The following is a 288,358-nucleotide window of genomic DNA, read 5'->3' on the forward strand; positions in this document are numbered from 1 at the left end:
GGGCTGGATATAAAATAAGGATTTGGCAATCATTTTCATAGAGGTAAAAGTTGATCCCATAGGAGCAGGTGAGACAGCATAGAGAATGAAAAGGACCTAAAACAATCTTGGGAACCTCCCCACTCAGGGACAAGAGATGGACGATGATCCAACGAAGGAGACTGAGAAGGAACAGTCAGTCAGGTGGGAGAACTGAAAGACAGCAAAGTCACAAAAGTTAAGGGAGAACAAAGTTGGGGAGGTTTTGGTGAATAGTGTTAAAAGCTATAGAAAGGGCAGGGAGGACTGGGCAAAGGCCACAGGACCTAGCAGTTAAGAAGACATTGGTATCCCTCCAAATGAAGAGGTCGGAGAGTGGGTGGTAGGGAGGGCAATCAGTGAGTCCAAATTATTCCTTCTAAGAATTTGGAAGTGGAAGGGTGGAGAGAAAAATGGCAAACACTTTAGAGGATGGCAGGATCAAGAAAAGATTTTCTAAGAAAACTGGAGACCTGACAATGTAACAACTTGGGATGGGCAGATTCATTCCTCTCCAGGGTCTTCTCCTGACTCTCTGGACTGTCTACTATAAGACAGCAGTCCCCTCTCACCCTGGAAGTTCACTCTGCCCTTGGCCTGATCACACTAGAAGTATATTCTTCATATGGCCCCTTTCTCTTCTGCCATTTTAAGGAAAGACCCCAGGCCATGGGCGTAATCTACCTTTTATGTGTTGTCTATCCTCCACTAAAATATAAACTCTTTGAGGACAGGGACCGTCTTTCCTTCTGTTTGTTATTGGTGTTTAATAAATGCATGTTTCTTTGACTCGTTGACTTTGGGAGGTGGCAGCTTCCCCGTTATTGGAGATCAGAGGCTAGATGACCATTCGTCAGATATGTTATTAAAGATTCCTTTGGGATATAGTTTGGACTCGGAGGCCACTAAGGTCCGTTCTAATTATAAAATTCTATGATTCTATTTCAGACTGTTTCTCTAGACTTCATTTTTCCCATCTGTCAAATGATGGGGTTGGACTAGGTGATTTCTCCGTTCTCTCTCAGCTCTTAAATCATATGAATTTTCTTCATTAACGTATGTTACTTTTCAAAGATTACCAAAGGCATGCCTTTTTCTGTTAACATCAAGCATCTGTTGTAAGAAAGGAATGGAAATCAGATTTAGACCGGGGTCAACATTTTTATTGCCCTCCCCTTCCCCCATCACTAAAGGTGCTGGATCCCTTGGAAAGCAAAGGAGGAGGAAAAAAAAAAGGTCAGCCTGCTTGCAACCATTAATGAACACTTTGATGGAGCTGTTAGACATTTTTCAGAAAAATGCTCCCTTTTAAAGGCTTGGGGCATCTAAGTTTGATGTGGGTTGGCTGATTCTGCACTTTACTCTGACTGAAATCAGCTGATTTATCCTGGTTTATTATTAAACTTCTCAAGAAAAGAACTCAAAAGGGAACCCTGAGAGCCTCCCTCCATAACGAGAGGCTGTTGCTAGACATCTGTTTCTCATAAACTACAATAAAGGAGCATAATGGGCCATCAGCTTCTCATACCTGAGCACTGAGGCTTTTTGAAGCTCTTTCTGTTTCCGGCCACTCTGGTTCTGTCTCCCACACTAAGACTAAACTGGAGAAAATGATGTCAGTTTAATGAAGAGTCATACACGCTGGTCTGGCTGAGGATTTTTCACCATTCACGTAACAGTCACTTCCAACGAGCCAAGCCAACAAACATTTATAAGTACCTACCATATGCCTGGCACTACGCTAAACGCAGGAGATATAGGCAATAGACAGTCTCTGATCCCAAGGAGCTCACAGTGTGATGCAGGAGTCAACAAGCAAACAACTATGTATAAACAAGCTATGTACAGAATACATTGGGGATAGTCTCAGAGGGAAGGCACTAAGATTGGTATTATCAATAAAGAGGCAGTGTTGGACTTGTAGCTAGGATGAACCCACTCAAAATCTACCCTGCCACAGCACTCACTGTGTGATCACAGGTAAATTACTTAACCTCTCTGAACTCTAAGATTGAGTTATAGATGGGTTTCAATCTGTTCCCACACTTCTCAAACCATGAGGCATCAATGCTATACTTGAGAAATTACAAAGCACTTTTACATGTTCCTTTCATTCAAACCTTCCTGTAAGAGAGGTGGGTAATGCATATTAGTACACTCATCTTATGAAGGAGGAAACTGAGTCTCAAGAAAGTCAAAAGGGACTTTTCCAAGGTCACACAGTTATAAACAGCAGATCTGAGTGGAGTTCCAACATGGAACTTTTTTCATTTTCAGTCCAATGCTCTTTTGACTACCCCAGGCTAGAAAGTAAACAAAATTAGATAAATCATTGTATTAGCTCATTTTTAACATTGGAAATTAGCAACTTAACATCTTTTTCCCTCTACGGACCTATTTCCTGACCACCTAAAGAAGCATACTCAATATTTAGACCGTCATTATTTCTTAAAGTAGATAAACTTTTCCTAGTGCCTACACTTATCAGGAGGACCAAGTGTTTTATATACGTACATAATACACACACACACACACACACACACACACACACACACATATACACACAGACCTTTAGTTATCACCATCAGCAGACACCAGAAATCCTTGGAGACTGGTCCAACTAAGATACCAATTTAACCAGGATAGTTTGGGTTTATAAAAATGCACCCTTCAGCATTTCTGTTTGGGAAAGCTCATTAGTCTGAAAGTTTGGTATTTGTGAATGCCTCTCAAAGCTCTGTGTAGTGTGATTTGGGGGTCTGGAATTAGTTATCTGTAATCTAGCAACACACACTTCATAAAGAGGTACCATGTGTATTGATGTGGTCAACCTTCTGGGCATCCGAGAGCTTCTCCACACAGCACAGGCTGTTGTTGCTAGGAGTGTTCTGGGAGTAGACAGCTTCAAGCCGTGGTAGAATCTACCAGAACTTGTATTACAGGAGCAACCTTCCAGAATAGAAGGGACTCTGATGGCCTCTAAGGTTTTCAAAAGATCAATCTAACACTACTACAAATTAATTAAGGGTCTACTATGTTCTAGGCACAGTGCTAAGTACAAAAATACAAATAAGAAAAAAAAAAGACTGTCCTCAAGCAGCTTACAGTCTAACGGAGGAAGGCAGCACACAAAAGGAAGCTAAAGAGGAGTGGGAGGAGAAGGGGCACAATGATGGTGGAGAGGAATATAAGGAGTGCAGCTCATGGGAAATGAAGACTGCTGGCTTTCTGGGTCCTCATTATACTGAGGCTTTCAGGGGAGTTGCTCAGTCCTCCTCTGTCCCTCCAATCAGAAGGGCAGAGGTTACTGAAGGTTCTGATGAGGTGGGAGTCCCAAAGCTGAAGCAATTTCTAGGATGATGATTTTCCTGCTAATGAACTTTTCCTGAGAGGATGAGGGAATGAGGATGGTGATGGTAGAGTGGAATCTATGAAGTACGACTGAGGGGAAATGAATATATACAGGAGACAAGAAATGGATAAAGAATTTCTTTTGCCCAGACTGTGAAATGCAGCTAAATGGGCAGGCCATTGAATTAGAATAGCATTCATTCATTCATTTCATTAACATGCATTTACTAAGCACCTACTACACAGTAGACACTGGTCAAAGAAAGAGATACTGCAAGTAGTCAGAATGGAAGGACTTGAATATTAAAGAGCCATACTCAGGTTCACATGAGATTCAGCAGCAACTACTACAAAGGAGAGAAAATCTTAAAATACGATATTCCAAAAGGCTTTCAACCAATAATACCTTGTCCTACATAAGTGAGTTTTTCAATTTTATAGGGAGGTGGAGGTGGATTTTTAATAGAATAGAGAACTTTCAAGCATTCCTAATGAGAAGACCAGAGCCAAATAGAAACTGATATGCAAACACAAGAGGGAAGAGATAAAAAAAAAAAATTTGAGCCGTCAGAAAAGGCTAAATGATGATTAAGTGCTTTTATTCTAATAAGGAGAAAGAGTCAAATGACTCTTCAGAATCCTAATGTCTTTAAAATGAACAGAGAGGGGTAAATGAGACAAACGATACAAACATAGGACCTGAGTATGTGTTTGTTCCATTTCGTTGGTATTGAAAGAAGAAAGGAAGGGGGAAACGTCTAAACTAGGGAATAAATGGAAAACAAGGGGAAGAAACTTATTATTTTCATCAATGGGGTAGTAGGATATTATACAAAGATAAAAGAAGAAATTGGGGCAGCAAGCATCTCAAGACCTCATTTTGAACTACATAAAGGTGAAAAGAGAGAAGAGAGAGAGAGAGAGAAAGAGAGAGAGAGAGAGAGAGAGAGAGACAGAGAGAGAGAGAGAGAGAGAGAGAGACAGAGAGAGAGAGACAGAGAGACAGAGAGAGAGAGAGAGAGAGACAGAGAGAGAGAGAGAGAGAGAGAGAGAGAGAGAGAGAGAGAGAGAGAGAGATAGAGAGAAAGATTGGCACAGATATACATTAAATGCAACAAGAAAACAGGGAGAGTTGGAGAAGGGGGGAGGGAGAATAACCTCTTATTATAGTATAGTCAGGGAGGAAATAGTCACAAGCAAAATACGTGTCAACTTCATAAGGATGACTACAAAGTGGGAAAGACAGTATAAGAAAGAGAGATTAGAGTCTAAACTTGGTGAAGACTACATTTCAATAAGACAAGGCTTCCCAAAGCTTAAAACTGCACTAAGGACATTGAGGACATCCTGTAGACACTACTAGTTAAATAGGATGTATCTCTGGGAAATTATTAAAAATCAATCACTGACTCAATCAATAGACATTTATTAAGCACTTTCTGTGTATCAGACACTGTGCTAAGCTCTGGGGATAAAAAAGAGACAAAAGACAGTCCCTTCCTTCAAGGAGCTTGCAATCTAATGGAGGAGACAACATGCGAATATATACAAAGCAAGTAGATACAGAATAAATAGGAAATAATTAACAGAGGGAAGGTTTCTATGAAAAGATGAGATTTTAGGTGAGACTTAAAGAAAGTTAGAGAGGTCGGGAGTGGGAGCGGAGATGGGGAGCATTCCCAAGTACGGGGGACAATCAGAGGAAATGCTCAGAGTGAAGAGATGGAGTATCTAAAACATAGTAAAATTGATTATGCATAATTCTCAAATAATCATTGCAAAAATTAACCATATGTTTAGAGATAAACAATATAAGTACATATATGCAGAAATATTAAAAATATCCTTTTACTGACTAGAATGCAATATTTATAAACAATAAAGAACATTTGAAGAAATTATTCAAACTTCAATGGAGACTAAATAATGTTGTCTTCAAGAATTGACACAAAGAACAAATCATGAAAACAACAGCTAATTCCATCTTGTCAAAAATGATAAGAATCATACAACCTATCGCCACTTTTGGGATTCAACCAAAGCAGTCCTTGGGGGATATTTATATCTCTAAACTTCTATCAACAAAAAAGACAAATTTATAAAAAGAAATAAATGCTTCTTCTATTAGAACAAATGATCAAGAATCTCAAGAGAAATAGTGAAAAAATATACTACAAAGCAATAATCGTGATAACAATTTGGCACTGGTTAAAAAGTTGATCAATGGACTAAATTGGGCATATAAGAACATAATGAACAAAGCAGTACAGTTTTGATAAACCCAAGCATATAAACTATTAGGGTAAGGATTTACTATTCAACAAAAACTGCAGGAAAAATTGGAAAAACAGTCTGGAAGAATTTAGACTTAAATCAACCTTTCATACCACATACCACAAACCCCAAATGGATTCATGACCTAGATATAAAATATCATATCATAAACAAAAGATGATAAGAATGGAAGGAGATATTTCATTCACAACTATGGTCAAGGACAGAATTCTTAACCAAATGAGGAGTAAGCTGATCTTAGGAGATAAAACAGAAAATTTTGGCTATATAACATTGCAAAGTTTTTGGATAAACAAAAGCAATGTAGTTAGAATTAGAAAAGAAACAGTTAACTAGGAAAAATCTTTGCTCCACAATTCTCTGATAAAGGTCTAACATCCAAATTACATAGGGAACTGATGTACATATATAAGAACAAGGGTTATTCATCAATATATAAAAATCCAATGGATATGAATAGGCAGTTCTCATGGGAAGAAATCCAAGTTATAAACAGCCAAACTTATAAAAAAGTGAAATGCATATTAAACTAACTCTAGGGTTGCATTAGATTGGCAAAGATTATAAGAAAGGAAAATGCCAATAGTTACAGCAATTTGTGAGAGGACAGGAAAACTAATGGACTGCTGGTGGAGCGGTGGCTTGGTCTAACCACTCTGGTGGTGATTTGGAACTATACCCCAAAAATCACTAAGCTCTGCACAACTGGTAATATCTCTACTAGGTATATACCACCTTGCCCCTCCCCCCAAAAAAGAAATCAAAGATGGAGGGAAAGGACTCATATTGCAAAAATATAACTGCACATTTGGCCATAGCAAAGAACTAGAAATAAAGTGGGTATCCATCAATTAAGGAAGAGCTGAAAGATTTATAGCATATTAATACAATAGAATATTATTGCCGTCCCATAAGAGATGATGAAAGGGACAGATTCAGAGACACCTGAAAGATCTGTATGAACCGGTTCAGAGTAAAGTAAACAGATCCTAGAAAACTATTTATACAATTATCACAACATTGTAATTAAAAAGAATTTTGAAAAACCAAAGATCAATGCAAAGACTCCAAAAGACCAATGATGAAAAGTGTCACCCTACTTTTAATGAAGAGGTAATGGGACTGCATGTAGGTGCAGAATGAGACATACATTTTCAGACATGACCACTAAGCCACATCTGTTTCATTTGACTATGCTTTTTTGTTACCAATTTGTATCACTGGACAGAGTACCTTCCCACCATCAACGAGATCACAATCTATTAAGGTATTAAAGAAACAGGGAAATTGTGGCAAGACTCCGAATAATAATATCAGCTCGGTATCTTATGTCGCTTTACAATTATAACATGATTGATGAAATTATTTCATCTGATCTTAATGCTTACTCAATTAATTTTATTTTCAACACAACTCTTTGAGGTAATGTAAGCATTCCCGTGTTATAAATGAAAATGGCCCACGAATGACAGGGGTGAGATTTGAACACTGGCCCCCTGACTCTAAGTCCAATGATCTTGCTACTGTATCTCTCTTCTTTTTTTTATTGGTGGGGGGAAGAGGGAGAAGGAGGACTATGATTACATCCACCAGAGTAGGGTCTATCTTTTGACTTTCTTTGTATACCCAACTCTTAGGACTGTGCCTAACACACAGTAGGTGCTTAATAAACACTTATTGAATGACTGACTGATATTAGCACCTGCTCTGCAATTTGAAGTCTTAAGAGAGTTACCTGGGACATTAAGTGGTTAAGTGCTTTGTCCAGGGTCACATAATCAGTATGTGTCAGAGAAAACACTTGAATCCATTTCCTCCCTGCCTCTGAGAACAGCTTTCTACCCACCAGGGAACACTGCCTCTTGCATCTTTATTCTGATTTGAAAACGGCATTCAGTTAAGCTAGCAAGACTCACCATAGAGTCTTGTGAAAGACTCTTCGTCAAAATGCATATCAAAGCTAAACTAGACTACAACATCTTGACTGGAAAAAACAAACAAACCCCCAAATAATCTCTAAATGCATACCATGCATGACAGATTTCATAATCAATTGAAATGTTCTTGCGAATGGAAAAATAAGTCTCTTTTGGCCTCCTAGAAAGTAGTCACGTTTTCTGAATTGTTTCTGCCTTCACATCAACTAAACATCACTACTCAGATTGTCACAAATTGTAACGAAGAAAGAATTCTTAAACCTAAAGAATGGGGGAAAAATGTGTGTCCTTAGCTCTAGTGGGCATATGCTGTCTCTCTCTCTCTCTCTCTCTCTCTCTCTCTCTCTCTCTCTCTCTCTCTCTCTCTCTCTCTCTCTCTCTCTCTCTCTTTTAAATAAAAGCCAAGTCAAGTAAATAAGCATTTATTAAGCTTGGAAAAGATTTTCTATGGGAAAATGAGACAGAACTGTAGAAATGTTTGAAGACAATTTGCCTTAAGATTTCAACTTTCAAGAAGAGTGACTATCTTCACGATTTTCCCCAGAATCTGGGGGCTCCCTCTGGTGCCTAAGAATACACGCCCTGTGTTTTATATTTAGCAATAAGAATGGAGAAGATAGCAATAATAATGAAAACATCTGTATAGAACATCTGTATAGTGTTTTAGTGTTTGCCAACTCTTTGGTAGTCCTCACAACAAGGCTGTGAGCTAGTCACTACAGCTATCCCCACTTCCATATTACAGAAGAAGAAACGGAGGCTCAGAGAGGTTGTCATTTGCCCATGGTCACACAGCCAATATGCCAAAGTGGTTCCATCTGCCATGACTTTTCAAAGTTCTCTGACAACAGCTCGGCAATTAAATTACTATAATATTTCATATTTATCTGGCTCCTTAAAAGTTTACATGGGTTATTTCATTTGCACACAGCACAATCCTTTCCTCAAGGCTGTTACTATCTTCATGTTACAGAGAAGCAAAACAGTTAAGTGACTTGCCCAGGGTCACCTAGCTAGTGTCCGAGGCAGGGTTTTCCTGACTCCAAGTTCAGCACTCTATCCACAGTACTATACTTCCTGGATGGGAACCCTGTTGGCCCAGTGGATAGAGCTGGAGTGAGAAAGACTCGAGTCCAAATCTGGCCCCAGACACTTACTACCCTGTAACCTTGGGCAAGTCACTTGACCTCTGTGTTTGCCTCAATTCCCTCATTTGTAAAATAGGGATAATAGGAGCATCTACTTTCTAGGTTGTTTTAAGGATAAAATGAGGTCATATTTGTAAATTACTTTGCAAATCTTAAAGTGCTGTATAAATGCTAGCTATTATTACTATAGAGATAGGGACTCGAGCGATAATTTCAACATTATGGGGACTTCCAACAACAATATATATAGCACACTAGCATTCTGAGGGACTTTCTTATCCAATTCTCTCCTTTGATCAACAAACATTAGGATATGCTTACTAACATTAGGGTGTGCTTACTTAGTGCAGAGCCTGGGAACACAAAGAAAAAACAGTCCCTGACCTCAAGGAGCCTATATTCTAATACAAGTAGGTATGCACAAAGTATGTACAGATGTTTTTATTTTCCATTTTACAGAAAAAGAAAAAAGTCAAAGAGGTTAAGTAATTTACCCAATGTCACACATAGGTAGGCTAGTAAATGGAAGAGCCAAACTAGGACCTAGGTCTCATCATTACCGATTACCATCAGCTCGTCATTCTTTCCGTATATCATGATTCCTCTTTACAAAAGTAAAAATTGAGTATTTTTGTCTATACTTACACTTCTTTGCACTTACCAGTTTTTCACTTCCAAAGGGTACACTTGGTTTCTGTTTCTTATAGGTTGCCCCACAGGAGTAAATTAAGGACACAAGGGATATCAGCTTGGAGATTGCTTTCATTTTTGCAATTAGGTACAATTATGATGTCATAGAAAAGCACTGGGTTATAGTCCTGGCTCTACTACATGTTGCGGAACCTTGGGAAAACTGCTTCCCTCTCTGGATCTTTTTCTTCATCCAGCAAAAAAGGAGGTATGGAAGGATTGAACAATACAATCTCAAAAGGTCCCTTTCTATCTTTGAGATTCTAAAATCAGTTCTTCATGTTAGCCACTAAACTTTGTGTCTTTTTCAACCTATTATTCAGGATCTTTAGAGGGATTAAATAAATGATTATATATTTGTTAACACTTGTATCTGAATGTCAAACATAAGGAAAACCCAGACGAACATTCCCATCAAGGCATTCTATCCTTCCCACAGACATGCCTAGGATTAGTGGCAAACACAAACATGTTTCTGGGAAGGGTAGTAATTTGGAAACATTTTTTCAAACTTAACATTTTATGTTCTCTCTGGGTAACATGGCAGGCAGAGTCATGAAGCAACAGGGAAATGAAGGGTGGGATATTTTTATTTTTAAAGTCCCATGATTCAGTAGAGATCCCATCACTAATATTTGCACCCTAGCATTTCAAAAGAGTAAGTAGTATACTCTTAGGTTATACTCCTATGGGTTAGGCTTATGGTCTGATGAGACGGATTTTAAAAGTCTCAAGATCGTAGTAAAATTCTGCCCTTGGAGTTGTAGTTAGAAAACACTCATGAGGATGCTCCAGGTTGGAAGAGAGAAAAGTCTCTACCAATGGGCTGGGGGATCCTAGCTAGGAAAGTTCTCTCTCCCCTGTGCAGTTCCCAGAGCTGTCCCATGGTAACCCTTGTGCCCAAAACAAAGGAATATGAAGAAAATGCAAAGGACAGATCGAACTGCAGGTATTTATGAGAAATAAGATTAGATCTCTTAAATGCAATGGACTGATTTATGAAATGTAGGAGTTGTACTAAATGATTCCTAAAGTTGCTTCTGGCTCCAAATCTTATGAGTCTATGAACTCATAGACCATGTTAACTCGGACAAGATAAGACAAAAGCATACATCTTAACCTACTCTCCATAATTCTTTCCCCTCTGGCAGGCAACAACAATGTAGTGACCCCTTCAAGGACACAACATCAGCCTAATACTCCAACTTTCAGCAGAGAACTCAAACCCCAAGACATAGCAGCCAAAGGATTCCCAAGGATGAGTACAGCAAGTCCTTCAGGATTCAAGATGGCCCTTTGGGAATGGCCCTTTCCTGTATTGTCTTCATTTGGTTTGTTTTTAGGATTTCGATTGGCTTTCCCTTCCAAAGATAAACTTCACTAAAATTAGGTAATAGAATTAGCTCACACATCTCTAGCTCTTTCTTCACAGTGGTCCTGTTAGCGATGTATCACAAGCTTGTATCCTGAAAGAGATTCTTACTGGCCAGGTGGCCCTGAGCAACTTACTTTTACCATCTCTTAGCCACAGTTTCTTCATCTAGACAGCATCTGTTTGTTCATCTGCATCTACCTCTCAGGGACGATGTGAGGATCATATGAGATAATATAAAAAGTGCTTTGCCAAACTTCAGGAGAGAGATAAATAATACCTATTAATGACCAAAGGTCACATGAAATGGAGGTGTTCCAAGCCTATATTCTAACTCCCAGTACAGAGAGAGAGACAGACAGACAGACAGACAGAGAGACAGACAGACAAAAAGAATGAGAGAGTAAGAAAGTGAGAGAAAGAGTTGGAGAGTATTTTAAACATTTACTCCAGCTTACACACCTGAGAGGGCTCAGGAAATCTTGGATTTGGAGAATAATACTTGCAACAATTCTCAAGTTTCTAAAGACTAGAGATACTATCAAATCACTATCCAACTGATTTCTCCAGTTCTCCAGTCTCCTGAAAAAAGTATAGAGGTTGATCATCATCATCATCATCATCATCATCATCATCATCATCCTCCTCCAAACCTATGATAGCTCTAGAACATAAAGGAAAAGAGACTATTAAATGTGTGTGAGCATGTGTGGGTGTGGGGTGTGCATGTGCGGGTGCTGCACACACTGAGGGTTTACAAAACATGTGGTCCACTTTATACAGGTTCAAGTCATCATCCAATTAACTTCCCAGTTTCTCTAGTCCGTTGAAAGAGTCGGAGAATCAATAGCAATTAGTATATCTCTGGCTTGGTGAGGTTTGTTAAGCGCTTTATCCGTCCTCACACTGGATCTTTCCAAGAGCACTGTGAAAGTGGGTGCCATATTATTGTTTCCATTTGACAGATGAGAGAAATGAGGAACTACCTAATAAGGAAAAGTGTGATTCAAACCCAAGGCTTCCCAACTCTAAAATTAATATACTACTTGCCACCCAGAGCTGCCCACTCACTATACCAACTTGTCCAGGAGATTTGCCTCCTGCGTCCGGTGACTCATGTTCTAATCAATTAACTTTGTCCTTAAACACATTGTTCTAAGGCTCAGAACTTCCCCACTGTTCTGTTCCTCAGGAGAGGGACTGTACCCTCCTTTTTTTCCAACTAGAGAATTTTTTTTTTTAAGAAACAATGTGAAAATTGATGCCATGCCCAGCAACAGCAACTTACACTTAGCAGCCACTTAACAAATGTTGGTTAACTTGAACAAGAATGGTTTTAACAGGGAGTCAAAACCTCAAATGAAGGAAATGGTAAGACAGTACCTGGGTGCTCTTGAGTTTAAATCAGCAGATGAGGAAAAACCTACTGTCTCAGGGTACTAGGGGAAAAAAAAACAAATAAACAAAAATCTGGAAGATAGAATTGCTGAGTTACTACAGACACTCAGAAAAGTCATGGAGAAGGAAAAAGATGGCATATGGCTAAAGATGGGTAAGAGGCAGCTGGGTGGTACAGTGGCTAGGACACCCCTAAGGGGCTTCCCTACTCTGAAGGAGATTCTGCAAGACAGATAAACAGAACCATACAGGAGAGATGTCACTTTTAGCTAGATCTTTGCTTCTTGTCCTCAAGTCAGCCAACTCATCTGCCCTTTTTTATTTCCTCAGGATGCCAGATGTAAACCTCTGGGCTCCCTCTGATGCCATGGGGTGTCAGGTCTATGAGAAGCCCTGCCCAGTTTAGCCTAGGCCATCCTATCTCAGATTCTCTTTCTCTAAGGACTTATTTTAAGTGATTCTAGTTCAAATCTCATTGAACCTGCAATATAGCTTTGGTTTATAACAATATCACTATGGAGCTAACTTCTCCCAGCAATGCTATTTTCCCTAAAGTCATGTTTTCAAGCTGTTAATCAATGGCGTTAAATGGGGATATAGCTATACTTAAAAGTACTCCTCTGAAAAATGAGGGAATTGGATGAAATGATTGTCAAAGTCCCTTCCAGGGGCAAAAAAATCTGTATTACTACAATGACTTCACACCCTAGTCAAAGTTACCAAAAAAAACACCTTTAAACCCACATCCCCTGACATTCCCAAAATCAATGATGATGTCAAAAGATATTTATCAAGATGCCGCAAGGCAGCGGATGTGAAATGGGCCAATACACAGTCCAATGTCATTAGAACAAGAAGATTAATAGCAGCTGACATTTATGTTTTGATTTAAGGGTGGACAGACATGTACCAGATGTAGCCCACAAGGTCCTGTCCTCTGGATCCCCCAGGCTCCATGTGCCAGGTCCCAACCACTGGAATGGGGTTCCAATTGCAGGGGACTTTTAATGATAATTTGCCTATCTTGATTTATTTGCTGACCACCCTCCCCTTCCCACCTTTAAGGGGAGAAAAAACAACTAGGAACATCTGGAGTTCATTCAGACCAAGGTACTCAGTTGCTCCCCATGCTAACACTCCCAGGCAAGGAATCACATCGAAACAGCAAAACATTTCATCTGGACAGAAATGTGTAGTAAGGCATTAGTACGCATTCCCGAATAGTATAGCATCCTTCCATCTTCCCCACAAAGGAGGCTAGAAAAGAGTTTTTCCACCCCCAACACCAAGAAGGGCCCCTTGGTTTTGCACTTCACTGGAATCCTATCTGTGACCCTGGCTACTACCTAGATGATCATTTGTAATCATGGAGGTAGTGTGGTGTAGGGAATTGAGTGCTGAATTATGAGTCAGGAAGACTTGAGTTCAAATCCAGCCTCAGACATTAGCTGTGTGACCCTGAACAAATTATTTAATCCTGTCTGCCTCAGTTCAGTCATCTGTGAAATGAGCTGGAGAAAGAAATGGCAAACCACTCCTTTATCTTTGCCAAGACAACTCCAACTGGGATCACAAAGAGCTGGACACAACTGAAAATGACTAAACAAGTGAACAAATAATTATGTAAAATGCAAAGCATTGGAGAATGAACATATTCTAATGATAATTCTGAAGGATTTAAAAGATCTTTCTGTTTCTGAGAACCTTCATAATGAGCTTCTCCTAAAGAGAGAACCTATCCTTAAGATGACAGATTCCTATACTAGTTTTTGGAAATACTATGAAAAGTCTAATCCAGCTGCAAAGTAAGAGAAGCAAGGAAAAGATGACCAAAAGCAACTGCATCTTTTACCACTGACATGATCATTAATATTGAATGTCCTTTTAATCTGTTTAACGTTTTAATTCTAAAATCATGCTTTGAAGTTCTGTTGGAGGAACTCTACAATCTTCATGTAAGAACAACATACCCCTACCACCTGAAATAACAAAAGTCGGGAGTTTTGAAGGAGATTTGTTAGTTCTGGCCTACCATGAAAGAGGGCAGTTCCATTCCATAGATTACCCATTTCAAAGTGGGCCAGTTCAACCAATTCAGAAGCAAAAATAGGTCATATGGTTAGCACAGAAACATAAATTTAACAAATGGACTGACAACTGCTTTTAAACAGCTTATATGTAAGAGAAAAGTGGGAAAAGGGTGGGAAGTATGGCAGGGAGAGAAGGGTTTGCTGTGCGATGCAAGCCAAGTCTGTGTCTGCCCTCCTTCTGTTATTTTAACAGCCCTGGAGATCATCGTTCTGTTGTGTGGTCTAAATTACTGATGGAGTTAATCCCTGTTGGATTTGGTTTGCAAATCATCACGTCTATCTCCTTTTCCTTAAACATCCAGTAATCTGAATAGGACATTCTAAAAACTAGGGGACTGAACAGAATGAGTCCTTGAAAAGATGTCCAGTTGGTATGAAACTACACTCATGTATGCTCCCGACATGGAAGAGTTAAGCTCCCAATTTTGAATCCAAGATTTGAAGCAAGTAAATGTTTTCATGTGTTTGATTCAGTTCTAGGTCAGGAGTTCTTAATCTGTTTGTGTGTCATGGACCTCCCTTGGCAGCCTAGTGAAGCTTATGGACCCAGTCTTAAGAGTAGTGTTTTTAAATGGATAAAAGAAAATATATAGGATTAAAAAGGAAATTAATTATATTGAAAAGACATTTATCAAAATGATTTTTTTAAAAAACAAGTTCATGCATTCTAGGTTAAGAACCTCTCCCTCTAAGACTAAGAAAAGAAAGCAATAGATAGAACAGAGATTCTAAAAAAGAATTTATATTTCACTTGAGGATACGTTTGGGGGCTTTGAATTTGGTTGTACCTGGACTTATAACTATAGAATATATAGTCTATATAACTATAGACTTAGAGCTGGAAGGGAATTTGATTATCATCTGATTCCATTCCCTCATTTCGCAGAAGAGAAATCTGAGGTTTACAAATGGAGAATGACTTGCTGATATTGAAAAGGTAGCAAAGACAGAATTCAAACTCAGGACCTTTGGGTTTCCAATGTATGACACTGTTGCCCAATTCATTATAACAAATCAATAGAGTCAGTGTATAAGGTTCCTCTCTGAAGAATAAGAAAGTAGGCCATATTCTCCTTTTTGCCCCCTGCTAAGTTTTTCCATGAATGGGATAATCAGAACAGTTGAACAATTGGTGGATCCATGTTACTCAAACCTTCTTTCTCTTTATCTCACTTGGTGACCTTTTTTGACTCATATTTTTACAGTCATGATGACCAATGCAATTCAACAAATATTTATCAAGCTCCCAGTGTGCTAGGTACAAAGACAAAACTTCTACCAAAGACATATAACACATAATCAGATAGGTATAATATAAGGGAGAGAAGGAAAGGAGGCAAAGGAGAAATAATATAAAGTGCTCTAGGAATAGCAGAGAGGGAGAGAGTGGGAGAGGGAGAGAGAGAGAGAGAGAGAGAGAGAGAGAGAGAGAGAGAGAGAGAGAGAGAGAGAGAGAGAGAACCAGCATTCTAGGGATTGGGGGGAGGCTTCATTGAGAAAAAAACACCTGAGTTAAGCCTTGAAAAAAGATAAGAATTCTGAAAGGCCCTGATGTGGACAGAAGAGAATGCATTCCAAGCATGGGGAACAGCCCTGGCAAAGGCATGAAGGTGGGAGATGACCAGCTGAGATGTTGAGACAACTGGTAATCCAGTTCTGCCGGAATGTGGAGTGCCTGGAGGGTAGTAAACTGAAACTAGGCAGAAAAGGTAAGTTTCTAAGCCAAATTGTGGAGAGATTTAAATTCCAGGCTAAGGAATTTGTATTTCATCCTAGAGGCAATAGGAAATTGCTGCAGGGTTTTGAAGAGAGGAATGAATGAAGGGGATAGATTTGAGCCTCTGGAAGATGGTCTTGGCAGTTGTGTGAAGTCTGGGTTAGCAAGGAGAGAGGTAGAAGGTAGAAATACCAATGAGGAAGTTTTTAAAGCAGGCTCTCTGCCTTTGTACTTGGCTGTCCCCCAGGCCTAGAATGCTCTGGCTCCTCATCTCTACCTCTCAGTTTCCCTGGCTTCCTTTTCAAGGCTCAGCTCAAATCCTGCCTTTTGCAGGAGTAATTTCCAGGTCCCTCAACTGCTAATGCCTGCTCCTTTCAGACTGCCTCTATCTACTTTACTTACTTATATGTTGTCTCTCTCATTAGACTGTGAGCTTCTTGAGGGCAGGGACTGCTTTGTGTGTATAGTTTTTTGTTTTTAACCTTTCCTTATATCCCCAGTGCTTAGAACAGTGTATGTAGTATGTAGTAAGTACATAATAAATGCTTCTTGACTGACTGACAGTAGAGAGGGGATAAGGGCCCGAAGTTCTACTCACATGAGTGGAAAAAAGGGGATTCATCCATGCAAGAGATGCTCTGTGAGGCCCCTTTGAGCTCCAAAAATGGCCCAGCACTCCCAGAATTACACAGCTGGTATAACGATCAGAAACAGGATTTCATCCTATGACTTTACCGATTCCAAATATATCATTGTTAACCATTACTGCAGAGTAGCCCCACTTAATGACTGTGAACTCCCCAATATAGGATGATGTCTTGTTCTTCCATGTATCCCCTCCAGCTAACAGAATGCTTTATACAAAGCAAATGCTCAGTATTTGGTGGTTGACTAAACAAAGCCTCTTGATTTCTCTGTGGCTCAGTTTCTTCATCTATAAAATGAGGTTAGATCTGATGGCCTCCTAAAGTCCTTCCAGCTCTCATTCCATGATCTTATGATCCTAAGGTTTTTATTTTATATTTAAACATAGCAGTCATTGTTAAAAAATGTTCTTAGGGGTGAAAAATTTCTAAAGGTTGTAAGACTAAGGGCAACATTATACCATGAACTATCACAGACCAAAACAAAAAAGAAGTTAAGGAATTATAAAACGTTAGAGTTAGAAAGGTAAGTGGCTCACTGGTCCCGGAGTCAAGAGGACTCATCTTCCTGAGTTCAAATCCAGCCTCAGACACTTACTGGCTGTGTGACCCTTGACAAATCACTTAACCTTGCTTGCCTCAGTTTCTTCATCTGTAAAATGAGCTGGAGATGGAAATGGCAAACCACTCCAGGATCTTTGCCAAGAAAACCCAAAATGGGGCCAGGAAGAGTCAGACAAGATTGAAAACAACCAAGCAAAAACAACAAAGATAGAAAAGACCTCCGGGATCTTGTTTAATCTCCTCATTTGATAAATGAAGAAAGCATGGCCCTGACTGGGAAGGTACCTTACTCTAAGTCGCACAAGTTAGCGGCGGAACTAGGAAGAGAACAAAGATTTGCTGCTTCTAAGATGTATCCACCAGCAAGACCTTCACCCAATCCCTTGCAATTGTTACCCTAGGACAATTTCTTGTAAGGAGCTCCCTGGTTTCATTTCCCTGCTCTCTGGTGCCAGCCAGAAATGCAGTGGGTCACTTCTGCTGTGTGATCATTTCCTTATCCCACTGGATAACTTATTAATGGTTTGTTTATTTAAGTCTTGGCCACAAGAGCCTGCATTATTTGAATGCACTACCTTGAAAAGCCTACCACCATGTTTCATCAGACCAGCACAATAGCAGGGCACTGTTAGAGACTGTTCAGTTAGAGGAACCACTAACCTAAATTGGGAGGTGGTTATGTTGTAATTATTTTTCACTCGAGTCATCTGTCTTCCAAAAAAGAATGATATTCTAGTTACCTAATTAGAGCCTTTGGCTCACAGAATTGTAGTTTTCAATGATTTTAACCTATGATAACGATTTTAAGCTCAGTAATTCTCAGGTTGCTCAGTTTTCTTTGTTCCTCAATCTTTGAACCATACAACATAAAAAGTGGACAAATAAAATAATGAATATAAAATGCTTCTCGAACCTTCAAAGAATGAAAGTTCCCTGAGGACAGAGATGATTCAGATTTTTTGTCTTTGTACCACCAACATCCTTCTCCTTACCCCTCAACATACAGTGTCTGGCTCACAGTATGCACTAAATAGATCAAAGATTAAAATGTCACATAAATGTCAGCTATTATTATTACTCCAAGTGAAAACATATTCTCTTAGCTCCAATTCCTCTTCCTCTCTCTCTCCCTCTCCCTCTCCCACCCCTGACCCCACCCCCTCCTCTTCCCCCTCCCCCACCCTCTCTCCTTCCCCCTTACCACCCCACCTCTCTCTCTCCCTCTCCATATTTTCCAAAGGAATAGTTTGAGAAATTTCACCAAAAGTTTCACTTAAGTTTATGTAAAGCCTAGACCTTAAAAGCACACAGTGGCTTCCACTAACCTTAGTCTTAGTAGCTCTATAAAAAAAAACAAATGAGGTCAGGCTGATATGACCTTTCTGATTGACACCAGTAATCACTGTGTCCTTGCCACTAACCTGAGATGCTTTTAAAAGACCATTCTAGAATTTTATAAGGAATCAAAGTCAAGTTCATTGACTTATGCAGACTCCATTCTCTTCACTTTGGGGGAAAATCAGACCACTATATGCTCTTCTCCAGCACTATACTATTTTCAACAATATTTATTTCCAGAATCAATGACAGTTGCTTAGCAGTAAAATCTTCTAATTAAGCGATTCTTAACTCAGCATTCATGAACTAGGTGTTGTTTGTTTTGACTATTATCTCAATATAATTTTTTATCCTATATTTTCTATGCATTTAAAAACAATTTTTAGAAGAAGGTTTTCAGAATTTGTTCATAGTCTTCCACTAGTCTATTCATGACACCACAAAAGGTTAAGAATCCCTAGTCTGGTTTATTTCAGTACCCAAGAATGGAGTTCATCTGGGGCCTAGTGATTTGAACTCATCATCAGTAGTACTCCTACTCTCTCCCTAGTTATGTTAGGTATTCGACTCCTTTTTAGCCATTTTTGTTCTGTCCTCTCTAATCTAAATCTCACTCCTTCCTTGGAAGGCAAAAGAGAGGCAAAGGAACCATCAAGGAACTTCACCCTCTCTCTCCTGTTACCATCATGGCAACCCTCGCAAGCATTGTTCCTCTCTGTCCCTTCTTTGATCCTTTTCTGTTACCCAATTTATCTGTAAATTATCATCATAGCTGTTCCTAGCTTTTCTCCAACCTCAACTCAGCCTGACAGCATTCTCATAGGTTCGAGCCATTACTTTTTTATTCATCCTCTATTACCTGCCCTTCCTTCTACTTTCTTCAATTGTTTCCATGAGGAAACATTGGGAGAATAAGGAAACAAACAAGAAAGGTAAATAAAAAAAGAAAGAAAGAATATATATATTACTTAAGTCCTTCCCATTCCTCAGCCTTACTCTTTCTACCACTTCTGCTCAATTATGAAAAATAAAATTCAAAATAAATAATGAAAAATATAAAAGAAATATAATATAATATTAAATAATAAATTAAATAATATAATGAAAGAAATATAAAAGAACAATAAAATTTAGAAGGAAAGAGAAATAAATAAGGACAAAGCAAAAGGAACTTTTTTTAAAAAAATAGGCCCAGTAAAAGCAAGTTACTAAAAATAAGAAGCTGGAGGAAAGGAGAGGAAAAGTTTTTAACTACTAGCCTATTGGAAGAGGGAAAGAGATGGGTCAAAAAAGAGAGTAATAACTAAATAAATGAGAGAAAGATAAATGAACAATTTACATAAATTCAAAGGCCTTGTGACAGATTCAACAAACAGGAGGGAAAGGAAGAGATGCTGTAGGAATAGACTAGTGTCAAAACAATTTAAGTGAAGTTAATCACAGGGACAAAGTACTGCCTTAAAAGGGGAAGAGGATTTTTTAAATCAATATAAAATAAATAAATGGAAAAAAGCCACAAGGCTGACAACCATAACTTTAAATATGAATGGATTAAACAATTCAGTAAAACAAAAGACAGTGATAGACAAAACCCGATAATCTCTTATTCTGTAACATATATGAAACATATCCAAAAAATAAGCACATATGGAATAGAACAAAATTTACTATGTATCAAGTGAACCCAGAAAAGGTGTCACAATCATACTATCAGCTAAAGCATTAATAGAATTCATAATATCAATAGGAATAAGCCAGGAAACTACATTATGCTTAAAGGAACCACAAATTATGGACCACTATAAACACTAAATATAGTGTACTAAATGGCATAGCATCTAAATTCATAAAGGAAAAGTTAAGTGGATTAAAAAAAAAGACATGGTAACATTGTAATAGTAGGACACTTTAATGTTCTTATTTCAGAAGTAGAAAAAAATATAACAGAAAGATAAACAAAAAGGGAAAAATTGTAGAATTTATAGCTAAAAGATTTCTTCTGAATTAGGATATTAATGAATATACATATTGCCTAAGTCCTTCTCATCCCTCAAGTCCTTCTCTAGCTCCTTTTCCCTATCAATTTGCTCCCCACAAAACCAGAAGTTGAAAGAACAGAAGACCCAGGTTCAAATCTCAGCAGTGACCAGATGTCTTTCTTCAGATGAGTCATTTAATATATCAACCTCAGGTGCCTCATCTGTAAAATGGGGATAATCTCACTTGTATTATCTACCCTTACCAGAGTAATATAAGGAAAAGTGCTTTGTAAATTATAGAGAACTATAGAAATGTCTGGTTTATTATTCAAATATATAAAAAGAAGTACAATATACTATTGCCTCAGCAAAACAAAATGCAGGGTGAAAAGGTCTCCTTAAACAAGGTGTTTCCTATGTGCGTGCTAATATTATACGATATTTTGTGACAAAATTACATGGATAACTTCATTCAAATATACACTCAGAACTAATGTTTTAAATGAGATTTAAGTCAGGAAGACATATGCATCTCTAAATCTCATTAAGAATGTCCTACTTGGGATCCAAGCAGAAGTATTTCCTTTAGACAGTAAGGTTCTCCAAATGCTCCTATTCACAGATGACTTTGTCCTAACTGTTTTGCCATCAAGAACACTACAAAGTACTCTTGGTGAAATCCATAATTATTTGAAGAAGACAGAACTAACTCCAGGGAAAGCTAACTCATTCTGGGGGGGGGAAATGTAGATGAAAATACATATTATTCATACCATAGTATCCAATAAGACAGGCAGCCAGCCCACTGAGTTAGTTAGTCAGGTTGACTTTCTTCTCCTCTGCCTCTGCATTCTCTCTACCTTAGTCATCAGATCCATTCTCATGGATTCAATTGTCATCTCAGCATAGATGCCTCCCAGCCTTAATCTCTCTTTTGCACTACATTTCCCTACCTCCAGCTCTGCTGGACAAAACCTAGATGACAAGCCACTGTCTCAAACTCAACATGTCCAAAATGGAACTCCTAAACTTCCTCCCAAACTTCACAGTTTCTGATGAGATCTGCATCCTCCCAGGAACCCAGGTATGTAACCTTGGAGTTAATCTACCCTATTCTCTCTTCCTTCCCTTCCAAATCCAATCAATTGCCAAGACCTGTTGATCCTATCTTCCCAATATCCCCTGAATCTATCCTCTTTCTCCACTCACACTACCTTAATCATCTCTCTTCACCAGGACCTACTGCAGAAGCCTCTTAACAGGCCTCCACTGCCTCTAGTCTCTCCCTGCTCTAATCTACTCTCCACATAGTTGCCAATATAATCAAGGTCTGACCACATCACTAATTTGCTCAAAAACCTTCAGAGGGCAAGACAAATTAAAAACTTTCTCAGCCAGGCATTTAAGGTTCCAGACAATCTGGTTCCTACCTTTCTTTCCAGCCTTTTTCCATAATATTGTCCTTTAAGAACTCTACTTTCCAGAAACACTGGACTATTAGCTGTTTGCCAAGTTCAACACTGCATCTCTTTGCGCCTTCATAATAGCTATCCCCAATTTCTGAATCATATATTTCTCAGAATCCTTATCTTTCTCCAAGATTCAACTCAGGGGCTACCTACTCTATTAAATAAGCCTTCTTCATTCCCTCCCCCAGGGGTTAGTGGTCTTTCCCTCTTCAAATTATCATGTACTTACTAATATGTGTACATGAATTTCCTCTGATGGAATGTATTTTCCTTGAGGGCAGAGACTATTCATTTTTATTTTGTCTTGGTGTGACCAGTGCCTAAAACTGGGCCTGGAAATAATAAGCATTTAGTAAATGTTTGTGGATTGATCGTGTACTTGCGCTGTAGTAGAAAAAGCAATAAATCTAGAGTAAGAGGACCTGGGTTCAAATTCTGACTCTGGGCACCTTTGTGACTATGGGCAAGTTACTCCATCTCTCTATAATTCCTTCATCTGTAAAATAAGGGGTGTTGGGCTAAATGACCTCTAAATTTCCTTCTAAATCTATTTTATGTTGTGTCTCCAAATGATATATAAGCTCCCTGAGGGCTGTCTCTACGTCCATAGATTTGTGTCCCCCATCACCTTATACAGGGCTCTGCACATAAAGCATGATCAATAAACGTTGACTGAATGAAGAGATACACACATGAAAAGCTAAACAATACATACAAGATGCTTGATGCTAAGTGCTAAGGAAAGAGGTACATTCGCTAACTGGCGCAGGAGTTAGGAGGATTCCAGAAGAGCACTCTGTGGGCTGCAGTGGTCAAGCCTTCCAGAAGGAGTTGAAGCTTTGGCTGGCCCTTGAGGCATAAATAAAATAGGACAGAAAGTGGTTATAAATCTAAGTGATTAGGATCTCCTCCAACCCTACCTCCCACCCCTCTTTGACAGCATATGCCATTTCAGCAAGGCAGAATTCTCTAGAAGGCTCAGAAATGCCAACTAGAATTCAGTCCAGATGTGCATAGAAAGACAATGCTTAATGACAGCTGTGTAACATTGTGCAAGCCTCTCACAGACCCCATGTTCTGTCATTTTTCCATACTGCAACTTTCTGATATATCCAAAGCAAAACCTCTCCAAAAATTCAGTTCTATAGATTTAAAGAAAAAAAAAACACATACACATTCAAGTAGTGATGAGTGGCTGGAAGAGATACACACACAAAGGCAAGAGGAAAACTAAAACAAGACTCAGCTGTCTGTCCCAAAGTGGCAGAATCTGTGACACAAAAAGGAGCAGGAGGCTAACTGAGATACCCTCCTCTAGAATCACCAAGTTTTGGATTCTAGAAGGAGGCTCCTTTCCTCTACTGAAGGTAGAGGTTCCCAGGCCAGTACCACCTAAGAGTACTCACTAGCAGTTTTGCAAGAAGCTTATCGAAGAACTTGGTAATTTCACAAGCGTCGTAGTAGCAGTCGTTGTTCAGTCATGCCCACCTCTTCATGCCCCTATTTGGGGTTTTCTTGGCAAAAACATTAGAGTGGTTTGTCATTTCCTTCTCCAGACCATTTTACAAATGAGGAAACTGAAGCAAACAGGGTTAAGTGACCTGCCTAGGGTCACACAGCTAGTAAATGTCTGAGGCTGGATTTGAACTCAGGAAGATGAGTCCTCTTGACTCCAGGCCTGGCACTCTTTTCACTGTGCCACCCTAGCTGCCCTCACAAACATAGAAGGTAAGTTAGTGAGACAGAATACTCAATATGCCTTAACCTGAATATTTTATCATTTTTTAAGTTTATGAAGGGATAGTACAGAATATGAAAAGAAATTATTGCTCCTTTCTGCATAGGTAATCTGAAGGTACATATTATGCTCTAAGACCAGAGTGTTTTTCTCTGGGGTTGAATATCTTGTTGAAAACAACTCAAGCAATACTTTTTTTTTTCTCTGCTTAGCAAAAGAATTGAATTGAGTGAAATGTAGCCAACATGCACACTCATGACCTATCTTACCTTAGCCTTACTCATTTTTTCATTCTACCACAGTTGTGTTTGACACACTACAGATAAGGTAAAGACCTCTTTTGAAAAGAGGCCCTTCAGGAATATTTATGATCAATTTTAAACAGTGGAGTCCTGGATTTGCAATTCAAAGACCTGGCTTCCCCTCCTTTCTTGTCATTTGCTTACTGTGGGACCTTCCTTGGGCAAGTAAGTCACTCAACCTTTGTGATCTTCAATTTCTTTATCTGTAAACTGGGGTGCAGGGGACTGAACTAGTCAGAAGATTTTGTCAAACAGAGATCGTTCTGAAGTGAGAAACCCTAGCATGTGAGAGAGGAAATAAAGACCACAGGCTTCCTATCGATGAGCGGGAGGAAGGTCAGACATCTCCTATGAAAAATATAGCATTGGTCCCTAGGACGGTCCATTTTAACTGGATGCAATTAAACCAAATGGGGGGGGGAGGGGGGAACCTATTCTCTGGAGAGTCTATCCTAGGCCCTTCTCCCCATAGCATAGCCAACAACCTCTCCTCCCATCTCAAAACTCCCAGAAGGAGTTAGTGGAGAAATACAAGATACAGGTTTGGCAAAATAAAGATTCATTGAAAGGAAGGACTACCCCACTGGATGTTGGCCCCCTGGAACAAAGCTCTGATAGCTCTACCCTAGTTACAATTCTGCAAACAAGAGGTGTCATGATTTTAGTAGCACCAGGCATAATTCCCAATGAAATAAATGACTTGGTCAAAAGAGAATTCAGGCTCTTTATTCTCTGCTGCTCTTCTATAGTTGGCTTTGTCCTTCATTATGGCCCTTCTGCCCTTGAATAGGCAAGCCATTGTCACTAAGGGAAGGCTGTTGCCTCCTTATGTAATAAAGGACTATCTGAATCAGAAGCTAATGCCACATCTTCTAGGCACTTTGGGAGTTGAGCAGGGAAGTTGGGCTCATCTGTAAGCTTAACAGACAGGTTCATTAGTGGGGTTCAGTTCCTTCTCTAATCACCAAGAAATAGCTCCCATTGTGACCTGAGTTCAAATCCCATGTCAGAGAGTTTCTGTGTAACCCTGGGCAAGTCACTTAACTGCCTGCCTCAGTTTCCTTATCTGTAAAATGAGGAAGATACAATAATAGCACCCACCTTCCCAGGTTGTTGTGAGGATCAAATGAGATAAGCCTTATAAAGTGCTGCATAAATGCCAGATATCATTTACATAGACCAGGAATTCTTAACTTTCTGTGTTCTGCACCACTTCGGCAGTCTAGTGGAGGCTATAACCTTTTTTAAATGCTTAAAGTAAAATACATTGGATTACAAAGACAAGCAATTACATTGAAATACCATTATCAATTTTTTTAAGTTCATGGACTTCCAGTTAAGAACTCTTGATCTAGGTTTAAGTCAATCAATCCACAAGTACTTATTAAATGCCTACTATGTACCAAGTACTATGGTAGGCGCTGAAAATAGGAATGAAACGAACCCTGGCCTCAAGAAAACTTACATCCTATTGGGGGACATAAGGCCCTGAATAAGGGTGGTAGCAATGTGAATGAAGGGGACACGTGAGAGATTCTGTGGCCAATTGACAAGATCTGGCAAATGACTGGATACATGAGGTGAGGAGCCAAGGAGATTGCAAACATGGGTCACTGGAATATGATGGTGCAGCATTCAACACATGGGCAAAGTCAGAAGACTCAGTTTGAAAGGAGAGATGATTTTACTTTGTACATGTTGAGTTTGAGATGTGTGCAGGGGCTCCAGCTGGAAATCTCAATAGGCAGCTAGTGACACAGACCTAGTGTTCAGGAGACGCAGTAGGGTTCTATACACACGTCTGGGAGTCATCTGTGTGGAGATGGCAACTGACGCCCTAGGAGCCTTCCTTGGATACTTCTTGGGCCATGGAGGTTACTTTGGGTTATTAAAGGCTAAGCCAATAGCATGGAGCACAAGCTCTAGCTTACACCAACCTGGAGGGACCTTAAATTTAGAATTCATGAAAGCCTATGCTTCATCATCAGAAGACCAGCCTAGCCAAGTCCATAGAGGCCAGCCTATCAATAGAATTTTAGCTACCAATAATGACTTTTTCTGGCCAAAGACATATACAAGCATTGATCAGGCTTGGAGCACTGGTGAAAGAAATACCCAAGCTGATGAAACAATACCTCATCTGAAGTACAGTCCCACCTGCGTTACTTCAGTATCAAATTCTAGAAAAAGAGAGTCTGATTTTGTTGTTCAATTTAAAGTTAATTTTCACATGGGATTCCAAAGATTCTTTTGTTGACATAAACAAATTATTACAGTTTTTGGTTTATTTGTTTGTCCCACTGAGGCTCCAAATGAAAACTTCGACCAGCTCCATTTCTGATCTAGGACAGTTCTCCCCTCCTTAGAGAGCATGGTGTCCCATCTCTCTCTGCGTGGGGCCGGGGCTCACCATATTGAAGCTGGCTTTAGCGCAAACACATTATTGGATTAACAAATTGCAGCTCAGGACTGCTGAGGCTTCAACCTCCCAAGTTGCAGGAATTACAGGCAGGCACCACCATACCCCACAAATGACTTCGGTATTTAAAGTTTATTTTCTAACTAAGGTAGTGTGTCAATTTAAATCGACTTTTGAAAACTCCTTGGACAATCAAAAGTTGCTCTCAGCTTTGTTCTTGGAAGGATTACAGTGGTGTCATTTCAATAATTCACAAATGTATATAGGGCTAAATAAAGCACTTTCTTCACAACAACCTCATGAAGTGTTGTCTTGGAAATAACAATATACACATTTTATAGACAAGGTAATTGAGACTCAGAGAGGTTGCATGTGGTCACAAAGATAGTGTTTCAAACCCAGTCTCATCTGACAAGCCCAGGGTTTTTCCCACCATCGTAGTACCTGACCACCTATCCTCCAGGGTTGTTGTGAGGATCAAATGACGTATTTGTAAAACACTTAGTGGCCTGACACAAAGTAGGCACTTAATGTTTGCTCCCTTCCTATACTAAACTGCCTTTTTCACAAGGACTCAGTTACACTTGAAACCAGCATCTCAGGGTCTGAAGCCAGCCCCTGCAGTAGGAATAAGATACATTCTAGCATGATGAAACAAAGAAACTCAGGGGAAAAAATCCTTAAAGGGTAAAACAAGTTAGCGTCCAGAAGCTATAGTAATCACGCAATTTTAAAGCTGGCGCCAGTTGCCAAAATCAGACAACTGCACTAGCCTATCACCCTCTCTGAGGATAATTATTAAAACTGTGTTGGTCCAGGCTTATGATCAGTGTTTCTAAGCTGACCCTTCAGCGCCGGGCTATGCCCTCTGGGGTGAGGATAAAAAAGGGAACAAGCACTTATTAGCTGCCTACTATGTACCAGGAATTATGCTAAGGTGCCTACAAATATTATCTCACTGTTTCCTCACAACCACCCGGGAACTGGGTGATGTTATTATTCCCTTTTACAAATGAGGAATTTGAGGCAACCAGGGCCACAAGACTAGTGTTGGAAGCCAGATTGGACACTGGGTCTTGCTGACTCCCGGCCCATGCTCTCTTCTCTGTGCTGCCTAGCTGCCTCCAATGAAAACCCGACAGGCCAATGCAGCTGTGGGTGTCCAGTGACCTGAGTGATTTTCTGAGGTCTTGTGTTCTTGATTATATGTGCAGTCTTGCAGGGGAATGGATGTTCTGTAAAGAAGGGAAGTCTTCCTGTCACAAGGCAGATGGTGAATCTAAGCTTGACATCTCAATAGCCCTTCCCTGCTCTCTCAGGCACGGCTGTTAGGATGCTTAGTGGCCAAGTGTCATGGGACTCTGGCGCTTCACGATCCTTCCTCTGCCGTGTTCTGATGACTCTTCCTCACTCAAGGTCCATTTGCACCACTCTCTCTGCACCCACAACATTGTCATCTATCGGCCTCCAGGTCACTCACTCTCCCAACTTTCTCAATTATATTAGTACTTTTCCTTGTGGACTTCATTAGTCATGAAGGTGACACCTCTAACAACCTGACTACACCATTCCTTAACTCCAATGACCTCTTTTCTCAACTCCATTTCAGTCAAAAAGCATTTATTTAGTTCTTATTTAGTGCCAGGCACCATGCTAAGCTTTGGGGATACTGAGAAAGGTAAAAAGCAAACCCTGCCATTGAGGAATGCATCATCTAATGGGACAGAGAACATGCTAACAACTCTGTACCTAACAAGAGTCATATAGAATAAACTGGAGGTAATCTCAGGAAGAAGACTCTAGCATTGAAGAAGACCAGGAAAGCTCTCTTATAGTAAATGACTTTGTAGGAAGATGGGAAGAGCTATTATATAAGGAGAAATTGAAAGAAAAGATAGAAACAGAGTAGGGAAGACTGAAAGTAGTGGGGAAAGGGGAGAGGGAGAGAGGGAGAGAGAGGGGGGAGAAGGGTGGGAAGGGAAAGGGAAAAGGGAGAGAGGGGTAAGGAGAAAGGGAGAGAGACAGAGGGAGAGAGGGGGAGAGGAGAGAGATGAGGGACAGAGAAGGTGGAAGGAGGGGAGAAAAAGCGAGGAGAGGGAGGAGAGAGGGGGAAAAAGGAAGAAAGGGAGAGAGGGAGTGAACAAGGAAGAAGGGAGACAATGAGAGAGAGAGAGAGAATAATTATGAAGAATATGAGGTGTGCCCGGAAAAAGTGGAAGTGAATTGAGATAAAAGTATTTACCATAGTGAAGAGTAAGGATACCTCTTCTGTGACCTGAGGAAAGGAGAATGGATTATGCTGAGAAATTTTACGGCAGGTGGGCTGAGGAGGCAAATGCTGGATAAGGTTGGAGGGTCCAGATAGAAACTAGAGGAAATTCAGAATCTACACTGTGAAGAATGAACCAAAAAATAGGTAAAGGGGAGGGGAGAGGAGGTGAGGCCTAGCTGAACTTAGATATCACAACCTTGTAAAATGTTTGACTTTATAACTTTCTCCCAAGTTACAAACAGCAGCCCTGGAATATAAGTGGAGAAATCAGATGGTTGGATTTACCCAAGGATGAGGAATCATCCAGACAGGGAAAAGTCATGGGAGGAAAAGAATTGTAGGATAGTAAATAGTGGAATATTAAAGTAAATAAATGGCCATGAGGTCAAACTAGTTTTGGAAGCGAGTGAAGCCAAAGCTGAGGAGATGAACTGATTGAACAGGGTTAGGTCATAGGCTTAGAGGTCATAAAAAGGGCCAAGATTCAGCTGAGTGTGAATCAGAGGGAACATCTGAAAGATCAGTAGCGTTAGAATCTCAGTTTAGGGTCTTGGAGGTGGTATATTTGGAGAGATTATGTCTGCTCACAACCTGGGTGTCATCCTCAACTCCTGGGTCTCCCCTCCCCTGGATCTCCCCTTTAAAAGCCCACTTGGCTTTTAAGATTCTGTACACCTGGGCCTCTTCCTGCCTTTCCAGTCTTCTTCCATACAACTCCCCTTCACATTAACTATGATGCTACAACTGTCCATCTTGTTGCTTGTGAAGACATCTGAAGTTATGCCTTGCTCAGCCATGCGGGGAGGAAACAGCAGAACCCTGGGTTCCAAACCAGATGCTGCCTCCAAACACCTTCTCTCACCTTTGCTGCATCCCCCACAGGTCTTGTCTTTGGCTGCCTTTCCCTTCCATACACTCTTCTTTTTCTTAGCAATCCCATTCCATCCCATGGTTTTGACTGCCAAAGTAGCACTGTACCAATCACTATCAAATCTGACTTCTTTATTGAACTCTCTTCTCGAGCTCCAGAGACACAACTCTTTCTGTTTGCAGGACATTTCCTCCTGGATGACCCATATACCCCTCAAATTCAACAAATCAAAACCTGCTTGTCTCCTCCCCAAATATATTCCACCTTCACCATCTCCCACATTCATAACCTCAGGGCTTTACTCTTTTCCTCCCTCACCTTTCATACCCAATCCCTTATTCACATTCAGGGTTTTATAATGTATAAAGCACTTTCCATGGAACAACCTTGGCAAGTAGAGATTGGAAATATTGTCACCCTCAGTTCACAACAAGGGAAACGGAGGCTCTGAGAAATTAAATGTCTTGCCCACCATCACACAGCAAGTGAGGGCAAGGATTGGAATCCAGGTCTTTCCTGGCTCCAAGTTCAGTGAAGTTTCTACATTACCAAGTTGGGTTATTTTGCCTCCATGTGCAGTACTGCCTTTAACTCCTCTATTCTTAATGCTATTATCCCCAAGACAAGTCCTTTTACGGACCCACAGGGACTATTCCAGTAGCCTCTTAAAAGATTTTCCCATTCCTCTCTCTCCCCTCTAATCTAGGATTGATTCAATTGCCAGATTAACTTTCTGATATGCATGGCCAAGTCACTGATGAGCTCAAAATTCTTTAGTGACCCTTTATTAGTCCTAAATAAATATCAAACTCCTCCACCAGGCATTCATCTCTCCATACAACCAAGCACCCCCTTGATTTTTCAGCCACACCCACTACATGCCATCATCCTCTCAACAGGCCCTCCAATTCTCAGTCTTCCTTTTGCAGGCACCGTACCCCCCACTCTATGACCTATCAATTCTTAGCTATCCTTAAAGACCAACTCAGGATTCCTTCTCTGTGAGACCTTCTCTGATCCCTGTGCTCATTAACTGCCTTTAAATTTGACATAAAATATAATATTGTTACGTTTTAGAGATTTACGTCAGCTCTAAGTGCCACAAGGGCAGGGATCATATCTTATGTACAATCTGCACCACTTCCCAGAACTGGACACTTTTTGTGTACACAGTAGGTAAACACATTTAAGTGTTGATTTAATGAATAGCAAGTGACTAATTCAACCTTCTGGACCCAAAAGTCCTCAAATAGCATAACTTTGCATTCTTCTCCCTCTGTAGCCCGCTATTCTCACCATGCCACATTTTAAGACTAATTATATCAAATGCTTTTTAGAATTAACACTTACAGAATTGAGATACTGGCAGTCTTGATATTTTCAATAGACTGGTGAACTTAGTCCTGTGATCAGCTGGAAGTTTATGGAGTAGCCTGAGCTGCTCTAAGGCCTCCATATCTCCTGTGTTGAGTAAATCTAGACAACTCTGTCCACTAGGCTAGAGTTGTGTTGGTCACACCATCTCTCATTAATCTCTCCCCAAAGGTTGTCTGACTGCTGGTGCATTTCTGATGGTAGGAACCCCATAGCTCAGCAACGAGAGACTCTGCTTGTCTTCAGGGACCTCGGAGGCTCTTTCTGACCAACAGCCACGCCTAAGGAAAATAAATCACCAGTTTGGGCTCATGTGATATGAGCAGAGATGTGAAACAATTTTCTAAGTAGTATCACTTAGACAAGAACTTACTGATTTTTAAATTGCCACAACAAATTTTCATTCCATGCTCTTTTTCTAAAAGAAAAAAAAATCAGACAATGATTACAAGTTTTACATTTTAATAAAACCAGGTTGTTTTCTAAAATCATCATTTGACCCTACTGTTGGTTTCAATTTATTTATCAATAAGATTGGTGATATCAGATTTTGCAAAAAAGATCTGTATTTACTTCCTTTAAACAGTAAAAATGCATGATTCTGGGACACAGCTTTTGAGGGAGTAGATTTTTTAAAATAATACCATGTTAGGAGACAAACACTATTTCAGCAGAATTTAAATATAAATTACCATCAACTGACCATTTTTTTCCAAAGTATTATCTGATGTCCAAAACTAAATAACTGTCCTCACTACTGTGAATTGCCTCTCTTCACAAAACTCAGGATTCTCATCTCTGTTTTCAAGACAATACTAAATGCTGGTTGGTGGTCTGTTTTTTCAAACACAATTTTTGCAGGAAATAGTAAAAACACCAGCAACTCTAGTTTCTAATTCCCATAAAATGCCATCCTATAAAGATTCTTCTAAGGGTTACTTGGAATAAGCAGTTTACAATGATTTATTACAAGATTTATTCTAATCACATTGCTACACATAATCCTAAAACATACATTGTGGACATACATTGTGGAAGAACACAAGAACAATCTTTGATTTTATTGGTGTTACAGAATAGTTATAGACAAAGTTAAATACAAACATCTTTCTTAATTGTATGGGTGCTAATTTTACAAACACACAACTTTGAAACATTTATAAAAAAAAAATGTGCGAATATCTCCCTTAATTAACTTGAAAGTTCCTATTGACAATTACAAAAATGATAACTGGTAAATCATCACACAAAATACTGAGCTAACACTGAGTAACAAAAATAGTTCTAGTTTGTTTGTTTTTTTTTTAAAGAGGGTATTTTAGCATTTAGGCTATTTGGTACATATACTATCTTTGTATTCTACACAGAGTTCCAAGGCAAAGATTGCCCTTGTTTTTATGAAAAACCAAAGGTGAGGACCTGTAAGGCTGAATGGACACAGGTCTTTTGCTCTTCTTCACAGTAATAGCAGTCTTTGATTCCTTAGGCGGGGGAATGTAAATAGGCTTCCATGGGATTGGATTATAAAAGCTTGGCGGTGGGCAGGCAATTCCATTGTAGTAACCTAAGAATGAAAAATAGACTGGTTATTCTCCAAAAGCTCTCATTGTTTAAAAGCCCAAGAAAGATAGTAAATCATTTCCAATGTATACAGGAACCAGATGGAAAAACAATTTAAAATTAGCACATCACGATGGCATAGAAGTAAAGCCTCACTACTGGAGAGAGTTTATTGTAAACCAGTCTGCCTTTAAGAAAAGTATGAATTTGAGCATAATGCACTTTTCCAAATACAGTCAGTCAGTCACAAAGCATTTAATAAGTGCCTACTCTGTGTCACACATTGTGCTAAGTGTTAATGAGACATCCTGGAGCTTAAACAATAAACATTACTACTAAGACATCATATGAGCTGAGTCAGTTGAAAAGAGCCTTCGTGATCTTGAGTCTCTTCTATGAAAATGTTACTGATTTTAGACTCAGGGTCTCACAAGTAAGGCCTTGAAAATTTACAGAGAAGAAATGATACAGAACATTTAACTCAATATGAATCACATATCTTGTCTAAATTTACTTAAAGTCTATATTGGTGTCATCCACATTAGTGAGGATTCACTGCATTACTATAATTTTAATATACAATTAGTTATCAATAGCTCCTATTGTGATTAATGTCTGTAATTAAATGAAAGTATGGCTCCTAAGAGCTAAAATACAAAACTGTGAAAAAAGGCCAGATGGTGAATACCATGCAAAGGCCCAAATCACCCTCCTGTCACATATTTCACTCAAAATATGTTACAAAAAAGTTTGACCACAATTTGAATACAAAGACAGAGCAGCTAGATTGCTACACTAGAGACAGTGGAGCCTGATGGAAAGAAGACAGGACAGAGAGTTCGGTGAGACTTGGCTGAATTCTATTTCTGACGCTCATCTTGTCACCTGAGATTCTCTAAGTGTCAAGATCCTAATAAATAAGATAATAATAATAATAATAGTACCTACAGTACCTACCTCTGGGTTGTACTGGGTTTTTATAAGGGTCAAATGAGATAATGTATGTAAAGTGCTTTTTTATTAAAGCATTAAACTAATGTACTATTTTTCAGTTGCTATTATTATGACAATATTCTTACACAAATATTTCTTACAGAAAAAAATAAAGTGATGTAAAAAAAGCTATGAATAGAAATTTTTTTTTAAAAGAAAATATTCATTTAAAAAGCCACCCAGCAATTTAACTAATTTAATGATTAAGTCCTGACTGGTAAGTGGATACCTAATCAAAGCTTTGTCTCTAACGTTCACTCCTCTGATTATACTGGTGTTGCTTAATTATTACCCTTCTTCAAACAAGTAGAAACCAAACAAGTAAACTCAGTTCAGTATCTGTAACTGATGACCTCTGTGCCATGCATGAGAGGCCTACGCCCTGACAGCAGGAATGTGTCAGTCACACAATGGCAGTCCCCATCAACAGTGAAGATATTTCAACACACACTTCACCAGGGTGGTCAAAACAAAGTCTGGAATATGTTCTATTGTGTGAACACAACAGAATGGGAGTATTTTTAATAAATCACTTAGACAAGTGAAGGCAGCTGTCAGCAAGTTATGAGCTTCTAACAGAAAGCACAAAGAAACTATGCCCCACCATCTATAATCAGACCAAGCATAAAGAGCAACTGGTTTTCTGTCTGGTTCAAGGGCTGTCTGGTGTTTGGAGTTACAAGAATAATCTCCCAAAGAGATCTGTAGCTCTAATTTAGATAGGGTTAAGAAGAGTAGCAAACATGAAACCTCTCCAGAATAAGTCTTCATAGACCAACTGGAAGAAATGTCAAATTTTATATTACATTCACCATCAAACATTCTCATTGATTTAAAAGCACAGTTTTACAACAACTGCTTTAAAATTCACAGCTGCTTTTAAAAAGAAATCCAATTCTGACTCAGAAAAATAGAAAGTTTGTAATTGCATCTAGATCTTGTATCTAGCTTGCTGAAATAGTAATTTTAGATAAAAAGAGTTTGTTTTTTTTCCACGAGCTCCTCTTGACAATACTTGGATACTAATGTAATAATTTTTATATCACTTTGTATAATTTTTGCTTTGTACACGTTGAAAGAGGAAACAAACATGAAACTTCCTCGCTGAACCATGAGCTCACTTGCCTTTATTTAGGTCACAGAGAACAAGAACTAACCTGTCAGTTTCCCATTGGCATAACCATAGCTCCTTGGAATGAGACGAGGTTTGTTTTTCACATTTTGCAGCCATTCCTTAAACTTCTTTTCAGAGATTTCTTTTTTTTCCTGTTGTTCAGCAAGCCTCTGCTTTTCTTTTTCCTTAAAATGATGAAATCAAAGACCTCTTAAAGGAGTGTATTCAAATCTGTATGAAATTTGATCATTCTACCTAAGAGACTACTAGCTATCTACAATCATTCTACTTAGTTATCTACTTCAATCATTCATTAGCTATAAACAATAACTCATCGGAGGGTGATTTCTGTGAAAGGGTCACAGTGAAAAGGTCTTTCCTCAATAACACTTAAGTCAGCAAGCCCAAGAGAGAAACTACCATTTACTTTTTTAAATTATCTGTTTTGACCATCATAATGACACAACCCCATAACATAATTACAGAATCTTCCAAAATAACCTAAAATAATTTGCTTTAAACCTCACAAAACCCCACTCTCAACAAACACAAAATGCCAGGAAGCGTAATGGTCCTCAAAAGTAGAATGTTTTCTATGTCCTAAATACAGGACTCAAAGATGATGAACATCAGAGAATAACTTATCTCATGCAAACTATCTAATGTCTGAATATCTTTTCCCAGATAAACCAAGCTCATAAGGACATCAAGAGATGAGTGTTCGCTTATGACCATTAAATCAAATTGGTCAAAGAATCGCAATGTTAATATTTAGACATCACCTAGCTGTTTGAAAGATGAGGGAATCTGTGGCCCGGAATGTTAAAAGCTCAAACAATTATTGTGTGTCCACAGCAAACCCAGAATGAGGATCCACGTCTCATGACACACTCCTCTGTGCACTCTTCCATACCTTTTCCTTTTTTTTCCTCTCATGTTCTTCAGCCATTTTTTTCCTTAACCATTCTTTATATTTTTCTTTAGCTTTTTCTTGCAAATGCTCTTTCTCTAGGTCCTTTGCTGCTTTTTCTTCCATTTCTTTATTAAGCTTCTTTTCCCTTTCTTTTCTTTCCTTTAAAAATAAGCAGAACAAGAAAATTATTCAAATGTGCTTAACAACACACCTGATTCTGGACGTTCTTGTTATAGACAAGAGATATCTAACGTTCAATCCTGTACACCTCTAAAAATAGGTGGAAAACTAACAATTTCAGACAATATAATTTCATTAAACTGTATTCCTTAAAAAAAGATAAGATTACTTACTCCAGAAAGGAATTATGTGCATGTATGTTCCCTTGATAATGGAGTTTGTAAATATTAACATCAATATATACATCAATTCAACAATATCTATTAACCACCTGAAGTACAGGGCCCCAGGGATAAAAAACCAGAAATAAAACCATCTCTGACACTGTGAGCACACACTCTAATGAAGGGACAGGGAAAAAATATATTTCAACGTGTACAAAGCAAAAATTATACAAAGTGATATAAAAATTATTACATTAGTATCCAAGTATTGTCAAATACATGATTTTACTACCATACCTTAAACACCATTCCAAGATAAGCTAACAACAACCTAAATTTCTATCAGTACATTTCTTACACACTTTTATTTTTTTTAGTGGAAACAAAATCCATTAAAAAAATTTTCACATAATGGAATGAAATGTTTCCTTTTTATTTGGAGGGGTAAGATAAACTTTAATTCACCTACAAAAGTGCTCACATGAATAAAGACTTAGGGAACAATTTTCAAAATCTGGAAAACATAGGCAGTATCATATCAACCAGAGAATGCCAACCTCTATATAGCAGAAGAAAGATGGGATAAATTCAATTCCTTCCTTGAAAATCTGAAAAAACACATATTTTATCCGCCCCCAAATAATAAAAAACATCCCATTTAGTAATGTTTCAAACATACAAAATGGTCAAGTACTCTACCAAAAATGGAAACAGAAGGAGGAAAGCCCCTTCAAGACCTCAATAGTAGGAAACAGAGAAACAATCTATAGGCTTTACTTTTTACAGAAAAGCTAGTCAGTGGCTGTGCCTACTACAGCTGGGGAGGGAGGGAGAATACTTCCAGCTAGACAACAGCAGGCCACTAATACAGTGACTCTGTTAAAGAATCAAAGAATCATAGAGTTGGAAGAGACTACCCTAAGGATCACTAAAATTAACCCCTCCCCTGACAGTTCTAAAATGGATAGCAGTGGACAAGTCTGAGACCTTGACCACCATTTTATTTTATTTATTTATTTTTTTTTTTGGCTTTTTGGCAGGGCAATTGGGGTTAAGTGACTTGCCCAAGATCACACAGCTAGTACTTGTGTCAAGTGTCTGAGGCCGGATTTGAACTCAGGTCCTCCTGACTCCAGGGCCGGTGCTCTACTGACTGCGCCACCTAGCTGCCCCATTGACCACCATTTTATAACATCTGTTCTTTAAGAATGCTGTTAGAATTCCAAAAAATGCCTTATAAACCTTTAGTGTAACATAACTGATTTGATGGTTTCAGAGAATCCTGGGAAGGCCTGTATGAACTGATACAAAGTGAAATGAGCAGAACCAGAACTATTTATACAACAACAACATTGTCTAAAACAAACATCTCTGACAGGCTTAGGACCTCTGACCAACAAAACTGCCAACCACAATTCCAGGACTCATGATCAAATATCTACCCCACTTCTACATAAGCTCAGAGCACAGATCACAACATGAGAGAGACAGAAAGACAGAGAGACAGAGAGAGAGAGAGAGAGAGAGAGAGAGAGAAGAGTGTGTGTGTGTATGCACATGGCTAATCCAGGAATTTGTTTTGCTTAACTATACGTATTTGTAATGGTTTTGTTTTTCCTCCTTCGATGTATGGGTAAGGGGGAAGTGGGAGGAGAAGAATTCAGAACTGAAAATAAAATAAAATGTAATATAACTGATTTGTAAACTGAAAACCGCATATACAAATATATGAACAATTTATGATCAAGAGAATGAGTAATCTTATCTATATCAACTCAAAACTTTCCCCTATATAGAGTAAGGAAAAACTGCCCAAAGTAAATATGGAAAAGGAATTTGGCGTTCTATATAAGAATTCTTCACTGGGACAAAAGAAGTTATAAAGACTAGAAACTTGTAGAAAGCACTAGAGAATTGGTGTTTTAATAATGTTTCCAAACAAGAGGGAAAAACTAGTGCAAAGGGTTAAGAAGTACTGGGAGATCAAACAGTCTCAGAGTGTTTTGACCTGCTTTGCACCTTACAGGGATTGCTCTTCCTGAACTCTGATGTAGCCCCAGACAACACTCTATCAGGCAGCATCATCAAAGAAAACACCAATAACTTATAAATAACAGAGGGGAAAACAAGGTCATGAGGTGCAGTAGGAGTAAAAGAAGAGAACGAATGTTTACAGCACTTAAGATAGTAAAAAAGTTTACAACAATGGAAAGAAACTGAAAGAAATGGCAAAAGAGAATTTCTGAATTATAAACCTAAACATTTACTGTTTAAACCTACAAACACAAAATGTAAAGTGTGAGCTTCATAAGGACAGGTCTTATTTTCTGTATGCGTGGCAGTGCTGGGCATACAAAATGCTCTTAATATGGGTTAGAGGAATGAAGAGACTCCCATTGCGTTGTTAGGTGAAGAAAAAGTAACAATACAGAGATGTTGTTTTCCAATTGGCTGTTAGAGACTTCTGATCATGCTACACAGAGACTGCTTTCCTTCATAATTTTATTTATAGAAAACTTCACAATAGCAAAGATAACCCACATTTATATCATATTTTATGGTTACAAACTACCTTACACACATCTCATTTGAGTCTCTCACACCAAGTATATGAAGTAGACAAGTCAATATCATTATCCCCATTTTACAGATGAGGAAAGCAAGACTAAAAAAGTGTTCTGCAATTTGCTCAAAGTCATAAATTAGTAAAAGGCTAGGCTAGGCCTGGTACCCAGCTCATCTTAATCTAATGTCCTTTCCACTACACCAGATCTGAAAGTGACATTTCCAGGGAAGCAAAGTACCCTACAAACACTGTTACTTAAGATTAAAACTACAAGTTTTTTTCTTGCTGAAAAATCATGTCTTAAATATTGACTGATTGGGCTTAAGAATTATTTGGTGTTTTGATAAATAACATTATGCTCATGACAATGGTAGCTTTTATCCAGAAACATCTACTTTGTCTGCAGTTTTGCAACATATGTTATTGAGTCAAACTTGTAAATATGGGACAGGTCCCTTAAAAGCACCTCATAATTTAGTAGCCAGATGAGATGACTTTCCTTCTTCTGCAGTTCCTAGTCCTGAGAAACATATAAGTGAAGGTTCATTAAACCCTGTTCTTGGTCTTTCTGATCCTTTCTTTCCTTTCTTCCTCTTAATTTCTGCAGACATCCCTCTAAAAGGAGGGAGCTGAGGGAGGACAACCTTAGCAATGTATGTGACCCAATTATCCACCCAAGCACCCCTTTACGCCTTGCTTTTCTAGGATAGTAACTGCCCACTCTTCATAACACTCCTTCTGGCTTCAACATTTCTTCTTTTGGTTAGGCAAACAAACATCTACCCCAAAGCAAGAGGAATCATAGTAGAAATAACAATTTACTGTTTATTGTTATTGGTAACTATACAGGCTGTCTTTATTATAATAACGCTATGAATATACATTGTCATACCAACCCTACTGCAAATGAAATAATCAATTCCATGTTGTGGGAAATGTGGCATGGCTTTCATTTAAAAACATTTAAAAATAATCATCTTTGAATACAAAGTAAGAATTACAGGCAAGAAAAAATATAAATGTCCTTCAAAAAAACAGGGAAGCTTAAATTAGTAAGACTTCACAGAAAGAAACACAGCCAAATGAGATAAGTCATTTCTTTTTAGAGAAGCATTTCAAAAAATAGACAAGTGAAAAGAATATCATGAACGCCACTTGTCGGTTTGTTAGACAGACCAAAGTGAAAATGACCTGAAGAAAGAAACCACCCTTGATATGTCTAAAATATGAACACAGTCTAAGGCAGCTGAGGACCACACATGGTGAATGTAAACAGGGAAGGAGGAAAAAATGAGATGGCAGACAAGAAGAGAAGAACCAGGGGGCCCCACTTTTGTAAATGGATGTTAAAATAGCCTAGCCTGGAAATCAGAAGAAATCTGATGGGCTTTAAGAAGGCAGGAAATTGAGTAAATCATAGGATCCTAGATCCAGAGCTGAAATGGACCTTAAAGATCTTCTGATCTAAGCCCTTCACTTTACAGATGAGGAAACTTTGACTGAAATAAGTCACATGAGTTATCCAGAGTCATACAAAGAGTAAACAATAGAACCAGCATTTGAATCCAGGTCCTCTGACTCCAAATAAGATGCACTTTCATCCAATTCCAGCCTGACTCCCTAAATGACTGATGGTACCCTTGGGATTATGTGTGCTCAGGAACAGACATCTTCTTTCCTGAGTGTATACTTAATCTCTAAAATAAAGATTTGGGCAATTTGCACTCACAGAATGTGTACACCCAAAGACTGTAGTGTTCTCCTAATTAAATTCCAGCTGCAATTTCCATCCAAAAGAGAAGAGTCACATTTCACATAAGCAGATTAGGCTTAATGCCACCAATTAAACAGCAAATATATCACCTCATACCATTATATTGCATTCTCGGAAATCCAGCAACCTTGTTTAATTGATTAGTGTGGTAAAATTAGCTTCATGGAATTAGAAGATAAGATAAGAGGCTTTTAGTAGGAAAAGAATAGCATAGCACAATGTAGCTTATAAATATGAATTTCAAAAATGCATGAACCAAAAGCCTTTGTCATGTTCACACCTCCTTGGGTCACATAGCTAGCTAGCTAGCCAGGCCCTGAGAATGGGGGTTGGGGAAGTGGGATATGAGAACTGTCTTCAGCTACCTGAAAGGTTGCCATGTGAAAGCTATTTTGCTTGGCCCCAGAGAGGAAAAGGAGGACAAGAAGGAGGAAGTTACAGGGAAGCAGGCACTGGCTCAATACTAATTAAGGACATGGTAAAATTATGTGTTACTCAAATTTGTTTGTTACTGTGGAAGAAAAGTTTACCACATATGGCAAAGAGCTACAGTACAGACTTAATACTCTCTTTAATTGAACTGAATATCTAAAAAGGGTTATGTAAAATTCCCTCAGATTTTAATAAGTACTTTTCATATACATAAAATGACCTTTTATGTTAACACCCAATTATGCACCCTATGTAAGCAGAACAGAGGTGCAGAGTCCAAAACAAAGCGGTACAAAAGCATTTCTATTTAGCTTTAGAATGCAAAGACTAAAAATAACAAATTCATCATGTTATTTCCAACTGATCTTTAAGAAGGTGGTGTGAAAATAAGAGGAAAAATGTTAAGAAATTACATGAAAAACAGAGATGGATTGGCTACTCACAGAGAGAGTATTAACATCATAAAATTCCATAGAGGAGGAAGCTCAGGCACATAGACTTTAAATGGCCAAACTTAGTAATATAATGTGGAAGCCTTCATGAGCTGGGAGGGAGTCATTCTCCCTTTCCTTTATTGGGAGGGAGAACTTCCTAACAACAGGTTAAGTACTTCACCACCTTCAGAGGAGAGATGTCATTAACATAATGTAGCATGGACTCCATTTGGTGACTCTCTGCAATGAGACTGAGCAGTCCAGGAGCAAAAATAAAGGGTTGGCAATTACAGGTAGAATAGTGGACAGTCAGGAAAATGAGGGATTCCAGGGAGATGACCATTAAGTCAGTCAAGACTGGATTTGAAGACAAGTGAAACCAGACTGGAAGAAGCAGAGAGAGAAGGAGGGGTCAAGGTACAAAAGGTCACAGTGAGGGCCAAGGACAGCTCTGGGGGAAGTGAAGGAGTCAGAGGGGAAACATAATAGGTTGTGGCCAGAGAGAGGGATTGGAGAGGTGCCTAATTCTCACCTGTTCATTCTTTTTGTGAAGCCATTCCTTGTGTTTTTCCTCCGCATATTTTTTTCTTTTTTCGCGCTCTTCTACTTCTTTTCTTTTCTCTTGTTGTAGACTTAGTTCCTATTTTTTCAATACAAAAAGTAACATTTAATAATGTATTCAAATCACATGTAAAACTATATATAACTATACGTATAACTATATATAACAAAAGTGGTACTACCTTAAGTGATTGCTAGGATTTAAAATCTTCAATTAAAAAAAAAAAACTAAGGAAAGAGTTACTAATTAATGCACTGTTGATAGAATTATGAATCCATTCTAGAAACAATTTAGAACCATGTCCCAAAAGTCACCAAACTGTGCATACTTTTTGACCCAGCAATACCATTACTAGGTTTATACTCAAAGAGATCAAAGAAAAAGTATCCATCCAAACAAAATATTTACAGTAGCTCTTTTTGTGAAAGCAAAGAACCGTAAATTAATGAAATCCTTCAACTGGAGAACGTTGATATATGAATGTAACAAAATATACCGTGTTACGAAAAATGATGAAAACAGATGCCTTCAGAGAAAACTGGGAAGAGGTGTATAAACTAACTGAAGGATATGTGAAATGAGAACAGGAGAATGATTTATAAAATAACAACTACATTATAAAGACAAACATGTTAGCAAGATTTCATTCAGATCCCTGATCGATACAATGACCAACCATGATGCTAGTATGAAGCATGCCTCTTACCTCCTGACATAGATGAAAAACTCAGGGTGCAAGAAGAGAAATATATTTACTGGATATGACCAATGGGAGAATTTGTCTTGCTTGACTATGCACGTTTATTACAAGGGTTTTGCTTCCCCTCCCCCCTATTTTTTCCAAATACGGGTTTAAAAGGAGAGAATTTTTTTTTTTTGCTGCTAATTTAAAAAAGTAAACTAAAAAAACTTTAGTAACTTTTCAGAGATGTAAATATCTGCTTATTACTATTATTACTAGTCCCTTACTATAAATTTCAACTATGCAACTATACTGTATTTTACTGACAGTTTTTCAACAGGTAAATCTTGGTACGCTACCAACAGATAATTCAAAAGAACTACTATGATTGGGGGAGGTAATAAGAAAGGCTTCTAAGTTTTTACTGAAGATAAAGGCTAGGAATTAAAGTATCCTTGAAGCTGAATAGTTAAGAGATTTCAGACCTAGGTCAAAGGAGAAATTTTTCTTGGAGAAGAAAAGAATTCCTACAAGTTTTTCGGTAATGTTACACAGTAACTGGGGCAGAAAATGAAACTGAGTTCATATCCCTGACCATTTAACTGCTCTGTCATCACTTGACTCTGCAAGCTTGAGCATTTCTTCCAGAGAAAGAACGTGATGGCGCAGAGAGCTAAACCTACACCTAGACCTTCATCAGTCTGCTGTTCCTTAGGGTGTGCGACTTAACTGTCTGAACTCCGAGCTGGTCCAGTTTGGACAACTTAAAAACTTAGTCATTTACTGATTATTTTCTTTCCTCTCCATGAATACTGCTCTTAAATAGTTTCCTACCCTCTCCTATTACAAACCCGGACTGAGTGAGACACAATTTCTCAATTCCCTACAGCAGAGGTGTCAAACACACAGACCACAACACACCCCAAATGTGGTCTGAACCAGATTAAAATGTGATTTGGAAATATTTAACAAAATAAATAAAAACACAATAACACATAAATAATGTGATTTTCTAAGTCAATATGTGCCCTCAGGGATCCCAATGTACAGTTTAGCGGCCCTGGTTTCTATTTGAGTTTGACACCATTTCCCTAAAGAATCATTTACTTAAGAAAAAACAATATCCATCATTCCAAGTTCCCAACCAGCAGGGCCCTACACTAGCAACATAGATTCTGCATAACAAACCAACTCCTCCCCAAGGTACCCATTCCAAAGTTAGCCAGTCATTGAACAAGTATTAATTAAGCACCTACTATGTGCCAGGTACTATGCTAAGCACTGGGGTTGCAAGGAAAGGCAAAAGACAGGCCCTGCCCTCAAGGAGCTCACTGTCTAATGGGGAAGTGAAATGCAAACTACCAGGTACAAATAAGCTACTTATCAAATAAACTGAAGATATTCTTAGCGGGAGAGGCACTGGCATTACGGAGGATCAGGAAAAGCTCATTGCAGAAGATGGGATTATTAGCTAAAATATGAAGGATCACAGGGAAGCCAGGAGTTGGAGGGAGGGAATTCCAGGTCTAGGGGACAGCCAACGAAAACGTCCAGAATCTAAGGAGGGAGAGTCTTGTGCTAAGAATAGCAAACGAGGCTAGTATCACTGGCTTGGTAACATGTAGGAAGTCTGCAAAGACAGGAAAGGGTCAGGTTGTAAAGGGCTTTAACAGGCAAAGAGAAGATTTTATATTTGATCCTGAAGAGAATGGAGAGCCACTGGAGTTTACTGAATAGGAGAATAAAATGATGATCTCCTTCTAAGACATTACCTCACATGCGAACTAATCTACCCTCATTTCACCCTGGAAACAGCCTTTCCAACTGTCAAAAGCCTAATTCTTAATTATCTTTCCTTTCTCGTCACAAATACATTTCCTGAAACATTCTTGCAATCTACTTGGGGGGGGGGGGCGGGAAGCAACACACAGAAAACTTAAATGATTCAAGAGCAAAAATATGAATTAAAATAATGAGTGACTCCATTCTTTCAAGATTATAATGCCTAATATGTGATCTATTTTTTGATATTATTAAGTATGAAAATACATGTGGGTAACTGTGCTAAGTAAGAAGTTCTTAACCCAATATTGCCGATAGATTCTAAAGTAGCAGTCAATGTCTAATATTTACACTTGTACAGTTTTTTACTCAGGCATATGCCCTTTTTGAATGCCTACAAGCAAGGAGTAAAAAATACAAGATACGACCAATAAGAAAAATGAAGACTGCCTCATTTAACCTCTGGGAAACAGCATACTAATTCAGTAGAACTAGAATTGGGACTTTTGGAGTCGAGAGACCTTGACTCTGGTCTCAGATCTAAAATAAACTTGCTATGTGGCCCTGGGAAAGTCATTTAACCTTCCAAGCTTCATTTTCTTATCTGCCCAAGGAAATGAGCAGGTTTTATTGATCTGTCCCTCCACCAGCACTAAAGATTAGTGCTTAATGAATGTCCCTTGAAATTGAAGGAAAGCAAACACTCAGCATCAGGGCTGACATAGAACATTAAACACCGAAGTAACCAAATGCAAAAATTATCTTATTTATTATTAGGACACTAAGGGAATTCATGGAACTTTTCATTTAAGCTGAGAAACACATCTATAAGCTCAAATATGGCTATTGGGTAAAAAAAGAAATTCACTTTATTGTTACCTCCAAGGCTCTGTTTTGTAGACGAGCACGTTGCTCTTTTTCTTTGCAAACAAACCACTCTTCCCATGGTGTCAGACTTGCCTCTAATACAAGCCACTGATGTTCTTTTTCTGAATTTTCTCTTTCTTTAATTCTGTTGATAAAGAAGATTTTCTAAATTGTTTAATAAATAGTTGTTGATCTAACAGTCAAATTGATATATAGAGTAAAAGTAAAATGTAATACATATTTTACTATATTCAATTAGGAGACTTACATTTTAAAGGAGATCATAAAAATGAAACCTTCAGGTTTTCCCCAGCTTGATCACCAGAAGGCTGGGTCATCAAGGTTAATGAATTTTTTTGGCCACAACAATTCATAAAGACCATGTGTCCTAAGGGCCTATGATTAGCATTGCTAAGGGGCAAACCACATCAATAAAATCAAGTCATTAAGTACTAACCACTGAGCCACCTTTGTATTTATACATGACACATAGGAACTAGCTAGAATTATATATTTTTTTAAAATTCCTTTCAGAAACCAAAATTTTACTTCAAGTTAAAGTGGAAAGGGCAAGAGACTTCAGAGTGAGAAGATCAGGGTTTCAGGTTCAGCTCTGACCCTTAGTAAAGCTGCATGACCACAAGCAAGTCATCCCTCTGAGGCTCAATACATTTATCCTCATTGATAAAATGGGGATGATAATATTTTTTACCATCTTAACTACCTCAAAGGACTATTATGAGGAAATCACCCAGTCTACCTTAAAATAACACAAATGCTAGCTGTCATTTAATTCTCCATAAAAATCCTACTGCAATGCCTCGTCATGGTATGGAGAAAGGCTTGGGGTCTCTGAGGTTATCCTAGCAAAATACCACACTGTAGATTCTATCATGTTGGAAAGGCTTTGAGTATGGTTTCAGGGACAGACTGAGTCTGCCTTCTAAGGAACAAGTCATAACTAAACTAAAGCTAATTACCAACAGGTTGGCCACAAGGTAATGAATTATTTGGTTTGGCAACACGTGAAAAAAAAAACCCAGTAAAAAGTGGTCCTCGGTCACAGACAATATCCTTCCATTTCTTCCATGTCAGTGGGAGAGTGGCAGAAAAGGGAGCAAAGGGCATGAAGTATCATTCAATATTTAGACCATCTATCTATAAACACTGATTTAGTTAAAGGCACTATGAATATGAGAGCGCTATCCCAAGGCCAAAGGACTGCCATACTACTGGGAGGAATGAACCATCTCAATATCACTGTTCTCACAATAAATGAAACCAGAAGACAAGAGGAAGCCTCAGCTAAACAGAAGGATGGAGCACAGGGTCTTACTGGGGAGGCAAACAAAACAATCAGTGGAATTGGTTTCATGGCAACTATTTAATCCAACAAATATTATTAAGTGCCTGCTATGTACAAGCCACTAGGACAAACATGGGAGCTATGTGCACAAAATAAAAAATATTCTTTGCCCTGGAAGAGTTTCTATTTTTATTGGGAGTATAGATATGGAAGCAAATAGGGACATACATAATATCTTAAGGACTGAGGAGAAAGTGCTAACTAGGCAGATCAAGAAAGGCTTCTTACAGGAAGTCACACAAACTGAGCTTTGAAGAAAACCAGGGATATTCCAAGAGGGAGAGGTAAATTAAAAAAAAAAGAGTGCAGTGAACTCCAAGCATGGAGGGATGGAGGAAGGAATAAGACTTTCCAGATCAGGAAACTGCAAGTCAGCCAGTTTGGTTGGAATTTGGCCTTGGGATAGCGCTCTCATATTCAAAATACTTCAGGGTTTAGTGGACTGCAAAAGCACAACTGAGTCAGGAGCATAAAGTGACAGCCAAAAAAGCTAATGAGATCTTGAGCTACATTAACAGAAATAGTGTCAAGAACGAGGAAGGTAGCACAAGAAGAGCACCATATTCAGTTCTAGATAGCACATTTCAAGAAAGATTGACAAATTAAGAGAGCTAAGATCTATGAAAGGAATAGGGGATATTTAGCTTGAAAATTTAGAGTTCCTAATCACAGAAGCAAAATGGAATGATCTGACTTCTGTTTGGCCCCAGAGGGTAAAACTAGCACCACTGGGCAGAAATAACAGAGGTGTCTTTAAGCTGAATGTAGGGAAATTTTTCCTAATGATTAGAGTAGTCTAAAAACAAAACGGAGGGGGGCAGCTAGGTGGTGCAGTGAGTAGAGCACTGGCCCTGGAGTCAGGAGGACCTGAGTTCAAATCCAGTCTCAGACATTTGACACATGTACTAGCTGTGTGACCTTGGGCAAGCCACTTAACTCCAATTGCCTTGCCAAAAAAAAACCCAGAAAAAAATAAAAAATAAAAACAAAATGGACTACATGATGAAGTGGTGAATTAAGGTCTTTTCAAGCTCTAAAATTCCACCTAAAAAATCCATCATATTGTACATGATACATCTAACATCCATCAAGATGCAAACCACACACTCTCATGCACTCTAAGATGCCTTCCGACTCTAAGTTTCTATGATTCTATTAACTTTTTATAATAATAATAATAATAATAATACCATAGGCCCATGCCAAGACAGATTTGCACTAAATGAGCAGTTCTAGAAAAGGAAGATTGTGATATGTGCTCTTATACTAACAGGTATCTCGAAGACTTTCAAAAGGAAGGCTGTCTAGAGCAGGCCTGCACAACCTGTGGCCCCGGAAAATGTAGAGGAAAACACCCTCTCCATTTTTTGCAGGCCAGCCAAAATTCTTTGGAGTGCCCTCAGGCAGGTTGTGCAGGCCTGGTCTAAACTAAAGTACACTGTGGGGACATATTTGGGTTCTGGTCCTGCTTCCCCTACTAGCTCTGAGACTTTAAGAAGACACTCAACTTAGCTTCCACACGAAGGATAAGCAAAACATTCTTTTAAGGTTCCTTCTGACTCTACACTATTATTTCTACCACATTATATGTAGGTAAATGAGGGGACTTGATAGCAAAATTTACAAGTTAATTGGATTCTATAAGCAGAGGATTAAAAGCTAGATGGGAACTACCTAGTCCAAACCCTTCATTTTAGAGTGGAGGGAAACACTCAGAGTATAAGTGATTTGCCTAAGGTCACAAAGGGAGAAAGATAATGCTCCATTTAAACACTAGTTTTCTGACTCCAGATTCAAAGCTCTTTGCCTCCTACGCTGCCTCCCTAGATATCTTTGGGTGTATTAGCTAACCTAACTCAGTATCTATGATATAGGGATATTGTAATTCACTAGAAATACCCCAAAAATAATCAATTGGGGGGGGGCAGGGGAGTCCTATCAGTGTATAGAAACTGCCTCCTCCATAGGCCTCCCACCAATGCTTATCAGATGGCTTGCCACAGCTCTGGAAGTGCTGCCTGGGAACTCTGACCAGCTGTATAACTTAGCTGTCCATGGTGATACAGCTAATGGGTTCTGGAAGCAAGACCTGGTTGAATCAAGGTGCTCTTGACTCTTAAGGTTAGTCCTTTTACCCAATAAACCAAGTTCCCTTGCATAGTGCATTCAATTTCAGTTTTACTAGCATTTACTAAGCTTCTGCTCTGTTCACTGTGATTTCCTTGGTATGGAGAGCGCTCATCGAGAACTTCTATCAGGGCAGATCAGAAGGCCCTTCACAACCCTCCAATTCCTTGCAAGTTACGATCTTAAGGGAGTCTCTTAAGGCACTGAAATAAATGGCAAATCCAGTCTACACGGACAGTACATGTCGGACGCAGAACTTGAATCCAGGTCTTCCTGCCCAGCCCTCTTTCTGCCTAGGTTTTGAAGGGGAGGAGATGAATGTGCTTTACACACTGGACTGGATGGAAGACTCAGAACAGCAAAGGGTCCTTAGAAGTCATCTAATCCAATGCCTTGGCTGGACAGATGAGTAAAAGGAGCCCCTGAGAGGGGAGCTGTTTAACGTCGAAAAACAAATATTGGAAGATAAGGGTACAAGGCTCAGAGTGGGAAAGTCTCACTGTGGAAAGGGGGAGGGGAGGAGGGGGGGAGGGAGGGAGGAAAGAGGGAGCGAGAGAGGGAACAAGTGAGAAAAGGAAGAAGTGGGGGAGGAAAACAGGACCGGTGGGGTGGGGTGGGGTGGAGTGGGGGGCTCCCGGACCTGGGCAGAGGGGCGGGACGAGCGGAGAGCGTGACCAGGAGGAGGAGGGAGGAGGCCGGCCCGGCTCGGCCCCGGGGCCAAGGCCCCGCCTCAGGGTCCTCGCGAGGTGCGCTCGGCCCCCCAGGGCCGGGTGCTTTACCTGGCGCGCCCGGAGGTCTCCCCTCCTTCCAGGGCCGCGGCCCTCCCCCTCGGGTCGGCCTTCTCTTCCGCCACGGGGGGTGGCGGTGCTTTCTCCTCCGCCCCGCTGCGCTCCGGCTTCACGGGCTCCGGCGGCGCTTCGCCGCTGGCTTCGGCCTCCACCTCGTCCCAGTCCCGGCTGGCGCGCTCCGCTCGGTGCTGCCTCCGCCCCCGGCGCTTCCGCCGCTCCTCGGCGCCGTCGCCGTCGCTCTGCAGCACGGACAGCAGAGAGGCGGACGCCGGGCTCGAGGCGGGCCGCGCCGACGACGGCGGGTCAGAGCTGAAGCCGCCGGGGGCCTCCCCCTGCCTGCGCGGCGGCGGCTGCGCGATCTCCTCACTGTTCATGGCCGGGGCCGGGCGGGGGAGGGGGAGGGGAGGCCGAACGGAACCCGCCGCTGAGGCCGAGATCCCGGTCGCCGCCAAGTTCAAACCGGCGCTGCCGCCACGGCGGGAGCGCGCTCCCAGGAGGCACCGCGCCGCCCGCCGCCGCAGCCAATCCGGGGCCAGGGCCCGCACGCGTTGCCAGGACAACGCTTGGACACCTCCCCTCCCCTCCGGGGGCTTTGTTTCGCCCCGCCCTTGGCTTCCCCTAGGTCCCTCGCCGTGCGCGTCTGGCCTGCGGGCGGCGCTGTGGAGCTTCGACCTGGCACCGCCCCCGATGGCCTCAGGCGCTTTGGCTGTGTCTTGCAAGGCCACTCCCCCAAAGGTGTCCACTCCTCCCCCACCCCGCCCCCTACTCAAGGCTGGAAGGGATCTGGGAGACCACACTATCTAAATGTCGATATCTTTACACTTCTTTGGGTCATGGGACCCTTTGGTCTTAAGCGCCTACTGTGTGCTAGCTACTGTGCTAAGCGTTCGGAACACTAAGGAAAAAAATTGTAAATGAACATTTATTAAGCACCAACTGTGTGCCAGGTACTGTGCCAACTGCCCAAGATACAAAGGAAAAAAAAGAGTCAGTGAACATTTAGTAAACACCCACTATATGCCAGGTACTGTGCTACTCGCTGGGGATACAAAGGAAAAAAAAGGACAAACATTTATTAAACACCAACCATGTGCCAAGCCCTGTGCTAATATCACTGAGAATACAAAGAAAAGCAAAAGACAATCTCTTGAGGAGCAATCTGTAATGTGGGAGGTGATATGAAAATAAGATATGTGTGTATGCATATACATGCATTATAGGCATATATACACATACATACAAACCATACATACATATTACATATACATACATTATAGACATATCCACACATGCAGAGAGAGAGCCCTCCAGCCTGTATAAGTTGGAGGTAATCCGCAGGAAAAAGGCACTAGAATCAAGGTGGGTGGGACTTGAAGGAATCCAGAGATGCCAGGAGACAAGGTAGTCTGGTGAAGCTGATGGAAGACTTCTCAGAAGAATATTTTTTTAGATTAATAAAATACATAGGATTGATTACAAAGGAAATCACTTATATTCAAATACAGTTATCAAACTACTTTTTTCAAAAAGTTCAAAGGTCCCAGGTTAAGAACATCTGATTTAGAGGTTACTCCCAGACGATAGAGATTCTTTCATTCTTTATATTTTTATCCCCAGCATTGAGCTCATGGCAAGCATTTAATAAATACTTGGTGACTGATTGATTGAGCTGGAAGGGACCCTAAGGTCATAGAGACCATCCCCTTCATTTTACAAATGAGGAAAGTGAGGGAAAGAAAGGTTTAGTTGGCTTAGGGTCCTAAATCGTCTTCCTGACACCAAACTCAGCGTGTACTCTATCCACCACAGCATATTATCGCTAAGGAAAGAGGCCCAGAAAGGTCCGGTGCCCGGGACACACACCCGGCTCTGGAGCAGATGAGCTCGAATTCACAGGAACATAGACTACAGAGCTGGGAAGTACCTCAGAGGCAACCCCCTCATTTTACAAAGGAGTAAAATAAGGCACAGACAGGTTGTAACTTACCCAAAGTCACAGAGACAGTGGTGGAACCCGGGTTATGCTGTCCCAAATGTAGTGCTTTCTACCTCGCGGGATCAGATGAGATATCTGCAAAGTGCTTAGCACAATGCCTGGCACAGAGGAGGTGCATAATAAATGCTTGGTTCCCTTTACCTTCCTCCTTTCTTTTCACCCCTTTGCTTCTAAATTTTAAATCTTAGCTTTAAAACTGGAATGGACTTCAGAGATCCGGCCCCTGGCCCAAAACGATCACATAGTTAAGTTCCCACCTAGAATTTAACTTCTCTGACTCTTGTCCTGCGCTCTTTCCTTTAGCATTCTATCCCTACCGCATTTTGCAAATGGGAGGAAGACCTGGGAGATTTTCGAGTCCAATCCCTTCATTTTACAGAGAAGAAAACCATGACCCAAAAAGGGTCAAGGGATTTGCCCAAAGACACATAGTAGAGCCTAGCATTGGAGCCCGTGCTCTCTTTATCAAAGTCCAGTGCTGTGTTCACAGACCACATGAGTTTTCCAGAGCCAGAGAATCACATTCCCAACTCAGGTGGTCTTGCCATTTAGCAGGAGGAAATTGTTGAAAACAAGAACCCTCTCTGTTTATTAACTGTTACACTACAATAGAATTTCAGTGATTACTTGTCTGGGATTTCAGTGAAATACAAGCTTTTTAAGGGCAGGGACTGTTTGGCTTTGCCTTTGTATCTCCAGCACACTCACCATAATGCCTTTGCAGAGAAGACTCAATAAATGCTTGTTTAACTTAAGATTGAGAGTATATTCATAATATAGAAATAGAAATACATTTCAATTTCAAGTTGAAACTTACATTATATATATACATAATATGGGTACGTGTATGTATGTATGTATGTGTGTGTATATATTTATGTATGTGTGTATATAGACACATATATATACATATATATGAAAAAGAGAGGAGGAAAGAAACATCTGCTTCAAAATTGGATTATCAGCTCCATCCTATCATGTGTTGATCTTCAATCTTTGTTTACTCTTGGCATTTGGACACAAATTTAGTACAGAAACCAGGAAAAAAATTAAAAATCCTTTATTTAGACACTACCTTTGTTTGCTCAATTAGCCGTGCTATGCACCTGTAGTAGCATCTCATGACTTTACAACTATTTGATTGGCTGTCCTATGGATAAGCAATTAAACTTGTTCTGCTCAACCCCAGATGGCAGAACCAGGGGTCATGGGATGAAGCTGTTCAGAGGCAGATAGTGAGTCAGGGCTGGGGGAAAAAAAATTTCCTAACAATTAGAATTGTCCAAAAGTATGGGAGGGGGAAAGAAATAGGTGAGCATTCCATTCATGGGGGTCTTCAAGCTGATGCTGATGACCACCCTACTAGGAAGACTGGGTTGGAGGTCCTGCTCAGATACAGGCTGGACTAGGTGACCTCTAAGGTCCCTTTTCATCTCTTGAGAATCTAAATTAACCTTTATATTTATAATTTAAGATTCTATAATTTAATCTTTTGGGAAGAACTATTTTCTCTTTTTTTTTAGAATTTTTTCTGGAGCGGGGAAAGCAGGGCAATTGGGGTTAAGTGACTTGCCCCACACAGCTAGTATGTGTGTCAAGTGTCTGAGGCTGGATTTGAACTCAGGTCCTCCTGACTCCAGGGCTGGTGCTCTACTCACTGCACCACCTAGCTGCCCCGAGAAGAAGTATTTTCAATCAGCAAATTTGCCCTACAAAGGGCATTTACTCTTTAAATGCACTTTGGTTAGAAGTCTTTCAAAAAACATTTATTGACTTTTAAACAATTTACTCAGATATTCACATGGATCTGACCTCATCTGTGCCTGCCCATCCTGTATATTCTTATCTATACCTTCCCCAGATATTCACCACAGAGGGTCCACCCAGGATGCTGATGCCCATCCTCTCTTTCTCCTAACATTTCAGAGTTACCAGTCGTGTACTTGGGGTATCCACCTCTGATCCCTCACTGTCCCTTTGCCACATGCCTAGCCCATTTTAACTTTTCATCAAACAATTCCCCGATGACAACTACTCATGCTCTTCAAAGTTCCTCATTGGTCATAGCCTGCTCACACCCATCATCCACATCTTCATTACCTTCTATGTGACAGTCATTTTGAGCTTCCATGTGTCACAGCCACAAAGCATCAGTAAAGTATTAGTATTCTTCCCAGAACACTGCACAGCCCCCTGGAAGAGATCCACAACCACTTAAAAGTTTTGCCTAACCATCCACAAAGGAAAAACCAAGTGGATGAGCAATGTTTGTTGCTGACATTCCAATGGCAGAGACAACATGCAAACAACTAGGTACGAAAGCTATAGACAGGATAAACTGGAAATAATCAACAGAGGGAAGGCAGTAAAATTGAGATACATCAGGAAGAACTTCTTGTAGAAGGGAAGGTGGGTTTTTAACTGGGATTTGAAGGAAGCCAGGAGGCAGAGATGAGGAGAGATCTTCAGGAAATTGTAACCTCAGACTCCTCCTGGAAAAAGGTCCTAGCTTTTAATAAAAATATTGAACATAAGTGGTCTTTGATTAATCCAAGCTATACCAACTGCTATACCTTAATCTAGTGATGCTTCCAAAAGCTGTAGAAAGGCACAGCTTTTTATCCCAGTCTCCTCCCCTTTTTAGTTCCTTATTTGCCTCTAGCAGCCTAATTACCCCCTTCTAATTTACTGCTGCTGGTATGCCTAGGGCTAGATTGAGGAGATAGACTATCGTGGTTGTAGAGTCAGTGGGGTCCTTCTCAGAGACCCCTCTTGGGGTTTTCTTGGCAAAGATACTGGAGTTGTTTTCCATTTCCTTCTCCAGGTCATTTTACAGATGAGGAAACTGAGGCAAACAGGGTTAAGTGACTTGTTCAGGGTCACCCAGCTAGTGTCTGAGACCAGATTTGAACTCAGGAAAATGTGTCTTCTGACTTCAGGCCCTGTGCTCTACCTGCTAGCTGCCCTAGGTATGCTATAGTAGACACAATTTTAATAACTTGATTAAGAACAATCAACAAGCCTCTATTAAGTGCGTGCCAGCACTATTCTAGGCACTGGGGAGACAAAGGCTAAAAAACCAAAACAATTTCTACTCTCGATTTCTACTCAACTTCTACTCTATTCTATGGGAGGGAAAAGCATAAAGACTGAGTGAGGGCCTGAAAGGCAATTTTGAGTAATGTGCATAAATAACAGCTACTTTGGCTTCTTAGTAGCCAAAAAATCCTGATAAATTTACTGGAAAAGAGGCCTCTGGATGTACACTCAAAAGTAACTTCCTAAGTCATAAGTCTGACCATGTCATGTATGTCATGTATATTTCCCCCCCCCCCCCCTCTCTCTCTCTATCTATCTCTCTCTCTCTCTCTCTCTTCCCCCCCCCCCCGCCCCCAACTCCAGCGGCTCCCTATTTTGATCTTCCAGGATCAAAGAGAAAGTCCTGTTTGGCCCCTTTCTACATTTCTAGTCTTCTTATAATTTACTCCTTTCCACAACACTCCATCTCCTAATTCTATGCATTTTTTACTGGCTGCCCCCCATGCCTGGAATGCCTCTTTCCTCATTTCCATTTCTCAACTTCCCTCAAGTTTCAGTTCAAATATCAGCTTCTGCAAGAAGTCTTTCCTGGTTCCCATAAATGCTAGAGCCTTCCCTCTGAGATTACCTCCAATTAACATGGTATTTATCTTATATGTACAATGTACATTGTTTGTCAACAGAATGGAATGCGAGATCCTAGCAGAACCAAGATGGCAGCGTGAGAGGGAACAATGACATTGAGCTCTTTTCCGTAAATTCTTCTGACCAGACCTAGAAAATGTACCAGACTGCATCCTGATGGGGAAATCCAAAAAAAGTTACAGCGAGTCCTCTGTCCAGCTTATTTTGGCATAGAGAGAAAGATAGGGAGGTCTTTAGACTCTGAATATGGCATTGGGGAGGAGCACGATGCTCACGGAGCACCCCAGCACCCAGGGAGAGACTGTATACTAGGACAAGAGGAGGTCTCACATATGTACTGGAGCACTCCCAGACCCACACTGGGGTAATGCAATGGAGATATGCCCAGTTCCACTTCACAGATCCAGGGGAGCTATACTCAGCAGTGGTGTTGCTGGGCAGGGAGGCTCTGGGTGGAGTAAATTCAGAAGCCAATGGCAGTGCCCACAGTGGTGTGGCTCAGACCTCAAAAATAAAGCAGCATCTCACTTCCAATATCTAGCCTAACCTGCAGAAGAATAACCAGGGCAGGAATCCCAGACCAAAGGTGAACCTACAATTGTTGCTTCTAAGCCAAAAGAGTTTTCCATTTGGCTGACAGGCACTGAGTCCGGCAGCAGTCTACTCCCAAACTCAGGTTAGCAACATGCAAAACTCAGACCAGGAGAGCAGCGATCAGACCTTTCCCTGAATTAGAACACCTAGGAAACATTGAAAACTTAACAGGCTTCAAGCCTATCCCTGAGATCCTGGAACAACACTCAATGCCACCCAAAAGCAGCAACAGGACAAGGCCAGACCTAATCCATAAAGGTGTGGTAGTGCCCAGCCCTAACATCAAGTCCAATGTCAGGAAGCACGCTAGAAGAAAGGCCAAATGAGAGAAGAAAAAAAAAACACCAGAACCCTGCCATATAGTGGCAAGGATGCTCAAGACACTAACACAGAAGAGAGCAGCAAAACATCTATTAGCAAAACCTTAGAGAAAAACACAGGTAGGACACAAATTCAACTGGAATTCCTAGAATATCTGAAACAAGAGATTTTTTTAAGTTTAAAAAAAGTTTTTATAAATGAGAGTTCTTGAGGAAAAAATTGGAAAAGAAATTAGCTCTGTGGAAGATAGAAATGGAAAGGGAATTAACAACTTAGAACAAGAGGTACAAAACCTTGCCCGAGCCAAACAAAACAAAACAAAAAAAAAAAAACCCTGAAAATCTGAATGGACCAAAGAAAAGCCAATGATTCCCTGAGGCAACAAGAAATATTAAAATAAAATAAAGTCAAAAGACAAAAAAAATCTAAAGTATCTCATAGAAAAACAAGTGACCTAGAAAACTGATAGAAAAGAAAAAATTTAAGAATCATTGGATTTTCTCAACACTATAACCCTAAAAAAAGCCTCAACACCATATTTCATGAAATCTTAAAAGAAAATTGGTCCAATCTCTTAGTACCAGAGGGCAAAGTAGAAGTAGAAACTACTGGTCACCTCCTAAAAGAAACCCCTAAATGAAATTTCCCAGAAACATCATAATCAAAAGCCAGAGCTTCCAAGTCAAAGAAAAAGTACCAAAGCCAGAAAAAATTCAAGTACTGAGGAGTCACAGTCAGTATCACACATAATTTAGCAGCCACCATTGTAAAGCAGCAGAGAATTTGGAATATGATATTCCGGAAAGCAAAGGATATGGGCTTTACTCAAGAATAATGTATAATGCTGGAGCGGGGAAGGGGCACAGGAAATGGACCTTTAATGAAATAGATTTCCAAGCATCTCCTATGGAAAGACCAGAGCTGTGGAGAAACTTTGAAGTTTAAACACAGGAGTTAAAAGACACAGAGAGAACTAAACATGAAGGAACAATGATAAAGAACTAAACAAGGATAAATTGCTTACATTCAAATATAGGGAGATGATACATGTGTCCCCTCTGGCTCCTATCACTATTAGTCTTGCTAGAAAGTATCCAATTAGACAAGCCCTAAGAGTGGTTCTGTTATACATAGCATAACATCGTAATGAATTTTGTTTTTCTTCTGTTCTTAATGGGATAGGGATAGGGGTTTGAGGTGAGAAGACAGATCTTGACCAATTAAAATTACATATACACACATATGTGTATGCACATATATATGCATGCACATATATATGTTATGTACAGATAACACACATGCATAAAACTTGAGAACTCTGATCAACACGACCAACCATAATTCCTCATGATGAAACCTGTTGCTCACCTCTTGACAGAGAGGTGATGGCCTTGGAGCCCAGATTAAGACATATTTTTTTTTAGACAGAGCCAATGAAAAATGTTTTGCTTGATTATACTACATGCATTTTTTTATTTTTTCTCGCTTTCTCAAATGGGGGAGAGGGAAGAAGAGGAAGAGAAGGCTGATCTTTAAAAATAAAATTTAATTTAAAAAAAAGGATGTGAGCTCTTTGAGGACAGAGATGGCATTTTTGCCTTTGTACCTCCAGGTCTTAGCCTAATGACCAGAGTATAGCAAAAGCTTAATGAATATTTGTTGACTTAACAGTGCCTGACACGTAGAAGGCATTTAATAAATGTTTGGCTTAAGTGTTACTTTAACTTGGAATTAACTTTTATGTTAAAAAAAATCTGTAGCAAAAAAAAAAAATAGAATTACACAATCGTTAGCATGTATGGTAAAAATTAAACAAAGAGAAATTTAGAAGGAGACAGAGCCAAAACTAGGGCTAAAGCAGCTAGGTGGATGCCGAGAGCACAATACTCAAGAAAAACAATCTGATATGGAAGAATTTCAACCTGTATCCATGCAGGGTACCCACAATGATGAAATCATGGCGCTTTTGAAGTCCTGAAGTATCTACAACTTTTTTTTGCTACTATAGAAAAAAATGCATGTGTTAATGCCAGAAAATTCTGCTCTCCATAGCCCATAAGTATTTGTTTTATAGTAAGTTGAGTTGCATGTGGTACAGTGTAGATTGGACAGCAGACAAAACACTCAGGGGGCACAACTTTTGAACACTGGAATTTTCAAGCCCTTGGCACTCAAATGCTTTGTCTTGGCTTTGATTAGAAATTATCTTAATACAAAAAATACATAAATCAGAAACTCACAGCAAAATGATCTCAGTCTGGGAACTTTTGTAACTCCAAAGCAGTACAGTACAGTAAACCTGAATTTGTGAGCATTCCTTAGCAAACTGAAAACATACCCACAACATCCCCTACTAAAGGTCTGCTTTGACACTATGAGCTGAGGAGGTGACTCTTATGTCTTAAACTTAAGCCAGCCAAACACAAGCTCTAGCAAGCCCTACCCCGAGCTGGGAATGATTGAACAAAGTAGGTCATATAAATGTAATGGGATATTAGTTCCATTAAAAAAATAACCATAAAAAAATTCAGAGAAACTTGGGAAGACTTGTATTAACTACTGCAGAAAAAAAGAGCAGAACCAAGGACAAAATTTGCACAATGACCACAGTAATAGAGGTGAAAACATTTAAAGACATCAGAACTGTCATGAATACAGTAATCAGACTTGACTCCTGATGACTGATGGTTAAGCATGCCTCCTCCTCCTTGGGAAAGAGGTGGTAGATTACAGCTGTGAAATGAGGTACATTGTTAGACTTGATAAATGGTTTGTTTTGCCTGGAAATGTTTTATGACAAGTGAGGGATATGATGTAAGAAAGAAACATACATCGATGTTAAAAAAGAAATTCAATGTGTGTGTGTGTGTGTGTGTGTGTGTGTATGGGTTCCAATTACTGCAAATAATTAGTCACCTAGGTATTTGAAGTTACGATTATGTAAAATACAGTGCAAGCACACAGCCTTGTTTCATTCCATTGGTAACTGGGAAAGCATGAAAGTATCGTCCATTATCCAGAACCCAGGCAAGCGTGCAGTCATAAAACTGACATACAATGCTGATGAACTTATCTGGGCAACCAAATTCTGACGTAATTTGAGGGTGATGCATGCATTGCCAGAGCTAGCTCAGTGTTAGGGAGGCTCCAAAGGAAAGTGTGGGTGAGAAGTATTAGACTGCCTACCTGTTCGTTGTATGCCTGTGAAACCTGGACAGTATACCAGTGCCATGCCAGGAAACTGAATTGCTTCCATTTGAATTGTCTTAGGAAGATTCTGAAGATAACCTGGCAGGATCACTAAGGTCCTTTACTGAACTAAACTGCCAAGCATTCAAACTCTACTGCAGAGAGTGCAGCTATGATGGGCTGGCCACAATGTTTGAATACAAGATGTATGCTTGCCAAAAAGACTGTATTATGGAGAACTCACACAGGGCAAGTGTTCACATGGCAAGCAACACAAAGACAGTCTCAAGGTCTCTCCTAAGAACTTTGGGATTGTATGACATGGGAAACACTGGAATAGGACCACTCAGCATGACATGCCCTCATCAGAGAAGGTGCTGTACACTATAAGCAAAGCAGAATTGAAGTAGCTCAAAAGAAACGAGAGATGCACAAATTTAGAGAATCCACCCCAAATATTCCCATGGACTATTTGTGCATGACCTATGGTAGAGTATTCTGAGCTTGTATTGGTCTGATAAGCCACATTTGGACACACCATAACTTGACTAACACAGTGATGTCATTTTGATCTAGCCCAGTGGAAATGCACAGTGAGAATTTGAATAATCAACCATTTCAGGGGACTCAACTCATACTAACTAAAACAGAGAGGCACCATCAGACACTGCCACCACATTGGTTGGTTTTGCTTAACTATTCTTCCCTTGTTACAAGGAATGGTTGAATTTGAGGCGTTTTGAGTATTTTGGCTAGAATTTATGTAAAGGTGTACAAAGTCCTTTCCATATGTTATCTCATTTAATCCTCACAAGAACCCTATCAAGTAGGTGCTACTATTATCTGCATTTTGCAGATGAGGAAACTTGGGTTAAGAGAAGAGAACCCCTCATTGCCCAGTGTCACACAGCTGGTTAAGGGTTTGGGTCAGGATTCTAACTTAGGCATTCCTGATTCCAAGTACCATCTAACTGCCTCTATAAAAGTGATTTTGAAAAAGAAAAAGTTGCAAGCCAACAGACCTTACAAAAACCAGCCTAGCTAAGTTTGGAGAGTTTTGCCACCAGAAGGTTAGCTTCCAGGTGGTGAACTTCTTTGGCTACACCAACTCATGAAACCATCTAGGTGGGTGGTGTCCGCTGCAATCTGGGTGTAGAGGAGGTATCCACACAGATGAAAGAAGCAATGAATGTCTGCAATCGTGATTTTTCTTTTTTTTAAAAAAAAAAAAGTCTAAGAGGAAAATGTTTTCAGTAACCTGAGCCTTAAAAAAAATGCAAAAATGATTTTAACAAGGCATTCTTTACCAATGTAATATTTAATATTTAGGAGATGTGTAAATATACAAACAGCAATTTTTAAAACTTGTGAACAGTTGCTCTTACAAAATGATAGCAACCAGTAAATAAATCCCTCCCGTATTTTTTTGTACAAACTACATGATTTTGATATACAAAGATTCTGGGTTTGTTTTTTTTTATTACACTGACAATGTACAACCAAGATTATTTACAATGCAAACAAAAAGGATAGAAACCACAATTTAACATTCTGCTACTGGCAGCCACTATTGCTTAGGAGGTAGCTTTAATTAACGAAATGAACTGAAGCCACATTTCCCATCATATGTTCTATCAAATAATTTACATACAAAGATAAAAATTCATTATATGCACAGTATATACAGTTTAAACTTTAAAACTGCAATCTAGCTTAAATTTTTTTTCATATTTCCAGAATAACTGGTATGGCAGTGGGTTGGCTACTGATTGAGCCTACGGTTCAAAACATACATTGGACAGCTGTGACTGGTTATGAGACTTCAGATTGTCTTGAACTACAGGCCCACCAACTAAAACTTGGTAAATTAGGGGTGTTTTTTTTTAACTTAAGACAAAAGCTTTTTCAACCTTCAATGATACCTTTACCCTATCTTATCTCACTAGATCTTCCCAGTATCTAAGCTACTCCCTGCTTATAAATTAGGTACACTTTTGGGAACTATAAGAATGCTAAGAAAAATTGATGCGGGTTCCTGAGAGTACCTTAGGTAATGGGAGAACCTAGTATACTAGGAACTATCTGTTTAAGTACTTTGAATCACTTAGTCTGAGTTTCTTCCAACGAAATTTATCCATTTCCCAAAGCCTACTGTGATTTCAGTATAAATCAACATATAAACAGATACCATGCCATGCAAATTGGAAAATATCTTTAGGGCCCATGATCTGACGAGAATGTTGTCTTAGAAGAACCAGATGAATCTCTGAAATATCTTAGGTACGATGAAAAAATCCCATCTCGATCATTTTAGACCAATTAATTCTACTCATTTTAGTCCTTTAAGATCTTCTGGTAAAAGGATCTCAACAATCTCAAAATATGTAGGAAAAAAAATTTCAGTAAAACCATTTTAATAGAAGTAAACCATTCAGGGTCTACTGTAATCTGACAGCTGTTAATATTTTTAACTTAATAGCCTTCACAAATTTGGGGGCTCATCAACTCTTTAAACAAAGTCTTATTCTGGTAAGTCAAATACTGAAACATAAACCCAAGTTTTGATGCCTATACCCCCTCACAGTTCTATCTGGGAGACATTCCCTTATTGGCTCTGCACTACATTGTCCTGAGATTAATGCTGAAAACACTATACAAAATTAGCAAGGAATTTTTTTTTCCTTATAGGAAGTCACATTTTAAACTAATTTTCTAATATTAACAGCTGTTCTTTACCTTGTGCTTAAAAGGGAAGTGGTGATGAACTTGTCTCTTGCAAATCAGATGAAGCAAAATACAATTAGGATACATTAAAGTCTTTCAAGTTAGAAAACCATATCAAAGGAAGAACAGTACTTGGAAATGGTATCTTCATTGATTACAATTTAGGCCCCTGTTCTTTGAAAATGTATGGTACGAGAAATACCCTGTCACCTTCTTATTAGTGACACCAGGCAGGAACAATAGAAGTGCTTTCCCAATGAAAATTCAGAAATAGTGTACACTTACTTGAGAAAAACCATACTTTTACTTTTTAAAGGGGGGTTTGAGGGAGGGGGTGACAAAAGAATAACTTATTAACAGTGTTTTTCAGTCTTTAACTCTTGGTATATTATAAGCATAGCGGACCAAAGGGAATCCCCTACTCTGATAGAAGCAGGCACGCCCACAGGCCTGCACTTGGTCTGAACTGTCCGATACAAATGAGTCTTCCTCATCTGCGTAATCAGAGTGAGCAGATTGAGTCCCACAGTCGGACCAATAGCCATCTGGTCGCTGGCAAGGTGCCACAGCCAATGCAGGACAGCTGTGTGATTTAATTAAGTGTTTGCACGACACTGGCTTTGTCAGAAGGAACGATTCACAACAGTCACACACGGTCAGGTTTCCCTGCAAGTGTGAATACATGCCACAGTCATAGTAGAAATCCTGGGTCACACAACCGCCTTGGCTACTGACGGAAACGGCTACAGACCCATTCTTCCTGGTCATGTGTCGCCGCAGTAACTTCCAGTCTTCCTTAAATTTGGGGTTGAAGAAAACGTACAGGACTGGATTCAGGCAAGCAGGCAACGGGAAAAATATCAAAGTGACCGACTTCATGATCTCTGGGCTGACGGAAATTGCAGTAATCAACGGTGCAAACGAGAAAAAAGCAACAGGGCAAAAAAAGATGCAGTTGGTGAATATGAGCCAAGCAACATGCTTGATCATGCTAGCCTGGGAGTGCTCCGAAAGGTCCTCTTTTTCCAGGTTGCAGTAAAGTTTGGTGTAGATAATAGCCATTAGGAGAAATGCTAATGAGTTGAGGAGCACCAGGGTGACAGTAAACCCCAAGGAAGCGGTTTCACCAGTGGGGAAGGGCAAGCAGAGGGGAGACGCAGAATATTCTCCTCTGTGGAAGAGGGGCAAACACCCGGCCACCGCAGCACACACAAACGCCAACACAGCGGCCACCTGGAACTGTCTGACACGGTTGCTCTTCCCATTTTTCAGGATCTCCTTGGCAGATAAGCTTCGTTCAACAGCTGCTAGCATCAATAAAAATATGGCACTTTCTGACGAAAACACTGCAAGGAAGCCAGCAACTTTGCAACCATTGCCGGTCTCCCACCAGATCCCAAACTCAGCAAATCTTCCCCAAGAGACGGCATCCAGGAAAGTTAAAATGCCAGTATAGACTCCTGTGAGTAAATTAGACACAGAAATCAGGCCTATGAACAGCTTGGAGGAAGGCCATGGAGCACGAGCTGCAAATGTCGTTACAAGGACAAGCAGGTTGAAAAACAACGCGGCCAAGAAAATAAACCACACAGTGAGACGGATCATCCAGCTCCCCAAAAGATATTCACAGGGCTTAAAGGCACCTAAGAGGAAAAAGAAGGGGGGGTGGGGAGAAAGGGCAGTTTTTAAAAAATGAAGGTGTTTCAGGTACATGCTTCATCCTAAAAATTAAAGACCATTTTTCTGCTTCTAGAACTCATGTGCTTTAGTGAATTAACTTTAAACTGAAAATGACAGATGCTTTCTAAGAACAATTTAGAACTAATCTGAAATAATTACTTTGAGTGTCTGCTAAGATTTATTTCAAGGAATTATTATGGTCATCGATGACATTTTAAAGTTCTCCTTATACTTATCTATAATGCACCTATGTCCTCCAAAGCGTTTTCATAAGGCCCCATATGTACAAAAACATTTACAGCAGCTTTTTTATTTTTGGTAGTAGCAAAGAAACTAAGCAGGTATCCATCTATTAGGGAATAGCCAAATTATGATACTTTACTGGATAATAACTGTGTCTTAAGAAGGGATAAAATGGTTTCAGAGAAACCTGGGAAGTCTTTTATGGACTGATGCATTTGTGAAGTGAACAGAACCGGGAATACAATTTATACGATAATAACACTGTAAAGCCAAAAAACTTTGAAATACTTAAGAACTCTGATCGATGCAATGATCAACCATGATACCAGGACTAATGGTGAAGCATGCTCCCTCCCACTCCTGTCAGGGATATAATGGACTCCAGGAGCACAATAAGACATACATTTCTGAACCGAAAATGTGGGAATGTGTTTTGCTTGACTATGTATATTTACTATAAGGGCTTTCTTTTTCCTTTTCCAATGGTGGGAAGGATTGGGGGTGGCAGGGGTGGCAGAGGTGGTGCAGAGGAGAGACAGAGGGCTATAGATAAAGTAGGAAAAAAAAAAGAGAAGAAAAAGAAAATTCTGGGAAAGAACAGAAGGGAGGCCAGAAAGAAAGACAGCTTTGAAAGCTATGTACTTAAAAGGAAAAGGAAGCCAGATATAATAGAGATCTGCAGTTTCATGAGCATTCTACTCTGTACAGGGAAAGGCCCATTCTACTTGGGGGTTTGTTAAGTTTAGAAGAAAGTTTTTTTTGTGTGTCCTGTAAGGGCTTTCACATCTATTATCTCACTGCAAGCCCATAACAACCTCCTGAGGCAGTAGATAACTCTCTCCTCCCAAGTGGGGAAACTGAGACCTAAAATGGTTAAATAGCTTGGTCAAGATCCCAGAGTAATTAGGCTCCTGACTCTAAGTTCATCAATCTTCCCACTATAATGTGGTACCACTCAAAGAGTTTGCAGAATACAAGAAGGTGCTCAGTTCTGCCTCATTCTGCATTAATACACTTGTCCAGGCACCAGTAATTAATTCTGGCACACCAGCAACCCAATACATGCCATGCTGTAGTCCTTATAAAGCAACCCCAAGGAGAAACCCCATACCGGGGGTGTCTGATAGAAAGCACCAAGCCTCGGGTTTTCGTGGAAACATTTTCTTACATGTTCTCTCTCTCCAGATGTGAACTGTCAGGAAAGCCTGCCTTGATAAGCAACATGAGCAGGCCAGCCTACAACTCTGAAAAACTCTCTTCATAGAAACAACCGAAGATCAAGACCTGAGTTCCATAGGCCCCATCAACCATTCCACATTAAAGAACTGGAACCATTCAACTCTAACCTTGCTCCCAACCGACACAGGAAAAATAAATTTTCAGCTAAAATGAGGAAAATTTGTTCCACAGATCAACAAAAAACTGTTGTCAAGCTTATGGTGACTGTAAATTTAACAGCCCTGTGGACTGTTTCTTGTAGACTTTGGCGAGACCTAATTCACAAAGTGAAACATGTTACATAAGATTTGTAGAACACTTTGTATTCTTATTCATTCAACAAATACTCTTAAGAGTCTTGACTAAATGTCAGGCCCCTTAGGTGCCACAGAGAATACAAAGATATGGGATACCTGGTGTGGACAAGCAGGTCACTAAGATGACATGAACTCAGGATGAGGTAGGTCAATTTTATTAACTTCTTTTTTTAATAGTTGAGGAAATTGGAAATAATCTCTGTTTATGTTACACCCTATAAAGCCACATCCCCACAGCCTCAGTCCAGACCACCCTCTGAGAGGGAGTAAATTGAAATCACCAGGGGAAACCTCAGCCTGGTGACTGACCACAGTGGATGGAATGGGGTGGGAAGACAGGGGGCTCCCCCAGAAAGCATGAAGCCTTTCTGCATATCAGTCCTTTTTGGACTGACAGGACAGTGGAGAAATGCCCAGCTCTACAGGTACAGAAGGGAGTATCTGGTCATTAAGCCAACAGAAACTCAAGAGATGCAAGTTACACAGAAGCTGGTAGCAGCAAAAAGGTCAAACTCTTGCTTATCTGAGGGCTGGTGCTTCCATACTCTGCTAATGAGTGAAATGAGGTTCTTCCTCCATTTCCAAAAATCAAACTTCAGAGTGTGGTCCAGGGTTCGACCACAAGCACAGCCCTTCTTCTAGTCATGAAGGGTGGCTTTTCTCCCTATCTGCCCCAGGTTCCAATGAGTCAGGAAAAAAAAAAACCCCAACCTAAAAGTTAGTGGTTTTGATTCTCCGTCTTGAACTTAAGGCCTCAGGCTATGCTACTGTACCATCAAATAGATCTAACAGAGATCAAACAAATTCTATCAGATACATTTTATTTCTTCATCTTTCCTTTCAAAGTAAAATTTCAAATCACTCTTCACTAGCTGCTCTTCCTCTCTGGAAATCAAAGTCTGACATCAACAAATGCACTTTTTGCTTAGTAGCTTCCTCTTTTTTTTTAATCAATGTAATCAGTGACTGTTGGGGGTGGGGGGAAAGCGTTCTTTTTTTTAATAAGAACATTCAAAATTCTTATGATTTCAGCAACCGTGTCATCTCAGAATCTGGGAATCTAAGTCAGTCAGTTGACTAGCATCTATTAAGGGGTTACTACGTGTCAAGCACTACAGGAAGTACTGGGATACACAGAAAGGCGAAAACACTAGCCCCTGTCCTCAAGGAGTGCACATTCTAACAGAGAAGACAAGAACCCTGGCCTTGGAGTGATGGATTTTGTCTCCATTAGGATTTAAGTTCCCTGAGGACAGGGCCTGTTCCATTCCACACATCTGTCTCTAGTATCTAGCACCGGTGCATTGCAGGCAACTTTATAAATGCTTGTTGACTGACCAAGGAGACCAGAATTCAAATCCCAACTCTGCCACTTACTGGATGGGGAATTCTCATTTATCCTCCATAAGTCTCAATTTCTTCATTTTATAAAATGTGAAAATTAATATTTGCACGTCCTACCTTCACAGGGTGGTTATGAAGAAGGCAACCATACGTTGTAAAGACGCAAGAGGAATGTGAGCTATTAAACAGGGTGTTCCAAAAGTCTTAAGGCGGCTTTGAGCTTTAATAGGCAGCTAGGCGGCTCAGTGGATAGAGCACTAGGCCTGGGGTCAGGAGAACTTGAGTTCAATACTTCCTATGGTCTGACCGTGGGTGGCCACTTAACTGCCTCAGTTTCCTCAACTGCAAAATAGTTATGATAATAGCATCTACCTCTCAAGGTCACTGTGAGGATCAAATGAGAGAATATTTGTAAAGAGCTCAGCACGGGGCCTGGAATTATAATAAGCCTTTATAAATGCTTGCTGATTTACTGACTTCGAAATCCCAAGATCCTAGGATGTCACAGCTGCTGGATTCTAGGAATTTTTAAATGTTCTTCTTTTTTAAAAGAAAAAGCAAAAACACCGTTTCTTCCCCCTCTGGTATACTGATTACACTGATTAAAAAAAAATAATAAAGGAAGTTTCTAAGTGTTTAATAAGTTCTTGGGACACCCTGAATTGCCCCATCCCCCCACCGAATGCAGGGAGAGATCCTTATTTCAGAAGCCCCAGAAGGTTTGGAGGAGATGAAATAAAAACAGCAATCACCAAAAACGCTGACCCTACCTGTTGCAGGAGTACAGTGGATAATTGTCTGGCTGTGTTCTTCTTTCTCAGTCCTCCCCGTGAGATCTGCTGGGTCAGCTATACCAGAGAATGTAACATACAATCATGTTTTTGACCAAAGCTGATAATCAGAAAAACATCTGTCCATACATGACAAATCCAAAGTTTTCTTAAATAAGAATTTATATTAAATCTCACTGAGAGTCCTGCCTGCTTTAGGATGCAGCTTCTTCTATTTTCTCTTTTTTTGCATTCATTCACATAGTATAAACACCACAAACAAAAAGTCATTTTTCATTTGCTAACGACAGTAACAGAAGCAACTGCTCCCTCAAAGAGAGGGTTTCCCTCGAGTTTTATAAAGCACTTGCCTTTTTCCTGGTTGGAGGAAACACTGTGGTCTGGGAGGGTGGCATCATCTGTGTTTGAGTCTGTGTAAGAATCACAACCCCAAAACGCACAGCACTGGTAAGCATATGGCACAGATAAAGACCTAAATCAAAAGGAAACAAGAGCTTTTGGAATCTACATCAAACCACTAAAGAACTCTGGGGTGTGTGTGTGTGTCTGTGTGTGTCTGCATTCTCATGAATCAGCTAAAGGCACAGTACTTGCATCACAGGGGTTACACAAAAAACTGTACCCATGGAGCATGAACACTGGAATAACCCTACACCAAGTTAGAAATACTTCAAGTATGAACCTCGGGGTGGACTGTGGGCCTGCTGTCCAAGGACCAGTCTAGTTAAGTTCAGATAAGCTCATCATCAGCTGGGAACATAAGGTGATGAATTCTTAGGTCACACAGTAAACTCCCCTCCTGGATCCCTTCCTGACTCCAGACTTATCCACTCTGCCCACACCTCCCCCTGGAAGATCCCTCTATCCCTGCAGCCTCCTCTTCTGATTACAAGCTCCTCCCAGAAACTCCATTTTGAGAAAGTGGCCAGGCCAGCCCTGCTCGCTCCTTCATTCTTCTCCTTTTGACCCTGAATTTTTCTCCCACACAGCCTTGTGGGTACCTCCTCCAGACCTCGCCCTCCCCACTTTTCAGTTCCCTTTTATGGGATATTGTCCCTCATTAAAATGGGGAGGTAAGATCCTTGAAGGTGGGAATTGTCTTTCTTTTGGGCTTGTCTTTGTATTCCCAGCAAGGCCCCAGTGACTGACCCCAAGACACACTTGGTGACTAATAACTCACATGCAGACAAATTTACAGAGCCTTAAACCACAATATATAGTAGTCAGGAAAAAGAGGGGTGCCCAACTTTATATGAAAAATGCTCCAAAGTTTGTAAATAAGACCACACTTAAAACATGTTACAGGAGAGCTTGTGGTGGGCAGTGGGATAAGGATTAGATTTAGAGAGGCATCAGAACAAAGGGAAGAAAAATGGATTAGAATCAGGGTCTCCCCCTCTGGGATCTGGGGCAAGTAAATCATTCCATTGCCAAGCTTCATTTTGACGACCTCACATATCTTTTAACCCTAAATCCAGGTTCTGTGATTCAGAGAATCTAGGCTAAAATCCCAGCTTTGCACCAGGGTCCAAATCCTGGATCTTCCACGGCCTACCTAACCTAGGTAAGCTCATGCAAATCACTATCTGGGCCTTAGTCTTCTAAGGGTTGGTGTGAATTAGATAAAGTCAGGTGTTATTTGTTAAGCCTTTTGCAAATCTTAAGGCAATACATAAATGCTAGCCATTATGATGACGATGATTATCTCTACAATTCTACAGGTATTATCGAGTCTTTTTGTAAATAATCCATACAGCTCCTGCTTGTCTTTGATACAAATCCAAATTTTCATGTTGTATCTGTCTACACCGACCTGTCTAATGCGTCCTTAGAATTCTTTTATAATTTTCTTCATCTTCTTGATCTTCTATTTTACTACCACATCCTGACTAACAAGTATTTCTGCTCCATGTCAGAGAACAAGCCAAACAAACCTGTCCTGTGGACGACGCTCATCGTCACGAGCTTCCAGTCCTAGAAAATGGGGCCAAATAATTTCTTTATGCACACATTAGGGGAATGACAGAAGCATTAAGCTGCCTAGAAAAACTCAGAACAAAGTCTGGATTTCATTTTCTCTCTCAACCAGGATGCTACTTAATTGAGAGCAGATGAGACTTGGAGTCAGAAAGGCCCAAATTCAAATCTCGCTTTAGCTACTTTCTAGCTGCAGGGCCCTCTAGCTGAGGCACCCTTTCTGTGCCTCAGTTTCCTCATCTGTAAAATGAGAGGGTTGGACTTGAAGGCTTCTAAGAGCCCTTCCATCTCTACATCTACAATCTCATGTTCTTTAACAAAGAAAAATGGCGGGGGAGCGGGGTGAGGGAGAATACCTGAGATTCACAAAGTCCTTTGCTGATAATGCTTCTTTCAGATGAAAGTTGCCCATCAGTTTCAGCTGGTTTAACCCATTCAGTCCTTCTGTTGGAAATGAAGTCAGCTGATTGAAACTGATATCTCTAAAAAAAACAAAAAGCAATATTAAACTTTAGATTAACATACCGTAGTGTTAGTCACATGAAGACTTTCTGTAAGTGCCGTCAATGAAGATACAACATTAGTGGCTTAAACCAGAACATCCAAGTCTTCGACAAATAAACGTCCAATCACTTTCTCAAAAATGATTATTATGCAGTGTTGTCAAGATCAGAACCAAAGTACAGCTTGCTTCGGTGGGAGGCATACCAAGAATAAAAGGGGAAATATCTTGACAAGGCCCCAGTGCTCAGTGACACTAGAGTCCCAGTATTTTACCGTGATAAAGGATATTATGACTGTATAAAATTGCCTACTTACAGGTTAGTGATTGACCCAAGCTTAATGAATGCTCCATTGTGAACTTCACGGATCAGGTTTCTACTCAGATCTCTGCAATTATTAGAATAGTATGTTAATCTTCTCACATAAGCCCTTAAAATGTCAGTCCCTTGTCCTGCTTTAGGGACTGCAGTAGTCATATAACAACTCTGATAAGAAAGAAAACTCTATTCTTTTTAAACATTTTTCAAGAGTCTGTTGAACATGCCCTTTGTACCCGTATCTCTTTCTCTCTTTCTCTCTGAAATGTGCTTAAGCAGTACAGACTTAAGTTGGCCCATTTTAGAACAGTTGGGAATATTCTGAACCTTATCATGCTGGAACTAGTTCAAAAATATAAACTATATAACCTTTGGTACTATTACCTAGGTGAGGGAAAGTCTGGCTTATAACAAGGTTGAGAATATTAATAGGTTTTCTAGTATTTACTTGCTCAAAGGTCAGTGATAAGGCCCTGAGAGAGGACAAACAATCAATACACCTATACTGATACACATGCAAACAATAGCATTCCAGGAGCGATTCAGATAGGCTTTTCCCAAGCAGGAAATAAGAGTTATATCTCTGTCACATTTTATAGACAGAATATGGAAAGGTAACATATAGAAATTGGATGTTATAGAATTCATAAGTCATGGAAGTGATAATCACTAACAGCTGAAAATCTGGACTTGGTAGAACTTTTAACAACTGTGCCAACAGAGCTCCTTCCTTATTTCATCCACTGGGAAAATAGGAAAATTCCTCATGTTGGGTCCTAGAATATGGAGGAACAAGAGCATGTCTGCTGTTGCTTTTCAGTGCTATGAAGACAATGGCAGCCATAAGTCAGGCCCCTTTCTTGCTTTTCTGCCTGGATCAGCGGGCTTGCCAACCACAGGCACAGATCTAGCAGGCCAGGGCAAGAGACTGATTCAATGATCCCCCAACATCATCTCTAAAATGTTTCTTGTAGAAAAATATCTTATTCACAATGAGAGTCCATACAGACTAAGATTAGAAACAACATTAAGTTCTGTTTCTTAGACTACTTTTCAGGAAGACGTCGCTTCTATATTTCACTTCAGACTGTTAAGTGATTTAGTTTCTACTCAATTGTGTCACAAAAGCATTGAAGTTGAAGGGATATGAAGACAAAATTAACAATGATTGTTATTCTCAAGGAGCTTACATTTTTACTGCAGGATCTGAAAGTTACACAGGTCAATAAATGCAATGTAATCTGAAGAATACCTGAGCTCTAACTGGAATGATTAAAAAAAAATTCCCATAGGAATTGGAATGTGAAGGAAGTAAGGGACTGTAAAGAAATGGTGGGCAGGGTAATAGCCCTAGAGGGCACAAAGGCAAGGCCAGACTTAGTGGAATGTTGTGCATGGGGGGAAAATCACCTTGGTTTTAAAATGTTTATCGGAGCGACAAACTTCTGTCTTGTAAACATTTTTGTTCGTGACGGCAAAGCTTTCATATTCCAGCTGTAACATCACACTAACTTACTTTTAGTGAATTAAACAGTACAAATTACTCCCTAGTAAAACTTTGGGGATTGTTTATACAGAAGCCCTCCCAACCAAGAATGTTTTTAAAGCTACACTTTGCTGGATTCATACATGCTAATAAAATTATACAATTGCTGAAAGTATTTGACCACAAGAGAAGGTAAATTGCAAAAAATATACTTTCTTTATATTTAATAGGTAATGTTAGAAACCGAGTCAATTATTTCTAAAGTCCCATAATTTTAAGGTTGAGCTAAAATATATACAGAGAATGGAATGCAATGTCTATAAATAGCATTCATCTAACAATATAAATTCCTCTTAATTAGTGTATAAATTCACAGGCTCATAAAGATTGGCTTCAATAAGAATCCAGAGACTTACAGGATACGCAGGGAAGTAAGTCCTTGGAAGGTGCTTTCTTTAATTTCATGGATCTGATTATGTTGTAACGAACTGAAATATTGGGAAAAGAAAAATAATTTGTTTTCATTTCTAAGGTCAAATTTAGTAAGTTTAGAAAGCTGATTAACCGACAAAACTATTGAACTTGTTCTTCTGGAATGTAATGACAGTATTCCCATGGCATAATGGAAAAACTAACAGACCATCTGTTCCTCAAGACCTCTGGACTCTAAGATGGAACCACCTCATTAAGCTAGCTGTATGTCCTTACCCAAGTCACTGACTAGATGTCTGTCAGTTCTACAAATCTCTTTATTCTAATAAAAATGACTCTCCGAGTCCCAACCCTCAGTAATATATGATCAGAGAGGTGCAGAAGCCAATTAGAAAGCCTAATTCACTCTCAAGTTACATGTATCAAGCAAGCGTGGAGGTAACAGGCACTGGGTAAAAGTATAAAAAAGCCCTGAATCCAGAGTCCGAGGAGCTGCGTTCAAGTCACTTAAGCTTTCTGGGACTCAGTTTCCTCATCTGTAAAATGAGGAGGTTAGACAATATGGTTTCTAAGATCCTTCCCATCTAATTCTAAAACCTAGATTCCAGAACCTCAGTTCCTTCCAACCCATGAGACTCTGGGCAAGTCACTTAATTTTTTTACGCCTGAGTTTCCTTATCTACAAAATGAGATGACGGTCAAAATCTAAGATCTCACAGAAATTTCAGGACAGATAGACACATCCACATTAAAGGAGGAATATGGCAGTATTCATTCAGTCTCTATCCTGTGTCACTAGAATGTGACCTTTTACAGAGTCTTTTCAAAATCAGAGGTGGAAGGAATCTTAGTAGTTATTGGTCTAATCTCTCCGTTTTACAGATAAGGAAAATAAGACCCAAAGAGCTTTAGCGCATTGCCCAGTTAGTAAGTAGTAGAGCTACAGAGTGAGAAAACTAATAGTGATGATAGTTATCATTGATACAGCACTTTAAAGGCGGGCAAAGCGCTTTATTTATATTGTTTTGACTGGGTCTGACAACAGTCCCTGGAGGCAAGTGCCATTATGATCCCCATTTTACAGGTGAGGAGACTTGCCCAGGGTCACACGGCTGATAACTGCCTGCTGGAAGCAGGAGTCAAAACTTGGTCTGCCCTGATTCCAAGTCCAGTCTTCATCTAGCTACACCACCTTCAGGAACAGAAAGATCACCTTCTTGGCAAGAATCAGGCCAAATTTCCTAAACCATGCAGATTTCCCTGTTGTTCCCTGACAAATACAACAGGTGAAAACTGAGTACCTAAACATGACAACATCTATACACAAGCAACAGGGGGCTCCCTTTTCTGGGCTTTGGATTTGAATTTGAACTTCTTGTAATGTAGGAAAAAGAACCCTGGGCTTCTGAATGTGAGCCCCAGCTCTATTACTCCCTACTCCATCAGTGACAGGGGAAATGGAGCCACATGAGTCATCTCTGACTACCCTCCTTGAAGGGTTGGGGGCATAGGGAGGGTTCTGTAAGCCCCCAAAGTGCTCTTTGGATGCAGAATTATAAACATGATGGCACGTTCTCAATCATTTCTTCTTCAACTTAATCCAGGAAGCATTTATGAAACTTTTACTATGTGAAAATGGAGGAAATTCTATTTGGAACCACTTCACACCACTGAGAAAAGCATGTTGTAAACACCAAAGCAATACAGAAATAGGAGTTGTCATTATTATAAGGAATAAATGAAAACACTAACTTACATTTCTTCCAAAGCACTACAACCATTAAAACTCGGAAGTTCTTGTATATTGTTGTAAGACAAGTCCCTGAAGATGGAGAAAAAAGGTGATTGCTTTAGACTCTCATTCAATGCACTGTTACAGAAAGCAGTCTACGAAACCCATGAAAAGGCCCCAAAGCAGTCCCTGATGCACATGAAAAACAAGGAATTTTCCAAGACTAGAAATAATACAGAGACTTGAAGCAGGCTTAACATTTTTCACCTCTAAACATTTGCAAAATGAACTGCTAAAATGAAAATGCTAACTATATATAATTCTATATGCATATATGCTTTAAATGTATTATACAGACATATATCACCAAATATTGAAATAGTTATAACTAGACACATCATATGTACCTTCAAGTATGCGTGCATTTAACATGTTACAAAAAAATTTAAATATGAAAAAAATCGAGGCTTTAAATTGCCTGATTTTCAGAATACAGTCATATATCAACATTCTCCACTGTAATTTGTCCCAGTACAATCTCTGTTTCACAAGTACATAAAATCAGTATCACGCCATTTAGACATGCCATGTTTCTTTTGTTATTCCGGCCTTCTAATGATGGCTAAGCCACCTGGTCAGTCAATCAGCATTTATTAAGCACTGAGCTAAGAGCTAGGGGCACAAAGAAAGGCCTAAAATAAGTCCCTGCTCTCAAGGAGCTCACACTCTAATGAGGAACACAACATGAAACAACTCTGTACAAATAAGAGATTGACAGGATCAACTGAAGACAATAAACAGAGGGAAGACACTAGAATGGTTGGGGATCCAGAGAGGCTTTTGTGGAAGGTGGGGTTTTAGCTAGGACTTGAAAGAAGCCAAGGAGTAGAGCCGAGGAGGGAAAGATTTCCAGGTGTGTGTGTTGGGGGGTGAGAGGGGAGCCAGCAAAAGTGTATAAAGTCGGGAGACAGAGAATCGTGTAGGAGGAAGAGCAAGGAGACTGACTAGGGTCATTATCACAGGTTTACTTGGTGGCATCTGACTTTCATTTCTGTTGATTGTTCTGCAGCATGTCAGCCCAAACATTTAACCCATCCTTGCACCAAGAAAGATTTCCCAAAAGGCAGCTCTGTTTAGTCTGGTGATGCAATACAAGTACGTATGGGAGCTGGGCAACATGACAAAGAGTAAATGAGCAGGAAGAGGGTGGGCTCAGGAAGTGGAATGTGGAATAGCCACCAAGCTCAGCTTTCTTTTCTTCAGAGCATCTCAGACTCTGGGACTTCAGAAGGTCCATCTGGTCCAACCCATCCTTGTCTGGGCATACCTTCAGGAAGTGGGTCGAGACTGGTTTGGTCTAAAGACTCTTCAACTTCCAAGCGCAGTTTAGACCACTTTGGGATAACCCTAATTCAAGTCTGATGTAAACTTTTGGTTACATTCAAACCAAAACATGCCCTACCAGTAGCTTCCACTCACTGTTCTGAGCTCTGTCTCTGGGACCAATTAGAACAAGGCTAGTCTTTCTGCTACGTGACAAACCTTCAAAAACTCACAAAGAGCTGCCATGTTCCCAATGGGTCTTCCCTTCTACAGCTTAAAAACTCCCAGTTCCTTCCACCAGCCATTCAAAGGCAGAGTCTCACCATTCTGGTTCCCCTCGTTTCGACCTAGATGTGCTCCAGTTTGTCCATGCCCTGTCTCAGAGGATCTTCCATCTAATCTGTAGAGATTTTGTGTATACCTAGTTATGCCTATGCTATTTCCCTCATTACAATGAGAGCTTCCTGAGGGTAGAGACTATTTTTGCCTCTTGTCTCTCCAATGTGGCATGTGACATAGAAGCAGCACTGAATAAATGCTTACTGACTGACTTGCTAAAATGTGGCGCCCAGAACCATGGGATATTTGAACCAATCAGAGCAGAACACCTCAGTCAACAGTAGGACAGTGGCTCCAAAAAGTAAGTTTTTTTTTTGTCTGAACCTGGGATTTCATTGGTGTGGGAATTCCCAAATGAGCAAATTCCCTCTATGCAGATGGTCAACTTTCTGCAACTTACTGTCATACAGAGTTGACTGGAAAACTGTCAAATTAAGTTGCCAAGAACATGCCCAAGTTGAAGACAGAAGTTGTCCATGTTATCTCTCTAATGGGATATTGGGCTTCATTAGTAGAGGTATGGTATCCAGAATAAGGGAGGTGACAGACCTGATGTACTCTTCCCTCATCAAAATAGTTTCTTTTTTTGGTTCTGGGCACCATATTTTAATGTCTCTGTGGATAGCAGACACCACGTTTGGACACTATGCCTCTCTTAATGTAGTCCAGGATCTTCATTAGCTCTCTAGGTTGCCATAGTGCCCTCTTGACTCACACTGAGCTAGATGTCCACAGAAATCCCAAGATCTATTCATTTGAAGTCAATTCCCCAAACAAGATACCAACACATTTCAAAATCCAAACACTTTTTTTTCCACAGTATCCCCCAAGTTGGACTAGCCATCCCTCTGCCCACCTCCACTGGTGAAGCCAATCAAGAAACAATGCCTGCCTTAAAACAATCCTTCCCTAACTGAGGAAGCACCCTGAAAGATAATCCAAGTCTTTGGTCTTCTTTCAAGTGTGCAGTGACAACGGAGGTAAGAGTCCAACTTACAAAGTCTTCAGCTTCTTTCGATCTTGGCACAGGTTACTGGGTATACTGCTTATCTTAGTGCCTGTTAAGGTTCTGTGGAAAAAACACTGCATTATTGAGAGCCCATACAAGTGACAGAGATCAAGAGAATTTCACTCATGTAAAAAAGTAAATACTCCAGGTCTTTGCATATAGGCTCTGTCAATCCCAATACCTAAACTCAGGAGCTGAGCAAGATGAATGAACTCTTCTTTTAGGTTTCCAAACCAACTCACCAATGCATGTAAAGCATGTCATTAACAATGTCCAAAAAAAATTCCATCTTCAATACAGACGGTTAAGGAAAGTTCAACCATCATCTTTGACCAGTCCCTCCTTCCTTCCCTATTTCTGTCTTTGATGCTCAGTGATCAAGACAGCAGGCTCAACACTTTGGAATCCTTTTTGCCTTCTCCATCTCCCCTGGCCCCATCTTTGGAAAATTCCTATGTCATCACTGAGGAATTTTATATTTTGAGCTGGAATGACTTAAGGAGTCATTTAGTCCAAACCCTTATTTTACAGATGAGAAAACTCAAGCACAGAAAGGTGGACTAAATAAATATTTAGCCCACTGCATGGTTAATAAGCAGAAGAAGTAGAATTTGAGCCTAGGTTCTTTAGTTCCAGATCCACTACCTCTCTACTACACCAGGCTAAATCTCAGATCTGTCCATTTTACTTTAAATGAAATTTTTTAACCATCTGTCCCTTCTTTCCCATTCCCATGACTACCATTTTCATTGACACCCTTTTCACTTCACAGGATCATAGACTTAGAGCTGAAAGACCAATCTGAGGTGGAGCCCAACTCCCTCATTTTATAGGTAAGGAAACCTTTGCCCTGAGAAATTAAATGACTTGCCCAGCATCACACAGTAAGGGTCTTCCTGACTAAGTAAGAGACAGAGGGCAGTAGTAAGAAGAGAAAGAGTTCACCGGGAGCCTACAATAGGAACAACTGCCATGAATAGTTATGGGAGGGAAAAGGCTAAATTCTAGGTCAAAATATGTTATGAGAAGATTTCAAGGAGCTGGGACTTGAAAATGGAAAAAATAAGGGAAGGGCAGAGATTGGCGGGAATGGGGGTGGGGTGGAGAGTACATTCCTGATTTAGAGAACCCTACACAAATGAGTGTGGCATGTGGGAACACTAGTGATTAAACTATTCTGCTTCTAGGGAAGGGATTTTTGAAGGAGAACAGTAGGAATGCTGGAGCCACGTTGTAGCAGGTCTTCAATGGCAGGCTAAGGAAGATGGGTCTTACCCTACTGTAAAGGGGAATCACTAACATCTTTGTGGCAACAGAGACCTAACGAAAGCTTCTGAAAGATTAATTTGGTGGCTGTGAGATAGACGAATCAGAGAAAGGAGAGGCTACTGCAGAATCCTACGGCTGGACCTCAGATATCACTTAGTCCAAACCGTAGGTGAACACTGATCATATCTCTAACGAGGGTCCTCCAGTCTCTACTTGAAAGACTCCCAGGGATGAAGAATTCCCTGAACATGCCATTCCACTTGGAGCCAATGTGAATTATTAGCAAGTTTCTGGTTATACTGAGTTGAAATCTGCCTCTTTGCCATTATCACCCACTGCTCTGAGCTGTGGTCCCTGGGGCCATGCAAAGTAAATCTAATCCCTCGTCCAGAACAGCCCTTCCAATACCTAAAACCAGACATCCTCTCCCCCTCTGCCCTCAAGTCTTCTCTGGGCTGAACATGGCCAACTCTCTAAAACATTTCTTGTGCAGCCATAGCCAGTCCTCTCACCCCAAAACGGTCATTCTCCTTTGGATATATTCAGGTTTGTTGCCATTTTAAGTAAAATCTGCTGCCCAGAACTGAACACAATCTTTTGGATGTAGTAAAAGACAAGAGCAGAATACAGTGAGCCTATAGCCTCCTTAGGGGCTGGATACTACACTTCTATCTAGCCTAGGGAGGTTTCTGGATCCTATGTCACAATGCTAACTCACATGGAGTTTGCAATTCAATAAAACCCTCAGATCTTCCTCTTTTTAAAACAAAAATAATTTTCTAGCCAAGCCTCCCTCCCCCATCTTATAGTTTTGAAGTTGCTTTTTCACCTCAGCATAAAACCTTGCACTTATCCCTATTACGGAAAACTTCATCATCTTTGATCCAGCCCAACGTTTTAATCAATCAATAAACATTTACTGAGTGCCTACTCTGTGTCAAGCACTGTCAAGATCTTTTGGATTCTCATTCTTTTGTCTGTGTATTAAGCATCCTTTCCAGCTTTGTAGGTATCTGAAATCTGCTAATTGTTTTAAATGGAATTTCTTTTCTCATTGGTACGCTAAAAGATGTTTTCATATGATCAATGACAACTTGCAATCTGTTTCCATACTTATTCTTATGATGCCCAACCCCCTTTTCACAACTATCTGTGTAACCCCAATTTTTAAAGGACCACACTTACAAGCTCTCTAAATTGATGGTTCCAGTCAGGTTAGGAAATCCCTGTACCATGCCTGCACCCCGAATGACTCTTTAAAAACAAAAGGGAAGAAAAGAAACTGAGAGTTATAAAACAAATTCTTATAGAAGACAGTATTTTATACTTGAGTTTCACAATCTATTTTATTCTCATCCTAGGTCAAATTAAAGAATTACCGCTGTACTAAAAACACAATCATTCCCAAATCCCTCCAACTCAGTCTGGAATGTTGATAACTTGGCTAAAAGTGTTCACGTAAACAAGTTAGCTCGATCCCACTCCAGGCATCACAGACAAAAGGAAAAAGCAAGACTAACAAAAATAAAACCAAAACCCCTTGATTACTGTACTACTTACAAAGAATGCAGCTCCGACAGATTGTGAAAGGCCGCGTTCCCCACAAAAGATAAAGGGTTGTCATTTAAATGGCTGCAAAATTAGGAAGAGGTAAATGTTCATAAAATATTCATAAAATCATTCAGCACTAAATCTTTCTGCATACAGATGCCAAATACCCAAAAGACTTAGCTGATATTTTCCCGCTCTGTCCAGATGTCTGGCATGATTGAGGCAGCTTAGCAAAATTTTACGTTAAAAAAAAAAAAAGCTTTCCAAAGTACTTACATGGTTTTTAAGAGTGGATTTCCACCAAATGCTCCATTAGGGATTACAGAAATAGAATTACTACGAAATCCCCTAAAGAAAGAGAGAAACTATATTGAAATTCGTATTCTATTATGAAATTATCTTTACTACCACAGATGTACTTAAAAATGCATTAACTATATACTGTAATAGAATTATAAGTACATTTCTCTATTTAGCTCAATGTGAAACACAAATAGCAAAATTCTGAAATAAATTCCAAAAAAGGGGAGAAGACAAGAAAATTCTAATTTTATCTCATGTTTTGGAGATGACCAGTCCACTAAGAAGCACTGTGCCTAGCTCCAAAGCCACAATGTTTAACCTCTGTCCATCTTTATGTGTATATATGTATGGATGCGTAAATTGCCCCAGATCCTAGGTTAAACTATGGCCTTGCAGTGAAGATACTCTTTGCCACCTCTCAGAAATTTTAACTTCCTTTAAGGCTTAGTTCAGGTGCTTCTTCCTACAGGAAGCTTTCCTTGATCAATCTGCCATCTTCTAATCACAAACATAAACAGGCACACACAGATACATGTATATGTATACACACACATACAATGTAAATGCACACATATATATATATACAGAACACATACACACAGATGTATACACACATATAGAATATATACACATTTATATAGTATATATGAACACAGATATATACACATATAGAACACATGCACACATATATGCACATACAGAATATATACACACTTATATAGTATATATGCACACAGATAAATATACACACATATATAGAATACATACACACAGATATATACACACACATAGAATATATACACACACATATAGTATATATGCACATATACACACATATATAGTATATATGCACTCAGATATATACATATAGCATGTATAGTATATATAGCACAGATATAGTATATATACATACATATAGTATATATATATACTGTATACATACACACATACATCATATACACTACACACACATGTATTTGGTGATGAAATTATAGATAAGTGTATTTGTCTAAGAGGAGAAAAAAAGTTATTAAATGAAGGTCTCTGTCATGGAACCTGCTCCAAACCTCAATGAACACTGCTCTCTCAGCACTTTTTTGATTCAATAGACATTAGGTACCTACGATGAGCAAGCCACTTACTGTCTACACCTGCCATCTGCTGCTTCACGCAGTTCTTTGTTGTTTTAGGTCTTTGTTCATAACAATAACTATTTTTACAGTGCTTTGAGTCCTTTCTTCATAATAATCACAGCAGGTAAATGCTGCAATCATTAATATCCCTATTTCATAGACGAGGAAAAGAGGCTCAGAATGATGAAGGGACTTGTGCAAGGTAACACCACCAACAAGGATTCGAGTCATGGCGGCTCCTAATCTAAGCCCAGCAGATGACACATCGGCCCAGCCAGCCCTGGAGAGCAGGTAGCCCGGCTTCTATCTCTTCCTATTCCCTGCACCTAGAATGCTGCCCTAAACATCACAGAAACTTGAGAGAGATTTGTTGATGATAATAAAGTCCCAATTTATATGCCACCTTCCACGGAAGAGTCTTCTTCCTTGATCTCTTAGTTGTTAACTCTGTATCCTTCATGAAAAGATCACATGTGTGCATGTGCACACGCACACACACACACTCTCATACATATTATCCATTAATAAGATTATCTTCACAGAAGAATCCAAGAGTCCTGAGAGCAGGGGAGTGTGTGGCGGGTGGCAGGGGGAGGGTTCTCCTGCATTCCCCAGTATCCAGCACAACATCTTGCACATAGGAGTATATACCTAGAGCTGGAAAGGGATTCAGAGGCCATTTAGAGTAGACCCACCCTTCTCATTTGACAGACCAGAAAACAGGGCTGAGGAAGGGAGTAGGTGCTTAATAAATGCTTTCTCGGTTGGACAATAGCACAGTTCATTTGGTACAATTACGTAATAGACACTTCAGATCATCTATCATTGGCATGTGAGAGGGCTGGGGGTGAGGCAGGAGTGATGGAAGAATGAGGCAAAGAAAGACTCACAGCTCCTTCAGGCTTGGCAATGCTTTAATTGCTTGAGGAAATTCTCCCAAATTATTATAGTTCAAGTCCCTAGAAGGAATGTGAAAATGAAGATGAAACCAGATTGAACAATAATCACATCTTTGCAAGACAGAAGTTTAAAACTCCTGGCTTGGGCCTGAACCAGATTAAAATGCAATTGGGAAATGTTTAACAAAATGAATAAAAATACAATACAACACAGATCCTGTTCATTTGTGATTTTCTAAGTCAATACATGGTTGCAGGAATCTATTTCTATTTGAATTTGATACCATTATTGGAAGGAATTTTACTAGTTATAACTCTATTCTAAAATATGAATCATCCAAAAATGTCACCTATCAGTAAATGTGTTATAGAAATCAAAACCGTAAATAAGAAAAGTTTCATGGAATTACCAAGACTTTTATGGTAGGCTTATGGCTTTTTTCTTTTTTAAGTATTTCATTGATATGCTTTTCTTTTTTAAAATCTTTGTCACTACCCAATAGTTGAGCCCCTACAGAACCCTCTCTTGTAAAAACAAATACAATGAAGCAAAATAAATCAACCCATTGATCATGTCTAAGAACATATGCCAGACTGGGCTGCTACTGTCTACCTCTCTGCTTAGGAAGGTGACATCGCATACAGATTAACAGGTCTCTGGATCAGTATTTTTTTAATCAAGTTAAAAAATTCTCCCACACTAATATCTTCACGTTAGTTTATTCCATGGCAGAAAACGGCAGTAAAATTATTATCTCCTTAGAAATTCACTACCAAAGAAGTCCTTTATAGGAGTCTATTCTAAAAAGATAAAGGATATAGTATCTGGAGAGAGCGTAGTGTTTGTGAAGTTTGTAATTTTAAAAAGTTTTCTCAAGGTTTAAAAATTCATATCAGATTTTATCCCTGTGGGGAACTCTAGCTGTGTGAACTCCCTCCATCAACACAGACTCCAGACTGTCTCTGACTCAATAAGGAAGTCATAGGGAGATGGCTGAAGCTCAAGTGGTTTGCCCAGCGTCCCCCAGCTAGTAGAGGCAGCATTTGAACCTGGGTCTTCCTGACTCCAAGGCCAGCATTCCATCTAGTAGTTAACAAAGCCTCTGAACAGTATTTCCCCAAAATTGAGGACTGTCTAGTGAACAGAATGACCTCCATGAAATTCTGGGACTCTGATCCCCTTTGCAATGGTGGCTACCAACAAAGAGTGGCCTGAATCTTCCTGTCCAGACTTTGTTTCCCTAGAGAAGCCTAAGAAACAAGAAGGAGCCAAGGCAGAAACTCACAGCTACCGGGCTCATTCAGATCAGGCTCCTTTAAAAAGGGATCATCTTTGTAAAGAACACAACACAGTGCTACTGTTGAAGGTCATAATGTCAGCCTTAATATGCCACCTGTTTCAACAAAATCAGGTGAAACAACACTCAAGGAGACCACGGTTTTAAAGTAACAGTGCTATACCCGGGTGGCCGGATTAATAACTGAATTGGGGTTTAAGACATAAAGCTGGAGCCCACTTATAATGAATTAATGACATGATTTTAGAGTAATATTTGCAGAAATGATTCACACACTGCATTTCTTAAATATTCTAAATTTTTCTTTATGAAGATCTAGTTCCATTTCCCTTAGATCATGAGATTGAAAGTGCAAATAAAACCACAATTAAGAAGAATCCTCAATAGCCCAGCCCACCCCAACCCTAGCCCCAAAGAGAAGAGAGGTTCCTTTTCTAGTCACAAGTCTGAATTATTCTTGATCCTGGCCATAAGACTGCCCAAACTGAAATGCCATAACATGACCAAAAAAATCAGAAGTAAATTATGGATTCAATAGCATATATCCTTTTACAATGGTCATATAAATGCACATCATGGTCAGTAACAAAGATTATTCAAGATGTACTTACAAGGTTTCCAAGTTGTCTAACCCATCAAAACAGTGCTGGCCCAGGGTCTTAATTTTATTGTTATGAAGGTGCCTGGGGAAAAAAAGAATCAGAAATAATACGTAGATATCTCTAGGCAGTAATTGTTTTAAGTATTTAAAGTAGCTCCCACATATGTTTCGGTACTAAACTAACAAGTGATTATGTTGTTCAGTCATTTCAAGTGACCCCATTTGAGGTTTTCTTGGCAGAGATATTGGAGTGGTTTGCCATTTCCTTTTGAGGAAACTGAGGGAAAGAGGTTAAGTGACTCGCCCAGGGTCAAACAGCGAGTAAAGATCTGAGGTCAGATTTGAACTCAGGAAGATGAGTCTTCTTGCCTCCAGGCCCAGAACTCCATCTGCCATACCACCGAGCTGCAGGTGGTAAGTGCCAAACTAATAGGATAGGAGGTGTCAAAGGCTGCAGATATGCTGAGAAGGATGAGGATTGAGAAAACGCCACTAAATCTGTCAATTAAGAGATCACAGATAACTTTGCAAAGCAGTTTTCAGCTGAATGATGAGGCTGGAAGTCAGACGGTAGAGGCTTTAGAAGAAAACACATAAGGAGAGGAGTTTGAGGGACCTTGGATAGACAACTTCTGAAAGGAGTTTAAGCTGGGGTGGGGTGGTGGCAGATATTGAAAGAGCTAGCAGGGATGGTGGGATTAACTGAAGTTTTTTGTTTATTTCTTGCTTTTAAAAGAATGAGATTTGAGTGTGTTTGTAAATGTTAGAGAACAAGTGAAAAGAGAGAGAGGGAAGGAGGAAGGGAGGGAGGGAGATGGAAAGAGAGAGGGAGAGGGAGAATGAAGATAAGAAAAGCTGGGGCAAACTGCTAGAGATAATGGTGAGGAGCAAGGGCATGCCTTGTAGAGAGGTTGGTCCTGTCAAGGAGAAGGAGAAAGAGAAGAAGGGCCAACTCTACATTAGAGACTATAGTGAAGGAGATATGGTAGGAGAAGACATCTGGGGGATATATAAGATGAAAAGGAGGAGGGAAGAAGGAGCTGGAAGAAGGAGCTGGCAGCAAAGGGCCTCAGTCTTTTCAGTGAATATGAAGCCCTCAGTCAGCCATCTGGACTACCTGGTCTCCTGGGCACCTTCCAAATAAAGAGTCTGTATATTCAGTCCTCACAATAATCCAGTAAAAGGCAATTCCTCCCATTTCACCGGTCAGAAAATAGGCTCAGAGAAACAACATAGCTTGCCCAAAGTTGGTTTTCTAAACCCTTTTCTATCCCCTTCTCCAATGCATTCTCCACATGTCATTTGCCTAAGGCACAGGTCTGACCGTATCATTTGCTTGCTTAACCCTTAGGAGCTCCCTATTGCCTGGATAGGATAAAATAGCCTCTCTTAGCTCGACACTGAAGTTTCCATACCATTAGACTCCTATCTGCCTTTTTTGACAGCCTGTTCCCCTTCACAAACTCCATATTCCAGCCAAACCAGACTATGAGATGTTTCCCACACCCAATCCCTTACCCCTGCACTTATATAAGCTGTCTGCCAGGCCTGGGATGCTTTCCCTCCTCATTACCTTCTCTCCAGATCTCTAGCTTCCTCCTACAAGAAGCAATCTCCGAGCATCCCAACTACCCATCTAGCCTTGCCCCCTCCATTTTTCTTGCATTACACTCATTTGTGGGCACGCACAGGAGAATATAAGCTCCTTGAAGGTTAGGACTTTCTCCAGTTTGTCTATCTCCAGTGCCTTCCACATAAATATTTGTTCGTGGAATGAAATTTAATTGAGGAGGTATCATAACAAAAAGAGAGGTAGATCTGGATTTAAATCCTGATTCTTGTCACTAAACTATCCGTGTGAGCTTGGACAGTCATGAAAGGGTTGGAATACCTGACCTCTAAAGGTACTGTCCAGTTCTAAATCTCTGATCCTAAATAAAGACAGAGGGGAGGGGCCATCTGAGTCACTTATGCACATATGGGGATGGAACACAGTTTCTTTGGATTCATTTTCTATTTACCTATTTAAAACAGAGGGAAAACATTGTTGACTGCATCTTAAATGTAAATCATTACAAAATCTTCATCATTTGCCCTTAATCATTTGTAAACAGGGGAGAAGGGCAGTTTGAGCTTGCAAAAGGTCTGTAGCATGAGCATTTGAACAGAATTTAATTTCTATTACCTTCTGGCATGGACAGTAGAGACCTGAACCCAAACGTGGAACAAAACGTACTAATTTGCTAAGCCCTGGCCCCAAATGAATCTAAATACCATTTTGTTTTACGGAGTCCAAGCTAAAAAGAAACTCGTGATCCCCATTAAAGCCCAAACCAAACATGGTTTATATAGTATTTGGCTCAGCTTGGGCCTCTGTATACAGTAAATCCGATGGCAAGGTCAGAAGGTCTCATAATGTCATAAAATCCGTTAGATGTTCCCAATTTGGGCCCTCCTCACCTTGCACTTGGACTTTTTGCTCTGGCTTCCTAGAATGGACTCCCTGCTTTTAGCCCCTCCCCTCTCCAGTCCATCCTCCTCATGGATGCCCAAATAATGTTCTTAAAGCAGAAATATGACCATGTCATTCCTTGGTTCAAGAGCCCTCAGTTGGCTTGTTGTTACCTCAAGGATAAATCTGTTGTTCAGGTATTTTTCAGTCATGTCTGACTCTTCATGACCCCATTTGGGGACTTTCCTGGCAGAGATACTGGAGCGGTTTGCCATTTCCTTCTCCGACTCATTTTACAGAAGAAGAAACTGAGGTAAATAGGGTCAAGTGACTTGCCCAGGATCACAGAGCCAATAAGTGTCTGAGACCACATTTGATCTGGTGAAGAGGAGTCTTCCTGATTCCAAGCCCAGTACCCTATCCACTGTGCCATCCAGCTACCCATGAAGACCTCCCTAAATGACAAGCCCTTCACACTATGGTTCTGGTATACTTTTGTTCATCTATTCCATCTTACTTCTTTTCATGCCTTCCAGATAAACTGACCTGTTTTCTATGCACCAAGTTCAGTATTTCATCTCCTGTCTCCATGCCTTTGCTATTCCCCATGCCTTTGCTATTCCCCATGCCTTCCTCCCCACCTCACAGAATCCCTAAGTATCACTGAACGCACATTTCATGTGCCAACTCCCATGGCAAGATCCTGCTGATTCCTCTGATCTCTCTTCAAATTGCTGTGCACATTCTCAACAGCATACATGTCATATCTTATACCCCCCCCCCCCACTCTGGGGAGACTACAAGATCACTGTGTGTCTCTGTACGCCCAATGCTTTCCACATACTTCCTCAAAAGGATCTCTCATCTAATCAACCTGGGTGTCCACTTTAACAATGCAGACTTAGACCCCTTCCGTGCCTGCCTCTTCTTAGCAATGCCTGGCACATTAATAAAAGTTTAGTGATCGAATCTTGCCCAGTCTTCTCACAAATTAAAGACCTACCTTCTCTTGTGCCATCTCAAAGACCAAAGTAGATATTCTTATTACATATACCACAGAGGCTTAATAAAGGCATGTTGAGATTATTTTGCATGTGGCCCAGCCAGGGCAGTTCAGCAGAATAACCATTTCTTTAGTGTTGGGAGCTGCACTGTGTTTTGGCTCTCCAGTAACGTGCCACAGAAGACCAAGTACTTTTTACAGAGTTAAAGTCGGAAATGCCAAGAGATGCCTCTCCCTCACACTCCCACCTCTCTGTTTAGCATAGTGCCTGGCACACACTAAGTACTTCTTAAGACTGACCTGAATAAGAAATTTAAAGCAGCTAGTACTTACAGAACCACAAGGCTTGAAAGGTTGGTAAAGGCAAAGTCAGGGATGCTTGTGATCTTGTTGAGAGCCAAGGTCAGAGCTTGGAGAGAGGGGAGGTTGCTGAGTGGTCGGACAGGAACTTCGTTCAGACTGTTGTCGTCAAGCCACAGATGCCGCAACTGAACGAGACCCTCAAAGCTCTCCTCTGGGACTGAGGTAATATGATTGGCATCTAGACGCCTGTTGGAGAAAGACAACAGCCAAGTTCAAGAACACATTTTAATCGTTAAGGAATGAGTCGATGAGTCACACAAATCTCACAACTCAAAAAATTTGAAACTGAGAATGGAAATTATAATGGCTCTAATAATTTGGGTGACACCTATTTCAAGAGAAAATTATTTTTTAAAAAATAAGCCCCATGCTAACTTCCATCAGTCAGCGTATTCTCTAACTTCTTCCAAACTAACAGGATTTATTGGTCCAAATATCAGTTTTACTTTAAAAATCAGAGCTATGTCAATTTTAAAATTAGATATACTTCATAGATGCAAGACAATATTTTAACCCAGCATTTTTACACCTTGTTTATAAAGCCTGAAAACATTTAATACCTTTGGTGGTTATTTTTTCAAACAGACAGAAAGCTGAAATGACACATAAGTTCACTTGAAGTGGAAATGAGCACAGGGTTGGAAATGTATCCCAACCTTCAAATATACATTTTCCAATATGGTTGATGTGGTGGTATAAATGACATATGAATAGGGAGAGCGAATGGGATAATCCACCTACTGCAAGAAGGCTCGGATGGTGTTTTCCCTAGGAGAGGGGACAATATTCCGTAGACACATGTAGTATCAGAACTGGGAGAGCTAGGAGACCAGTGTTTCCATCTTAACTCTGCTGTTATCTGACCTTGGATAAATCCCTTGACCTTTCCAGAGCTTAGTATGATGCCTGGCACACAGTGAGTGCTTAATAAATTGTTGACTGAGCCTCAATTTCCCCATTTTGAAAATCGGGAATTTGGATCAAGTCTCTTCCAGTTGTGATCATTTGCAGGGTGGGTATGGAGCAGTGGTTTCATCTCTGTGGAGAAACTCCCTTCCCTAATGCAAATTACCACATGGTCTATAATTTGTAGCCTCAGAGAAGGAGTTCTTAACCTGGGATTCATGAACTTTAATATATATATATGTGTGTGTATATATATATATATACACATATACACATACATACACACACACACACACATATGTGTGTGTATATATATATTCTGAAAACTTTATTTCAATATGATTGGTTTTCTTTGTCATACTGTGGATTTTATTTTATGTATGCTATTATGAAAAAGGGTACACAGGCTTCAGAAACGACCAGTGGGGTCCATGAAACAAAAAAAGGTTAAGAAGTCAAGGCAACAAACTTCTATTAAGCACTAACTCAGTGCCAGGCACAGTGCTGAGCTCAGAGGATACAAAGAAAGGCAATCCTAGGCTCAAAGGTATAGTGCCTGTTCCTTAGAGAGATGCCTGAGGCACTGAGAGGTTAAGTGATTTTTGCCCTCTGGTCATACGTGGCCCGCTAGCCGTCCTATGCTCTTTATATTCCATGTTCTAGCAGAATGTCTGGAGTCATATGGAATTGTTGATCTCCTTTTCTATTAGGGAAATGATCTCATGAAAAAATATTCTTGAGTTGTTAGAGCCATAAATTGTGATGGCAGAATGAATATTAAGTAGGTTTGTGGAACATTAAAGTTGGAATCAACAGTAGGAATCTGTCTTCATTTTACAGATATAGAAACTGAGCCCTAGAAAGATAAATATTCTTTACCATAGCCTAGGAATCAGAAATACATGAAGTGAAAAGCACATTTGGGGGAGGGGGAAAAGATTCCCCACTTCTGTACAAAGCTAAATGGGCTAGGTCACTCGGGCACCAAAATTAACTGCAGTATCAATCAAATATAAAGTTCATCTTTTAAGTGGACGATGAATGCATTTGTAAGTAAGGGAGGCAGCAAGGAGCAATAGAAAGACTAACGGCATTGGAGACAGAGGACTACCAGCTATGTATGACCTTGAGTGAGTCTTCTGACCTTTCGGAGCTTCAGTTCCTCATCTACAAACTGAGGGGCTTGGTACTTAGATTCAATGATCCTATCCCTAAAGCTTGGCTTAGTGTTCCCTCTTCCATAAGGCCCTCCTTGAATTCCCCTAGGATGTTACCTCCCCCACTCCCTTCCTCACTCAATTTACTTTGTGTATGGTTTCTATTTTTATATCTCTCCATGGTGTTTCTTCCTCAGATAGAACGTAACCTCCTTGAGGATGGGGACAGTTTCATTTTTTGTCTTTGTACTGTCCACATAAGAGACACTTAAATATTTTTATTAAATGATCAACAAGAAATGACTAATTGAGGCTTTGTCCCTGATATAACTAAAAAAGACCTGAAAAGGTATTGAAAAAGTCCAAGCAAACAGACTGTTGCTGTCCCAAGCATTTGGGGCTGGGCATAAATGCATCTTTTTCCCCATATGCTCCAGAATTCATCCCATCCCTCTAAGGGAATAGGCTAGCAGCTCACATCTACTGAAGTTCTAAAGCAGGTGGGGAACCTGTGGCCTTCTAGGTCCTTGGGTGTGGCCTTTTGACTTAGTCCAGGTTTTACAGAACAAATCCTTTTATGAAAGAGATTTGTTCTGTGAAGTTTGGATTCAGTCCAAGGACCACAAGTGAGGCCCTCAAGGGCCACATGTGGCCTGCAAGCCACGGGTTACCCATCCCTGGCTAAGGAGTCTTCCTTAATAAGAATGATTATAATTATAACAGTTTGTCTTCTCTACTTGAGGCTTCCAGAGTTTTGTGGGTAATTGGAAACTGTTTCTATGCTTCCCATTGCCCTTGCCCCAAATCTGGCCAGTATAGAATCTGCACGCACCCTTTAATCAGTGTTATTTTGACTATGAGTTCCTTGGAGGCAAGGACTGTGTTTCCCTCTCTTTGTATCTCCAACACTTAGTGCAGTCTCTGGCACGTAAGAGGCACTTAATAAATGCTTATTAACTTGGTTTATTTTTTTCCCTATTTGACAAGATCCCATTTTAGGAACAGAGTCTGCTTGGCTCAATACGATCCCTTTTTAAAACACCAAAAACCAAACTTTTCACAATGCAAAGGTGAACTGCAGCCCATTCCCCAGGCTTAGGATTAAAAATTCCTATGTCAATAAACCAAGTCCTGCCAACACGCAATTTTCCAGGGGCTGCTGTCCTTTCCCCCTCCCCCAAACAATCCTGTACTGCTCCCCCCACCCCTGGCCCCCACCTCCCAGGTGGTGGGTGAATCAGCAGGACAAATGATGCTCTTCTTCCTTCTCTCAAGAAAGACAGGAAGAGGAAAAACAGAAGGAAGCTCAGAATTCAACCCCTTGAATCATTCTAGTTAAGAACAGCTGGCCAGGGAGCAGGCTTTTAAAACTACTCAGATGGTTTGCTGCTGTCTGTGACACCTTCTGGCTGCGTGACCTTGGGCCCTGGCAGAGGGAGCACCCACACAGAGGAAATGATAGCCTGCGCGCCTTCATCTTCATGCATGGCCTAGAATCCCAGAACGTCAGTGCCGGTGGCGGGGGGGGGGGGGGGGGGGGGGGGGAATCATCCATGGTGCTTCATGTTACAGACCAGGACACTGAGAGTGACCAACCCAAGACTTTTTACTCCAAGACTCTCCAGGGGAGTTCTCAGCTACCACACCCAAAATGACTGCACTGCAAAGAAATGCCAAGATGGGAAGTTTCTCAAGCACCAAATGGTTCCCCCAAATCCCAGGACCTGGGGTTTCACCGGTGAGGAAACCTCTCAGTCCCATGCTTCTCTCCTGAGCCAAGAAAACTCTTGGCCAGCTACACTGTAGAAGCAGCTCCCACAGTTAAGAACTCACAGAGCAATCCCTAGGAGACCCTGCTCAGCTCTAAGGGTGGATCAGATGAGGGGAGGAGGGAGCTAAGAAAGCCTCCCTCGTGCTTCCTCCAAGAGGTTCTTAACCTGCTTGTTTATTTTTAATATCGTGATAACAGTATTTCAGTATAATTGGTCTCCTTTGTGCTCCTACTTACATGCTATGCACCTGAAAACATTATTAACACTTCACATGCTATTTCATTTGCACCTCACAACAACTTTGAAATCAGTGCTATTATTATCCCTATTTTTAACAGATGTGGAAACTGAGGATTAGAAGATGTTAAATAATTTGCCCAGGGGTCATACGGCTAGAGTCTAAGGGAGGATTTGATATCAGGTCTTCCTGACTCTAAGTTCTGCAGTCTATCCACACCACCACCTAGCACCTTCTCAATCTTAAGAGAGTAGTTTGGAATCATCCAATCAGTATGTGTCAAAGGCACATCTGAACTCAGGTCTTACTAGCTCCAAGGCTGGCTTCCTAGCCAATATAACACACCGCTTAAACATGAAAACTGTTAGAAAACGTAACCCCTTAAGTTAAAAAAAAAAGGGAGAAAACCTTCTAGAAAGGGGTTCTCCTGTGAATCAAAGGGTTAATCCATAGGCCTCACTTGACATGCAGGTGTCATAGCCCCATGAGAAACAGGTGTGCACACCCTGATTTGTGAAGAGTTTTAGCTTTCACTGAGGATCAACATTTCAGCAGAGAAATGAAATCTTTTTTTTTTTTTTTTTTTTTTTTTTTTTTTTTTTTTTTTTTTTAAGAAAAAGCCTAAGGGCTCCCTCAGAGATCAGCTAAAAACTGCCGGCCTAGTTTTTTTTTTCCCCACACCTCCCAGAAGATGAAAAGGATTACCATCCAACTCCCTCCTTCAATTCAGATTCAGCTTCTTTTATGCTGCAAGGATGTTAAGGGGATGGTGGAACCCGTTTACCAAGGGTTGGGGGTAATTACAGAACTGCAGGCTGTTGATAGGTTTCTTTAAGCAGAATTTTACAGTGAGCTCAGGTGGCCAGGTCATTTGGTATAGCCTCTCTGTGTGTACACGTATGCATACATGTATATAAGTGTACAGACATGCATACAGACGTGTATATTATGTGTATGTATTTTTAAAATGTTAAATAAATGGAGCTTTAAAAATGGTGGCCAATGTGAAAGAACACTGAGTCCAGGGCTGACCCAAGTACAAATCCCTTCTCTGTTATTTCCTTCCTACATGACCTTGGAGATCTCTCTCACCACCCCCCAGGGCCTCAGTTTCCCTTTCCTGTTTGGCCTCTCATTCGACCATCCCTCCTTCCTCTTTGGAGCAGAACTAAAATAACACCCTAAAAACGTCCCTCTTTCAGCTAGTCTTCAAGCCACCACCAGCTCTTTTTCCCCTGAACTCTCTATGTTCTTCTCTTGGCTTCAGAAGGGTCATTGGAAAGTTCTTTCTTCACAGAAATGGAAGTTAGGAGGCTTCTGGCACAAACCAGCCAGCCAGATCACCTCATTTTCCCTACCTGTCCCCACCCCAGAGAATGTTTTAAGAATGAAGCTACCTTTTGGGCTGCTTTAAATGGCTTTTGTTTTTCTTTCTTGAAATGGTACCTGGCAGTTTGGAGCCGGAAGAGTCATTAGACATCATCAAAGTCTTCCAGGCCCATGTCATTCTGCTTAAGACCTCTCTCCCTGTTCTCAAATTCTAGGTTTCTAAGACATCCCCAACTCCTCAGTCTGCAGTTCCAAGGCAGGCACACATCATTTTTTCCCCACCTTCCAAAGACTTCTCAATCTCATGTTTCTCTCCTTAGCCAAGGAAGCTCTGAGCCAGCCACACTGAAAAGCCAGCCCCCATCCCATTAAGAACTCACCTCACTGTCCCAGCATACCCCATCTAGCTCTAAGTGGGGATCAGATGAGGGGGGTAAAAAGATAAGACAGGCAGACATTCATAGAAGGTCCCTCACTCCCTCATGCTTCCCGCAAGAAAGCTTGGTTTTTTTTCCCTAATATTATGTGACTATATTTTAGTATAATTGGTTTCCTTTGTAATCCTATGTATTTTATATATTTAAAAACATTACTGGGGCAGCTAGGTGGTACAGTGGATAGAGCATTAGCTCTGTAGGCATAAGGACCTGAGTTCAAATGTGACCTCAGATACTTACTAGCTATGTGACCCTGGGCAAGTCACTTGACCCCAACTGCCTCAAAAAACAAAACATTACTCTATTCTGAAAAAAGGTCCATAGGCTTCAGCAGACTTCTACAGATGTCCATGATACAAAGTTAAGACTCCCTGCCTTAAGGGGTATATGTACGTTACGCCTTCAGTTTGGTAGGAGAGAAAGGCATCTGCCAATAGCTGGATCTAAAAAAGCCTGAGCTTCTCTAACAGAAGTACTGACAGCACAAACAGTGCCAGCAACTTTCAAAAAGCCCCCAGTGCTCCCCACCCACAGCTCAGCCTAGGAAAGAAGGACACCTGGAAGCTCCCCTTACACCATAAGCTCCCGGTAGGTCCTTTGCTCAAATGCGGATGGTGCTTCAGCTCCTCCCAGCTTCCCCTTGGCTCCCACGCCTCACTCAGCTCCTGCTTCCTAGCACTGCATTCCTGGCCTTCTCCGAAAATCAAGCCCAAGGCCTCCAAACTGGTAGAACTGCCTCACACCTGCAACTGTCTAGACCACCCTCACCAGCCCTAGGCCAGAGGGAAAAGGGAGGAAGAATAGCAGTGACTTCCCTGGTGGAGAGAAAGCCAGCTTTGAAGCTTAAAGACCCGGGTTCAAGGTCCACCTCTGACACACACTGGCCATGAGAGCGCCCAGGCACGTCATTCTCAGGGCTTTGAGTGGCTGAGACTCTAAGTCGAGGAAATCGTGCTAACGCTAATATAGAGTTTCCTCATCCAGGAGAGACATCTCACAAATCCAGGTCCTATTCCTATCTCCCTATACTGACTCTGTGACCCCAATTTGGGGTTTTCTTCGCAGAGACACTAGAACGGTTTACTATTTCCTTCTCCTGCTCATTTTACAGATGAGGAAACTGAGGCAGAGTTAAGTGACTAGCCCAGAGTCACACATCTAGTACATATGTGAGGTTGCATTTGAACTCATGAAGATGAGTCTTCCCGATTCCAAGCCCAGTGCTCAGCGCACTATGTCGCCACCTCACTGTCCATAGCTGTCTATAGCCACAGCTGTCTATATCTACAGACACACATACAAACACACATGCTGCGTCTCCTAGTAGAGGCAGGTAGGTATTACACTAGACAGCGGGCTGGAGTTGGAATAAGGAAGAGGGGTTTAAATCTTGCCTCAAACCCTTGGCGAGCCACTTCACCATTCTCAGTCTCAGTTTTCTCATCTGTGAAATGGGGATAATAATGGCACCTACCTCCTGTGGTTGTTGCGAGGACCAAATGAAATAACATGTAAAGTACTTTGAAAACCTTAAAGTGCTATAGAAATTCTAGCTATCATTATTATTACCATTATTATTATTAGATAAAGAATACGAACTTCTTAAGGGCCAGGATTTTCTCATTTTTATCTTTTATCTCTAATGCCAAGGACCAGGCCTCTTACCTACATGGCACTTGATGAATGCTTGTGAATTGACTGGCTGGGTGATCTCTAAAATCCCCTTCCCCCTCCATCGAGGATCCAACAGCCACTTGTTTCTATCCCCACTCTACCACTAATTAACAGCATCCTCATCGTAACAAGAGTCCTGCCCAACTCTAAATCCTATAGTACCTCTTTTAAAAAAATACTCAAAGCAGCACAGAAGTCAGCTTCCTTCTTAAAATCCATCCAGTGGTGGCAGGTGGAAATTTCCTTCAAAACACACAAAATGCCACAAACTAGGAAGTAACACTTTAACAAGACAGCAAGGAAGTGGTTAGGGTGTTATGGGGTTGCCATGAGACAAGACACTATGCCTCTCTATCACAGGCCTGCACTATTAATATTCATTGCTAGCTAAAGACTAGATTTGACCCAAGAAATGCGACAATCCATCCTTTTAGGAGATTCTATGGGACATCAGATGTCTCACAAAAGGGTAGATATTTTTGCATCTTAAAGGAATTCTGACATTTCAGCCCCCAAATGCAAAGAATGTCTATCTCTTCATTTTGGAAAATAAAACTTGTTTGCTAAAAAGTGAGCCATTCAGCCAAACAAACTGTGCTACTGATTACGATGGAATACTAGTGTGCTGGAGGAAATGATGAGCAGGAGGCTCTCAGAAAAACCTGGAAAGTCTTACACGAGCTGATGCAAAGTAACATGTGCTGTGTGCAAAGTAACAGCAGTATTGTAAGAGGATCAGCTGTGAATGACTTAGTGCTTCTCAGCAATACAATGATCAGAGACAACTCTGAAGGTCTTATAATGAAAAATGCTATCCATCCCCAGACGGAGAACTGACGGGGTCTGAATACAGATTGAAGCATACTTTTTTTTAACTTTATTTTTCTTGAGGTTTTTTTTTTTTTGGTTTATGTTTTCTTTCACAACATGACTAATATGGAAATATGTTGCCTTCTCAATGAGGCGGGTGGGAAGGAAGGAGGTAAGAGAATTTGGAAATCAAAGTTTTAAAAATGAACGTCAGGGCAGCTAGGTGGCAGAGTGGATAGAGCACTGGCCCTGGAGTCAGGAGGACCAGAGTTCAAATCCAGCCTCAGATACTTGACACTGACTAGCTGTGTGACCCTGGGCAAGTCATTTAAACCTGACTTTCTTGTCAAAAAAAAAAAAAAGTTAAAAATCATTTTTACATGTAATTGGGGAAAAATAAAATACTAAGAATTCAAAAAATTAAAGAAAATGAAATTGCTCTTAGGCTGATAAACTGATAAAAATAAATAAATAAATGAGCTGGTTGTGATAAAAAAAAAATAAAAGGTTGGCCATTCAATGTTCAAGTCTTCCCCTCCACCCCCACCCCTTTTCATTTCCTTTATAAGACTACAATTAGATTTCTTATTCTCACAAGCAGGTCCCAGTCTAGGATCCTAATTTTACAACTTAGTAGAACCCTCTGTCCAGAGTGGGAATATATTAAAAACAATCACCAATTGACAGGAAAAGTCACACAGTCTTGTGCGGATAGCAATCATTCAATAAATGCCCATACAACTCAACTGGATGATCTCCACGCTGGTGACTAAAGTCTTCTGCCCCTCCCCAACAGCCACCTGAAAATGGAAATATCGAATGATTTTTTTACAAATTCACTTAGTCCTAACTTTCTAGGATTATCTTATCAATTTTGAATTGGAAGAGACTTTAAAAGTTATCCAATCCAACCCATTCCTTTTACAGATGAGGAAACGGAGGATCCAAGAAGTAAAGGGATTTCCCACAAGGCCACACAAATAATAGGTGGCAGACAGCATTCTGTCCCCTCCACTGTGCTGAGATGATGATGCTGATAACTAGAATAGCTGGCGTTTGTATAATCCTTTAAGGTTTTCAAAGTGCTTTATAAATATTATCCCATTTTACTCCTACAGCAGTCCAGGGAGGGAGGTGCTATCATTATGCCCGTTTTTGTTGTTTTGTTGAGCCACATCCTATTCTTTGTGACCCCATCTGGGTTTTCTTAGCAGAGATACTAGAGCTGGTTTACTGTTTCCTTCTCTGGTTCATTTTACAGATGAGGAAACTGGGGCAAATAGCAGTTAATGTACTTGGCTAGGACCACCCAGTTAGTAAGTGTCTGAGGCTGGATTTGAATTCAGGCCTTCCCAATTCCACATCCAAAGCTCTCTTTATTGTGCTACCTAGTTACTAGGTCATGACAGCACCAAAAAACAAGGAGGATTAAAAAAAAAAAGTCCCTGTTTCAAAACAAAGTTGGGTATATATGTGCAAGTGTCTGTGTGTGTCAGTTTTTCAACTATGACTAAGAAATATTTAAAATATTCATGTGAGCAGTTCTGACATGTTATTTTAATACTCTGTTCAGTCAGTACTTTCAACTTTTAACGGCTTTCACCTAGTGCTGATACGCCATAAAATGTGAAAGTGGGCTGTTGATATTTTTTAAAGGTAACCATCAGGCATGGACTTCTAAATCCAGCCACTTCTGGTCATTTACAATGGGTAATAAATGGACTTTGGTCCTTCAGAGAGCACTACTTGGAAACCACGAGGAAAGCTCTCCAATAATTCAGGATTAGAGATCAGATTTTAAAACCCAGTCAAGTGCTGATAAGGCCTTTTAACATCAGGAGAGAATTTCCATTTTATCTGACTTGACAACTACACCCACTAGGCTAACAAAACCATTCCTTTTCTTCCTTAAAGAGAACAGTTCCCAGCCACAGCTACTGAATTATACAGATGTACATGAAAACATTCCAGAATGTTTTTTTCAGTTGGCACATTGACTCTAAAACTAAGGGAAAAAATGTCAAAGCAAGCATTTAAATACTGAATAAATGAATGCTAAACATAGCATACCCTCTTTAAAAATCATTTTGAGGGGGGGAAAAGCATATATTTTCTGGATAGTGTTATTTTTAACAGTCTAAAATATCACTATGTACACTGACATGGACCATTTTATTCAAGGAATAAAACAACCAACCCAACATCCAAATTTATTCTATTCAAAGGTCAACAAGCTTTTCGTTTTATTTTAGTCAAAATCATGTTACAGAATAACTATATAGATTCTTCTGGTCGCAAAGACTTAGGATGGGGCAGCTAGCCCTGGAGTCAGGAGGACTCATACTCATCTTGCTGAGTTCAAATCTGGCCTCAGACACTTCCTAGCTGTGTGACCCTGGGAAAGTCACTTAATCCTGTTTGCTTCAGTTTTCTCATCTGTAAAATGAGCCAGAGAAGGAAATGGCAAACCACTGCAGTATCTTTGCCAAGAAAACCCAAAAGGGGTCACAAAGAGTTAGACAGGACCAAAAATGACTGAACAACGAAAGACTTAGGAGCAGACGAGCTCTTTGCCCAGTAGCTGCTGAGGTAAATGCAGATAGTTAGGAAGAGATGGAAACTAGAACCAACAAAATCTCAGCCCCAAGGGAGCCACGGAGACACCTCAAACTCAAGTGCTGACAATGCAAGCCAGATTGATGGAGCAAGGCAAGTCTGATTTCCATGAAGGAATGCATTCAATTTGCTCATCTGGAGAAGTCCCACAGCCCCATCCAGCTGCTGTAGCTAACATCAAACCTAGGTAAAGGAGCCATTTAGTCCATTTCTGTTTTAAAACACAGGACCCCCCCGCCCCGCCACCAAAAAAATTCAGGCGGGAGATAAACTTTTTATTGTTTTATACACAAATACCTTAGGAGTAAATGTTTCTTAATATATTTATTTTCCCATAATTCCTGAAGTGTTTATTTTGGAGCTGTAAAAGTTAATGTTTGATTTCTGACAACTTGATAGCTGTAAGGGACCTTGGAGGTCATCTGGTCCAGTGCTCTTATTTTACAGATAGGCAACTGAGGCTGGGAGGAATTTACGGACTTGCTCAAGGTTACAGAGCTGGTAAGTGGCAGCACTGAACTGAACTCAAACCAAGCCCCCCTGATGCCAAGGCAAGAATTCTTTCTACAACATAACATGCTTCCTTGTCCTTGGAAGGCTCCCCATCTCCCACCCCCTTTGTACAATCAAAATGGTTTTTAAATAAGTCACTAGTTAGCATCAAGGCACAAATTTTCACCTACGGCTTTAAGTCATTTCCAATGAAGAGATTATTTCTGAACAAGCCACCCCAGTCTCTTCTTCTATAAAATAAAGGGGTTGGGATCACACAAGATGATCTTTAAGCTCTAAAACGATGAACACTTGAGACTACAGTCATTAAAGAAACACAGAGAAAAATCAAAAATATTTCAAAATGGCACATGAACAAGTGAAGAAGTGCTCATGTAGTTTCATAAATCAGGATTTGTAAGTAAAGGGTTGGTCTGACCACATTATTCAACTGCCCTCAAATGAGAATATCAGAGGTAGAAGAAACCAACCCCTCCATTTTATTGATGAGGAAACCAAGACCAGCAAGGGAAAAGGGACTGGCCCAGGGCTACTGTATAATGACATGGAATAAAAATGCACATTTTGGGACATTTAAAAAAATGTTTACATGGTTATGACTTTTAAAAACTGCTCAAGATTGTGTAAAACACAATGAGGCCAAAAGTGAGTTTGCTTATGCTTATAAAAGACACACAGAAGCCCCAATAACGGTTCTATGTGCCAGCCCCCAAAATTCAGTCTGTTGCTGGTGAATGAACAGGAGTATCCAGGTTTGGTAAAGCTGCCTTTGAAAGGTCAGACCCAGCATCCATCACTCCAAAGCCACAGGCAACTCGGTGATGCATGGTGGATAGAGTGCTGGGCTTGGCATCTGGGAGACCTGAGTTCAGAACCTGCCCAAAGACCCCACTGTTTTTCTTTTCTTAAAAAAGGGAAAGCCTCCATATGATGGTCCATAGGCCAGTATATATCCTACTGCATTGTTTGCCATGAAGACACACTGGATGAAATGTCAGCTCTGGAATGAAGACTTACCAATGACTGAAGCAATAATAAATGAAACTAGGCCCAGGAAAACAAGGGAAGGTCAGTCCGGGGCTCGGACAAACAGTGGGCAGGCCACAAGTGACAGTACATCTCCAACAAAAGCACTCATCCAGCATCAGGATGGTCACTGAGGAAGATGGCCTGAGTGCTCTGCCCTGGGCCTTTGTGAAGCTAGCAAACCAGTGGACCCAGAGAAGGAACAAAGATCTACAAGGTCAGGCCGACCAAAAGAGAAAGTGATACACACACTGGAACAAAGACCACTTCTACACCACTCTCTCTTCTTCCCTCCGCTTCCCCTCTCTTCTCTTCCTCCCTCTGTCTGTCTCTTTCACATTCTTCTCTCCCCAAGCAGGGGCCGAGAAGCTCGTTATCCTTCTAAGATGTCTTGATTGTTTTTGCCCAATCTTCTCAGAGGCCCCCCTTCACTAAAAACTGCTACCTGACAATAACACCTGTCCCCAGTAGCCTACCACCCATCTGTTTGGATGCACAGCCTCTCCTCTCTCTCTCATCTCCCTCCTGGGTGTATGTCTTCTCTGCCTGACCGTATAGTGCATGCGGTACAGGTGACTATTAGAATGTGTGACAGCTATCATCTGATTGAATTCATTTGTCTTCTTGATGGCCTGATTGGTGCAATATAACTAGCATCTATATACAACTGCAAGCTTTGCAAAGCGTTTTACAGTGTTATCTAATTTTATCCTCATAAGGTGCTTGGGAGGTAGGTGCTATTTGTATCCCCATTTTACAGACAAATAACCTGAGCCAGAGAGTGATCGAGTGTGACATCATCACACAGCTAATGTCTAAAAGCCACATCTGAACTCAGGCCTTCCTGATGCCAAGTCCAGCACTCTATTCACTATGTACCACCGAGCTGCCTGAAATGAGTGGAATGAATTCAAGCTCTGGGTTCAAATTCTGATCCTGCTACTACCTATGTGATCCCTGGCAATCACTGAGTATCTTCCCTCCTCAGTCCTCATCTGTCCGATGAGAAGGCAGGACTAAATTAGGCTTCCAATCTCCCTTTTCCTGTAGGACTCCCAAAGGCTTGCATGTTTGCTTGTGAGCTAAAATTTCTCCAATGGGATCAGTCTTTTAATGTTCTGCATGGAACAAATACAGACTTCTGTTTTCCAAGAAAACAGCCAAAACCTTATTACCGAATAACTTTGCTTACCAAGGCCCAAATAGCTCAAGGTCAAGAGACTCATGGGACATAATAAGGAAAGAAAAAGAAAGAAAGAAAAGAAGAAGCCCATGTTAAAAGTCAGTCTCAGAAAGGCAAAGTCTCAATTGTCACGAAGAGCTTGTCCTGCACAACACCTGGGGGGGCGGAGGTCAGGGGAAAGAGAATGCAGATCACTCGGGCCTCTCATCTCTTTATTCTCTCTAGTTTGGTTCATTATTATCCTCTGAAATAGAACCATTCTTCTGTCAGCTGGTAGAGAAGGGGCAAACCAGATGCAGGGCTGCCTGCTGTCTGTGAACCCCAGGCTCCCCCAGCTCTGTAACTACATCATTGTGTCCTAACCAAGGTGGCTGGCCTGCAAGCACCCATACTGGAAAATGTATGTCCCTGCCCAGAGGAACTGCAGCCTCTTGAGAGCCCTCTGGAAATGGCAAGATCTAAATTTTAATCAAACAACAGGACAAGGGGACTCAATCTAAAACCTGGGTCTCTGAACACAAAACGTCAAACTACATTCAACATTAACTAGGCTTACTTTTGGAGGATTTTAGGCAGGGCAGATGCTGATATGCTCCCAACATCCTTTTCAGCTTAATTTGCATTTTTAACATTTCCTCAATCACTTTCTGAAGCATCTAGATAATCAACAAAACAACAAACTAAGACCCGATTTGTAGAGCTTGCTGATTTCCACAGTGTGAATTTAACAATCAGTTCTCACAATCTTGGCTCTTAGCCCTCAAAGGGATTGATATTTCTCTATTTGCATCCAAGTATCTCAAAAAAAATTTAGTTGCTTACAATCACCACTTTAGAATATTCAAAAGTACACACGTGAAGGCAAAAACCTACTTACAAAGACTGTAGAGAGCTCAGTCCTCGAATGGCTTCACTAGGAACAGTTTTCAACTGGTTGTTCTGAAGTGTCCTGGAAGCAAAGCTTTTATTAGTTAGAAAACAGCCTTCCCCATCTGAACCACAGAAACGCACAGAAAGAAGATGGCAGCTCAGGGCTGGGAGGGGTCTCAGAGGGCATCTGGCCCAGCACAGATTTGAGTGAGAATCCTCCCTTCCACCCCCACCCCCCACGGTTGCCAGTCTCTGCTTTCAGATTCTGCATGCACCCACTTGCGACTGTGTTGTGTATGCCTAGAAGAATGTAAGCTCCTGAAGACAGAAACCATTTTGTTTTGGTCTTTTTATCCCCAGCAGCAAGCATGGTGCCTCGCATACATGCAGTAGGCACTTAATCAATCCTTAAATAATTGAAGAAGAGGAAAAAAAAGGGGAGGAACCCACTAGGGAAAGGAAAGGAATCATTATTTATTAAGTGCCTATTATTTCCTGGGTACTACACTAAATACTTTTTACAAATATTATCTCACTTAATCCTCATAACTGGGACCTGTTATGACCCTGGGAAACATGTACTAATATTATCCACATTTTACAGTTGAGGAAACTGAGGCAGACAGATGTTAAGTGACTTGCCCAGGGTCACACAGATACTGAGCATCTGAGGCTGGATATGAAGTCAGGTCTTCCCAGACTACAGGTCCAACGTTGTACACACTGAGCCACCTGCTGCCTCTACTTCCCCAAGCAGCCTGTTCTTCTTTGGGACAACTCAGGAATGAGATAACCAGGAGAGAGGGCAGCATAATACAGCAGAAAGGACTCTGAATCTGGAGTCAGAAAACCAGGGTTCAGACCCCACCACCCATGCTTCCTGGGTGACCTTCCTAATGTGTAAGATGAAGGGTCTGAGTTTTCTGTGAAAGCTCCTTATAATCCCTTTTAATTCTAAATCAATGACCTGATGTGATCTTAGAAGACTGTCAAGGGCCCAGGTAAGTGAAGTGACTTGCCCAGGGTCACACAGCTAGTATGGAGGAAAGGTAGTCTTGCTGGCTCCAGGGCTGGGCCTCTTAATCACTAAAGCCACACTGTTTCTCACATGGGAATTTAAAGTTACAAAATCTGTGCTCAGTTTGACAAGGGGAAGCCCATTAAACGGGAAAGACTGGAGCCTATAACCTCAGTCAATACCTCACAGCCATTTTACTGTTGGCTAGGTGGGAAGAGTCTGGTTAACTTCATTCTAATAGATTAATGAGGGAGCTTATTATAGTTACCTGGGAGGGTTAACACATTAGTATCTTTTTTTATAGAATTCAGTGTTGGGGGCATGGACGCAGGAAGGGAAAATGTGTTTTGACTGGGGCAGGAAGGGGAAAAAAAAAAGATAGAATGATCCAGAGAGAGAGAGAGAAGAGGGGACCAGAAGGCAGCCTATCAGGAAGCAGTCCTCAAGGGAAGAAATGGCCCAAATTCAATTTCAATAAGCATTTATTAGTGTCTGATACATGCAAGGCAAAAAGTTGTGGTATGAGATGGAGCCTAAGGGGTCCTAGGAGTCAAGAAGACGTGTATTCTAGTCCCATCCCTGACTCCTCAATGTCCCAGGCAATTCCCTCTAATCAATGAAAGCACAGGTCCCCTAGCCCCACCCTAAATGCGTAAGGTGCTAAGTTAGGTACTGGGGATACCAAAACACACACACACACACACACACACACACACACACACACACACACGCATTCCCGTTCTCACAAAGTTCACATTCCGCTACACGCTTTGGTGCACAGCACCTGGACTCCAAAATCTCTTACTAAGTAGGATGTAGGAAGAAAGAAAATGGTGCACAGCTAGGACAAAAAATACTTTACCATATGGTGCCTTTCAAAGCTATGTTTCCTTCCTATTAATTAAGCCCCCAAGTAGAAGAGCATGGATCAAATCCTAGAGAGGAAGAATGTTTACAAGATCTTGAAGCCTTGACTATGGTTTTGATTCCGGGCATCAAATGCTATTTAAAAAAACAATACTACCATCTGACTGTAACTCAGAGCTTTTATTGGTTCATTAAGATGTTAGTTTTTGCTACCTCTCTAGGAAAGATGACCTGAATGCACACTTGTCTCCAGTGCTTGAACAGCCAGCCTGTCCTCCCTTCTCCCTTAAAAGGCACCAGCAGAAAGCAGACCAACCAATTCAAAAAGAAAACATGGGGCTGACTGTGAAATGCTAAAAATGTCATTACTTACAGGACTTTGAGCTCTTTCAACCCAGACAAGGCCTTTGGATGGATAAAGGAAAGGTCATTGCCAGCCAATCGTCTGGAAAAAAAAAAACACAACAACTGTGATGATGATGATAATTCAACTTGTTAGAATTCAAGATATTTATGGCCACCTAACATATGATTAGAGCGAGCACTGAACCACAAAGATATTTTTAAATCATAGCTGATGAAGAAAGAAACACACATCTTGAAGACTTCCTAAAACGTAAGATGGATTCCAAAAAAGGGGGGAGTGCAGAGGATTCTCCTGGGCTTTTAAAAAATCAATCAATCAAGAAGCATTTATTAAGTGCCTACTATGTGCTACACACTGTGCTAAGCGCTAGGGTACAAAGACAAAAACAATCCATGCTCCAAGGAGTACACATTCAAATGAGGGAGACAACATACAAACAAGCATGTGCAAACAAAAGTCCAGACGGTCCTGCTCGTGCCAAGGTGAGCAGGGTGAAGCACATTTACTCAAACTGTTCCATAGTTATCTTCTTTACTCTGAAGTCTCAATTCCAGGGCACATTATTGACCACGGGACAGACCATGAAACACCTCCCTCTTCCAGGTACAGAGGTGGGGGACCACTAGTGCTGAATGTCATATACATCGTTAGGTACAATCATCAGGTCCATTGTTTTTCCTTAATTGTATTTCTCTGAACAAGGAAGGGATCTATAGGGAAGAGAGAGTTGGAGTTTTTTGGTACGTTTGTTCTTAGATATAAATAACGTCCATCAAGTGGGGAATGCCACATGAATGAACAGGAATATCACGACACCATAAGAAATGCTCAATATGTACCACACAGGAAGAAGAAAACTTATATAAATGGAAGCAAAACATTATACAAACCTCAGAATAGGTTGGAAAGTGGAACAGACATATAACAATGGCTACAAACAATGATAACAAGTTACAACAACAACAGAACTGAATGGTAAGTAATTATAATGACTAGACTGAAACCAAAGAAGAGAGAGGGGAAGGCATTTCCCTTCACTCTGGCGTGAAGACCTATGAAAATGGAATCCCACATGTGCCACCATATATGTTAAGTGGATCTTCACCTGCTCTCTTTTATTCTTTTCTCATTTTAATTTCATATTTTTTTATTATTTGTTATTGCGAATAATGGCTTCCTAAGTTGAGGGATAGGATGGGTAGGAGAGAAAGAAAGGAACACTTATAATAGGTGCTTACTATGTGCCACTTTCATCCTTACATCAGCCCTGGGAGGGAGATGCTATCATTATCCCCATTTTACAGACAAGGAAAGTGAAGCGAACAGAGGTTCAGTGATTTGCCCAAGTAAGAACACAGCTAGTAGGGATCTGGGGCGAGATCTGCACTTAAGTCTTCTGGACTCCGGGCCCAGCACTTTATCTACCACACACACACTAACTGTCCCATCCTATTACAGGCCCTCATAAACTTATGACAAAGTTATTATGGCAGCTTCTCGGTGTGGCCACCCTGGCTCTAGTCTATTCCACTTTTCAACCTACTCTGAAAATCTCTGTTTAGGACAACAGAGAGCTCCCCTGGCCTGATGTGACTTCACTTCTCCCACACAGTGTCCTCGTCTGTAAATTGAGGGATTCAAAATTGACGATCACCCAGCCTCAGAGTTTCTACCAGCCTCAAAGTCTTTCGATTTAAAATCCTCAGAACAAACGCTCCACTGCAGCCAAGGCGACGTCTTCACCGTCCCCAAGCACACACAGGCGTAGTCGCATCTTTAGGCTCTTGGCCATGCGATCCCTCTACTCTGCCCGATGAACGACTATTTCCCTTTCCTGTCTACTGATGCTGGGCTCATTTGGCAGGATGGTCTGCTGGCAAGGGCACTGGACTTGAAGTCGGAAGACCTGTACTCAAAACTCAAAGTGTAACTCTGGGCAAATCACTTGATTTTTCCAGGCCAGAGGCTGCCCATCTGTAAAATGGGGGGATTGGACTGAGTGACTGCTGAGGTCCCTGACAGCTCAAAGCTTTTAATGTGAATCCTATATTCCCCGGATACATCAGCCCTTGTGCATCTTTTCCCCAACTCTGAAATCTATTTGGTACTTCTAGCTCACAGGACACAGTTTATTATATAGCCACACCTTAGGGTGTGCACAGGTAGAGCTTTAGACCCGGCTTCAAGAAGAACTGAGCTCAGATCCCATCTCAGACGCTTCGCAGTGCTGTGACCCTGGGTAACACAGGCAAATGCTGTCTAGGTAACCCTAGGGAAGTCACATAACATGCTTGCTTCAGTTTCTTCATCTGTAAAATGGGGTAATAATAGCACCTCCCCCACAGGGTTGATATGAGGATCAAATGAGATAATATTGTGTAAAGCACTTTGCAAACCTTAGAGTGCTATATGATAGCTACTGTGATCAGTCCCAGAATTCCTTCTTGGAAAATCCTTTTTACCCAAATTCCAACTCAAATACTTCTCTGAAGCTCAGTAGAGCTTTCAAACCTATCCTTTCCTAAAGTCTTCTGAATTCCTCATCAATAACTGGGCAGAAACGGAGAAATCATCAGCTGGATTCAGACACAGTCACATTTTATCCATAAGGGACCATGCGACCCAAAAAGCCACTTTGTACCCTCACCCAAAATATCCTGCCTCATCTGGCTGAGCTATTTGTAAATAAACCATAAGATTAAAAAATCAGGGTCTGCAAAGAGAAAAGGCAGCCACAGATAGATTTCAATCTGGAACAGCCTTTAGAAGTCATTTGATCCAATCCCCTCTTTTACAGATGAGGAAACTGAGGCCAGGGAAGTTAAGTGTCTACCTCAAGGTCACACAGGTAGTATCAGAGGCAGGATTTGAACCCAGGTCCGATTCCACAGCTGTGCATTTTCCCACTGTACTATATATGCTGTTTATAGTGAGAGGGTCTGAAGCTTCCAATGAAGAAAATCACACAACATATTATTCAGAGGCTTTGAAATTTCATCAACTCCAATTTCTTCCCCACACTGATTACTACTTTAAACCTGTCCATTTCACTGTAAACCTTCCCTGGGTGGTCCAATCGTTTCTGCTGCACCATAAACAGGCCAATAAACTTTTCCCTTTTCCTTACTCCCTGAGTAAGGGGGGAATGATGAAATGCAGAGCACCTGCTAATCCTGCCTTGTTAGCTGATAAGAGTCGATAATCCCTATGAAGCAAAATATTTGCTGCTTCTCCCCCAAATCTTTGTCTTTTTCATAAATACTGGAAAGAAGAGGTAACTTACCTACAAAAGGCTTATTTTCCCCACTACTAATAAGTAAGAAAAAGCTACCATGAAGACATCACAACTACAGATGTGTAGGGGCAATCGGGGCTACTGAATGTGTCATACTGGATACCGGAACTCTCTCTATTCAGCTTTTATCCATCTGCCAAACCAGTAAGAGAAGCAGTGGCCTAAGAAGGACTACAAGACTTTGAGTCAGGAGACCCCTGAATTCCAGCCCCTCTTAGACACATTTCCATGGTCTGGGTACATGGACATGGAAAAGCCAGAGACATTCGGAGAAGGGCAACGAAAATGGGGAAGAGCCCTGAGTTCATTCTTGGCTTGCAGTGAAAACAAGAAATACTATTCATTCATTCACATATGACATGAGAATCTGCTGAAACCAGGTAGCAAAATAAAAAGCTCTCTGGATCTGTACTCTGCAAGACCTGAGTTCAAATCTAGCCTCAGAAACTTCCTAGTTAGGTGACTGTAGGCAAGTCACTTGATGGCTGTCTGCCTCAGTTTCCTCACCTATAAGATGGGTTTAATGACAGTACCTACCTCCCAAGGCTGTTGTAAGGGTAAAATGAGATAATATTTGTAAGGTGTTTTCCAAATTTTAAATGCTAGCTACAATCATCATTTTTTCTTTACTGAAGGAATTAGAGTTGTTTAGCCAAAAGAAAAAAAAGGTTTAAGGAGCTCTTGACAGTTGTTATCGAGGTCTGGAAGAGGCACTGATCTTGTTCTGTGTGGCCCAAGGGGAAAAAACCAAGAGCAGCCAGTGGAAGGTGTCAAGGAACCAACCTGATGATCAAGAAAAACTTCCCAGCAATTCTAGTCTTCCCAAAGGGGAATGTACTGCCCCAGAGGCAGTGGCTTCCTCCTCCTCCTCTTTGGAGGTCTTCAAGCAATGGCTGAAGGTACATTATCACGGGGATTCTTTTTCAGATACGGGGTTGAGCTACATGGTCACTGAGATTCCTTTCCCTCCTATGCTTCATGAGTAAGTCACTGAAATTTTCTGCAGCTTCAGTTTCCCTTCTGAAACTCCATCTCCTCGGCAGTCAAATGGAGATAAGGCTACAGCCTTATCACCCAGCGCTGTTTTGGAGAAAGTGTTTTCTAAACTGTTGAGTGCTATGTATTTCTACAGCAAGCTACTCTTATGACATAATAAAGGTCTTGGCTGCAAACAAAAAGAACTCTGTTCAAGGGCCCAGAGAAGTCAATAACTACATTTACCAGCTTCTCTCCCCATTCACTTAGTCTGTAATCTAGTCTCTGAAAGTTATTTCCGGGAATCATACTGCAGCCTCAGAGACAGATTGGGCTGGGATAGGGAAGTTGGAAACAGAACACCAAATGGGACCGCCATTTTGGAAGTCCTGCCTGATTGGAAAACTTGAAGGCAGGGGGATTCTGTAGGCTGGAGATGAGAAGACCCAGACGTGTTTCAGGAAGGGGCCTTAACCAAGCTAAGGGCTCGCCTGGCACACAGAACTTTCAGACAGTAAGTCACAGGATGTTAGATTTTGAGCTGAAAGGGAGTCTAGAGGTGATCTAATCCAACTTTTCATTTCACAGGTAAGGAAACAGAGGCCTGCAGTCTAGTGATTTGCCCAATATCACACAAATGTTATTAAGGAGAAGGGTCCTGCTCTCATTAAACGCAGAGGCATCTGGAGGGCTAAGTGTGGCCCTCTTTTCTCAGATGAAGCTGGCCAATAAACGGGAAGCAAGTAAAGAATGAAAATGGAACATACAATGGGGTTAAGACTTCGCTGGTTATGTTGACGCTTTTGTGACCCTTTCTTAATGGCGGCACCAAATAATCCATCTGACCCCATCAAGAGACGCTATTGATCATACCAGAGCTGTTGAACAAATGAATAACAATTAACTTGTAAGATGTGTATATGCTGCTCACATCTGAGTGTACAACCTAGGGGTATCTAGTTATCATTCTTCTGTTTTCTAATTAGGGATGTTGGCACATCACATGGCCTTTGGTGAAGTCTAGTCCAAATCTCATTTTTCAGATGAGAAAACTAAGGCCCAGGGTGGTTGTTAGCCCAACGTCACACAGTTAATAATTATCAGAGCAAGGATTTGAACTCATATCCTCTGACTCTAAATCCAGCTGGCAAAGAGAGTGACTAAAAAAAAAAAAACAATAACTTATTTGCTCTTTCAAGAATTTTAACACATCAGTTTAATAAGCTAAAAAATCCCTAAAAAAGACCATTAAAATTAAAAACTCACATTTCTATAACCCTTTATAGTAACAAAGTAACACTGTGGCCTTACACAAATCACAACATGCTACAAAACAAGGAATTGTAGGAGAACCAAGGAAGAGAGTGTCAAAGAAATGCAAGCGCAGGGAAAAGAAGAGAGATGGGAAATGAGGAAGGAAGAACTAACCGAGGGAAGGCCCTCATGCTCCACCCACCTAACAATTGAGAGAATAGAAGGAAGGCCTCCAGCACACTCAGCAGACCTCCTCGTAGCAGATAAAGGATAAAAATAATAGCTAACATTTATAGATCGCCTACTATGTGCCATTTATTTATCACCTACTGTGCCAAGTGCTTTTACAAATGTCTCATCTGATCCTCATGACAGTGCTGCAAAGTAGGTACTATCATTATCATCCCCACTTTCCAGATAAGGGAACTGAGGCAAGCAGAGGTTAAGTGACTTGGCCAGGGTAACAGCCAGTAAAAATCTGAGGCCAGATTTGAAGTTGGGTCTTCCTAACTGCCGGGTGAGGCTCATGTGGATTTAGGAAAACCGAAGCTTAAATTCTTTCCTTAGACATAGGCATTAGCTCTGTGATCCTTGGCGGCCAGGTGCATTCACCTCCTGAAGCCAAAGTTTCCTCGTCTCTAACAGGAACAATGACAGCGCCCGCCTCACAGGGTTGCTGTGCCGATCAAATGAGACAACGTGTATGAAGTGCTTTGAAAACCTAAAAGTGCTATGTTAATACTGTTCATATGTTTGTTTTGCTCCATCTCTTTCTTCTTCCCCTTTTCTCTCATTTAAGAAACACGCCGTTACAATGGACACTCTCTGGGAAGAGGGAGGAGGGATGACAGATGGACCAGTTTTGTTGCTGCTGCTGTCATTTTCAGTCGTGTCTGACTCTTCGTGACCCCATTTGAGGTTTTCTTGGCAAAGGTACTGGAGTGGTTTGCAATTTCTTTCTCCAGCTCATTTTACAGATTAGGAAACTGAGGCAAAGAGAGTTAAGTGACTTGCCCAGTGTCTAAGTGTCTGAGGCCAGATTTGAACTCAGGAAGATTCCTGATACCAGGCCGGGCACTTTATCCACTGAGCCACCTAGCTGTCCAGGGAAAATTTAAGCAATATAGAGAAAAAAGATACTAAAAATTATTAAAAATAAAAGGAAGCTGAGTACCAAAAATATCAGTCAATGTGACCCCTCCGGACACGGTAAGAGAAAGAGGCTCTATCTAACCAGGTGAAAACCAGCCTCTGGAGACCCAAGCAGGAGACACTCAGCCTACCTCAAGGTAACTCCTCAGTATTTACCCCATCAAGGGTGTGGGCAAGAGGAAGAAATCGCTGACAGTCCCCTCCTTCCTCCAGCATGTGGCACCAATCCATGAAGAGGGGGCTAACTGAGCACATGTGGAATGCCTTTCGAAGCTGCCTGCTGAACAGACATTTCTTAGTGACCATTTCTCAGATTCACACGAGGTAGCTCCTTCCAAAGCAGACATGCTCTGGCTGCCTCATCCAACCAGCTTTTATAGAAGGCTTACACTTGTGGGTTCCTGGAGATATACAGAGATATCAGCAAAACCATTCTTTCCCTTAAGGAGCTTACATTCATTTGGGAGGAAAAAATGGGTATGTGTAAATCAATATAAAACACATACGAAGTAAATGTGGAGATGAAACCAGAATGGGGGTGGGGGGGGGGGAAGGGCTGAGGAAAGCCTGAGCTGAGACAGAAGGCAGTGGTGAGAAGCTGAAGTGGATACAAAAGTCCTCCCTAGCCCTGATCTCCTCCCACCTTCCTCTAGTACCTCTCTAGTCCATGGTTCTGTGGACTGATTTCAATGAGCAGAGGGAGTGCAGGGGAACTTATACGGGGGGAGGGAGGGCAGGGAATTATATTTGTATTACAATATGAAGCCTTTTCTTTGTAATCCAATGAGTTTTATTACATGCATTTAAAAACATTTGGGAAGGGGGATCCATAGGCTCCCCCAGATGCCAGGACAGGTCCAAGACACCAAAATAAGTTACAAAACCCTACCTTAGCTCAAGCATTACTAACTCATGTTTTTATGACAGTTTAAAGACAGCAATTTCTTAACAACATGGTAAAGCACTCTCATCCGCATTTCACAGATGAAGAAACTGAGACTCTGGGGAAAGGTGACTTGTTTGAGGTTATTCAGCCTCATTAAGTATTAGGATCAAGATTTGAACCCAGCTCTTTCGTGACTAGGTGGCACAAAGGATTACAATGCAAGGCCTGAAGTCCAGAAGATCCAAGTACAAATTCAGCCTCAGACTGTATGACCCTGGCCAAGTCACTTAGCCTGTCTGCCTCAGTTTCCTTAACTGTAAAATGGGGACAATAGCGACCCCTACTTCCTCAGCTTGTTGTTGTGAAGATCTAATAAGATATTTGTAAAAAGCTCAGGACAATGCCTGGCACACACAGTGGGTGCTTTATAACGATTACTTCCTGGGAGGATGATTCTAAAATCCAGCCCTCTACCCCCACCAACCCCTTTGTTGAAGAAGGCATTTCTATGTGGGCACCAGTTGGTCTAGATGGGCTCTGAGGTTTCTTCCAACACTGACGTTCAGATATTCTGACCTTCCCAAAGTCACCCAGAGGAGAAGGTGGGATTAAGTGTTGTTTACACAAAGGACAGAAATGATCAGCCGGGTGAGAGACCAGGCCAGAGGCTTCCTGCTCCCTCCCAGCTGTGCCCAGGGATTCTTTCTTCAGGAAGTCACTTTTAAAGAGCGAAGATGACGTCTCTTATCTGAGGAATGCCTGGATTTATGCTGCTTCTAGCCTGTGGTGGCAATTTTATTGTCGCCATTTGGCTGGAGTTATTGCTGAGTTAGTAGAAAGAGGAATGTGTGTTAAGGCTGACCAGAGCCATGGACTGGTGGGGCCTGGGAAAGGGGCTGCCAGCAGCTGCTGTGAAACCTGAGGCTGGGGGAGGCGGGGCAGAGGGCGGCCCCAGTGACGGGAGGGCAAGGCCTGGGGCATAATCTCTAAACAAGCCAGAAAGAGCAGGTACTACTCTGGGAGGCTCCTGGACTACAACGGTCTGGCGGGGCAGGGCACGGACACAGACACAGGTCTACATTTTAAAACTCACTGCTTTTCCACAGCCCTTTGTGGTTTCCAAAGCACTTTCTCCCCCACAACTGTAATAAGAAGAAAAATAATAGCTGGCATTCACAGGGCACTGAAAGGTAAGACGAGAAGTCAGCGCAAGCGTCATCCCTGTGGTTTTTTGGATTTGTTTTTGTTTTAGAGATGAGGCAACTAGGAAACCTCAGACAGACTAAGTGACCCCCTCCCCCGCCCCCAGGGAGTCTGGATCTAGTATAATCCTCACAACACCCTGCAAGATGGATGCCATTATAACTTTAACCCCATTTTACAGATGAGGAAACCGAGGCTTTGAGAAGACAGCAAGTGTCTGGGGCTGGATCCAAACCTAGATCTTCCTGACTTCCAGACCGGTCCAGTGTTCCATCCACTCTACCATGTGGACATTCAGTCCCTGAAAGGACCTGTCGTACTTTGTATGCCTAGACCTATCCACAGGCATGCTTAAATTCTCCCAAGCAATGAAGAAAAAGCTGCATTTTGATAAGCACATCCCACATGCACCTTGACTGGTCTTTCAGGGGAAAAAATCAGTTTCAAAACACTTGATTAGACAAATATTGTACAAAAGATGGAAAAAGGAACTAGCGGGTTAAACTTTGTAACTTTCTTAAAATTACAAGTAAAAGGGAAATCGGAAGATTAACTCAAGCTAGTATTTGCTGTTTTTAATAGCAGACAGAACACAGTGCTTGAGGATAGAAGATAAGGATTCCAAATCCACTCTCAACACTTACTGGCCATGTGGGCACACACAAGTCACTTAACCCGAGTCTGAGCTTCATCTTCTGTAAAATGGGAAACTAATAACTCCTACCACTTTCCAAGGTTTCACTCAGTCAGGCAGCGAGCACTTATGAAGTGCCTGCTGTGTGCCAGGTTGGGTGGATACAGAACAAAAATGAAACATTCCCTGATCGCATTCCATCTGAGGAATCAAATGACAAGATGCTCAAAACGGTTAGCAAAACTTAAAATATGTTAGAGATGTCAGCAGCTGTTGCCATTATTGGTTTGAGTTTTTTGGGGGAGGCAATCGGGGTTAAGTGACTTGGCCAGGGTCACACATCTAGTAAGTGTCTGAGGCTATATTTGAACTCAGGTCCTCCTGACTCCAGGGTGGATATTCACCTAGCTGCCCCTGTTGCTTTTCTCAGGAGTTTACAACCTAGTTTGGGACTAACACATGGAATGATATACCCCAGAAGAATATAAATACATTCTCAATTATAAGATACAGGCCATAAATTTGGGGGTCTGGATGCATCAATGTAGGCTCAATGTTTTAGAAAAAACCTTCCTGGAGGACATAGGAAGAAATAATGCAATATTAGCCTAAAGATAACAAATCTCAATTTTTAAAAATGCTGAGAACGTCAAGTTAACAGCCCAAGGTTTCCCTGGTTATTGATATTTAACTACCAAAAAAAAGCCATTTTTAGAAGAAAACAAGCTTCATACTACAGAGAAAGAAACCAGCTAAAGAAGTCACCATGAAGCTGGAAAGGCTATCAGAGGCCATTTAATCCAACATGCCCATTTTTCAGATGAAGACAAAGCATCAATGACTTGCCCCACGTTGCCGAGGTCGTGATCATCAGAGGCCCTGACTCTAGAAAACCAGGAGTTCCCCCACACTGATGAAATCACAGGCTCGGAGCAACAACACCAACAAAAACAAAATCCCAAAGAAGAGGATGGCAAATTAGACATGATATATCAAGTCACCGTACTTATGGAATTGTGCCACCTTTAGAAAATTACTTCTTCCTACGAGTTCAGCCAAACTGGTGATGGCAGATTCATTAAAGATTTGGAACGTTTGCTCGGTAATGAATGGATTTAATCATAGCAACAGTAGTATAAACAGAGCTACTTCTCCTTGGGAACGCTGAACAAGTTTGGCTGCTAATCCCGAAGAATTTCACATCTCTTTTCTCAAAAACACTACCTCGAAAGAGGCAAGGCATCATGGGAAATGGGAGAACGGAATAGTTCATCATGCCAACCCATGAAGTGGTGCACACTACTTGCATTAACAGGAATGACCTCCTAGTACTATGTATCAGTGTTGTTCGTTCGTTCTTTTTTTTTTTTAAAGATATACATTACTTGTCATTAGCTATGGACCTTTTTCACACATCCGCCCGTTAGGATTCAGTGCTATACACAGGCAGTGGAAAGAACATGAGATCTGGGGATGGAGAACCTAGGTTCTAATTCTGGCTTTATCATTTCCTCCTTGTGTAATTTCAAGCAAATCGCTTCTGAGCGTTCCCTTATCTTTAAGGCATTTCAACCTTTTCCTTCACGCTCTGTGTCATAACACTAATGATGATATTCATGACACAAATTCGATTCAAAAGTGTTTTATTACGTGCCTACTATGTGCCAGGGTCTGAGGATACAAAGGCAAAACCGAAATACTCCCAGTCCTCAAAGGAATTACATTCTACTAGAAGAAATAACATTTATAGATAAATCGACAGAAAATATATACAAAGTAATTTCAGGGTGGAGGGGCTGCAGTATCAAGAAATCACTTGAGCTGAGCCTTGAAGGACATCAGCCAGGTATGAAGTGCTATGGTGGATCTTGGGAACAGAAGGTTAAAAAGTCTCAACAGGGTAGAAGAAGATTTAATTTAATGAGGCAAAACATAAAAGGGATAAATGCAGGATTACACTATTATTAAAAAAAAAAACAACAACAACAAACCACCAATTTCACAAATACAAGATGAGGAAGGAAGTCTAGAGAGCGCATATGAAAAAGATCTGAGGGCCTTAGTGGATCCTATCACTTGACTGAAATTGCTTTCTCTCAGATTATCAAGGTTCTCTAGTGCTTTTCAGAGTTGTTGTGAGGATCAAATAAGATTATTACTTATGTAACGTGTTATACAAACCTTAAAGCACTATATAAATGCAAGCTATCATTATTATTAGGGCCACTAGGAGGTGAAGTGCATAGAGTGCTGGGACTAGAGTTAAGAAGACCTGAGTTCAAATGCTGTTTCAGACATTTACTAGCTGTGTGACCCTGGGCAAGTCAGTTAACCCTGTTTGTCTCAGTTTCCTCATCTGTAAAATGAGCTCGAGAAGAAAATGGCAAACTACTCCAGTATCTTTGCCAAGAAAACCCCAAATGGGGTCATGAAGAGTTGGACACAACTGAAAAAACAACTGAGATTCTTCTTCTTCTTCAATGTGAAGGCCTTTTCTTAATCCTCGTCCTACCTGACCTCCACTAACCTGGTCACATGAATATTCTCTCTTTGTCGGGTCTTAGACATTATGTCCACCTTGCTGACCCCCAGCCTAGCTGGCCACTTCTTCCTCAGTTGCCTTTGCCACACAACCACCCACCTCTTACCCGCTAAGGTATCTCCCAAGGATCTATGGGTTCAGCCCTCATTTAGACCCAGCTGACTCCCAAATTCATAAAAGCAGCACTAACGTTTCTCCTTAGCATTCTCCCCACACCCCATCTGCCTGCGGATGGATGTCCTCTAGACATCTGATACTCATCATGTCTGAAACAGAACTCATAATTTCTCCCATTAACTCCACCCCTCGTCCAAGCTTTCCTAATTCTGTTAATAACGATCATACAACAATAGTTAGCATCTATAAGGCACCAGGCACTGTGCTAAGCACCTTACAAACATTAGCTCATTTGATCCTCAAAACAAACCTGGGAGATAGGAGCAAACAGAGGTCATGTGACTTGCCTAGGGTCACAGAGCTAAGCTTTGAACTCAGGTCTTACTAACTCCAGGCCTAGCGCTCTGTCTACTGCTTAAGCATCCTTCCTTCAAGATTCAGTTCAGGTGCTCCCTCATATGGTGGCCCTGCTCTGATATGTTCTCCCACTCGCCCCGACATATGCTTTCCCTGGTTGTTTGTGCTTTCTCCCTCTTGGAGTAATTCTCTGCTTACTCACTCTTATTCATGGTGAAGTCTGTCACAAGAATGTGATCTCCTAGGGAGGGCCAGGAGTATATTGTTTTTGTATGCTCTCTACCTAGCTCAGGGACCCTCATGGACAGCAGGCAGTCAATAAAAACCTGCTACACTGAACTGAGCTTCCAGGTCAACGAGTCAGCAGCGTGCCAACACAGCCAAAAATGCTTATTTAGTTTTAGGGCATAAAAGGGACAGAGGGTCCAGATCAAGGAAAGGGATGGTTCCACTGTATTCTACCCTAATCAGACCACAACTGGTGAATTATTCTGACTCTGGGATATCACATTTTAACAAGAACACTAATAAGCTGACACATGTCCAGAAGAGAAACACTATGATTTTTAGAGTATTTAAAACCTTGACACAGAAAGAGAACCTGAGACATCCACCCTAGAGAGAAGACTCAGGGAGTAGGGGATAATAATAGCTGTCTTTGGACACTCAAAGGTGTGTCATATGGAAGAGGGCTAGCCTTGTTCTGCTTGTACTAGGAACTTGCCTGCTAAGTGGTAATATAATTACAACTGACACCAAATTAGCTTCTAGCTATTTGGAATGGGGGCGGGGAGGAGGGGTGGTGCAGCATAATAGCTAGCCCCTCCCCAACTCTGCCTCAGCGAGAATAGTGTGTCCCAACAAGCCCTTGTTAACTGCACTGAGGCCACTTTCTATTGTCAAGAGGATAGGACCCCCTTGACGCTTGACTGACTTTCTTTAGGGAAAAGGGAAGTCTCCGATGATCTTCAGATCTGGCAGTATGAAATGAAGATGGTATAATATTGTCTCCAATCCTCACGAGTTAAAACTGAACATTCTAACTACAGATCATGGCAAGAAGGGGCATGACTATGAGGATGTGATGGGATCAGACTGGAAGCAGGTCTTCGAAGGAGCCTTGCTCTCTTCCTGGTAGACAAAGGAGCAGAAAGTAGAGATATTCTGTGTTCTGTCTGTCTTTGTCACTTTGCCTCTCTCATTTGGCAAAGAATCAGCATTCTTCATTTTATCTTGGCACCTTTCCCTCTCTCCTATGATGGACAAAGGAGTGGAAGGCAGGGCCTTCTGGGCTGGCCTCTTCCCTTCTCATGAAAGATGGAGCAGTAGGAAGCACTGAGGCCACAGGAACACTCTCTGGCAGCTCTCTCTCTCTGCTAGGAGGTGGGATGTCTATGTAGCCTCAGTTATAAGTTACATATTTTACAGTTATAACTCGGCCCAGGAGAGGTGAACTTATCATCTTCTTTTCATGAATGTTTATCTCTTGTCTTTGGAATTGTTGTTATGGCTTATGTCACCAACTTATAGAAGTCTTTTTAATGGTTTTATATGTTCCTTTCCATCACGTGCTTGACAGCATTAAACACCCCTCTCATATGTTATTCAGAGGGGTCTGAAATACAATGCTGGTCCATTGTTGAAAAGATGCCTAAAACACTGACCTACAGACTTGAGGGACGTTCTGACCCCAGTGGACAGGACTAGGAGCAATTGGTAAATATTACAAAGAGCCAAATTTAGGCCTGAAATTGAGAAAACTTTTCGAAAAGATTAAAGCTATCCAAAAGTGAAATGGGCTGCCTTAGAAGGCAGCAAGTTCAATTTCATGGAAAGTATTCATGAAACTATTCAAAACAGCTAGAGAGACATAGAAGAGTTTCTTGTTCAGATACAGGCTAGACTTGATGCCCTCTGGAGTACATTCCAATTCTGAGATTCTGGTATTTTCTACTACAGCTAAGCCCTACATTTTAATGTGTGCATATTGACACTTCATCTTTCTATTGGGCTACCACAGAAACCTGATAGGAGAGCCGGACAGCGGCTTATAGCTGCTTAATAACTAGGCAGCGTAGTGGGCAGGAGGAGCACTGGACCTGTGATCAGGAAGACTGGAAGTTCAAATCCTGCCTCTGACATTTGCTAGCTGTGTGGCCCTGAGCGAGTCACTTAGTTTCAGTTTTAGCATCTGTAAAATGGGGTAACAATAACACCTACCTCACAGGGTGGCTGTGAGGATCAAAGACAAGACAGCGTATACGCAATGCCTTGTGGTAAACCTTAAAATGCTGTATAAATTTTAACTACTGTTACTATTTTCACTCTACAGACTTTCACATAGTTCTCAGGGCTACCACGAGTCCATCTGTTGCTGTTCAGTCATTTCAGTCATGCCCACTCTTCACGACCCCACAGATGCTGAAGTGGTTTACCATTTACTTTTATGGTTTATTTTACAGATAAGGAAAGGTCACACAGCTAGTAAGTCTCTTAAGGCTGAATTTGAACTCAGGTCTTCCTGACTCCAGTCCCGGTGCTCTTTCCACTGCACCACCTGGCTGCAGTAGCAGGTCTAAAGGACTGCAGAAAGCAGTTTGGTGATAAATTAAGCATCTGTCTTCTAAAGACCACCCTGCTAGGTTTGGAGAGGTTGATCATCAAGGAAAGAATTCTTTATGGTCACAACAATATAGTAACTGTCTACACTAAGGCATGGGGGTGTCGTAATCTTCTTTTAGGAGTACTCACAACCATCAAAGTCCCAGGTGTTTTGAAACACTGATGTATGTAGAGCTGAGAAATACTGCGAACATAGACTGGGCTATGTTTTTGCCTCTGATTTTACTAATTTATTTAAAATTTTTCAAATTTTAAAAATTTAGTCTTAAACATTTCCAAACTGATAGGTATGCCATCAAATATCCTAAGAATAAAATTAATTTTAAACAACTTTATGGAAAAAAAAAGCTAAATCTCACTCCTTTCATTAGAGAGGTAGGGCTAGACGGATGTGGAATACTACATATGTTGCCAGATGTGGCTAGTACGTTGCTCAGTTTTGCTGAACTGTGTCTTTGGGTTTTTCTGCTTTTCCATCGTCATCACAAGGAAAGTCTTGTTGGGCAGGAGGGGACAGAAAGGTATAGGCAGAAATGAATATGCTAGAGAAAGAAAAAAGGATGAGTGAAACATGTTTTTGAAAGATACAAAAGAAGAGCAGAAGGCCAGAAAGAATCGCAGGCTTGGAATACCACATGCTGAATTCATGATATGCCTAAGAACAGCAAGCTAGAGATGATTGCAAGAACAATTCTCTCTGTTCTACTATAGCAATGGAAGGGCTCATTTTACTCAAGTTCACAAAAGGAATTGAATGTGATGCAAAAAGCAAAGTCTAAACCAATGACTTCCAAAGGCTGACAGTGACACATGCCTCCCTTTTTGCAGAGGTGGCAGACTACAGGTGCTGAATGAGGCAGACCTGAAACAGGGGCAATGTGTTCATTTGTCTTCCTTGACTGCTTTTTTGTTACTAGGCAAGGTTCTATATTGCGGATTGAGGGGCAGGATGGGGGCGGGGAGAGGAGTCACTGGGAAATTGTGAAGATCAACTGAATTAAGATTACATAAATGTTTCTTGTAATTATTGGGAAATGATAATGATGTTAAGGAAAAGAACATTTTTTTTAAGGGAGGAGAACATGAAAGCTCTAACTTTCACTAAATATAGTGACCTACAAGATTAGACCAATGAGTGACTGGTATCTCCAGGAATATCCACAAAGGCAGAATCGATTGGCAACATCAATATTCCAGGTTAGGGCCACTGAAAGACTCCTCCAGCAGGCCCCACTGCACGGCACCCTGGCTTTAGGGTTCTTTGGAAATCCTTTATAAATACTCCAGAGGTGCGGTTGGGAAATTACCTTAACCACACGTTCCAAGCGTACTCAGCCAGCAGAACAGACTCAGGGCCCTAGTTCAGCCCTGCTCTCATTCTGGAGTAGGGAGGGCACCTATTCAGCTGCGGCAGCCAAACCCTCAGTGGGTTTTTCTTTCTCCATTCCCACTCTACCCATTTCAGATTCATAGTCACTTCCAAATGACTTCCAGATGATTTCTGGTTACCGAGGGATGGAGAACATTCATGCAGTTTATAAATACTGCAACAGTCACAGAGACATCTTGAGGGAACAGCCAAATAAAGTATACATTTCCAGGGGGAGAAAGGTACTTTTTTTTTTTTTGTAATCTCAGGAAATACACATAGGAAGCTTTTTTTAAAAAGTATTTACCTCAACATTAAAAAAAAAAAAGATGCTCTCCATTGTCTGGGTGGCAGTGAAAGAACAGCCAACACCAGTCCCAGGACCTGAATTTTTTGACACTTAACACACTTTCGTGACCTTGGGAGAATCTAGGCCTCACATTTCTCTTCTGGAAAATGAGGGAAGGGGATGGACCCCCAAGCTCCATTCCAGCTTAAAACGTACAATCTTAGTACCACTAATAGCTCACACTCTTCATGACCCCTTTTGAGGTTTTCTTGGCAAAGATACTGGAATGGTTTCCCATTTCCTCCTCCAGTTCAATTTACAGATGAGGAAACTGAGGCAAACAGTTAAGTGACTTGTCCAGGGTCACACATGAGGCTGGATTTGAACTTAGGTTTTCATGACTCCAGGCCCAGCACTCTATCTATTGTGCCGCCTAGCTTTTTTTTTTGGCCAACAATCATCTATACCAGCAAAACTAGGTCAGAAAAAAAAATCTTAAGATAATATATCCTGAGAATTTGAAAAGAACACTTCCAAGTATTTTTTAAAATAAATTTTGACTCCCTGTTCCTTTTAAAAATCAGTATTCGGGAAAAGGTGGGTTGATTCTGATGGTCTCCTAACTGTGAAGGAGGACAAAATAAAGAGAGAACATGAACTGTCTGCATTGGATTACCAGGCAAATTCAATTTGGTTCCAATTAAAAAAGGTCCACTTGGCAAAACTAATTAGGCCAAGGTAATATGAGATTTTGAAGAAATCCAAGAGGTACAGTTCTATAAAGCCAAGATTAACCAGGTCTGACTCCCCAACTACTGCCTTGCTCTCTAATGCCCTGCCCCCCAGGGTATAATGTGCAATCAAATACACGGAAGATAGTTCTTACACAGCTGCCCCATCCAAGGCCAGGACAGTTTCTCCACCCCACACTTTGGTGCTGTAACACACCCCACAGCTTAGCCCAGTTATACAATGTTCGATTACGTCCTCAGTTATGTTTTTATCACTTAATTGCCTCTGTAAAAAGAGGATAATCCAACTGTCTACAAAGAGTGGGTGGTTTAGGGTCTAAAACCTGCATGTGAAATAGGTTAAGTCTTTTTTTTTAAAGGGGAGGAGCTTTTTCTTCTTTTAAGCTATTCTATTTTTAATTGTGAGAGAATAAAGTTTTACTGGTTACAAAGAGAGATAGGAGAGAGAGAGAGAGAGAGAGAGAGAGAGAGAGAGAGAGAGATGGAATCCTTAGCAGCATTAATACAATTTTTAACTCCATTAAGTTTTGTCTTGGATTTCAGGATTCAATAATAGGGCCTCAGAACAGAGCGCCTATGAGCACCCCAGTCAGGGCCCTGTTCTAGAAGAGGGGCTGAGTTAGAAAGGAAGCCCTGGATTCAGCTGGAATGAAAGGTTCCCCCACACAGAGTGAGGACTAACAGGGACATACTTTGTAAGATGAAGGTAGGCCCCCTCAGGGCTCTGGTTTCTCAACAGCAAAATGTCACCTTCCTACCTCCTCCACATATTGCGCAATACAAATTAGCCTTGACTTTTTTTTTAAGTTTAAAATTGAGTTTAATTAGGACTTTTTTAAACTTTACTTGTAGGAGGCAGAGTACAAATCATCAACTTTCCCTGGGGTTTAATATTGTTTTTATTACAACTGTTGTTTTGTTTTGGAGAGGTTTTTTTGTTTTTGTTTTTAAAATAACAGTAGAGATGGTAAAAGGGGAAAAGAGAGGAAAATGAACAAGAAGGGTAAAAGGTCTTTGGAAAAAAATTTTATTTTTGTACTAGCAGCTTGGGTAGCTAGGTGGTTGCGGTGGAATGTGTTTGCCTCAGTTTCCTCATTCGTAAAATGAGCTGGAGAAGTAAAGGTCAAACTACTTTAGTATCTCTGCCAAGAAAACCCCAAATGGTGTCACAGAGAGTCAGACACGACTGAACAACGACTGATAGCTTCCCTCTTCTTTCCCTGTCCCACCCCTTTCCCAAAATTAGAGTAAACATCAGTCTCGAGTGTTTCACTGACTCCGTCAATTACTTCTTGACGTGATCTAACCCCGGCCCATTTCCCTCCTCTGCTTCTGTTACCCTCTTCCTTCCATGTTCATGTACCCTCATTCCTCTACTCCCCATACCTACTCCCTAGCCAACTTCACCAGTCAGAGGTGTGGGAAGTTGATACCAGGCCCAAGGCCAAGCTCAAAAGAGCTCGTGCAAAACCAGGGTGCTCAGAGCACTGTGCCCAGCCAGCAGAATATCCTTCAGTGACCAAAAGGCACTTTGGGCAAATGACACTCCATTTTCCTTGCAATGGTGCCTCCAATGGCTGCCATCCAGAGCAAAGGACCAAGTCTGTGGCATGGAGATTGTGAAATGCACCCCTTCTAGAGGCTGCATGTAGCTGTACAGTAACCCCTTTGGAAACAATGGTAATTACCCAGCTCCCTAAACATCTCTGGATAATGCTGTAATTAACTTGGGGCATCACTATATCCGTGGTTAAAATAATGACTGCAAAAATGGTCCACATAAGTAGCATTTTTCAAGTCCAGGCTTTCAAAAATAACTCAAGCAGTGACACGGCTTAAAACCCATGGTCTGTTGGTTTCATCTTTTGGAAGGGCATGAATTTTCCCCTCTCGCTGGGCTCGAAACTCAGCTATTTACTTGTCTCCTGATCTGTTTGTATTAGTCAGTCTCTGTCCTAAAAGCTTCCCACAAAAAGCAAAAGTAATCTTTGAGGGATACTTACAATTCTTCCAGAAAAGGAAAATTCTTAAAGGCATCTTCTGGTAACTGGGTAATATTATTCATACTGATGTCTCTGAGAAAGAGAAAACATAACGTAATTTAGGTGACGATTAACTATGTAACATCAGGTTTACAGCATTATATTGATTTCATAAGTGTGTATGCTAAGACAACATGAAGAACATCAATTAACTGAGGCAGCTTTGGCATGGTGGGAAATTGGATTTCAAGTCACAGGGCATGGTTGGCATCTTGTTTTAGAAGGCATTCAATTTCAATTCAGTGAGCACTTATTAGGCACCTACAATATGCTGGTCCTAGGGCTGGAAGCTAGGGGTAGTATGAGACAAAAACAGTTCCAGCCTTCAGTGAGTTTATGCTAGATTTAATTAGCTGTATAACCGCTTAGCAAGTACATGACAGTGGGAAGACCTTGCATGTATGGGTTGGAGTGGACAGCCCCTCTGTGACTCTCTGGGTGACTATGGGTAAGCCACTCTTCCTCGATGAGGTTGTTTTCTCATCCGTAAAATGAACTAGCTATTTTTTATGAGTTTCGTAAGTATCCAATGAAATCTGGCACGTAAAGCATTTTTCAAAGCAATCACAACAATAACAACCATTGACATTTACGTACTAGTCTAAAGATTATAGTGTGCTTTACATAAATCAGCAGGTGAGTCAATATTGTTCAGTGGGTGCCATCAATCAAATAAAGTGAGCAAGTATTTATTAAGCTCCCTTATGTGCCAGGGACTGTGACAGGCAATGGGGAAACAGAATTGGAAAAAAAAATCACCCAATGACTTGTCTGTGGTCACATAACTACTGAGTGTCAAAGGTGGGATTCAAACCCAGATCATCCTGATTTTATATGCACTATGCTAATGGTAGCAGAATGGGGACTGTTATAATATTTCAGAAGCAGATTATCTGAAAATATAAACCAAGGTGAACTTTTTATATTAAGGAAACAAACCATGTTCTGATACTTCTGACTAGGTTTCTTCTCCCGAGATTTTAGTGAGTTTGGGGGCTATCGTATGTGTTTCAGTTTTTGAAGATAAGTATCTCCCCTATAGGGTAGCTAGATATTTCAGTGGATAGAGCATTGAGCCTAGAGTCAGGAAGGCCTGGAAGGCAGCTAGATGGCTCAGTGGACAGAGCACTGGGCCTGGAGTCAGGAAGATCTGAATTCAAATCTAGCTCAGACACAAGCTGTGTGACCCAGGGCAAGCCACTTAACCTCTGTTTGCCTTAATCCACTAGAAGAAGAAATGGCAAACCATTCCACTATCTTTGCCAAGAAAACCCCATGGAAAGCACTGGCATGCTATGGTCCACGGGGTCACCAAAAGTCAAACACCACTGAACAACAACAATCTGCCCTGTATAATCTTGATGAGACTACCCACAACTAACTCTTAAGTCAGCCTCACCACACACCCGATCTGTTTTAAGATCTGTTAAAAATCTATGAATTCAAAAGGACTTGATAAAATCATAGGCCTGCAGGTAAGGACAGCTTCTGGAGCCACTGACCAAAAAAAAGAAACATGTCCTACTAGCTCTACCACAGTCATATTTCCTACCAAACCTATATAAATCCTCCAGGTAAAAGTTTAAAGTAGATGTCATCTCAGCCTCTGAATAGAGGCAGGCAAGTAACAGGTGCACATGTGACTGGCAATGCAAGGGCATACATAACAGGACTGCAGGCCAATTCAAGTTTTCCTTTGTAGAGAAAGCAAAAGGGGACAAGCCCACTCAAAGATGCCACTCAAGAGTTCCAGTTTCAAACAGCCATTCAATACTTTATTAAACCTTTCCTCACTCCCAACCACCTGCTTTCAGAATTTCCCCTTTTCTTGGCACCACTTTGGCACAGGTCCTGCCGGATGGTCTGTCTGCCACGAGTATCCGCCCCCCCTCACCACCACTCCAGTCCATCTTCCATTCAGCCACCAAAGGGAATGTCCAAGCATGTTATACCCTCCCTGCCCCTCCCCCCAAATAAAGTCCAGTGGGGCTCCCTGTCACCTCCAAGATCAATTACAAAGTCCTCTAACATTCAAAACCATTCCCAACTTATCCTTCCCTACCTTTCCAACCTTCTTAACACATTACATTTCCACCCCTGTACTCTTCCATCCAGTAACACTGGTCTCTACTCCATCTCTCAGCTCTGGGCATTTTCTCCCCATGCCTCTCCCTCTTGGTTTCTCTGGCTTCCTTCAAGTCACAGCCGAAATCCCACTTTCTACAGGAAGTCTTTCCCAATCCCTCTTAATTCCAGGGCCTTCTTCTGTTAATTATTTCCTATTTATCTCAGTAGAGGCTGCTTGTACATACTCGTTTGCAGGTTGTCTCCCCAACTAAATTTTGAGCTCCTCGAGGGCAGGGACTGATTTTATTTTTTGCCTCTCTTTGTTTTCTCCAGTGCTTAGCACAGTGCCTGGCACAAAATAGGTGGTTAATAAATGCTACTGCCTGAATCGGAATTAAATTTGGTTTTGTAGCTTTCCACCTATCCCCACTCCCAGCTTCCAATTCTGAAGAATGTGATTTGCAAGGCAAGGGGAATATTTCATTAGATTGTCAATGTAGAACTTGAAGGGGACTTAGAGGCCATCTTAGTTCTGCCTTTTTCCAGGAAAGCTGCTGGATATTACAGAAGTTGGGTCCCCAGATACAATGACTAGTTCCAAGGATAAAGTATCCTGTCATACAGGTTTGTTATCAAAGGCACAAGTCATTTTTCCTCACCAAAAAAGAGCCCTTTAACCTTGGGGAAGGGGGTGAAGTCTCTGATGACAAAGTCTGGGCCTTTTTAAAAAATTTCTTTTTGGAGGGGGGAAGGCAGGGCAATTGGGGTTAAGTGACTCGCCCTAGGTCACACTGCTAGTAAGTGTGTCAAGTGTCTGATGTCACATTTGAACTCAGGTCCTCCTGACTCCAGGGGCAGTGCTCTACTCACTGCGCCACCTAGCTGCCCCTGGGCCTTCTAAGATACCACTGGAGCCAGGAAGGCAGCGTGGGCCTTCTCCAGGGGACCTTTCATTTGAACTTCCTATTCAATCACATGGAAACTGGGCACTTGAACTTGGTCAAAGTCATCAGGCCCCCCAGCCCCAGATCTGTCAGCCTCTAGGACCAAGGCAGCATTTGCCACTGAAAAAGGGAGAACTGGAAATAACTTATGCAACTGGGACGCCCAAGCTCATATAAATTCCTTAAGAAGCATGTCACTTCTCTTGGAAGGGGATCCTATGACAACGAGACTCCTGAAAGGCATCATTATATAGCACTGAGGGAAAACTCAACTGTTTGAGTAAGCTTAGGACCATAGGTCATCTAGTCCAATCCGCCCCATTTCACAGATGAAAAAACTGAGACAGGAAGAACTTAAGTGACTTTCCCAAAAAAGTATTCCTATATCTAATTGTCAGAGCCAAGACTCAAACCCAAGTCCCCCAAGGCCAAATCTGGCCCTCTTTTCATTCACTGCCTGGCCTCTCAAAACACACACAAATTAACATGCTCCTGGAGGGCTTATTCAAGAATCTTTTTAATCACTGGTTCCCAACAATACCTAAAAAACAAGTTTTTTATTTATAAACATGCTTCATTCAGTTCATGTAGACAGCAGATGATGTACCAGAGCATGCCAGGTGAATACAGGCACGCATCCATTTCACAAAAGTGATCATCTACTAAAAAGTGATCCAGAAAGCAAAGTTCCGTAACAGATAGACCAGTAACAACAATATTATCTCATCTGATCCTCACAACAATCCCACACACACACACACACACACACACACACACACCCCTTTACAGATGAAGACAGTGAGGCCCAAAGAGATTAAGTGACTGGCCCAGGGTCATGCAGCCCATAAGTACTGAACTCAGGTGTTCCTGGCTCCACATCTAGTATTACCCTTTATGTATTGTCTTCTTTATGTAGCCAATAGATAGTGTCCAGGCCTAGAGCCAGGAAGACTTGAGCCTCAATCCATTCTCAGACACTTATTAGCTGTGTGACCCAGGACAAGTCACTTAACCTTAGTTTGCCTCAGTTTCCTCATCAGTAAAATGAAGGTCATTATAGCATACCTTCTTCTCTGGATTGTTGTGAAGAGCTTAGCATGGTGCCTGGCACATAGTAAGCACTATATGAATATTTTATTATTATTATTTTCCCATTTGATTGTAAACTCCTTGATAGCAGCAGGTATCATTCTTGCTTTTATTTTTATCCTTAGTGTGTTCAGCCTGGTGCCTGGACCATAGAAACAGCTTAATAAATGCCCTGTTTTTCTCCTTTATAAAAACTCTACACCCATGGCCCAAAGTTGAGGTACCAATAAACTGTCTGTTTTACTGTACTTCATAATTTACTATGTCCTGAAACCATATTTAAGGAAAAAAATACTGTTAACAAGACTTAAATAGTTATACTAGACCTTTTGTCACTTTGGGTTTGCTCCATGGACTAGGAAATCATGCCTTGTGTATTCGGTGCCTGACCCTTTAAATTAGGTCTCTCTCTCAAGGTACATACTCTCCTTTAGAAGCAGAAACTTGAAAATATTCTCTTTAATGAAATTGTGTTTATGTTATTCCACAACATGTGTAGCATAAGGCCATCAGTTACTATTGACATGCTTATTTATATTCTTTCTACATTCTTCCTATTGGAAGGAAGTATCAGATTTCACTGAAAGCTTGAGAATCATAATTCATTATTTATATTATTTTCAAAAATGTTCCCGTCCTCAAAGAGAATTTCTCCTAAGCAGGGTACATCTGTCCTAGACAACAATCTCATGAAATTATTGAAAGGTTATTCATTACTTAAACAGAAAGGGCCAAATAGTCAACAGATGGGATAGATATCACTCCAGTTTCCTGACACTCCAAATGATTAAGTATGATAAAGAAAATAACAATTGTTTCTTTAGTCTGTGACTTTATTAGTGTTGCAAGCTACTGGTGGGGAAACTCCTTCCATCACCGCAGGTTCGCAGCTTAGAATCTCAGATGGCTCTGTGGGGGCGCTGAGGCTAAGTGGTCTGCTCATGGTCACATGGCCAACGTGTCACTGGGTGTCCTCCGGGTTCCAAAACCACTATGTTGCTTCTCAGTCATTACCATCATCGTCATTCTTCATGCGAACTCAAACAACAATGTCAATATTTGTCAACAAGAAACTGGCAACAAATGGCTGCCATGGGGATTTGTTTACATGAATGACCAGGCTTATCAGAGTGATACAAGACCAGGTCAGACACTGATAGCAGAAATTACAAAACAGTCAACCTTAAAGGGGGCAGCTATGTGGCTCATCGGATAGAGTATCGGGCCTAGAGTCAGGAAGACTCATTTTCCTGAGTTTAAATTTGGCCTCAGACCCAAGCTGTGCAACCCTGGGCAAGCCACTTAACCCTGTCTGCCTCAGTTTTCTCATCTGTAAAATGAGCTGGAGAAGGAAATGGCAAACTGCTTCAGTATCTTTACCAAGAAAATCCCAAATGAGATCACAGACTCAGATGCAACTGGAAAAACGACTGAACAACATCTTTAATGAATCCAAAATTGAGGAGGAGGCACAACTTTGCAAGGAAATAATACAAACTATGTGACATAACTTCATTGTAGGTTTTCAAAAATTTAGCCCCTACTATTTAGCCTAGAAAGGGAGTAGAGCCTAGAGGCACTCACGATAGAATGGAAACACTGTTGGATTTGAAGTTGGGAACACCTGGGATCAAATCCTGCCTTAGACATTTGCCCTCTGTGTGGTCACAGGCAAATCACTGAACCTCTCTTGGCCTCAGTCCCTCATCTGCAAAACGGAGCAGTTGGACTCAATATGGCTGTGAAGGTCCTTTCTCTTTAAACATATGACCCTATGAAATGACTGGAATTTTACACAAGAAGCTTGCTACCTTTCATAAACTAACAGATGATAAATCTCCAAATCATAAACATAAATCTTAAAATATCCCTAAGAATTAAGAAATAAACTCTACAGTATCCAGAGCATCATCGCAGATAAAGCCATTGCTCATAATGGCCCAGATGTGACATTTGCCCATAAACATTCAAGAACTATATTTTTAATAGATGCTGCCACAATGAAGACTCATAACCTCCCAACTATGTGGAATGAAACGTTCTCAAAACATGGAGCCCTAGCAGAAGAAATAAAAACCATATGGGAACAGGATGAAGTACATATCATTCACATCATTCTATATGCAACTGGAGTTATTCCCAGGATGCTTTCAGCTTCCATCCCAATGCTTTTACTCAAATACAACATACGATCATTTTATTTAACTATGCAATAGATTGCCAAACACTAAACAATAAGTAGATGGTACTTTGTCCCATGAACCCCATTAACTGTAAGATGAGAAGAATGAGAGTGGCATCAACAGTAAGAGACTTTGGATATTTTAGATGTTAAGATGCAAGGAAAAGAATCTGGGAGACAGTTTAACTGTTAAATTATAACTGTGAGACTCCATGAAGTACAGAAAGAACTTTTCTGGAAAGACCAAGTCTTTGAGAAAGATCAAAGGAACATTTTGGATTGTAACTCTTAGTCTGGGAAGAAGTAATCCAAAGGATTCTTGAGAGACACTGACTGCTGTCCTCAGAGCACTGAATGGCGGGATGGTGGTTCTCCGGTGTCTACGGAGATGTCAATGGCTGCCGTCCATGGTTAGCAGGGACTGATCAAACCCAAGAAGACCTGTGTGAGCTGATCCACAGTGAAGAGCGCAGAAGCAGGAGAACAATTTATGCAATAAAAAAAACTTTGAAAGTCTTGAGAACAGAAAAGCAGAAAACCTTAAGATCAGAATAATGACCAACCACATTCTAGGGAGTCCTATGATGAAGCAACTGCCACCTCCTGACAGGGGATGTTATTGGAGATGCAGAATAAGATTTGGGAAAATATGGTAATTTTTGTTTGATTATGCATATTTGTTACAAAGGATTGGATTTTTTCTTCTACCTGGGGTGGGTGGGTAGGAAAAAGAGGGGGTTATGGACAAAGTAACCAAAATAGAAAGGGGGGAAAAAAGAGAGTCACTGAAGCATTTTTTAAGTGTAAAGATGAGAAAAGAAAGGCCAGAAAGAATAACAGACAAGCAAAGCCACTCTGAAAGTTATCTGTTGAAGCTGCCTACACAAAGTTACCTGCACGAGACATTCTACTATGTATATGAAAATGTTCATTTTATTTGTTGTTTATGTTCAGAATTTTAAAACGCAAATAAAAAAGCAGCAACTGACATTTCTTACAACTGATACATTGTTAAAATACTCAAAGTCTTTCTTTATATTATTTGTTATACTGTTAATAAGTTACGTTGCCAGTAACATCAATGTTTGTATAAGCCTATGAGGCCAGGATTTGAGAGAGAGAGAATGAGTAGAAGTTTAAGAGAAAAGAGGTTTCTCCGGTTTATTTTTAAATTGAGGTGGGGGCTCAGAGCTAATTAATTAAATTACTATGTATTCCTACCAATTTATGAGGAAGTATCAGATCATACCTTTTGATTGCCTTAAAACCTTGACAGATTAATAAGGAAATGACCCAATGGCAGGTAGAGAGGAGTGACAATTGGCACAACTGTCAACTAGCATGCCATGTAGCCCACCACTCAGCTCCTCACTAGGCTCTCTATGGGATTCGTCTTCTCTAAATGATGTTACAGTACTATAGTTTCTCGTTTTCTCCTTTGAAACAGTGACAAACCTTATTTCATCTTAGGTTGTTTGTCCAATGTGCTGTAAATACCAGAAGTGTGATTACTTAGTTATAAACCAAAATTTAGTGAAGGCAGTTGCAGGAAGGGACCCTGGGGGTTGGTATAAATAAAAAAAAAAAGCAATAAAATCAGGAATCAGTATTCTGGTCATTTAAAGAGACAGATGTGATATTTTCTTATGGTGTACTAAACAGCTCATCTTCACAAAGCAAATATGCAATGACAACAGGAGCAATGTTGCAGGTGCTGTTATTTTTCTTCTAACGTAAAAAAGTAAATTATGTCTTAGAATCTGCTCCATAGCAGTCAGTGTTTTTTGTCTGTTTTTGTCTGGAAAGTCACGAGAGAGCAAGAGTAAGAATAGGATTCATATACCTAGGACAGGAGGAAGGCTAATAACCTTTCTCCCCTCAAGATCTCCAAACTTCAATTGGCCAACATGTGAAAATAAAGCTCCCCCCGCCCCCCCCCCCCCCCCGGCAAAAAAAGGAAAGAAAAAAGCACAAGATTTTAGCGTCATAGAAGTGTTAGAAACATGCAGTGACAGAGGAAAGAGTGAGTGGGTGTGCATCTAAGATAATGAGGCCAAATAATATTTGCTGATAAGAACTGTCCGAGGGTGGGTTTTAGGCCTGGCTTCACCACTCACTATTAGCTGAAGAATTTCAACTAGAAAAACAAAACTTCCTACAACAAAAGGCCAACAAAAACACAAAATGAAACACTCATATAGTTTGGGAGGAAGTGAGCTAAACTTAATTCAATCACAAGAGGTAACGGCAAAATGTGCTTAGCGCAGTGCCAGGCACATAGTAGGTGCTGTACAAATGCTTGTCTTCTTCCCCACCCCCAACCCCTCCAACCTAACATTACAAAACAAGAACATGTAAATCATACATGCTATGAAATATACAGGGATTAAAAAGTTATACAGACACTTGGATGACTTCAGTTAAGTCATTAGACTTCCTTGAGCTTCAATTTCCTGAGAAATGTTGGACTAGGTGGCCTCAAAGTTCTTCCAGCTCTATCATCCTATAATGCTATTTTAAAATCAGAAAATATAATTCAATAATAGCTTGTAGCTATACTTATGAATATTTATGTGTACATATCAAATTCACATATATTTTATATATCATTAAATTTATCTGTAATTATTAAATTATAATATAAATTTATACACATATAAAACAGGGCAGCTGTAAAGGCAAGATTCAAATTCAAGTTCTTCTTAACTTCGGGTCCAGTGTTCTTTCCCCTACAATATACTGTGTAACTATCATGGAACAATTCATTCCCAGGCCAGAACTTGAGTGAAAACCGCAATTATGCCTCTCCACGAGACCTCATTTCCCTATCTATAACAGGAAAGAGTTGGCCTAGATGGCTTTCATCTTAGGTCTCGGTATGAACTTCTAGGATCTTCACCTAGGAAGTCTGACACTAGTTTTTATTGAACTTTTAAGATGTCAGAGCCCAATGAGCAAAAGCCTAACTACAAGCCAGACCCTTCAAACACACTACTTTTTTCTTTCACAACTATCTAACAATTAGCCTACTTCTTATACTAATGAAAACCTTGTATTGAAACTAGACAATGGCAGTCATCTACAATCTCTGGTCACTTTCTTCCTAGTATCTTGAAATCACAGAAAGTCAGGGCTGGTAGGGATCTCAGAGCTCATTTTTACAGATAGGACAACAGAGGTCCACATATAAATGACTTATCCCCAGAACTCCAACAGGCTATTTTCTAAGCTTTTGAAAAACTGCCCTCTGGTAATAGTTAAAAGTTTAGAACTTACAGATTTTATACAAATTTTAGGACTTTACATGTACATCATCCAGTCTAATCATCTTACTCAAAACCTGGGACCAAGAGAGTATGTAGATTAATCCAAGGTCACATGAGAGAAACTGTTTTTTTTTTTCAGTATCAGATCATCACTAAATTAAATCAAATTATTTTGGGGGTTGTTATTAAAAGAAAGATTCAGAATCAAAAGTATAGCAATAGCTATGATAAAGTTTTAATCATGGTAATAATAAAGCAATGGACATCTGTACTGCTGGAATAAGCTTTTGGGACATAAGCTAGCATTAATTTAACTAATTTTTTTTTTTTTTTTTACTATAGTAACCTGAGTTCAATTCTTTTTTTTTTTTTTTGGTCAAAGCAATTGGGGTTAAGTGACTTGCCCAGGGTCACACAGCTAGTTAAGTGTCAAGTGTCTGAGGCTGGATCTGAACTCAGGTCCTCCTGACTCCAGGCAGTGCTCTATTCACCTGAATCCAATTTTTCCCTCAGTAACACATTGGCTGAGTCAGCCCACAAGCATTTATTGAGCAACTCTCACGTTCCAGGCACGGTGCTAAGCACTTAGGATAAAAAGAAAAGCAAAACCTGCTCTCAAAAATAACAAGCAAATAGCTGCACACAAACCAGATAAACTGCAGGTAACCCAGCAGGGGAAGGCCTACACAAATTACTTATCCCCTCAGTGTCCTAAGTTACAGAGATCTGCATGAGTGGATGGAGTTTCCCCACTAAGAATGGGAGCTCCTCAGACAGCTGACGTTACAGGCCAAGACCAATTATGGGTTTCAATATGTACTACCTGGGAAGTATCTTTATCTACAAATCACAGCAGTCCGTTCAACTTCTCCGTATCCTGCGGTGTTCAGTACTTATTGCTTCCAAACCTTCTCAATACAGTTGGGCAGGTCAGGGAGATCAGCAAACCTACAGCTCTCTCCACTCACCAGAGAAACAAAACCACCAGCACCTAAAACACCCGCAGTGATGAAATGAAAAATACAAATTGGGAAGACTGCTATGGTTTAATTGAAACTGGTAAAAATCCATCAATGGATAAAATTCTCTTATCCAACTTGGCTCAAAAAAAAAAACCACACACAAACTTCACAAAAGCTAAAATGTCTACAGAGTAAAGAACATCGTGTTTCAACAAAGCACCTTTTAAAAACCCCTGTAAAATGCTCCCTAAGCAAGCTTAACCTGTTTGCCGATAGATAATAGCATGTAATACCATGGGCTCCATTCAGTCCTTTCCTAGGCTGGGCCCTCTGCCATGGACTTATTCAATTTTAACTATACAGTGATTTAGGCCATGTTATCTGCACTTGAATAAAGTCCCCCTAATTGTATTAGATAAAATAATATTGCTGCAGCCATATTGTTGATTACATCTTTAATATCGTTTGGCAGGTTAAAAAAAAGCATTGAATTGTACATTGAATTATACTAGAGGACTCAGGCACTGAAAATGAGAATCAGGACCTAACATCTGAAACTGCCTGGGTTTGATGCAAACACACATTGATAAGGATCAAGAGTTGTTACTATCTGAGTCTTTCTTCAGGGCCAATCGTAATCAACCAACAATTTGAGACCAGCTGTCAGGGGACACTGGTGTCCACAATAGAGCAGCCAAAAAAATTCAATCTGGGAGAGAGCCAAGGATGAAAGCTCCTCACAGTGCCTGGCATATATAGGGGCTTAATAAACACCTTCTGAACATAACAGAAAGGGAACTGGATTCAGATTCAGGCTTTCCGGGCCCAAATCCAAGTTCTGTTACTTATTGCTGATAGATCATGGACTCACTGATGACAGGACCATTTCTTTTTTGGCTTTGTCTTTGTATCCCCAGCACCCAGGGTAGTACTTGTAACATGGTAGAAGCTTAATAAATACTTATTTACTGACTTTTACCCACGTGATTTTGGGCAAGTCACTTACAACTCTGTTCCCAATACTGGATAGGAAATTTAATTCTTCTCCCACTGAACTTCAACCTTCATCTAAAAAATGGGTAGTAAACCTACAGCAGCAGTCATCAAACTCTGTGGTGTCAGGACCCCTTTGTACCCTTAAAAATTATTGAGGACCCCAAAAAGCCTTTGTTATGTGGGCTATATCTATCAATATTTGAAATATTTGAAACAGAAATGTCTTAGAATTTTTATGGAAATAATTTTGATCTTGTGGACCTCACAAAAAAGTCTCGGGGATCCCCAGGGGTATCTGAACCACATTTTGAGAATCACTGGACTAGAAGACCGCTAAGATTCCTTCCAGTCTTAAATCTAGGATCCCAAATGGGCAACTGCTTAGCATCTAGTTATAGGCAGAGAAGTTCCTACTTCTCACATCGGTCTCCTCTCCCTTCATACCTATGTGGGGGGCATTTCACCAGACTTCTAGCAAACTTTAACCAGCTATTTTGTTGTGTTTTATTCTGTCTTTTGGCAGGTGACTCCCTGAACTCCCAGATTCTTCCTCCGTGGAATCAGGACAGTCTTTTCAGTGAGGACCTTTCTTTTCAAAGATAGAGTGCTTTTGAAAGACTAAGCTCCAAGACCACCAAACTAAAGAAAAAAATTAATTTGGCTGAAGGATATGGTAAGTAATAAGTGAGTTAACATTTGGCTAGAAAGATAAAAAATGTTCCATTACAAGTCCAATTTAAAACCCATGTTTACAGCTTCTAAGTGATACTCTATCACCCTTCAGTCAGCTCTGTATAGGATAATCCCAGCTACCAAGTAGGAAGGAATTTGTTCTTTCACCTGAGAACCTCTTAGGGGATACAAGAGGCCAAATCAATTTTCATAATTATACTGAGACATTTTAATTTCCAATATGGTAAATTTTGTTGTTCAGTCTTTTTCAGTCATGTGACCCTATTTAGGGTTATTCTTGACAAAGATACTGAAGTAGTTTGTCATTTCCTTCTCCAGCTTATTTTACAGATGAGGAAACTGAGACAAACAAGATTAAGTGACTTGCCCAGGGTCACACAGCTTATAAGTATCTGAGGCCAAATCTGAAGTCAGGAAGATGAGTATTCCTGACTTCAACACTGCACCACCTAGCCGTCCCAATATGGTAAAAATAGATAAAACCCATATAAACAAAAGTTCTCTGGAGTATCCTCAATAATTTTTAAGCGTGTGAAGCAGTCCTGAGACCAGTGATTTAGGCTACAGTATACAGTACAAGTAACATCCTATCCAAAGGCAATGTGACATAATAGTGTTGGATTTGGAATAAGGAAGACTTGAGACCAAAACCTGCCTCAAACATTTATTACTTCTGTTACCATGGACACACCAACCATTTAACTGCTCTGAGACTCAACTCCCCAAGACGACGAGTCTGAAAGACTTAATAATTCTTGATCGCTATCAAGACTGTAAGACTGCCTTTATCATTTAAAATTATTTTTGTTCCTACATATTTTAACTGGATAAAGATTTTTAAAAAAAAAATCATTCCCCTGATGTCCAATTTTGGATTCATTTAACTAGATAATTATCCTCATGCTAGTTGGCAACACCCCTTGGTTACCATTACTTTGTGTTTTAAGCAGACACAGTTGCTCCTGATCTTAAGCCAAAACCTGCCTTTCTGAAGTAAACAAAATGCCCAGAAAAATGAGAAACAAGTTCTTAAGTAACTTTAGATTTATTTTAAAAATGGCTAGACTAGAACCAGCTAAGAAAGAGTTCTCTGAACTCTCACTCTACAAATTCCATCTTAAGGGGTTGCTGAAGAACAGAGAAAATTCTTAGATCAAGGTAGACCCAACTCTATGTAACTATTGTGAAAATAATTCCTAAAATTGAGAGGCAATGTTGAAGCTCATGTAATCATTTTGCTATCTCTTTGTTGGGGGGATGGGGTTGCCAATGTGATATATATCCAAAAATCAATCTCCTAAGTACAAAATGGAAGCACAGCTGAATAGAGGTTGGTCTGAAAAAGAAGATGCAGTGGATTGTTGGTTCAAAAGGGATATGGCAGCACTGCCCCCCACCCCCACCCCCAAACCGATTGTGAACTAGACTACATTAAGAGCAGTTTGATGATTAAAGGAAGTGATAGTCTCATTCTCCCCTGTCCTGACAGATTTATAGTGTTCAGTTTGGTTCTGGTCACTGCAGATAACCTGGAGATCATCCACACAAGGCTTGAGACAGATTCATACATAATTTGGAGGAAAAAGCAGGAGGAAAAATCTGATTTCCTGTTTAATGCTGGAAGCACAGGTATTCTTGAAATCCCCTTTTTCTCCTTCATTTCCACAGAGGGGAAAACAAACAAATTTTCTGTTCTAGAAAGTGGAGAAAACTGTATCTCACTTTATAGAGAAAAAGGAGCATTCACTTCCAAGGATGAACATTCTTGTTTCATAACCTTTTAGGGCATTGCTATTCATGACTTTTAAAGTCATGTTGCATTTCCAAAGTCCTAGATCTAAGTCCCATCATCTCCTGACAATCTCTTCATTTCTCTATGAAGGTGAACCATTTAAAATTACCTTAGGAACTCGTTTCTCCCTTTTCTGGGCATACACATCCATGTATGGATGGATGCATGCACACATATGTATGGACAGAAAAGACTTTATGGGCTAATGGATAAAAGGCTCATCTCCAGAGCAAGGAAGAACTGGGTTCAAATTCAGCCTGGGACACATACTAGTCACCTACCTTCTCAGTACTATAGACAGCAGCTCTCTGGGACTAAGGGACTGAAAAGGTGGTGACCTGCCTTAGAAGAGAAAGCTGTCTCTTCTAGAAGGTCTCTTTATTAATAAAATCACAGATCTAGTCGATCTATGTCAATGTCAATATAGATATACCTAGCAGGCCATTTCCAACTCTCAAATTCATGGATTCTGTGATAATCACACAGGTCAGATGAATTAAACATAAAACAAGAATCTACACTTCTAATCGATAAATATCCTGAAATAGAGCAGTAGGTTCTTATGCAACAACAAAGGAGAAGCTAGCCTTCCAGCTCCCAACCCATACTACAGGTATTTGAGAAATTCCACATGGAGGCTGGTATTTTTCTTGTGAGTGTAGGCACATTTACCAGACTTAATAAGCGTATGGCTACACAGAGACTAAACATACCACCTTCAAAATTACAAGAGTTCACCAATTAAGAAAGACGCATTACTTCATTTCCAAAGGTGGTATTTTGTACTGTAATTGTCTGTGCTCTGGGTGAAGTGAGCCAGCCTAGGAGACATTTAAGGGTGTGTCCTTCACCAGGAAGCTAACAGAATGAGGTTAAAAAAAAAAACTTTAAAAAAAAGCATAAATGAAAAAAAAAAACCCAGGAATGTCACATTAACACCTTTCTAAAATTGCAACTTTTTGCATATTTTTATAAAATTCAATGTCTTCTAGAAATGAATAGATTCTCTAATTTAATACAAATTTTACCCTTGCAGGGAGATGGGAAATCTTTTTATAAACTTCCCTGATAAGGTAAGGAAGACACCAAATGACCTTTATTAGTAATTCAATTCAAACATCTTCTGTGTCAAGGCCCTTCCAACCCTTAGATTCAGTTTAAAGTACTGTACTAGATATTTAAATAAGACAATTTCATACTCACATATATGCTCTCTTTGTTCTCTTTCTCTCTCCCCTGTCTCTCTTTCTGAACAAGAAGGTACTTCAGAACCATCCAATCTTCTCTTTTTGGGAATTAAGAAATCAGGCCCAGAGGTGAAGGGATTTGTCCAAAGTCCCACAGGTAGTGGAGTTAAGAATTTGAACTCAGATCCTCCGACTCCAAATCCTTGAACTCCTTCCCCTAAGACTCAGTTTAAGGAGTTTATGAACAAATAAAGGACATATAACTCACAATCAATCAATAGGCATTTATTAAACACCTACTATGTGCTGGGCACTACAGACACAAAGACGAAAATGAAATAGCTCCTCCTGCCCACAAGGAGCTTATATTCTGTGATAAGTAACCATAATAGAAAATAAAAATGGGACAGCTCTGCCGCAGCATGCTACTACACCCATGCATTTTCTAGAAGGACGACAAGTAGATGTACATCAGATTTCCTGAACCAAAGCTAAATGGCAAAGAAAAGGACATGTAGAAGATACTGGAAACCTTGCTTGGCTCTATGCAATCCAATCAAAAAGCCTTGGGCGTTACCTAGAATGGACTAGTAAAGATTAAATCACATTTGTGTTTTCATCTTTCTTTATGGAGAACGTTCTCAAGTACTTTTGTGGCATCCTAAGGATGCACAAAAAGGATCTTCGTTTCCAGTCAAGGCACCCAGAAGAAGCCTTCTCTTCTTTTTTTCTCCCTTTGATTTTTTTTAACAGTTTTATTTAATGTTGTTAACTCTATCTATCCCTCCTTCCTCTCCTCTCCACTTCACCCCAGATGGTAAGCAGATACAAGTTATACAGGTGCAATTACGTAAAACATTTCCATATTAGTCAGTTTTATACAAGAAGACTCTAATAAAAGGAAAAAATGAAAGAAAGAAAATGAAAATAGCCCACTTCAGTCTGTATTCAATCATATCAGTTCTTTGTCTGGAAGAGGATAACACGCTTCATCATAGGTCCTTCGGCATTGCCTTGGATCGCTCTATTGCTGAGAACAGCTAAGTCATTCACAATTCTTCATCTGTTGCCATGTACAACATTCTCCTGGTTCTGTTCACTTTACTTTGCATCAGTTCATGTAGGCCTTTCCAGGTTTTTCTGAAATCACCCTACTTCTTATTTCTTATACAACAATAATACTCCATTACAATCATTTACCAGCTTGTTTGGTCATTCCCTGATAGGCATCCCTTTGGTTTCCAATTCTTAGCCATGGCAAAAAAAAGCTGCTATAAATATTTTTGCACGAATAGGTCCTTCCCGATCCCCCTCCCCCCTTTTTATGTTCTTGTGATACAGACCTAATATAGACCTAGTAGTCATATTGCCGGATCAAAGGGTATGCAGAGTTTTATAGCCCTCTGGGCATAGTCCCAAACTGTTCTCCAGAATGGTTGGATCAGTTCACAACTCCACCAACAGGAACCCTCTTTCAACAGTCAGTTGGAATCAACAAGCATTGCAAGAACTGCCATCTGTAGATTAGAAACACTCTCTTACTTCAAACAGACAAAATACACCATTCATAATGAAATCCAACTAGACACATTTAACATGGCAAACACCTAGTCTAGTGAACTGAAAAGGTTTATGTTCTATCTCTGCCACAATTTTTAGCGTAGAAAAAGAATGTGGTCCTGCACTTCTCCTCGCCTCTTGTACAAATCACAGACACTTGCTTAGGCTATTGTTCTTCCAGTACGATACAGAGGGAACAACAGCGACCTTCACCAATCAGTGTGAAAGATGCAGTGGTGCTGGTCCTGGAATCCAAGTCCTGTTTCCAGTTCTTACTTCTTAACTTAGTGACTAAGAAATGACTGAGCAAGTAATTTCACTTCTTCTATCCCGACTTCAATCCATCTTCCACTCGGATGCCAAAGTCATCTTCCAAAAGTGCAGGCCTGACCATGTCACACAACCCCTCCCACCCACTCAATAAATTCCAGTGGCTTTCTATTACCCCCAGGAGCAAATATAAAATTCTCTGGATGGCTTTTAAAGAGCCCTCATAACCTGTCTCCTTCCTACCTTCGCAGTACCCTTCCTTTACTCACTCCCTCCCCTCTGTGCACATGATATCTAGCTAGAATATACTTTTCTGCTCACATGCTTTTGAACTGGCTGATCCCTGTCCTGTATCTGGGTGGTCTCCCTCCTCATCTGCCCCTCTAAAGTTTTCCTGGCTTCCTTCACAACTCAGCTCAAATTCTACCTGCCGAAGAAGGTACTTTCCATGTCTCCTCTCTGCCCTATCCCCCCACATCTAGTGCCTTCCGTCTGAGATTACCTCCAATGTGTACTATAATAGCTTGCATGCACACAGCAGTTTGCATCCTGGGCAGGGCTGGTGTTTTTGCCTTCTATCCCCAACACTTAGCACAGTGCCTGGCACACAGGAAACACTCAACAAATGCTTGGTGAATGATTCCAACTTTTTCTGAGTTTCAGTAATAAGTCTCACTTTACTTTTTGACCGATCAACGATGCTCATTTCTTTAGAAGCCCAAACCTTGGCCCAAGTAAAAGAACCAGGCCAGGAGTCCAAGTCTTTTTCTCTCCCCAACCCTTTCATACTCTGGCAATTGCTTGGTTGGGCTTTGAGATTAAGCATTTGTGTAGGCAGACAGAGGCTGCTAAAATTTGTTGGGGGTTGGAGAAGGCTGAAATGACCGTCATCACAGCTTCTACTCACTGTTCCCAGTGGCCACAACCACCTCTTGGGCTGTGAGACTGCTGAGTGAGCCTTAAATTTTTCCAAATCTGTTTGTGATAAGATCATGACACGTGTGACTCAAAGGAGCAAGCTCCTTCGTCTATAAATAACCGTGCCAAAACCAACACTCTTTTTCAAGAAATATAATGATTTTTTTTTAAAATGGTGGCCCAGTAACAAACTTCCTTAACTCCAGTCAATCTCCTTCAGTGCCAAATGTCCAAAACGCACATCAGGGTAAAGTATTATTTACACATTCAATAAATCAGCCTGGGCAAAGGGAACTTTGATTTATAAGATATAAAAACTCTGGCACCTTCTCTTTGGTGCAGAAAAAAGAAAATTCTAGACAATGAAGCAATATATACCCCCAGGCCTGACACCAGCAGGTAAAGCCTTTCCGGGAAGTATACTTCCTGGGATTTAAAACAGTCAGCCATGCAGGCTTCTGCAAGCACTCAGTCCTATGAGGGCCATGTGACATGAAGGTTTTGGCTAGCAGCAGACTTTGAAACACTCTATGAAATAAACTCTCAAATATGCAAAAACCATTGGGAGGATTTAAAAATCACCATGTATCCTTCAAGTAATAAATCAAAACTGTTATACAGGGATTTGAGATCATTTCTGTTCCACTTGAAACATTCACAATGGCATATTCTTTTAGGAATGAATCCCAACTCACTATAGCTTCTCCTAAGCCAAGTTATTATAGATGTTATTAATCAGAACAATATATGTGTGTGAATAGTTAGAGTTACAGTAAAATCAGACCTAACTCTATTAAGCAGAGTTTCCCCAAACTTAGTTTTGTGAAACCCAAAATATTTCCAATCATCTCAAAAAAACTACATAAAATTTATTACACTTAAATCCTCAAAACAATTTTCTTTAGTCCCTTGAAAAAAGCAACACAGATCATATAGCCAATAGTGGTAGTGAGGCCAGGAAGATCTGTCAAGAAATCCAACAACAGGGTATCACAATGACAAAAATCAATGGAAGTTACTCCCTTAGGACAATTAATAATTCAAACTGGCTCATTCCATTCTGACGGAATTGTTCTGTCACCTGCTACCTGTGTGACTCTGGACAGGTAACTTAATCTTTCTATGTGCCTGCAAATGTTTAACAAGTGGCTCTACAGGAAACAAATGTACCCAGGGCACAGTTTTAAGTTTAATCTGAACTTTTAGCATTTTCTCCAACATTTTCTTAGGTCTAGACAATCAACAAACCAATAAATCAAGCCCTGATTTGTAGCTTGTTAATTTCTAAGGTGTTAATGCCCCCACTGAAAATTTAACAATCAGCTCTCCCAAGCCAGTTCAAGCTGTCTCCAATATAGCCCTGGCTCTATGCCTCTTCTAGAAAATGATGAGGTTTGGTCCAGATGGCTCCTAAAACCCATTCACGATCTCTGATCTACAGCAGACAAGATCTCTGTAACCACAAAAGGGGTCTTGCCTGGAGCACAGTGAGCACTTAATAAATACTGCCCACTCCTACTAACAATAGAATAGCATTTCTATGATGCTTTTAACATAAGTTATTTCATTTGATCCTCACAATAACCCAGGGACGTAGGTACTGTATTGATCCCCTTTTTACAATTTAAGGAAACTGAGGCAGACTTGCCTTGGGTCACATATAAAATATCTGAAATCACATTTGAACTCGGGTCTTGAGGATGACAAGTCCTGCCACCAACTGCCTTTTGGACATCTTGAACTCAGCATGAACAAAAAAGAAATCACGACCTTTTATCCAAAATCTTCCCCTGCTTTCTAACTTTCCTATTACTGTTGAGGGCAAGACTAACCTCCCTGAACCCAGACTTATCACCTTGATGTCATACTCAACTCCTCAATCCCACTCACCAAAAGGGTCCACTCTGTTAAAAGTTTTATCATTTCTACTATTCCAATGTATCTCAAGCATTCCCTTCTCTCCACTTACCAACAAAGCTACCACCGAGGAAACACCCTTATCATCTCCTCCCTGAACTACTGCAATAGCCTTGATCTCCCCGCTTCCTCAAGCCTCCCCATTCAGATCCATCCTCCGCTCAGCTGCCAATGCTTTTTTCTTAAGGGGCAGGACTGACCACATATGCGATCTCCCTAATCTCTTCAACATATTTCCTCCCACAGTACCTGGCACACAGTAGGTATTTGATAAAAAACAAACAAAAACTCCAGTGGCTCTGTGTTACCTACAGGATATCAAACAAAATCTCCTGGCCCCTTCCCACCTTTCCAGTTTTTTTTACACTTCACTCCCTTGCAGGCACCCTACAATCCAGCTACACTAGCCTAAATGTTCCTCATGCAGGAAACTCAATGTCTGTGCCAGAAAGGCTCTCACTCCTCCCCTCTGCCTCCTAGCTTCTTCTTTCAAGGCTCAGCCTAAATTCTGCCTTTTTGGATCTCCCCACCGCTACTGCCATTTACTATATAACTACAGACATAGAAATAATCTACAGCTTGCACAGACAGAAATTATTTGCATATTGTCTCCTCCATTAAAATGGGACCTACTTGAGAATCAGGACCGTGTTTTTCCTTAACTTTATAACCTCACCATTTAGCATAGCGCCTGGCACATATTGAGTGCGCTTAATAAATGCTTAATAGACCGCTCGGACAATCAGGTTAGTGCTATCTGCCTTGGCCAGTAGGCAGTCAGCCACGGGGATGGTGCAGGACACAGTTTGTAAGCTGGTGAGTGCCAATAACCCTGTAATTCTCTTTCAACTAGATTCAATTCTGTCATATTTTTCAGTTTTTAACCTAACATGTTTTCCTAGCTCTTCTTCAGATACAGCAATTAACTCTAATGCACCATTAATAATCAACTGTTAGTCAAAGCATCACCAAGATCTAAGGAGAACAATATCATGATTATGTGTAAAGCCTATTACTTTAAATTAGCATGGGCCACAACATGCCAGCAATTAAGCCATGACACACAGGTAGGCTGTGGTAAAAATGAATCTAATAAACCTCAGCTATCTAGAACCCTTGAGAAATGAATCATTCCAGCCAGAGAGCTAAAGGTCCATTCATTCATTGGATGAAATCAACATTTATTAAAAGTAGTCTATATGCCATGTACTGTCCGAGGGGTGCTAGAGGATGGGAGGGGGGAGACAGGCTAACAAGACAGTCTTTGTCCTTAAAAAAAAAAAAAAACACATAGCACGCAATGTATCCAGAAAGGACTATGCAACCTTTCAACACCTACATTTACCTTGTGTTTGGACACGTGAGAAGAAACAAAAGCTACCTGGGGAGATTTAAGAGGACTCGGTTAATTTTTTTTTTTTACCAAAATCTTTCTAAAATAAGCTATTTCCCTGCCTTCTTACACAAAATCTATCAAACACAACTTCACTTTTCTTGTTTGTAATTATGAACCTACTATTGTGATATGTGGTCAATGAAAATATGTTCCCTACACAAGTGACCTGCTTTTCACCTCTAATTTGACAAGCACTTATTAAGCACGTACTATGTGCCAGGCCCTATGCTAAGTGCAGCGGGTACAAAGACAAAAATGAAACCGTTCTTTCCCTCAAGGAACTTACATTCACCTTGGGAGAAATAATGTGCACATTGAAAATTAAATACAAAATAATTTCTAAGGGATGAGCACAGGTCTGATGAGAAGGGCAGTCTGATAATAATGGAACAGAGGTTCCAGAGGGGACAAGAGAAGGAAGGGCCAAGCAGCCTGGGATAGGGACATGGAAGAGAAAGCCTGGGAAGGGAGCTTGAGCCTAGCTAGCCTTCAGCTCAGAATCAAAGAATCAAAACAATCCAAATCAGACATTTATAGAACACCTACTCTTGGCAAGGTGTTGGGGTAGATAAAGAAATAAAACAATTGTCATCTCAGAGGAAACTGCAATCTTGTAGGAAACTCACAGGATTTAGTCAGACAGAGCCTTGGAGCACCATCTAGGCCAAAATCTCTGTTTTTACAGAGAAGAAAACTAAGGCTCAGAAGTGAGGAAGCAATTTATCTCAAGTAGTAAGTGAAAGGCTTAGAATTTAAACCTAAGTCCTCTCACTCTAAATTCAATGTTCTCTCCATCATACTAAGTGCCTCTAGTACAGGAGACCTGTAAGTCAATAACTAGGACAAACTTAGGGGCCACAGAACATCATTAACAAGTGCGTTGGACTTGGGTATCAGAAAGATCTCATTTGAAGCCTATCCATGACACTTGATAACTATATGACTATGGACAAGTCATATAATCTCTCTTTATCTCAGTTTTCTCATCTATAAAATGGGACTAATACCAGTACCACCTATTTCACAGACTTTACCATGGGATTTGTAAACCTTAAAGCACAATAAAGCTATCAGCTTTTATCATTATAATTAGGGGACATGACAGATACAAAAAAAGAGAGACATGAGAAATGTTAGTAAAGGGGGGAGGCCATTGCATCTGGTGGGATTAAGAAAAGGCTTCAGGTAAGAAGTGGCATCTGAGCTGACAGAAGGATTTCAACAGGCAGATTGAGAGAAGTGAAGCGAAAATGTGGGGCAGTGAGGGGGCAGGGCTCTATCCACTCCTGTCATGGGGGATGGTGTGAGATGAGAGGCACAGGGTGGAGTAGTCTGGCTACAGAGGTCATTCAGGGATTGGTGGAAAATAAGGCAGGAAAGAGAGGCTGGAACCAAGATTGGGTTGAGCCATGTCAGACCAAGGAGGTGGTACTTCATGCAGCAGGCAATGGAGAGTCACTGAGGATTTCAGTGCAAGAGAATGTTAATAAGCACATTAGGAAACCCTCCGACTTGATGAACCAACTTCATAGAATCACCAAACCTCAGAGCTGGAAGGGGATGCAGAGAGCATGCAGTTCCACCTGAAGCTGGATGAGGATCATCTCTACCACACATCTCACAAAGTATCAGGTCCTGTTTGAAGAGGGAAGCCACTGCCTCCTGGGGCAGCCTCCTCCACTTTGGGATGGCTTTAATCTAATGTTTGCTGACCCAAAGCCTACCTACAGCTCCTCGTTCTGCCCTCACCACTGAATCTGACATCAGAAGACTAAATTCGGAGTCCCAGATTTGTCATGAGACCTTGAGACCTTGGAAAAATCACTTTTCACAGATCACAGAAAAGGTCACTCAAAAGCCTAATTCAGTTCCCTCATGTTATAGACAAGGGAAATGTGTCCCAGAAGACGATATGCTTTGTTAGCGATAATTTCATCACTAGGGGTTCCCCATGTCAATCAGAGAGGGAAGGAGGAAAGGGAGGGAGGGAGGAAGGGAGTGAGAGAGTGAGCACCTGGCATATAGTAGGTACTTAACAGATTTTTGCTGATTGGATCAGGCAGAAGACTCATCTTCAGAGCCCAGCAGAGAGCCGTGCTGAATGAAGGAGAACTTTATGAGGACTCCACAAAGGCAAGAAAGTACTTCTAATAATCAGGAGTGGTGAATTTACCCTTTGGCCACATGAGCTTTCTATGTTTGAGCTCACTCCCCCAGAGCCCTTGTTATACATATGTATAACATATAACTCGAAGTCTGGACTGTACCTTCTCAGTAAAGATCCCTTTGTAAAAGCTAATTAATCTCAATTGGCTAACTGATTTGAGGGAGCACACCGCTTAGGAGTTTGTGAGTAGCAGTACTAGAAATTGCTGGCAGCTTCAGATTTCAAGAGGAGGAATAATCACGCCCTCTTTATGGAAGACCTGTCAATGCAAGTGGGAACTACGAAGTTGAACCTCAGGGCAGCTGCTACACAATGTGCTAGTTACATGACCTTCAGCACAACTCTGGGACTCAATTTCCTCATTTGTAGAATGATGGGGTTGGATGAGATGACCTCCACTTGCCCTAAATTTATGATCCTATGAAAATAAGAAAAGTTATGAGAGACATTTTGAAGACCACTAGGACTTCAATAACCAGAATTTAACTACCTCATTGGGGTAAAATTATGATTTAGCCCCGTCTTTACCTTGATCAAAGGTGTCAATATTAGTCCAATATTATTAAGTTAAGGGGCCCAAACCCCCAAATTCAGTGTATTTTAAGACCCCCAATTTTAGACAATGGGAGTGTCCATCATTTTGCTATATATAAGCCATACTTTTCATTCCATAGAAAAACCAGTCCCCATGTTTGTGTGGCTGGGTTAACTGGCTACTTTACATTTCAATCATTTTCGTCCACTTTATTTCAGTCCTGTTGTTGGCCCCACCCAATATTTAGAAGGCAACATGAGATTGCCAGTCAGGATCAGCCTGAGATTTAGGGGAGGGAGGACAAAAACCCAGTTCCATACTGCCAACACTTAGGCAGCTCTGCCAGAATATCCAGTGTAAACATGTCAGTCAATCCAAATATACACAGTCATTTTTTTAAATTTTAAAACCCTTTCTGTATCTTGGTAATCACTGTCTTAAAAATACCCAGGGAGCCTATTTTTTAAAGTAACAAATTTCTATTTTCAAGGGGAATCATAATTATCCATGCATGGTGGGTAAACCAAAGACAGACTGCTATTTCATAGTGTTAAAATAAATTACAAAGGAACTCTTAGCAGTGATTATGTGTGTGCACATGTGCACACACACACACACACACACACACAAACACACACACAATGTGTTTCTACACGGTGGTTTTTCAAAAATGTTTTAAAAACAAGTTGAGTTAAATTTAGGATAAGGTGGTTATTTTTATAGACAAGCAGTAGGTTCCAATAAGCCATCATCCCTGGCCATCCTTTTTATAATGAGGGAAAAACAGTGGTATCAGTGTGTCCTATCTGAAAGGATTTCAAGGTAGCCTCAATCAATCAATAAACATTTATTAAGGGCCTATTATGTGAAGGCACTGAGCTAAGCACTGGGACTACAAAAGAGACAAAAGACTGCCCCCCCCCATCCAGGAGACAACATACAAACAAGTATACAAAAAGCGAGCTACACACAGAATTCTTATGCAGGTTAAGAAAGGGAAGAACACTAGAATTAAGAGGGTTGGGGAAGGCTTCCAGGGAAGAAGGGATTTTAGTTGGGACTTAAGGAAGCTAGGGAGGTCAGGAGGTAGAGATAAGGAGGGAGAGAACATTCCAGGTACGGAGACAGCCTGAGAAAATACTTAGAAAGAAGGAGCATCTTGTTCATGGAATGGCCAGGCCAGTGTGACTGAAGGGTATGTGTTGGGGAGTAGGGTGTAAGAAGACTGAAAAGGTAGGCAGGGGCTAGATTCTGAAGGGTTTTTAACACACACAGCATTTTTATTTGATCCCAGAGGCAAAAGGGATGCACTGGAGTTTACTGAAGAGAGGGCTGACATTGTTAGATCTTCGCTGTGGGAAAATCACTTTAGCGGCTGACTGGAGGATGGAGTAGAGTGAAGAGAGACTTGGGGCAGCAGACCCACCAGCAGCTATTGCAACAGTACAGGTGTGAGGTGATAAGGGCCTGTGCCAGAGTGGTGGCAGCTTCACAAGAGAGAATGGGGCGTATTGGAGAGATATTATGAAGGTGAAATCTGCAGGCCTTGGCAACAGGTTGGATATGGCTAGTGAGGAGTCCAGGATGACTTCTAAGTTTTGAGCCGAAGCGATCTGGAGGAGTGTATAGTCCTCTACAGTAATAGGGAAAGTAGGGTTGGGGGGGGGGGAGATAATGAGCTTAGTTTTGGATACACTGAGAGTAAGATGTCTGCCGGGCATCCAAGCAAGACTAGAGATTAGCAGAGGGATGGGGCAGGATAGGTTGATTTGAGAGTCCTCAATATAGAGATGGTAATTAAATCCACAGGAGCTGAGAGAATCACCAGGAATAACAGTATAGAGAGAGAAGAGAAAAGAGTCCAGGCCAGTACCCTGAGGGGTATCTGCAGTTAGATGGTGTGATCTGGAAGAGGATCCAGCAAAGGAGACAGAAGAAGCGGTCAGCAGGTAAAAGAAGAATCAGGAGACAGTGGTGTCCCAAAAACCCAGACAGAAAAGATTGCTGAGGAGGACAGAATGAGCAACAGTGTAAAAGGTTGCAGAGAGGCCAAAGAGAATGAAGATAGAGAAAAGGCCATTGGAATTGGCAACTAAGAAATCATTAGTAACTTTAGAGATCAGTTTTGGTGGAACGATAAGGTCAGAAGCCTGACTGTAATGGGTTAAGAAGAGAGTGGGAGAAGAGAAAGCGGAGGTACCTATTTTAGACTAGGAGTTTTGATGCAAACGGCAGAAGAGAAATAGGACAATAGATAAGAGGAATGGAAGGATCGAGTGAGGGTGTCTAAAAGGACTGCCAATTGTTATGACCCAGAAATCTTAGCTTCAGTCTCATCTTCTAAAGGTCTAATGGAATAGAGCTATTGCTTTGCTATGATCATTATTCAATACAGTCAACTTGCTATCTTGAGGAGGTTAGACTAGATAACCTCTAAGGTCCCTTCCAGATCTAGACCAAAGATCCTCTAACCTTATTTTTATTTCAGACCAATCTTCAGTTGGAAGTTACTCCTAATGCTTGCAGATTCTTCCTTTTTTAACAGGTACTTAACAAACCAACACTTCTGAATTTGCTAGGGCACTCACTCTTACATGAACTGGAATGAATTCTTTTTAACGTGAATAACTGGTTTCCAACTGGTTTTTTTCAATTACTTTCAACCGTGTTTTCTTGAAGGAGAGCTGAAGGCACACCTGTGTGCCAAAGCCAAATGCCTTTTTTCCCCTCCAATTCATTTCTGAAATCTCCCTCCCCCCATTATGTGAAACTGGATAGGAATAATCCCACGTCACCTCAACCTCTCTAACATGCACCTGTTAGGACACTGGGAGAAGAGAGTCTTGAGACTTGGAGGGACCCATCAGTCAACTCATATCTTGTAGGGAAAAGGCCTAACAAGTGATGGGAATTGATGGGAAAATCTGCAACATCTTCTTCCCATTCTCTTGTTCATTGCTTGATGTAAAGATTATTTACCAACATTCTCCATCCCTTTCTTAGCAGTTCAGTATGGCTCAGTAATTGCTCAGAAAAAATTTTTTCATACCATCAACTATATCCAGTAAAAAAAATTTAGGATTGTCACAAAACAATCACAAAAACAGAACAGATAACTTTAGTGCCATAAGAATTTTCAAGAGAGAGGAAAGGATCACAGATTTAGAACAGAAAACAACTTCCCACCCACCTTTCCACAAACTTGAGACTTACCTCCCAGGGAAAGCATTTTACAAACCTAAAAGTGATATATAGAAACAGGAGCTCTTCAATTTGGAACCATGACCAAAAGACTATAGAAATGTGCATACCCTTTGACCCAGCAATACCACTTCTAGGGCTGTATCCCAAAGAGACCATAAAAATGGGGAAAGGACCCACCTGTGCAAAAATAGTGATAGCAGCTCTTTTTGTGGTGGCAAAGAACTGGAAACTGAGGGGATGCCTGCCCATCAACTGGTGAATGGCTGAACAAGTTGTGGTATATGAATGTAATAGAATACTATTGTGCCATAAGAAATGATGAGCAGGCAGACTTCAGAAAAACCTGATGCTGAGTGAAGTGAGCAGAACCAGAAGAACACTGTACACGGTAACAGCCACACTGTGTGATGACTGACTTTGATAGACTTAGCTCTTCTCAGCAAAGCAAGGACCTAAAACAATTCTAAAAGACTCATGATAAAAAATGCCATCCACATCCAGAGAAAGAAATACGGAGTCTGAACGTAGATCAAAGCATACTATTTGCTCTCCTTTTTTGTTTTGTTTTTTCTTTCTCATGGTTCCTCCCATTTGTTTTAATTCTTCTACACAACATGACTAATGTGAAATATGTTTAATAAGAACGTATATGTAGAGCCTTTACCAGATTGCACACCATCTTGGGGAGGAGGAAGGGAAGGGAGGCAGAAAAAATTTAAAACTTATGGAAGTGAATGTTGAAAACTAAAAATAAATAATTTATTTAAAAAAAATAGGAGCTCTAAAGAGACCCTCTCTGGGCCTCAGTTTCTTTTAGTGACTTGCTCAAGATCAGCATGTAGAAAGGAGAACAGCAGGGATTTTAATTCAAGTTTTCTTACTAGAAATCCAATGGTCTTTCCAATACACCAACGAAACCTCTCAACCAAATATGGAGGCTGCTGGGTTATATAGTAGAAAGGACTGGACTTGGAGTCAGCAAGACTTGAATTCAAATGTGGTCCCAGACTCTTAGAAGATGGGTGACCCTGGGTAAGAAACTTAGCTTCTGTCTGCCTCAGTTTCCTCATTTGTAAAAAAGGAACAATCATAGTACCTATCTGCCGTGGTTACTGTGAGAATAAAATAAGGTAATATTTGTAATGCGTTTTGCAAACTTTAAAGCACTACATAAAACTATTTTACAGAGGAATGCAACAACTGAGAGCCCCAGAGGGTAAGGCCCCACTACTGACTAGAGACATCATACTAGAAGTGTGATTTCTCTAGGTCTTCAAGTTTCATCTTTAGATTCCAACATGCTATTAAAATTTTAACAACATCTCAGCTAATAATGTCCTTTTTCCATCACATACACGATAGTGATTTAGATTGGTGTCATGCCTTTTTTTTTTTAACAGTCATTTCCAGATAATAAGTTTCCATGAGTGCCAAATTCTCTGGTTTTTAAAGATATAATGTGTGTATACAAACACATGTGTATAAAACATATAAATATGTATATAATATGTACACACATGTACTTATATATGTATGTATACACACTCACATAAACTCCCCCCAACCCAGTCAGCTAGCTAAAGAAAATCAACCAACACAATGACTATATCTTTTAGCACACACAACATTCTGTATCCAAAGATACCAACCTCTCCAAGGAAAAGGGGGTGGAGCACATTTCCTCACCTCTAAAGAGAATACATTTCAGAGATGAGTGAGAAAGGGGTCCCATGACCCCACGACTTGCTTCTTTTGCAATCTATCTGTCCCACTATCTGAACAATCGAGCATGGAAAGATGCAGGCATTTCACGAGTACTTGAATTTGTAGCAGTTCTTTTAGGCAAAATAGAACACATTAGAGAAGGGAGGGAGGAGAAACGGAGAAGTGACCGGCCGTACAAAGCTTTGCGGCAAAGCTGTTAGCATCTTTAAAAGGTGATTTGGATTTTCCATCATTCCTCTAAGCCACCAAGAAATTCCTCTGTGTTGTAGGTAGGTGACAGTCATCCTTTTTGTCACACAAAAGCCATTTACCCTTGATGGCAGGGTACAAATTCCTCTGGCAAATTTCAGATAAGCTATCTATTAATTCTCACTATGCAGGGTTTTCATTTCCAGTTACCTTTTATATTTAATCTGGATTAGAGGTTGGAAAAGTGAGGAGGGAGGCAGGATGAGATGTGAGAGGACCGATCCTAGAAATCATACCTCTTGTTAGCACAGTTACAGTATTTGGGTTCATTAACATGACAGATTTAGGCTTAAAGACATTTTCCAAGCCATCCAATCCAATGCCCTCATTTTACATAAAAAGAAAAACTGAGGCCAGGAGAGGTTAGGTGATTTGCCCCAAATTAACCACCTAGTAAGCAGCCGTCATAATTTGAACTGAGGTCCCATAACCCCAACCGTAGAACCAAGATCTCTAAATGTTGAAGAGCTTTACTGATAGCAAGTCATCATTAGTAGCCCAAAAGACTTAGCAGTTACCAATCTGCACACTTTCCTAAAACCAAAGTAAAAGGGGGAAGGAAAAAAAAAAGACATCTCTGGTCTTCCATCTTCTCCTCTGCTCTCTGTCAGAAGCAGCATGTCCTAATAGGAAGACCTAGGTTCAAATCCTACTTGGAAGCCGAGTCACCATGGCCAAGAGTTTTACTTACCTTATCTATAAAGTGGCTATAACACTTGCAGTACATAACTCTCCAAGTTGATATGAGATTCAAATGCGATACAGACAAAGTGCTTTGTAAACTTTAAACTGCTACCTCAACTTTGGAGAGGCAGCCTGGCTCTAATGATTAAAGCTGGCCTCCAAGTCTTTAAGACCCGAGTTCAAATACTGCCTCTCACCCCACGACAGGCAATCTGAGCTCTTGGTACCTCCAGGTTTATGCACTAAGACCCCACACTGCAGAGCAGCAGCTGATCTCCACTGGCAGAGTCAGGCTCCTCACAGGTAGGTTCCTCAAGCTGTTGAAATCACAAGTTCCAACAATAGTAAAACATAAATGTCCGTTATTATTGTTATTATTATTAATCCTCACAAGTTCCCTGGAACAGCCCAGTCTTTGCCTCAATTTCTTGCTGTATGAAGTGACAAGGTGCCAAGAGTGGGCTGAAACAACCGGACCCAGTGTGGCAGCTGCCCAGGTGAAACTGGCCTTCATCCTGCTCTCTATATTATTCCTCAAGAGCACACTCACCAAACACCAATGGCAGCTGGGTCACCGTTCAGATTCAGGGACACTGGCCCATTCATTGAGCCGGAGCATTCTCCCAACCCCTCTGCAGTGGCAAGTGAAAACAAGTGGGTAGGTGGTCTGATGGGGGAGGGTGTCTCACATACCAGAAGAGTTTGTGAACCACTGCACTCAACCACTCTGAGTCCTAAGAATAAATTCCAATGTGCTTTGTAAGCGGTAAAGCACAATGTAAACAGGAGCTGGCATTGAAGATCACTCCAGCAATTTTGAAAAGGTGAAAGAGGGGGCCTTTTAAAAGCTGTCAGAAGGAAAATGATGAACAGATAACAAATATGGAGACGAGATGCAGGCAGAACAAATGATGTCGGTGGGTTGTTTTTCTTTTTGTTTTGTTTAAAGGTAAATCTCAAAGTCAAATCTGTCCCTTTCTCTTACAAGTCAAGGCTCTCTTGTCACCTTTTGTAAAGTTGCCAAAGTCATATTCCTAAGGTGCCGGGTCTGCCCATGTCACAGTCCAGCTCAATAAACTCCAATGGTTCCCTCTTACAGCTGGATCAAATAAAAATTCCTCGGTTGAGCACATGTGGCCCTGACCTACCTTTCCACCTGACTACACATTCTTCTCCCTCACACATACCCTAGTTTGACTAAACTGGCTTTCTTACTGTTCCTCACACACAATACTCCATCCCTTGATTCCCACCTCCATGTCTTTGCACTGGCTGTCCCCATGCCTGGAATGCACTGTCTCTTCATCTCTGCCTCTGAGGAATACCTCGCCTTCAAGTCTAGTCTTTGTAATACCTTGTTTTTGATACCCAGACTTAAAGGCAAGATAGTCTAGGTCAAAAACAAAAACAAACCACTTTCTCCCTTTCCCGCTCCCTCCTAGGCTGTTCTTTCCCCTACCCAAAACAATCACCTTGTATCTATTTCATTGTCCCTCTATATAACGTACCTCCATCTCCCCTAACTAGACAGTAAGCTCCTTAAGAGCAGGGCCTGTTTTCACTTGTATTCCCAGAGTGCCTGGGAAATAGGATGCACTTAATAAACGCTTGATAATCGACTGATGAAAACCTTTCCAGAATCTGTACAAATGGCCTCAAACACTAGTCACAAATGTGGAGCGGCCAGGCAGGTTATTAAAGCCCCTTCTTTCCCCAATAAGCCTCAGCCCACATTCCTCACTGTGGCCAGGCAGATTTTGGTTTTCCACATATAGCTTTGGACAAAAATAAACTGTCCTCCCAACATCCTTGGGGTAGAAAAGGCCATATTTGCTGCAGTTAAACCCAACTGCAGCTGCTCCATGGAGAGAGACAGCCCCATAATTGGTTTCTTTCACCTCTGTTAACCACGAACAAAAGTGTCATTCAGTTTCCAAATGGACAGAGGGGCACCAATGGCCAGGCCAGCTCAGCAGAGCCAATGGGCTGGAATAACAATAACGCTGTAGCATTTTCCTTTTGCCTTTTGTTTGGGCTTTCAAAGCCCTTAATTAAGACCTGTACAAAGCACCCCCACAGGCTTTTCTCAATGGGGCATTACACGCCTGTTTTCTTGTATTTAAAGGGGGAAAAAAGTAGCCAGGGATTTTCTGAAACCCATTAAGCAGAATACACAATTTCCATTATTTACCACTGAAATACTGTTAAAATTTTAGAGCTTAAATATTATCATCAGTAACAAAGGGGGAGGGGGTAGTCTTTCTATTGCAGCCTAGGAGAAGTGGAGCCTGGAGGGGTGTAGGAGGGGAGAGAGGAGCGCAAGGAGGCCTGGGGATGCAAGCAGCATCAGCAGGGAGAGGCGCCCTTCAGACATTTGCCTCTGGACAACAGTGTTTGCAGCCCCCAAAGTTAAAATAACAACTGGGGTAGCCCGAAATTATGGAAAAGCTTAACACTTCCAGAGTGGAAGTAAAGAGCATGCAAAAAATGGCCCCACTGTCAGTGGCATCCTAAATGCTGAAAGAAAGAAATGAGGCAGTCTGGATTAGGACACATTTCTGAAGTACAGTTTCTAGCCCATAGCCAGTGTCTAAAGGTAAAATTTCCCTGTGACCCAAATAGACTGAATCATTTCCCACATGCAATTTTGCATAAATTTCATGGTATTTGTGGGACTTTTTTCCCACTCCCTGGCTCAAAAGATTCTGCCTCTCATTTACTATACTTTTAAGAAAAGAGGTTTTCATTTTGTAGAGGATTCTTTTCCTACTTAAAAAAAACAACAAACCAATCTTCGTTGTCTTTTGAAGGTGAAGTTTCTAATTGATACATCAAAGTCGACTGATGATTTTTTTTTTAATGCACTGAAATACAATCTTCAGGCCTGTCTGGAAATACCTAGACTTGGACATAGCTTCTCCTTTCCCTCCTTTCTGAAAAATACTGAGTGACAGCTTAATGTGACCACAATCCACCAAAGAGGAGGGTCACGTAGGGTGCTCTGAGAACACACATCTAACAAAGCCATCATTCTGGGGAGTTACTTCCAATCTGTCAATCCAATCCATCAAGCAGAATGTGGTCCTCTGTTCTCTTGGCAAGGTGCCTATTCTCTGCATGGAGACACATGGGCAGTCTCTATACATAGGACTAAGAGATAAGACACTTTGGTCAAAATACTATCATCATAATTTCCAGACAACCTTCAGGTCACCCACATAACAAATATTTATCCAGCTGTATGTCAAGGGTCTGTCTGCAATACAAAGATGAACTGGCCCAGTCAGTACCTGACCTCAAAGGGTTTGTAATCTAGCTGGACCTAGAAGACATGCAAAATATTATCAAACGCTAATAACGTACTGCATTTTGAAAGGGAAAAAAATCGTCGTCAAAGTTAGACTTTCACAATAGGGTTTTTTAAAATGTAATTAAATATTCCCAGCAGAGTTTATAGCATTGGTGTAGTGAAAAAGAAAAGCAGGGAGATGGAATCAAGAAACCTGGAGGCTAGTTCTGGTTGATTCCACCTTTAACACATAATTGTGCAACCCTGGGTCTAGAATTCCAGAATCTCCAAGTTGGAAGCCCCCCAGAGATACAATACACAAATTCCAGTTTGGCATTTAAATTGTTTTACAGTCTGACATCAAGACTTAGTCTCCTCAACTTATTCCTAGACTCCACTTTATAAACTCTAGGATTCAAATTGGCCACTTTCCTGTTCCCTGCGTGCATCAAATTCTATTTCTAATCCTTCCTGCCACCCTAGAACATCATCCCTCTAACTCCCTTTCAAGTGCTGCCTTCCCCAATTAGAATGTAAGCTCTTTGAGGCCAAGGATTATCTTGCTTGATTACATCTGCATACTACCTGGTACACAGTAAGCACTTCATAAATGATCAGCCATTCATTCCTACATTCCCAATGCCTGGAATGCACTCCCTCTTCATTTCCAAATCTCAGAATCTTCAGTTTCCTCCAAGTTTTTGGCTCCCAGGCCAACTTCTACATGAAGCTTTTCCTGACCCTTCTTGCTATTCGTACTTGTCTTTAGAAATGACTTTGAATTTACTTTGCATGTATTTATATATTTACTTGTACGTGTACAGGTTGCCTTCCCCAAGGGAATGTCAGTTCCTTAAATCTCTTTCATTTTTCTCTTTGTATCTTAGTGTGTCACAAAGTGGGTGCTTAATAAGTGCTCATGCATTGACTGAGCTAGTCTGGGGATCCATGAGTTTGTTTTATAATTTTCTGATAAGTACACTTCAATTTAATTGGCTTCCTTTATAGTCGTATTTTATTTTATGCATCTAAAAACATCATTTTGAGATGGGCTTTCTATCCATAGGCTTTCTGCAAGATTGCCAAAGAGGTTCATGAAATAAAACAAAGTTAGGAAACTCAAGATCTAGTCTTTCCTGTAACTGACTGGGTTAATTCCTAAAAATAGCCAGCCAGAATCCCTTGAACAGTGCCAATGCTAATAATCAGCCTTCACTCCCAGGTGTGAAGGCCCTCTCACTTCTCACAAAAATCACATTAGATTTGTTCTGATCATATATTTTGTATTTGCTTACTTGGGCACATGTTTTATAAGCTGGAGTAAAATGTACTATTTGAGGACAGGGACTATATTGTCCTGGTCTTTTGGTGCCTTGCATTCCTCAAACAGGGATCTTGCTTTCCCAATAAAAGGGTAAGCCAGCAATGGCTTCATGGAGTGAATTTATTTTCATCATGAGCATTTAGTAAATGTTTATTGAATTTAATCCCCCCCCCTTGTTTTTAAAAGACCCAAAAAGCACGGTGTAGCCAAAACTATAGCCTGTTTAAAAAAAAAGGGGGGGTTACAGTTAGCTGGGTTTGGGGCAAAGTTTGACCATAAGACAAAAATCTCTCATTTACTTGTTTCTTTTTAATTTAAAGAACAAATCTGTTTCCAAGGATCAACTTAACAGTTATGGTCTGAGTTCCACCTGAACTCAAATTCTTCTTCCTCTTCTTTTGCTGCTGCTACTACTAGTTAATATTTATAGAGCATCTATGTGCCAAGCACCGTGACAAGCACTTTATACATATCATCTCATTTAATTCTCACAACAACTCTGCAAGGTAGGTGCTATTACAATTCCCATTTTACAAATGAGGTAACTGAGGCAAAGAGAGGTTAAATGATTTGCCCAGGGTCACACGGCTAATAAGTGCCTGAGGCCACATTTGAACTCAAGTCTCCCTAACTCCAGCCCAGCACTCTATCCACTGAGCTGCCTAAAAGCTAGTGTCACTTCACACCCCCTTTCAAGGCTCCATTTTCTCAACTGTAAAAAGATAAGATTGGACAAAATGACCTTAACAATTGTTTCCAATCCCAAGTATTTAAAAGTAGTTTTAACATACATAAGTCTGGCTCTGTTCCAAGGCACTAAATCAAAAGAGAAAATTGTGAAGGGGGTGGCGGGTTGGTTGGCGTTAATCATGTTTTATTACATGAGTTCTAATTTGACTTATGGACTGCTTCAGTCTCTGTGAGGCCATGTAAAAATGTACCTTTGAACTCAGCCCCATATCCTCATCTCATGCCTCCCTGAAATTCAGAGTACTGTCTTCCTCGTGGGAGGCAGGCACTGCATTATTCTGTCTAGTTTTACAGGTAAGGAAGTTGGGACTTCCAGAGAAGTGCCAGAAGGTCAAGCAAGGCCTTGAACCCAGATCTCTCAGGTCCCAAGAACCACACTCTTAAAATATAGTCATTGTGAAAAAATGAATACCACTACCTTGCCCTGACTATCCTCCAGAATGGAACACAAAACAAAAACTAAGAACTATTGACTAAGAACTATTATTCTGAATCTTGGGTGGCAAAGTCATCATGAAATGCTATATGATATGAAAAGGACTGGACTAAATACTTTTTAAATAATCCCAATTCTTCTTGAAACTGGTCCACAACAACTCCTATTGCAATGAACTGTGAATGATTAAGGCAAGTCGGTATTGTGGGAAGAGCATGGGATTTGGAGCCAGAGGAAGGCGATTCCTTCACACCTCTCTGGGCCTCAGTATCCTCATCTCTAAAGTAATGGGGTCAAACTAAATGGCCAAGATCACCTTCCTCACCAAATCTATAATCCCACTAGTATCTTATTTTAAGAAGTTTTGAGATAGGAATGAAAAGATGCTTCTCATTTTCTCATCCATAAAATGAGGCAGCTGCACTTGGTACTAAGTTCCCTTCTGGTTCTGGATGCTATGATTCTATAGACCTGCATTTGACAGCATTAGGCGGATCATCTCCTGAGAGCAGTAACAAATTCTGAGAAGTCAGTATTTTGGTCGACCATCATCTCTGGTTTCCTACAGTGCACAGACTCTGCACCATTAATGGTGCACCATATAGTGCACCATTATCTCTTTGTGTATTTCTGTTGCCTAACAGTATCTTCTGTAAAGGATAAAAACATGCATATAATAATATATTTTAAAGATATTAAAGCAAAAAAAACCCTCTACTTTTAACGTTCTACATCCTTTTCTGTGTTTTCCAATATCTGCACTAAGAATGTCCCTTAAATCAACATAAAATCTATCACAAACTGTTATAGAGCAATAAATCAAAACTACGTCAAAGAAACCTTTTATTACCTTCATTTCAAAGAAAGAGTGGTTTTTCAATGTTGACAGTCCTAATATTTATGGGATGTATATAAAATAATTAACACTTCCCTAAATCTATTGAGCTTTAAGGTTTCATGGGTAGCAAAATGCAGGTTTTTGTATTTATTGGATTTTAGCTGAAATCTTGTTTCTTGAAATTCCTGGCAATCTGTACAAATATTGCCAAAAGACTACTGTCAAGGTAAAAGTCATCTGAGACTGGAATAAGGATGGTGAAAATCCCAGGTGACTATTTTAGACTCTTTAAAATGCACCAAGGAATGCAACACCTGAGAGCCCAAGTATCGCAGCTATACATTAGAGCCAAACCTTTAACAAAAGAAACTATTTTGTTGCCAGTAGCCTTTTGGCTATAGTGCCCTAAATTCAATTGTTTTAATTTCCCAAAGGTGACTTTTTGCATAAATTAAATTCCATTCAATTCCCAGTCAGTCCAAATTTTTAAAAAATACTTGGATATTGAAAAACAGCCTCCCCCAAAGTCCTCCTGTCATACCCTGTCATATCTCAGTGGGTCCTAGAAGTGGGATTCTGGGAAACTCTGGCAGATTTTATCATGGTTTCCAATAGCACGGACGCTCCTTGAGGGCAAGAGACTGTTTGGTTTTGGGGTGGTTTTTCTTTTTGCTATCCCCAGCACAGAATATGGTGCTAGATGAACAATGCCTCCCACATGGTAGGAGTTTATCCCTTTCCCTTATTGAAGGTTCTTTACTTGCTGGGAGAATTGATGGGTGACAGATGGGTTTTCCTGAGGACCAACCAGTCCGTTGAATTGTAGGCCCATGGGAAAAGAAAAGTATCTGTAAATTTTTACCTCAAAATTTTCCCAACTAATTAAAATAGAGAATCTTAGGATGATAAATATGGACAGAGCTGGAAGGGACCTTAGAGGGTGAGACATTAACCTCGTCCAGGGTTACACAGCTAACAAATGTCTGCGACAGGATTTTAACCCAGATCTTCTTGACTCCCAAGTTCAGGGCCCTAACCCCTCTACCTCTTTTCCACATTACCAGAAAGCAGCGCTAAGTTTAGGTACCTAAGTGACGCAGTGGATAGAGTACAGGGCCTAGAGTCCTGAAGTCCTGAGTTCAAATCCAGCCTCAGACATTTATTAGTTATGTGACCCTGGGCAAGTCACTTAACTCTGTTTGCTTTAGTTTCTCCAACTGTAGAAGGAGCTGGAGAAGGAAACGGCAAGCCACTCTGGTATCTCTGCTAAGAAAAGCCCAAAGACGGTCAGAAAGAGTCAGATGACTGAACAACAAAATGCCAAGTTTGGAGGCCAGTAAGAAAGAGCATAAATCATAACCTGAGAATAACATGGTAGGGATCTGCTTTGGTGGATCGGCAATCCACCATCTAGCATTGTTTCCACAAGAGAACGGAAGCTCCTTAAGGGAAGAGATTCTGTCCTTTTTTGATTTTGTATCCTTAGGGACTGAGGAAAGGCACACATACGTAACCCTGCTGATCCCTGAAATACTGAAATCCAGAACATGCGTACAACTCACATTTATACCACTTTTACTCATGTTAAGAAAACCCTCCCCTGAAGTTCTCCTCCAGAACTAGGGTCACTGTATAATGAAGATGAATTTCCTCCATGAAGCCATTGCTGGCCTACCCTTCTACTGGGAAAGCAAGATTTCTCTGCTGGAGGAAGGAATCAAGTAATAAATGGGAAACGGACCTGGTGTCAATCCAATAAACACCTTATTAAACAGATACGTGGAAGTCCCTAAGCTAAGGGGTACAAAGATAAAAATGACAAGTCCTGCCTCCAGGGGCTTACCCACCAGCTGGGAGGGAAGACAGGACACACACTGATGGAGAGGTATTATACAAAGTAGGGCTAAAGGATTTTAAGATCAAGTTGAAATGAATGCTCCAGGAAAATGGGACTAGACAAAAAGAATGAGCTCTGCTGAGATGGGGAAGGTTTTGTGGAGTTTGAATCCTGGTCCTGTTCCCTCAAAAGCAATGGGACTTCACCTCTGTGGTGAAGTCCCATAAAATGGGCTCAGTAGCTTAGAAAGGCCTCTTCCAGTTCAGAACCCTATGATACAATGAGACTAAGGGTGAATTCTTTATTTGACTCTTAGAAGATAACAAAAAAAGTACGAGGTGAAAAAACCGTGTCTTTGGACTGCATGTCTTTTATCCCAAAACCAGCCTAGTTAAATTTAAAAAGGTCACCACCAGAAGGCTAGGCAGCTGAAATGAAGTTTGATCTTAGCTTGGGCTGTTGTTTTCTTGAAGCAAAGAAACTCAGGAGAACAGTCTCATAAGGTGTGAAGAGGCCTAGAAAGACGACCCACATATTAACATCACAGGTATTCTGAAGAATTCAAGTGACAAGCACTCGAGGGCTGTTTAGAGTCTACACACACACACACACACACACACACACACACACACACACTCGAGCACGAGCGCGCGCCACTAAGATCTCTACTGGCTCCAGGCTCCTGCAGAAAACTATCAATCCCATACTCTTGAACTTGGTGCCCAGAATTTTTCTAAATACAAGCAGCTATTGAAAAAAATGTGGGCATTCTTCATTGTAATATAGGCTTTGTTATTCCTGCCCTGGCCTCTCAAGACCTTCCCTGAAGAGCCTCGACATAACTAAATCCATATTAAAAATAAAAGAAGACAAAACCTCTCTCCAGGTCCACAAAGACTAAAGTTTTTCAGTTTTATGAAGTAATTTTTAGGGGACTACATTGTTTAACATAGCAGGGACCTTGCAACTGAATTTATGTCAGATTTCCTTGTGATAACTTGTGCTTTCTAAGCACTATCATAGAGGCCCAGGAACATTTCAGGAGCTAAGAACTCTGAGCATACTGACTTAGCCAAGGGTGACGATGATCAGGTTATGTGCCTGGGCCTTAGTGTCCTCATATGTAAAAAGGGGAGATACTGGACTAAATGACCTCTCTGCTCCCTTCAAGCTCTAGAGCAGCGGTTCTTCACCATTCTTATGAACCCCTTTGTCAAGTCTGGTGAAAAATATACACCCCTTCTTAGAAGAATTATTTTTAAAAAATTCATAATTGAAGGAAACGTTAAATTTCACTTAGAGGTAAGTGAAAATAAAGACATTTTTTTTTCCTCATCCAAGCTCATAAGCCCCCTGAAGCCTATCCATAGGATTCTGGGGGGTCCAGGGACCCCTAGTGAAGAATCTCTGCTCTAAAGCTGTGCATGCAGCTCCAATTACATTGATGCAACATAACTTTCTTCAGCAAGTCTTTCTCTAGTCCAAGTGACTTCTCCTCCTGAAAGCTGCAGATAATGCAGCCCCAACCTTCTAATTCTAGGCCATCCGAGAATAGGCCTCCCAGCATCGCGGCTTCCCTGAACCCTTTGTCCAAAGGTACAAATTATGTTTCTGCAGGGAGACAGCTTCAGGCACTGCCTGGTTTGGAGGAAGTCTCTTACTAAGCACAGGAGGAGGTTTCTCCAAACAAACTCCATCTTTAAGAGGGGAAAGAGTGAGCGAAGGCAATTATTGGAAGGAAATCTCTCACTAGGTCAGAAAGGAATAATTAAGTCTGTGCATGCTCAATCACGGCAGCTGAGGTTAACAGGGAAGCGGTGGAGTGTAAATGGTAGCAGGCTGGATCTACAGGATTCTTGAAAGGAAATTAAAGTTGTGGGCCATCGAGAGCATTGTTACCCAAAAGCCAGAAAAAAGAGACCCCCAAAACTTCATCCTCTCAACCCCAGGCCTCATACAAAGGTGAGCACTTTGGGCGCGAGGCTAGAAATCGGTTAAGCCAGTAATTAGGGGAACTATACTGAAACCATCCAAGGTAAAAACACCACTCAACTAGCTACACATTCAGCGGAGGAGGTCACACATTCCTCATCCTCCCCAAGCTCCAGAGAGTGCCCAGCATCCAAATGATGACTCTTTTTAGATGGAAGTTTTCCAAAGTTAGCTCCAAAGTACTCATGCTGAAGATCCAAACCGGAGACTAAGAGGATTTACATTCTGATGCTTTGGGAGGTTTTGCCAAACATAGGAACCCAAAGAAGTATTTATTACTGCAGCCTTTGTGAGCTATCACAAACTTCAGGAGAGCTAATGGAAGCATTAAATAAAAAGCCCCTGGCTTTTCAAAGGAGAGACCCCAAAAGGATTAGATGGAGATCTCCAATTTTAAGACATGAATTGATGGAGGATGGCAGGGTGAGGGCTGGAGGAGTATCTGGCAAAAAGCACACAAAATGGAATGCAGAAAACCCCTGCCACTGAGTTGGCTTCTGAGAGTGGACAAAGCTCAGCTTCCCTGGAGCCTCAGTCAATCAAAAAGCATTTATTAAGCACCTACTAGCACACCCAGGCAATTTACTAAGCACATAAAGAAAGGCAAAACAATCCCTGATCTCAAGAAGCTCACAGTCTAACACAGGAGACAACACGAATACAACTATGTACAAACAAGCCATGTACTGCATAAAATTGGAAATAACTAAAACAAGGAAGGCACTAGCACAAGCCTCAGTATCTTCATCTGTAAAAAAAAAATAATCATCAAACAAGCATTTATTAAATACCTACTATGTGCTAGGCACTGTACTATGTCCTGGGGATACAAAAACAGAAGTCACACACACCCTATCAATACCAACAGATGTAGTGGGACGGCTACATGGGCACAGGGACAGGGAAAGCACTGGGCTCATTGTCAGGAAGACCCAAGTTCAATCCTGAAAAGCCACTTACTCCAAAGTCATTTAATTTCCCTTAGCCACAGTTTCCTCACTTATAAAAGAAGGGGGTTCGACTAGATGGCCTCTAAATCTATGATGCTATGAGCCTTCCTGATACAGCAGGAAGAATGGGGTACAGAAAGCATCAGGAAGAACCTGGGGTTTTGCTTAAATGTTTTTCTTTGTTGCCTGGGAGGGCAATGCAATGATATAAAAACAAAACAACTGATATGAAAACAAAAGGGCATAAGCAATGGGGGAGGGGATGAGAATATCTGCACTCCTTTATGGGGATGCCGTGCAGAAAGCACCTTAATGTGAGGTATTTTTAAAGTTACTCATTTCTAAGGTTGCTCTTCAAGCTTAATTGAAAACACTGCCTCCCCCACCAGTCTAGTACTAGGTTGTAATAAGCAGATATTCAGGAAAGCCTGAGTTCAAATTTGACCTCAGACAGTTAAGCTGTGTTACCCTGGGCAACTCATTTAACCTCTATTTCGGTTTCCTCACCTCCAAAACTGAGATAAGGGCACCTACCCAGGGCTGAGGGATATCTGTAAGTTGCCTTGCAAACTCTAAAGTACTAGCTCTTCTTCGGCTTCTGCCACTGGATGCCAGGAACAAATAGAAAAGATTAAATTAGGTCACAGAAGTTACTTGCATAGGTCAAGAGAGATGGGCAAGGCTATCGAGTAGTGCCCATCACAGTATGCGTTCAGCATTGTCTGGGACCACAAGATCCCAGATCTAAAACTTGAAGGTACTTCAAGTCATCTGGTGCAGTCCTAACCTCCTATTTTACAAGTTAAGAAGTTGAGGCAAACAAGTTAAATTGACTTGCCCAAGCCCCTCTAGCTCCAGATTCAGCCTCCTTTTCTATTATGCCATACTGAAGAGGGGCTCCCACCCGCTCACTTCCAACCCGGGCAAACAAAATATTAATACCACATCCACAAACTACGTCCTGAGAAGCTGGAGCACTCTGACGGGCACTGGCACAGCCTTTAGAGATTTGCAAAGCGCTTTAGGGACAGTATCGCATCTGAGCTTCACGACAAAGCTACCCTGTGGGGGCTATACTCCAAACATCATTGTCACCACTCTATATAATAACAGTCAGAGACTCAGAAATGCCTAGTGACTTGTCCATGAGCACACAGCTAGCCACAAAGTACTGGAGGTGGGATTTAAACTCGGGTTTTCTTGTCGCCGGCACTCTATCCACTGGGTCAGGCTGTCCCTTTAAGCACTCTGTTAACAACTGGACACATCGAAAGGTTGAAAATTAAAAACCGAAATGTTTCCGGGAATCTATTGACTGTAAAAAGTCACAAAGTCAATGATTGTCAAGCTGGAGGTTTACTATTGCTTGTATACTTAACACCAATACTACGCTGCCAGTACATTTGTCCTTGGGAAGGACTTTTTTCTTTCCCCCCCAAAGCTCTTTTGGACAGAAAGGACCCTGACCCCTCCACAACTGCGCCCCCCCCCCCTCGAAAAACACACTGAGTCTGTAAAATATTAACAATTTATTTAACATTAGCCCACAGGCTCAAACAAGTGTTAAAACTCCCTAAAAAGCCCTACTAAGGTAATACAAAGTTGATTAAATAAACACCTAGGAGAGTATAAAATAGAATATGGAACGCTCATTAATGATTCATTTTTTATGTTGACTTCCCTATGAAAACATCTTCAGAGGGAGCAGCATGAAATTCCAGGGAGTGGAAAGGGAGAAGCTATATGGAAATAGCTGTTCTACATACTTTCCTTTCAAAGGTTTAGCTTAAGAGAAACACATTATCAAAACCCAGCTCTTAACAAACAGTAGGCAGGGGAGTGAGCCAACCTGGTGGATACCTCATGTCCCATGCAAGTGAGTCAGGGGAATGGGATCACAAATTTATTAACTGGGAGGGGGGGAAGGGGAGGTGGAATGAAGGTGAGAGAATCCCAGAGGCTCTCTAGTCCAAGCCTTTCATTTTACTGATGGGGAAACTGAGGCCCAGAAAGGTTAAGTGATTTCTCCAAGACATAGCAAACCCAAGAGAACCCTCCCTTTAGCTTCTCCAGGCCTCAATTTCCTATCTGTATAACGGGGAAAGGAGGGGGAAACCACTAGATGACCTCAAACATCCCTTCCAGCTCTAAATCTCTGATCCTCAGTATTTACCTTCTTAAATGGAAAAGGTATTCACGTGAATTGTCATGGGAACACAGACACCGACTTGGAAGTGTCCTTAGAGATAAGCTCCCTCATTAAAACTTTATAACTGAGAAATACTTAACAAAATAAATAAAAATACAATACAACCATCTGTGGCCCCAGGGATTCAGTTCTATTTGAGCTTGACACCATCGTTTTAGTTCAATCTGATCCTTTTACAGGTAAGAAAATGCTAACCTAGAGCAAAACAGTGACTTGTCTAAGGTCACACAATAACAGTTGGCTGGGTTGGGATTTGAACCTAGGTCCTCTGGTGCCAAATCCAGCACTGCCAGCACTATTTCCCTTTCCCTTATAGCTAGGACCTGGTAAACCAAAGACCCTCTCTACCCCCACCCCCACCCCCACCCCCACCTCCTGCGTCCCACACTTGAATGCTTGCCTTTTTGGACCAATCTCTGACAGATCTGTATGACACACTGGGTCCTAAGATACGAAAGGAAAAACAAAGCAACCATACTCCAAGGCCTGAATAATTTGCCCACTTGGGCAAATCTAGTTTGAACAACTAACTGATACCACCCCACTCTGCACTAACAGCTTAGGAAAGGTGACAGTGCAAGCTTAAGTAGATCTGGATGACCTCCGAAGGCCCTTCTGGCTCTAGGTCCATCAAGCCAAGTCAGGCCTCCAAATAACTCCAGGCTGGTAAAAATCTGAGCTTCAAAAGCAGTAGCCTTACTGAGATTTTCAGTAAAAAAAAGTAACGGTCAAGAGAACGGCAATATTCTCTGATGAAAACCCACTCCACCAAATCACAATAGTAAGAGAAATGCAAACTTAAATAACACTGGGATTTCATCTCACACCTGGTTGGTGGGACAATGGGAAGACAGACACACAATAACACCATCAGTGGAGCTATAAATTGTCCCAACCATTTTGGAAAAACAATTTGGAATTGTGTGAGAAAGTGCCTGAACTGTTCACACCCTTTGACCCATTGATCCAACTACTGGACATATATTAAAGGATGTCAAAGACAGAAAGAAAGGTCCAATATGTGTTGAAATACCCATAACTACACTTTCTGTGGTAGCAAAGAACTGGGAACAAACCAATTGGGAAATGGTTTGAACCAATGGCAGTATGTGAATTTAAAGGAATATTCTTGGGCAGTAAAGAAATTACAAATGTGAGAAATTCAGAGAAACAAAAGGAGACTGGAATGAATGAATAGATGAAGAGTGAAAGAACAGGCCGAAACAATATACACACATCAGCTCAACAATGCAAAGGAAAAGATGGATTAAAAAATGGAAGCCAGACTCTAAGAAAGCAACACATCAGTAATGTTCCCAGTAACAGATAAGACCTGAGGTCCCTCCTCTCAGTAGAAAGACCGTGACTGTCAGAGATAGCCACTTAATTAATTGTCTTCCCTTAACTGCTTTACTGGGTTCCAAGGGCAGGTTCAGCTCCCCCAGGGTGAATGGGCCCTGGGTAGATCCAGAAATGACTGGATATTTTCTCTTTAACTGATTCTCTAAAGTGAGATTCTCTTGGACCTAGAGTAGGGAAGTTGAAACTTTGCACATACTATCTCTCTCCTCCCCTTTCAATTCTCAGACCTGGTAGGAGCTGGTAGACCAAAGTCTTCAGTACCTTCCATGTTTCAACTGAAATGCCACCTCTTTCAGGAAACCTTGCCTAGTGTGTTCCCCCTTCCCTCTCCTCCTCTCCCCCAAATGATTTTCTAGACTTATCTATGTATATTTTGGATCCCCCAATAGAATTCCTTAAGGAATTTAGGAGTCTTTTTAGATTTGGTCTTTGTATACTCAGCCCAGTCTAGTACAATGGACATTTATTCAACAGAGTTGAAATCTACTTACTTTATTTTAAATATGAAAGCTGGGTTAGGGCTCAGAAAAGGATTAAGAAAGCAAGTTAAGGGGATGCCACAAATAGGATTCTTTGTGTAACAAGGGCATACCAACAACCCTCTAAATAGAAAAAGCCCAACCTTAACCAAGAATTTTGAGGTATAATGACCATACGAACTGAAAAACCCAACTGAATGAAGCAAAAGGCTCCCTTATAAGCAAAGTTTCTTTGTAGGAACACAATCATAAAGTAAGTCATGATATAGGATCTCACATCAACAAAGCTTAAATCAAATCAAATAAGGAAGCAAAACTACAAATGTCCTCAGGAATTTTCTTATTTGTAAAGCCTACAAGCATTCTCTCCTAAAATTTAAATTAGCCTATTCCCTTAAGTGGGGCAGCTAGGTAGATGGATAGAGGGGCAGGCCTTAAGTCAAGAAGATTCATCTTCCTAAGTTCCTGCCTCAGACACTTACTAGCTGTGGGACCCTGGACAAGTCACTTAATTCTGTTAGCCTCATTTTCCTCATCTGTAAAATGAGGTAGAGAAGGAAATGGCAGACCGCTTCAGTATCTTTGCCAAGAAAACCACAAATGGGGTCACAAGAGAATAATCAACAACAAATTCCCTTAAGTCTGGAAATAAGTAAAGTCTGCATATATACATGCAAAGGCATTCCACAAGTGCCAATTATGGGTAAGGTCTTAGGGATACTTACTAAAAATTAAAACAAAAAATACCACCACCAACAACCACAAATGGTTCCCTGCCCTTAAGAAATTTACACTCTACTGGGCTGAAGGGGGACAGCTATGGAGCTTACATTTTAATGGAGAAGAAAAGTACTTATAAAAAATACCATAAAGTTAATAAATGCAAATACATACACAAGAGTTCAAGACAATGATTTAGGAGAGACTGATTCCCCTCACAGTGAGGGGGATGAAGAAAGGTTTTCCTCCAAAGATGCTGCTTGACTGACTTCAGAAAAACCTAGAAAGACTTATATGAACTGATGCTGAGTGAAGTGAGCAGAACCAGGAGAACATTGTACACAGTAACAGCCACATGGTATGATAACTGACTTTGATAGACTTAGCTCTGCTCAACAATGCAAGGATCTAAGACAACTCCAAAAGACTCATGATGGAAAATGCTGTCCACATCCAGAGAAAGAATTACGGAGTCTGAATGCAGATCAAAGCATACTATTTGCTGTCCTTTACTTTTGTTGTTTTGTTTCTTTTTTCACGAGGTTCCTCCCATTAGTTCTAACTCTTCTTTACATCACAACTAATGTGAAAATGTTTAACATGAATGCATAAGTAGAGCCTATTTCAGATTGCACTCTGTCTTGGGGAGAGAGTAGGTGGGGAGGTGGGAATTTGAAACTCAGAATCTCAGGGAAGTGAATGTTAAAAACTAAAACTAAATTAAAAAAAAAAACTAAAGATGCTGCTTGAGCTGCATCTTAAAGGAAGAGGATTCTATAAAGGGTCAATGCCAACTATATACAAAGTAAATACATATATATGTGCATATATATGAGATATATATACACACATGAGATGTATACATATAAATGGAGATATAAATAGGAATATACTCATTGGATTTTAGATTTGAAGCTTTTTTAGAAGGGACCTTAAGGGGCATCTAGGTGGCAAAGTGAATAGAGCACCAGGCCTGGAGTCAGGAGGACCTGAGTTCAAATCCAGCCTCAGACACTTGACACACTTATTAGCTGTGTGACCTTGGGCAAGTCACTTAACCCCAATTGCCCTGCCTTCCCCCTCCAAAAAAAAAAAAAAGTAAAAAAAAAACCAGACCTTAGGAGACCCACTACTCTTTCTTCCTTATTTTAAACTAAGGCCCAGAAAGAAAAAGCTCAAGAACTTGTCTCAGGTCACATGAATATTAAATGGCTGAACTGAGATTTGAACTCAAGTCTTCTGCCTCCAAATCTAGGCCTCTCTCTTTCTACACTCTTGGTTCACACAAAAGCCAGCTATCATATACACACAACCATAAACTTAGGCCAAAATGACATAGGGATAAGAGAGGTGCTTGAGAAATTCACATCACTGCTGCTTCTTCTTAAAAGTTATATCTTTCTCCTTTCTTTGTTGCCTAGGGTTCTCATTTGCTGAGATGGCATTTCAAAGGGGCAGAGGGATGGAGAGAAGGCAAAGCTACTTATCCTGAAAAACATAAAAAGCTCACAAAATCCAAATTATTCAAAAACCAGTGGAAAAAAAAATAAATAATACATTAATGTGGCCACTCAAGAGTTTAAAAAATGCTTTTCTTCATAACAACCCTTCAAGAGACAGAAAACATGGAGAAAGCAGCACACAGTTTGCTGTCTATTACAATGCCCCCAAGTCTTGCCTTTTCCAATATGCCTTCGCCCTGCTCTCTAGGGCGTTGGCTCCAAAGCCCACTTTTCCTGGACACAAACCAAATGCCCATCCATAAGCAATTCTGCTAACTAATTGGGAAGAGAAGCAGATCTTAACACCAATAGATAGACTCCACAACAGAAACTTTAGAAGGCCAAAGCTGTGGGTGCCTTGCTGGGATACGAAGATGATCAATTAGTCTCATTCTGTGGACTGACAAGGAGAAGATAAACATAAAGGCATACAGTCCCCTAGGCATGTTCCACTGGGAACCAAACATCTGTGTTCCCATCTTGTGTAGCTGCCAGACAAATACCAACTTCAAACACTGAAGATTGGTGTCCAAATGCATTGCAGGGGAAAAATTCCCTTTGGTAAAATCTATCATTAACCAAGGAACAGGACCACGGAAACAAACCTCACTATAAAACGATTCCAACTGATACTGATACCTGAAATTGATTTGTTCAAAATGCAAGATTTCCTCCCACCAACACAGACACGCAACATCATGTAATGGGATTTTTGCAAGAAAGCATTTTGATTACTAACAGCAAGCCTTGCGGTTAGCTGACAAACCTTGCCAATCGAACAGAACATGCCGAATGGACGGAGCCTTCCGCTGTCTGCCCTTGCTGCCTCACACTCTGTTTGCGAAAGACAGGAATGAAATATTCCATATGTTTTCTTTGTCAGCAACACGGCTATTGAAAGCAAGGCTACAGCAGTTTCCCTGCTGAGGGACTGGGTCAAGCTATTCATGTGTAACTGGGCAGATGTCAAGATGGTAATGAGGAAAAAATCTCAAAACATTTTTTTAACAGAACAAGGACATAAAAATGCACAACTGTATTTGAAACACTTGGCCAGTCTAAACAGGTTCTAAACACTGCTGCGTTTGTTACAGGCTGTGCTAGATTTATGGGGTATTTTAAAATCATATCTGTATCAAAACTCACACTTTCAAAACTTTCTGGAAAGCATTTCATGTCTACCAAAGATATCATGCCATTTTTTTTTGTTAAAAGAATAATTTGGCCAGTAAAGTTTTCTTCTCCGAAGTGATTTTTTAAAAGCACAAGATTCTACTCAGACACAAAGCAGTAAGATGAATTCCAAAAAACAGAATGGAAATCTAGATATCAAGTACCCAATAAAACGCATTAGAAAAACATTTAAAGACCTTAAGATTTAAAGCAACCCAAAGTACTCTAGTAACAAAAAATTTCTAGAGTCAAAGTCGTAGGAAGGAATCTAAGAGCTTCACTGAATTTACAAATCTGAGTGATTCTCAACTCCTTTCAGAGTGTCTCATCACTAAAAAGAAATTTGAAGTAATGAAGAAGAGCATTAGGTGGCCCAGTAGAGAGACTGCTGGGCCTGGAGTCAGGAAGATTCATCTTCCTGAGTACAAATCCAGCCTCAGGCACTTACTAGTTGTGTGACACTAGGCAAGTCACTTAACCCTCTTTGCCTCAGTTTCCACATCTGTAAAATGAGAAAGAGAAGGAAATGGCAAACCACTCCAATCTTTGCCAAGAAAACCCCAAATAGTGTCACAAATAGTCAGGCATGACTGAAACTACTGAACAACAACATTATGTAAACTGCGGAAAGGTTCCCAAAAGAAGAAAGAGTTAACCAGCCTTTAAGTCTGAAAGCACCAAATAGATTCAAATTTAGGGTCAGAAAATAAAAGATCAAACAGGTCTAAAGATTACAGAGGCATCATCCTGAAACCATGATGTTAAAGAGACATACCAAATCCCAGACTGGCCCCTTTTTACCCGGCCTGCCACCTTCCCAGGGACAGAGTTCTGTATCGTGAGGAAGAAAGCAACTTTAAGTCTATGCTTTACGGGTGGCACAATGTCATCAGCGGATACAAAAGCCACAGATACAAAGTGGATACAGAAACCATGCTTTTCCCCAGTTGGTTTTAAAAGAAGGGCCTTAATGTGCTTTTCAGAATGAAAGCTGTCAAGATTAATCTAAATTTTCTAAACCAAAGAAACTGAGATGTTAGACCAGAATGGGCTTTCACTTTCATCCTGACACACTCATCAAGAAACCAGAAAAATCTGACTTTCTTTGACAGTTCCTTCACAAGGTAACACTAGCAATAATAATGGATAACATTTATACAGTGCTCACTATGTGTCAGGCCCTCTGCAAAACCTTTACAACTATTATCTTATTTGATCCTGACGATTGCCCAGGGGTAGGTGCTATTATGATGCCCATTTTACAGATGAGGAAACTGAGGCAAACAGGGTTAAGTGACTTGGTGCCCAGGGGTACACAGCCAGTAAGTGTCTGAGGCTAGTTCTGAACTCAGGTCTTCCTGACTCCAGGACCGAGGTCATCTAAGTCAAATCTTCTCATTTTTCAGAAAAGGAAGAACTGAGGCCCTGGATGACCTGTCCAAGGTCACCTAACTAGTTAAAAGCAGAAGCAGCCCTAAAAGCCAAGTCTGTTATCTTGATCAGTGCTTTAAAAAAATGAAACTGAAGCGGGCAGAAGGTCAGTAAAGGCACAGTCAGGATAATTAACTTGGAGCAAAAAAGCCGGCCTCTCCCTACAACCCCACAGTTAAGAACTGTCCCAGAAAGGGAAGGGCCCTCAGAGATCCACCTGGCTAAACCAGAAGGACTTCCCTTCCAACGCTGGACTCTGTCCATCTGTATCTGGACTGTTTACAGTGGGGTTTGGGCCAGTTGCTGTTGGTCTCTTATCCTCAGGGCCTACCACGCACAGGACTTTGTACGTAGCAGCCATCTAGCACATGTTTACAAAACTAAAGACTCCACGAAGAAGGAACCCACCGTCTCCCCAGGCGGCCCCTCTACTTCGGGGTAATCCAAATAGCTAGAAAGCTTTTCCTTTGGTTGGGCTTAGAAATGAGCTACTCAGGAGTCAATAACAGGAAAAGTGTTTTGTTGTTTTTTTAAAGCTACAGGAGTAGGTAAGCTCCTTAAGGGCAGGGACTTTGGCCCCTAGCCTGCAAAGTACCTGACACACAGCAGCATCTGTCTTGCTTTACTATTTGTATCCCGGAGCTTTGAGCATGACTCTTAATTGACAAATAATTTTTCATTAGTTCATCCATCCAGATCAATGTCTGATCCGAATTAAAAGTAAGTCAATACTGGGACAAAAACAATTAGGGCAATATGTTACAATGGAAAATATACTAGAATATGAGTCTTGAGTTCCAATTCTGCGTGACCTCTTCACTCCGAGCCTCACCAGTTCAATGTACACAAGAGGATGTAGGGTTAAAAGGTTCCAATCTCCACTCTACTACTAACAGTATGATCTTTAGCAAGCCACTTCTAATTTCTCTGGGCCTCAGTTTCCTCATTTGCCAAAAAGGAAGTTGGACTAGACCTCTAAACTTCAAATCTAAATTCCTAAATTCTAGATCAGCCCTTGATCAGGCATCAACAAACCATGGCTGGCCTCTGTTAGCTCTTAAACACCTGCAAGCTAAAAATGGTTTTTACATGTTTAAGTACAAACTATCTAAACATGTAAAAACAACCCTTACCTCCCAGGTCACACAAAAACAGGTGGCAAAGCTGGCTGACCCCTGATCTAGATGGCCATAACGTTAGTTTAGGTTACCTCTAAATTCATCTGCGTATGCTCTGTTTTAAGGGCATAGTAACATTCCTACGGAATACCAGTCAGGTTCAGTTTGGGGGACTTGTCTGAAAAATAGAATAGGGAGAATGTGAAGAGGATTCAAAAGGCAGCAATGAAAATTAGCACATTTAAGAAACAATTAATAAACACCTATTTAAGGAATGCTATGAACCAGGTACTGTGAGATAGACAGACAGACACACATACACACACAATGGAGATTCAGAGACAAAAAAGACACAGTCTACTATAAAGCAGCAGTCATCAAAACTACCCAGTACTGGCTAAGAAACAGAGTTGTGCATCAGTGGAATAGGAGAGGTACACAAGATGGAGAAGAACCCAAAGAAGCCAGCTTCTGGGCTAAAAATTTACTATTTCACAAAAACTGCTGGGAAAATTGGAAAACGGTAGGGCAGAAACTAGGCACAGACCAACATCTTACACCATATACCAAAATAAAGTCAAAATGGGTTCATGATTTAGGAATAAAGGCTGATACTATAAGCAATTTGGGAGAGCAAGGAATAGTTTACCTATCAGATTTATGGAAAAGAAAAGAATTCATGACACAAGAGATAGAGAGCATTACAAAATGCAAAATGGATAATTTTGATTATGTTAAATTGAAATGTTTTTGTATAGAAAAAGCCAATGCAACAAAGATTAGGAGGGAAGCAGAAAATTGGGAGAAAATCTTTACAACCAGTGTCTCTGATAAAGGCCTCATTTCTAAAATATACAGGGAACTGAGCCAAATATACAAGAATACAAGTCATTCCCCAATTGAGAAATGGTCAAAGGATATGAACAGGCAGTTTTCAGAGGAAGAAATTAAAGATATCTATAGGCATATGAAAAAATGCTCAAAATCACTACTGATTAGAGAAACACAAATCAAAACAACTCTTAGGTACCACATCTCTCCTATCAAATTGGCTAAAATGACAAAACAGGAAAATGATAAATGCTGGAGAGGATGTGGGAAAATTGGAACATTGTTACATTGCTGGTGGAGTTGTGAGCTGATCCAGACATTCTGGAGAGTAGTTTGGAACTATGCCCAAAGGGCTATAAAAATGTTCGTACCCTTTGACCCAGCAATACCACTTCTAGGGTTGTATCCAGAAGAGATCACATGAGTGGGAAAAGGACCCATATGTACAAAAATATTTACAGTGGCTCTTTTTGTAGTAGTTAAGAATTGGAAATCGAGGGGATGCCCATCAACTGGGGAATGGCTGAACAAGTTGTGGTATATGAAGGTAATGGAATAGTACTGTGCTATAAGAAATGGGGATGATATCGACTTCATAACATCCTGGAAAAACCTACACGATACAATGCTGTGTGAGCGGAGCAGAGCCAGGAGAATATTATACACAACCACAGATGTATTGCTTCTGTGATGACTAACCCTGATAGACTTTGCTCTTCTCAGCAACACAAGGTGCAAAGACAACTCCAAAGGACTCACAATGGGGAGTGCTATCTACATCCAGAGAAAGAACTATGGAGTCTGAATGCAGATTGAGGCACACTTTATGCTTGCCTTTTTTCCCCTTTTTTTCCTCTCTTTTGATTTTGGGGTTATTTTGGTTCTGTTTCTTCTTTCTCACGACTCATTCCACTGGTCATAATTCTTCTCCACAACTTGACTAGTGTGTAAATAAATTCAATGCGAAGTTATACGTAGAAGATATATTGGATTCCATGCCGTCTTGGGGAGGGGGGGGGGGGAGTGAGGGAAGAAGATCTGGAACTCAAGATTATGTAGAACTGAGTATTGTAAACTAAAAATTAAAAAAAAATTGAATTAAAAAAAGACACAGTCCTTACCCTCAAAGAGCTTACATTCTATTAGAGGAAAACATGTAACTGTACAAGTACATAAAATAGATGCTAGGTAAACACAAAGAACAAAGAGAGAGAAGGAGGACTAGTAACTAGGGGATTAGGAGAGGCCTTCGAGAGGAGGTAAAAAGTCAGAAATTAGATGATAAAGCTTAGAGAAGACTCCAGGCCGCTGGAACAGTCTTCAAACACATTCAAGGATATTACAGTCTGACTGATAGACATGCTGCTCTCTTTCACCAAGGACAAGGGGAAATAGGTTTAAAATGAACCACCATTAAGTTTAGCCATTAGGATGGACTTCATGACATATGACCAAGACAGAGCAGTGTTTCATTTTCTGCAGATACTTCCAAGGCAGTCAGGTGGTTTGGTGCCCTGGATAGAGCTTGGAGTTAGAAAACCCCAAGTTAGAATATACTTAGGCGACCTTAGGCAAATCACTTAACCTTGGCTTGCCTCAGTTTCCTCAATTGCAAAATGGGAGTACCTATAACACGGCCTACCTTGCAGGGTGTGGTGAAGACTAAATGAGACAATATTTGTCAATCTCTGAGCACAGTGCCTAGCGCGTAGTAGGTGCCAAATAAATTCATATTTCTTTTCTCCTTTCCCAAGATGTGACAGACTGGGAATACAAGGTCAATTCCAACTCTCAATTCAACACACGTTTATTAAGCAGAGAAGTCACTTGAACTTTGTGGGCCCCAATCTCCTTATCTATAAAATAAGGTGCTCAGCCTAGATATCCCTAAGGTCTTTTTCATCTCTGGGTCTACAGTAATTGTGTATTGGCATGTAGTCTGAGTAAGATTGGCCTATGAGATATACAACCATGTGACACAGTATAAAGAAAACTAACTGTAGAGTCAGAGGTCCTGGGTTCAGGTCCTGACTTGGACTTATGTGACTTTGGGTAAGTCATTAGGCCTCCCTCAACAATGGGGAAAAAATTTTTACAAATGATAGATAGGGTCAGGCTAAATGGGGCCTAGCTTTAGATCTATTAACCCATAACCTTATAGTCTCTTTGGGTTCTTGTCATTCCTATAACATTAAAATAAAAAATCCAGAATGACATAGAAATCTAGGCTCCATCTGATATATACTTAGCATATTCCGACTGTTTCTTCAAGCACTTCTTGGCAAGGGAAAGACAGGTAAAATGACTCAACACACAGCAGGTATCTTCCAGGCTTCAGAGAAGAAAGTGCCATTTGGAAATGCACGGACCTGCCCGCCCAACTCTTAAAAATGAGAATTATAAAATCCATCTAGCTACACATTAAAGAAATTCTCAGCAGGCTTCCCAGTTTGGTTATAGATGTTGTCACTTGTTCTAAATTACACAGTGGTTTATGCTGGAAGTTACCCATTGGAACGTTCAGCAGAGGAGGGCGGGAGGGAAGGGGGAAGGAAGTTCTGAAGCCGAGCTGGCCACATTCTTTAGCAGTGCCTAATACCGCTCCAAGGTAAAGCAGCTGTCTCCCAGCCAAATTTATGTCCCTCTTCAGTGCTCTTATTAAAGTAAATTTCCCCAAATAGAAAATGTTTTAAATGGGGAAGCGGGGGCTGGGGCAGCTAACTACAAACAGCTCACTCATTTTCTATGCATCAAGTTCAAACATTTGACCAAGGTTGTACTTTTTTTTTTTAATCCAATGCTTTTTAAGTTTTCTTTTTCAAGTTACACTGAATTGTTCAGGTGTTTTTTTTTTTAATGAAAAGTCCTACTGTAGAAATATTTAACTTCTACTGTCAGTCAGTAAACATTTATTAAGCACCTACTATGTGCCAAGCACTGTGCTAAGTGTTGGAGATACAAATATAAATATCCTGGGGGGGGTGGAGGGGGGGAAGGGTGGTCAGTATCTAGTAGGCGTTTAGCATCAGAAAAGTCTGTCTCAAGACACATATTGGCTGTGTCCTAACTCCTCAGTCCCCTAATATCTAACACTATAAGTGACAAAACAAGTTGCTGATCTGAAGGCAGTTTCCACACTGGGAGTTCCCCTACAGCCTGATGTGGTAGAAAGAAAGCTCTGGCCCTATAGTCAGTGGCCCTGGATTCAAATCTCTCCTCTGACTCCTTATTTCAAGTGTCAACCATTAACAAAGTCATTTCCCTTTCCTGGACCTACTTCCTCAACTCCAGAATGTGAGAGGGTTGGATCAGATGATCCTACACATTGAGGATCCAAATTAGAGGGAAAAAGGTGTAAGGATACACAAATGAGTGAAAGGATGCAAAACCTTTAAGCACTATGTGCCAAGTACTGTGCTAAGCCTGGGAGGCACAAAAAAAACAAAAGACCCTGATAAAGGAAATCACAAATAATTTTACAAACGGAATCGTAATAGTCAAAGTCTCCAAATACAGAATCATAATAATAGCACTTCTGTAGCATGTTAGATTTGCAAAGCACTTTCCGTATGCTGCCTCACTGGATCCTGACAACAACCCCAGGAGGTAGGTGCTATTATCACACCCACTTGTGTTGTTATGTTTGTTCAGTTGTATCCGACTCTTTCTGACCCCGTTTTGGGGGTTTGCTCAGCAAAGATACTCATTTTACAGATGAGGAAACCGAGGCCAGCAGAGGTCAAGTGACTTGCTCCCGACACTGCTAGTAAGTGTCTGATGAGAGATTTAAACTCGGGTCTTCCTGAGTCCAAGTCCAGTCAGTGCTCTACCTGCTATGTATCATGGGATATTTTCTCCCCACATTCTTCTCTCCCACGCAGACAGCAGACCAATGTGGGTTCTATTATACTGTATTACTGTTATGCTTTTAACATCAGCCGGCATTCAGGTAGCACTCTGCAACCATCAGAAGCTCTTTCAATAAGAAATATCATTCAATCCTCATAGTATCATGTGAAGTAGGCACTGTAAGTATTATCTCCACTTAACATGACGAGAAAACCGAGGCAGACAAATACAGGGACTAGCGCAAGGCCACAGAGCTAATGCGTGCCTAAGGGAGGAATCCAAACAAGGTCTCCGCAGCCCTCTTGCCCATCCACCTCAAGATTCAGATCACAGAACACGTATACCCTGTCTCAGTCCAGGGGTTTCCTGCAGGAGGTATTGTTCACAACTCCTCAGAAGGTGTATTTTCTTATGCATTGTCCCCCTAGGAGCACAAGGCTTGGTCAGAAAGGCCTTCCTTCAGGGAAAAAAAAAAGAATGAGACATTCTGTTTTACTTCTTGCTTCTAGGATTTCCTGGAGGATTGCACTGAATCTCAATCATACCCACAATCCAGAGCAGCACAGATGAAAGGCAGCTTTAACAGTGGGTAAATCACTGAACCTGGGAATCAGGAAGACCTCAGACCCCTGGGGCAAATCACAACTTTGCTGAGGCTCAGTTTTTTATCTGTAAAATGGGAAGAACATTAGCCCTACCTGATAGGGTTCTTGTCACACCAAATGAAATAATATCTGCTTAAAAGAAGAACAAAGGAAGGAAATAAGCACTTATTAAGCACCTACTACCATTTATTAAGCACCTACTAGGTGCCAGGCACAGTACTAAGCACCTTAACAAATATTATTTCATTTGGCCCTCAGAACAACCCTGAAAGGTAGGTGCTTGCGAGGTATGATCCCCATTTTACTGCTGAGGAAACAGGTAGATGGCAGTTAAGTGATTATCCAGGGTCACACAGCTAGCAAGTGTCTCAGGCAGGATCTGAACTCAGTTCTTCCTAATTCTTGGTCCAGAATTTTATCTACTTCTCAAGAGCTGGCTGCCTCTGGTTAGTCGGTGTTATATTACAAAGCTAGCTTGTGTATACCGCAACTAAACACCCACAACTGCCCAAAATCTGGTTCTTCCTAGAGACTGAAAGCCAGTAACTCATAAATAGAGGTCCAATTGGCCTCACACCACAAAAGCATCTTAATAAATAACATTCTCAGCTTTGTCATCAGTTTCTAACAGGGTTTCAATTAAAATCTTTTTTCCTGTGCCTGAACAGAACCGATGAAGCACACTATGTAATTATGTCTTGCCATTTAAATGGTTATTTATTGAATAGACCATGAATCTTATTAATGTCTCTAGAAAGCTGATGATTCGCCACACTTAACCATCTCCCTCCCTCCACCCAGGTTTTTTTAAGTCCACTCTGCACACGCCAGATGCAGACAATAGAGTTCACACGTGGCCTACGGTTTGACAATCAGGTGTTGAAAGCACAAAAGGAATGTCAGAACAGGCCTGACATAGCAGCTTTTGTGATGGGTGCTAATTTGCTAAATAACATTCCCCCATTGTTTCTTCTTTCATTCACAAGGCGGGCTTTCCAATGAAAATACTTATCCATTCCAAAAAACAAAAAAATTAAAACACTTGATCTCACTGACCAAAAAAAAGCTTAAAAAGTGAGAGAAAGCAGCAATAAAGTTGGAGAACTTTTTACTCCTAGAAAAGTGGGCTTTAGAACTACCAAGAACTGAATCTCAGCACCACCCTGAAATCTGAGGAGGTGCACAGACAGGTGGCTAAACTCGAAGCATTTTTAAGATTTCACTTCCTCCTCTAACACCATTCTCTAACAACCACATGACCCTGGACAAGTCACTCGATCTCTTGGAGGTCTAAGCAGCTCTCCAAAACTGTAAGATACAATGCCAGATGGCTATCTGCATTGAGAAAGTTCTTCCCTGAAAGCCCTGTGAACTTACAGGTCTGGGTTAAAAAAAAAAATCCCCTCTTATCAAGAGAGCTGCAAGTTATATATTCCAGAGCCAAGGGCACATCTGGTAGTTTAATCTTTAACAAAGGCACACCAACAGATTTTAGGCTACTTTCATGAACTAGAGTTAGTCACTGGATATTAAGGCACACAAACGAGTAGGTAGTTAAAATACACACTTCCATAGCTGACAAATGAAGAGAGAAAATAGGCCATTTCCCCCATAGTAAACACTGCAAAAAACAAAAGTCATTGAAAAAATTTTGAGTGACTGCAGCAATCTCTTCATCAGAAAGACTGTTGGGGCTGCCCATGTTTATTACTTCATCCCTGGAAGAAGGATAATGTTTCAGAGTGGGGAAGGGCCTTCAAAGCCCCTGGAATTCAACTCCGTCTCTTTTAGACACTCAGTGGGAAATGACTCCACCAAGGTCGCCCGGTGGCACAGGGGGTGCCCTTCCCCCTACATCTTGTTGCTTCGTTAAGCCTGAAAAATAAAGCCAATCAAATGTCTACACTAGACTCAGCTTGTCCATGAAAGCAGATCTTTGTGTTTTCCTGGGAGGGGAGATTGCTCTCACTCAAGGCAGCGAAGGTCTTGGACGTCAGACTGGACACAGGAGCCTTTAGGATATGACCCCAAACTTCCTCTCAAAAGGAAGGCCTGGGATTTGCATACCAGGTTTTCCAATAAGAACACTTGTCCATCTTCAGCAAAGAACAAAAAACCGCATATAGATGATCAAAACAAAGTTTAAAAAGAAAGCAGCATCCAGAAGAAGAGACATCATAGAGAGAAAGTCGGGCCTCTACATCCGAAGACTTGGATCCGATCCTGCCTTAGACTCATATGAGGTGTGTGACAGTGGCCGAATCATTTTACCTTTAGTCGCATGGTAAAAATGAAGGATAACCACTGCACAACCTGGCCCGTCTGCCCTACCTCTATCTTTATGACCTCAACTGAAAAAGGCACCCGGACTCCTTGAGGCAAACATGGAAAGGGCGAATAAGAACAGCTTATAATCTGCATTATGGGAGAGAATATCCACAAAAGCAAGGAACACAGATCCACTTAAGTGATATTTAATAATGTGTTAACACCACAGATAACACTTTATATATAGACTTCACTTTACCTATCAGAAAATAATCTTGAAGAAATATGCACTTGTAAAAAAATTTAATATCTTACCAAACATTTATCAATCCTCCATTCAAAGGATGGATCCTTTTGGAAGAGAATAAGCACTTTTTTGCATAAATATAGATTTTCACATAATATATTTGCTTAGAGTCAAGCACATCTGCATGGGGAAAATGGTAAATATTGTGAGCAAGACAAAGGAAACAAGTAAAGGCTACAGTGCTAAGCTAATGTTGCAATTCCCAAAATGCTACCTGGAGACCCCACTAAAATGTAAGCTCCTTAGGAACTTATCTTTTTGCCCTTCTCTGTAGCTAGGGAACTTAGCACAGTGCCTGACATATAAGCTTTTAAAATATTTGCTTGTTGATTGATTGGCTATAAAAATCAATATAAACAAAAAGGGCAAAGATTGTAAAGCTAATTAGCACCACCTTACAAGGGAACAGGTGATACTAGAAAGACAAAAGACTTTCAGATGGTCTGGACAGAAGAGGAAAGGTGTTGAATAAGCCTTCCCCCTTCCCCCTTCCCCCCCACACCCAAACACCTTGACGAAGACTGAGAGGGAAACCCCCAACAGATGGATCCAAGATCACAGACTTAGGGCTAGAAAGGCCCTTAAAGATCAGCAGTCTAGTTCTCAACCTGGATAAACTGAGAATTTTTTAAAAATATTTTTAATAGCAGCATTTAAGTATATTTGGTTTCCTTTGAAATCCTCTGTATTTTATTTTCAACACTGAAAAATCTTATTCTGAGAAGAGATCCATAACCCTCAGAAACCCCTAATGGTCCAAACCCATAATTTTACAGAAAAGGCCCATAGAAACAAATGTGATTTGCCCAGGGCCACATAGGTAGAAAATGCTGTTGTCAGGAAAGAGCACTTACGAATTCTTAAAGAATTTTTTTTTTTCTGCAGGGGCTTGGGAAAGGGGTGAGAAGGGAAGAGAAGTGACAGGATAGATTTAGGGCACAGGTTCTATGTTTTTAAGATTTGCAAAATGAAGGCAATTAGAAAATTGTACAGTATTCAGATCACCAAATTAATACTAACCTTATTTTCCATGCCCACAGAAAACAAACCCAAATGAAACAATAGCCCCCTTGGTTCTTCAAACATTCTCAAACAAATTTGCCATGGCAGATTTCCTAATTCTTGAACCAAAAGGAAATCATCTTCCATATTCAGAAGCAACAAGTCAGGTCACATTTTACATGGCACCCAAGCTGATGGTGACGGACTTCATCTTCCTGCCTCCTCACACACTCCAGGCTCCCCACATTCTCTACCATAATGCAGATTATAAGCCATCCTTATCTGCCCTTTTCATGTTCCACCTTTTCTGCCATGTGAGCCCTGGATATGTGGGCAATCCCCATGCTGGAAACACACTTCAATTTCTCATCGGAATTTCTGGAAAATCCAGCTCCCTCAGAGTCTCAATTTTATATCAATTTTCTATAACCAGGACATTAAAAACAATGGGCACTTTACATCTCTTTACACTTTATCTCACCTGAGCTTCACTACAACTCATGGAGGCAGGTGCTATTATTATCCCCATCTTACAGATGGGAAACTGAGGCAATTGGTGGTAAAGTGACTTGCCCAGGGTCACATGTCTAGTAAATGTCTGAGGCTAGATTTGAATTCCAAGTCTTCTGGATTGCAAGCCGTGTTCTCTAACTACTGCACCACACAACCCTTCCGGCTATAAATCCGTGATCAATTGGACTGAGTACAAGGCCTCTGAGCTTCCTTCTAGCTCAAGATCTATTTAGCCGATGCGCTTAGGGAAGCCATAAATCACAATTATGTATTTGAGCACTTCAGGCTTAAAAAGATTAGAGAAATGTTCAAGTACCATATGTTACTGTTATTATCGCTTGAATCTCATCTTACTATTTTGGGAGGCACGGGGAAGCAGAGAAAAAGAAATTTTACAGGTGTTTTCAGTCACTTCACTTATCTCAGGGGCAAGACTCTTGATCAATACATCATAAGGACAGAAGTCAGGTTATTTTCTTCTAAGTTTTAAAAGGCATGACACAGAAATAATATCGGCTCCCTCTCATGTAGAATTGTTAATAAAGGGCTAGCCTTGGACTCAGGGAAGACCTGGGTTCAAGTCTGGCTTCTAGCCCTTGGGAGCTGTGTCACTGCATATAAATCATTTAGGCCCTAAGCAATGCTCTGAGACTACAAGTTACAGTTAGCCATCTTCATTGATAGAAGGGGTTTCCACACTGCCAGTTCCCCAAACCAATAAAATCACAGGGCTAGACCCCATCCAAAGAAAACCTCAAAATTCAATCTTTTAAGCAATTCTGTTAAGTAAAGACAACCTCAATTCTGCAGACCTGCTCTTACTCAGAATCAACTCCAAAATGTACATTTCTGTTCTCAGTTTGGCCCTTTAACATGATTATTTTTAATGATAAGAGGTGAGTTGTCTCTACAGGAAATGTTGACCATTGGATCTAGACGGTGGAAATGGCAAACCAAACCAGACCCAGTTTGCTTGTATTCATCTAAAAAGTTGCCAGGGTATATCTATCACCTTCTCTTTAACGTGAAGTCCATGTATAAACACAAAACCAAAGGACCACAGCTATAGAACTGAAAGGGACCTTCAAAACCATTTTGCAGATGAGAAAGCTGAGGCTCACATTCCAGGTACTTTTTCTTTATCTCCCACTGGTGAAGTGTTTTGTTCTTTTCCCTGTATTAGTACATTTTTTCTATCATTGGGCTTTTGAAGGAGGTTAAGTTAATAATAATAATTAATAACACCATGCACCGTGGTGTAGTCAAAAATATGCTGGATTTAAAGGTGGATGACCTAGGTTCAAATCCTATTTCAGCCCCTTGCTACCTGCATTACCTTGTTGTGCAAATCCTTTCACCTCTCCAGCCCTTGGTTTCCCCATCTGTAAAATGAGAAGTGAGACTAGATCACCTCCAAATAAAGCCCTTGTAGCTATAAATTTATGATTCCTTCACTTTAACCAGAAGATTACTACCTTAGGGTCTTTTATTGGGAAATAAAACTGTTCAACACTAGATTTAAAGACACCATTGCTTGGGTTAATGTTAGCAGCTATACTGCACTAATAATGAAAACTAAAATACCTCTAAAGGCACAATTACTGAGAAGGGAAGTAGTCAGAGTAGAAAAAACCAACAGTAACAGTAGATCCCAAGGTGGTACGAAATGGTGTAGACCACCATAACAACTCTTTAGGACTCCTGTCACTAGGATACAAACACCCTATCTCCATCACTTGTCTTACTTGTGACTTCTTAGGGACAAGAGCTTTCCATTAGGGTTTCCAGGCATCCATACACTCCTAAAGCCAACCCTGTACTCTAATGCTTTTCACTTAATCGTTTATTAGACACACATTACAATGGACAGAAGACAAGAGAAGGATCTGAGATTTAAACTCCAACTATCTCACTTACGAATTTGAATCCAGCACTCAGCAGTTAACTGGCCCATAGTCAGCCCTTAATAAATGTTTGTTGTTTGATTAACCAGCTCTCCATCAACCCAACAGCAGATTATAACTCCTCTCGGTAAATGGGGCTCAGAAAGGTAAATGACTTCCGCAGAGACACACAGCCATAGGGTCAGAGACAAGATTTGAACCCAGATCTTACTGACCTCAAGTCACTACTCCATAACTGACTCAGTATACACACACCAGGATATGGATACGCAATCACGATATTCTATGGCAGAAGCCAAGTGCTTGGGACATCTATTTATTTTAAACCTTCTCTTTTTTTTTTCTAAACTGAGACCTTGGTGCCTTAAAGCCCTTCTCTTCACTAATGAATCAGAACTCTTTGAGTAACTCAAGTTCATGGATCAGCAAGTTCAGCTCATATTAAATAGCTCTGAAATTTATTGTAGGGAAAAGCAGATACAATTAGGCATCATCTAAGACTGTTGTTGGGTGTAAGCTTTGTTGGGCTCCACTTTTCTGACATCTGCACCTCCCAAAGGTCAACATTCCCTCTTTAAAAAGCTCATGTTTGGATGGACAGTCTTCTGATGCAAAAGCAACCTTCTACTTCCTCCTCCCTTCCACAGAAGGCTCCAGGTTCTTAAGTTTTACTAGTCGGCTGGAGGGGAGGGATCTGTCCTCTACCTGGATGTAACCAAAATGCCAACTTATGGGGGGGGGATCACAGGTGTTTCCTCCCTCCACGTGCTGAGACACAGGAAAATCCAAGTCACACACACCATGCATGCCTCAGCGTGGCACTTAGAGAACCCTTCAGGGCCCAGGACAGCCAGATCCCTTCACCCTTCTTCCATTTTTCTTTCTTTCCTTCCTCCTCCCCTCTGTTCTTTCTTTTTTCCTTCCTTTTTTTTCTATCCTTCCCTCTTTCTTCCGTTTTTCCTTCCTTCTTCGGTTTTTCTTTCTTTCCCCCTCCTCCTCACTTAATTACCTCCTTCCCTCTCTTCTTTCCTTCCTCCCTCTCCACTCTTCCCTTCCCTCCCTCTCTCCTTCCGTTTTCCTTCCCTGTCTTCTTCCCTCCATTCTTTCCTTCCTTCCTCTCCTCCCTTCTCTCCTTTCCTCCCCTCTCTCTTCACTCCTTCCCTTCTTCCTTTTCTCCCTTCCCTCCACTCTTTCCTCCCTTCTCTCCCTTCCTCCCTCCTCTGCTCCCCCGTCTTCCCCCGGGAGCCCCTGGTGAGGCACGCCGAGGTGAGACGCGGGGCGCCCGGGCTCGGCTCGGCCCCGCTCTGCGCTCCGCTTCCCTCGCCGCCCCGCTCCAGTCCGCTCCGCTCCCCTCCCCTCCGGCCCAGGCGGGGCGGGGGCACTCACAAGGAGTGGGTGAAGGCGCTCAGTCCGTCGGGCACGGCCGTCAGCCCTCTGCCGGTACAGTCCACTCCCCGGTCTCCGTCGCAGCGGCAGGGAGCCGGGCAGGGCGGCGGGGACGCGCCGCTGGGCCCGGCCGAGCTGCCCCAGCCCAAAGCCAAGAAGCAGAGCAAGCCGAGGCACGGCATCGCCGCCGCGGCACGCACGAGCGCAGCGCCCGGCTCTGCTGCCCAGCTGCGGGCGCCCGGGCAGCCCCGGCTGCGGCTCGGGCTCGTCGTCCGCCTTCTCCGCCTTCACGTCGCGCGGCGCAGCTCTGCGCTCTCCTCGGGCGCTCCGCGGTTGGGCCGGGCCGGGCCGGGCCGGGGTCTCTCGGCGCACTCCTAGCCCCGGGCGCAGCCGCCCGCGGCGCTGGCGCTGTCTCTCGCCGCCCGCGGCGGCTGCTGCTCCATAGATGGGCAGAGGCGGCTCGCCCCACAGCGCTGCCTCCCCCGGCTCAGCACGGACCCCGGAGAGCCGGCAGCGGCGACACGCAGCCCGGCCAGGGCTCGGCCATGGCACTCGGCGGCTCCCTCGGCCCTCCTCGCTCGGCGCCGCCGCCCCTCAGGGCTGCGGAGCGGGCCGCTCGGCCATTCCGCCCGCGCCCGGGCCGCCCCACCCCCGTCCCAGCCCCTGCTCGCAGCTCTCAAACGAACGGCCCCCGCTCCGAGGCGCGCTGCAGCCGCTGCGGGCCTCCTTTTCCCTTCTAGGGTTGCACGCTAGGGCTCCCGAGCCCCCGACCTCCGAGTTATGCAAATCATTTAGGTACATGCAAAACGAGCCCTCGTCCCCGAGCGCTATAGGTGCGGCGACTGCTCGAGCTCATTAATATGGACCGAGGCGGGCCGCCATTGGCTGCGCGGAGGAGGAGGCGGTGGGCAGGGGCTCTGGGGGGCGTGTCTCTTGGGTGTGAGTGACAAGGTAGTGGCGGGGCGGGGGGCGGGGAGGAGGCAAAAATCCCTGACTTGGCTGGATTTGTGGGGCAGGTTGAGGAACGAAAGACTAGGACAAGGCTTTTAAAGATCTCCCTTCCCGGCCTCGATCCTCTCCCTGAAGTTGGAGCAGCTGAATTGAGTGAAAGGTAGAAATCCCGTCCCTTCTGCCCTCAGGTTGGAATTGTCTCCTTGCCCTGTATGAAAAAGGGCAAAGGGAACTGGGTGCCTGGGACTTGAGAAAGAGATTTCGAAGGGGCTAAAAAGTCTATTTTTTTTTTCTTTCTAATCGACTACAAGAAACCTTTGGCCCTCGCGAAGAGTATAAATAATCCTGAAGCCACATTTAATCTTGAGTGTCATTCCCACGCACCAATCTCTCCCCGCATCTGGAATGCTTTTGGAATCAGGAGCTTGGTTTGAATCCTATTTCTACCGCAGACCACCTGGGTGACCTTGGGCAAACCCCTTAACTTCTCTGGGCCTCAGTTTCCCCTCTGTAAAATGTAGCTGGGGGAGGGTGGATTAGACCACATCTAAAGTTCCTTCTAGCTCTTAATCTATGCTCCTGAAATCTAGCTATATTACAGCATCATATACTATCTTTTTAAGCTGTAGATTAACCAATCAAGAAGCATTTATTAAATACCTACTATGCACCAGATACTTTGCTTATAATCGGAATAAATTACCCTCATTTCCTTTTCATAGTCTTTTAATATAGGGAAAACTGGAGAGCAAGGGACACAGGAAGGGTAAATTTTAGTGGGAGGGGAGGAATAGGTACAAGATCATTCAACGAGCATTTATTAAACCCCTACTATGTGTCAGGCATTATGCTAGGGGCTGCTGATTTAAAGAAAAAAAATGAAACAGCCTCTGCCATGGTGGAACTTGAATTCTACATGCCACCAGGATCCAGTTACCTCAGTTTTATGGTACTTTGTTTAACATTTTGTTTTTAATTCTAAACTCAATATATTCCATACTTTTAATTGGAGTTGAGGAGTCAATTTCACTTCAATTGCATTGCAGGTCTTGGAGCTGTCCTCTCCCAGGCACACTAACCTCTAACAGGAAGATACTGAAATCCAAAGTGACTTTATTCCTAATAGCTCTGACCCTTTGTGAAACCAGGACGTTATTAAAATCAGAGTACAAATGTTTCTGCAGAATATTCCTTTTATTCTTGCCTGTACCCACACCCACCTATTCATTGTTCCCTGAACACATCTCACCTTTCTCCAGTTCCAGTTAGACCTCTCCAATCTAGGCCTGTCTAACTAGAATGCCCTCTCCCTAGTCAGTGACTATGGAAATCCTGCCCATCTTTCTAAGTCCAGTTCAAATGCAACTTGGTAGGTGTTTATGGAAATTATTATATTCAAAATTTATCCAAAGAGTAATTTTCCTAGAGAGCAGAGACTTATTTCTTGTCTTTGAATCCCAGGGCCCAAAAGAGTGGCAGGCACGTAATAAGAACTCAATGAATGCTTGAAGAACTCAAGTGGATTGAATTTTTCATAGTAGACTAATATAATCTTAAGAAAACATTAAACCAGTGAGGAGAATGGGTAAAGATCTGGAAGCCTAAAGTGGAAATTTACTCTTCAATCTTGTATTCACATGGCTTATCCAAAAATGGTAAACAATGTTAGGCTGGGAATATTTTCATATGGTATAGCTGTCTACAAAACAGAGATTCTGGATGTCAAGGACTGTTTTATTTTTGCCTTTGGATCCCAAGCACCTAGAACAGTGCCTGGCATATAGTAGGAGTTTTAATAGATGCATGTTGACTGATCAAACAATTTTCAGCATTTCATCTTTTATCTACAATTGACAGAATCTCCTGACCAATCCAGTTTATATAGTATCGCCCATCCCCCAGTGGAAGGATACTATCCCATCCCTCTCCAAGAAGCATGGTAGTACATACGGAGAGCACTGGATTTCAACCAAGAGCACTAGAGCTGAAATCCTAGCTCTGTTATCTACTATGTGTGTAACATTGAGCAAGTTTCTTAACTTCTCTGGCTCGGTTTCCTCATTTGTAAAGAAAAGAGGGTTGAACAAAACATTTAAAGTCCCTTTGATGCTAAATCCTAGCTTGTCATTCTTTAAATAAATGATTGTTCAGACTTGCTAAATTCACTGTTTATGGAATAGGGGTTCTAAACCCTGAGTCTGTGAATTTTTTAAAAATTTTGATAACTATTTCGATATGATTGATTTCCTTCGCATCCCATGTATTTCATTTTATACCGTTAAAACATTATTCTAAGAAGCGGTCCCTAGGCTTCATCAGACTACCAGAGGGATCCACCATATACAGAAAAAGGTTAAGAACTCCTGGTATAAGAAGTTCCTAAAATAGATTTAGAAAAGATCATAAGAACATAAATGAGAAAAAGGATTCACACTTGCAACGAGGCCTTCAAAAAGTTGCAGGATTCAAATGTGACCCAGAAACCTCCAAGCCCAAGAGATCAAGCCAAATCCTTTGCCATCTCAGAAGGACTAAAAACACATGTTTCAGAGCGCAAAGCCACAAGCCATTCTCTCTGTTAAACTCGTACTGTTTCTCATAATTGTTCCATTGTTTAAGTGTCTTTACTCTTCCCTTGCATTAAAGGTAGGTTTGACAAATGGGATAGGAGTTTGGGTTAAGGTGCCCTACGAACAGTGAGAATTAGAGTTCTGATTATCAGGGTTCAGCCAGGAAAATAAGCACCAGGCCTGAAAGAAATCACTGACTGAAATAAATCAAGGTGGGTCTTTAAAAAGCAAATCCAAGCAAACAAAAAAACAGGTAGCTAGCTGCCATTATGATCTCTTCTTATTAAGTTTTCATGGAAGTCTGTAGGGTGGAGGGGGGAGAATCTACACACAGTTGCTTGTATTCTGGTAACATCTTTTAAGGGCCCTATGTTTAAAAAAATTACTCTGAGAGGGAAGGTCGAGGATTAGATTTACACAAAGATTAGAATAATGTGCATTTTTTTAAGCTAGAGGAAATTTTCATAGGGCCTACTGACTTTTGAAAATCATTTGTAGCATTATTGGAGCAACTTAAAATTCTGCTCCCTGCAGTAAAAGCCAAAAACCTAAGGAAAATAGGTGGGGAGGGGAGGGATGGAGAACCATGGCAAGGAGGATACTGAGGCTGGGCCAGTGAGAAGATGTCTTGAGTGGGGTACAAGGGAAGGGAAGAGGAAATTCAGGGCCCTTAGCTGCCTATCTTACTTGATTATTCTTTCTAACTTAGGTACTAAGTCCATTTGCTTCTAACCGATGAAGGAGTGAGCACCTGTGCAGTACTCTCTAAATTTTAGTGCCCTGAGCCAAGGTACAAACAGTTAATACTAAACTACCTCAAAGACTCGAAGAAGACTTCTTTACTTGCCAGGTGGACAGTACGTTAGAGCAGAAGTGACAAGTAACAGGTGACCTGAGTACCACCTGAACCAGAGTAAAATGTACTTGGGAGATATTTAACAAAATAAATAAAATTACTATAGAGCATAGATAATGCCAGTCTGTGGTTTTCTAAATCAATATGCAGCCTGCAGAATCCTTATTATGGTTTTGTGCCCCAATCATGTTTCTATTTAAGTATGACAGCACTGTGTTAGAGGGTCTCATTCTGAGGGTTTTATTCTCAGACAGTCAAAGAAGCTATATAGTCTTTAAGGAGATTCCTTATTCTTGGCAGGATGGCACAGCTAAGTCAACTGTTTGAGTGCAAACCCGGCCCTCCTTAGGTGATTAGACTTCACTCTTTGTACACCAGAACTATTTGTGTGTCTGCTGCTTCCATAGGGACTGTGAGGTTGAGGTTAATAGTAAAATATTAGTCCCCAGACCTGTTATCTGTAGATATAATCAGCATTACAATGATGATGTTGAGAATGACATCGATCAGGACCTAGAGGGAGTTAATATCAGGTATGATTCACACACCCACAGACTTTTCATTTGTAACCAATATACAGTTAACTTTAATGATGAGTACTTGGCCTCCCAAAGTAAGAGCTTTTAAGGACACCAACAAGCAATGGATATTGTCTTCTCTGATGCCTCCATACTTGGTGAATTTCCAGTTGGTAAAACATTAGGAACTTCCATTTAGAAAATCTGAGACATCTGTCTCTAAAGGCTTGCTTTTTAAAAACCTGTGTACTGACTGTTTCAAATCAAGTCAACAAGCATTTATTAAGCACCGACTATATGGCGGACACTGTACAAAGCTCTGTGTGACCCTGGGCAAGTCTTAACTTCTTAATGATCTAGGTACTCTCTAAGATTGTGTTACAGAGAAGGTGCTAGCCTGCATTGGTAGAAGGAATTTTCTTTTCTTTTTTTTTTGGAGGGGAGAAAGCAGGGCAATTGGGGTTAAGTGACTTGCCCAAGGTCACACAGTTAGTAAGTGTATCAAGCATCTGAGGCCGGATTTGAACTCAGGTTCTACTGACTCCAGGACCTGTGCTCTACTCACTGTGCCATCTAGCTGCCCCTAGAATTTTCTTATCTGGGAATTCTCTTTATCACTGAAATCACAAATCTAATCCTTATCACTATAAAATTCACTTAAAGCAATGATTATTTCCAATACACTAAAAAACATCACCCCCCCCCAATCGCAAAATTACAGACAAATTATAATGAAAACATCATTTCACTTTTAAGCTACACACTACAACCTGCCCCAGGCTTCTCACTTCCCTTTTCCCCAGGAATATGTGGAGATGGAGTCAGCAGCACACTGCTCTTCAGAACCAGTAATTGGCTGATAGTTCATTTATTGCTGGTAGGAGGAGGTATGACCCTCATGTCACTGCTGTGGCAGTCCTTTCTGAACTAAGCAAACAAACAGAAAGAGGCTCCATGTTTTGGGAGGAGGTTTGGAAATTTCAATATTTCTGCAGATCTTTTACAACCTTCAGTGACCCCAACCTGGGTGATGACCAGAGGTTGAGACAGGCATCTCACTGCACTGTTGGCAAAGCTATGAATTGGTTCAACGCTTCTGGGAAACAATTTAGAATTATGTTCTTTTAAGAAAAGTTACTAGACTCCGTGTGTGTGTGTGTGTGTGTGTGTGTGTGTGTGTGTGCGCGTGCGCACGCGCATGTGCGCATGTGTGTGTACACTCTTTAATTCAGTGATATCACTTCGTTGTTGTTCAATCTTTTTATGTTAATCTTATCTGACTCTTTGTGAACCCATTTTGGATTTGGGGTTTGTTGTTTTTTGTTTTTTTTTTTTGGTAAAAATACTGGAGTGCTTTTTTATTTCCTTCTCCAGCTTGTTTTGCAAATAAGGAAACTGAAGCAAACAGGGTTAAATGACTTACCCAGGATCACATGACTAATAAGCATCTGAGGCCAGATTTGATATCACTACTAAACATTAACCCCCAAAGAGGTCAAAAACAGTGGAAAACATCCCATAGCAATAAAAACAAACAAAAATTTATGGCAGTATTTTTTTTTTTTGTAATAGCAAAGACCTGGAAGAAAAGTGAATCCCCACTCTTTGGAAAATGGCTTAGCAAGTCATGATATATAAGTAAAAGGGAATATTCTTGCACTGAAAGAAATAACAAGTAAGAAGAATTCAGAGAAACTCGAGGAAGGCTTGTGTGAATTTATGAAGAGCAGAGTAAGGGGAGCCAAGAAAATAATTTACAGAATGACCATAACATAAAGGAAAACAATGCTGAACGACTTCCTAATTGATCAGTGTAAGCACCAGTCAGTCATGACTTCAGATGACTCCTTGTGAAATATCTTTCCTATCTCTAGGCAGAGACAAGTGGTGGGCTATGGGTGTAGAATTGGGCATACATTTTTAGACATGACTAATATGTTAATTTGTTTTACTTGACTACATTTTGTTAGATGGTTGGGGCTGTGAAGGTGTCACTGGGAAATGACAATAAACAAAAGAAGAGAACATTCAATAAAACATTTTTTCAACCAGAGGAAAGTCTCGAAATTTCCTTTTGAATTATATCAGTCTTTGATAAATTTTAGAGACTGAATCCTGAGTCCAGAAAAAAGTGAGGGAGAGGAGTAAGAAGGATGTGAATAATCAATCAGTCCCGGAATATGTTCACACCATTACCCAAAGTGCTGAAAATCTGTATTGATGAATTATATTCATTTAAAGGCAGAGCCCAGCATAAGGCTACAGCTTGTCTAGCCAAAAATTTGGCACGGCCTACAGGGCTTCTCTGGGCATTGCTTTCATGAAAGGCTAGGGGGAAAGATAGTAGTTCTTAGATCCAAGGAGAAACAGTGCGGGCTTTAAGACAAACTGCATAGAAGGAGTCCGTGCTGTTTCTTCTGTTTGTTTAGACCATGAGCTCCTTGGGAACAGAGACTGTCTTTCATCTCTTTTTGTATCACAGTGCCTGACACGTAGTAGGCACGTAATAAATGTTGATGGATTGTCTCCTCCCTTGGCCTAGCTTCCTAATATTTTTACAGAAAGAACAAACAAACCAACCTACACTTCACCTTTTGAGATATTCCAAAACTTGTATAATGATCTACTGAGCACTGCCATGGGGTATTTCAACAGAGGAATAACGTTCAGCAAGCAATATATGACACCTAATGGCTATTGCATTAAATGATGCCCTATGGATATGTAATGTATTTTGAAGGTAACACTAATAGCCAAAATTTACGTAGTACCTTAGAGTTTGCAAAATGATGTACGCAGGTTATCTCATTTAATCCTCCCTAGAATCCTGGGATGTAGGTGCTACTATTATCCCCATTTTACAGATGGAGAAACAAAGGCAAAGAAGGGTTAAGCAGCTTGTCAGGGGTCACACAGCTAGTGTCTGAAGCCAGGTTTGATCTACACCACGCATCTGCCTCAGTATTTCCCATCCTAAGGTTCTGGGGAATGGCTTTAGGTTCAAACCATTCTGAGATATTAAGGACTATACGATGCATCTTTAAAAAGTAGCGATGGTCACCAATGCATCTGAAAATTTCAAGGTCACCTTGGAAGATAGGCAAAGAAAAAATCAAGCATAGAGTCAGAGAATCTCAAAATGAGAAGGGCCTTCATACTTGACAAAGGATCCCCTCAAATGATATACCTGATAAGACATCCTCCAGCCAGTCCAGTCTGGGCTGACCCAGAATCTCCGGAGACAGTCCATTCCACTTTGGGATAACTAATTCAACGAGTCAACAACAAAAAATATTTATCAAGGGCCTACAATATTCCTAGCACTAAGCTAAGTGCTGGCAATAAAAATGCAAAAAGGAAGACTGTTCCTTGCCCCCATGGAACTTACATTCTAATGGAGGAACTTACATTCTAATGCTAATTCTCCTAATAAAAGGAAGCTTCAAGGCATAGGGGGTGGGGGGCAAGAAAAAGTACCATTTTGGGGTCCTGGTCTAAAGAGTCGGGAGCAGAGCTGGGAGAAGAAGGAAAGATGACTGGTCTGGGGACTTTCTTAAGTGAGGGGGGTGGGGAAGGAAGGGGATTTGTTAATTCACACAGCATCAGAGACCAGATTTAAACCCAGGGCCTTTGACTCTAGAGCCTGTACTAAGATTGGGGGGGAGGTTTGGGTGACCCTGTTGTTTGTCCTTTATTTTTCAAAGAGGACCAATGACATCAAGGGGTGAAGTCTTGACTTGGGTTTAAGTGAGGCAGAGTTGCTCACTGTCACTTTAAGAGTCATCAAAGTCCAGTGACAAGACAAAAGTAAGGAAGACTGATGATGGCCTGGGATTCCTGGATGACCTTGGCATCTTTGAAGTCTGACCAAACTCTAAGCTTTGCACAGCACCTGCTTCAGTTGCCTTAATGGCCCTGGGAACAGATTGTTCTCGCAGTACATTCCACCGGGGGAAGTTTTCACATACCTGGAGTAAACACTCCCCTACCTCACCAATGGGTTTGAGGCCTATTGGTTACCCTCAACCTGGTTTAGCCCATCTGCCTAGATGGTTTACTGGTGTGTGGTTGCTACTGTGCATGCTACAGCTTCTTGAGCCACAGGTGAGAGCTGAGTGCCAGGGGGTCACCAAAGGTAGATGAGCAGCCCTGAAAAAGGACTCCCACCAGAGGGGCTAGTTCTTGAACTCCTCATACACCTGGGTTGGGGGGAGACACCAGCAACTGAGGGGAATCAGGTAAGGCTTCATACGGAAGACAGTTGGTGCTTGGTGCCAAGGGGCAAAACTATGAACAGTATGTGGAAGGTACAGAGAGGCAAATCCAGTTTTGACGTAAGAAAAAACTTTCTAACAAACTTTCCTACCTCCTCCTTCAGCTCTGCTCATGACTGCAGACTCTACCATCATTTTACATCTACCTTCTCACCCTGGAAGAGCCATCCAGCCCTGCAGCCTCCTCCTTCCATTGGTACTTTCTCTTACCCCACCTCCACTCCCCTCTTTCAGCTCCCTTTTACGGGTTGTCTTCCTCCGTTGGAGTGTAAGCTACTTGAGGGCACGGGCTATCTATTTTTACCTTCCTGGGCCTCAGTTTTCTGATCTGTAAAAATGACAGAGTAGGACTACATGGCCTTGGAAGTCCTTTCCAGCTCTAGTTCTATGGTGCTGTGAAGGCCTTATGATTTACAAGGTGCTTTCCTCACAATCATGCATGTTATATGGAAGTAGATAGAGTATTTTTATTTATTAAGTATTTATATTTTAAACATTTATTTATTGCCTTCATTAAGTCATTTTCTCAATCATGTCTGAATCTCTGTGACCCTTTTCTTGGCAAAGACACTTTGGGGTAGCTTACCATTTTCTTCTCCAGCTCATTTTACAGATGAGGAAACTGAGGCAAACAGGGTTAAGTGCCTTGCCCAGGGTCACACAGCTATAAGTGTCTGAGGCCAGATTGAACTCATCTTCCTGACTTCAGCCCCAGTGGTCTCTCCACTGTGCCACCTAGCTGCCCTAACATATATTTATAAAGTATTTTTATTTTTGGATTTCACCAATGATTCCATCAGTGTAGCAACTTTCTCTACCCATACAGGTCAGCACATGCTGAAGTTTTTAATCTTAGAAAATGTTCTGAGGTCACTGAGAGGTTTAGATGATTTGTTCAGGGTCACACAGCCAGGATGTGTCAAAGACTGGACTTAAACCCAGGTCTTCTTGAGTCTGGCTCTGTCCTCTATGCAAAGCTTTTCCCTCAATTATTATTACCCCTTATTTGCAGATGAGGAACCTGAGGCTCAGAGAAATATATAACTTGCCTCCTCAACATGTACAGCAAGGCAGTGGGACAGTGTGATTTCTGAATTCCTTTCCAGCTCCGAAATTCTATGAATTTTCTAAGTCTATGGACCTGAGCCATGTACTCTTGGGTTCCTGACTGTTCCACCAAACAAGACACTCCTGCCATTTTCTCTGGCTGTCCCTCCTACCTGGAATGTTCTCCCTCCTCTCCTTCAGCTACTGACCTCATTGGCTTCCTGTATGTCTCAGCTAAAACCCCATCTTTTGTAGGAAGCCTTTCCCAACCCCTCTTAATTCTAATGCCTTCTCTCTCTTATTTCCTATTTATCTTGTATATTGCTTGTTTGTATATATTTATTTGCATGTTATTTTCCTCATTCAATTGTAAACCCCTCAAGGACCGGGACTGTCTTTTGCCTCTTTGTATCTCTAATACTTAGCACTGTGCCAGGCACATAGTAGGCACATAATATATGTTGATTGATTGGTTACATATAAAGCTTGTATTTCACTGAGGAATTGCAGCAATATTAAAGTAATTCTAAAATCCCTAATGTTTACTAGCTGCTGGAACATAGAAAGCTGATCCTAAAACACCTTTCATTATCTTGTAGCATGGACTAGTCTTATAAGGAACTGATTCTGATCCAAAAGGCATCACAACCTTGGCAAGAAAAATGTGAAATATGCCATTAGATCATCAATGCCATCAAGCAAGCCACAACTATTTTCTGAGTCTATACTTATAGAAGGCACTTATACAAGGCACTATATGCTAGATACATACATAATACATACATAATACATACATACACATATACACATACATGCACACATATATGCATATATTTTTATACACACTACACACACACACACACATACATACAAAGAAGCCATAATTCATGGTTCCTGTCCTCATTGATCATTCAATTAAATTTTCTGGTCTTTATAAAATAGTGGCTAGACACTTGACTCAGTCATGTGTTGTCTCATTATCACAGGTACTTCCTGCCACCAATTCAGGACTCTTCTATGTCTGAGTACAAAGTTTGATGAGTCACTATGGCCAAAAACCCCCTGCTCATCACCCACCCAATAGCTGATGCTCAGGTTAGAAAAGGGAACAAAACACAACATAATAATGGTTACAATTTAACTAGCACATTAAGACTTTCAAAGCTCTTCACATATACTTTTTATTTGTGCCATTATTATCCCCACTTTACAGCTGAGGAAACTGAGACTGAGAAGGTTCACTAACTTGTCCACAGTTAACATCTGGCAAGTATCTGAAGCAGGATTTGAACTCAGGCCTTCCTGAGTTTTTTCTGCTCTTCCTACTACACCACCTGGTTCCCCGTACATTGGTACAACTTGTCCATGGAGAATTCTGATCATAAGCTCTTTAGCAGTAGATAAAATTCTATTTTATTTTCACAATCTCAGAATCAAGCACACAGTGTGTTCTACATAATTGGTGTTTAATAAATGTTTAGTGAAGTGAATGGAAAGGTCAAAAGAATACAAAATGTATCTTAGGAAAGTCTGCAAGATAACATGAAGTGGGGAGAGGGAAGGAAAGGGAGGAGAGATTAGTTTCCTTACTTTTAGTCAATTTAAAATTCTTTAAAATAGAGTTAGAACTTGTAAAACAAGTAAATGATTTTAAAATGAGATACATGTTGGCAGAAACAACTAGAAGACTCTGGAAAACGCAGTGCTTTAGCAACACCTAGTGGTAATATATGCAAAGGTAAGGAAAAAGTTCATTCGTGCTTTCTAAACACAAATTGTCCAATGAAAAGGAGAGTAGTGGGTATTTACATTTAGGGGTGTTGGGTGGAGAAGGACTTTTGTTTTTATCAATGCTTTTCCAAACTAAGTAGCTTCTTTTAGAATACCTTATCAAAAGGCAATCAAACTTCCACAAATTATAAGGAACAACTTTGCTCCTAGTGCAAGATACATCATTTGATAAAGAAACACAGCTCCCTTCACTCAGTAGAGAGGTAGGAGACTAGCCCCTTAGACAGGAAATATTTGAAGCATAAAAACAAAAGACAAGATAATTTTTTTCCCTTTTAAAAAGTTTTGCCTGTAGTAAAATGTCATAATTTCTTCTGTCTCAGGAGTTGAGAGGGAAGACAAAATAAATATATATTTTTATTTCACTGATGTTCTGGTCACAAACTCCTTTGTTTTTTTCCTCGTGTCTTATTTCAATCTCAAACTTTTTGGGATGTATGGCAAATAAAAATGGGGAAGAGGGCATCCTTGCCTTACTCCTGAATCTATTAGGAAAGGTTCTAGTGTTTCTCCATTGACTATTGATATTTGAATTTTTCAGTTTCTTGCTCATTGAGACAGAACTTAAAATTCATTTCACTTAGCTAGTAAACCTTAATAAAACATTACCCAATTTTTCTTTTGTTCTAATTGTAGCTATAATGGGAACATGAGCCTGTGCCACTGGCAATGGCCAACAGCTTTGGTCCTCCCTATCGGGTGTCCTTTGTGCTTCTGAGTAGAAAGAGATGGTATGTTCCCCCTCCCTACACACACACACCCCTGGCCCCTTAAAAGACTGTATGCTCTCACTGGTAGTTGTGTAAAAGCATTGCCTGCCCTCTGAGAAAGGAAAGCAATGAAATGAAAAAGGGATTGTAGTCAATCTAACTCAGCAGTGGGGGTGAAGGCTGAGGACTGTCTGGTAAGAAGGACAAATAAACATGTCTTCCAGCTGCCTTTTGTGTAACCACCAGTACACCTAATTAAAGAAGCTGGAGATGTAGTGACTATCCTGTGGTGGCTTTCCTGAAAAGGGGGAGAAAAAAGCAAGGGCAGGGGTGGACATAGTTTCAGGGCAGTAGTAAGGTAAAGTTGCCAACTCTCAGGTGGAGAAGGTAGAACTGAAGGCAGCAGGGACAGAGTGCCTGATGATCAACAAAGAAGGCAGAGAGATCAATGCAAAAGGGAACTCCAGACCTAAAGACCACAGAAGGTACTGGAACTAAGAAGCAATGAGGAGCAGAGCCACAGTATGAGGATGCAGATCTAGATCTGGTATCTTAGTATCTTCTAAAATGTGTAGGTTCAGGGAAGGCATGGGGGATGGGGGGGGAATGTCAGCTGATCTTGAGTTTCTTTGCATTTAGGGGCAATGGGGAGAAGACCCTCAATCTTAGGGTCATGCTCTTAAGTAGGGAGTGACTGTTCACAGCCTTATAGAAGTGGGATCCCATAACTGGAAGTGGGATCCCATAACTGGAAGGGGGATAGACTTGTCTGTCTATGGGCTCAGGTATGGAGTACTCTCTGAATTCTTTGTTTCATTTTAATTAAAATTAGTTGCATATTCCAAGCCTTTGTAACCATAAGTCACTATGTTAGGCTTGTGTGTGATTAGGAGGATTTTAAATGGTCCAAGTGCATTTTAATTTTGCCCTTGGAAGTGTAGTTATAAAGTGGCTATGATTATTCCTCTGCTGGGAGCAAAAACTCTATTGGACTGGAGGCGGAGGGAGAGGATTTGAGGTCCAGCCCTGTGCTACTTCATCCTGTCCTTTCCCACTCATTCCCATAGCTGTTCCATACTGTTATGCTACAAACAAAAGGACACCAGGAAATATTAAGGAAATGGTCAATCTTGGACCTTTGTGAGAAATGAGATTAGATCCATCAAATGCAGTCTTTAAAATAATATTTAAAAGGATTTAATTAGAAATGGGTTCCCATCACAATGAGCTGAAGTAAGGCATGGGGTAGGAGTAATTATTGTCAATTCTGGAAAAGGTAACAAAAGAGAAATATGACAAATGCTGGAGGGGCTGTACACTAATGAATTGTTGATGGAGCTATGAACTAGTCCAGCCATTCTGGAAAACAATTTGGAACTTTTCCCAGAAAAAGTGATTGACCTAGCTATACCATTACTAGGCCTCTACCCCCAAAGAAATCAAAGAAGAAAACAAATTATATTAGTTCTTTTCACGGTAGCCCAAAATTGGAGTCTAAGGGAATGTCCCCTTATTGGTGAATGGCTAAACAAATTATGACATATGAAGATAATGTAATGTTATTATATGATGAAAAATGAGGTAATTTTCAGAAGAAAGTGGGAAAACTGTTATAAACTGATGCAGAGCAAACAGAAATAAGGCCAGTGTACACAATGATAACATTATAAGGAAAACAGCTTTAAAATTTAAAACTTGAGAATTCTTATCAATAAACCCTGAGTCTGAAAGAATGAAAATGAAATATACTACATACTTCCTAAAAGAGATGTGATGAATTTAAGATGCAGAAAGAGACATACATGTCAGGATATGGCTAATGAGGGAATTTGTTTTGTTGGATTGATTAATATTTATCGAGCAATTTCTTTTTGGGCTTTTTAAAAAATTGCTCAATAAGAATAGTGGGGCATGGGGGGAGGGGTGTGAGCAGCTAAGTGGCACAGCGAATAGAGCACTGGCTCTGAAAACAAATGTGACTTCAGATACTTGATATTGACTAGCTATGTGACCCTGGGCAAGTAAGTCAGTTAACCCCAACTGCCTTGCCAAATAAATAAATAAAGAAGAATAGTGGGAAGGACAGTTTAATTTAAAAGAATACCTTGAAAAATAAAAATATTACGCATAAAGTGCACAGGATTTTTTTTGTTTTAGTAAAAAGACTGCCAATTCCTGTCTCCGAGATTCAGCTACCAGAATAAATACTCATGACATAAAATGAAAGAAAACTGTCTATACTCATAAACTTCTCTGCCTGTCTTCTTAGATAGGGCCTATGAAGGCTTAGGTTTGAGGCAGAGAATTGCGGTTATTGTTGCCGTCAAGGTCGTGTTGTTGCTTCAGCGTCAAGACAAGCCTGGCTGTCTCCTTCTTCCCTCTTTTTTCACCTCTTGAGAGCGCCTCAAAATTCCTGAGCTCATTCCAGGAGAAACAGCCCTGCCCTCCAGTCCTGATCTCACATTAGTTTTCCTCCCTTCTTAAACTTAGAACAGATACAATTCTCAGGGTCTGTGCTACAATCCCAAACCTTGCTGTCGTGAGGGCTATTACATCTCAATTATCTATCTTTACCTTTGGGAAGAGAACCGGAAATGAGCCAAATTCAGATGTTCCCAGGGCCTGAGACTGGGGTGGGCCAAACACTAGCCACACAAATTATTTTCTGGTTGAATCTGGTCTCTCTATCAATGGCAAGAGAAAAACTTATTTACATACAGATGTTAGACCTTTGAACACCTACAATCTACAGACATGTTCTAAAATACTATTTCATGATTTAAAAAAAAAATTTAATTGGTTTGACTATTTCTTTTAGTTACTTTTTTGGTGAAGTTCCATTTTTAAACCTTTAAACCAGGGGTGTCAAATTCACTTCTTAGCCCAAACCAGATTAAAATGTAATTGTGAAATATTTAACAAAATAAAAATACAATATAGCATAGAATAATGTTAATTAATATGTGGTTTTCTAAGTCAAAATGTAGCCAGCAGGGCTCTTTACATATGGTCTATTGTTGTTAGGTAATGTCTGATTCTTTGTGACCCCATTTGGAGTTTTCTTGGCAGATACTACAGTGGTTTGCCATTTCGTTCTCCAGCTCATTTTACAGATGAGGAAACTGAGGCAAACAGGGTTAAGTGACTTGCCCAGGGTCATACAGCTAGAGAGTGTCAGAGGCTGGATTTGAACTCACAAGAAGAGTCTTCCTGATTTCAGTCCTACTGCTCTATCCACTGTGCCACCTAGCTGCCCCCATTTCTATTTGAGTTTGACATCATTGTTTTAAATGACATATAACTTGCTTATTCTTTGTAATCTTAGGGATGTGGAAGGCAGAACCCTCTCTGCCCTTTAAGAAATATTTAAAAACATTTAAAAATTATCCTAGTCTGAAGTTTTTGGATTAATCTGAAAGAAAAATCCTTATCAGTATTTCCTTCACTATTAATTCTGAAACCATGTCCTGCTTCCCTCTTTCTGATCAGTCCCAGAAGGATTCCTTCCTTGAAGTAGTTAGGGCAGTGACCAGACTACTACAAGAGACCCTTGAATGATCTAATTTTTCCCAAACCTTAAAGGGATCAGGGCAACAACCATCTAAGAGAAAAATTAGTCTCTTTGATTACTTCTGTTAATGGAAGTTAAGGAGGTATTGGACTAGGTGGGAAAAAAAAAGAACTCTTGAAAGGAGTGGTAAAAGAGATTGAATGGTTTTAGGCACCCTCTACACAAGGATGCCAAATGTGCCTTTCGAAGATAAATTTTATAACCTTGATATAAAAAGCACAGATGACTCGACAGATTTCAGAACTTTATTTCCCACTGAAGCTCTTTTGATTATGAAATTTTAAAGGTTACCAAAATATTAGGACATTCTATTGCATTTCACTGTAGTATCGTCTCAGTAGTACAAGCCTACGCAAATTAAGTTATCTTATGTGCATTTGATGCAGCTAATACTGACACTGTGCCTGAAGCAGACCAAGGAAGGTCTTCCTGAATGGGAATCCACTGTATATTATGCACTATTATACAACATTGTCTTCTGTCTCCAAGGCCAACATTCTATTACACCACCACTACCTTGCACATTTGTGAAACACTCACTATGAGCCAGACTTTGGGGATAGAGGGATGAAAAGGACATAATCTCTAGCTTCAGGAAGGTTATAATCTAAATTAAAAGGGGTAGGGGGGCATATCAAATCTATCTGATACTTGCTAGTGGAAACAAGATGGAGTCACAAGGGTGAAGAGTGAAGAAGAGATCTTTCCTCCCTGCCCCCAACAGTTTTTGGTCTAACTTAGCCATTTGTTTTGGTATCAAGCACAAAGGATGATAGCTAGTATCTAAAATGTAAATAAATCACTAAAAATTTCCAGAACTTGTGATTATGGAATTTTACCAATATAGGCCCTTTCCTCATTGACATGGATCATAACTCCTGTATGTCTTAGCACATCTGGTAAATGACTGTGAGCAAAACAATTATTCTCGGGATGAGTCAGACTGCACTTTTTGAGGACAGTCCTTGGACAACAGATACACTTTTCTCTGGTCTCATACTCATGAGAGCATAGATTTAGAGCTGGAGGGTCCTCAGACATCTTTGAATTCAAACCCCTTCGTTTTACTGAAGTCTAGAGAGATGAATCGACTTGATCAGGGTCACACAGCTAGCAAGTGTCTGAGGTGGGATTCATATCTGGGGCTTCCTGGTCTAGCATGCTAGCTTTGAAGCCTCTCAAGTAGTGAAAAATATCTTGGCTCTTGAGACAAAGGACCTGAGTTCAAGTCCCTTCTCTATCACTTACTACTTGTGTAACCTTGGGGAAGTTACTTAAGCTCTGGGCCTTGGTTTTCCCTTCTGTATAATGGGAGGAAGGGTAGAAATGTGGACTTGATGACCTTTAAGGTCCCTGAACTTGGGTATTTGTAGGCCTGTGAGTCTTATTTTCATCATTTATATTCCTAGTGACCTGCCTGTGGATTCCTTTAAAGTATTGTGAGAAATGATTATTTTTCTCTTGTATTTAGTAACTATTGTATTAGGACCAAAGTTTTTCCCCTTTTCTACTTCCTCATCTGGAAATCAAGCAGTGTGGGAAATCTTTCTGAAAGATTTACCCAGCCAGGATGGCTGAGATCTATCAAAGACAGTAAAGGAAATTCTAAGTTTAGGCTAATGGGTATGTTCCTGCTCATTGTGTTTGCTCTGACAGGTCAGGGAAAACATGGATTCTCCCTTTTGTCAGACAAGGGATACGGCAATTGATAAATCTCTTTGACCAAGATTTGGGTGACCCAAGTCACCTAAGCCAAGACTCTCATTTAATATTCATTTTCTCATTAACTATTAACCAATCAGAGTTGATTGCCACCCTCAGGAACACTTATTCTTTGAAGGCATATACCCAGTGAGCCCGCCACTATGAGAAGTCTTTGGTCTAAGAGAGAGATGGCCAAATTACCATCCTTTTATTAAAATTCTGGCATTATTAATAAAATGACTAAATTACCCAGAATTTTTTTGGAATTTTTAAGTATCACAGTATGGTGTTCCAACTTCACATAAAATACACAAAGGACAGGGGCACAGAATTTAGAATGGAAAGATCACAGAGTACAATCTTTTCATTGTACAGATGAAGGAACCAGGTTCCAGGCGAAATAACTTGAAAAGCATTGTGACTTACCTGGTTGAAATACCTGCCCAGTAAGGAGGAGAGCCTTGGTACAAACACCAGTTGTTACTGTTGTTCAGTCATATCTGACTGTGACTCCATTTGGGGTTTTCTTGGCAAAGATACTGGAGTGTTTTGCCATTTCCTTCTCCAGCTCATTTTACAGATGAGGAAACTGAGGCAAACAGGGGTAAGTGACTTGCCCAGGGTCACACAGTTAGTGTCTGAGATCAGAAATTAACTCAGGAAGATGAGTCTTCCTGACTCCAGGCCTGGTGCTCTATATCTACTGTACCACCTAGCTGCCTACAAACACCAGTGATAACATGTATGACATCCTTTCTCCGTTATACAGTGACATTATGGGACAGTGGAATGTACGCTCAACTTAGAATCAGGAGAGACAGGCCCAGATATCTGCTTACTTTCCATCGTGTCTACCAGCCTGCTTCTTCATCTGTAAAATAGGGATAATAAGACCCAATAAGACCCTGGTGTAGAGGAAAGAGGCCTGGTCTCAGAGACAGGAAGAGATGATTTTAGATCCCCATCTGTGATATTTATTGGCTCTGTAACCTGAGGAAGGTCACTTAACCTCTCAGTGTCCTGGGTGGTTTTCTAAGATGACAAAGTGCAGAGAAACTTCACGAGATGTTTCCTCACTAGAAGCTCTTAAAACAGATTAAGTAAAAACCAAACAACAAACTTAACCTATCTTATAGGGCTGTGAGATAATGAATGTAAAAGTGCTACATATATACATGTAAAATACACACACACACACACAAGACAGCTATGGTCATTGTTATCCAACATCCACAGCTAACAAGAGTCGAGCTCTTCTGATCTGAATTCCAATACTCTCTCCAATCAAATGTTGCCCATAGTTCTTATTTGAACTCCCGCTTATGCTGATGAATTGGATGCTTATACTGATGAGCTGGATCCCTTAGCTACATTAGCTGTATCTTCTCTTTAGGTTTTTTTGTTTTTCTTGCCAAGGGAAAAGACAAAGTTTATTAGGGATTCACCATAATGGGTTGTCTTAAGAAATCCCACCCTTTGTGACGCCTGTTTTCACAAGCAGGCCAGATTCAATCTACTGAGCTGGATTGAATCTGAGCACCTTCATGGAGGCAGGATGGAGATTATATACAAAGATTGTAGGAAGGATTGAGGGGTGGTCTGGGGTGATTAGAGGAGGGGTTTAGGGAGGGTCTTGAGGAGGAGTCTAAGGAGGACCGAGATGAGGTCAGACTCCAGGAAGCAAGAGAACAGGATTAAGGGTGGGAAGTAGTTAAAGGCATGGATATTGATAGTATCAAGGGTGGGAAGTAGCTGGACAACAAAGGGCAAGGCTAGGTAGAGATTTGGGCCTAAAGATAATGTAAGGTTTATGGCCTTGGGTATCCCTGAGCGGATGGAACGTCTTTCTAATACTATATGCTGGAGGGCCCATTCTGGTGTGATTTCTTTAATATCAATCATCAGAGTTCCCTTACATCATTGATATCCTCCAGTGATGAACACCCCAGTATCACTTACCTTATTAATGTCAATTCACTTTTACAAAAGGATACTTACTTACCTAGAAAGAACTGAAGTATAAAACATCCCCTTAAACCAGGAACACACTCTCCTCTATACCACCCTCAGTCTCTAGGGACAGTGGTTTCAACCTTAAAAGCTATTTCTAGACAGCATTCATTCTACCAAATTCATTTCCAATTTTGGCAAAGCCAAATGAACAGTCACTCTCTTGTTTGTTAGATCCATCATCTTGAGTTCAGGGTAAATCTACTGCTTTAGACTGTGCTGGTGGACTGGTTTTAGCTGCCCAAAAACTCTGGCACAGACTCTAGCTCCCAGATATCTCTTTAGTGGTTCTCCTGATCTTTCAAAGATTACAAGGCTGTCCTTGTCCATTCCACCTACAATAATCCTTCAAGTAAGAACAGTAAAGAATAGATGCAACAGAGACAGAAGGAATAGCAAGGCTATGTGCTCCTGGCTTCATAGTGGCCAGAGTGGGGAGACAGGCCATTAGTGCTCTCTCTACATGGAGGATTAGCACAGTTATTTCCTCCTCAAACTCAGCCAGGAAAGAAAAAAGACCAAGGACAAGAACAAAACACATCATTAGAATCCTTTGAGACAATTCTGCCTCAGCAGCCAATCAAAACTTCTCTCTTCAACACAGTGGTGCTAATTGTGATCAAAGATCTTTCCCTGCCCGTTCAATAGGCCTCAGGTGGAGCTAGTTAAGGGAAGCTTGATTAGGAGAGGTTTGCTTGTAGGTAGGCCCACACTCTTTTGCTATTAGCTGCTAGGCCCCAGGCCTATACTCATTTGCTATAAGGTGCTAAGCCCCAGGCCTACACAGGGTATGTACTCTGTGGATAGCCGTTAAGCTCAGACTAGAGAGCTGCAGAGAGTGGAGCAGAAAGGGCTGAGAAGACACAACTTCAAGAAGAAGAGAGAATTGTGAGAGAGATGGAGAACTGGAAGAGATGGAGAGACAGAGAACTGGAATGGCTTTCAGAACTTCGGGAGGAGAGGATGCAGGCAAGCAGACAGTTAGGGTTCGTGAGTGAATGTTTACAGGAAGGCCCTAGCAGAGGGGAAGGTGAGAGGATGGCTTGGCTCTTTGCTGTGATACTGTCTTAATCTCCTTGCTGTTACATTGAGGTGGACTTACTGGTTTTGGGATAGTTACTGTTATGTTGAATTGGGGTTATTGGTGGTGTGATTTGATCCTCTGGTGTCTGAATAAATGTTTTACTTCTTCTGCCTTCTATATGGAGAATCTCTTATGCTTTTCGATATAGGCATATTCATGGTTACCATCGATATCATGAATCTTGCCTTACTGATACAAACACATAGTAAATGGACAGGAAATAGCCATGGGATGACTGGCACGCTCTGAAGTACAGAGCCGGCCCCCTCATTTCATGTCATCAGAAAGTCCCAGAAGTAGGTCAGTCCTCTATTACATAATCTATCAGCAAGCATCTATTAAATGCTAACTATGTATCCCCCATTAGATAGTAAGGTCCTGGAGGGTAGGGACCGTCTTGTGCCTCTCTATCCCCAGCACAGTGCCTGGCACATAGTAGGTGTTTAATGTTTATTGACTGTCAGGCATTGTTAGGTGCTGGAGATAGACAAAAAATTAAAACTATATACTGTAGAAATAGGGACCACACCTGTGATTCCATTGATACAGCAAGGGGGAAATTCCTTCTACCAATGGAGATGTCTGTAATTTACAGTCCTAGAGAGCTGACTAGAGCACTGAGCAGTGACTTTATTACAGAGTGATAGATCGCTGTCTCTACAGATCTCCCACTGAATGAACTTTTCAACTCTTACACACCTTTGCATTATTTTTATATTTTAGAATAATTTATTATATGTCACAAAACTTAATGTCACACAATATGAGATAATAAACAGCCTTATGTGTCATAAGCAGGCTTAAACTCAGGTCTTCCTGGCTCCAGGGTTGCCTCTGGATCCCTTGGGCTTCTCAACTAGACACAGATTAACCACATACTTTTGCATCTAATTTTTTTTTTTTTGCCATGAAGTACATTGTATAAATTACTTCAAAACATTTCTTAAAAGTACTAAAAATTGGAACAGACTTTCAACTTAAATGAAGGTTTTTGAAACACAGGATGTTCTATATACTAATGTAAGCACTGCGCTTAAAAATTCATGTCAAATAACAGATGTAATTGTAGGCTCAAAGATAATTGTGGAGTTTTTCTGCTAGCCATTACATTATCTTTAGGCTGTGTTTATTTACCAAAGTTTAAATAATCAAAATTAAAGGATACCCCACCCCCACAGTGTACCTTCTACTGAAGCGAGGGCCAAAGATAAATGCCAAAGATAAGGACTATCTAAAGATTGTCTTCTATACTTGGCCAGAATTATATTTCTCCTATTGGGCAGGACAGTAGTTCTCTGTAGTCTGAACAAACTAGAATTAAAAAACCAACTTCACTCCTTAAGATATGGGGGAATAGTTCTGGCAAGATTGTCACCAATTGAAAGTTTGTTTCTAAAGTTAGGCAGTTTTCAAAATACACCCCAGAAATTGATAAGAATTAAGAGCACTGCTCTAGTTACTCAGGCTTTGGCTTGGAACACTTCAGCTGTTTTTAAAAACACCTGCAGTTAAATCATAATACCAAAGGGACAAAGAACACAATGGGGACCTTTCTGAATTTCCCTTTGTTCTATGTTGGCTGTAAGTTAAGCCTCACAGAGATTGCAAATGCTTCTCTGGCTGTATTTTCCTCTCCCTTCTACAAAAAGCATCAATAACATAACAAGCAATAGTTTATAATAGTGTAGTTGAACAAGTGAGGTCATGAAAGCCTTACCATGAAATGTATACTTTAAAAGGTTATATAACCAAACAGAAGCTGTGTGTGTCTATTGGCTCAAGACTAGTAAGGTGAGAACGGTTGGGTTCTTTTCTCAGTGGAGCCCAGTAAATAACCATATCCTTCACGTTTTTATGGCTTCTTATGATTGTGTTAAACCACAGCCCCGAGAAGTTCATAGGACTCTTAAAGGCCATTGACTCTAACACTTTTATTGCAAAGATGAGGAAAGTGAGGCAGAGAGCAGTTAGATGTCTTGCTCAGGGTAACACAGCTAGTAATTTTCTCAGGAATAAAATACGGGACTTCCTAACTTTAAGGTCAACAGCCTCATACCAGAAGGTAGAAGAGAACTAGAATAAAACATCTCTAAAAACCTGTAACCCTTCTATCAATCCAGCCTTATGTTATATACTGCTTGTCTCTGGTACTCTGTGTACTAACCAAACGTGATGATTCACGTCCTCCATACTTTTCTTATACCTTCCTATTTCTGAGGCCCTGGCCATCTTATTCCCTTCACCTGTAGTGTCCCCTTCCATCTAAAGATCCATTTGACTCACAAGCCATCTCTTCCAGCTGTTTCTGACCCTTTTGGTCAGAAATGACACCTGTCTCCATATACATCTTGGTGCGTGTGGTTTTTGGTTTTCTTATAGGCTGTCACATTATTCTGAAATTTTAAAATAGCTTACTATAAATGTAACTGTCACAAAATATGATTAAAGAAAATGAGGAATAAGATTGCAAAATAAAATTTACATTTTTACAAAAGAAAAAAGTTGAATTTTTTTTGCTTTGTCCCCTTCTGATTGTTTACTTCTATGTACTTAAAAAGTTTTGTTAATTTTCATAGAGCCATAGAGCACGCATAAAATTCAAACAGCAGCAGCAGCCTGATTTAGTGTTAATATGTAATGTTATCTATGTTTTATTGTATTTTTATTAACTATTTCCCAGTTATATTTTAATCTGGGCACTTGTAAGTGTTGGGTTGCACGTTAGACACCTCTGTTCTCTATCACAGTGGACTAAGGTTTCAGTATTTTTTATGTAATTTTTTTTTTTAACAGAGCAGTAGTATTTCATTATTTGGAAAATTAGCAGCTCTTTTGGTGATGACAAAAAATTGGAAATTGAGGAGATGCCCACCAATTGGGAAATGGCTGAATAAGTTGTGGTACATGATTGTGATGGAATACTATTGTGCTATAAGAAATGATGAGCAGGATGATTTCAGAAAAACCTGTAAAGACATGAACTGATGCAATGTGAAGTTAGCAGAACCAGGAGATCATTGTAAACAGTAATAGCAATTTTATATGATGGTTAACTATGAATGACTTAATTATTCTCAGCAATACAATGATCCAAGACAATTCCAAAGGACTCATGATGCAAATACTATCCACCTCTAGAGAAAGAACTGATGGAATCTAAATGCTGATTGAAGCATACTATTTTTCACTTTTTTTTTTGGTTTTTTTCCCCTTTGGGTCTGTGTCTTCTTTCATGATATGACTAATATGGTAATGTTTTGCATGATTAAACATGTACAACCTATATCAAGTTGCTTACCATCTCAGGAAGGGAGGAGGGCCAGAAGTAAGAAAATTTGGAACTCAGAATTTTTTAAAAAATGAATATTAAAAATTGTGTTTACATGTAATTGAGAAAAAATAAAATGATTAAAAAAAAAATTACAATTTATCTAGACTATTTCCCAACCATTAGGATAGAATTTTGTAATTTTTTGTTGTCATAAATGAACCACCTATTACATGGGGCTTTCTTTTAAAAACATGTTAAAATTATTATTGTTAGATATTAGAATTGTGTCTATCACATGTCCTGTAAAAAATATGAACAGGGGAGAACCCTTGTAGCTTTGGGGGGATGGGGGAGAGAGCTCTGTTTCACTGGATTAGATACCATTTCTCCTTCTAATAACATATTGTAAGTTATGTGATATTCTCCTGGGGAAAGGATGGGATTACCTAATTCATTAGCCTATCCTCACATGGAGCCATTGAGCAGTTATCACAAAGTAGCTCAGCATTGAAAGAAATCTCCAAGATCATGAACACTAAAATAAGAATCCATTCTACACTATTCCCAACAAGTAGTGCCGCTCAGCCTTGAAGATCTTCCAATGAAGAGGAATCCATCACCTTTCAGAGCAGCCCATTCCACTTTGGAATAGCTCTGTGATTGTTAAGAAATTCCTTCCTTAGGTCAAGCCTATATTTATTCCTTTGCAACTTTTACCCATAGCTTCAAGTTTTCCTTTCTGGGGCCAAGCAATTGAAGTTTCCACTGGATAGCGCTTCAAATACTTCAAAAAATTACCATGCCCCACCTAGGTCTTCTTCAGGCTAAATATCACCATTCTTCGAATTAGTGGTTAAGGTGACAAGGTACAGTTACAACAACAGAAGCCCCGGGTACATCAGGTTTACTGACTGGTTAAGAGGCAGGCCTTCGCTACCAACCCCAATGGACAAACTTCACCAAGGGCACATGGCCAGGGCAATTCTGTCTTGCCCAGACACCATCTTCTTTTCTGGGTCAAGCTGAAGTAAAATGCTCTTGGGCACTTGCCGGCAACTGTGGCAGCTCAATTCAGCCTAGAGAAATGTCCGACTGGTAGGGCAGGTTAGGGAAATTGGGATGATATCCCTTATGGATTGGTAATTCTTTCAGGTGTACTGTTGATCACTGATGTCCCACTAAATACTTTACCCACCCAGGTCAGCACCTTCTCTGATACTTATGGCCATAAAAGAATTGCCTAAAGCACTGAGAGAATAAGTGACTGGTGTAGATAGACACACTCTCTCTCTCTCTCTCTCTCTCTCTCTCTCTCTCTCTCTCTCTCTCTGTATATATATATGTATCAGAGGCAAGATTTGGACAGTTTATTTTGATCTAAGGTCAACTCTCTCTATTCCTTGAGCCATACTGCCTCTAGGGAAAAGCATGTATAATGTGGAATGTAAGGTAAAAGGGGCAAAGGAGGACGATAAGGAATACTCAATGTTTGCCTTAAACCTTTTCTATTTTAAAACATGTTGCTAAGTATATTTCCCAGGCTTTTTAAGTAAAATATCCTGAATACAACTGAACTTCATAAATTTTGGGTTGAAATGGACCTCAGAGGTTATCTAGCTCAAACCATATCTAAGCTGGAAGTTCTACTACATCCTTCACAAACTATTTACCGAGCTTGAAGAGGAAGTCATGTTCTCGCCTTAAGCAACCCATCATTAACTTTAGGACAGTTCTAATTGTTAAGTTCTTCCTTGTATAGAACTGAAATCTACCTTCTTTAACTTCTACTTTTAACTTCTTACTCCCTTAATTTCAAGTTCTGATCCCCAGGGCCAAGCAAAAACAAACCTCACTGCTCTCTCTATAACTGTATTCAAGCATGGGAAGGACTACAGTATAGAGGATTTCTATGTCCTCAAGTGCAGCTCTTTGAACCCAAACTTCACAGAACAAATCCCCTTAATAAAAGAGTTTGTTCTGTAAAACTTGGACTCAGTCAAAAAGAACCTAGAAGGCCACACGTGGTTCCTCACCCTTGGACTGTATCATTTTTCCTCCAAACACCCAGTGAATTCCCAAAAATATGGCATCCAGAACTATGATTTCAAATCCTGTTGTGCCTTACTGTGATCATGAATAAAATGAATTCAATAAACTTTGGGTGCCTACAAAATGAGACACTGCACAGGTGCTCCCTACCTATCTGATCATCAGTAATCATTGATTGAGTCCTATAGCTGTGGAAGACTGCACTCTTTATATTCAAAAATCATTTTGGTTAAAATCTCTGCTTGACCTTTAACCAAAACCAGTAACTTTGAATTCTAAACTTTCATTTCACTAAGCACCAAAGATATTGTACAATTAGGAATTTAAGTGTATAAACCAACTTCAAATATGGGAGCAATCAATTTTAAGTAAAACCTACATGAAATCAAAACTTAGAAAACAAATCCAATGCTTCTTGACAAAATATTTTGCACTTTAACTTCTGATTATATGTAAAATCTTCGTTTGATGTAAAAACTTCCAGAACATACCTAATTCATCAATTAATAAACATTTATCCTATACCTACTCAGTACCAGGCACTATATTAAGTGTTGGGAACATGAAGACTTCCTTCAAAACAGATTATAGCTCTATTTACAAAAATAAAGATTGAGGACATATCTTATTTGTACAACTTGAACTCCTGAAAATAAATTAGTTTTAGAAATTAGGTTCATAAAAATAAAATGCCTAATTTTACAAGAATGCTTCTATTAACTAAATTTTTACTTGTCCACATGTTGGTTTGCTACTTCACAAGGAGGGACAAGTGACATAGCAGATAGAATGCTGGACTTGGAGTCAGGAAGATATGGGTTCAAATCCAACCTCAGACATTTACTGTGACTACAGACAAATCTCTTGTCTGTGCCTTGGTTCCTCATCTCTAAAATGATGGAGTTGATCTCAATGGCTTAAAGTCTTTTCAGTTTCAAATCTGACTCTGTGAAACTCTAAACCAAATCTCAAGAATTCAAGTGGAGGCTTATTAGCAAATATTTCAACAATCCAGGAATCTATGGCTTCACCTTTATAGGAACTCTTGCCACTGGTAAGGATTGAGAACTCTGTGCCTTAGGAGTCAGTATCTGGGAGGTGTTTTACCTAAAAAATTTACTATCTGGCTAACATTCTGTGATAAGCCTCTTATTTGAGTGAATCTGGTTTTTGGAGAACAGACCATTTCTAAGCTTGTATTTAAAGTTTTGCCAGTTTGGCAGGAGGGCCTAGGTTTACACTCCAATGACATGGTCTCTGAAGTGAAGCATCTATTAAGTGCCTACTGTGTGCCAGGTACATGGTACTAAGTACTTTATAAGTTTATCTCATTTGAGCCTTACAGCCACCCAGCATGGCAGGTGCTATTACAATTCCCATTTTTACAGTTGACGAAACTAAGGTATGGAGAAGTTAAATGATTTGTCCACGGTCACAAAGTTAGCATCTGAAGCAAGATTTGAACCTAGGTTTTTCCAATACCAGGCCCAGCATGCCATCCACTGTGCCACTCAGCTGCTTCAAGAACTTGGGGATCACGTCTATGTAATAATAAGCACAAGTAGGACTTTACTGGGGGATTTAGAGTTAAAAGTATTAAAATCAAAACAAAAAATGTCCTCACATAAAGAAGCTGAAATTAAATTTCAATTAATGGAGCATATTAAAATGTTCATATTTGTTAAGTTCATATTAAAAAAATTAAAAGATTCTGGGACTTGATTTTAGTTTAGTTTGTCCCCCAAAAGTTTGTAAATGTTTATGAATAAATACTATTTGCTGGGAATCTAAAAAGAATTCAAGGATCTGATTTCAGTGTGAGGTACTCCTTCCACTTACACAGACTGCAGCCCCTCTGACCTGAGTTATCATTAGTATTACCATTATCATCTGCATTGTGGTTAGCTTTCCATCTAGCCTGAAGGTGAAACCTCCCATTTGTGTTACTTCCCCCCAGTGGAATGTGAGCATCTTAAGAACAGGGGCATCTTGCTTTTTCATTTGTATCCCAAGCGCTAAGCACAGTGCTTTGCACATGGCAAGCATTTTATAAATGCTTTTACATTTATTCATTCACTGAATGGTCTTCCAAGAGCTAGTGGCAGGAAAATTCATCACCCCACAGCTAACCCTAGTGTCATGAGCTGGATCCAACTTTAGCTAGACCAGCCCTCAGTCAAGTTTATACCCAGGCCCACCCATACCTCGAACTTCTCAAGCTCGGTAGAACCTACCTAAACCGATGCTCTGTTGGCAGTCTTTGAGAACCTGAAGTCACCTTCCTGTAACAACCCCAGAATCACAGTCATAGAAGCTGAGCTGCGAGGGATCTCAGAGGCCTTCCAGTTCAACCCAGCCCTGAAAAGGAACCCTCATTACAGCATAGCAGACAAGAGGTCATTAGGTCATTCTGTCTCTTCTGGAAGGTCTCCAAGGAGTAAGAGCACACCACCTTCCAAGGCTGCCCATTTCTACCTTCCCTGTTACTGAAGAGAGCAACACCACCTGCCAGTCCCTCAGTCTTACAACTTAGGAGTCATCCTGGATTCCTCTCTATCTCTAGCCCTCACCTGCTCCCCCATAGCCACGCCGCTGTCAAGGCCTGCCAATTTCACCTTTCCAAAATCTCTCGGATTTGCCACCTTCTCTCCTCTGACACTGCCACCCCACTGGTTTGGTCCCTTATCACCGCACACCTGGACTACTGTAATAGGCTGCCTGACTCGTTTCTCTCCACTTGAAAGCATTCTCCATTCAGCCTTAATAAAATGGTTTTTCCTAAAGCACAGGTTTGATCGCGTCATCCCTCAACTCAATAAACTACTGTGGTTCCCTGTCACCTTCAGGATCAAATACAACATGCTGTTTGACATTAAAGCCTCATAACCTAGCCTTTTCCTAGCTTTCCAGTCTTCTTATACCTTACTCCCCAACACAAATTCTTCAATATTGTGATGCTGGCCCCCTTGCTGTTCCACAAGCAAGACATTTCATCTCTCGACTCCAGGTACTTTCTCTGGCTGTCCCTCATGCGTGGAATGCTCTCCATCCTCTGCTCCATCCACTGAGCTCCTTGGCTTCCTTCAAGTCCCAACTAAAATCCCACCTTTTATAGGAAGTGTTCCCCAACCCCGCTTAATTCTGGTGTCTTCCCTGTTAGTTATTTCCTATTTATCCTGTGTACAGCTTGCTTTGTATATATTTGCTCCCATATTGTTTCCCCCATTAGATAATAAGCTCCTTAAGAACTGTCTTTTGCTTCTTTTTGCATCCCCAGTACTTAGCACAGTGTCTGGTAGGTGCTTCATAAGTGTTTACTGCTTATCCTCAAGTCTTATTTTCTCCAGGCTAAACATCTCCACATCCAGTAACCATCTCTTTAACGACCTGTTCCAGAATTTCCCTATGACTGGAATTTAAGCTTATTGGCCTACAGTTTGCAGATTCTATTGCATTTTTTTAAAATTTAAAAACCCGTTCTTATTCTCCAGGATCCTTCAATTATCATTGCTGAGAGGGATTCTTTTAGTATTTGAGGATGTAGTTCTTTTGGGACAGATGACTTGAGTTTATTAAGGACAGGCACTCTTACTATCTTTATCTTGAAAATCAACTCCCTGTCAGCCATTTTTATTCTGTCCTTTCCAATGAAGAAGGCAAAGTGTAAGCTGCAAAACTTTTTTGGCAGAATAAAAGACAACATAAAAAGTTTAAGTTAGAAAAGTCATAAACATACATTTATTCAGGAAATACAATTATTAAAGAGTAGTTGATGTTTCAAATGATTTTCCCACATTAAAAAATATTCACAACATGTATTCTTTTTAAATCCACACCAAGTCATGCTCATATTCTATTTAGTTAAGTCATCATCACCATCTTTTTTATTAAATGCTGCAATATCAATATTAAATGTAAACAAAGTACTTTAACAAAGCTAATCTGAAAAAATAGAATAAAATAAAATCATGATGGTATTTTTTTAAACACATCTGTATCTTCAGGTTACACACAACCAGACTACTATAATTTAGTGTTTATATTAATGACGAAAGACTCAAGACATATAAAATTGTTTTAAAATTGTCAAAAAACGTATTTCTCACTTGCATTCTTTTTGCTCTCCTAAATAATGAGCACTTTTTTGAAAATATAAAGCTGTTACTGGAATTTATGTCTAGAGAAAAAACACCCATGGGCATATTTAAAATTTTAATACAGCCACTGGCAAGCTTTAGTATAAAAGAAGGTAGGTCCTATTCACTTACAGTTAAGGAATGGCTGCTAAATAACTTTACTCGCTAATGATTTTTTAAAAATAAACGGCAAGTTGAAGAGGATAAATAATCACATTTACTGCTAACTGTGTTATTCTGAAATTCCAGTTACAAAGAGTCCTGTGAACTTAGGGCCCTGAAACAAAGAAAAAAAACCTGCCTGCTCCTACTCCTTCACGTGCCCCCCCCCCCCCATTAATGCCTCTAAAGAGTAAAAAGGAAATAAATTAAAAACTTTATAGAGAAAAGCGTCAACCTCCTTATTCATGAAGCCTTGATTCCCCCAGTCATTAGTGATCTGTCCTTCCCGAAGTTACCTTTTATTTACTTTTCTGTGTAGATGCTCTATATCCTATTGGAAGGTCAGAATTTTTGAGAGCTGGGACTATCTTGCCTAGTGCCTGGCATAATACCTTGCACATATATGGTGGGAAGTTAATAAGCATTTTTTGAATTAAAGTCAATTATGTTTTTATTGTGACACTGTGTTAAGTTTGTTAAATTTATCAAGGAGTTCAAAGACCAAAGCTCTCTTTTCCTAATGTTCACATCCCATACCTTTCTACTCAATGTTACCTATGACTAACCACTGAGAGACCTAGGTTACACCGAGAAGACTGAATTTAATGAGAACAAAATGCTACTACTACTCATGCTTAGCAGTAGCTCAAGAGAAACTACTGTACTTGGCTCCCTTTAAGCTATCTTTATTTTAAGAGTTACAAAAAGGTGCCAACCCACACAAAGAACAGATTGTGGATTACTGTAGAAGAAAAAAAATAGCTTACTCAACTTACTAAATTTCAACACCAAAAAAGATTTAACTTGGCTGACAGAGCTGAAACAGCTGAGATGCTGAACCAGGAAGCCATAATTTATAACGAAGCTTTTGTTGACACACCCTTAAAAGCTATTGCAGCTGTAGCTATACTAAAATAAGATTTCTTTAGGGTATGCTTACCCTGTAATGCAAGATATACAAGTTTTACAATAATATTATTGTTTTTATTTGCACCAATACCTCTCTTTAATATATAAAACTCTACAACAAATATTTCTAATAATTTTTCCACTTAAAATATGTCCATAATTCTATACTATTTTGGTCTCAACATTTTAAAACATCAATTAATCCTGAAAAATATACAGTTTAACAACATGATCTTACCAATACAACAAACATTTTGTAGTGGACTAGAGACATATTCAACCATGCAATCCAGTGCTCAATACCTAAATGATAAATAACAATGTTGTGATTTACTCCTTACTATAAAAACCACTGAAAATTGGAATAAGCTTTAAAGACTCACAGTGCTAACAAACATGCAGAAAAAGATATATATTTCTAATTGTCCTTTAGAAATTTTACAAAATGCCAACTTTTTACAATGGGTCAGATAATTATGCAAAGTTTTCTCACCTTAGATCAACATTAGATCTTCCTTTTAGCATGTGTCACTTAATAGATTAAGGAAAAAAGCCTCCACGTTATTTACTATAATCTTTGACTAAAGAGGAATATGTCTCCATTCTCATTTGAGCCTTTGAAAATTACTTTCCTTACTGTCAAAGGTGTACTTATAGCTGCCTTTCAGAGAAACAGTGACATCCAGTGGACAAGTGAATGAGGTATCCCCTTAAGTTTTCATCATTTTATCTGAATTATGATCAGTGTTACATACTCCATTTTGAAATTCTCTGCCAGAGCAAAGAATCTGACTTGGACACATTCCTGTGAATGAATTAATTAAAAATTAACTAACATTGTGAATGCATACTGCTATTTTCCTTTCAATTAAAATATTTATTCAAAACTGGGTCAATAAAAAGTGTAACTCATTGGGCTAGTATGGTATTACTATTTTTCCTGTGCCTACTACTCCCCTCCCCTAAGAACACTGGCTCATCTCTACAAATGACAGGATTGCAACAAATGAATTTACCTAAATAAAAATGAATGCTATCAAAGGAGAGTAAGATAAGTGTGAACAAGATCGAGTTTGAAATAGCTTCTGCATTTTGACTTGAGAGATTTTGTTGAATACAAATTAGTTAGAAAGAGATGTAATCAGGGATAACACAATCAAATTACATCCTCTTGTCCCACTATTCAAATATAATGAAAGAATAACACTTATTAGGAATGATTGTTTCAGTTTAAAAAATTTGCTTTTATAAATCAGTATAAATAAATATTCATTGCATATGTCTCAAATAATGGTAAAAAACCTCAAATGTCATACTGAGTTAAAATCACATAAATTATATATGTGTTCATCAAACAGTGCTAATGTTAATATTGACTATGTAATATAGATTGTGATGAACTGTGATTTCTGATGGTATGCTTCATTTCTTGTAAAACTACAAAGAAATTTCACAGGTTAAAAAAATAGCAAAAAAGAGTCAAAGACTTGTTACCTTTAAATAAGCAGTCAAACGAAGCTTTTAAAAATTATGAATGTAAAAGTACATTTTAATATTTAAAAAGCATTTTTAAAAGTCTATAACAACTTTATGACAAAAACTGCATTTGAAAAAGGTTTGTAAAAAGAGCTGGACAGAATTGCCCTCATTGCCTTTTACTATTCTTGTCAGAAAAAAAGGGAAAACTTCTCTGTAACCATAAATGATGTTAAAACAGGTATTTATAAAATGGTAAATAGTATTTTATGAGAATTTTTTTATACAATCCCGGTCAGTGCAGCCCTCAGTAGGTCCTAAGTAAAACTGTTTTAGCTAAATGCAAAATGGAATACAAATTTTATTAATATGGGGTGTAAACAGTATATTAAGTCTGTTGCCTGCGTTTTGCTGACCTCATTTTTTCAAACCTTGACTCCATCTCTTCTAAGACCTTAGGTGTATATCGCACGACTAATTTAACTTTTCCTTGTGCTGCTTTTAGCAATTCCACAGCTTTTTCATGGTGTTCTCCTTCAACACTCTAAAAAAAAAAAAAGAATAAAGCCATTAGCAGGAAATTCCAAAACAATTTTATAAGATCCTAAAACATTTAAAAACTTCAATGCCATTATTTTATGATTATAAATGCAAGTCAATTCACTACCTATGATTTTCATGAGGGTGAAATATTTTGCTCAACAATATTCTCAATCTTGGTATTCATATTTAATCCCAAAATAACAACGGACAACTAATTTGTTATTTTCCCAAGTCAGAGATCAAGCATGCAATGTTTCATAATTTCTGTTTCTGTATCTGGCCAAGTAGCACAGTTCAGTTTAATGTTTGTCCTACACACTCAGAAACAAAACCTGGACCTCACAGAATCATACTTACCGCTGCTAATTCACACTGTTAAATACGTGTTTTCACTTATGGACCACTGGTTTTCTAATCCTCAAATAGCATTATAAAATATCTTTGCATTTTCCTCATAATCAATCCCTAAGTTTCTATGAACAACATACACCCTCATGTGGACACAACACGTTAGTGCAACTATAAAGCAAGATGGTTCCTACCACTCCATTAACAGACAGCAGCTGATCCCCACGTTTCAGTCCTCCATGTCTATCAGCTATGCCACCAGGAATGATCCGAGAAATGTAGATAGGAGAGTTTTGCTCTTTGCCTCCCATAATGTTGAATCCAAGTCCCTCTTCAGTTTTTGGTAATTCAACAACTCGAGGATGAGAATGTCCTTCACTGGCAGCAAAGGCAGCAACAGTAGCCTGAAAGAAGGATACTTTGACTCTTAACTATACATGCACATAAAGATCCAATATTAGCTTGGTTAGACACAGAGCCAAGAGGGGCATCTTCTTTAATTCATATTCAACAGACCAAACTTTTTTAGCCAGTTCTGTAAGAAAGTTTAAAATCAACTAGCACATGCCATCTGTCAGTTTGGAAAGAGTAAATCAAAGGGCTAGGGATAGTAGATGTCCTCTAAAGAGGAAGACTACTGGAGAGAGTAGGTTCTGGGATTGTACAATCGTTGTTAAATTTTACTCCCACCCATAGGTATACTTGTGTGGCAGTTGAGAGTACTGGACTTATTTGAATTTTATTGCTGACACCTACTAGCTATGATAAATGACTACGAGCAAGTCATTTAACCTCTGTCAACCTCAGTTTCTTTATTTGTCACGGGATGAGGGCTAGACCTGTGATTTCATCAAAGTAAGGAATTTTCAGATGAGGAAACTCCTACCAATGCTGGTCAGCACCTTCACTGCAACTTACAGTCTTAAGAGTGTTGCACAGAAAGGGCGCTGAGTATTAAATGACTTAGCCAGGGTCTGAATGGGTCAGAAGTAGGCCTTGAATTCAAGCCTTTTTGACTCTCAGACTGTCTAATCACCACCACACATTGCCTCTCGAATGGGGATAACACCTGGAGCACTCATCTCACTCTTTTATCTAGGCTCAAATGAAGCAAAGTGCTCGGCAAACCTTCAATGTGACACCTACAAGTTTAGCGTTTACAAGGTACTTCCCTCCCAATAGTCGTTAGCTCAAAGATAAGGAGACTTGAAACAGCTTTTCCAATCCAGTTATGCTATTTCCAATATGCTACATGGTCTTTTCTGAATATCTGATGTAGTCCCCTCCAAGGATAGGAGTTTCTTTATGTTGCCTATCTCCAATGTATGCCAAATAAGTGATAAAGTGAACACCATCAGATACTTCCCTACTGTGTTCGTTACTGGACAGTAGTCCAATAGTCCATTTACACAGTCATTAATTCCTGAGCTACCAATGGAATTGACAGAAGGGATCTTTTCAGTAAGATAATGGTTAACATGTGTTTCTAAACATTAAGGCTAAAATTATAGGCCCTACTGAACTTCTATTTATTACTCTAATACTTTTTCAAGTGAATATGGAGAGAAAAGGCTGAACTGTACCACTTGAGGCAGAATGCAATCTAATTATACACACACACAAGCACCTACATATACAAACACACATGAGATGGCCAGTGATGAGAGTCAAGGGGGATGCTATGGCCAATTAATCAACATATATTTAATAGTAGGGAAGCTAGGTACCACAGTGGATAGAGTGATGGGTCTGGGGGCAGGAAGACTCATCATCTTCAAATCTGGCCTCAGACACTCATTAGCTGTGTGACCCTGGCTAAGTCACTTAACCCAGTTTGCCAGGAAAATAAATACATATAAAAATATATGCAGCCTAAGTTTAAATATAAACATAAATAAAGCAGTTAAACACAAGATGGTTTGCGAGTAGGACACTAGGAGCTGGAGGGATCAGGAAAGGCTTCATGAAGATGGTGCCTGAGCTGCATCTTCAAGGAAGAAAATGACTCTGAGGGCAATGCAAGAAGGAGATTGTTTCCGTGCATACATTACAGCCAATTGTGTTGTATGTGAACTGAAGAATGTGGGAGGGAGAGTAACATCCTGGGGCTAGGTTGTACAGGGCTTTAAAAGCTACAGAGAGCTGATATGTGATCCTAGAGGAGACAGCCACTAGAGATGACTGAGTAGGGAAATAATGTAGGTAGATTTGCTCTTAAGGAAAATTATTTTGGAAGCTGTGTAATAGGAGGCACTGGAGTTGTGGAAGATTTGGGGGGATGAGGGGGTCAGGGGAGATGAGAAGGCTTGTTGCAATAACCTAGGCAAAGAGATAAGGCCCTGATCTTAGGTACTGGCTGTGTGAGTGAAGAGAAGGGGGTCAGATACAAAGAGAAGTTGTGAAGGCAGAAACAGCAAGATTTGGTAACTGATAGGATATGTGGGGTCAGAAGACTGAGGACAAGATGATGCTGAGATAATAATCTGAAACACTGGAAGGTTGGTGTTATCTTTGAAAGAAATAGGGAAGTTTTGGAAGAGGGAAGGGTTTGAGGGGAAAAGTAATGACTTCAGTTTTAGACAGACTGAATGTGAGATTGTCTCCAGGACATCCAATTTGAAATGTCGAAGAGAAACAACTGGTGATTCAAGACTGAAGCCGATGGAAGGGACTGGAATTGGGTAACTATCTCCAGATCTAGAGGTAGAGATATAAATCTATTTCTCTATCTATCCACACATACATACAAACATACACGTATTGGGGAGTCATCTGCATAGAGATGACCGTTAAATACATGAGATCTTCTGTAATATTACAGAGAGACTATAGAGGTAGAAGGTTCTGTAACCTTACAGAGAGACTAAAGGGGGAGAACGTCCTTGACAGAACAGTGGGGAACACTCAGAGCTAGGGGATATGAAATGGATTAATGAACCAGCAAAGACGACGAGAAGGAGTGACTTAGTCAAAGAGGAGACAAAATAGGAGAGAGTAGTGTCATGGAAATCTACAGAGGAGAGAGTATCCAGCAGGAAAGGGTGGTCAACAGCATCTATTACAGATCACTGGTAAGCTTAGACGTAGCAGATTCCGTTAAACGATGAGGATGGAAGCCAAACTAGAAAGGGCTAAGGAATGGAGTAGAAGTAGAGGCAGCAAAGATAGACATTTTTTTCAAGGAATTTGGTTGAGAAAGGGAGAGCTATAGGACAAATGCCTGAGGGGATGATGGGGTGTAAAGGAATTTTTTTTTTTTAAGGATAGAAGAGACTTTGGCATGCATGTTTGAAGACAGCATGGAAGAAAACAATCGAAAGGAAGACATTCAAAAGACAGGGAAAGGTGATTGAGGTTGTAATTTTCTGGAAAAAAAGGGGAAAGAATGGGATCAAATGCAGATATAGAGGCTTTAGCCAGGAGAAAGGCCACATCTTTGTCAGAGAATAGGGGAAAGGAAGAGTGCAAGATGTTATCAAGGGATTTGGAGCTCTCAATACACCATGTCACCTTCCCTCTCCCGTCTGAAAAAAACGTTTCAATATATCCCCTTTTTATTATGGTTTTGTTATTTTCTACTCTAGTTTTTGTTATATAACATAGCACTTTTGGTATCTACAAACTTTTACCTTGGCAGTAGCATTAGCTCTCACTTCAGGACTACTGCTGATATCCACAGTTTCATAAACGTGTTCATATACCTGAAAACCAAAAGTCATTGGGGGTAATTTTTACTTAATTTCAGAACATTTTAAACACCTACATTTAATTATGCATGTTAATCTAATTTTATGTATAGTCAGGCATCTTTATCAAATTATTTTACCTTGAAATTTTTCATAAATCAAATTCCTTGTGGTTGTTTCACTTTATTTAGAATGTTAAATATATTATGAAAATACGAGAGTAACTAATTAGCTGATGTTTTCAACTACAATAAATATCACTGACAAGGTACTTTAGTCAAATGTTCTCACCTCTCTCACAGCATTGCAGAACTCACTCTGAAGGACTCTTTGCAAAGCCTGAAGTTTTTGTGGTGGTACTTCCCCACTCCTTTGCAGTTTTTCTAATAATTCAATTGCTCTACAAATATCTGCAGGTAAAAACAAATACAAGCACATATTCCTTGAATAGTTCCTCTAAATGCACACCTAACAATTTAATAAATTATGATACTACGGTGTAGTAATAGAAATGGACAAATAACTGGTACAGAGCACTTTAGGCATTTTAGATACATTAACGCATTTGGGCCTCAAAACAACCTTGTGAGGTAGGTATCATTATACCTATTTTGCAGATACGGACATCAAAGTTCAGAGAGGTTAAAGGAGTTGCCCAAAGTTACACAGGTAGTAAATATGGGAGGCAGAATTTAGACTCCAGTTTTTCTGATTCTAAGTCAAGCACCATATCTAACTTGCCACACTGTCTCTTGATATTTAGAAAATAAAAAGTGGGAAGGGTTGGCATTGAGAACTAGAAGGAATTCTAAGATATCCAATAAGATTAAGAAAAAATGCTTACTTATAAATAATCAAACTGATAACAGAAGCATACTATCTGGAATATAGCACCTATGAGACAAGATAAAATGGACAGTTCTGAATACATCAAATGCAGCTAAGATTAGAAGAGAAATGGTAACTAAGGAAAAAAAAACACTTCACATTAAGTTCCCCTGTATTTTCCATACATAGAAATAACGAATTCAAATTTATAAGACTAAGAGTAACTCTCCAGCTGATAAATGGTCAAATGATACAGACAGGAAGTAATCAAGGGAAGAAATTCAAGCTACCTACAGTCACAAAAAAATGCTTCAAATCACTACTAATGAAAGTAACTGACTTCATACCAATCATATTGGCCAAGTTGTTGAAAAAGAAAAATGACAAATGTTGAAAGGGCTGTAGGAAACCAGTACACTGATACTCTATTGATAGAGCTGTAAAAATCGGTACAGCCATTCTGGAAAGCAATTCTGAATTATGTCTTAAAAGTTATTAAACTGTGCAAACTCTTTGCCCTATGATTACCACCACTACTAAACCCCAAAGAGAATGAAGGTAGAGGAAAAGATCTTATATGTACAAAAATACTTATAGCCGCTCTTCTATGGTGCCAAAGAACTGAAAACTAAGGGAGTATGCATTAATGGAGGAATGCAGAACAAATTACAGTATATGAATATGATGGAATATTATTGTGCTGCAGGACGACAAAAAAGACAGTTTCAGAGAAACCTGGGAAGACTTATAGTACAATAAAGTGAGCAGAGCCAGGAGAACAATTTATACAAAAATAGCACTGCTAAAGCCAACAATTTTAAAGAACTCTCAACAAAGCAATGGCTCAACCATGATTCCAGAAGACTGATGATGGATTGTACCCACTTCCTGACAAATAGGTGATGCACTGATCATACGGAACAAGACATATTTTTGGATAATGTTTTGCATGATTATATACATTTATTAAAAAGGTTTTATTCCCCCTTTCTTTTTTTCCCCATGGAGGCTGGGTGGGGGAAGAAGGTAAGAGAGAAAATAAATGCTTTTTAATTGAAAAATAAAGGAAAAGAGCAGGCTTGTAAAACAGTATTTGTTTTCAAGAGAAAAGACTAGGAACTTAGCGTAGATACATGACCATACCAATAGTGTTTCAAAAAACTTTGTAACACATCAAGAACAATTTTCTTTTTGAACAGTGAAGTTAGCCAACATTGATTCTATGCCTATTGTTAAGAAGGCAGAGAAGTGTACAGTACAACAAGTTGCAGAATTAGAAAGGAAGCCAAAATTACTTTCCTTTGCCCAGGAAATAAAAGTGGGAAAACTCAAAAACACATTCTCAGGTGTATATATGTGCTGTACTTGGTATACAAAATTAATACATCAATGGGACATGTTCTCTGAGTTATTTTGACAGTAATAGTGGCAAATTTGCATTGACTGACCCATTTCACTTGGAAACCATTTACAAGATGGCTACCCGAGGGAAGTGGAAAAGGATTACGAGGCTGCTTGCATAAATATATTGCTTGGCATAAATTGAGGTGGCCCCTATGGAAATGTGTTTAAGTGCATCATAAATTATAAATGTTTAATAAGCTAAACAAGAATATTTGTGATACTTTCACCTCTACTTATATAGTTCTCCATCTAAATTTCATCAAGTAGGGATGAATGTCCATTGAACCTACTGTGCCTTCTGCTGACAGTAGGAGAAGGAAGGTCCAAAAGCATTTTCCCCTCTCAATTGAGAGAGTAGGGCAGAGGGCACAGAGAAAAAGAGTGCTGGATTTGGAGTCAAAAGGCTTCAACATGAATCCTGACCCCGCTATTTACCACCTGTGTGACAATGGGCGATACCTCTCCAGTCCTTAGTAACTGGTTTATAAAATGAGGGGGTTGGATTACATGGCCTCTAAGGCCCCTCCAGCTCTCCATCTACAATCCTATGATTCTAAGTCATGAATTTGCTATTACTCATTTCACTCCACTACTGGGGATTTCCTTTATAGGATTAGCAAGGATTTCTTTGTGTTTCCAGCTGGAATGCAGCCATATACACATTGTATGAGAATGTTAGAGACAAAAGGGAAGATCAGAACTTTTTACCTAATTTTAGAGGATTAAAGACTGAATTTATGCTAATCAAATTTAATGGCAGTAAGATTCCTTTCATCCTAATTTTCTTAGCAATAAACCATTATCCAGGATGAATGATAAATGGGGATTTCTGGTTATTCAAGTATTGTAGTTGTTACCACGTTTGGTGCATATATTAACCAAGTATTAGAATATAGTAAAATATACTCCACTAAAACTACATGAACATGATTTGAGCATGCATTGTTTGCAGAAATGAATCTGTTTTGATGATTCAGAATGCTCTTCAGACTACTGAAGGGCTCAAGTCATCATTATGAATATCAGTTATCCCTGTACTCTAGATGGGCAGAATATCAATTAAAAGAATGTTTAATTAGATGCCAAATAACAGTTTACTGTAATGTGATTTTCTTGTCATGATAAATTGCTATCACTAATAATTCACTCAATTATAGCTTTTACCATTCTACTATCATTTGAAACAAAGGAGCAGAAACAAAATTGAATAAGAGAAAGTCACCATTACCAAAAATAGATACCAGAGGTGATGCTACATGCAATTATTCTATCCAGTACTTAAACATACAAAAGAACACTCACTGTCAACATATAAGAATTCTAAAACTAGCTTTTAAAAAAAAAAAAAACCTACTCCAATCTGACACCAAACAGATTTGTTCCCTAGCATAAAGCACAGGAGTTTGGTGCTAAGGAGGGGGATGTTACAGCACCGCAGTTTGAGCAAATTCTTTAAGAGCATTAAATCTCCTGGAAAAATTGATACTTTAATTAATAGGCTGGTGGAATAGGGATGTGCGAAGGGATAGACCTCTTTTTAGCCTCCAGTGAAGCACATAAAATGTACTAAAAAATACCTTAATGATGAGCACAATAAGAGTAAGAGATTAAGTGTTTGTGAGGAAGGGATAAAAGCAAAATATTTTTATATAGTATGGTGGGGACCTGCAACTTCATTTATGTAGAAAACTCCCGAAACTCTCTACAGCAAATTAGTTTGAGTCCTTCTCTGCAATCTGTGGTCTTAGAGAGTTTTCTGGGGCAATGTCTCGCTCAGGGTCACAAAGTCGGTATATATTAGATATGGGACTTGAATCCAGGTCTTCTGTGACGCCTCTACTTTTTATGCTGACTACTAAACACAACACCCTAAAAAATGTCACATATTCTTGGAGAATAAAACTACTTAAAATTTTGGAAGTATAATTATAATCTGGAGGATAATTTTAATTCCTATTCTATTTTTATTACTACAAAAAATGTTAATTTCGGTATTTTTGATGTTAATCATGTACTCCAAAAATAAATGAATCCAGAATTTTGCCTAAATGTGTTAAGAAAGTTCTGCTGAATGTAGTAATATGTAAGAATATTTTTAGGGTAGAAAAGAATTTCAAAATCCTCTCACACTATCCAAGCAAGGGAAAATTCCATTTATTCAAAAAAATCTTATTTCACCTAACACTGCTGAACAACAATTTTCTGTAAGGCTACAGAACAAGGAAGTTGGACTTTGAGAACTTAAACACTACCCCCAGCTCAGATGAGTCATGTGGCCTCATTCACTGCTCAATGGTCCTTCAATCTTAAGTACACTCAAAGACTTTAAGAAAATAACACCCGCCTTTTCCTGTAACCATATGATTCTATCCTTTCCAGGCCAGGCAATCACAGTACCCTTACATAAAAGATATTCTTTGTGAATATGTGGTTTGAATTGCTGTAATATGTGAATCTGTAGGCTGGGTAAATTAGGTAATGTCTACCTGTTATCCTGTTATGTATGATTTAATAGAGGTGTTATGTTGTGTGTATACCTAGACTGCGTAAAAATGGACAATATATTTGGTATGTACGTGCAGATGAAAGGAAGAAATGTAATCTGTTCTCATGGTGTTCAGATGCTTGGTGCCTGTTTCAGTGCATCTGGGGAATAAAGAGGGTAGTTTATATTTAGCAGGTATTAAGAGAGCAGTGAGTGTGTGTGTGTGTGAGAGAGTGAGAGAGAAACAGCGTGTGTGTGTGCGTGTGTGTGTGTGTGTGTGTGTGTGTGTGTGTGTGTGTTGGGGAGGGGAATGAGTACAAGTATGCGTATATACACATACATAAACACACACACATGTACAAACGTGTGTTTAATGATAATATGTGTGTCAGTGTGTGTAATTAAGCTTGGGGGTAGGGTGTAAGAGAAGGTAACTGTAAGTTCACCCAGGCAATTGATCTGTTATGTCCAAGGTGTGTAAGTCTGCTGTGTGTAACTGGGACTCTGTGTTTTATATCTCCAAATTCTGATTCCATCACTGGAAATAACAGTTAGCATTTATAGAACACCTTAAGGTTTCAAAACGCTGCATAAATATCTCATCGATCCTCATAACAAGTATGGGAGGCAGGTGCTATTGATAAGGAAACTGAAGGAAGCAGAGGTTAAATAACTTGACCAGGGTCACAAAGCTACGAAGTCTGAGACAGGATTTGAAGCTGGCTGCAGTTGGCCCAGTGAAAAGGGTGGGAGACCTGGCACCCGTACCCACGTGTGCCAACAGCCCTGTCCTCTTTGGTCAAGTCACTTAACCTCAAAAAGTGGCCTAGGTGACCTACAAGGGGCCTTTCCATTCTGAATCTACGATTCCCGGTTTGGGTTAGAAAGGGCAGGAGTCGTCTGTAACAACACAGCGCCAGGGGCACATCCACACCGGCGGAGTGCTAGTGTAGACGTACGTGGGGACGGACGTGCGCACAAGGCCTGTGTGTGCCTGCGGAGGGGAGGGGAGGGGACAGGGAGTTTGTAAAAAAGACCGTGATTTTCACTTTGGTCTTTCAATCCGCGGCACTCGGCACGGTGCCCGGTATACAGTAAGAGATTAATACATGCCTGCCGATGGATCGGACTAGGTGACTGCGGTCATGATTAACGAGCCGGGCAGTGCAGGTCGGGGCCGGGGGATGGGTCGGGGTCGTGCGTGTCTGCACGGTGGGTGCCCTGCGGTGGCGTGTCAGCGCCGTGGGCCGACTCCGGCCCCCGGGGGACCTCGCTCCAGGCTGGCCGTGGGTGGGCGTGCCCGAGTCCCGCCCCGGCCCCCAGGCCCTGGGGTGGGCCTCCCCTCCCGCCCGGATCCTGTCCTCGCCCCTCCTCGGGGAGGGGGCCCTGCCCTCCCCCGCCGTCTCCTCCTCCTCCGACCCCGAGTCCTCCCCGCGGCCCCAGAGCTCACCCCGTTCCAGCCTCACAGGCTCCCCCAACGCCGCCATCTTCTCCCCCCGCGCGCGGCCCGATGGGAAATAATGACAAATGACGGGTTCGCTGCGTGCCTCGTTAGCGTCTTCAAGGGAGGGGGGCCTAGCGAGCGGAGGGGGGGGGGAAATACCGCGAGATCTCCAGGGAGGGCGGGGCTGCGGGCTTGCTTAAGCATACACCCAGAGGCGCATGCGCGTGCGCGGTCCTACTTTGCATCAGAGTTGCTGTTTGCGAACCTTGCAGGCTGGGGCTGGTTCTCTTTTACTAAACTTTCTCCTGCCAGTTTCCTCCTCCCCCGCCAAGTTTGTGGGTTGGGGAATGAAGACAAATTAGTAGGCATCTACCTGGCAAAGGAGAGGCGGACGATAGAAAGCCAGTCAGGAAGACGTGGATTCAAGCCCTGTCCCTGACGCATTCTGGCTCTGCGACCTTCGGCAAACCCCCTAACCTCTCTGAGCCTAAGTTTCCTCGCCTGTAAAATGGGAAGAATACGTGCTGCCTGCCTCACAGGGTGGTTCCGAGGGGCAAAGCAGATGATGCCCGGGGTATCCCAAAAGCCTTAGTGCAGTTTAAGGTTTAGTCAACTTGAAACTGCACTAAGACTTTTGGGACACCCTGTCTTTATATACATAAGTGGAAAACTTTGTGAACTTCTCTATAGATAGGTTTACGCACACCTGTATTACATATGTACTGCATATATTACATGTAACGTGTGCACTCCATATATAATGTAAGCATTACAGAGAGGTTTACTTATGTAAACCTATGGTATGTTTTATATATGTATAGATGTTTTCTATGTGAACATAAACTTTGAAAACCTTAAAGCACTATACAAATCTCAGGTATAATACAGCTAAGCTTTGGGTGCTCCGGGCATCTCTTAAGACTACCTTGGTGCAAGGCTGCTATCTGCATTGGTAGACCGCATTTACTTAGGGAGAGGAGGGAGCTCCTAGTACCCATAACATCTTTCGTCCAGTCCCCATAACTCACTACATAGGCTGCCAGCTTTAGGGAGGGGTGGGGAGAGACAGAGACAAAGAAGAAAAGAGATGCCTGTCATATAGGCAGAAGCAGTGTCCCTCTGGCATGTTTGCCAAAACATGCAGGCTACTGACTTTTTGTAAAAGCCCTGTCTGGCAGGACAGGTAGCTAAAGTGTCCGGAGCAATCCAGCTTCAGACATTGTACATTCCCAGTCCCAGGAGTGTCCCTAAGCCAGGTGGAAACCAGAGGCATGAATGACATCTGTCTGTTTACATCCTTCATCCACCTGCAGAGCCTTCATTGGAACCGGGTTTTCCCAGGCTTAGACTAGTGCTTTCTCGACTACTCCTCACTGCCTTTCATGAGGGCATTATGTTCTCATCTCAGGATTGAAAAAAAAAAGTAAGGGGAAGTGAATAAGCATCTGGCATTGCTGATCCTAGCAATGACCCTGGTGGTAGGTGCTATTATTATCCCCACTTTATGGCAAGTGACTTATCCAGGTTACATACCTAAGTGTTTGAGGCAGGATTTGCACTTGGGTCTTTCTGACTCCAGGTGTAGCAATCTATCCACCGAGCCACCTCACTGCCTCTGTGAAATCTTTCCTTTTTGAGTGTTACTAACAGGCTAACCCAAACCAGCTAAATCAAGGCACTTCATCACAGTGGAATTCAACAAATTTTATTAAGCACCAGAACTGTAACTAGGAGTTTTAGCACCCCAGCCAACACAAACATACATACAACACTACCACACACACACACACACACACACACACACACACACACACACCCCCCCGCGCGCGCGCGCGCGCGCGCGCGCGCACCACTCCGAGGACAAGTGGCACTAAAGGCACCTTCAGCTGAGAGAGGGTGAGGGGAAGAACACCACCCTGTGAGGGGAGAAATGGAGATCTTGGGTACAACATAAGCTTACTGTTTGGGGTTGTGCTTACCGGACAGCACCATCTTGTAGAATCCATCTTTGACCAGTTATTCTTGCTAGCCATGTGCTGAACTCTCGCTTCCACACTGCTGAAACACTGTAGATAATGTCAGCATCCTTTAAATTCAGTGTCCTGGAATACAGCCCCGACTGCCACACTGTACTTACAATGTATCAGGCACCTGCTATATCCACAGTTCTGTTAACACAGAGTTGGTGTGGGTTGTTTACTATGATTCCCAGTTTCCTAGCACCCTTGACACACATTATAATCGCTATAAAACTCACACATTAGAACTTTTCTCAGAGACTGAGACTCTCATCTTCACCTCGTACTTGTAACATTAGATTGTAATCTCCTTGAGGGCATGGACTGTCTTTTGCCTCTTTTTGTGATCTGCCTCAGATACTAATGAGCTTTGGGACCCTAGACAAATCAGTTAGCCTCTCAGCTTCAGTTTTCTTATTTGTAAGATAGGCATAATAATAATAGAACAGGTTTGTTGTGAACACCAAATGGGATCATATATGTAAAGAGCTTTACAAACCTTAAAATACCATATAAATATTAGCTATTATTAAACTCCATTGGTTTCCTATTAAGTATAGGATAATAGATGGGAGGGACCTTAGAGGAGAAGGGAAGAACCTGTTTCAATTCTGTCTTTGTATCCTCAGTGACTATTATACTATTTTATATCATGTCTAATTTCAACTAGACTCAGAGCCTGAATTAATGAGTAACTGGATGAAGATCCAGGACCTGGGCTTCTTTGTTCTCTCTAAAAGTTTGCTCAGGAAATACCCTTACCTCTGTTAACAAGGCCAGATTAGACTGACCTAAGGACATTACCCTAACCCCAAGAGAGATTACCTTGCTTAATATTCTACAGGTATATACTATGTTATAGAATGTAATGAGACACAGAGACGCTGGGCTGTAGTTTCAACTGACTTTTGTCAACATCCTTTACAACTCTATTCAGTTAAGGAAAATCCTCTTCTTGTATCATGGTTAAACATACATGGGAGTCATAAAAATGAGGTCATACAGGCTTGCTAGCTCTGTTAAAATAACGTATATAAGTTTTCTCATTCCTTTGTTCAGGCAGCCAGAGCCTATGCTCTGACTCCTTGTACGGACAAGTAAGCTAGCCTAGCTATGCTTTAAGGGCAAATAATAAACAACATGGATTTTTCTATCACCTAGCTCTGTTGTTTCCTTCAACCAAATTTTCAGGTTTAACACTAGTGCAGTGTATGGGATGTCAAGAAGGACTAGCACCTCTAGTGTGAGGACTTGCCAAACCCTTTTCAGGGCTGCTCACCCATCTTTGGTGCCCACCTGGTACTCATACTGCGGCTCCAAGAAGCTGTAGCATGTGCAGTGGCCACATCCCAGCAAACCACATTGGCAGATGGGCTAAACCAAGTTGAGGCCTAAACCAATGGGCCTCAAAGCCATTGAGTTAGGGGAGTGTCTACCCCAAGCATGTGAAGATACCCCCTCCTCCCCGTGGCAGAATGGGTGGATGAGAACAGTTTGTTCCAACAGCCATGAAGGAGGTGCTGTCAGAGTGCTTAGAGTCAAGGTCACTCACCCACTACATCCTGGGCCATCGATGGCCAGTCATCTCGATTTTTGTCTTGCCACTAGACTTTGCTGACTCAGGAAGAGAGAGTGAGGCTGACAACTTTGTGCAACTCATGAATCAGTCAAGATATCACCCTGTGATGTCAATGGTCCTCTTTGAAAACAAAGGACAAACAATAACAACAGTGGTCAGTCAATAAACATTTGTTAAATGCCTACTGTGTGTCAGACACGGTGCCAGGTTGGGGATACAAATAAGAAAAAGAAAAACTTCTCCTGCCCTCAAGATGTTTACAGTCTAATGCAGCAAGGTGGTATACAAAAGGAATCTGCAAAGGGGTAGAGGTAGAATGGAATGGAGAGGAAGGGAAGGGGGGAGGGGCATGGTGGGGACATCCTAAGGAATACAGCTGGGTGGGTGGGAAAGGAAAAGGCTGTCCTGAGTACTGTCCTTAAATGGAGGCTGTAAGAGGAGGTGTTCTCTCAGCTCTCCAGTCAGAGGAAACTCAAGGGTTGAGAGTATTGATGAGGTATGAATTTCCAGGCCTGATGTGATGGCACATAATAAGTATTTAATAAATGCTTATTGACTGATTGAGGGTAGGTAGTGAGATAATAATGGAGAAATAGCAGATTCTAGAAATAGTATTTTGGTCTATGGGCATGGGATCCTGAGCACTCGTATAGTAAGGGGGTTAAAACATAAACACCATTGCCAAGGGAATCTGTATATAAGATTGTTTTTATTTGTAAGCAGTTGACCTATATCTGTAGGGAGGTTAGCCATTTTGTTGCTGGCAGGAATTCAGGACAGAAATTTGCCAAAACCTTTTAGTCTTGTCAAATGAAGCTCCCAGGGTGATTTGTGTGGATGATGAGAGACAGATGAGGGTTGAAAGGAGTTTAAAAGAATTTTCTCAACCCAAATCAAATAGTAGGTGTCAAGGAGTGGCTGCTGGAGGCCTAAGCAAAAAGAATTCACAAGACAATCTTAATCTAAACCTCAGGGGTTTTGCTTGCTTTTGCTGGCTGGCTGAGTGTGACTGTGGTTCTGGACTCACAAAAGAAGCAGAGTAGTTTTAGGATCTAGCAGCTAGAATTACTCTAGCTAAAAGAGTTGAGAATCCTCCCCGTGGGAGAGGCAACATTGAATTGTGATTCAGAAGAAGACCAGGAGATGGCAGCAGAGAGCAGAGAAGGACCTGAAGAGAGTAGCCTGATGTGGATAGCCCCAAGATTAACTTGGAACACCTTAGACCAAAGCTCAAGCATATCCTCAGATATTACCTGTGGCTCTGAGAGCAGGAAGTAGATGTTTTAGAGCAGAGTTGGACTTCCCTGGAATTCTGCCCTAGGCATATAAGGTGCCTCGGCTTTATTTCCATGTATGCTTTGTGGTCACACATGTCCCCTAAGTTAATGTTTTTTTCTCATCCATCGGGTGGTAATCTTGGGAAGGGGCAGTGTATCCTTGTTGAGTATGGAGGGGAGCTGGGGGAAGATTTTGCTTATTTATTTTTCTTTGTTTAATTAAATGTCTTTTGTTTTGAAATAATGTATCTTCTGGTTTGTCTGGCAAAAAAATATTGGTAGGGGCTCACGAAAGGCATATTTTTTTTTTTTTGATTAGAGACTTATCCAGAATGGACCTTGAACCTGGGGTAGCTTCTAGAGGGCACGTGTATTAGAACAACCCTGAGCTACATGACCCTGAATTTTTATATTAGCTACTGAAAATTTTGACTACAAAAAAAATCCAGCCTTTATAGAGAAAGAAAAGAATGAAGAAGTAGGCTGCCTTTTCATTTCATTGTCTGTACATAATATGGTCAGTCACTGTTCAGGTCAGCCTACTTTAAGAAAAGTCCATAACAGAGGCAGTATTGTATAGTAGAAAGGCAATAGACTAGGAGATGCTGATGCCTGGGTTCTCTTATTAGGTCTTCTACTAATAGGAAGGAGGGAAATAAGTATTTATTGAGCTATGCTGAGGGCCTTACACATATCATCTCGATTGATTTTCACAACCACCCTGAGAAGTAGGTGCTGCTATTATCCCCATTTTACAGATGAGAAAAACTGAGTTTAACTTGCTCAGGGTCACCCAGCTAGTAAGTATCTGAGGTTGGATTCCTGACTCCAGGCCCAGCCATATATCTACTATGCCACCCAGAAGGGAGGCCATTGATTTTACAACTGGAAGGGTCCTTAGTAGTCATCATCTAGATCAACCTCCTGATTTTCTAGATGAGGGACTGAGAAGTTAGGTGACTAGCCCACAGTCACACAGGGGCTAAATGGCAGAGACCAAATTCCAGCTCATGTCCTCTGATACCAGACTGAGAATTCTTTCCACTTTGCCATTCTGGTCCTCATGGCAAGTTACTCCTACCTTAGTTAAACTCCCAGCCTTGCCCCTGGCTACCCGTGTGACCTGTATCAAGTCCCCTCACTCTCTTCACCTGGAAAGTGAAGAGGGTGAAGTAGATAGACTCCAGGATCTCTTTTAGCAATAAATCTATGATGTTGTGATTCCTTGAGACTTCAGCTTTTTGTCAAGTAAAGAGGTTATGCCTTCCAATTTTGACATTCTATATGAAAATGGAAATTTAGGGAACAGACAAATTATGGGAATCCCTGCAGTAGTGCCTGCCATGGTGGACTGAAATATCTTATAGTTTGACTCAGAAGAAGAGAGGAAATGGAGAAATTGATAGTCTTGGGAACTGATTTATAGTAAAGAAAAACCCTAAATAAAGATAAAACCCAATGGAAGAGGCAACTGAGTAGAAGGCTGACTCGCAGGCTCTCCTCAGAGAGGCAAACAAGGAGTCCCTTCATCATACTCCCAAAGGACTAAGAAGACAATTGTATGGCTATCTCTTTTTGCAGCAATGAGCAGACCTCCTTGAAGGACACCTTGAAGATGGTATCAGCTTATGTACCAACCTCTGCTGCGGAGTCTGGAGAGGAATTGGTCCCTCCAAACCAAGGCGACCCCTGCTTTGATACTTGGTGAATTCACCAAAGGATGGTAGAGAAAATGTGTTGGCAAATCTGGCTCAGTTTGAGAAACACCCCCAAGCCGAGGTCACTTTATGCCTGGCTGCAGCCCCTTCCTTTGCCTCCTCCCAACACAGAGCTAGGAGAAGTTCAAAAAGCCCACAACTAAGATGTTCCATGAGACAGAAGCTAATTTTTTTAGCTTTTCGTCATCACTGGTATCTCACTACAGAGAGAGCAATCGGATCTGGGCCATCATCCTTCCCCTCTAAAACCAATCAATCACACCTCACACTTTCCCTCACCGATTCCTTTCTCATGATGAACATTCCCTAATTACATTCTTTAAGCTACTCTACTGCTAATTCGAATTCACCTTCCTTCCTTCAATCACCACCCACCAGTCCAGGTTCTAATTACTCCTTTGACCTTAAGATGTTGGATCTGCATCCTGGTGATCTTAAAGAAGCCTGAGAGTAGGGATGGATTCATTTATTTTGTGTTTCTTCAATGTCCCCCTTTTAGTAAGTGCCTCTTATGTGCATTTAATTGTACACTGGGTTAAGTCCTGGACAAAGGGAGGCAAAAAGCAGTCCCTGCTCTCAAAGAGCTCATAGTCTAATAAGGACAGCAAACATTGGGGGTTAATAAATGTTGATTGACCGATTGATCCCTGTCATCCCCTTGAAGCCCAGAAATATTCCCAGCTCCTCAGCATACTCCCCCTGAACCAAGGCTTGAACTTATATTTCTTGTCCACCAGGGGGTTCTCCTCACCTTTGTAAACTAGGTCCCTTGGACTACCAGAAAAAAAAAAGTCAGACCTGGACGGGAGTGATAGAATGGATGGCTGAAGGGGCTGGAGCAAGGACATATGACAGGTTTAGGAGTGAGGCAGTAGGGTTAGTAGAAGGACAAGAGATACTGTGGCCAGAGAGAGGCATTTCGAGTTTAGTGTCACAGATGATGATGAGGTATGACCACCCGTTCGTGGGGTGAGGATGGGCTCCTGGAGGGAGATGTCATAGAATTAGGGAGGTTGATGTACTTGGAAGCCAAGAGTTCAAGGCTTTGTCAATGTCAATATTAAAGTCACCAAGGATGAGAGTAGGTGTTTGTGGCAGAGAGGAAGCCTGTGAGCCAGGTACTCACTTCACTGAGAAACAGGGGACAGTGACTGAGAGAGGAAGGAGTTTGGCAAAGATCTAGCTCAGTTGATGGAATGATCTTCAGAAGAGGAGAATTTGCTTACAATGTGGTAGGGGTACAAAAGTAACAATGAGGATCAAAGAATATGCCAACCTTTCTCCATCCCTGGTGATCTGAGAGGGGGCATGAGTAAAGTAGTGATCAGCCCTGGAGAAGATAGCAAGGGGTGGCAGGGCTTCAGGGAGAAGCCTGGTGACAGTGCCAAGAAATGGAAGCAAAGTGAAAGGGAGACATGAAGGGCAGTTTGTTAGCAACAGAGCAGGGGTTTTAAAGGGTACAGTGGGACCAGAGGAGAAAAGAGATTGGGAAAGGCTAGGGCTGAACTAGATAAAGGTAAGAAAGTTAGGAGCAGTAGAAAAGAAAGGGGTCTTTACCATAGAGACGCAGTATAAATCATAAGGATAAGGAAGCCAGAAATTGGAATTTGTTATCTATAGAGCACAGTCAGTACCGAGTATGGGAGGGCCAGTGTTAATGGTAGAGGCAGAGGTGAGGAAGGCCACAATGTCCACTGTGGCCAGCCTCCTCCCCCAGGAGGGACCAGTAACAGCCGGGGCCACTTGCTCAGCACCCCAGCTAACAGCAGTCTACTTGCTCACGGTTGTGTGCTTGTACCTGAATCCCCTTGGTGTTTTCTCTAATCACAATGAAGGAAGGCAAGAAAAGGGAAGAGACAAGCCCCAGGTCTCAGTGCTGGTGAAAGAAACAAGTAGGACTAGAACCTGCTTTACTAACTCTGGTCTATCTAATTCCTCCCTCCCTCTTCCTTCCTTCCTTCCTTCCTTCCTTCCTTCCTTCCTTCCTTCCTTCCTTCCTTCCTTCCTTCCTTCCTTCCTCAGAGTTGGACAGGCTTGAAATCAAGTGACATACTGGCTCTATGACCCTAGGCAATTCACTTAACTCCTTAGCTACACATTGGCACATTGGCTATAGCTATTTTCAAGAGCCACCGTAGAACAGGGGGTATTTAAAAATGCTTACTGAACGAACACAAGAAAGCAAGAATGAAGAGACAATTCGGTAAAGCGGAAAGAGTAATGGACGTGTATTCAGAAAGAACTTGGTTCGGATCCTCACTCTTGTACTTACTTGCTGTGTTACCGTGTAAAGTCAGTTAACCTCTCTGAGGCTCAGTTTCTTCATCAGTAAAATGGGAATAAAACCTATCTCAGGGTAATTCTGAGACTCAAATGAAATACCATTCACAAAACATTGCAAAGTGCTGGATTAATGTCAGTTGTTAAGTTAATTTGAGTGTTAGAAATACTCAAGTAAACTACAAAGGAAGATGCTATCCACCTCCAGAGAAAGAATTAATAAATAGAGATGTGCTTAGCATGACTTTACATATATATTTATAGATAGATACACATATTTTTACATGCATACATACATATACTTTACATACATACATACATATTTGTGTCAAATGGTGACTTTTTCTGGTGTGGGGTAGAGAAGGAGGGAGACAGTTCAGAACTTAAAATGTAACAAAAAATTAAATTAAATTTAGAAATATATCAGTTATTATTACTACTGGCTTTGTGACCTTCATCAAGCTACTTAATCTCTTTGAACCTCAGCTCTCTTATCTGTTTGTAAAATGGACACAATAACAGACTACCTGCTCTATTGGGTTCGTGTTAGGAAAGTCTTCTATAAGCCTTTAAGGGACGGGGACTAGTCCTGTGGTTTCCTTGGTTTAGGGGATTCCCAGATCAGGAAACTTCCTCTATCTATGTAAGCCAGCACCTCCTATACACCTTCTAGGCTTAAGAGAGCCACCAAGAGCAGTAGTTCTCAAACTTTTTGGTCTCATGACTCCTTTACTCTCTTTAAAGTCATCAAAGACCCAAGGAGCTTTTGTTTATGTGGGCTATATGAATCAATATTTACCGAGTTAGAAATTAAAACTCATAGATTTTTAAAATGTTTATCAATTCATCAAAAATAAAACCTACTGCATATAAACATAAATAATATGTATTTATGAAAAGTAACAATGCTGTCCAAAATGAAAAAAATTAGTGAGAAGAGTGGTATTTTTTTTTACATATTTTTGCAAATCTCTTTAATGTCTGGCTTAATAGAAGACAGCTGGATTCTCATAACTGCTTCTGCATTCAATCTGTTGCTATATGTTGTTTTGGTTGAAGTATATGAGGAAAATCTGGCCTCACACAAATGTGTAGTTGGAAAAGGGAGAAGTGTTTTAATAGGCAAATAATGTCAGTATAATTATGAAAATAGTTTTGGCCTCATGGATCCATTGAAAGGGTCTCAGGGACCCTCAGGGGTTCACAGACTACACTTTGAGAACTCCTGGCCTAGTATGCTAAGGAGTTAAGTTAGGGTCATAGAGCCAGCATGTGACTTGAATTCAAGCCTGTCCGGCTCTGAGGCAGCTGGTGGTGCACTATATAGAGAGAGCATAGGGCCTGGAGTCAGGAATTTCTGAGTTCAAGTCCAGCCTCAGGCACTTACTGGGTGTGTGACCCTGTGTAAGTCACTTAAGCTATGTTTGTCTCCATTTCCTCAACTGTAAAATGGGCACCAGCCTCCCAAGGTTGATGGAAGGATTAAATGAGATAATATTTGTAAAGCAAGCACTTAGCACAGTACTGCTTAATAAATGCTTGTTTCCTTCCTTTCTATCCACAAGGTCATGCTGTCTCTCATTAGACTTAAAGAGCTCCATATATGTGAGTTCACAGAACTAGAGCTGGAAGTAACCCCAGAAACCATCTAGTCTAACCCTCTCTCAATTTATAGGTGCGATAGTGGAATCCCAGGAAAGTTAAATGATTTGCTCAATGTTACATGAGATGTGAGATTTGAACCTGTCTTCTGACTCCAGGAGTCTTTGCTGTATAGACTTTGTAGCACCATCTCCAAGTTATTATTAATTCAGAGATCTACCTGACCTAAACCTTGCTTAGACATCTTTCAGGGCTGGGTCTGATCACTCTAACAATCTCTAATATGCACAGGTTAGACATTTTTTTTCTGGCCGCAAATAAACCATTAAGGATTTATCCCCCATACACTCAGCTGGTGATTGGCACTGTCTCCTTTCCTGGGCTGGGAGTTCTGAAAGTTGCTATCATACTTCAGAGACTGTGTTCCGTGATTCATTTTGCAAACACAGATTGGTTTTTGCGTATATTCCACAATCTGGGCTGTGTCATGTCCCATGCATCATGTGGCACTAAACGACACAATGAATGAGAAATTTGTTTTTGTGAGTGTGGGAGCAGGCCAGCAGATGGGCTCTGTTCCATTTCTGCTGCTCAGAATTCTCATTATGGAATGATGGGGCCTGTCATATGGGCTGGGTGAGAATGCTATTCTGGGAAGTTATAGGAGTCCAAGGAATGGACAGAGGAAGGAAGTTACAAGGATTGTAGAGGCTAAAGCGTCGGGACTGTCCACACCCCAAAGAGCCTGTACTCAGACTCGATTTAGGTTTAGGTGTCTGAAGACTGGGCCAGGCTCCAAAAATCTAATACTCAAGTGCATCTTACGTGGGTGTTCCTTTCAGCAATACAGATTGCAACCCTTCCATGATGCTCCATTCTGTGTGACTCTCATCCATGGCCTCCCCTAAGTTTGCTATGGGAAGAACAGGGAATTGGGAAATGATCTGGGGGTCTTCCTTGTGTTCTCTAGATATCATAAGGACATACAATTACATAGTCCTAGGAGAAATGTAGAGGATTGATATTTTCTAGGCTTACAGAAGACAAAAATCCTTCAATGGCTTTCCACATGCTACTGAATAGTGTTTAAATTCTTCATCTTGGCATTCAAGGCCTTATACAATCTGGCTCTAACCTTTTTCATATCATCTCACACTGCTGTCTCACATGTGTAGCCAAGCTGGACTACGTGCTATTTCCCAACATGGCCCACATTTTTTTTTGCCCCTGTGCCTTTATTCATTTTCTCCTGTTCTTGGAATGCCCTTCTTCTCTATTTCCTAATCTCCAGTTTTTAATATCCTACCCATCAGTCCGTGGTTCACGTTAGATATTACCTCTTTCATGAAACCTTCCTTGATTTATTCATCTGGAAGTGATTTCTTCCTCTTTTGATGTCAAAATCATAATAGTCATAATCATAATATACATAATGACCTCTGTATAATACTTTAAAGTTTGCAAAATACTTTAGCATATTTGATTTTCACAACAACCTTAGGAAACAGGTATTGCTGGCATTTAATAATTATTATTATCAATATTTAAAACAATTAAATTAGCATTGGCATTTTTATTTTAACATCACCATTATTTTCAAATATTGCCATCCTCCTTCCCTCTCCAGTCTTCCCTTGAAATAAAATGCAAAAAAAAGAGAAAAGATCAGTTCAGCAAATCTGACACTATATTTAATGTTCTGAACTCATAGTACTCCACCTCTGAAAAAAAAAATTAAAAATAGCAGGGAGTTGCCTTTTCTCTTCTCTGGGGCCAGGCTTAGTCATTTAATTACATAGTAATTAGTTTGCTCTTTACAAGTCACCTCAGTTCCACACGCTCCAAACAGTTCCCTGTAGGGTCATGTCTCTTCGTAAGCCAAACCTGGGGTTGGACTCATCCTCTGGTAAGAGGTCATTTTCTCCAAAAAGTCAAAGTGCTGTTGATATCAACTGAGGATCCAGTGTTTGATGGTGCCTCCAAGACCAGGCATATCCATCTTGTGATGACTGTCTGGTCACCTGCAATCAATAAAAGAAACACAAAGCAGAAGAGGAGGCCATGTCTGTTCCCCCAAGCACTGTTAAAATGAGATAGTCAGGAACCAAGATTATACAGTGAATTATGGAAGGGCTCAGCTGCCTCTGCTCTAGACACCGTGTGAAAGTAGTAGTCATGCTGCTGGTTTGGTGGAAGGGCACCAGCCCTGTCCCTTATCCCTCCAAGGAGACATTGAATAATACTTGTTCAATGTAACTCGGGTGCATATGGGAAAGCCACCCGTGAGAGAATACCTCATACCTCTCACAGAGGTGGTATGGTCTCTTGTTCACTCTCTGGGCTGGCTCATTCATTTTAACCTACCCTCATACTGGCAGATGCAGGTTCCTAGAAAAGGACCACCACTATGAGTTTATACTCAAACTCACCCAAGGTCCTAGGGTTATACTATGATGGAGGAATATACTCTTCCTATTTACCACTTTAGCTTTCAAGCCCCCACTGGTGCATTTTCATTTACACAGCCAGCCATGCACAATGATGACACATTTAGATCTTAAATATAACCATTTACTGAGCAATAAGGCAAAGAAATAATAATATTATAGGTACTCATATAAAAAAGCAAATGTATGAATAATTAATAATTAAAACTTATATATACACTTAGGTCATATTCACCCATCAGAGCAATCAGTATCTATGGGGAAGAATGGACACACACTTAAAGAAACCTAGCAAAGAGCCACATGAGGGAGGAAAACCCATTTGCTCAGGGTAACTCACAACTCTGGACTTTGAGCTTGAATGTGATTGTTTTGTTCAAGGGTATCTGCACCACATGAAGCTGCTAACCTTTTGTTAATATTAGTAAATGTTAACTATTTGTCTTATGGCTCTCCAGCTGGACAAATCCTCTTTCTTTCTATTTAAACAAACCACATATTTACAAGTTCTTTTAACTTACAGTCACCCTTAAAAGGGCATTAGAAAAGTGTTAATTCAGCTTTTAATTTAGCTAGTGGCCCCCAGAGAACTGCAAACCTCACTAGGCCATCTGTCTGGGCAATACAAGCTCAGCTAGCTATTTACCTACTAGGGTGTTGCATTGTCCTATCAGATCATAGCAAAAAGAGCTCACAGTAAAACAGCTCAAACTGACTTTCCAGACAAGGCACACCAGTTTAGCCAGCTCTTTACTCACCAGGATTCTGTATAGCTCAGTTAGATATGAGTATCTCTTCCTATGCAGCAAAGCAACAGCAAAACCTGTCTTCCCCTTTTTTTACCAGTGAGGGGAACAAAGAGCAGAAGGCACTTCTGAGAGGCTTCACTTTTCTTAAGCCCTAGGTGGTGGCCTTGAAGGGCATTATCTTCCAATGAGCTTAAATCTTTATTCTATCAATAAGGAACTATCACCAACATTTTCTTAGCAGTCGACTGCTCCTGCTGCCGGTTTCTTTCAGTTGATTTCTTCAAACGGCTCTGACACAGCTGCTATTTGACTGACCTATTGAGTCTCTCCTCTCTTACCAGGTCACTCTTTTCGGTAGCTTAACTTAGAGCCTCTGAGTAACTCAGTGACTTGTCTTACACTTATGAGATAAAAACTCATCCAATTTCCTTCATGAAATCAATTGCCCTTATTTAATCACATGATTTTTCATTATTTATTTTTTTACTCTCTTAAGTCTTAAAACAGTTGCATGCAGATAAGTGAGGAACCGTAATATACTACAAGTCTAGTTCTTAATCAGTTTTCAAAATAATCCTTTGCTTATGTCTGTGCCTTTGAAATTGTGTTTCTTCATATTCACATTTTATCATTTTTTAATAAATAAAAGTTCAATAAAAATTCTTTCTCTGCCCCCTTGAACCATTAAACTATTTGTATACAAAAGAGGCATCACCCCACATCGTTTACAAGCTGATTTGAGCCTTTATATTTATGCCATAGTTCATTTTCTGTCCCAAACTGCTCAAATCCCATATAACTTTATTTCTTTACGTACATATTTTAGCATTTTTATTAAACCCAAGTTCTTTTTCTATTCCTTTTAGGAATTAAACAGTTGATCTATAAAAAAGGCAATACCTTATACCTTTTCCAGTCAATTTAATTATTTTTCTTTCCACAAAAGTACTTTTTTTCTGTCCCGTTCAGCCCTAAGCTTCTGTACTTAGCTCAGTGCTTTGCCAATAGTAGGAATTTGATAAATGTTTATTGAACATAGTCAAACTGAACGTACAACATTTCTTCTGTCCCTACCTTCCCCATTCTAGATAAGGATAATAACTGTCCCCTCAAGAGAGTGTTATGCAAACTATACAATAAGATATAGAGAGGGCTGACAACTATACAGATGCCAGATCTACATGTACAGAGATGATAGACTCATAAAATTATGATGGGTCTTATGGATAATCTAATCCAACCACCTCATTTTGTAGATGAGGAAACATAGGTCAAGAGGTTTGCCCAAACTTACACAGCTAGTTTGTAGCAGAGCAGGGATTTGAACCCAGGTTCTCTGACACGAGATCCTGCGCTCTTTCGACAACATCACAAGGCCTCTCCTTTTAGCATGTAAACCCCTTTAGGGGGAAGTTGTTAAATGTGTATTTTTCCCTTGTTGTTTAAATTTGGCAAGCTCTGTTCTCTGGCTTAATGATTTTCTTCCGACAGATGATATTCTATCAGGAAACAGAATGCAAATCAGAGTGCAACTTTAAGCCTGGAGTGGGTGGGATACTATTATGTTACATTATACTTTTGAAAATGCTTCCATGATATTAATTTAGCATCGACCTGCTTATTAAGATTCCATTATTAAAGGAAACAAGTAGTAAAAATCATTAAGAGCATTTTACAGATTTTTGGTACTGACTTAACTCACTACTTCCCCATTAAACTGGACCTGAAGATTTCTCATTCAAGAGGATCAAGTACAATACTATTTCCTAACTGTTCCTAAACATAGAATTTTTTTTCCCACTGTATTTTTTCTGATAGGACTCATATAGATTTGTCACTGTTGGTGTCTAAAATAAGGGATAGAGCCTTATGTGTGAGCCAGGGCTGTATGATTTCCCAACCCACAATATGATAAGCATTTTATAAGTGCCTACTATGTGTCAGGAACTCCGCTAGGTGCTGGTGGTAATAATGATGATGATGATGATGATGATGATGACGATGACGATGATGATGATGATATCTAGCATTTAAATAGTACTTTGGAGTTTGCAAAGTTCTTTACAAATATCTTATTTTCTCCTAGTGGGTGCTATTTTTATTATCCCCATTTTACAGTTGAAGAAACTGAGATAGACACAAGTTAAGTGACTAGTGCCTAATCACACAACTAGTTCATATCTGAAGCTAGATTTGAATTCAATTGGAATTCAAGGAGTCTTCCTGATTCTAGGTCTATGCTCTACCCGCTCTGTGACTTTCAAAGACAGAACAAACAAATAAAAACAATCCTTTCTCTCAAGGAGTTTACTAGGGGTATACAACATGTAAATGAATTTACCAGTTACTGAGGAAAAATTACCTTTCTAATATGTCTTCCTCATCAGCTTCTCAAAAGTTCCTGAAATTTCACAGGAGTCGATGTGGTACAGTGGGAAGTGGATTTGGAGCCAAAGGACCTGAGTTTAAAAGTCAACTCTTCCACTAACTTCCTGTGACTTCAGCCTTGGGCAAGTCACTTAACTTCTGTGGACCTCAGTTTCCTCACAGATAAAGTGAAGGCACTGGTTTAAATTCCTTCCAAGGGTCCTCCCAGCCCTCAGTCTAAGATCTTGTAACCTCTAGAGCCTGTTTCCTTTCACTCAAAGTATTTTACAGCATGTTAATACCTCCATAAATGGGAGACATATCAAGGCATTATCAGCCGTTAATTCTTTGTTCCCATTTACTTAACGAGGCTATTTATGGATATGGAAAGAATTTTAGAGATCATTTAGTCTGACCCCTTATAATGAGGAAACAAAGCTTGGAGAAGTTAATGGCTCACCCAAGGAAGTGAATGGCAGTTGGAATTTGAACCCAGGTCTCCTAACTCTAGAAGTAGCAGTCTTTTTCACTACAATACATTGCTTCTACTTTCTTTTTTTAATCCTTTAATTTTTTGTCTCCCTTCTCAGTTAATTATCTAATTTATTTTCATCAGTCCCTTCAAAAACCTAGACTATCTAATCACCACCCTTCCTCCCTCCCCCAAACCACTGTTATTCTCACTTGGAGAGGATTCTCTGGACCAGGCATAGGCTGACACCTTTTGATGGAAGAATTCCAGAACTTAATGTCCAAGGAAAAGAGGGAAGGATCAACATCAATCTATCCAGAGTCATGGAGGCAGTGACGAATAGGCTAGACTGGGACGTAGGAGGCCCAAGTTCGAATTCTTGTTCTGTGCTTACCAACTGTGTGTCTGTGGACAAGCTACTTAACAAAATTCTGTCTCAGTTTCTTCATATATAAAACAGAAATAATACTTGTCCTGTCTATCTCATGAGGTTGTTTTAAGGAAACTACTTTGTAAATTTTGAAATTTGTTATGTAAATATAGGCACACCTCAGAGATATTGTGGGTTCAGTTCCGGACCACCCCAGTAAAGTGAGTCACATGAATTTTTTTGTTTCCCAATGCATATAAAAGTTATGTTTACACTATGCTATAGTCTGTCAAGTGTGTAATAGCAATATGTCTAAAAAACAACATAAATCCCTTAATTAAAAAATATTTTATTGCAAAAATGCTAACCATCATCTTAGCCTTCAGCGAGTCATAATCTTTTTGCTGGTGGAGGGTCTTGCCTTGATGTTGATGGCTGCTGACTGCTTGGGGTGGTGGTTGCTGAAGGCTGGGGTGGTGTGGCAATTTCTTAAAATAAGACAACGATGAAGTTCGCCACATCAATTGACTCTTCCTTTCCCTTGAACGCTTAGAGGCTATTGGTTTTCAGTTGGCCAAATTTCAATATTGTTGTGTCCCAGGGAATAGTGAAGCCCAAGGAGAGGGAAACAGGTAGGGAACCGGTCAGTGGAGCAGTCAGAACACACACACAACATTTATCAATTAAGTTCACCATTTCATATGGGCATGGTGCGTGGTGCCCCAAAAACAATTACAATAGCAACGTCAAAGATCGCTAATCACAGATCTCCATAACAGATATAATGATAATTGAAAAGCTTGGAATATTGCAAGAATTACCAAAATGTGAGCATATGCTGTTGGAAAAATGGTACTGATAGACTTGCTCCATGTAAGGTTCCCACAAACTTGAGTTTGTAAAAAATGTGATATCTGCCAAGTACAATAAAATGAGGTATGCCTGTATCAGTTACTGTTTGGGACACAGTGAAATGGGCACACTGGGATTTGAAGGAAGGGAAGAACAGAGAATAGAGAAAGAGTTTGGCTAAGTTGAGTTTGTGGAGAAAGGAAGTCACCGAGGTCCAGCGGAAAGAGGGCTAGATTTGGAGTTAGAGTAGCAGAGTTTAAATACTATCTTTGCTGCTCATTGTCTGTGTGGACTGGAGTAAGTGGCTCAAACTCCCTAGACTTCTATCTCCTCACCTGTGGATGGGGTAGTGTTGGCTTCCTTAACTTCAGACATTCCTTCCAGCTTTAAATTTATACTTTTGTAATGTATGAACTAGGTCTCTGCCAGATTATCCATTAGATGCCAAATCTTGGCTTCATCTATCTATGATCTGAATAAAATACCTCTATTTCTGTCCAAAGCACCAGAACCCTGAGGCTACTGGGCTCAGGAAGAGTCAGTTGGCAAGCATTTATTAAGCACATACTATGTGCCATGCCCTGTACTAAGAGCCAGGAATACAAAGAAGGGCAAAAAAAGTCCCTGCTGTCAAGGAGCTCATAGTCTAATGGGTGAGACAACATGTAAGCAATAATGTACAAACAAACTATATACAGAATGAATTGGAAATAACTAGTAGAGAGAAGGCACTAGACTTATGGGAATGGGAAAGGCTTCCTGTAGAGTGTGGGGTTTTAGTTGGAACTTGAGGAAATCCAGGGAAGTCAGGAGATGAAAATGAAGTAGAACAGAATTCCACGCATGGGAGACAACCAATGAAAAGGGTTAGAGTTAGGAGATGAGTGCCTTGTTCAAGGAACACCAAGGACACCATGTGCAGTTTAAGAAGACTGGAAAGATAGGAAAAGTCTAGATTATGAAGAGCTTTAAAAGCCAAATTCTGGAGATAATAGGGAGCCATTGGAGTTTATTGAATGGGGGTGACATGCCATAGTCAGACCTGTCTATAAGGAAGATCAACTTGACAGCTTAGCGGAGGATGGATTGGAATGAGGAGAGAGTTGAAGCAGGCTAACATACCAGCAGGCTATTGTAGTAGCCCAGGTGTGAGGTGAGGAGGGTCTGCACCAGGGTGGTGACAGAATCAAAGGAGATAAAGGGAGGTAGAAACAACAGAACTTGGCAACAGATTGGATACAGGGATTGAGAGAGAATGAGGAGCCAAGGATGACGTTTGGGTGTCTAGGAGAATGGTGGTATCTTCAACAATGCTAGGGAAGTTAGGAAAAGAGGAGGATTTGGGGGAAAAGATAATGAGTTCAGTTTTGGACGTGTGGAGTTTAAGATGTCTATGGGGCATCTAGTCTGAAATGTCCAGTTGACAGTTGGAGATGCAAGAAAGAAGGGCAGGAGAGATATTAGGATTAGAAAAATATAGCTGAGAATTATCTGTATTAAGATGAAAATCAAATTAATGGGAGCTTATGAGATCACCAAGCCAATAGCATAGAGGGAAAAGAGAAGAAGGCTCAGGGCAGACTCCTATGATTAGTGGGCATGAGATGGTTGAAGAGCTAGCACAGGAGACTGAGATAGAGTGCTTTGACAGGTAGAAGATTCAAGAGAGAGCAGTGTCAGGAAAAACCTAGTGAGAAGAAAGTATCAAGGAGAAGAGTAATTTTTGGTATTAAGGAGAAGGATTGTTGTAGAATCAATCAATCAACAAGTATTTTTTAAAACGTGCTTACTACATGCCAGGCACTGGGGATATAGAGACAGAAATTAGATGGCCTCTACCCTCTAGGATCCTGCATTCAACCCGAGCATAGGATGACGTCTAAGGAAGATCAAGGTGTGGACTAGTTGCTGGCCCTGGCCAGGCACAGGATGATATGAATATGCTAGGCACCTGGGAGGGGGCATGCTTATGGGGCAAGGAAGGAGAAGGCTGCAGACAGACTGACACCTCTTCACAACCCTGTCCTGCTTATTCTGCTAGTGATGGTGTTCACCCATCATCAATCATCCACAGGCTTTATTGTATCAGGTAATAAAGGATATAGAACAAGCATCTGCCACCCTAGGGAAAACTCTCAGCCATTTAGGGTGATTTAAGGTGAATCAAGCATTCCTGTCAAAGTCCCTTCTCCTGGCTAAGATAGATATTGTCAGGCTTCTTTTCAGGTGTGGAGGGGGTTCAGCAGAGCTGGCCCACCTTTATGCACATCACCTTGATTCTGTCCAAGTAGCTTTCTTCTCTACACACACACACACACACACACACACACACACACACACACACATGTGTGCATATATACGTGTGTGTATGTGTATGTTGTTCAGTTGTTTCAGGCATGTATGGTTCTTCATGAGCCCATTTAGGGTTTTCTTGGCAAAGATACTGGAGTGGTTTGCCATTTCCTTCTCCAGCTCATTTTATGGATGAGGAAACTGAGGCAGACGGGGTCACACAGCTAAGTGTCTGTGGCTGGATTTTAACTCAGGAAGATGAGTCTTCCTGACTTCAGGCCTGGCACTCTGTGCACTTCACCACCTAGCTTCCCTATATATGTGTGTATATATACATACATATATATATATATATACATACATATGTGTACATATATAATACACACACATATATTTATATAAAACTTAATTTCTTTACCTTTACCTACCTCATCCTTCCTTTACACAAAGAAAAAAATTATAGCATAAGACCTTATGCTATAGATTAGTAAATGAGTTCCATCTGTAGTCATCTCCCTGTTCTCTTCTCTCTCTCTCTCTCTCTCTCTTTCTCTCTCTCTCTTTCTCTCTCTCTTCCCCTCTCTCTGTCTCTGTCTCTGTCTCTTTCTGTCTCTCTCTGTGTCTGTGTCTGTCTGTCTCTCTTTCTCCCCTTTCCCTTCTTTCTCTCTCTTCTCTGTCTCTCTCCCTACCTCCTCTCTTTCCCTCTCCTCCCTCTCCCTTTCTTCCTCCCTCCCTCCCTTTCCCTCCTTCTCTCTCTCTCAACGTGTGTTTTCTGATTCCTTTTGTATTTACGTTACAATCATTTCACCCACCCTCCCCCTACCAGACAGAACCTTCCCTTGTGACAAAGACAAAGAATTAAACAAGAACAACCTATACAAGGACCACATTCGACAATGCATGCACTAATTTGTCTTAGTGGCCCCTCTACCTCTGTGCCATGAGATGGGAGGAGGTATGTTTCTTCTACTGTTCTCAGGAATATTCTTTGTTTTTTTTTAATTGTTCACAATTAAACTAATTTTCAGTGTTCTTTTCACTTAGAAAATTGTAGTGATTGTGTATATTGTTTCTTATTTCACTCTGAATCAGTTCCACCAGATCATTGGATCATAAATTGAGATCTAAAAGGGGCCTGAGAGGTAATCAAGTTTAGTCCTCTCAATTTCCAGATAAGGAAACAGAATTCCAGAGAGTAAATAACTTTCTTAGTGTCACACCAGTAATAAATGACAGAACTGGAATGGGAACTCAGGGCTTCTGATTCCAAATCCATCACTCTTTCCACTGGGTCACACCCAAGTCTCTCTGAATTCCTGACTACACATGAATTCACATACCACAGTTTGTTTTTGTTTTTCTTTTTTCAGCTACAGCCTGATTGATCTGTACCTACTTTATTTACAAGGCTTTGCTATCACAAAGAGGGCTGCTGCTGAGTACTTCTCTTTCTGCCTTTGACGTCCTTGGGGTATATACCTAATAGTGGGATTTCTAGGTCGAAGAATAAGGACAGTTAAGTCATTTTTCCTGGCATAATTCCAAAGTAATATTCAGAGTGTCTGCACAATTCTATCAATACACAGCATCCTAGTGTGCTATGTCCCCATAGCTCCTCCAATACCCAATGTTCCCATTTTCTGTTATCTTTGACAATTTACATATGTGAGGTGAAATCTCAGCATCTCACATTTCTCTGTTAGTGATTTGTTTCGTGTCTTCCTATGGTGATTAATAGTTTGAGATTCTTTATTTGAAAACCATGTGTTGTATATCCTTTGAATACTTACCTGTTGGGGAATGGCTCTTGGCGTTATGCATTGTATCAATTCTCTGTACATTTTGAATATTAGACTTTATTAATGATATTTGATGCAAACATTTTTCCTACTCAGCTGTTTTCTTATTCTTTCTTCCTTGTATTTTTGTGAAAGCTTTTACAAAATTTTATGTAGTTAAAATTGTCATTATGATCGTTTTTATCCTTTATTTGGTTCAGCATTCTCCCCGTAGCCATGGTTGTCAAAGGTTGACCCGGATTTCTTTATGAATCCCTGAGACAAGATGAAGACACTTTTCCAACCAATTAATCTACAAGTCACAGTGAATGACAGAGTTATAACTAGGACATTTTGCACCTGGAGCAAGCACTGGTCCATGATGGGAGCATGTGGTCCCTAGGCTCACTGTGGGGAAGGGACCCTGGAGCAACTTCCAAGTTTTTATGCAGCTAAAAGATGAACTACTACTGGAGGTGTGTATCTATGGGGCAGGGGGTGGGGGCAGTTTAATATTATCCTATTTATGGTTCTGCTTAACAGTCTTTCTGTAAGACTACTGCCTTTGGCACCTGCGTAGTTCAGAAAGACCAGTTACAAATCTGATGTTCATTAGTGGTGTTTACTTGTGTTAGAACTGAGAGGCTGGCTGCTACCTAGTTCTCTTTTTAAAAGCTTGGGTCTTGGATCCTTTCAAAAAACTATTGTCACTTATACATCCTTAATTAGGGTTTCCAGAGGGGATGGCTGAGTTGCTGTTATTTTGCTTTCTCTCCCTGGGGGAATGGGGGGGGGAATACTTTCCTTTTTCTATCAACAATTGGTCTCATTTCTGCATTAAGAGGGTGGAAACTTGGTTCATCCCTACCTTTCCTTGAGGCAACCACTCTGTGGCTCACCCATCAGCAAGGCTGTTTGATCTTAACATGGGAGGCAGTGTCCTGGCTCCTTTCTTGTCTTCTAAGTTGCCGAACAAAATCCAGGAGAGTCCTTTTGTGCCAATGCCCTACTTTTCCAACGCTCCCTCTGGAAAACCAGGTGGGGCAGAGAGATGATGGCCTCTTGTTTGGGTTAAGTTTTTAGCTTAAGGTTAACTGTTGAAAGATTCACAGAAAGAAGCCAGGGTAGGGAGATGTTTTGCTTAATACACAGGGCTTGAACTGAATTTAGGATTAAAGTGGGGGTTATAATGACACATGCATTGTATGCATTCTGGCAACAAACTATAGAACTCCTCTGCTGTGGTCTAGGATCTGTTTGAAGTGGCATAGCATCTTCTCACCAGTTCCCAATTCCTACTGCTTGAGAAAATTGTCTTGATTATAAGGAATGTTCTGGGTCTCAGAGAACTAATAAAGAAGAAGGAATCTTTCTGTGGGGACTGTGGAGGTGGATGCAGTATAAACACTGTGTCAATTGACTATTTAAATGCTGTTTGCTCTTTGTTAAATGCTTGGTGATTGATTTGTTTGTTACAAGGATGGAATCAATAGGAAGGGAAGAGTTGGGGGAAATGACTGCTACAAAAACAAAAAACAAAAATAAAGCTTGAAATAAAATGAGGAAAAAAATAAAATTATAGTCCACTGTGATTTTACCTCTGTTGACTATAGGTCTCCCTTGTCAATCTCCTAATGGCTCTATCCCCTTTGTTACGCCCTTCCTCTCTCCCTCCCTCCCTCCCCCCCACCCTCTCTTTCTCCCCTTCCCTCCCCTCCCCTCCCCTCCTCTCCTCTCTCTTTACCTTTACTTTTACCTATGGCATCTTTCTCTCACAGCTATCAACACTCCATGGAAATATTAGAAGAGTAATCAGAAGAACGTTTCCCATGAAACTAGACCTATGCTTCGGCTTTTGGCTGAGTCAACATATACCTACTGGGATAATACAACAATTCCTAGTTTTCTTCTTAGCCCTCATTGTGGTACTGGAAAAATCAGTTACTGTTAGGAACCCCTGAGAAACCCCCTAGCTACTGACAAGCACCCCCAGAAAGAATGGACTCAGATCTCTTCGGCATTTAGCAGATATCCCTGGGTCCCTGTGACTCGTCCAAGGAATGTCAATAGATAGGACCATCCCACTGAAGGATAACCTGGCAGACCCTTTCTGTCTAGCAGATATCCCTGGGGCTTCATGACTCCACCAAGGAATGTCAATAAGATTATCCCACTTAACGATAACCTGACAGAATCTTTTGATCAGCCAGGACCTTTGTTCCTGTTCCCCCCACCCTGTGACCTGGCCTGTAGGTTCCAGGAGATAATTAACCACTGTACCCCCACATGTCCTATATAAACCACATCTTCACCCCAACATGGGGCCATTGATTTGGGTAGCAAGACCCCAGTGGCCACCGGTTAATAAATTCTCCATTTAATACTCTGTGGCGTGTCTCACTCGCTTCTGGTACAACATCATGAGTGGGAGATTATGTTGAAGATGATTGGCAACTGAGTCAGGAGGAGTCATCTGCTCTGAGGTCTATCAAGGTAATAAGGAAGAAGGCTCTCCTTTTTTCTTTTGTACCTTTCTCTGGTTTCACACACTTTCTTGGACTTCCAGTAAGGAGCAGAACATTTCCCTGCTCCCTTCCCCCAGAAGCAGTGGCAGCTATAACCACATGGCTGTTGCCTAGGTGAGCCCAAGTCTCTGGTTACCACTCTCTGTCCTCTTCCTCCTCTTCCTCGTCCTCCTCCTCCTTCTTCCTGGAGCAGGCCAGCAGCTATAGATCCTAAAAATGGCCTTGCTGTCTTGTTGAGAGTCCCAGAGTTCTGAAGTCAGGTGGACACCAATCAGAGGGAGGAAGACTTCTCAAAGAAGGAGATTACTTCTGTCAGGCTTATTGGCTAATGAAAATCCAAACCATGTATTGGCTGGCCAGGAGATCTGGACCTTGCGTATTCCTTAGATAGTACAAGTCTGTGGTGAAAGTGATTGATAATTTTTACCTTTTATTTTTTGGTGATGGGCCAGTACTATAATGAATGTATTGGCCTATTTGAGATGTTCTTCATAGATGCTATCCTATACTCGATAGTCACTTTGTGTGTTGAATGTATTTTCTCTAAGGGACCCTGTTACACACATTTTGGGAAGGGAGGACCCTAGACATGAACTATATCTGAGTTTTGTTTTATGAGCCAGAGAAAGAGAGAAATCTGGCCCCCTAAGGTCCATATGAGCTTTGAGAGCCCCTTCCTATTAGCTGCTTAGCATGGTTTCTCCCATCATCATCCTCTCCTAGGAAAAGCTCGTCACCAGAAATCCCATCATCTTGGAGACTGTTTCAACTTCGGTACTCATATTAAATTGTACCCTCAGTTGCCTCTTTCCCATTGACTGGAGGGCTGGAGGACAGAACAAAACACTCCTCCCAACGTTTTCCTTTAAAGATTTTAAATCTAGGCCCTCTTAAAAGGAAGGCTTTGGGAGGAGTTAGGTGGGGTGAGCAACCTTGGGCCTGAAGGCCACATGTGGTCCTCAAGTGCAGCCCTTTAACTGAATCCAAACTTCATGGAACAAATCCCCTTAATAAAAGGATTTGTTCTGTAAAACTTGGACTCGGTCAAAAAAGCCACACCTAAGGACCTAGATGGCCACATGTAGCCTTGAGGCCACCCCTGATCCCACCTCAAGCAGCTTCTCTGCTTGGTTTCAGCTCCATCAACATCATGCTCTGTACCCAGTACCCTCTGACTCCCCTCCCATGTTCAGCTTCCTGTATGTTGTCTTCCCTCGTTAGAGTGTTAGCTTCTTGAAGGCAGGGACTGCATTTCTTTTTCTAATTTGTATCCCTAGCATTTAGCACAGTGCTGAATGGTATGTGGTAGGGTGCTTAATAAATGTCTATTATATTGTATCGTTGGGCCCCCCTGGATTGTGAATCACACAAGCATCATAAAGTAAACAGTTTAACTGGATTTTAAAAAGGCAATAAAACATTAACAATAAACATTTTTTTCTCAGAAGAGGCAATCATTTCAATTTCTTCCAACTCTACAGGATGGAACCTTACTCTCATTGGCTCTTCCTGCTTCAAGGGGTTAAAAAAAGTTCAAGTGCCTAATGCAGACCTCTACATTTTTTCCCTAATCAGTGGAAGAAAACATCATTCATTCATACAGTCTACAACAAAGGGACACTGGGATACCTTGTCATTGCAGTAATGTCTTTCGGAACCTTAATACCTTCTTGTCTTTTGCCTCTTAGCATTACTCCTCAATTTGGCTGGGTGGGACCTTGGTCACTGTTACTCACACTTACTGACCTCTCTGCTAGTAGAATGGGAAGCTTTTTCACTGGGCACACATTTAAGGCACACACACGCACACACACACACACACTACCACCATGTCTCTTCATCTCTGATGGTTTCTTATTTGCATTTTGAAGGTCTCATATTCAGTAATGTCTGTGTATTTTGCATGGGACCCTGAAAAAATCACTTTCATGTAATCTTAAACCCAAAGTCTCCTGGGAGATGAAGTTTTTGGGGGTGAAAACACTCCAGCACTATTTGCACATACCCACTATTATATAGCAATGATACAGTGGGGATTAGCTAAAATAAAGAATGACTGTGATCATTTCCACTTCTTGAAGAAGTTAAAGTAATATAAAAAGAATTTTCGTAATAAGAAGTTAAATTAATATAAAAGCAGTCCCTGCAAGAGGCCCAGAAACTGCCTTTGCCAAGTAGAGAGACATGGCAACCGAGGGTATCACCGGTTTAGGATACAAGCTCATTTGTAAAACATTACAGGAGTGGATGGCAGTTGTTACAAGCAGTACTGACTCATAAAATGGGGAAAAGCAATAGAGGGGGAATGAGCCTATGGAAAACTTAGCATCTCAAGCAAGAGAGATGCAGTTAGTCTACTGAAATAAAGGAAAATGGATAATTGGAGGGATATTCATTGCTCATGATTAACTACATTGGTACAATATAAAAATGATGATACTACCTAAATTAATTTATAGATTTACTGCTATGCCAATCAAACTACCAAGGGATATTTTGGAAAACTAGGAAAAATAATTTAATACTTCATCTGGAGGAACAAAAGATCTAGAATCTCATGGGAAATTATGATGACAAAAAGAAATGATGGGAGATTGTCACTTTCAAACCTCCAACTTTATTATAAAACAGCAATCAAATCAAAATTATTTTATGCTAGTTAAAAAAGATCTCTGAAAAAAAAAACTAGATAAATAAGGAGTGTTTGATAAACCCAATAACAGAAATCACTTGGGGAAGGACTTCCTATTCTATAAGAACTTCTAGGAAAGCAGGTTGGCAGAAAACGAAGTGCTATCTATAGGCTAGCTATTATTATATACCCTGTAACCATGAATATATGATCTAAATTCAAAGAGCCGCATGTTTTTTTTTTTTTTTTTACGGGGAAGGCAGTTGAGGTTAAGTGACTTGCCCAGGGTACTAAGCATCTGAGCATGGATTTGAAGTCGTTTCCCTAACTCCAGGGCAGATACTCTATCCACTACGCCTTCTACGCCCCACATTTTTTTTTTAAAGAAAAGAATGAGAGGCAATACCTTTCACAACTATGTTTAGGGGAGAATTCATCGAATAAGGAATAAAAGTAATCATAAGAGAGATGTTAGACTACATAAAATTCAAAAAGCCTTTGCACAAACAAACTCATTGCATCTGGGATAAGAAGGGAAATTGTCAATTATGACAAATTTGCATTGACTATCCCTGATAAAAATCTGTTATCCAAAATATACAGAGAATTAACACAATTGTATGACCATTCCCCAACGGATAAGTGATAAGAGGAAGTGAAGTTTTTTTTTTAAATTGTATGCTTTCAACAACTATGTGAAAGATTGCTCCAAATCACTAATAATTAGGAAAATGCAGATTAAAATAACTCTGAGGTTTTTACCTCATATCCAGCAAGTGGGAAGAGATGACAAAAGCCAAAAAGAGTAGATGTTGGAAGGGCTGTGGGAAGGCAAACAAACCAGTATGCTGTGGATGGAACTGGGAATTTGTTCAACAATTCTGGAAAACAATTTGGAATTATGTAAGAAAAAATGCTAACTTGTTTATACTGTTTGGTCTAGAAATCCCACTATTGGGCGTATACTCCAAGGAGGTCAAAGATGGAAAGGTCCCACATATTCATCAATAGGCTACACTGTTTGTAGTAGCAAAAACCTGGAAACAAAGTAGACACCCATCAATCAGGGGATGGTTGAACAAATTGTGGCATAGACATGTAGTGGAATATCATTTTGCCGTAAGAAATGACAAATGAGGAATAAGGAGAAAAGAAAGACATTTGAATTTTTTCGGAGTTAAGAACTAGAAAAGAAGTATATACAAAGACTATGTAAATGTAAATAAAAAGAATACTAAAATGAAGCTGAAAATTATGTAATTATAATGATCTGTTTGGAGAAAAGGGATGGTGAAGAGATCAGGAATAGTACTGCCCTTCTTTCCTCGGAGATGTGAAGAATTTTTGGCAGTAAAATATATACATTGTCAGACTGTCAGATGTAGTCACTGTGGACTGATGTTACTTTTTAAGAAAATCTTTTCAGTTGGTTACAAAGAGAAGGCTTATTTGGTATAGGGAGATATACCTAAAAAGATTGTAATGCCAAAACAAAAGACATAAATAAAACTTTGTAAAAAGAAACCTAAGCGTGAGTTGTGGCTAAAGCAGGTTATCTTGAGAGCCTTTACAGATAAAGCTGAAACTAAGACAACAATCAGATGTGAAATGGAACAGATCTGCCAGCTTTTCTCTAGTGATCTATTCTTATCAATGATGGTGGAACCATCACATTTGGATGAACTCCTGAATATCTGATGTGTTATATAAGGGAGTAAGATGGCACTCAAGAAAATGAAATTTTGTAATTGACTAGTCATGGAAAAAGACATACGAAAAAAATGAATGCTTGAGATGGAATAAGTCTTAGTGGTCCTCAATACTGATTTTTAAGATATCCCAAGATGGAAAGTTTCCAAAGGAATAGAGAAGATTGTGGGTGGTGCTGTTACCAAAAAAAAGGGTGAATGAGAAGACATTGGTAACTAGGAACCTAAATACTTCTTCATCTCTATTAAATTTTCATGAGAAGAGTCTATGAATTTGTCAGGGAAATTCATGATGAAAATGTGAGAAAGACAAAGGGAGATTTTTGTGAAAGATTCTCTAAAGTAGTCTACTACCTGTCTACTGTACACAGTTGAATGAAAGAAGTAGAAAATACACAATCCAGATCTCTCTTTGTGTATGTGTGTATATGTGTATGTATATGTATATATATATGTGTTTGTATATATGTGTGTATGTATGTGTATATATATATATGTTATATATATATATATGTAACAAAAAATCATTGAGTAGTATAAAATACAACTTTATGAGCCTTACTTCAACAGGGGCTCCTCTTGGCCTGTGCCAAGATCATGCAGGATTCCTTGATAGGTATAACCTTGTCCTTCAGTCCTTTGATTATCAAGTGAGGCATACACAAGGAGACAGACTTGTCAGGAGTGTTAGCTACTGTTATGAATGAGTGAATGAATCAAGCAATTTTAAATATTTACTATGTGCTAAGTGCTGGGGATACAAATAGAAAAGTACAATAGTCCCTGCTGTCAAAAAAATCACATTGTAATAGGTGAGGGGTGGGAGACAGCAACTATGGAAAGTTTCAGCTGTAAGTCAGATGGAAAGGTCCCATAGTCCTCAGGGTGCAGCAGCAAAGTAGATGGTCATGCTTCTTCCAGAATGTGATTTCTCCTGATAAAATCCTATCAGTTCTTGATTTGACTGTGCCAAGAACTTTCTTTTCTGGGTCTCCAGTAGCTAGGACTGTAGCACCTGTAGGAGCAGTTGCCAGGCTGCATCTCCCCAGGGCTTGTTTCCCAGGCTGATGACTATGGACACTGAGCCAGAAGTGTTTCTATTCCCAAAGCTCTTGAGTTCAGAGTCCTGGGCAGCTGATGGAGGACTGAAGGTCAGAGAGACTAAAATCAAACATACAATAGCTATACAAAATGGATTATAATAGGAGTTTAAGGAAGGTGCAAAACTTGGAGAAAAGAAAGACCGTTTCTGATTGGTAGGATCAAACACAACATGTTTATCTCCCGCAGGCCTGTAGGTTGGAAACTTGGGATGCTACTTTTGAAATAACGCCAACCCATCTTCCAAAGAATTCTGCCTTCAAGAATTTAAAGCTGAGGGTGGGAATGTATGGGGAGGAGGGAGAGAGCTTATCCTGAACCTTGCTTATATCCAAAACAAAATGGAATGAAGCACAACTGTTTTTCAGTTTCTTTAGCGCAGGAGATTCCAAAATTATGGAATGAATTGGTAACATCTATTTATTGCTTTTTATTTATGTACACAAAGCAGCCTAACAAATTGTCATTTCAAATGGGGATCTGTTCAGTCAGGCACTTGTTCCTAGAATCTGATACGTAGTGGTTAACATAAAAATATTTTCTTGTAAGGTATTCCATTGCATTGTTATGTATTTTTCATTCTCTCTACCTGAAAATAAGGACAACTTTATAAGGTCCCATGGCAATCAACTCATTTTCATTTAAATGGACACCACTCCAAATCTAATTTCCCTTTGATTTTCAATAACCTGAGGCCAACGGGATTTTATTCATTCTGATGATACAGCTGTAGTGATACTGAGCACTCTTTGCTTATGACTGCTTAGGCTTCGTAATCATATCATCCATTATTTATCACATTTTGGATTTTTTTTGGGGGGGGAGGGTACTCATAGCCTTTTGCACAGGTTAGCTTCATCATTGCATCCCCATGAAGCAAGCAAAATCCTTTTCACTCTGCAAGTGGGGAAACTGAGGTATAGAAAGAGAAGTTAATATGCCTGAAGTCATGGAACCAAGGAGACTTGTTTGATCCCAAGATTAGGATCCCAAACTCTCAATCTAATATCTGCCATTCTTATGCTAATCAAGATAATTTTTAAAATTTCATTTTTATGGATTTAAAAATGTTTTTTTACATTATAGTGATTTTTGTATATCCCCCATTCTACCCCCACTCCTTGAACTCTTTCCTTAGAACAATGAAGAACAGCTAAGCAAAAACCACCTACTACAAAACCATCTGACAGTATCTAGTACATTTTGCCATAATCTCCCACTTCTGTCATGAGGAAGGAGGTCTCTTTTATTATTTCTTTTAAGGGACCATCATTGCTTTTCAGTTATTCAGTTTGAATCTCCGTTAGTGACCTTTTCACATACCTTGTCGTATAAGTAGTGAATGTTGTGCTTTTGCTTCTGTTATTTCCATTCAGACAAATCTTCCCAAGTGTCTCTGGATTCTTAATAGTGGTCAGATTGTTTTAATGCACAATAATATTCCATTGTGCTCTATGACAATTTTTCCAGCCATTCCCCAGTTGGTGGGCACTCATTTCATTTCTAACCAAGAGAATTCTAAGAATATAATTTTTTTGAAAACTTTTGCTGCTCTCATGGAATTGTCAAACATTTCTTTTTAATTTAATGTATTTTATTTTATCCCAATTACATGTTAAAACAATTTCTTAACTTTTTTAAAAAAAGTTTTGAGTTCTAAATTCTATCCCTCCCTTCCTCCTTCTCTTTGCCTCCCTAGGATAGTAAGCAATCAGATATACATTTCCTTAAAAAAAAGTGCGTTGTAACCTTTTGCATTTATATAACATTAATTTCTGACATACTTCATTCCTCACTCTACGACCCTCCCAGACTTTCCTTATAACAAAGATTTTAAAAGAGAAAGAAAACAAACCAGTTCAAGAAGAACAACTAACCATTGACTTCATCTAACACTATATGCAAAATTCCACACCCATAGCACCCCACCTCTGCAGTGAAGGAAAGGAAATGAATTTTCTTATACTAGTGCTGCAGGACCGTTATTGGTTTTCTTTCCCCATTTATACTGTTGTGGTCATTGTGCACATATTTTCCTACTTTTGCTTATTTCATAGGATTATAGAATTAAAGATTTAGATCTGGGAAGGACATTAAGGGCCATTTAGCCAACCCCCCCCCATTTTATATATGAGAAAACTGAGGCCCATAGAATAATAAAGTTAATAAGGTAATAAATCATAGAGGTGGACTTTGAAGCCGGGCCTTGGACCCCAGGTCTAATGCTCTTTCCCATTGTGCCCCATTATATCTGAACCATGCCTCATTTTTTATCAGCTCATACATCTAAGTCTTCTCATGTTTCTCTGACTCCTTCATATCTGTCATTATGACATACTAATATTCCATTACATTCATGTATCAAAGTTTCTTCAGCCATTCCCCATCCAATGGGCACTGACTTTGTTTCTTGCTCTTTGCTGCCATGAAACGTATTACAATGAATATTCTGGTATACTTGGGCCTTGCCTTGGGAGCAACAAACATATCAGCAAACAGTTATTAAGCTCCTGCACACATAATCACTGCATAGCAATGTGCTAACACTACCATCTTTTCAACACTGGTCTCAGTGTTTTATTATTGTTTGTTCGTTTCCAGGTGTTGAATAAGATGCTCCTTCCTTTTCCCCAAGGAAGGAGCCACACGAATGGGAAGGGGGGAGGGGGGAAGAAGTGGGTAACATTGGCAACATCCACATTTCACCCAGGCATGCCCAGTTCTCAGATGTTCTGTTCTGATACCTAAACATTCCTCAGATACTGACTCTGCCCCAAATCTCATTCCTGCTTTAAAATTCCATCCTGAACACAACTCGATCACCACCTAGTGGAAACTTACAAACAGTACCTGAATGAACAAGTTAATGGGCAGAAGGGCACCACCCCCCTTTTGTTCCCTCTGTATTGTATGCAGTTAATACGACTGCAGATTTTTCCACCAGATGAGAAGCTGCTCTCCTTTGTTTATGGAAGGCAACATAATCCCTTTGGAATGTTAAGGGCTGCAATTAAAAAAAATTTCTGCAAATTAACTAGAATATATTTGCCTTTGCGGTAAGACTAGGTACATTAATCCTTGTGATTTTTGACTATTAAGAGCAGATAACTCTAAAAAAGGAGAGATAAACCCTGGTTTCTTTTGGGGTGGATGAGAATGTAGAGGGAGAGGAAACAATAATTTCTTTCAGCTGAAAATTGAAAATCTAATCTAATTAAGCATGTATATGCTGTCTACTGGGGATACAATAACAAAACGAAAAACAGCCCCTGACCTCAAGAAGCTTACCTTCTGCTGGAGGGATATAATACGCATAATAGTCTGAGGCAGAAGACTAGGGCTGACAACTAAAGAGATTGGGAAAGACTTTTGTAAGAGATGGCACATGAGCTAAGCCTTGAAGGAATTCTGAGGGGTGGAGGTGAGGAGGGAGTTCATTCCAATCATGTTGTTCAGTCATTTCAATCATGTCTGACTCTTTGTGGCCTCATTTGGGGTTTTCTTGGCAAAGACATTGAAGTGGTTTGCCATTTTCTTCTCTGGCTCATTTTACAGATGAGGAAACTGAGGCAAACAGGGTTAGTTAAGTGACTTGCCTAGGGTAACACAGCCGGTATGTGTCTGAGGCCAGATTTTAACTCAGGAAGATGAGTCTTCCTGACTGCAGGACCTGCACTCTATCCAGGGTGCCACCCAGCTGACCCCTTTTCCAATGACAAGGGGCTGCCTATGCAAAGGTATGATGGTAGGAGATGAAGGGCTAGAGAAGAGCAAGCATGCCAGTTTGTCTAGAACATAAAGTGCATGAGAGAAAGTAGTGTGCAGAAAGTCTGGAGAGGCTGGCTGAAGCCCGATTTTGAAGCTTAAGGTTTTGTATTTTATGTGTGAGGCAATAGGGAACCGCTAAAAGTTTTCAAGAGAGGGTAATATGGTGGGATCTGTGCTTTTGCATCGAGGTGGCCTAGTGGATAGAGCATTAGACTTGGTGTCAGGAAGACCTGAGCTCAAATTCTGCCTCGAGTTCTGCTTCTTACCAGCCGTAGGACTCCTGGGAAAGTCTTTCAGCCTCAGTATTCTTATTCATAAAATGGGGATAATGATAACACACCATGCAGGGTTGTTGTGAGGGTGAAATGAGATGGTATATGTAAAGTGCTTTATAAATCCTAGGGAATGCCAATTATTATTATTATTTTTAATTAATATTTTTAGCATGTATTAGGAGAATGGATTGGTGGGGGAGAGAAACTGGAATCCAGGTGTCTAAGCTTTTGCAGTTGTCTAGGTGAGAGGCAACAAGGGCCTGACCCATGTGAATGAAGAGAAGGGAATGTATCAGTGCGATACAGTGGGGGTCAGTCAGTCAATAAACATTTATTAAATGCCTTTTATGTGCCAAGGACACAAAGAAAAAAATGAAAGACGGTCCCTGCTCTCGAACAACTCACAGGGAGAGGGAGCATGGAAACAATATAGGCAAACAAGCTATATTCAGGATGGATTGGAAGTAATAAACGGAGGGGAAGCTTTAGCATTAAGGGGAACTGGGAAAGGCTTCCTGTAGAAAGTGGTTTTTAGCTGGATCTTGAAGAGAACCAGAGATGATTAGATATGGGGACAGAGTGGGGGGTGGGGATAAGTCAAAGATAACTCCAAGGTGACTTGAACATTGGTGGCGCCTTCACCAGACAAAGGGAAGGTTGGAGGATGCATGGTTTGGGGGGTGGGGAAGATGACGATTTTATTTTGAACATGATGGATTTGAGCTTTCTATATGACATACAGTTGGTGATAGCCAGCAGGCAGCCAAGGATGTGGGACTAGAGATCTGGAGTCTGTGGCTCCGGTCAGATCTTCAGGCTTTCAGAATTGCTCTTGGGTTGGGGGGATGTGGCATGCACCGTTTGCAGATTCATTTCTGTAGCCTATTTCCCCAAGCAGTGACTTCTGTGTCAAAGCCACTCGCTTCTTCCGCAAAGTGTGGCTTGACCCTGATCAGCGCATCTGAGAAAATGGGTGAAAAGCATCGACCTTGCCAGAAACTAAGCATGAGCTTGTGGGTACACACTCTCTACTTGCCCCAAATGGAAGAAAAAAGTCATTTCTAATAGTCTCATTATAGAGTTAGATATGAAAGCTCAGAGATAGCCCCAGTGGGCAGATCATGCGAGCACTCAATGAGAAAGGATGTTATTGATAATGGTCAGCCTAATTTCTTAATTGAATTTGAGTGCTTACGTAGCATGCTGGCTAATGTTTCAGTTCTGATTCTGTTGAATTTTTATCTTTTAAAACAGATCCATGTGAGTGGGGCTATGCAGTACACTGACCCCTCTCCTCTCTCCACTTCCCCTCAGCTTAACTGGTCTCCTGTCTGTGTCATTTCCCTGGGAGGCAGGGGTGGAACAAAGAGATGTTCTTAGGCCATCTGCTATTTAATAAAAAGATATTGACTGAACAATAGCACAGGCAACTTCCTTCATCTTCATATAGAAGCTTGAGCAGTCATTGTGGGAGGTTGGGTCAGAGGAGCATGAAGACTTGCAGGCAGTGGGGCATGTGGGTAATGTCAGAGGGGCGCTGACTCCTCCTGGGCTGGCCTTTTATGCTCTAGGCTGTCAAAAAGACAAATGCACTGTTTGAGCCCTGTCTTGTAGATCAATCAAGTCTTAGGGGCAACTTCCTCACTGCCTTTTAGGGAGAAATTAATACAGCCTACATGGTAGGACCTTAGAAAATATTTCTTCTCATACTTTTTTAAACTTTCTTTTTTTATTCTTTTTCTTGTTGTTTTTTTCTTTTGCAACATGGCAAATATGGAAAAACGTTTTGCATGGCTTCACATGCATAATTGATATCATATTGCTTGCCTTCTCAAGGAGTGAGGGAGCAGGAAGGAGGAAAAGAATTTGGAATTCAAAAATTTTTAAAAATGAATGTTAAATTTTTTTACATGTAATTGAGAAATATTTAATGAAATAAATAAAAATGTTTTTTAAAAAATATTGCTTCTACCACAACAGGTCAGCAGCAGATTGCCTCCTGATCATGCAGAGTCCTTGGAGAGGAGTAGAAAAGTTGGGAAAGTTTGAAAAAAAGAAGTAGGATATGGAGAATTGCTCTCCAATTTGAGGGTTGTGGTAGTGAAGAGATGAGAGCTAGCCCCAAGAGGCAGCAGGGTTTCATCTCAAATTAGAAGTAATTTGGTGGCTCAGTGGATAGAAGACTGGGGCTGAAGTCTAGAAAAACCTAAGTTCAAATCTAGCCTCAGATACTTAGTAGCTGTGTGATCTTGGGCAAGTCACTTAACCTCAATTTTCTCAACTGGAAAATAAAATAATAAAGCCTACCTCCCTGGCTTGTTGTGAAGATCAAATGAGATAATATTTGTAAAGCTCTCAGCACAGTATTTTTCCCATAGTAGGTATTTAATACATACTTACTCCCTCCCCAATAAATGGATAATAAGTTGACGCTTTAGTGGCAGCTAATTACAATATTGTGAAGTAGATAAGTATGGTTCTCTGCTTTCACACTCAGGTTCCTAGAACCTCAAATTCCGCGACTGTTCTCAAGTCCCCATGTTTTCCTTTGAAGTTTCTATATAAGCCAGATCTAACCACAAGGCAGGCATCACAGAATTGCCAAAGGACATTTATTTAAAATAGAATATAGGATAAATGTGTGGCTATTACAATAGGTCTCTGAGCTCAATGATGTGGGTATTTGTTCCGCCATTGCAGCTATAGTCTGCCCACCCACTATTGATTCGGGAGTGACCTCCATATCAGTCATGAGTCAATTACATTCTGTTAAAAGTTTCATTTCTGTGCTTTTCATATTGGATATACCATATCTAGTGCCTCCAGATTCTTTTCTTGAAGAAAAAAATTTAAGATGCATAGGTGGAGAGACTTCTGTGTGCTTTTGTCTCTCTCATTCCTTACATCTGAATCATATTTTCCAATATGTTAAAAAAATCTTCTCATCTGCCCACTTTTGCATTGAAGTCATAAAGAATATGTGGACTTAATTTGGAGGGTCTAACCCTGGCTATATTTTCACCTGACCTCTTAGATGACTCAGACAATTTTATACCAGCCAACCCACTCAACACCCCACCATGTATCAAACCAGAATCTTATTTTCCACTGGCATAAACTATCCTCTCAACAAACTGGTAGGCATCCTAGCTCTTATAGTCTCCTTCCTTAGTATTTTAATTATCTCTATACTTTAAAGCAATAAATCCTAATTTTCTGCCCCATCACACAATGCTTCTTATGAACCCTAATCAACAAACAACCTCCTTAACCTCACATGGATCTCAGGTCAACCTGTAGAGGAGACATTTATTATTATAGGACGAATTATCTCAGGTTTCTACTTCTTTCTGGCTGTATAGAAAACAAACTACTAAATTAAAGGGTCCTAGTAATTAAACAGCACAAACAATGAAATTAAGCTATTAGAGAATAACTTACCTCAAAGCCATTTTCTTGGTGCTATAACTGGGAATAGGAAGGAGGAAATGGGCACAAAGAGAAAATGGATTTTTCTTCCCTCTACCTCTTTTTTTTGAATCATGTGGGAAAAGGCAAGAAATACAGAATTGGTTGGTAAATAAGAAAATACTTTCTTCTACTGGAGGGATAGAGGATGCAAAGAAAGGTGCTATTAACTAGTATGGTAGGAGTAGTATCCTGCAGTTCTCCCTATACCACCCAGGTTAGGCTAGATTTTTACTTAACAGATGTTGAAATCTCCTAAGAGACTTAATTGGACTAGGGGATTAAAGCCTAGGCTTGCCAGTATAGCTTCCTGGTAGACTGAGTACAAAGAGGCCAAAGCATGAGGAGCTCCAGATGTTCCCCTCAGGCTTCTGACCTGTAGACCTCCACGGGCAACTACATAGACAAGGAAGGGCACTTAACTAAATGGAGGCTACATTCCTATGGAATAGCCTTCCTCTGCTCTGGCCAAGTAAGCTTCCTTCTGCCCACTTCTAGGTGTTTTATGAGCAGCTCATTTCATATCAGTCCTGACCCTTAAGTGATAGACTTGGTCAGGCAGGCCTAACACAGCTGGTTGGTGTTCCTCATTAGTCCCAAGGTCTGTGTCTCTCATTCCTTCTAAATTGTGATTCTCTCTGATCTGTTCCTTTTCCCTCTTTGCTCCCCTACATACCACAACTTCCTCTGAAAGCTCAGGTGATGGACATAAGCCATTAGTCAGCTCTCCGATCAGATAGTTCTGGGTACAGTCCTGGCTTTCCCAGTCAATCCAGAATGGCCACCATACCTTCCTTGGACATGCTCTTGGAATTCAAATTTAGCCTCAGTCACTTACATACTTACTGTTGTTGTTGGTCCTTTGTTCTCCAAGAGGATCATGACATCAGGGAGATGATGCCGTGACATGAAAATGAATTGGATTTAAGTGAGGGGGGTGCTGTGCAAAGTCACCAGCCTCACTTTCTCCTCCAGAGCCGTCTGGATCCAGTGGCAAGACATAGATCAGGATGACTGGAGATGGCCCTGGAGCAGTGGGAGACTGGCCGTTTTTAAGCTAAGGTCTTTAACAGGTCCCAAGTGGACTGAGGCAGTGACTATTCAGTGATTAAGGCTAGGTAAGACATGAGGCAGAGGATGGCTTCTTACGTAGTCCAAAAAAAAAATAGTCAATCTGGGAGGGGAAGACTCTCAGGGTTTCTCACCAAAACAGAGACAATAGCTATTTACATTCATTCTGAGCCAGTCAGGGCCCAAATAATGACCAAGTGGGGCTTCGCCTTGGACCTGTCGTTGGCCAATCAGTGAGAGCCAGGGTGATTTGGGTGTAAGGCGTGGTCCTTGTAAAGCACTTTACACTTGTCTCATTTTATTCTCACAACCAGCTGGGGAAGTACGTGCTCAGATGAGGATACGGAGGCAGACAGAGGTTAAGTGACTTGCCCAGGATCACACAGCTAGTAAGAGTCTGAGGCAGGATGTAAAGTTAGTTCTACCTGATTGTAGTTCCATCCAGTGTTCCACCTAGCTGCCTCAGTGTCCTTCCTACTATGGCATGTTAGTGCCTAGATCAGGGCTTCATCAGCTGTTCCTTTCAGACCCTGAGCACTCCTTTAAGGGTACCATGGAAGGAAGTTTGGTTTGCCCAATTGTGTTTCATTTGGGCCTACTCCCTCCCTGCCCTCCCTCCAGCACTCTCCAAGACTGGAATTTCCGGGCATGAACAAGAATGAAACAGGGTTCCACCCCCTCAGTCAGATTTGGAAACTTGACTTCAAGTCCTCAAAACTCTTGGGCTGTTGCTGTTGGCAATGTCCCCATCTCTCAATGCTGGATCACGAATTTTTCAGTCTGTTCAATGTTTATTCAGAATGGGGGGTTGTTGTTTGATGTGGAAGTCCAATGGAAAGAACCCTGAGCTAGGGATCAGGAGACCTGGGCCCTTGTCCTGCTTCTGCTCTAACTCACCTGACATGCAGGAGGGAAGAAACAACATGGCTTTCTCACTTGTAAAATTATGAGATTGGACTTAAAGATCTCCCAGTGCCCTTCCAGTCCTCTTACTCCATGACCTATTTGATCGTGAGCCAAAGTTTGACTTCTCTGCTGTCACTCCATTAGCTGGCAAGTCTTTTAATCTCTCCAGGTCTCAGTTTCTCCATCTGTAAGATGGACTAGATAACCAATAAGGTTACTGCCAGCTCTTTTTACTTCACCCAGACCTGGCAAATCACCACAGTATCTTGCCAAGAAAACCCCAAATGGGGTCATGAAGCATCACACAGGTATGGCAGACTCCCAATGTGGAAAATTTCTCCATTGATATCAGATTGCCAGTTTATCAGTGATTTGCTGTCTTAGGGGCAATGAGTTGGCTAAGTACTTTGCGCATTGTCACAGAGCTAACATATGTCAGCGGCAGAGCTTGAATCTGAGTTTTCTTGATCCCAAGACCTAGCTCTTGTTGGCAATTCCCCAGCTGGGTGTGTATGTATGTCTCTCATTTCATAGACACATAGGCAGTGTCAACAAACTAAAAGCAGAAAATAAGACCATACTCCCTCTCCAAAATCTTTCCAAGCTTTCCAAATCTAAAAATCCCACTTTCCCCCACCTCAAGCAGGCCCTTCACACAAGCTTCACACGCTCTATTGAAATGTTAGCTCCCTGAGGTCAGAGATTATTTTAATGTTTTCCTCGTATCCCCAATAATTTGAACATGGCCTGGTATGTGGAAGACATTTAATAAGCGATCTATATTGGATGGAATTGGATAGTGAGTACTTGTTTATTGAGTTTAATCAACCAACAAGCATTTATTAAACACCTGCCTTGTGCCAGATGCCTACTATGGGTCAGGCCAGGTGATAGAAATGTGGATACAAAAGTGAGGCAATACCAAATTGAAATGAATTAAATCAGGACATCTAGATGATTCCGTTTACCAATTTCATTTTAAAATATTCTAATTATTTTATTTTCTCTTCCTTCCCCACAAAAATCTCTTGTTTAGCCCCATTTAGCAAATCACAGGGTGTGTGCATGCACGGGTGCACGAGTGCGTGAGTGTGTGTGTGTTTCTTAGTTCCATAGACACATAACCAGTGTCGACTGGAGCTAAAAGGAGAAAACAAGCCCGTACTATAAACACCCACTCCCTTCCCTAACAATTTGTACTGGTTAGAACTGAGCCTTCTAATATTAGGAATAATAGTGTGAGGATAATTTCTCATCATCGAAAACAAGCAAGAAAGGCTCATGAAATGATGGGTGACTCATTGCCAAAGGAACAGTTGAGTCATCTCGATCAGCCCCCTAGGTTGATCAAATGGGGGAAGCTTCTAACACAGGATACTTGTGCTAGGCAACTCCTATCTCTTCTCACCCAATTTTCTTTGCTGGATTTGCCCCTCCAGGCAATATTTTACACTGATTATAGTTCTTGCCTCCCTCATAAAACACTCTGCTGAGCTTCTGATCGCTGATCCAAAGCCCAGTCTTCCAGCCCTTTCTGGTGTGACAATTCTTATTTCGTCCAACCTAAGGCCATCGCCCCATCATCTTGCATGGTTTTGTGTTGTAACAGAATGAGTACCTTGTTTGGAGAGAGAAGAACTGGGTTCAAGTGCAGGCTTTGCCACTAGCTAGTTGGATACTTTGGGTAAATCATTTAACTGCTAGGAACCTCTCTGTGGCTCACTGGTTTTGCTCAGTAGCCAATGGGGTTCACTGGAAAGAGTGCTGGATCTGATGTCAGAGGACCAGAGTTGGAATCCCAGCCCTCCCACTTACTGGCTGTGTGATTTTGGCCAAGGTACTTATCCTTTGTCTGCCTCTGTTTCCTCATCTGAAATATAGGGATAATAATACCACCACCTACCTTCCAGGGTGGTTGTGGGGATAAAATGAGATAATATCTGTTAAAAGCTTTGTAAACTACACTGTAATCACCCTGTACGCATCTCCAATTCAACATAAAAACAGAAGTCATTATGTTTTTTTTTTTCAAAAAACTATAAAATGAGGGGGTTGGATTAAATTACTTTCAAGGTCACTTCTAGCCCTAAACCTACGGTCCTATGAACCTATTGTCCATACATTGGGCATTTATGATTTTATTGGTGTGGGGACCCTCTCCACCAAAGTGGATCACAATCCTTTTAAAACAGTGCACAGGTCTTAAGGAGTTGCCTGAGTCTCAGAGAGTTGAAGTGATTTATCCGTGGCTTCACAGCTAGGAGGTTTCAGAGTTGGGATAGACCTTTCCAATTTCAGGATCCTATCCCCTACCAATCTATCCCTTACCCAGGATTCTATCCCCTACCAATGTATCCATTATCTGGGATTCTATCCCCTCCCCCAAACTGCCTCTTCATAAAGCATGGATGATAAGAATACTTTCACTATTTAGCCTCTCCAAGGTTGTTATGAGGACCAAATGAGATAAAGCATGTAAAACACTTTGTAAACTGTAAGCTATTTTTATTCAGGCTTCCCACAGACAAAAGAATTCATGCAACAAATGCATACACTTTTAGAGCAAATGATTTGTAGTTTTTACCCTCATATATTCTATTTATGTTCAAATTGCTTATTAGAAATGTAAGGTTGCAGTAATATCTAACATGCCCTAGAAACAGTCTATTTTAAATCTCCAACAAAATGATAAATTTTAATCAATGATGCACAGTCCTGCTGAATTTCTCCCTGACCTCCAGTGAATTAATACCATCTCTCAAAGACCACAGCCAAACAGTAAACAAAAATTGTTAGAAGTTTCCTGTCTAGTTGGGGCTGAGTGCTGGGGGGAAGAGGGAAATTTTGGGATAGCAGCCCAAACAACCCTGACATTGATTGCTGTGATAAGTCCAAACCAATTGGTGTATCAAATAGCTTTTGACAATGGTGAGGGCTGTCTAGCCATCCATCCCCTGAATCCATTTGACAAGTAAAACAAATTTGGAAAACGGAATGTAATCCATTCCAGAAGAGTCATATGAATCCCTTTTAAAAAATGTATTAGGTATTGTTTGAAACTCAAATGGAACTGTGATCTCAATTATGTGGATGTTACTTCTATTGATGCAGATGCAGATTGTAACCTACTCTTGCCTTCCCATCTTGTGTGATTCTCATCTCTGTTTTCCCATCGGGTCATCCAACATGGTGAGTGAATTCTTCACTCCCTCTTGAGATTCTAAGGATAGCAGTGGAGCACAGGAGCTGTCCATTGGTTCTCCTTTATTTTCCCATTGTATTTTGACTATATATTCTTTTGATTACATCCTTTCTTGTGGTTCTCCTTCAGAGTTCCATATTTCCTATGAATTCTAGACCTCTACACTAATATTCAAACCAATCTCAAAAGCAAGAGACATGGATTTTAGTCTTGGTTCTGCTACCAGCTAGCTCTGTGAATTTAAATAAATCACTTCATCTCTCTGGGCCTTAGTTTTTTCATCCATAAAGTAAGGGAGACAGGTGGATTAGATTTCTTCCAATGCACCTTTCCATCTCTGACATTTATATTCTTCATTGCATTGTCTCGGTAATTGTCTTTTTATCCCTAGCGCCAAGCATAGAGCCTGGCACAAAGCTAATTAATAAATGCTTATTTATTGATTGATAGATCCATGATCTCTGCAAGGCGACCATTCCCTCCACTGGTATAAATTAGAGCCTATGTACAACTTCTAATCCTATGTGATTTTTTTCTATGTTATTGAATAGATCCTCTATGGAGAAGATAGTCAATGTACTGGTGCTATAATTATTGGTATAATTGTAATTATTAGGGAATCATGCAGTACTTAATTCATTATTTTAGTAAATCCATGTTGTCACTAATGTGGGTATTCTTTCCATCAGTGAAGAGTGCAAACCCATCCGTGCCCCCTTCTCCTATATGATCATGCCTATATCCTTTTGTAGCTCTTCCCCAGGGTATTTATTTACCCTATGGGCTGCCCTTCCTCTATGTCTTTGTATATTCCATAGGGTCTTATGCAGCAATCAAGCTATTCATCTGTTATTTATCACTCTTGCCATATGACCAGTCCGTTTCCCTTTTGATTTTACATTCCCTCACTGATATCCCTTATCTTACTTCCTGCATGTAGGTTATCCTTCATGCCTACATATATATATTTTGAAGTTCTCTTTTACTCTTTAGATCCCCCAGGAATTTGATTCTTTTGGAGGCTGTGGTATCCAAAGATTCATCCAGGAGGACACTGGTGTCAACAAGAGGGAATTTTGTCAGGCCATAGCTTGGGAATATTAAAAACATTGAACTATTCCCTAAATGAAATCTCAATGATATAATTCCAGTGTAGTTTCCCAAGTAGAATCTCTATTTTATGACATTTTAAATGAGTAAAAGAGCACTGGCAATTTAACAAAACAAATTAACAGGAATTGAAATGTATGACAGAAAACCAAGAAATCCAGATTACATGTTAAAAAACATTTAAAATGCCAACAACATTGAAAACAAGAACAATAATCTTTTTGGCAGCGTATCTTTTTAAAAAATTAATGTTTTTTTGTTTTTACATCACATTCATTTTTGAATATATCCCTATCCTCCTCCCTTACCTGAGAAGCCTTCTCTTGTAACAAAGATTTAACATGATATTTTTAAAAGCAAAACCAACATATCTTCTGAGACTGTGAGTATATGCACTATTCTAAACCCATGGTCTCCCACCTCTTCAGTGAAAGAAGGAAGTTATATGTTCTCAGCTCTTCTTCAGGAAAGTTTGGTCATTATAATGAACAGCATGCAATTTCATTTTATTGTTCTTTCAATTTATATTGTTGTATTTATTTATATTGGTTTCTTGGTTTTGCTTACTTCACTTTGTATCAGTTCATTTAAGTCTTTCTGTGCTCCTCTGGATTTTTCTTACTCATTTTTTCTCATAGTTAAATAATATTTATTTAGATTAATATACCACAATTTGTTTAGTCATTTCCCAATTGATTATGGAATTCTATCTTAATAAGTGGTATCTAATGCTCTTTAGTTATAAAGGGTATAGGTTATACCATGTCAAGGTATCATTCATGGCGGTATGTATCTGTCACTGAAAGGAGTGCCTTTCCTCTCTCAGCCAATTCCCTCAACCCAGCCTAGAAGAAAGTGATAGTTTCTGTCCTTCTGTTAAGATAGAGCTGGAAAGAAAAGTTTGTCTGGAAGACTGAAGTCTCAAAGGAAAGGGCAAGACTTTCCCCTATTCAATCCTTTGTGCCTCAAGAGAGGACTAGAAAAATGAAACAAGAAATATTGAAAGCATAGGATCAAATATTTTGAGTTACAAGGGGCTTTTTAGAAGTCATTTAGTCCAAACCCTAAGAATCTTATGCCTACAGAAGTTGTGACTTTCCTAGTGTCAACTAGTACATAATCAAGCTGAGATTTGAACCCAGGACCTCTGATTCCAGATTATTAAACTTAAAACATTTTTTAAAAAAATTTATGAACTTAATCATCATCAAAAAACACAAATATTTCACCATACAAAGAACAAAAAGGAATGTATATGAAACCATGACCATCTGTTATATATGGGTTGTTTTCAAAGCACAGACTTAATGCTGTAGTAACAAAGTTGTCATGTTTGTTTATGTTCCTTCTGAACTTCTTTTTGCTTTCTTCTGTGTATTATAAACATATTTTATTGATGTTTTCTGGTTTCTTTTTAAAACTTTGACTATTTCTCCTCTCCTTCACAGAAGCCATTGCTGCTGTTGAGTTGTTTCAGTCATATCCAACTCTCTGTGACCCCATTTGGGATTTTCATGGCAAAGATACTGGAGCGGTTTGCCATTTCCTTCTCCAGCTCAATTTATAGATGAGGAAATGGAGGCAAAAAGAGTCAAGTGATTTGCCCAGGGTTACACAGCTAATATGTGTCTCAGGCCTGATTTGAACTCATGAAGATGAGTCTTCTTGATTCCAAGTCTGCTGCCTTATCCACTGTGCCACCTAACTGCTCTTACTTGAAGTTCAATCAAGCAGAAAAAAATCAACACATTGTCCATGTCCGAAAATGCATGTTTCGTTCTGCACTTTTAACCTATCACCCGCCAAGAAATGGGGCTAGTTTGCTTCACTATCAGTGATCAGAAGTCATGATGGGTTATTGTACTGGTCAGATTTCTGTGCTGTAGTCTTTCAAAATCATTTTCCGTTACCTTCTCGTGGTTCTTGTAAGTTCTAGGTCTTCTCATTTCATTTTGCATCACTTCATAGCTATTTTCCCAGGTTCCTTTGAATCTGCCATATTAATCATTTCCTATAGCACAGTGACATTTTATTCACATCAATACATGGTACCTCACTTTGTTTATCTATTCTTTGACCAAGGGTTACCCATTCTCCATCTAGGTTTTTTCCTTCCTACATTGAAAACTTCCAGTGTTCTTTGCACCATTCCTCCTTTTCAGTGTAGAAGCCAGCAGGCCAAGGGGGTCAATGATAGGGAAATACTACTGCATGTACATATATACATATATATACATATATATATATATATATAAACAAATACTGTATATAAAAATGTACCTTACAATTTAGAAAGGATTCTGTTGTCATTCTAAGTTGTGAAGATTTGATTAGGTTTTCTGGATTCCTAAAGCAAAAAACTTTACATGGTTCAACCCAAGGCATACCGTGAATGTGCTCACAGGGTTGAGAGAGAAAAGAAATCTTGATGGGGCTAAAGTGAGAGAAATCATTAAGTCTTCAAAGGCATCGTGTAAACGGTGCTATGTAGTTTTATAGAGGATCATATATTTTCAGCTGGAAGGGATGTTAGAGGGCATTGGGTCCAACCCCTTCACCTTACAGATGAGGAAAATGAGGCCCCACAGGTTAAGAAAATTATCCAAAGCAACTAAGTCCATTCCTCCTTTGACTTGGTCACTTCCTCCTTCCATAGCATAACTCAAGATATGAGGTGTACAGATGGGCAGTATGGGAATGAACAAGCTACAATACATCACATATAAGGAATAAATTAGGAGAAGAGATATAGAGAATGTCATCAAAGAAATGTTGGATCAAAAAAAGGGTGGGCTGGTCACATGAGGAGAGGATGGGATGATCAGCTGAAACCCATGTGCTCCACTGGTTTTCTCATGATGACAAGAGAACTTAAAGAAGGCCCCTTGCCATTGGGTGGACTTCCTATGGCCTCCTTATGGGAGGAAATGGATGAGAATCACGCAGAGGATGGATGGGGGAGGGGTTGCAAACTGTGTAATTGGAGGGGTTATCCATATCAGTGAGATCACAAATCCATTGGGCATTGGAGGTATTCTGACAGATCTTCACAAGATGTTGGAAACATTGCTCTAGTGTGGACAGTCCCACATGAACTAGATTCTTGGTAGGGTTTTCTGCTGCATTAAAAATAATAGCTAACATTTCTATAAGGCTTATAATGTACTGGGTACTCTAACTGGTTACAATTATCATTTTGGTTGATCCTTGTAACAATCCTAGGAAGTAGGTGCAATTTTACAGATTTAACATTTTACAGATGAGGAAATCGAGGCTCAGAGAAGTTTGTGACTTGCCCAGGGTCACAGATAGTAAATGTCTGAGACCATATTTGAACTCAGATTTTTCTGACTCCAGACACAGAGCTTTGTCTGCTGCACCACCCAGATAATTGGTTCCCTCATTAGAGAGAGGTGTGGACCAAAGCATACCCAGAAAGCTCTTTCCCAACTACCAGACTCAAATAGGTCTATGCATTCTCTCACTCATAGCCCCCTTGATCTTCTGAATGAAGAGAGCTCAAGTCAGTTTAAAAAAAAGTTCTGGTTAATGATGATTCTCCCAGAAGATTAAGTATTCTTTTCTCTTTCAACTCACATATGCTACCCAGAAGCCTTCGAGTTTCCTGTAAAGTCCATGGAGAATTCCAGATGTTCTGGGAATAATGTTCAAATGCCATAGCTTTATCTAACAAGAACAGATGCTGCCCCATCCTCAGCACTGTCTCTGTGGTATGGTAGATTAGAGCTATTGCCAGGTTGGACCAGGAGGATAGGCAGTGACTAAGGGAGGCAGCTGGTGGAGGAGATACAAGGAGGTGGTTCAAGCAACTGGTGCTCCAAAGTATCTGAGGCTTATTTACATTCGATCAACCCAGAAATTATCTTACTGTTAGTAGGGCAAATGGCAAGGGACTGCTCCCTACTTTCACATGAACTCTTCAGGCTGGATTTTGTTTTTCAGCATGGGAAGGGGTGTGGTGGATAGAATTCTGGGTCTGGTATTGGAGGACCCAAAGTGCCTATAGCACCTATAGTGCTAGGCTCATCATAGGCTCTTAATCAGTTCCTGTTGAATAAAATAGAGTCTAATTGAATATATTATAAGCAGTTATGGGTGTCGTTTCATCTCCAACTTTCATTCTCTCTCTCTCTCTCTCTCTCTCTCTCTCTCTCTCTCTCTCTCTCCCCACCTCCTTGAGGTCCAAAGGCTATTTCTGCTTTAAACATATGTCCCTTTCCATGTTTAAAACCCCTTACTGTTCTGGAATCTTCTATGCCTAGAAACTTCCCTGCTGGAAATTTTCATGTTCCACATTCTAGAAGGAGAGGGAGGGGAGGGAGACGGAACAATCTCTGAGCTCTGCCTGCCAGTGACATCAGAAATGTGGAACCAATGAGAGCTCACCCCTTCCTTTAAAACCTGTGGCACTCACCTATGTCATTGAGCCTTGTCGGTGGGTAAGTGATGAAATACCCAGGTCATCAATCAATCAGCAAGCATTTATTAAGTGCTTACTATGTGCCAGCCACTGTGCTAAGCATTGGGGAGTCACAGATAAAAATAAAATCACCCTGACTTCTTGGAGCTTATATTGTAGTGAGGATCATAGATTTAGAGCTAGAAGCAACCTCTGAGGCCAGTGAGTCCAACCAGTCATTTTGTAGAGGAGAAAAATGAGTCTGAGAGAGGGCAGGTGACAAAACAAGGAGCCAGGTGTTATACCCAGGTATTGAGAAAGGATGAGAGTTTGCTGTGACCTGGGTGTGTCATGCCTGAGGGTGGTCATTCCCAAGACCATTGTGGACCCTGCTTTGAGCAACCAAGACAAAGTTGTGGCCTTCCTCTTGGGGGACTGAGACCTGGCAGAAGCCTTCGCCTGGAACCCCTCTTCTTCTCTTGTCTCTGTTCTTCAATATGTCTGCCTCTAGGTGTCTCAAGTCAGACCTGATATCTTTCATTGTTGTTTGTCCTTGTTCTAGAAGAGGATCATGACATCAGGGAGGTGATGCCATGACATGCAAGCGAATTGGATTTAACAGTGTGTGCGTGTGTGGGGGGCGCTTTGCAAAGTCACCAGCCTCACTTTCTCCTCCAGCGTCATCTGGGTCCCACGGCATCCAGGGCCATCTCCAGTCGTCCTGATGTCTTTCATTGTGGGCATTAAAATATGCCTGTAATCAAGGCCTATTGCTTTCAGCATCGCTGACCTGTCTGACTCTTTTGTGAAAGCCTCTAAAGTCCAAGACTGCTGAAATGGACCTACGTAGCAACAATATTCTGGCCCGAATTGATCCTTTACTTTGACTTGGATTTGAAACGAGGGAATATCAGGAAATGAATGGGCCACAGAAATGACTGTCCCTACACAGAGCTCTGGTGCCTTTTAGAAGGGCCACCAGCCGGTAGAGACCCCTTCCATTGTCTTCTTTCTCAGGGCATCCATCAGTCCTTGCTTCCTGGTAAATCGCTTACCTATTATCACTTGATTAATAATTCTGCTTCCCTAAGCTCTCCTGGGTTTTCACATTTGCGATTATTCTCTCCCCCTCCCTCCCTCCCCTCTTTCTTTCTCTCTCTCCTTCCCTCTCTGTCTCTGTCTTTCTCTTTCCTTCCCTCTCTCCCTCCCCTCCCTCTTTGTCTCTTCTCTTCTCTGTTTCTCTTTCTTTCCCTGTCATTTCCCTCTTTCTTTTTCTTCCCTTCTCCCACCTCTCTTTACCTCTCTGACTTTTTCTCTTTCCATTGTCTCCCTCTTCTCTTCCTCTCTTCCTCCTCCTCTCTCTTGTTAGAATGTAAGTCCCTTGGAGAGCAGAAGTTTGTCTCACTTCTGTGTTTGTATCCCCAGAGCTAACACATAGTGGGGTACTTGATAAGAGGTTGTTAATTAAGTTGATTCCCTGCAGTCTAGTGAGAGTGTTTACATTGATGATTAGGTTATGTTGCATATGAATAGGCCAGGGGTGGGGAATCTATGAGGCGTTAATGCCACATGTGGCCTTCTAAATCCTTAAGTGCAGCTTTTTTACTGAATCCAAATTTCACAGAACAAAGTAAAATGTGGATTCAGTCAAAAGGCCACAATTAAGGATCTAGAAGGCCACTAAAACCTTGCAGGTTCCACACCCCTGGAATAGGCAATAGAACTGAAGAATCTTGGGTACAAGATAATTTGAGTGTTTGAGGAGTAGAACAGGGTTCTTCTAAACTCAGTGGTAACAATATTTCCCATTTAATGGCGCTTAAAATTTATAAAATGCTTTCTTTCAAATATCTTTATTATCCTCATTTTGCACAGGAAGAAACTGAGGCTTAAAGAGTTAATAAGATTGTTGATTTAGAGCTAGAAGGAAATTCAGAGGTCAGCTAGTCCAAGGCCCTTATCTTACGGATGAAGAAACTAAAGTCTGGCAAGTGAGCTGCCTGTAGTTTTTCCAGGAATACATGGCAGGACCTGGGTTTGGAAGTTAAGTCCACTGGTTTTCAATTCAATTTAATTCTGAATTGGTAACAGACCTTTATTAAGTAGCAGGGACCTATGACAGTTACCATTAATTCCTATACACTGGTGAAGTTCCAGATATAAATAAGACTGGATTCTTGAACTTGAGGGACCCATCCGCTGGTTTCCCAGTTTCCAGGACTCATGCCGTTTAGGTAATTAACAGTGAATGTCAATCGGTGGCACATTTACAGCTGAAGAGGCATCATGGTCCTGACTTTGTTATTGGCCACCTGTGTGACATTAGGCAGGCCTCGGCTTCTTGGGGCCTCAGTTAAGATCATAGATTTAGAGTTGGGAGGGGTCTTAGAACCCATTGAGTTGAACCCTTTTATTTTACAGATGAGAGAACAAGGAACACGGAGGCTGAGTGGCTCGCTCAGTGTCGCACACTTAATGAGTGTGAGCCAGTTCTTAAATCCAAGTGTTCTTGATTCCAATTCTGGTGACCTACACTCAATGTAGTGCTTCCTCTAGTTTCCTTCTCTGTCAAATGAGGGGACTGGAGAGGTGATCTCCAAGGTCCTTTTAGATTCAAAATCCTATGGTTTTAGGAGTGACTAAAAATACTTTATATTACATATATAATACTTATACGTTATTTTATATTATATATTATTATACTTATATGTTATGTTATATATAGATAAACATATATACATATATCTATATGTATATATGTGTGTGTACATATGTATATGTGTATGTGTGTCTATCTATATATCTATATCTATACAATAGGTGCTCAAAGGAGGATGAGATGATATCTAACTGGAATAACCAGGGAAGGCTTCATGGTTACAAGTTGAGCCTAGAAGAACAGGTAACTTTGCACAAATAAAGTAAATTTTATGAAAAAAAATTTGGAAGGAGAAGAGCACAAGGCATGCCTGAGGGTATTGAGTAAAACAGCCTGGTTGCAGTTCAGAGCCCCCAGGGAGAAGTCAAGTCCTCAAATGCAGGGGCTGGTAATGGTTTTTGTCTTTGTGCCCACAATCCCTAGTACAGAGCCTCGTACATAACAGAAACACATTGAGTCTCAGAGCTGGAAGGGAAATCAAACCATCTAGATCAACCTCTCTCCAGAATAGGAATTCCGTCTATAATATCCCCACCAAGTGATTGTCCATCTCTGCCTAAACATTTCTACTGATGGGCAGCCATCAGATAGCTCTAATCAGAACTGTAACAAGGACTCTTTCACCTGGGGCAGAAATGTCAGAGGGGCAGCAGGAGTGTATAGAGAACGGTTTGGTTGGGGCAAGGGTGTGTGTGTAGAAGTGATGCAGAAAACAGCACAGAGGTAAACAGAGGCAGAAGCACCATTTCCCTTTTCTTTGTCTTTCTCTCCTCTCCTCTCCTCTCCTCTCCTCTCCTCTCCTCTCCTCTCCTCTCCTCTGCTCTCCTCTCCTCTGCTCTTCCCTTCCTTTCCCTCTCTTCCTTCCTCTCCTCTTTTCTTCCCTTCCTTTCCCTCTCTTCCTTCCTCCCCTCTCTCCTCTCTCTGCTCCCTTCCCTTTTCTTTCTCTCCCCTTCCTTCCCTTTCCTTCCCTTTCCTTTCTCTCCCCATCCTTCCTTCCCTTCCCTTTCCCTCTCCTCCTGTCCCTTCTGCTCCCTTCCGTTTCCCTTTCTCCTTTCTTTCCTTTAAAATAAAAATTAAGTATTTGGTTTTACTGAACTTGACAAACACCATCAAACATTTCCATATACAAAGAGCAGAAAAAAAGATTCTAAATAATGCTGCAAGGACAGCCTCATTGGAGACAACAGTGTGAAGAGCAAAGTTTCACTCCATAAGTGTCCCAACATGCCCCTGCAGAGATTGTGCTCCAGGAGAGGGCTACTACAGTGACAAGATCTTGGGTGTGGCAGGGCTGGAATGTTGGAGCTCTGCAGAATTCAAGGATCAGGAACCTTTAGAGGACTCTGGGGAAGAAGCATCTTTCTACCCACCTGTACCAGAGGTCAGTACCCTGGGGTAAGTCTCTGTGCCCTAGACTGCGCTCTGGCTCTAAGGGTTGATGGAGATAAAGTTAGAAAGGTAGGCTGGGGCCAGAGTATTTAGGACCTCAAATTCCAGGCAGTGGGATTTGAATTTTACCCGTAGGAAATAGGCAGCCACTAGAGACAATTGAGCTAACTTTTTCAGATCTAAGCAGTTCCCATCTTTTGTAAATCAAGCTTTACATGACTCAGGATAACATGGTCAGGTCCTTAAGTGAGAGCTGCAAAAGTGTTCAGAAATGAAAGCCATGAAGTGGGATAAGGAAGTCGAAGATGCTAAAGATAGACTGAGATAGACAGGTTCTAATAGGGAGCTGGATGGCATTATTAATCAAGTAGACACTTGATGTCCATCAGAGATAGAGCTGGCTGGTCGGAGAGGAGACTGGATGGCAGCCACCGCTGGAAAGAGGGTGGGGCCACCCGGGGCTGGAGGGAGGAAGCCAGCGATCAGCTTTCCCTCAAACTGATGAGGGGATTAGGATGCTTGGATGAGCCAATTCAGGCTTAGAAAAAGGATGTCGGGGGCGAAAGCTCATTCTCCCACCCCTGTGGATTTAATGCTTTGGAGACCATCTTCCCCTCCTTTTTTCCTTTCCCTTCACTTTCCCTTTCCCTTCTCTTCTTTTTCTCTCTCTCTCTTTCCCTTACCTTCCTTCCTCTACTCTTGTCACCCCTCCCCTCCCTTCTTCTCCCTTCCCTTTCCCTTCCTCCTTTCCTTCTTTACTTTTAAAATATTAATTATTTTGTTACGCTAAATTGACAAACACCAATAAACAAACATTTTCATATACAAAGACAAGAAAAAGATTTATATATGACACTGCAAATCCCATTTTGTACGATACAACTTTTTTTAAAGTATGTATTCAATTAAGCATGTTCTAAAGCTGTCTTGCTAGCCAAAGGGTGTTCACAATTTAGTGACTTTGAGGTAGAGTTTCAAATTGCTTTCCAGAAGGGTTAGTTGGTTGAACCAACATTAGTGTGCATTAGTGTGTCTGTCCCCCTGGCTCTCCCCTCCACCTCCAACCATTGTCATTTTCGCTTTTTGTTGTCCTTGTCAATATGAGGGGTGTGATATGGAACCTTGGAGCTGTCAACTAATATTTCTTTTATTATTAGTGATTGGGAATGTTTTATATGTTTTTTTGCTAGTTTTCTTTTCCTTTCTTCCTTCCTTGCTTGCTTCCTTCCTTTCGCTGTCTTTTCATATCCTTTGATCCTTTTCATATCTGTTGCGGGATGGTTCTTATTTCTATAAATTTGAATCAGTTACCTATATATCTCTGACACCAGACTTGTATCAGAGAACTTGCTATAATGATTGTTTCGTGATTATTTCCCTCTTAATTTTAGCTACACTGATTTTGTTTGCACAAAAGCTTTTTAATTTTATATAATTAAAACTGCCCATTTTATTACTGTTTATATCCTCTATCTCTTGCTTGGTTAAGAACGCCTCCCTCCCTCCATAGTTGTCAAAGTTACCTCCTTTCCCATTTGTTCCTCTCATGTGTTTCTGATGAGACCTTATATATCAATGTCATGAATCCATTTGGAGCTTATTGTGCTACAAAGTGTGAGATGCTGGTGTAAACTTAATTTCTATCCGACTGTTCCTAGTAATTACTGACAAATAGTGAGTCTTTACACGCATTGGTTGAGGTCTTTGGATTTATTAAATTCAGTGGTAATCTTACCACTAGGTCTTTTTGTTTCTAGACCTTCTTGTGTTCTTAAGTAGGTGCTATAGAAATGCGTATTACCTTTTCTTTCCTTTCCCTTGATCCCATTGCTAAAATTTTCTATTTTCGAACTACTTCCAAATAGTTTTGATGATTACTATTTGGTGGCATATTTTGAAATCAGTACTGCTAAGCTCATTATCTTCCCTTTTTAAATAATTTTCTTTGAGATTCTTGATCTTTTTTTTTCCCTCCAGGTAAATTGTTATTTTTTTCTGTCTCTATGAAGTAACCCTTTGGTAGTTTGATTCTTAGGGGGAACGGAGAAGAGGAAGGGAAGAAGTCTTTACATAGCTCCTAATATATGCTAGGTACTGTGCTAAGCACGTTACAAATACCTCATTTGATCAAATTGATTACAAATATCTTATTATGGAACTGAATAAGTATATTAATTTTGGTAGTATCATTTTTATTATATTTGGCATGGCCAAATATCTCTCCAAATATTTAGGTCTGTCTTTATTTCTACCAAGAGTGTTTTATAGTTGTCTTTATAGCTTTATAGAGCAGCTAGGTGGCACTGCAGTGGATAGAGCACCAAGCCTGGGAACAGGAAGACTCATCTTCCTGAATTCAAATCTGGCCTCAGAGGCTTACTAGCTGTGTAACCGTGGGTGAGTCACTTCACCTTGTTTGCCTGAGCTGGAGAAGGAAATGGAAAACCACTCCAGCAGCTTTGCCAAGGAAACCCCAAATAGGGTCATGAAAAGTTGGACATGGGGCAGCGAGGTGGCGCACTGCATAGAGCACCAGCCCTGGAGTCAGGAGGACCTGCCTGAGTTCAAATCTGGCCTCAGACACTTGACACACTTACTAGCTGTGTGACCTTGGGCAAGTCACTTAACCCCGATTGCCCTGCCCTCCTCCTCTCTCCCAAAAACGAAAACAAAATTGAAAAGTTGTATTTTTATGTAGTCCCTATGTGTTTCTTGTTAGGTGGACTCCAAAATAGTTTATATAACTTATACTTATTCTGAATGAAACTTATCTTTCTACCTCTTCCTGCTAGGTTTTGTTTGTAAAATACAGAAAGGCTTGTGATCTGTGTAGATTTAATTTATATCTTGCAGCTAAGCAGCACAATGATTGCAGTCAAGAAGAGCTAAATTCAAATTTGGCCTTAAGATATTTATTAGCTGTGCTATTCCCTTACTTTTCCCATCTGTAAAATGGGGACAATAAGAGCACGTATCTCTTGGGGCTGTTGAGACAATAAAATGAGATAGTATTTGTAAAGGACTTAGCAAAATATCTTAAAGCACTAGGTAAAGCCAGCTACAATCATTATTACTACTATTTTGTTGAAGTTACTTTAATTCATTTTCTACTTAAATATCTGGGGTATGCTGATATTTTTGTAGATGAAAATGTGCAAAAAGCAATGATTTTGTTTCTTCTTTGCCTTTTCTAAATCCTGGACAAGTCACTTAATTGCCGCCTCACTTTTCTCATTTGTAAAATGGAGTTAATAATAGCCCCAATCTCCCACGGTTGTTATGAGATTATATTTTTAAAGCAGTTTGTAAACTTAAAAATGTTATCTAAATCCTAGCTATATTTGTTATCATCATCATTCTTATCCCTTGTTATTAAAGTAGTCTATTATGTCTATAATTTTCTCAATATTGAAAGTTATTCCCCTCCTACTTCATCTTTTGATTCTTAGAACTTCACCACTGTGCCTCCTGCCTTCTCACCCTGGAAATTCCCTCAGAGTCTGTGGCCTTCTCACCTTGAAACATTCTTCTGCCTCACTGCTATCCTTCCGTTGGTGAGTTTCTCCCAGGTCTCCATTTTGGAGTTGGGCCACGGCTGGCCGTGCTTCATTCCCCTCTTGACTCTTCTGATTCTTGGGACTTCATCGCCATTTCCCCTAGTGGGTACCTCCCCTTTGTCTCCGAAGGGTGTTCAGCTCCCTTTTGTGTGTTTCTTCTTCCATTTTAATGTAAACTTGAGAGTAACGACTGTCTTTCTTTTGGCTTGCGTTTGTAACCCCAGCACTTAGCACAATGTTTGACATACAGTGGATATTTAATAAATGCCTTGCCTTCTTAATGTTGAATCAACTCTTCATTCCTGGTATACATCTAAGCTGGTCATAGTGCAGATGTTACTTTTAATAAGTTTCTGTAGTTTCTTTGTTAACATTTTATTTAATATTTTTGTCAATATTCATTAGGAATGTTAACTTATAGCTTTCTTTCTCTCTCTTATCTCTTTCTGGTTTAGATATTGAGACCACTTGTATCATGAAAGGAATTTGGTATGATGTCATTTTTATTTTTTTCAAACAGTTTATGTCATATTGGAATTACTTGATCTTTGAATGTTTGATTGAATTCACTTGTAAATACATTTGATCCTGGGATGGTTTTCTTTTGGCAATTCATTTATAGCTAGTTTAATTTCTTTTTTTATGAGGTTAGGATATAAATTGTCTATTTTTTTGTTCTGTTAATCTGAGAATTTTACATTTTTATAAAGATCCATCAATTTCACTTAAGCTATCAATTTTGTTGGCATATAATTGGACAAAATAGCATCTAATAATTTATTCTATTTACTGTTCATTGTGAATTCTCCTTTTTAATTATTAATGTTAATAATTTGGTATTCCTCTCTTTTTTTAAGTCAGATTAGTTAGTCTCCCCCTCCCCAGCACATTTCCTAGTTATGTTTATCACTTCATAAGGATGAGGTTGATTGAGTCAAGCTATCAAATCATACCACCCTACTTAGAGTAAGTGACAAGATGCTACATTTTATACCTTTGGTAGGTGAGAACAATCAGAGGTATGAATTAGGCATGAACAGCATCTAGATATTTGTCAATCACAGGCTTTAGACCAAATGCGAAACAATCTTAATTAATTTAGAAGTCCTTGAAAAGCATTGGATGAACGAGATGATGCCACATAAGAAGTGTGTTCAGATTGGTTGAAGAATCTGGTCATGCTTTATGAGCTTGTATAAGATTGTTAAGATACTTTAGAATCAGTGTTCTAGCTGCTTAAGGTGGAAGCCTTTCAGCTGATCCCTTGTGAAAAAAAAAATCATTTGTAAGGGAAGAGAAGAGCTCTGACCACAGCCTCAGTTTCCTCTATACTCTCAACCTTGGCTGGAGGGGCATTTTCTAAGCTTTGAAAGTTATGGGGGATTTTGAACTTCTTGTCAGCATAC

The 288,358-nt window shown here is 40.6% G+C and overlaps 3 protein-coding genes across 5 annotated transcripts; all 3 read right to left on the reverse strand.

Moving 5' to 3' along the window:
- Positions 1 to 31,431: 31,431 nt before the first annotated feature.
- CCDC34 (coiled-coil domain containing 34) lies at positions 31,432 to 51,608 on the reverse strand. The gene is made up of 7 exons (XM_036765120.1): positions 51,604 to 51,608; positions 49,282 to 50,073; positions 45,022 to 45,154; positions 41,649 to 41,756; positions 35,567 to 35,725; positions 34,697 to 34,838; positions 31,432 to 32,550 (listed from the first exon to the last, which is right to left on the reverse strand). The coding sequence occupies exons 1-7, from the start codon at positions 51,606 to 51,608 to the stop codon at positions 32,333 to 32,335; spliced, it is 1,557 nt and encodes a 518-aa protein (XP_036621015.1). The 3' UTR covers positions 31,432 to 32,332.
- An 8,765-nt stretch (positions 51,609 to 60,373) lies between these two features.
- Positions 60,374 to 187,805, reverse strand: LGR4 (leucine rich repeat containing G protein-coupled receptor 4). Of its 2 annotated transcripts, none has more exons than XM_036762826.1 (18): positions 187,533 to 187,805; positions 123,616 to 123,687; positions 104,172 to 104,243; positions 101,921 to 101,992; positions 87,353 to 87,568; positions 83,575 to 83,646; positions 81,657 to 81,725; positions 79,607 to 79,678; positions 79,340 to 79,411; positions 78,965 to 79,033; positions 76,499 to 76,570; positions 73,864 to 73,929; positions 72,092 to 72,163; positions 70,188 to 70,259; positions 69,725 to 69,850; positions 67,742 to 67,863; positions 67,371 to 67,448; positions 60,374 to 63,441 (listed from the first exon to the last, which is right to left on the reverse strand). In XM_036762826.1, the coding sequence occupies exons 1-18, from the start codon at positions 187,712 to 187,714 to the stop codon at positions 62,165 to 62,167; spliced, it is 2,853 nt and encodes a 950-aa protein (XP_036618721.1). In that variant the 5' UTR covers positions 187,715 to 187,805; the 3' UTR covers positions 60,374 to 62,164. The 2 variants fall into 2 exon arrangements, with proteins under 2 accessions (XP_036618721.1, XP_036618722.1); XM_036762827.1 differs by lacking the exon at positions 187,533 to 187,805 and adding an exon at positions 125,717 to 125,782.
- Positions 187,806 to 217,647: 29,842 nt separating this feature from the next.
- LIN7C (lin-7 homolog C, crumbs cell polarity complex component) lies at positions 217,648 to 231,581 on the reverse strand. Of its 2 annotated transcripts, XM_036763891.1 has the most exons (6): positions 231,366 to 231,441; positions 225,490 to 225,608; positions 225,142 to 225,213; positions 221,707 to 221,916; positions 221,038 to 221,165; positions 217,648 to 219,448 (listed from the first exon to the last, which is right to left on the reverse strand). In XM_036763891.1, exons 1-6 carry the CDS (start codon positions 231,400 to 231,402, stop codon positions 219,442 to 219,444), a joined length of 573 nt encoding a protein of 190 aa, XP_036619786.1. In that variant the 5' UTR covers positions 231,403 to 231,441; the 3' UTR covers positions 217,648 to 219,441. The 2 variants fall into 2 exon arrangements, with proteins under 2 accessions (XP_036619786.1, XP_036619785.1); XM_036763890.1 differs by having other exon boundaries at positions 217,648 to 221,165; positions 231,366 to 231,581.
- Positions 231,582 to 288,358: the final 56,777 nt, after the last annotated feature.

This window comes from Trichosurus vulpecula, chromosome 6 (assembly GCF_011100635.1).
Source record: "Trichosurus vulpecula isolate mTriVul1 chromosome 6, mTriVul1.pri, whole genome shotgun sequence".
NCBI lineage: Eukaryota > Metazoa > Chordata > Mammalia > Diprotodontia > Phalangeridae > Trichosurus > Trichosurus vulpecula.

Coding starts and splice junctions, on each gene's coding strand:
- CCDC34 (XM_036765120.1), bottom strand. Junction 45,155..49,281: donor GAGACCTCCGGGCGCGCCAG/GTAAAGCACCCG, acceptor CTTTATCAACAG/AATTAAAGAAAGAGAAAATT. Junction 32,551..34,696: donor TGCCAATGGGAAACTGACAG/GTTAGTTCTTGT, acceptor TTTCATTCTTAG/GTTACTACAATGGAATTGCC.
- LGR4 (XM_036762826.1), bottom strand. CDS start 187,714: ATGCCGTGCCTCGGCTTGCTCTGCTTCTTGGCTTTGGGCTGGGGCAGC. Junction 73,930..76,498: donor CGAAAGAAGCTGAAGACTTT/GTAAGTTGGACT, acceptor CTCCATCTTCAG/GGACTTGTCTTACAACAATA. Junction 63,442..67,370: donor CCACTGTACTCCTGCAACAG/GTAGGGTCAGCG, acceptor TTTTCCTCTTAG/GTGCCTTTAAGCCCTGTGAA.
- LIN7C (XM_036763890.1), bottom strand. CDS start 231,402: ATGGCGGCGTTGGGGGAGCCTGTGAGGCTGGAACGGG. Junction 221,917..225,141: donor GAGCTAATGCTACTGCCAAG/GTAAAAGTTTGT, acceptor TCCTTCTTTCAG/GCTACTGTTGCTGCCTTTGC. Junction 221,166..221,706: donor TGCTGTCTGTTAATGGAGTG/GTAGGAACCATC, acceptor TTTTTTTTTTAG/AGTGTTGAAGGAGAACACCA.